At 43.9% G+C, this 243793-nt stretch overlaps 12 protein-coding genes, 1 long non-coding RNA gene and 1 pseudogene across 31 annotated transcripts in view; 6 read left to right on the top strand and 8 right to left on the bottom strand.

The window, feature by feature from the left end:
- Positions 1-331: 331 nt before the first annotated feature.
- On the bottom strand, positions 332-143326 carry LOC101833751 (zinc finger protein 354A). Of its 5 annotated transcripts, none has more exons than XM_040748539.1 (5): positions 11635-11718; positions 10906-10979; positions 10088-10214; positions 9521-9619; positions 332-2871 (listed from the first exon to the last, which is right to left on the bottom strand). In XM_040748539.1, exons 2-5 carry the CDS (start codon positions 10936-10938, stop codon positions 1379-1381), a joined length of 1752 nt encoding a protein of 583 aa, XP_040604473.1. In that variant the 5' UTR covers positions 10939-10979; positions 11635-11718; the 3' UTR covers positions 332-1378. The 5 variants fall into 5 exon arrangements, with proteins under 5 accessions (XP_040604473.1, XP_040604474.1, XP_040604475.1 ...); XM_040748540.1 differs by having other exon boundaries at positions 10906-10945; positions 11635-11713; XM_040748541.1 differs by lacking the exons at positions 10906-10979; positions 11635-11718 and adding an exon at positions 143269-143326 and having other exon boundaries at positions 9521-9616; positions 10088-10124.
- LOC121141318 (olfactory receptor 1D2-like) lies at positions 21889-22830 on the bottom strand. The gene has a single exon (XM_040748551.1). The coding sequence runs from the start codon at positions 22828-22830 to the stop codon at positions 21889-21891; it is 942 nt and encodes a 313-aa protein (XP_040604485.1).
- Positions 45936-46859, bottom strand: LOC121141319 (olfactory receptor 1361-like). The gene has a single exon (XM_040748552.1). The coding sequence runs from the start codon at positions 46857-46859 to the stop codon at positions 45936-45938; it is 924 nt and encodes a 307-aa protein (XP_040604486.1).
- Positions 60651-61565, bottom strand: LOC101834011 (olfactory receptor 1361-like). Its single transcript, XM_013114760.1, has one exon. It carries the CDS (start codon positions 61563-61565, stop codon positions 60651-60653), a length of 915 nt encoding a protein of 304 aa, XP_012970214.1.
- LOC121141091 (olfactory receptor 1361-like) lies at positions 75087-76010 on the bottom strand. The gene has a single exon (XM_040747941.1). The coding sequence runs from the start codon at positions 76008-76010 to the stop codon at positions 75087-75089; it is 924 nt and encodes a 307-aa protein (XP_040603875.1).
- Positions 89105-89674, bottom strand: LOC101826000 (olfactory receptor 1361-like). The gene has a single exon (XM_005071842.2). It carries the CDS (start codon positions 89672-89674, stop codon positions 89105-89107), a length of 570 nt encoding a protein of 189 aa, XP_005071899.2.
- Positions 98345-99725, bottom strand: LOC121141320 (annotated as a pseudogene).
- On the top strand, positions 116896-119389 carry Prop1 (PROP paired-like homeobox 1). Its single transcript, XM_005071843.2, has 3 exons — positions 116896-117004; positions 118019-118242; positions 119051-119389. Exons 1-3 carry the CDS (start codon positions 116896-116898, stop codon positions 119387-119389), a joined length of 672 nt encoding a protein of 223 aa, XP_005071900.1.
- On the top strand, positions 140684-153269 carry Znf354b (zinc finger protein 354B). 5 transcript variants are annotated; one of them, XM_021228250.2, is made up of 6 exons: positions 140684-140817; positions 140915-141087; positions 141304-141388; positions 143203-143329; positions 144053-144145; positions 151392-153269. In XM_021228250.2, the coding sequence occupies exons 3-6, from the start codon at positions 141356-141358 to the stop codon at positions 152939-152941; spliced, it is 1803 nt and encodes a 600-aa protein (XP_021083909.1). In that variant the 5' UTR covers positions 140684-140817; positions 140915-141087; positions 141304-141355; the 3' UTR covers positions 152942-153269. The 5 variants fall into 5 exon arrangements, with proteins under 5 accessions (XP_021083909.1, XP_021083908.1, XP_021083911.1 ...); XM_021228249.2 differs by having other exon boundaries at positions 140905-141087; XM_021228252.2 differs by lacking the exon at positions 140915-141087.
- Positions 153270-156406: 3137 nt separating this feature from the next.
- Positions 156407-163081, top strand: LOC106021291. 5 transcript variants are annotated; one of them, XR_005878196.1, is made up of 5 exons: positions 156407-156438; positions 160851-160940; positions 162137-162398; positions 162632-162758; positions 163025-163081. It is a non-coding gene; the product is annotated as an uncharacterized LOC106021291 (long non-coding RNA). The 5 variants fall into 5 exon arrangements; XR_005878192.1 differs by having other exon boundaries at positions 156413-156438; positions 162197-162398; XR_005878195.1 differs by lacking the exon at positions 156407-156438 and having other exon boundaries at positions 160816-160940.
- Positions 163082-166562: 3481 nt separating this feature from the next.
- Zfp2 (ZFP2 zinc finger protein) lies at positions 166563-174572 on the top strand. 4 transcript variants are annotated; one of them, XM_040748548.1, is made up of 2 exons: positions 166563-166626; positions 172315-174572. In XM_040748548.1, exon 2 carries the CDS (start codon positions 172389-172391, stop codon positions 173769-173771), a length of 1383 nt encoding a protein of 460 aa, XP_040604482.1. In that variant the 5' UTR covers positions 166563-166626; positions 172315-172388; the 3' UTR covers positions 173772-174572. The 4 variants fall into 4 exon arrangements, with proteins under 4 accessions (XP_040604482.1, XP_040604483.1, XP_040604481.1 ...); XM_040748549.1 differs by having other exon boundaries at positions 166618-166634; XM_040748547.1 differs by lacking the exon at positions 166563-166626 and adding an exon at positions 166655-169321.
- Positions 174573-174679: 107 nt separating this feature from the next.
- Znf454 (zinc finger protein 454) lies at positions 174680-196776 on the top strand. Its single transcript, XM_040747940.1, has 7 exons — positions 174680-178222; positions 179050-179182; positions 180931-181057; positions 181828-181918; positions 188953-189046; positions 195089-195101; positions 195190-196776. The coding sequence occupies exons 1-7, from the start codon at positions 178140-178142 to the stop codon at positions 196521-196523; spliced, it is 1875 nt and encodes a 624-aa protein (XP_040603874.1). The 5' UTR covers positions 174680-178139; the 3' UTR covers positions 196524-196776.
- Positions 196777-201829: 5053 nt separating this feature from the next.
- Grm6 (glutamate metabotropic receptor 6) lies at positions 201830-215014 on the bottom strand. The gene is made up of 10 exons (XM_040748535.1): positions 214529-215014; positions 212526-212742; positions 211847-211982; positions 210069-210223; positions 208576-208716; positions 208288-208488; positions 207126-207271; positions 206415-207038; positions 204717-205028; positions 201830-203498 (listed from the first exon to the last, which is right to left on the bottom strand). Exons 1-10 carry the CDS (start codon positions 215012-215014, stop codon positions 203301-203303), a joined length of 2616 nt encoding a protein of 871 aa, XP_040604469.1. The 3' UTR covers positions 201830-203300.
- Positions 215015-226480: 11466 nt separating this feature from the next.
- Positions 226481-243793, top strand: part of Znf879 (zinc finger protein 879) — a 32309-nt gene continuing 14996 nt past the window's right edge. The window contains exons 1-5 of one of the 4 annotated variants that reach the window (XM_040748545.1): positions 226481-226641; positions 227455-227520; positions 229426-229552; positions 229974-230069; positions 235670-236022. In XM_040748545.1, coding sequence (XP_040604479.1) covers positions 227488-227520; positions 229426-229552; positions 229974-230069; positions 235670-235695 — 282 coding nt within the window. In that variant the 5' untranslated portion in view covers positions 226481-226641; positions 227455-227487 and the 3' untranslated portion in view covers positions 235696-236022. Of the gene's footprint in view, positions 226642-227454; positions 227521-229425; positions 229553-229973; positions 230070-231974; positions 234148-235669; positions 236023-238211; positions 238362-239395; positions 239468-243793 lie in introns of those variants that run through there. The other 3 variants (XM_040748544.1, XM_013114753.3, XM_013114752.3) reach the window with 3 other exon arrangements.

The raw sequence follows: 243793 nt of genomic DNA, 5'->3' as shown, positions 1-243793 counted from the left end.
TTAATAAAATCCCTGAGTTAGGTATTGGGGGCAAAAGCTAAAAAGATCAGAGAATCAGGGCAGCAGTCCCCAGAGACTTATTACCTGAGTTCTCTGATCAAAAGGGCCAAGATCCTGTCTCCTTCCAGCTGTATCACTTACTTCCTGTCTGTTGTCTGTACAGACCTCCAGATCTCTATGGTTAACTAATGGCTAGCTCTACCCTCTGATTTCCAAGTAAGCTTTGTCAGAACACAAACAAAATACCACACATCCTACAGGTCTTAGTTTTGCCAAATGTCCTGACATGGTTTTGTGTGTGACAAAACAAAAAACCAAAATCAAAAAACCCTCAGTAACTTTGAATTTTATTTCCTACTTTATCTTGAAAAGGTTTTTAAATTATGTGTTTATGTGTGACTATGCACGTGTGCAATTTTGTGGAGACTGGAGAAGTCAGAGCTCCTTGGAGCTAGAGGTAGCGTTACTTATATGAGCCACCTGACAGGGATATTAGGAACTGAACTTACATTCTTTGAAACTGCAAAACATTCTCTTAACCACTGAGCCATTTCATCAGCTTCCCATAAATTGCCCATTTTCATATTTAATACACTTAGACAACAGCACATGGGCTAACACAATTGAGTAATAAATGACTTTAAAGCAATCAAAACAGCAGCAACAACAAAACTCTAGGAACAGAATTAATAATTAGGCAGAATAGTTCCAAATCACAGCAATACCAAGAGACCAGCTTTTTAAATTCCACACACAACATTTGAAATTGGGTAAAGAAAATGATAAATTCCAGAGACTAAGAGGTAGATTACAGTTCATTTTAATTTTGGTCCTTTTTTTTTTCTAAAAAAATGTGTAATTTCTTTGATCCCTTTTGGATGTTATTAAAATGTTATAAAAATATCACCAGTGTAGAGTTTAGTGTTTTGCTAATAAGAAGTCCAGCACACCCTTCTGTTCATCACTTAGATGCCTATGATTACAATTATATCCAGCACACTGCTGCAGAGAGAAAAGCACCATTTTACTAGTGCCTGAAGTCATGGTCTTCAGCTGTGAATCCTTCATCTCAGGTTGCTCATTTTTCCAGGAATCTTGCTAAGTCTCCTCAGGCTGCTTCAAACTCATAGACTCAAGCAATCCTCATGCTTCAGGGTCCTCAGTAGGCACGACCATGTGTATGAACCACTATGCCTGGCTCTCAAGTAATTTCTTAAAGTGTTGGACAGGCATGAATATTTTCCTTCTACCTGCTACACAATTTATCCAAGGCTATTAGTTGACTGTAGGTTCTCTCCCTATATTCATTATGTTTATTACATCTCTCAAGCACATATTCTCTGAAGAGCTTTGGTTTAAGGCTTTTACACATGCAAATTTACTTTTTTAAAGAGTCCTCATCCACATGAATTTTATAATGATTGGTAAGGGATGACCTATGGTTGAAAAGTTTCCCACATGTGTTACATTCATAGGGTTTCTCTCCAGTATGAATTCGCTGATGTGCAATACGTGAAGAGCTTTGCCTAAAGGTTTTCCCACATGTGTTACATTTAAAGGGCTTCTCACCAGTATGAATCCTGCGATGCTGAATAAGTGCTGAACTTTGGCCAAATGACATGCCACATTCCTGGCATCGGTATGGTTTCTCTCCAGTATGAATTCGCTGGTGGTTGCTGAGGGATGAGTTACACCTGAATGTTTTCCCACACTCATTACATTTATAAGGTCTTTCTCCAGTATGCATTCTCTGATGTTGAATCAGAGCTGAACTTTGTCTGAAGGCTTTCCCACAAACTTTACATTTACATGGTTTCTCTCCAGTGTGAATTCTCTCATGAATAATAAGAGTTGAATGGGAACTTAAGGCTTTGCCACATTCATTACAATTATAAAACTTCTCCCCTGTGTGAATTATTTGGTGTCTGTTGAGTCTTGAAATAGAAGTGAAGCCTTTCCCGCATTCATTACATCTGTAGGGCCTTTCTCCAGTGTGAATTCTTTCATGTTGAATAAGTGATGCACTCTGACTGAAGGCTCTGCCACATTCACTACATTTGAAAGGTTTTTCTCCAGTGTGGATTCTCTGATGATAACGAAGGGATGAGCTAGATTTAAAGGTGTTGCCACATTCGTTACACAAGTAGGTCTTCTTTCTGGAATGAATTCTCTGACCAGGCAGGGATGTGCTGCAACTAGATGACTTCCTACCTGGATTATATTTATAAGGGTTTTCTCCAGCATGGACTTTCTGGTGTATAAAAAGACCTGACCTTCTGCCAAAGGATTTACCACATTCCTTACATCTGTAGGATTTCTCCACAGTGTGGGTTCTTAGATGTTTATACAGGGATGTACTGAGAGTGAAGGCTTTGCCACATTCTTTACATACATAAGGCTTCTCTCCAGTGTGAGTTATTTGATGTTGAATAAGGGCTGAACTTTGGCTAAATGCTTTTGAACATTCTTTACATTTAAATAATTTCTCTCCACTATGATTTTTCTCATGCTTACGAAGAGATGAGGTGTTGGTGAAAGTTTTCTCACACATACTACATTTATGTCGTTTACCTGGTGTGATTTTTGGCTGATTAGATAAATATGGTATCTCCCTGAAAGTGTTTTGTTTTTCACATTCTGATGACCTTTTTTCTCTATGTGACTTTGGACTAAATTCATTGTTTTTATGGCTTCTTTCTATAATCAAAGTATTCTTATCCTGCTTTTCCTCTAATTTGTCTTCATATATGAAAAGTTTTTCTGACTTCAAGTTCAAAGGTTCATTTCTTTTAGATTTTTTCACAATCAGTTCCTGAAATGAAGAGTCTTGTGTTTGAGTTGATTTAGTGGTTCTGTGATTGTGCTTCAATCCTAGAAAAGGAAAAAAGAAACCAAGTATGTTTCTTGTGGTATAAAAATTGACTACTGAGACAAGACACATAGAGTGAATGAATAAGAATGCCATTTAAGTAATCTTGGTATATAGTTAAGATATTGAGGGTAGAATAGAAGAGTTAGTAAAGAAACATAACTGATAGGAACAGAAGTAGTAGAGTGAAGAAAAAAATAAAGCAAACCCATTTCAAGAGGGTGATTAAATGGGGCAGAGCAGGGAAATGGATTATCCAGAATTCAGAGTGCAAATGATAGTCACCTACATTTGCCCTCTATGGTTTCCTGCCAACAATATCTTTCATATTCAATTAAAAAATTTACTGTAAGAATCCTTGACTCTGAGCAGGGAATTGGTGGCACACATCTTTAATCCCAGTACTTGGGAGGCAGAGGTCGGTGGATCTGTGAGTTCAAAGCTGGCCTGATCTACAAAGAGAGTTCCATGACAAGCTCCAAAGCTACACAGAAAAACCCTGTCTCAAAAAACAAAACAACAACAAAAAGAAAGAATCCTTGACTCTGAATATCCATGGTCCATTCCTCTAGCCAGATTCCTGAGACAGAAACTCAATTTGTAGCCCTGTTGTCCTTGAACTCATGACTCTTGCTTTAGCCTCCTGAGTGCTGGGATTATACGTAACTAATTTGAAGAAAGTCAAATAGTCTTGATTACTTAAACATGAATTTCATATATATTAGTCATAAGCCCTCATAGAACCTGCCTTCCCAAACAGAACACAGATGATTAAGAAAATTTCTAAATCAGTTCACACAGGAGTCATTATTAAATTAATTCTACAGAGGTGCTGCAAAGTAGGCAAAAGGTCAAGAACTAACTGTAAGTTGGAAAGGCAGCCTCATCCGTACATCAAGCAAGAGAGCTGTTATGGTTTGAGTCTGAAATGTCAATTAAAGACCCATGTTTTAAAAACCTCACTCTTAGCTGACTGGTTTAGGGTAGTAACTGGACCATCAGTGGGTTCCTAACCCAATGGGATTATGGAGAGGTGGTAGAAGTCAGGAGGTGGGGCCTTGGAAGAATAGGTTATTGGAGGCATATCTTATATAGCTTGTCCCTACTCTCCCCCAGCTTCTGGACCGCCCTATTCATACATCGCCCACATGATGCTCTGCCTCACCACAGGTCCAGAAGCAAGGTAGTAAAGTGCCATGGATTAAAATATCTAAAGCCATGAGACAAAATAATTCTCTCCTCCTTTAAATGGTTTCTCTCTAGTATTTGTCACAGCAATGAAGAGTCTACTGCACTGCCTCTGGCTTTCTTGTAAAGAAAGGCTATAGTTCTGAACCGTGCCTTTACTAGAGTTCTGAGTGCAGCAGCCAGGCACTGTATGTATATCTTCCCCATAGATAAAGTGTGGTGGTTTGAATAAGAAGGGCCCCTATAGGCTCATGTATTTGAATGTTTAGTCACTAGGGAGTGGAATTGTTTGAGAGAGTTAGGAGGTATCCTTGTTGGAGGAAGAATGTCATTAAGGGTAGGCTTTGAGGCTTCAAAAGCCCAGGCTAGGCCCCGTCAGTCAGTCAGTCAGTCAGTCAGTCAGTCAGTCAGTCAGTCAGTCAGCCAGTCTGTCTGCCTGTCTGTCTTCAGCTGCTGCCTATGGCTCAGGATATAGAACACTCAGCTGCTGTTCTAGCACCATGTCTAACTGCATGCTGCCATGCTCCCCACCACAATAATGGACTAAATAAACCTCTGTAGTCATGGTGTCTCTTCACAGCAATAGAACAGTGACTAAGACAGCACTGTTTCCTATGCATTACTGTCTACTATGGTCTCCTAACTAGCTTCCTATCTTTGAGTCTTGTCCTCTGACAACTCAGTCACCACACTGCAAGGAGGTAATCCTGCCTAAATCCACATCTTCCTGTGCTACAGGTTCCTAAGGATCTGTTAGAATGTCATGGATTCATAGTTGAGGTCCAGGTTCCTCCCACAGTGAAGGGAACTTTTGTCTACATCTGCCATTACCTCCTTCCTCTAGCAACTTGTCAGGTATGCTGAGTAAGATGCAGTTTCTGGAACAGTCCAGTTAATTTTATTGGGTTGTCTTTACATATGTAGAGACCTATCCTTCCATTCACACTCACTCACTAGGTGAATACTACGGCTAGATAATGTTCTCAGGGAATGCAGAGAATGTGCTGAGTAAGAGAAGCTTCCAGCCTTACAGAAACTTACGCTTTCATATGTGTGCGTGCATGTGTGTGTGTGCTGGATAAACAGGATATAGTGACAAACAAATAAGCAAACAGAAGTCATGTGGCCATTTAAAGAGAGTCCTAGGCAAAGCAGTCAGAAAACAAAGAAGGCAGGTGACTTCTGGAAAGAGCAAAGATGTGGTGCCTGGAATGCATTGAACAGAAGGGAAAATGGCAAAAGAGCAAAGTATGGGATAGAGGCTAATCATACAAGGCTTCCTCGGTATACTAAGCAGGATAGGGATGCCTGCGAAAACACGTGCTCATTTAGTTGGCAGAGAACAGAGTGAACTGGGGCAGGAGTGAAAGCATGGAGATGACAGTTTTAGGGAGCTACTGAGGTTATGTAGTCAGAAAGGGGATAAGGTACAGATGAAGTTGCTAACAGGGCTGAGATGAATGAACTAACAGAGTACTAAGGATGAAAGAGTACAATTAAGATCATGTCTAGGTTTCCAACCTGAAAACGAATTATGGCATTGATTACTAAGAGGGAGGAGAAAATGGCAAGTCCTAGGGAGTCTGTTTCAGGTATATCTGTGATAGCTAAGAGGGTTCAGAGGAAAATGCAAGGACACACTGAAATAGCTGTATTATTTTTAGAGATCTGGGGGAAAGGTCAGAGCTGAAGATAGGTAATGTGGGAGTCATCAGCACACAGATTCTATTTAAAGCCAAAGAACAGAAAGAAATCACCGGTTTCTTGAACATGTAAGAAGAAAACTGGGAGAGGATAGTGTTCCAGGAGCCAGAGAGGAGCAGGTGGTCAGCTGTGGCAAACACCCTAAAGACTGGGTTTGGTGTATGGCTTGGTTGGTGTATTTCAACTTGACACAAGCTAAAGTCAACTGAGAGGATGGACTCTCAATTAAGCAAACACATATATGAGATAAGGGTGTAGGGAAGCCTGGAGGGTATTTTCTTAATTAGTGAGTGATGCGGGAGGGTCCATCCCATCCCGAGTGGTGCCATTGCTGGTGGTCCTGGGTTCCATAAGAAAGCAAGCTGAGCAAGCCATGAGGAGTAAGTCAGTAAGCAGCACTCTCTGTGGCATCTACATCAGCTCCCACCTCTAGGTTCCTACACCGCTTGAGTTCCTATCCTGACTTCCTTTGATGATGAACTGTGTTCATCACAGAAACAGTAACCTTAACTAAGACAGTTTTGTTGTACCCATTTCAACTCCCAAGTGCCAAGGTCTTAGTTCTCAATTCATTTTCCACTGAGGTCAGACTTAGATTGTGGACATACTACCTGTTCTTACAATCTACACAGAACTGTGGCCATCACTACAAACTTAGAAAACACAAGGATGGTCTCTACCCTATCTCAGAGGAAGCAGGGCCATGCCAAACCTGGCCTTTCAACCTCTGAATTGAGATAATGGATTCTAATTGCTGTTAAGAGAAGCTTTTTCTTTGATAGAAGCTTTCTCGCCCGCCTGGTTCCAGATCCACATCAGTCCCAAATAAACACACAGGAGGCTATATTAATTATGAAGCTGTTGGCCTTGCTTGTTTCTTACTAGCTAGCTCTGACTTAAGTAATTACCCCATAATTGTTAATCTAAGTATGTTTCTTACCAGAGAATAGTTCCAGGCTTCCTACCCCCATGGCGTTACATGTTGACTCCCTGTGTTTCTCCTTCCCAGAGTTCTCCTGGACTCCTAGTCCCTGCTATCTTGGTTCCCTATAGGCTCAACAGTACTTTATTGACAAATGCACAGGACTTCCCCCAACAAATTGCTTTAAGTCACTCAGTTTTACTTAGGACTGCTGCTAACCTCTGTGGTAACCCTTGCGTAAAATCAGGAAAAGCCACAACCCCCAGAGAGACCTCACTGACAGGACCGCAGATGACACTGCAGCTGACGACCCCTCACAGCTCAGTCCTCTCAATGGCTACTGACATTAAAGACAACAAAGGAAATGATAAGGCAGGGGAAGTGACTTTCACTGGAGATATGATTACTAGACCATTTCTGGAATTTAAAAAATGTCAAAATTCCAGACTATTTCTGCATTTGGATGTGAAGCAAACCTGTGCAATGTACAGGTGCAATGCGCCCACGGTTCTTAGTGTAGCTATGCAGGAAAAACACCATCTCATTGCTTAGGTTTAGACCAATGCTTAAGCAAGAGAACCAAATAAGACACAGAAACCCTGAGCCATGGCCTCTCACCTCTCAGTTTATAAACCCATGGACAAAAGCTATTTTACTTGTGCATTTTGTTCTTTAAATTAATTATTCATTTTTACATGTAAGGGTATTTGGCTTGTGTGTGTATTACATGTGTTCCTGGGACACACAGAGGTCAAAAGAGGGCATCAGAAGCCCTGGAACTGCAGTTATGAATGGTTCTGAACCACCATGCGGGTGCTGGGAACTGAACTCATTCTCTGCAAGGGCAGCAAGTGCTCTAAAGAACTGAGTCCTGCTTTTTGTTTTGTTTTTATCTGTGATTAGATTTGAAGGGAAAGATAACTTGCAGGTTCAGAACTGGGTTCTGTCTGGCATCATGACCTCAGGTACAGATCTGCAGGTCCTTCAACTGCACTTGGGGGATGTGAGCTCCTGCTGAAAAGGCGTCCAGGCACATGGTGGCTTGCCAGGGCACATCACAGACACACGAGCATCCCTAGGTGTCCCACCCAAGTTCACTTTTGAGAGAAAAAAGGATGGCCATTCCTCAAGAGGAACAGAGCAGCATATTTATAATCCCAGTGTGCAGGGGATTGAAGTAGGAGAATCTAGTGTTCAATGCCAGCCTGGGCTACACAGTCAAACCCTCACACAGAGCAGAGCAGAAAGCAGCTCCAATGTCCACTCACAGTTCACTCCTCAGTCATCCACTCAGCTTTCCTCCAGAGCTGAGGAAGGCAGGTGACCTTTTCATCAGGCATCTCAGCCTCTCCCAAGACAGCTCTGGACTGCAGACCTACTCTGCTCAGGCTAATTCCCCTCCCTTCAGACATCATAACTACTGAGGGTGACCTCTGGCAGTTTCTACACAAATGAGGATGTAAAAGACAATTGTGGCTGCCATCTCACAAGTGTTTGCTTTGGACTAGGAAGAGATGCTCTTGTACAATACAAGGGCTGTGATAGGTCAGGATGGCCTGTCATTTGGCTCTCAGGTCTAGGCTCAGTGATGGACCTGAGAGCTCAGATCTGCCCCATCTACTCTCCCCTCCTTGCCCTCAGGTTCCCGAACCAGTTACAGGCTGCTCATGACTCCTCAGCCCCGTGCAGACTCTGAAATCCTCAGATCAAACCATGTGATGGGCTTCAGGAGAAATCTGGTTCTGCTGATGTCTCCTGACCTCTTCTACCTTTCTCCTGGGTCAATATTGGCTCCTTCAGTCACCATTCCCTAAGTTAGACACTCAAGTTTCATGCCCCCACCACACACACACACACACACACACACACACACACACACACACACACACATTATTTTTTGAAGAACACAATTTTCTTTCAACCTAGTGGTAACATATCGACAGTGCTCTGAAACTCGCCTCACTCCCTGACAGTCTCTGGAGCTGTCTCTATCATGGGTGTTGATGGATAGTTTCTTTAGTCGTTTTACTAAAGACATCTGAATTGTTTGATTAGAACCAGCTTTCCCAACGCTATCAAAGATTACATAATTGCCATTTACATTTCAAGTACTTCCAGCTGTCCACATGCAGAGTGCAGCTCACAGTCCTGCACCAAGGCACCTATTTCGGGACCCTTGCATACCTTCTCATCTCATTTCCTGCATTTTAACTTCGGCCTCAGTGAGTCTTTTATCATCCCTTAAATATGATCTCTGAAGATACAACCCTCCCCAGAAACAACCAACAAGAAAAAAGATCCCAAGGAAGTCACTCGGGACATGATTACGAAAGAATAAAAGGGAGCCGGACCAGACTTCAGCTAGTTTCCCCTCCTATTTAATTCATTGGGCTTTTTTGTGCTGGGAATTGAACCCAGGGCTTTATGTGTGCAGGCAGGTATTTGCAATGGCATCTGGCCTGAACCTAAAAAAGCAGCCACACCCTTTGGGCATGGTTTCAGGACATGATCGCTGCGGGTACACTCTCTTGGGTTGTGGGGAGCATTGAAAAGGCAGAGACTGACTCTTCTGGAGCAGGAACACCATGGCGGTTATCTGTTCTTATCTGTGTAAGTTGTCCTCCAATAAAACACCTATTTATCTTTACCTTGGGTCTGGTGAACTCTGTAATCCACCGCCTTCAGGAGCTCTTACCACTGAGCTCCATCCCAGCCTCCATCTCTTCTTGTTGACTGTGAACCGGAAGACACTTCCCATCCCATACTCCAAGCTGCACCCTCTCCTTAGTCACCACACTGGTGCCTACAGAGACTGCCAGGCCTGTGCACTCACTCACCGAGAGAGGAGCCTCCAAGACCTTCTTTCTCCACCTTCCAGGGAGCCTCTCCTTGCTGCAGCAGGGAGATCACCTTTGGTTTGGTAAATGGGAATCCTGCTTGCAGATAAAATTAACTCATTAGCTAAAAGAAGACAACCACAGAAGACTGAGAAAATCTCTTATGTTGCAGAAATCAAGTAAGCTTAAAATGTTTACCCCATATGGCCCTTTGCAGAAAAAGTATGCAAACTTCTAGGAGAGGCAATGGGAAAGAGGTTCCAGAGAAGGAACAAAGCTCTCTGCTTAGAGATAAACCAAACAAGCACAGAATGATTGCTGATGGGGAAGGTGCCTGGACCGGGAAGAACCACGGGAAGAGATGCTCTCCCTGCTACTTCCTCTACTGGACACAGGCAGTTCCAAACCTGCTATGGGAAGAGTATGTCAACTCTCATTTATAAGGACCCATCTATACGACCGGAAGGCAAAACTCTGTTAAGGTTTCACAATGACCACAGCTCTCATTCAGGGCAGGAGGTGCTGAAGTCTCATTTCTGCATCTACGCCCACAGGGAACTCCCTTACCCAGTGAGGCCAGGTTGCTGTAGTTCTCCAGCATCACCTCACGGTACAGGCTTCTCTGAGAGTGATCCAGCTTCTTCCACTCATCCCGAGTAAAGAGCACAGCCACATCCTCAAACGTCACCGACACCTGTGAGGAAAAGCCAACTTGATGAGCTCTGGGTTCAAGTAAGAGACCCTGACTCAAAATATAAGATCTGGAGAGCCATGGGGGGGGAAGTCATCCAATAGCCTCAGGCTTTTACATGCATGTGCATGTGTGTACGTGCACATTCTCACACACAGATATGCCCATCCAAACACATGAGAATATGCATATATGCATGCACGCCACACATACACACACATGACAAGAAAATTTAAAGGAAGTGTACAAGCACAACATGTAATCCACAAAGTAAAGTGGATAAGATAAACAACCCCCAAGGGCTGGAGAAGGCTGGAAGAGCAACATAAAGACGTGAAAAGAAAACAGATAATCAGTCTTGGTAAGGGCAAAGAAAGAAACACAGATGAGTGAGGGAGGCAGGGCCAGAAAGGAATTTTCTCAACTATGTATGTTTGTTCCGTCCCAGGGCACCTGGCATGTTACTTGTGGACTTTGTAGGCATACACCAGACTGGGATCAGACAACAGCATGTCTATCAAGAAATACAGGAGACTAGAATTGTGAACATGGGATGTGCTTCCATGGAGGGAAGTTCAACTTCTCCAAGTAGGGCAAGAGCTCCAAACCCTTGTGAGGGCTGAACTAAGTGGAGAACTTCGCCAGGAAGGAAAAACCAAACCCCTCCTTCCACTAAGAAATGAAATGCGCTTACCCGAGACCTCGCTTCGCTTTGCTCAGGAGCCATGTTCTCTCTGTAGGTGAGAGACAGTGAAGATGAAGGCAAATCTGAGGGAAGAAAAAGAAGGGTAGGCAGCACCTGCTGCTTCGCACCCCTCAGAAGCACCATCTCTGAAAGTGTCCCATCAGGCGAGCCTTCAGAGGACGAAGCGGGAGCTGGGGATGGGCATCAGTGAAGGATCAGGCGACACTGGACTCCATCACAGAGGGGACTCGCTAAGCCCTCACGTGCCAAGCATCACCCTGCACTGCTCACCACAGCCCAGCTGGCACTGCCCGGACCCTCCAGATCAGGAAACTGAGGCCAAAATGTAGCCACAGTGGGGACGCATCCGCTTGCACCCGCTCAGGTCTGACACGGGTCAGGGACGCGCTCCTCCCCACGCGATGCCCACAAAAACTGTTCTGCTGCTGTCAAGGGGTCGATTTCCAGGTCCCCAGAGAAAACTCCAGAAAGGGGACCAATGGCCCAGGACAGGAGGGCGGCACGGGAAACAGCCTGGGTTGGTCCCGCCCCGGCCGTGGCGAGCAGGTCACCTGCAGTCCAGGGCCGAGACCACTGGGAGCGCGCGTTCCTCCGCTTGCCCAAGGCTGGCGCCCCGGGAGGGGGCCACGCCGGAGACCCTGGGGCGCGGGAGGCTGTGCCGAGCTGAGCCGAAACCAGCCAGCCCCGGTCTGGCGAACGAACACTGGCCTTGCTCACCTTCCCCCCGAGGCTCCCGCTGCGCCTCACAGGCTTAGAGCGGCCTCGCGTGTGGACTCAGTCTGAGGACCTGGCGGGGGGGGGCGCCTCGAACCATGACACCGACGCCCGCGAAGGCTCACGGGATGTCAGGACTCCGGGTCCGAGGGGGGGGGTGGTGGCCGCGGAGGCCTCTGGGAAATGTAGTCCACTCCGAGGCGCAGGGATTCTGGTATTTGAAGTTCCTAGGTTTGTCTGGGACGCGGCCAACTCAGCTCCTCTGGTTCACAGATGCAGTGAAAGTAGTAGTGGACACCAGGAACCAAACACCTGCTTGTTAGATACATAATGAAAGATGTTGCAGGTTCATGCAAAGGAAGATGGCATAAAGTACCCCTTAGAAGAGCTATATTGTAAGTTGTTAGTAGCGCTGGAGAGAGGCCCAGAGAATTATGAGTTATTGCTGCTCTTGCTGAGGTCCTGGGTTCAAGTCCCACTCTGTCTATCAGGTTGCTCACAATGGTCTGTAACTCCAGCACCTGGGTTCCAATGCCCCCTTCTGGTCCTTCTGGGCAGTGTATGCCTTTCATGTTAACACACACAAAAATAATAAGTCTTTAAAATTCTTCTTTTCCCTCAAATAAACAAAGAAGAAGAAGAAGTATCTCTGCCTAAGGCACATTCTGATTGGTTTAACAAAGAGCTAAATGGACAATTGCTAAGCAGGAGAGATAGGTAGGACATCTTCCCCACCCATCCCCGCAAAGAGAGGAAACCTGAGATGAATCCAGGCATGTGAAAGATGCCAGACAGATTTGGAAAGAGTCCGCCACACAGAACGGGATAAAGTTAAAAGCCATGTGGTAGAATAATAAAAATATGGGTTAACTAAGTTACAAGAGGTAGTAGGAAACAAGCCTAAGCTAAAAGCCGAGCTTTCATAATTGATAATAGGTCTTCATGTCCTTATTTGGGAGCTGGATGGTGGGGCAGAAAAAGATGTGTTACAAGAGTTCTTAGAACGAGGCCACAGGCAGTCACGACGGAGCCCTGAGGGGCAAGGCAGACCCTTCAACCCCAAGGACAGGAATCCCTTACTTATAGGTTTGGGAAAGGAGGCGTTCCACACCACGTGGCATCACTTGTGTGCCAGGAGTCACGAGACAAGGCAGGAAGGCTCTAGACACATGCTGTGTTATAATTCAAGGTTGTCTTGGGTATCTCTGGGAGCTGGGCTGGCAGTTGAGAGAGGGAAAAAAGTAACTCGACCCTGTGAACCTTGTAACGTCACAGCAGGTAGCATATCAACTCTCGGGCTAGAGAGGGAAAGACTGCACGGGGGTATGGGAAGAGTTTTCAAGGTACAAGAGAAAGACGGCTGTAGGATCTGTGTTCTAACACCTCTATGTGCCAAGCCCTGTTAAAAGCTATTTGAAAAACATAAGTGAATAAAACAAATAACATTTTCCTGAAGCACATTTCTTGTAGGAGATAAGAATAAAACAATAAGCCATGAACGTGGTTAGGTAGGGATTTGGGGGATGCTCGCAATGAGAAGCGAGAAGAATAAGGCAAAGGGCGCTTGGACACACGGGAATGAAGCCCAGACTCGAGGCCATGTCGCAAGACAGAAGCAGCATTAGTCGCATTTTTGTGTATGTGACACACGCTTGAGAGGGATAACTTAAAGTTCTAAATGAAGAGATAATTTGGGGTCATGGTTTGCAAGTTTAAGGTCCTCACCCGGCTGACTCCACTGTGTGTAGGTTCATGGCAAGGCAGAGCATCACAGAAGGAGGGCGTAGAAGAGAAAACTGCACCCGATGGTAGCCAGGAATCAAAGAGGAGCTAACAGGAAGGGGTGGGGTCACAATAGACCCTCCAAAGACACCCCTAGAAGTCCACCCCCTCCATCCAGGCCTCACCGTCTAAAGTTCTATGACACCCCAAAAGTGACTGAAATACCAAGTCCATCAATGGATTAAGTCGCGATCTCTGTAACAGCCCTTATGAGCAAATCCTCCCTGGACAAGGCTTAGCAATGCAGCCAGATATGTGCTTTACCAAGTTCTTAGGTGCTCCCTCAATCCACTGAAATTGGCAACCAATAGTAATCATTATAGGGTCCTTCCAGGAGGAGCTAATGGACAATTGTTTAAGCTAGAAATTTTTATTTATGGGGGCCAGCAAGATGGCTCATGGGGTAAACCACATACTGCCAGTTCTAATAACCTGAGTTCAATTCTAGGAACTCACACTGGCAAGAGAGACTGACTCTCACAAGCTGTCCTCTGGCTTCCACCGACACACTGCAGTACATCCACATCCACATACACACAGTAAACAAATGTAAACACATTATATTAATTAATCTGGAGGTGGTACTGGAGAGTGAACCTGAGCCTCTAGCAGGTTAGACAAAGCACTGTACCACGGAGCCACATGGCCAGCCTGTTGGAAGACCCTGCTGCCTAAAGTTGCAGTCCACCGTGTCTGGACAGCTCTCCTGAGCCCAGAGTAAAATAGAAGACTCCCTTCCCCCAGCAGAGGCTTCCTACTCTCTGCCTGACCTTATTTGGAGGCTGTCCCTGAGCTTGGATGCCTGACTTATCTTAAGGGTGACCTTTCACACAGTTCCTTGCAAATGCTCTCCCCCTGCCGCCTATATGATAACCAAGTGTTGCTCATCTGTATGAAGGGACCATGCTGCCCAATGCAAACGAAGTATATTATTAGCACCTATTAGGTGTTGTCACAGATGCTGTCCCCCATCCTATATATTCCCCTCACTCTATCTCACTGAAGCTGACTCCCAGAAGGCTATTTCCATCATCCTCACAGTCATACAAAGCCATGCTGACTACTTCTGCTCCATTTGTCCTCATAGTCCGGTGACCAACAGATCACTAAGAAAAGGGAGACCTCACATAGCCCTCTGTTAACTCCTGAGACAGAGTCGCATTGTCTAGGATAGCCTTGAACTCTGCAAACAAAGCTGGCCTTGGATTTCAATTCTCTTGCCTCAAGACTCCCAGATAGCTGAGATAATAGCCTTTCCCAGGCCAGACTAATAAGAATTTTCACTCATGAGAAAATGTCTCCCACCCCCACTACAAATGCTCTTGGGGCCATGGAGCAGAAATTGGTGGTTAGGGTTTGATTCTTTGTAACAGCACTTAGAACCTCAGCTCAACCTGTCACTCATTCACTTGTGCATGTACTGTTTCAACTAGAGCCCCAGTGTTTTGGTTGCAGCCAGGTAACTTTTAAAGCTCTTAACTGAAGCTTATTTATTTCAGTATATTCAACTAAAGTTTTATTGTTAGTTGCTTACATTATTTTAAGATATTTTCTCCCATCAACATCTGGGAAGCCACATCTTTGCAGATTATTTTCTGACATTTCCTGAAGTAGGATTGCTGGGTCAAGAACTGCTATACTCTAAGACATTTTAATTCACTGCCCAGTTATCCCCCTGGGAGGATTTATAATTCAAATTTTTATTATTGATTGATGACAGTATGTATGGTGTCAGTACCTACCTGGGATTGTCCTTTAGTACTTTGGAGAGCTATGTTTGTTTGTTTTGATATATAGTTTGAAAACTTGTAAAATTATGCATAATAAAGGAAAATGTTATCCTTTTTAAATAATCTTGCTCTGTGGACCAGACTGGTATCACAATCCTGATCCTTCTGCCATAGCCTGAAGTGCTGGGACCACAGGAGACTGCCACAATGCTTCTCTTAGGACTGTTTTCTTTGCAGTATTTTGGATTCAAGCTGGTCCACTGTACTGCCAGTCTTCTGACCATTTTTACTGAAATTTTATTATCTTATGAATTCTTTGTATTTTTTCTGATAAAAATGTATCAGATATTCTATCATCTATCTACCTACAAACCTATCATCTCTGTCTAGATATCAGCTATCTTCTGACTATCTATCTGTCATTTGTCTGTTTACCATCTATAAATAAAGGTCTCTATCCATCCATGTGATAAAGCCTCAATGGCTGGACTGATTGGAAGTCTAATCACCGAGTGTGGCCCTGAGGGCACATCTGGAAGCTGGTCTTCTCTCTGCTTTCTGGCTTCCATGAGGTAAGCCTTACTCCATTACAGGCTCAGATCCCAAAATGGAGCCAACTGACCCATAATTGAATATTCTGAGATTGTGAGCCCCCCAAAATCTTTCATCTTTTTCATATTGTTTTCTCAAGCATTTGTCACAACAATGGAAAACTAACACACACACACACACACACACACACACACAGAGCTTGGTCTCTGACTGCCTTTTTGTTTCATAAAACCTTTTCAGGGGAAAATCAATTTTCATAGAGACTACATATATATGTATATATATATTTGTTTTTGTAGTTAGTGCATACTCCTCCTATTTAAGAAATCATCATGCTCACCTGTAGCTGTGAAGACTTTCTTCTATAACCCCTCATGAGCATTACCGCAGTGCTTTTTACTTTGGATCTATGACTGTTTTTCAGATAATGTCTCTTTTGTTGTTGTTATTTGCTTTTGAGACAGAGTCTCATCATGTAGCCCCCACTGGACTGGAACTCATAGAGATCCCCTGCCTCTGCCTTCTGAGTGTTGGGATTAAAGGTGTGTGCTGTCACACCAAGCCTGAGGTAATGTTTCTTCATGATATAAGGTGGACAGTAAGGTTTTACTCTTTCTCTGTGTGAAAATCCACTGGAACTAGGACCATTTGATGCAAAGACTCCTTACTTCATTGAATTACCTCAAGGCTTTCATCGGAGACCAATGAACTTCATACTTAGCACTTTCAGAGCATTGGGTTCAGTCTTTGACACCTGCTTCTCTCCAAACACCATGAATCTGGGTGTCTCTCCTGGCCATGGAAGTGGGAGTCCACTTCTGGTCATGGATCTGGTTGTCATTTCTGGCCATGGATCTGGGTGTCCCTCCTGGCCATGGATCTGGGTGTCACAGAACCTATAAAAGTAAAGTTAACATTGCTCAATGCCCCATAATGTCCTCAGCCAGGTATGAGGGGAGACAAGCAAAGCAACATGGAGTTGTAAACCAGTAAGAAAATGGACACTGTCAGAAGGACAAAATGGCAGCCCACCAAATGAGAAAAGATCTTCACCAACTCACATCTGACAGAGGGCTAATATCCCAAATATATACAGAAATCAAGAAACTAGACATCAAAAAAACCCAAATAACCCAATTAAAAAATAAGGTACAGATCTAAACAGAGAATTCTCAACAGAGGAATATCAAATGGCTGAGAAACACAGAAATGTTCAATATCCTTAGCTGTCAAGAAAATGCAAATCAAAACAACACTGAGATTCTGTCTTTTACCTGTCAGAATGGCTAAGATCAAAAACACAAGTGACAGCTCATGCTGGCGAGGATGGATCAGGGGGAACACTACTCTACTGCTGATGGGAGTACAAACTTACACAGTCACTCTGGAAGTCAATATGGTGGTTTCTCAGAAAATTGGCATTCAGTCTGCCTCAAGATACAGCTAATAACTCCCGGGAATATATATCTAAAGGATGCTCCATCATACCGCAAGGACACTTGTTCAACTAAGTCCATAGTAGCTGTTTTGTAATAGCCAAAACAACCTAGATGCCCGTCAACCAAAGGATGGATAAAGAACATTTATTATGCTGACACAATGGAGTATTTACTCAGCTGTTAAAAACAATGACATCAGGAAATTTGTTGACAAATGGATGGAACTAGAGCAAAAACATCTTGAATGAGGTAACCCAGACTGAGAAAGGCAAACATGGTATGTAGTCACTCATAAGTGGACATTTGCTATAAAGTATCAGAGAACCATGCTATAATCAGAGACAGGATCAGAGAAGCTAAGTAACAAGGAGAGCTCAAAGAGGTGGGATGCATGACATTGTTAGTGAATGGGGGGTGGGAAGTCCCTGGAAGAGGGGTGGGGATGGGAACAGGAGGGATTAGGTCAAGGGTGGATGAAGGAAGAGAGTCCTGGGAGAGATGACTGGAATCTGAGGGTATTTCTGGGATGAACTAGAAACCTAGAACAATGGAAACCCCCAGGAATGCACAAGGGTAACCTTAGCTAACACTTCTAGCATAGAGGATACTGAGTCTGAACCGGCCGTCTCTTGTAACCAGGCAAGACTTCTAGTGGAGGGACTAGGGCACCAACCCAGGCACACCATCCTACCTACAAGATGTGTTGGGATAAAGATGGTGATGTAATTGTGGAGTGATCAACTAATGACTGGCCTAGCTGGAGACCCATATTCCAAGAGGGAGTTCATCCCTGAGGGCCAAGACCCAAAGGTGAGTGAGATACCCCAGAGACCTAGGATAGGACCAAACATAACTGAGAAAAAAAGTCAATGAAATGATTCCTAACAATATTCTGCTGTACTCAGATTGGTGCCTAGCCCAACTGTCATCAGAGGCTTCATCCAGCAACGGATAGAAACAGAAGCAGAGCCCCACAGTCAAATATTAGGCAGAGCTCAGGGAATCCTGTGGAAGAGAGGGAGGAAGGATCATAGGAGCCAGTAGAATCAAGCACACCACAAGAAAACCCACAGAATCAACTAACCTGGGTTCAGAGGGGCTCACCGAGACTGAACCAATAAGCAGGGGAGCCTGCATGGGACCGACCTAGGCCCTCTGCATACATGTTACAATTGCTTAACTTAGTCTTCTTGTGAGACTCCTCACAGTGAGAGCAGGGACTGTCTGACCCTGTTACCTGCTTTTGGAACCCTTTTCTCCTACCAGATTGCCTCATCCAGCCTTAATAGGAGAGGAGGTGCCTAGTTTCACTGCAACTTGATATATCATGGCTGGCCCATCTCTGAAGAGAAAAAGAGGAGAAGAGGAAGGGGAAGGGGGAGGTACTGGACGAGAGGAGGGAGGGGAAACTTTGGTTGGTATGTAAAAACAAAAACAAAAACAAAAAAAGCAAACAAAGAAAATAGCGGGTGTGGTTCCTTTGGAAATGACACAACACACCTCTAATGTTCCTACCTGTGAAAGAAGACACTGTGCCTGATGCAAGGGTGCAGCAGCAATGGGCGTGGGTTCAAGGCGCAGGGTTCCCAAGCTGTGAACTACAGTGGAGATGTCCAAGGTAGCAGAAATCTCAAAGGAAGAATTTCACTAGCATGGTCCCAACATAGATCAAACTTTGTGAGAGGAAGCCCAGCAATCCTCCCAGGGAAGTGCCAACTTTTAAATACAGATGTGAAAAGAGTGTGTTCTAGAGATGATCTGAACTGCAACTGTAAAAATCTGGTAAAGGAGCAGAAAATTAGGGGGCTGGAGAGATGATTGGGCAGCTAAGAGCACTTGTTGCTCGGGCAGAGGACACGGTTTCCCTTTCCTACTCCCACTTCTAACTCCAGTTCCAGAGGCTCTGACACCCTCTTCTGGTCTCTAATTAGTACTGCATTCACACAGTGCACATACAAACAGACAGGCAAACACTTGTACACATAAAACAAAAGTAAATTTTTTTTGAGAAGTTAGCAAAGGAACATAAAATTAAACGGTAATAATAAAATAACTAAAAACAAAATAAAAATAAATGAAACAAAACAAAAGATTGACCTCAGTGTTGCTATTAGATATTTATACATGTCCATACTTAAAAACAAAACAAAACCATAGGGCACAAAAAGAGAAGAAAAGCACAGTCTAAAGAAGCAAAACGCTTCTAACCAGGCTCAATGGTGGACAGATGTTGAAGCTGCGAGTAGGAGATAAATAACAATTATAATCATAATTAGAATGCTCATAATGACTTAATGAGAATGGGAGACAAAAAAATTAAATAGGTAATTCCAGCAGTGATGAAGATATTGGGAAGAATCAAAGGGAAACATGAGAAGATAAAACCCGTGGAGACATAAAGGAAGAATTTTTAAATTACATGTATCTCTTTATGTGGCATGTGTGTTGATACCTGGTGTGTGTTGGGGGATGGGCATAGTTTCTCGCCTTCCAACATGCTGGTCCGTCCTGGAACCGAACTCAGGTCACAGGTTTGGGGGCAGGTGTCTTCATTGTTGACCTATCTGGCTGTCATGAAAGGAAGTTTTAAACGGGCTTGTCAGTATCCCTGGAAGAGGTGAGGAGAAAAATGATGCATTTGGAAACCGCCAAAGGAAGGGGAAAGGCTCTAAAAACAAAGCAGTGGAACGGGAAACAGCAGGGCTCCTGCCTCACCAGGGAGGCTGATTTAACCACCTGTGGTGCAGGAAGCCCCGTGAACATCCCAGAAGCCAACGGGAAACGGGACGTACAGACCCTGGAGGAGCCAGGACATGCTCATCCACATAGCTCAGAGTAACTGGGAAAAAACACCCAGTTGGGGCTTCTCTCTTGGGAGGGAAAGGGGGAAATGGAGCCTACACCCTGTGGGGAGTGGAGAAAACCCTGTGTGTGAAGTCCTGAGTGGATCCGTGTTGTGTACATGGACACAGACATGTCCAGGACCAATGCCCCCACATAACGGGAATGGGACCTTTCCCAGGTGAGCCACAGAAGAATGGCAAGACCTGTTCTGAGTGGGAATGTTAACAGTGTGCAGAAGACGTCCAGCACCCAGTGTTTACAGCCTGAGGTAGCTTCCCTGCAGAGACTTCTACCAAGAATAGCTACACCTGCCTCCTTGTTCAGCTGTATGTCTATGCTTAGAGGCACACACCTGTAACTCAAAGATTTGGGAAGCAGAGGCAAGAGGATCATTGGTTTTGGATTAACCTGGGGTGCATGGCTAGACACTGTCTCAAAAAAGGAGCAAACGAAAACTCGCTGCCTTAACATCATGCTGAATGCTTTATTGATTCTTTTGCTTTATGTAGAGCATGGTGCTGTATTTTGACATTATCACACATCAATATTGTATAGTGAGCAAAGTTTGAACACTATGAATATTTTCTACAGAGAAGAAATCAGCAGATGTAATTTATTCCCCCTAAAAACAAACAAACAAAAGCAGCTGGTCTGAGGAGCTCTCAAGAGCACTCGCTGCTCTTCTAGAAGATTCAGGTTCTGTCCCCAGTTCCCAAGTCAGGCAACTCCAGTGGCAGGGGTCCAACACCCTCTTCTGACCTCCTTGGGCACCTGCACACACAGGGCATATGGTCACACAGACACACACGTGCACACAAGTAAAAGTGCTAGCATAATTTTAAAAAAACCACTATAAAGGGAAAATGAAGAGCATAAGGGTCCCTGAAAAAAAATAAGAGGAAAAATAATAGTGTAGGGTCTCATCTGTGGCTTCTGTTTTCACACTCAGTCTAGAGGCAGTGGTTCTCAACCTGTCTGTGGGTCATGAACCCTTTGGGTTTACATAGCTGATATCTCTGCATATAATATATTTACATTATAATTAATAACAGTAGCAAAAATACAGTTATGGAATAGCGATGAAATGATGTTATTGTTGGGAGTCAGCACAACATGAGGAACTGTATTAAGGGGTCTCAGCATTAGGGAGGTTGAGACCCACTAGAGGGAGTCCGCCTCCAAAACATGTTTGTACTTCTGGAAACATCAATGGGGCTCCGTGCTTGTTACTGTGGCAGCAAGCCATGGTTGGGTGTGTGACCAGCCTGCTCCCTGCTTGGCACCTCGCCCTTCCTTTCCTTTCTAAGGGGATTCTACTTTAAGCCACAACATGTCTAACTCTAACCAACAAATGCCGCGTGACAGCAGCAATGAACAAAAGAAAAAGCGCCTCCCACAGGCTGCTCTGAGGACCACTGAGCTGTGACCAAAAGGAGGCAAGTGGGGCTTCCCAGAAAGCTGTTGCAACCCCCTTTGCTTCTCCTCTCCTTACCTGGGATGCTACAAAATGGCCGGTGTCCCAGCAGCCACCTTGGAACCCTGGGATCAATGCGTATTCCTGGGGGCATGAGAGGCCTGGAAGGAATCTCAATTCTAGTTTTGGATTTTCTACTCTGGATTTGTCATTATGGAAACAGTGATACTCATAAACACTTGTGCTGTTTAACTCGATATCATTAGGATTTTCTGTTTTCCGCAGCTGAGATTCAAATGTCTCTTCTAATAATAATATAATTTGTCTCTAATGTTTGGGTGTTTTTCATTTTCTAAAAATAGTTTTTGTGAGTGAGTGGGAGAAGGCAGGGTACAGGTGACACCCAAAGTCAGGCTTCATGTCTTTCTGTCTTAGACATCCAAACACCAAGCTGGTACCCCCACACTAAGAGGACTTCAAGCTGGCACTCCCCACGCTAAGAGGACTTCAAGGCCCTGTTGAGGAGCCTTGTCATGGTCTCCTTCATGTCCTTGTTCCTCAGGCTGTAGATGAAGGGGTTCAGCATGGGGGTTACCACAGTGTACATGATGGTGGCCACTGTGTCCTGGGTGGAGAAGGAGTCTGGGGGCCGTATATAGATCCCCATGACTGTCCCATAGAACAGGGTCACCACGGACAGGTATGAGCTACATGTGGAAAATGCCTTGTATCTGCCCTTGGCAGAGGGTATCTGGAGGACGGCTACGGTGATGCGGACATAAGAGACCACAACGAGAATGCAGGGAGCCACAAAGAGGACCACGGCCCCCAGGAAGACACGTTGATTGACCCGTGTGTCTGAGCAGGCTGACTTCATGATCAGGTAAGCATCGCAGTAGAAGAGGGAGATCTCGGGAAGCAAAGAGCAGAAGTTCAGTCTGCTCATGAGCAGGGTGTGCAACAGGGAGATGAGGCCGGAGCAGACCCACACAATGGCTGCCAGCCCCACACAGAGCTGGGGGGTTATGATGGTGCAGTACTGTAGCGGGTAGCAGATGGCCACAAATCTGTCCAGGGCCATGGCAGCCAGCAGAAAGGTGTCCACATTGGCAAAGGAGATTAGAAAGTACATCTGAGTCAGGCACTGGGTGTAAGAGATAGTTCGCGTTCCAGCCACATGGCTAGCCAGGAGCCTGGGGATGAGATTGGTGGTGAAGCAGATGTCAACAAAGGAAAGGTTGGCAAGGAAGAAGTACATGGGCGTGTGCAGGCGGGGGTCAGAGCTGATGGCCAGGAGGATGAGTGTGTTCCCAGCCACCGTGACCAGGTACATACACAGGAAGGCCCAGAAGAGGATCTGCTGCTGGCCTGGGTCACTGGTGATGCCAAGCAGTAGAAACTCGCTGATTCCAGTCTTGTTCTCCCTTCCCTTGGACATCTCACAGGGGCTCAGGCTCCTGGTGGAGATAGGCTGGATGGCCGGAACTCACTGTATGTTGAGAATCAGACCACAGTAAGACCTTTCTACCAGAACCGTGTGTGTGTGTGTGTGTGTGTGTGTGTGTGTGTGTGTGTGTGTGTGTGTGTGTGTGTGTGTGTGTGTGTGTGTCCAGAAGAGGGCATCATATTCCCTTAACTGGAGTTATAGGTGGTTGTCAGCCACCACATGTGGGTCCTAGGAAGTGAACTTGGGTGCTCTTACCTGCTGAATCTTCTCTCCAGTCCACCCCTTGTTTGGATTTTGAGGCAGAGTCTCTTGCTGGCCTAGAAGTTTCCAATTCTACTCAGCTGGCTCCCGGGTGAGCCCCAACAAACCTCCTGCCTCTGCTTCCCAGCCCTGGGATTACAAGCCTGCCCAGTTTTGATATTTTGTTCATTGGTGTGAATTCTGGACATCACTCTCAGGTCCTTGTGCTTACACCGCAAGCCCTACCGACAAAGCCATCTCTCCAGCCCATAATAACCACTTCTCAGTCCAGTTCAATTGCACTAGAGCTCACATGCAATTTTTCCTAAATTCTAAAATGAGTTCTTTCCTTGTGCCCACTCTTCGGATGAAGTTGTCGAGGCTTTTATTGAGTGGCTGGTGCCTGGGCAAAGGACTTCAAATCCAAGATGATCTGACTCCAGAGCTGTGCTTTGTCGGGCATGCTGCAAGCACCGTCAGATCGGCTCTTAGATGCTGTGTGCTGAGGCAAGGACTTTGGCACCAAGGCTTTGACCCACACACAGGGAACTCCTCCTTATCCTGCAGTGTCAGAGCACAGTCAAAAGAATGACACATGGTGAGCAATGCCCCTTGGAGACCTGTGGGAGAAGCTGGGGGCCGGGGGGAGGCAGAGGGCCTTTTAAAACCTCAAAGGTGCTTTGTTCCCTGGATTACTCTGGGATGTGATTTTGTGCCTCCTGTGACAAACATTTACATTCAATGTACAAGACATGTTTATTTTTGTTAGATGTCAGAACATAGCCATAGAACCCAATCTGGTCAATGTACCCTGCGTCTGGATATGGCCTTCTGCCTTGCTCCCATGCTTTTCTAGATATAATTGACAGTACATGCCAGGCGATTGTGTTCAAATGGGCCTGTCCGAAGAAAGTTCTGGGAAAGGGCTTCCCTGTCAATATTTAGTATGTGCTCACTGGTGTTTATGCATATGTTTTCCTGGTCATGTTCTTCTGAACCCAAGCAACCTTCCTTGGATCATTGCTTTCTTTGTTTCATCTATGTAAAAGTCCACTGAAACTGAAGCAAGGTTGTCTACAGTGTTAGGCTGTAGGCTGGCGAAAGTCGACACTGCAGCAGCCATGAAGTGAGGGGAGGCCAGGAAAGGAGCCCGACCTCAAAGCACCCGCAGTGAGGAGGCAGGGCACAGTGGGAAGGTGCTGGCAAACATTTCTGGAATCTTCAGAAGGAGAGTGTGACCAGTTCAGGAACCCAGCGCAGGAAGGACGCTCAGTAGGCTCTGTGTGGGAATCGAATGCCCTCCTGTCCTCCAAAGCACCCGCAGGCCTGTACTCCCCTCACACAAATCTTTTAAAGTGTTTATAAAAAGAAATAAAATTGACATTTAAAACAAGAGATACATTCCTACATAGTGAGAATTGAGAGCTGGCCCTGCCATTGCTCGTCCCGTGCCAGAGTTGATAAGTTCAAGGTCGTCTGTCTGCAGAGTTTCTGCCGTGACACCCTGAAGGAGGACAGCCTGTAGACTCTGAGTAACCCAGGGCCTGTGACTACTGAGACCAGAGGTGGGTAAACTGGTTTCTACCAGCCAGACACGGCCTCCAGGTGTGTTTTCTTTGAGTTTGTGTCTGGACTGCTTCCGGAAAGCCCATATGTTGTAGCCGTGGTTTCCAAGGCGATCTGCTGAGAAGTGCTGGAAGTTTGAAGGGTAGAGCCTGGGACTGGAGTCATGTCTAGGCTGGTTAAGAGCCCTGGCTGCTCTTGGCAGCTCTCAAGGCGATGTATCTCCAGTTCTACTGGATGTGACACCACCTTCTCACCCCCATGAGTACTTCACATAGGTTGTGTACTAAATACATGCAGGCTTAACACTTCTACACACAAAAACAGACGGGCAGACAGACAGACAGACAAAAATTTTCGAAGTTGGACTTCTGGCCACTGGGATGTATGCTTGAGGTGACCCCAGACCCTCCCCACTTTCTTGTCCCAGTTACAGTTTGGAATCTCCAGCTGGGGCGGGGCGGGGGGCAGCATTCCAGACCCTGCCCTCCGCACACCAAGCAGTGGCTCCCTGGAGCTGCCTTATTCTAACACTGCCCCTGAAAAAGCCTGTGGTCGGTGGCTCCTCCCCTGGAGATGCCCGGGACCACGCCTACTGGCTATTTAAGACCCTGCTGGCCATGATTCCTCTCCTGCCCTCCTGCGGGCCACCCAGGGGTGCTTTGCTTTGCGTTGTCCCGTTCATTAAATCTGAATTCATTAATTCGGTTTGATTTGGTTTACTGCATCAGCCGCGAAGGAACTGGGCCTCCAGGGATCCAATACTTATCAGCTACAACATGCTTGACTTTGTTACATCCTGCATTTCTGCACCATGTGCTGTCTCACCACAGGCCACAAGCAAAGCAGCCAATTGACAAGGGACTGAAACCTCTCTAAAATTATGATACAAAATGAAGCTTCCATCACTAACTGATTGTCTAAGATGCTACTTAACAATGGAAGTTGGTGAACACAGATCTTTGGTGTTCAGAAAAACATTTCACACTGGGTGGTAGTTAAAAAATTTCACAAGAAATCTGGATTTCTGACTTTTGGGAAATCTTAAGCCCGGGAACCATCACACACTCATTCCCATAGGGCATCACTCAGTCAGGAAAATAGAAGAGGTAATAGTGAACAACCACTGTACTTTAGAAAATGCCCTGTGTTGCTCTCTATGCTGGTTTCCTTTGTGGTCCTGAGAGCCTTCCTCTGTAGTAACTTTATGAATGTCCCCAGGAGACAGGGAAGCAAAGTTAGAGGACTCTCCAAGCAGCAGAGAATGTGCCCTCTATTCCAGGCAGTTGTTTCTGATCACCTATTCTGGATGGGTTAGGACTGCATCTCAGTTAGCAGAGTGCTTGTCTAACACCCATGGAATTCTGGCTTTGATCCTGCACTGTTGAGATGGAGGTAGGAGCACCAGAAGTTTAAGATCATTTGAGGCCAACCTGCGAGTATACGAAACCCTGTCTCAAAAACACACATATGCATATACATGCATACAGGAAGAAGGATGGAGAGACAGAGAGACAGATGGAAAGAATGACAGTCAGTGGGGTGGGAGAGAGAAGAAAGAAAAGCCAGCAGCAGGGGGAAGGTAATTGAGATGTGCCAAAATTCATCAAGAGTCTCAGGTGCATGGTGCTTGGCCTATGAGGGAAAATGTGTGGAGGATATTACACAATAAAAAACAATTGACAACCAGGGAGCCTGCATGGGTCTGACCTAGTCCTGTGCATATATGATATGGTTGTATAGGTTGGTGTTCTTGTGGGACTCCCAACAGTGGGAGCAGGGACAGGGGGCTGTCTCTGACTCTTTTGCCTGCTTTTGGGACCCTTTTCCTCCTACAGGGTTACCATATCCAGCCTTGATATGAGGGGACGTGCCTGGTCTTATTGTAACTTATGCCCTGTTTGGTTGTTATCCCTGGGAAGCCTGCCCTTTTCTGAAGGGAAACGAAGGAGGAGTGGATCTGGGGGAGAGGGAAGATTGGAGGGACTAGGAGGAGAGGAGGGAAGGGAAACTGAGGTCAGGATATAAAATATGAGAGAAGGATAAATGAAAATGAAAAATATTTTCTTTTAAAGTCAGTATTGCCTACCGTCATTTAAGAATCTCAAGAGAAACACTAGCGCCCTTTCTGGTTGACCAGGACCTTGTACCTCGAGTGGACCCCTCTCCTGCTGCCCACACCCCACCTCCACATGCTGCACCTCCGGAGGAAATGGTGGCAGACAAAGACAGAGGAGGCTGGTGCCCCAGAACCCACCCTGGCTCCTGTCTAATCTACAAATGGATCGGATTCCCGAGCGGAAGGTTCTTCTCAGCTCCCCTCACCTGGTCTGGGTGACAATAGTGAGCACTAGGAGAGGAGGGTGAGAGAGAGGCATCTAGGGGACCAAGCAGATAGTTCAGTGATTAACTACTGGTGCAAGGGTTGACTTTTGCATATGAAAGAAACCAAGGACAGATAACACACCAAGGCTGACATGTAATAGAGCATGCACCAAAAAACCATTCTTTGTGCAAATGTGCAGTTTACCAGGCATCCCCGAGCATTTGAGCTTTCTCCAGTCCCTGCCAATCACCCCGTCCCCTCACTGGCTTGGAAGTGTCTTTCTCCTCCTCCAAACCGTCTCCTCTTCTGTTACCATCCACATGTCTCTGTCCATATTTCTGTACAAGGACATAGGGACCTGGATATCCCAGGCTCAAGAACCAGACCACTCCTATGCTGGCCTCAGACACAGGTGTCAGAGGTGACAGAGCGACTCTCTAATTCCATTACCCTATTCTTATCCAACTGCCTGAGCTGGTCTGAATTCCTTTCCCCCAGGTTCTGGCTCTGACATCTTCTCGTGTCTCGGGAAGCAAACTGAAGCTCCATGACTGCAGAGGAGTTTGGCAGGGACCCTGGTAGGTGATATGTGGTTCCACCTGCCAGTCCTGTAATCCCTTACTGAAACCTATATGATGCTTGAAACAGGTCTCCCATCAGGAATGGCATCTCCCCCAAAGTGGTCTGCTTCCTTTCCACTCAGATGTTTAACACCTCTATAGACGGGGCCTCAGGATGGCTCTGAGGTCTTATGTGGGATGGTTGGAATCACACTTTACAAAATCACTGTGCAGAAGGTAATTCTGGGAGAGCTTTGGGAGTGTGGGATCTGCGGTTATCTGGGTGGGGGTGTACATAGCAGGGACATTGCACCAGTTCCAGGCACCATCAAACAAGCACTTTCTACTTACCATAGAGTTCCTTGGTGAGGCAAAGTACTCTCAAGCCACAATGAAACACCGAAAATGTTATCTAAATAACCAAAATGTACCAAGATTTCCCCCATGTGTCTCTCCCTTACCTTCTTCAGGCCTGACGGTTGCTAGATAGGAGAGCAGGCACCACGAAACTGAGCAATTTAAGCAAAAGCTGACTGACAATGGCCACCTCTGTGTAGGTGGCAGCACTCTCTTTTCTCACTGCTCTGTGGTGAGGGTGCTGCTCCTCCTGTGGGCGGTACAGTTTGTCTTCCTCTGGGCTCAACAGTTTCATTCCATGCCTGTTGGTGGCTTTATGATGTCTACATGGAGGGAACCCTCAAAGTGCCTTATTACAGGCTATTCAGGAGGGAGTTTGCCTGCTTCCTCTGACTCCCCAAGGCAGTGATTCTCAACTTGTGGGTTGGGGCCCCCTTGGGTTCGTATCTCAGATGTTTACATTACAATTCTTACATTTATGAAGTAGACACAAAATAGCATTATGGCTGAAGGTCACCACAACATGAAAAGCTGTATTAAAAGGGTTGCCGCATTAGGAAGCTGAGAACCACAGCCCTAAGGGCTGATGAAGGAAGGAGAACATTGTTCCTGTTGCAGGTCAGTGGTGTGCATTCCCTGTGGGGATCTACTGGATCCCAGGGGATTCACTGAAGATGCTGGTCACATCCTTTCTAAATAATCTCTGCCTATTTTTTATTCTCGTCAAAGGATGAGAGATATGAACAGAGATCCTAATTGGCAACAGACCTAACCAGTCTGCACTTAGAATATATTTGTTTGAAGTTGGGTGAATTGGCAAAAAAAAAAGTATTGGAGATTTAACTGACACACAAGAGTAGAGGATTCTGGAAAAGGGCCACTGACCCAGGTCCAGCTCTGTACCTGTGTATCTTCTCATTGCGGTGACAGAAAGTGTGACAAAAGGAGCGTAAGGAATGGTTTCTTTTGGCTCATGATTTGAGGGGATGTAGTCCACTGTGGCTACAGGTGGCTATGTGAGGCAGCTTGTCACATTGTATCTGCAGCCAGCAAGCAGAGAGAGGTGGATGCTGGTGTCCAGCTCATTTTATCCTTTTTGTTCTGTCTGGGATCTAGGTTCTCAGATGGTGCCACCTACATTCAGGGTGGCTATTCCTTCGGTTAACCCTTTCTGGAAACATTCTCATAGACATGCTCAGAGGTATGTTTCCATAGTGAGCCTAAGGAAAGTGGGCTGTGAAGATGGACCACCACAGCATCAGTCTGAGTAGTTGGGAGTAGGACTATCAAGCCCCTAGATCTTTTGAAATTGGAACATACCTTCCTAGATTCCAGGAGACTTGATGTTAGATGCCACGTGACAGATGCTATCATTACATCTGTGGCTATACTTGGGGGAGGTGTCAGGCTCTCTTGACCAATGCCTAGATATATTTTTTTGTAAAAATATCTCTTGCTCTTCTGACCAGAGTAAGGGAGTCATATACATAGTGCTTGCTCAGATTATGGCACTGAGATTCATCTATTCCCCAGATAAAGTATACCAAGGCTGTCATGAGGACCTTCTTGTTCGGTCACACAAAGCATCTTTCTCAGGAACAAATTGGAAATATGCCCAGCCTTGGACTGGGATGGCTGTAAGGACACAATCCAGAAAGCACTGCCTTTCCTATACTGGCTTGGAATTGCCCGAAAGGTCTTGTGCATGGTATGAACTTGTTGCCTTCACTCAGATTTACTGGGTGAGGAGAAGGGTGGAGAGAAACAAGCAGAGATCTTTTTTATTCTTCTATTTGTGTCTATTTAATCCTTTATAGTGAAACCCAATACCAATTTAACATAGTAGGTTAATGCAGAAATAATAAACTACACAAAATATGGATGTCCTGTGATAATTTATTAAAAGAGAAATCACTTGAAAAGTCGAGAACCAAAGGTCCACACACCGTTCTCCAGGTCAAAACCGAAACGTTCTCCAGGTCAAAACCGAAACACAAAGAAAGTCTCCTTCCCCTAGCTCTATTTACTACCCCGTATGTTCTATGTACCTGTGAATACACCCACAGGGGAGTGGTTAGTGCTATGGATATGTAAAATCTCTCCCTACAATTCCCCTTTAAGGCTAAAGAAAAGATTTAGACTGAAGACAAAACTAAATTGTGTCAATATACAAACTGTCTCAAACATATAAAAACCATGTATACATAAAAGATAATAAACAAATTATAATTTACCTATGTCCTATCCTAAGCATATCTATCCCAACTGAATCCTAAACTTATCTGAAAGAGATGCCCAAGTCTGAACACTTCCTTCCGATCTCAAACCTAAATAATTGAAAACTAACACTAACAGGTGTAAACTATCCTGCAATATCAACAGTAGAGAAAGGGGGCATGGAATTCTCAAAACTACGTCCTGCTGAAATGGGATCCTGTAGGAATAAAATGTTAGTGTAACGAAAGTCTCATTTGCATTCAGTCTCTGTTGGAGGGAGATGCTTGGTTGAAGTTCTTGACTGGAGTTCTAATGTTGATTGAAGCTCTTGTCTGAAGCTCTGGCCAGATTATAGGAGGCGCACCATGTCAGTTCATTCGTCCGGAGTTGTGTCGAGCGATGTAGTTCCAAACCGGTTTCCAGATGGTACTTGTCAGGTGGAGTCGATGATGTGGGGCAGTTCAGATGCATCAAGTCAGATCAGGTGGAGTCAATGAAGTGGGACCCCATTTTTTTCCGAAGTGTTTGAAGATTCCTGTCAGGAAATTCCTTGTTCTATGGAAAACTCAAAAATTAATATTAACTTTTATATGTAAGCATACTGGGAAAGGCAACAATAAGGAAGATGGAATATGTGAAGGAAATTAGACTTTCAGAGAAAGAACTCAGTATAAACAGATGACAGTCCCTGGATTTTGTTTTCTTCTGTCTTACATCAATGGCTCCTTGATATAACACAGAAATTCTGAATTTTATTTTAACAACATGCTTGGATTTAGAGTAGGAGAGACAATCCAACTCCAAAGTCAGCTTCAGTTAAATGAGTTGGGACTAAAAGAGTATTAACAAGCAAGGAGAAATGGATATTATAAGAACAAGATGGAGAGAGTTAGACACTGATACCACACAGTGGATTATTGATTGTTTGATGGTCCTCTGGGTAGTTAGCCTCTCTTCTTCATGTATCCATATGTCCAGTATTTTCTCGCTGTTTGGAGATGAATGTCCCTGTGTAGACAAAAACAAAACTCTTCCCTTCCTTTGTGAGGTTACCTTACATGTTGTAGAATATGACTGTGGATGAGCTGTCATCTTTCCTCCTCCTGAGGTTTCTCCTGTTCAGATTGAATCTTGATTAATTTTGATGGAATACAAAGTTTTTCTTCTATGGAAGCAAAGGCAAAACCCCTTCCCCAACGTAACACATATCCTGGTTTCCAAACTGAGGTCATAACATCCTGGAAATACACCGTTGGTTTAGTTCAGAAGTTTTTTTTCTGTAGCCCAGTGTCTTTCTGCGGCTGTCTGACCTTTCTCATTAGCATTAAGGAAGTTCAATGTTAGTAATGCATTATGTAATCTGTGTTTGGGGGTCTTTGTCACCCCTGGCTGTTTATTGTAAAGGGAAGCCTTTTCCTTGCTAGCCTCTTTGTTTATCACCCGCCAGTCGCCTGGGCTTTGCTGCGTTGTAGTCCCCAAATAACACACAAGACGCTGTATTAATTATGAAGCTGTTGGCCTTGCTTGTTTCTTACTGGCTAGCTCTGACTTAAGTAATTACCCCATAATTGTTAATCTAAGTATTTCTCTTACCGGAGAGGTTTCCAGGCTTCCTACCCCATGGCGTTACATCTTGACTCTCTGTGTTTCTCCTTCCCAGAATCCTCCTGGACTCCTAGTCCCACCTATCTTGGTTCCCTATTGGCCAGCAGTGCTTTATTGACAAATGCACAGGACTTCCCCCAACAGTTTATGAAGCATTTCTTTTAAGGTGTGGTTAGATCTCTCAACCACTGATTGTCCTGTAGGATTGTAAGGTATACCAGTTACATGTTTTATGTTATAATATTTGAAAAACTGTTCCAATTTGCTAGAGACATTTGCTGGAGCATTGTACATTTTTGTTTGTGCAGGTATACCCATAACAGCCATCACCTCTAAGAGGTGTGTGATAACAGAATCAGCCTTTTCAGAGCTGAGGGCGGTAGTAACCCATTGGAAGCCTGAGAACGTGTCTATGGTATGGTGTACATATTTCAAACTTCCAAATTCTGGAAAGTGAAATACATCTATTTGCCAAATTTCATTTCTGCGAATACCTTTGAGATTACTGCCTTCTGGTAATGGAGTTTGATTATAGAATGAACAGGTGGGGCAGTTTCTTACTATTTCCTTGGCTTGTTGCCAAGTGATAGAAAAATCCTCTAAACCTTTGCTGTTAACATGGTGTTTCTTATGAAATTCCGAAGCTTCCAACACACTACTAATAAGCAATCAATCTCATCATTGCTTTGTGCTAGAGGACCTGGAAGACCTGTATGGGATGTGATGTGTGCTATATTTATAGGATGAGTCCTATTTCTGATGGCTTCCTGTAACTGTAGAAACAATGAGGTTAATTCTGTATTATGAGGAACAAATTCTGAAATCTCAATGTGTAAGATGACTCTCTGCATATTGAGAATCCGTAACTATATTGAGAGGCTCTGAAAAGTCTTTAGGTACCATGAGAATGGCATACAACTCTGCCTTTTGTACAGAGTTGTAAGGGCTTTGAACTACTTTACTTATATTACCTGATTTATAACCTGCCTTACCTGACTTTGTTTATCAGTGTAGAATGTAAGAACTCCAGAGATTGGCATTTTTCTGGCAATATGTGGAAGGATTCAAATTGTTTTCTTTATTAATTTGAATATCTCTGTTTTGGGATAGTTGTTGCTAATTGTTCCCAAAATGTCACTGCAAGCCCTTTGCCAATATTTGTTATCCTTCCATAAGGAGGAAATTTCCTCATTTGTTAAAGGTACAATAATCTCTGCTGGGTCCCTTCCAGTTAGTTGACAAAGTCTTAACTTACCTTTTACTATCAAATCAGAGATCTTTTCTATATATGTCTTCAGTTTTTTATTCTGTTTATGGGCAGGCATACCCATTCTAGTAAGATGTCTTCCCTCTGCATTAATATCCCAGAGGGGTATTCTCTAGATGGTAAAATAACCAGAATGCAGACCAGTTTTGGATCCACACCGTCCACATGTGCTTCTAATATTCTTTGTTCTACAATTCTAATTCTTTTTCAGCCTCAACTAATAATATTCATGGACTACTTAAGTCCCTGTATCCTTTTAGGGCCATTTTCGGGTGTTTTAAAACATTCCCGTCTACTCAAATAATTGTCTGTAGTTGAGAAATTTCTCCTAGTAGTTTTTGAAGATCATTCAGAGTCTGGTAATGATCTCTCCTGATCTGTATTTTTTTGTGGTCTAATTTTCTGTAGATCTATTTTATAACCTAAATAGTTAATAGACTCTTCTTTTTGTATTTTTTTGGGGGCAATCTGTAATCTCAAGTGAGGTAAAATTTCCTTTACTGCTTTTCCAACATTCCTTTTTTAAAATCAGCCAGCAGTATATCATCCATATAATGGTAAATAATGGATTGCAGAAATAGTTTACAAATTATTTCCAAAGGTTTTTGCACAAAATACTGGCATAAAGTAGGACGCTTTAACACTCCCTGTGGCAAAACCTTCCATTGAAATCTCCATACTGGTTGAGAATTGTTATAGGTAGGTAGGCACTGTGAAGGCAAATTTTTCCCTTTTTCTTGTAAACGTATAGTGAAGAAGCAAACTTATAGATCACTTATTATAATTGTCCATCCTTTAGGTATTAGAGAAGGTAATGGCATTCCAGGCTATAGAGAGCCCATAGGCTGAATTATCTTGTTGATAGCTCTCAGATCAGTAAGCATTCTCCACTTACCAGACTTCTTTTTGATAATAAATATAGGAGAATTCCATGGACTGGTAGATTCTTCAATATGTCCTGCATTTAGCTGTTCCTGAACCAGCTTTTCTAAAGCCTCTAATTTCTCAGAGGTCATAGGCCATTGCCCTACCCCAGAGAGGTTCATCGTTAGCCATTTTAAGGGTAGTGCTTTTGGTCCCTCTGTAGGTGTGACAATAGAATACTGTTTCTGTACAGCCTGTATGTTTGGCATCTGTTTACTGTAGTGCCTTACAATATTTTTTCAACCACTAAGAGGTTATGATTCATATCTGACACAGGAGGAATGTTAATCTGGGTATTCCATTATTGTGATAAATCACGACCCCAGAGATTTATAGCAATATCAGTTTTCCTCTTTGCCCTTTGACCCTGTACACTCAACCCATCTCGTGCTCTGTTACTTGAGATAGGTTCCAATCCCTAAGAACTGGACATTTACTTCTTGTAAGGGCCAACTGGAGGGCCAAGTTTTAGAGATATCATTATCAGCACCTAAAATCCTGAAAAATACCTTATTATCCATTTTAATTGGTAATTTGGGTCTGTGATCCTGTATAGAAGTTTGCCAAAATATATGTTTTTTGTTTCCTCCAGTTACAATTGATACCTCCTTAGTAGATAATCTATCAGTTAGAGTGCTATTATTCTTTACAATAGGCAGTAGATCTTCTAATTGTCCTGGGAGAAACTGTCCTCCACAATGACTAGGAATGACCCGACCACTTTTGACATGGGGGTCTTCGAGAGGCCCCTTGAGGAGTTTCCCAATTGTAAAGGGTCACCTTGTTTGTCTGTGGTCGACCTACATTCATTGATCTGGTGTCAGCCACATCTCCTACATAATCCAGAAGGCTGAGGTCTTCTGTATGAATCATTCTTAGGAGGAGCATTATTTCTAGAAATGCTTTGCCTACAATTCCTACTAAGATGTCCTATTCTACCACAATTAAAACATATGGCATTCTATGTCTTTTTAAACTTCTGGAGATTGCTTCTCCAACCCAAGTTTGTATCTCCTCAAAGTTAAGGCATTTGGCATCTTAGTGCCTCTTTAGGCCTTTAGAAATTGCCTCTCTGCCGGGCGTTAGTGGCGTATGCCTTTAATCCCAGTACTCGGGAGGCAGAGGCATGCAGATCTTTGTGACTTCAAGGCCAGCCTGGTCTACAAAGCGAGTTCCAGGACTGCTTCCAAAACAATACAGAGAAACCCTGTCTCAAAAAACCAAAAAAAAAAAAAAAGAAAAAAAAAGAAAAAAAAGAAGAAAAAGAAATTGCCTCTCCTACCCAAGTTCCTGTATCTTGATCATTATATTCAATATTAGCTGTATATAAGACCCATTTGCCCTATGATGCTGATCTGATTTTTAATGACCAAAATACCTGTTTGCATTATGGATTTGCATTCTCATAAGCTAGAGATTCTATAAGGAGTCACCTGGAATCTGAATCAGTTACTTGTAATTCTACTGCTCTGGACAATCTTTGTAAGAATTCAGTGAACCTTTCTCTAGGACCCTGTATCACTTTGGTATACTGTACAATTTTTTCTCCTGGTTCATGAAACTTATTCAAAGCATTCAGAGCTGCTGTACAGCATAAAGACACGATATGATCATCATATTCAGCCTGAGCCTGTAGGTCAACATAAGTGCCCTCATCAAGAATTTTATCTTGGGGGTGGATTCATAACCTTTCTTTAGGCCTTGAAGCTTGAGGGCCCTTGCTTCCTACCTCCATAAAGCTCTCCATTGTATTTGAGACAAATTGTTTAACACTGCTGAAATCAAATGATGCCGATCTTTTGGGGTAACATAATTGGTAATTGCCCAAGCATTTAACAGTTCTCAGATATGCAGGGAGTGGACCCTGTAAGAGACAATGATCGGCTTGATTCCTTTGAGATCTTTCATTTGTGTGGGTTCCCATTGGTAAGCAATGGAACCATTAGGATTCCTCTCCGTTGGTGGTTTTCCAGTTATAGATACTGGGAAAGCCATAGGACATGGCATAACAACCTTAGGAAGATCTTCCCGGTGTCTTTGAGGTGTAGGTAAACCTCTGTCATGACTTGGTGCTAGAATTGCTGAATCTGATGTGTCAGATTGTAAGTCATCTAAGAAATGCAGTCTTGTGACCACCGTTTCTCTGAGTGATTGAATTTCCTGGTTCAAAAATTTTTCTAAGGACTTAATAGAGTCTGCCCGTTCCTTGGACTTATCATTTATATATGATTCCAAGCATTTAATACTCTCATCTTTAGATATTATTTGAATAGCATGTAAGTTGCCTTCCAGGAACAGTGTTCTATGTGCTAACTGTTCATTATCCTCAGAAACAGGATGGATTGTTTCAATAAGTTTAACAGCTTCTGAGTGTTATTAGTCGAGTCATCAGACATGGAATGAATTGTTTCTGCAAGCCTGATAATGTCCTGCTGAATCGATTCTATTTTGGCCGTAAGGGCAGTGAGCAGGGAATCAATTGTCTTGTAAGTTGTTATGTTTCAGTTCCAAGGTATCTACTGTGCTAGACATTTCCCCATTAACCTGAAGATTTTGAATTTTTGTCTCTAATTTACTAATAGTTTGCACAACTTCCCTGCTTTCTTCCCTATGATCAAGCCCTCTCTTCCAGGATATTATGTGAATTATGATGCTAATAAATAAATATATAAATATTTATTATAATTTATTATAAATATAATATAAATATTATAATCCTCTCACATGATGTCATTCATGTAATAAGCAATGAATCTCTAACATTCTGCATCGTAAGATTATCTGCCATGGTATACAGTAGGTAATCTTATCACAAACTAAACTACTCCAATGATCTCCGTTTGAAAAAAAAAAAAAAAAAAAAGGATGTTTACCTGCAATGACTATGCGTGGCCAGCAGGTGGCATCGGTGTGCCACCAAACACAGCTTCGCCAAGGGTGCTCTGTATTTTCCCGTTGGATCTGAAAAAAAATGCTAGGTAACTTTTGCAAAAGTTAGCAAGGAGGGTTTTATGGAAAGAGCCCTGTGCAGATTGCAGGAACTTGAAGTTTTGGAGTGCTGCAAAACCTTACAGGCAGGACGGAAAGTGAATGCCATGTGGCTTTCGGGTGCTCATTTCAGCAACTGCTGATAGAGGCGTGGCTTGCTGTCAGGGGAAACCAAGGTGTTTAGTGGCTGTTCAAGGCGCCTGTTCCTAAAGCATCCTGGGGACCAGGTTCCCCCTGGCTGGCGTGGAGGAAGTGTTGATTTGTGGGTGGATGGGAGGGCTGCAGAAACGCGTGGTCTCTGGAACGCCGGGGGTCCTTGGCACCGGATGAACAAAAGGGTTGGAACCCGGTTCAGCAGAAGAAAAGCACACCGAGCAGGAGAATGGGACTGAGTTGGGAAAACCCAGTGACTTAGGAGAGCTTCCGGGGGCACCGAGATGCACAGGCCGAAGCTAGCAGTGGGCACCCGGCCAGGGTGGGAGGAGGAGGACCGAGAGGCTGGGTAAACTTACTTACTGACACCAGATAATTCAGAAATATTAAACTACACAAAATATGGATGTCCTATGATAATTTATTGAAAGAGAAATCACTTACTTCAAAAGTCAAGAAAGCTGAAACCAAAGGTCCACAAGCTGCTCTCCAAATCGAAACCCAAAGAGAGAGAGAGTCTAGTCTCCCTAGCTCTGTTTACCCCAGTAAGTTCTCCTTACCCGTGAACACACCCACACGTGAGTTACTAGCATTACGGATACATAAAACCTCTCTCTCCAGTAGGTTATCACAAGAGCCCCCCCCACACTACTGTCTGCCATGCTCTCATTAAGTCTCTCTCTAAAGATTTCTCTGTGATACAGTATGTGATGAAGAGTCTAAAATCCGTAAGAAATGAGTTAGAGATGGATCTTTTCAGTTATTGGCTGGAGGCCTGCACGGAATGAGCAGGGTGGTGGAGGAGGAGGAGCTCTCACCAGCACAGGTGCACTTTCTGTCTCCCTACTGACCAACACAAGAGGAGTTGTTAAGCCATGCCTTCCCTCCCAGTGCTGGAGAAGTAGCTGAGAGTTGTACATTCTGATCCATAGGCAGAGAGAGAGTGACAGAGACGGAGCACAGGGACTTCAGAAAAAATGGACTTCACATGAGCTTTGGAACCCTCAGAGTCCACCCCCAGTTACATACCTCCTCCAACAAGGCCACACCTCCTAATCCTTGTGATCCTCACAGTCGCTGGCGACTAAGATTCAAACAGCCTGCATGGTCCTCCCAGCAGTCGAGGTGAGGGACCAGGCCTGAAGTCTACCAACTCAGCCCTAGAGAAAATGTCACCAGACTCCTTTTGTGAGGGCTTTATGTGTGCACACTTCTTTTTAAAACTTCTATCATGTTTTAAATTAGTGATTAGTTGTACAGAATGATGGATTTCACTGTGACATTTTTAAAAATGTACATAATATATTTTAGTCGTATTTGCTCTTTTACTCCTTCCAAGCAGACATTCTCCATGACAAACAATGACTTCTCAGAGGGGAGAGGTGGCGTGATTTTTTTTCCGCTTTTGACTCACTGCCCTTTGACAAACCCTGACTTCCTTCCCATTCATCTGCCTCTTTATTTTGCTCTTGTAGGGTGGGGCACAGAACCCATGTGGAGGTCAGAGGACATATTTTGGGCACCTGTTTCCACTGAGGGATCCACCCAGTGCATCTTCAGCCCCTTACCCTCCTTATTCACAGCTTTCACTGACATTTGAGGAACAGAGATGTGGAGCTTGGCTGCTTATGACTAAGTAGAGATTGACAGGAGTGCTGTCTGGACATGAAGACAGTGGGAAGCAACCTTGTGGCCCCTGATTCTCAGGTGCGGAGTAGAAGAGTCTGACATCCTAGACGCTAATACCATAAGCCAAATGAGCTCAGAGCTGGAATCAAAGTTCCGGCTTCCAATTCAGTTCCTACCATTAATTTATGTCCCTGTGTCCCTAAGGTGCTATAGTAATGCTGGACACTTCAGCTTTAAGATTGTCTCTGCTTCAGGAAGACGCTTGAAGGGACACTAAGGATTCCATCTGGGACACAGATGCTGTGTGAAACATCCATTGCTCATTCCTGTCTTGTCCCTGTGCTCAGTAGTGAAACACCACAGTCAGGTTGTGTGTTATGAAGGGGAGTTCAGCAAGAGCCATGTCCTGGGCTGTGCTGGGTGTTGAGACACAGGAAGAGTCACCTGAACGGTCATGCACTGTGACCTGTGGCAGCTTGGGTCCTGGAATGCTGACCAGGTGTGGCGCCCGCTCCACGAGCCAGTCTAATATATTGGGTGAAAGCCTGGAGATTGAAATGAAAGACAATACGTCCGGTCGTTTGTGCTGAGAGGTCTCTCCTTTGTTGTGGAGAGGGAGCACCTTATATATATGCTAAAAGCACAGTGGAAAAACCCCAGGCGGAAGAGATTGTGTTTTCCTCATGCTAGTTGTTGATGCCAGTGGGGCAAGTCCAGGGCAGTAAGCCAGGACTAGAGAACAGGATGTACTTGGACTGGAAACAGGATGCATTTGTTGACTGACCAGCGACTCACAGAGACCCTGTGGGGGCTGGGGCCCAACATCTCCCCCTTCTTTATATATAAATTAGTGCCTGTCTCAGGTGACTAGGATGTTAATGCCAACTTTACCCATCAATGGAGAAATCACCCAGGCTGCATGACCCTCCTGTCTTAGGTTGGCTGGCATCCCCTTAGTCTCACCTGTCATTGGCTGTCTAATTTTTCTGTAGGCTCAACCATAGTCGAGCTGAGGGATTCTCTGTGGTCCTTGAGTGACAAATCGAGCCTGGGCTTGTCTAGTGCTGAGGCACCTTAGCCAAATGAAGCATATGATAATAAGTCCTATGGTTACAAGGCCCAGAGATGGGGACCCAGCCCATTGTTTTATTAAATGTCCTGCCATCTATAATCCCCCAAGGAGGATCTCTCTAGGGGATGAAGGAACCCAGGTCTTGTTCATCCTAATAATTTGATTGGCCAATTGATAAGCATTAATTTTGGCAGGGGCAACACAAATGTGCACCAGGGTAGGCAAACAGGTTTAATTCCTATCTGGACTAAGTTATTTAAGGGGCTCTGAGTGCTGAGAGCCTCTGTTACTTCCCCTGCCAGTTTATCCACTGTGCTGGCTGTAGTTACAGACTGTGAGATGGCAGTCCCAGACACAATGGCTGCTGTAGCAGCAACAGCTGAAAGACCCCAAAAGGGATACTTTCACGGAAGGGAGACCCGAACCCAAGGAACAACGAGACCACGAGCTTGGATGCAACAGCAAGAGGCTTTATTGATAATACACGGGTACCCGGGGCATCTCAGTCTCGGGAACTGAGAGCCCCGAGCTGGGGACTCAGGGGTTCTTTTATAGCAAAAAGCACAGTACAGAAGCGAGAAGCCTAGTAACAGGACCCTGATTGGGTAATTTAAATGAGGCTGGGGCTCAGAAAGAGGGCAATTGAGGTTTTGCTTGGAACTCAAGTCTCGGCCTTGGCCCTATCTGAGGAACAATAGGTTTCTGTGCTTGCCCAACCTTGCTGGGCTGGCCATCTGGTCGCAGCAGATACCCAGCAGCCTGTATCCTTGGGCAGAGCTCCCTTCTGATAGCAATGACTATTCAGCTGTGGGGGAAACGGAATTTTCCATAAGCCTCAGCTGCCTGTTTAGACTGGGCCAGGGTCTTTCACAGCGATAACTACAATCACCCCAGCAGTGATGCCAAAGTCTCTTTTTTGCCGCATTAGGGCAAGTTGCATTTCTCCAGAGAAATACACTGGCATAGGCTTGATTCCAAGAACACGAACCACCAAGGCTGGTATTTCACCACTCCAACAGCTTTTTAAGCGGCCATATCCTGCTCAAATACTGCAAAGGGGTTTTTGCCACTCATCACGGTCCATACTAGTGTTCAATTATTTTAAATGAGTCCTTTTTTCCCCAAAGGAAAAAACTGGCAAAATGAATTCTGTGTCTCAAGGTGTCAAGGGCAAACTGTTAGTCATCCAGTTCTTTGTTGGCTCTGGGATGAAAGCTCACGGGTCTGGGAAGTTGATGCAGCAGGCCTGTTGAGAAACTGGAAATCTCGAGCTGACTGCTTTCTTTCTTTCTTGGGCTGTAGATTCAATGACATTAAGGGTCAGGAACACTGGTTCAGGGGATCTCACGAGAACTGGCTTGGGCAGGCTCCCACGGGGGATCTCACGAGAACTGGCTTGGGCAGGCTCCCACGGGGGATCTCACTCGAACTGGCTTGGGCAGGCTCCCATGGTCTCAGGTCTGGTTTATCTCTGCTCTATGCATCTCACCAAATGTTCTGGCAGCCACTGAGCTTTATTCTTTTCCTGCAAGAAAACACAAACACACCCTCAACCCCAAATTAGGGCAGAATTGGGTCTTCTCCACTGTCTAGTACAAAAGTCGAGTTCCATCATGCCAGAATCTGTCTGCAGCAGATTGCTCACTGGTATCCACATTTAAAAAATTTAAAATGAGGAGTGCATGATTTAATGCATCGTGTGGAGACTTGGGTCATTACTCCCCCCCTTCTTTTGAAGTTAAGTTGTGATCAATTTTTTTATTGAGTTCAAAATAGCTGAAATGCCTTACTAGTATATCCAGACCTGTTGTCTGTTTTTTATTATTTTTGGAACTTCCATGTAAGCAAAACATTTTTTAAACAATGACTTATCACATGTTTGGTGGCTTTTCCAGTTTGTATAGTGGCCGTCAAGAAGTCTGAATACCTATCAACTGCCATGTGCACATATTTTAACTTGCCAAATTCTGTAATATGAGTAACAACCATTTGCCATAAATGATTAGGAAGTAGGCCTCAAGGGTTCATTTTTAAATTAGTTAAAGATAAATATTGTGGGCATACCTCATTGTTTGACAATTTTGAGGAGCAGTCTCTCTAGTTAAACAAAATTGCTTTCTTAGACTTTTGCTACTTTAATGGTGAAGGTTATGAGACTGCAGATCTCTCTCTACCTGAGAGAGAGCCACACATTTTGTTAATGTGTTGACTAGTTCCCTTTAGCCAGTGAGCTGGGGAGGTTTGAATGAGCTCTTATGTCATCCACAAAATGCAGCAATTTTCTTAGATGAATTGTATTTTGAATTTGCTCAAACAATATTTTAACCTGATCATTGCTAGTTCCTATGCATTCAACTCTCTCTATTACTTGAAGAGCTTTAAAACACACACACAAATCAAGTGAATCATTTACTAGGAGTTGGAAAACCATTGTGACAGCTTGTAACTTGACTATCTGAGCTGAAGCTGGAGTTGTTCACTCCATGTATTTTTTCTCATCTATAACATAAGCTGCTCTTCTATTAGCAGAACCAGCAGTAGAAACTTACAGGAATTCTCTTTACTATTTTGGAAATACAAAAAGATGTGTTAGTGCAAATTGCAGCAGTCTATGAGCTGGAAACTGATTATCAAGTCTCCCTGAAAATTGAGTAAAAGTATTTTCCCATGAAACAACCAATCAACTTGTTGCTTGGTATAAGGAACATGCATTATACTTTGTTGTCTGACAAAATATCTCCTAGATTCCATATGGCATTTCTGTATTATATCTGATACTGCTTCAAAATAAGGATTTAACACTTTGACTGGGGAGACAGCATAAGCTTCCCATAGTTTTTCACTGTTACTCTTTTTCTAATTCAATCTGTAAAGCTCTCGCTAGTTGATAAGGCCTCTTTTGTATCAGCTAAGATATATGACATGGCCTAATTTGTATCTACACTACTCCTCTGTAGGTGGGGTCTAACAGGGCAGCAGTTTCCCTGAGGCTTCATCTCAAAAGTTTTTTTTCCTCTAGATTTCTTTTTCCAACCATAAAAATTTAGGAGAATTTCTGTATCCTCTCCTCTGCTAAACTCTCTAGAATCATCCATACAGATTTCTTTGGCTCTCAGGCCATATTATAGGCTTCTGTTATTTTTCCACTGACGGGCTCTGAGGACTAAATCGCCAACCTTTCCTGTTAAGACACTGACTGGCTGAATGCTCTTTCTGACTGTATCCAAAGCAATTTAGGTAGCTTCTTAACTATATCTGAAGCAACTTAAGTATCTATTTAGTCATATGCAAGGCAATTTAAGCAGTTCTTTTTGTCAACATTCACAATCATATTTCACATCATATACACAGAACATACATACATCTTTTAGTTATTCTTTTTCCCTAGGTCATGATTAGTTTGTTGAAATGAAACTTCTTTAATTGAAATCTCTTGTGATAGAACAGCTCAAGCCAATCATTGAATCGAAACAAAAGGCCGAAAAAGGCCCTCATGGCCTGAAATTCACCATCTTTCCATTTCCAATCATCAATATTCTGTTGTAGTTAGGCAATTTGAGAGGAGTGGCAAGGGATAACAATAACATCAGTTCCTTTGCCAAAGATTTGCAAACTTATCTTATAAGCCCCAAGAATAAGCTGTATAACTACTTGTGGGTATGCTCTAACTGCCTTAGTAGGAGAGGTCTGATCATGTACCCAAAGAATGGGTCCAATCTGCCAAAAGACCCCAGTGGGAGCATGATTGGAGGGAAAGACCAAAAAGGATAGGGCGATGACCAATTAAAATCAATCTTTTGGAATTCCTACAGGAGTGGGCAAACCTAGTTGTGAGGCACCCATGACCTCACAGTTTTACTGACCTCTCTCAAATCCTGTAACAGGCGCCATTTTCCTAATTTTTTCTTTATAACAAAACTAGGTGTATTCCAAGGGGAGGTCCAGCCTCCAATTGCTCTTGCACCAGCTGATGAGCAGTTTCCAATTTTATTTTAGATAGGAGCCATTGGTCTACCCACACAGGTTGCTCTGACTTCCATGTGATTGGAAAAGGCTGTATGGGTGGAGGCTTAGTCACAATGGCCCCAGCTAAAAATGTCCCAGTACTGTCCAATCTCCCAACTTACGAGTAACCGGATTTCTTAAAGCAACTGGTAGAGTGTTAATAACTGGTTGAGTGGTAATAACTGCTCCCATATCTTGTTGAAAAAGTCCTGTGTGCCCCTCATTATCTCTCCATTTGAGAAGCTGTACCCACTCCTTGTAATGTGGCGCGGACAATGGTAGCCAATCACTGGGAGTACAGTTTAAGACTAACCATGGACAGTAATTGGTTAACTGTTCCACCCGAGAATTTTTAAATGTTTTTTCAAGGTCAGCCATTTGTTCCTTTATCTTGGCACTATCACTCAATATGGCATCTTTCACTAATCTCCAAAGGGGAAAGGCGGCAATAGGAAAACTTTCTGGCCCCTCTTTCTGAAGAGCCCTTTGGAGGTCATTTCTAACTTGTTCCCAATCAGGGATACTAAGCCCTCCCAAATGCAAAAACCATGAACTTGTCTTTTCCAAAGTTAAAATCTTTAGCTGTCTTTCGCTCGATGCTGGTACCTTTTCTCTTTAACAATTTTACTAACTGTTCTGTCAATACAGCCTTAGAAGCGGAGGTACCCATTTTCCAATACATCCTCACAAATCCTTACCTGCTGGCCAGCCTTCAAGGACGATCTCTCTGGGTCCCCTTTCTTTCCTGATCTCGGTGTCGGGCAAAAGCCTGGAGATTTAACTTGGTACCTGTAACTTGGTACTCCTTTTCAATTCACCCTCATAACTTCTGAGGGCGATCTCTCATATTCTCCCTTCTTTCCCTATCTTGGTGGGTTGGGCAAAAGCCTGGAGACCAAACCATTCAATTTTACTGTTAGAAGCTGAGGTACCCATTTTCAATTCCTTTCTTTCCCGAGTCTCTTTTCCAATCTCCTTTCTTTCCCAGTCTTTCCAAGTCTCTCCAGATCTCAGTGGAACCTTCACTTGTGGCACCTGCACCATGAGTGAGTCTAATACATCCGGTGAAAGCCTGGAGATTGAACTGAAAGACAAGACGTCCGGTTGTTTGTGCTGAGAGGTCTCTCCTTTATTGTGGAGAGGGAGCGGCCTTATATACAGGCTAACAGCACAGTGGAAAAACCCCAGGTGGAAGAGATCGTGTTTTCTTGGTACTAGATGTTGATGTCAGTGGGGCAAGTCTGGGGCAGTAAGCCAGAACTAGAGAACAGGATGCACTTGGACTGGAAAACAGGATGCACTTGTTGGCTGACCAGCGACTCACAGAAACCCCATGGGGGCTGGGGCCCAACAACTAGGGGTGGTAGAAAGGAAAGCTGGGATCACGTAGGGGGTTCTCACTCTCATGGAGGGCACCTACTAATGATCACAGCCCAGAACCTCAGTGTGTTAATTATGTACAACCCGGGGGGGGGGGGGTTAGCTTGTCCTCCTAGGAGGAGGTCTCTGTAGCTGAGCAGTCTCAGGCTGCAAACAAGGTAGAGGAGAAAGCTGTAGTTGCTATTCTTTGCACACACTCTCTCACACTTGGACTCCCACGGAAAGCTATTGAGCCTCACGTGCTAATCTCATGGGGCCGAGGTATTGGAGCCCTCCATGCGACTATAGTGTCAATAGTCCACATTCACTCAGGGTTTCCTCTGCTCCCTACAGCAGTGAAGAAACCCGTACAGTAGAAATGATCGATGATTCTATTAACATCTCATACTCATTCAGACCCAGGCAAACTAGCCTGTCTTTATCAGTCACCAGGATAACTGAAACTTTTTGAGGACCTGCAACTCTGAAGAGGGTCAGCTATATAGTCCTTTGATGATGTTTTCTAGTTCACTGTGGGAGCCCTGCCTTAGACAGTTGTTGGACCTTTCCCCAAGGAAATAATTTCAAATATGTACAATCTTCAAGTTTTCTTGCCTATAAAACTAGTGCTTTCAAACCAAGCATTTAAAGAAATAATAAATTACTCATTTGGGAACAATAATCTCTTGTCAAACTCAAATTTAAAAGGAATTACTATGATCACATAGCCCTAGTTCCTGGAATGGTTCCGACCTAGCTACATGGGTTTCTTTGTAAAGATGAACAAATTCATGATGTCCAGAATTCTCTCTGTTCAACATTTTTCAGGTACTAAGATCTAAGCATTATCTTCCTCAGGGCTCCTTTGATGTCATGATTTCTCAGGCTATAGATGAAGGGATTGACCATGGGTGTCACCACTGTGAAGATAACAGTGGCCACTGTGTCCTGTACTGTGTAGGTGGATGAAGGGTGCATATAGATGCCCAGGATTGACCCATAGAAGAGAGAGACCACAGTGAGGTGAGACCCACAAGTGGACAGGGCTTTCCTTATTCCATGGGCAGATTTTAACTTCAGAACCTTAGAGAAGATGTAGGCATAGGAAACAACAATGCATGTAAATGGGGTCAGAAATACCAGCCCACCAACGGTAAAGACCATCAGGTCATTGACGAAGGTGTCAGAACACGAGAGCTTCAGAATCGGGTAGGGGTCACAGAAGAAATGCTGTACAGCATTGCGGGAACAGAAGGTGAGACGAACCATGAGGAGAGTGTGCAAGAGAGCGTGCAGGTTGGTGATGACCCAGGATATGGCCACCAGGAGGACACAGAGTCTGGGCCTCATCATCAGGGTGTAGTGGAGAGGGTGACAAATGGCCACGTAGCGGTCATAGGCCATCACACTCAGGAGGAAGCCATCCATGTTGCTAAACGCTATGAAGAAATAGATCTGGGTCATACACTCTGTGTAAGAGATGGACTTACTTCCCAACACATGATTCACCAGTGCCTTGGGAACAGTGACAGATGGAGCACTAATGTCTACACTGGAGAGGTTGGCCAAGAAGAAGTACATGGGTATGTGGAGATGAGGGTCACAGCTGATGGCCAGCATGATAAGAAGGTTCCCAGAGATGGTGACTAAGTACATCCACAGGAACATCCCAAACACAATCTCTTCTTTGTCTGATTGTCCAGAGAGTCCCAGGAGGAGGAATTCTGTGACCATTGTCTGATTGTCCCCATCCATGTCTGTGGAGAACAGTTTTATCATACAGTCAGATTAGTTACTAACATTCCAGCAAAAACACGTCGTTTGAAACAATTTAGTGATAGGTTGAGAACGACCTAAAACTGAATTGTCCCTTTTGTTATCTTAAACAAGGTCTTGGGTAGTTTCAACACGTTTTACTTATGAATGCCTGTAGTTTTGTAAATTACTCCTATGGGCTTGTTTCAAAGTTGTTTGCCTTCTTTTACAATATTTAAACTTAGTCTAATGATTGAGGTGATATTATTCACTTTATAGATAATTATCTTGTAATTAATCAATTGCATATTAGAAAGGAGAACTCAACATAATCTTGTGATTTTCCTTTTACCATATAAACACACACCTATGTATATGTGCTTTGCAAGCTATATGTTTTTTGAGACAGGATATTTATATGGCACCCAGGCTCTTTTTTTGTTTGTTTGCTTTTTTTTGTTGTTGTTGTTTTGTTTTTACGAGACAGGGTTTCTCTGTATTGTTTTGGAGGCTGTCAGAGATTCGCCTGCCTCTGCCTCCCGAGTGCTGGGATTAAAGGTGTGTGCCACCAATGCCCGGCCCCAGGCTCATCTTGATATGATAGAATCAAGCTATCCTCCCATATTAGGCTTCTCAGCACCGGGTTCTGGCTATCTTTCTGCTATATTTCATACAGCTGCCATTTATTGACATTTTAACTGCATGGCAAACTGTTTATTAAATGCTGCCTACAAATGTGCAGATTGTATTTGAAGCTCTGCTGTGTTCTCAGAATTTGGGATGTTCCTGGGTGTTATAGGTCTGTCTATCGTTTTAAACCCTCAGCGTTTTATCTACCATAAAGCTGTTTTCACTGTCGTTCACTGCTTTTGGTTCACTACTCCAGCTCTGTACAAGCTCCTCCCACTACCTACATCCCAAGAAAAGAGCAGGTACAATTGTATGAATATTTCTTAAGGATTTATTTTATTTCCTTTAGCTACGCGTGTCTCGATGTGAGTGTGTGCAAGTGAGCTCTACGTGCCTGTAGAGCCAGAAGCGGGTGTTGGATCCCCTGGATGGTAGTGAGCTGTCTAACATGGGTGCTGTGATCTGAACTTGGGTCCTCTGCAAAAGCAGTGTGTGCTCTTAACTGCTGAGCTGTCTCTACAGCCCCTGGGTTATTTTTCTCTGGAAGAAAGAGCATTACTGATTGGCAAAGAGAAAATTCATGCAGTGTACTTAAAAGATACTCTCAGCAGAACAAATATCCAGAAGCAGGGGTCAGGTTAAAAAAAAAAAAAAGACTACAGCATCCTTGGGAGAATAGTTGGTGTTTCTGCAGGAAAGGGGAGGAAGTGTCTTCCTCTAGAGATCAAGAGTTGGAAAGAGAAAAATCAAGAAGCTGCAGGGAGAAGCATATAGAGAACCCTTGTTGGTGATTGGTCAAAGATTTATGTATTGTGGAGACAATGAGGTGCCTATTACTGTGAGTAAAATTAGTACAGAGTACAGTGCAGACATGTGAATTCGTCTTACCTGGACTAACTTCTAAAACCAAGGTAGCTAGCTAGAAGAATGGCATCCATGTAGCTTGAGCAATTCCTTATGTGATCAGAGATCACAGTGGATGAACATACAACAACAAAACATAGCAAGGCAGGGATTTGGAGCATCTTACTGGAGACTATCTTTTAGTGGGGAAGAACTCTCTTTCTCTATCTCTCTCCCTCCCTCGCTTCCTCCTCCTCTCCCTCCCCCATCCTCTCCTTTACCCTCTTCTTCCTCCTTCTCTACCTCCTCATTCCTCCCACATCTTGGGTGTGCACATCTGGCCAAGCGCCTCAGTAAACTGCAGTCTCTGTGCCTCTCCCTGCTATCATTAAATTGCCTGATTCCTTGTCTGGAACTATGTCTTGCAGAGAGACCGCCCTGTTTCTGGTAATCATGAAGGGTTTGAGTGTAGACCAAGAAGCTTTTCCTCTGATCCCAGACCTGGTTTCTCTCATCGGTGGCCTTGTCTGCTGCTGAGGTAGTAGTGCCTCACCTGCTTGGCCAGCCTGCCTTTCCCACTGCTGTCTGTGCTATTGGTGGCTTTCACACAATTTCCACATCTGTGGATTCCATGCTCGATGCTGGATTTGTCCCAATTCATTTGTGTGCCGTTTCACCACTGAAGAACATCTAGGAAGAGATGCATGGCTCTCTAGGGTCAAGTTTTAGTGATGAGAGTAAATAGACCCACCATCCCTGGAGATCAGAGTTGCCATGACTATGGATGACACATTGGGGCACCCCTAGGGCCCTTTACTCAGAGGTCCCCATTAGGGACCCACGCTAAGTGCTCCTTGTTTGCATTCTGTCTGAACACTGAAAACACTGTCATGAACTCAATCCCTGTGAAACAGTTGTACAAACATGGCCACCTTGCCTCCCTTTCCTTTGGTGTTCTTTGAGAGGGGGAGCAGAGAGGAGGATGCAGTGTCATGATGAAGTAGCTTATACACCAAAGCCAGCTGCCAACTCCATGAGAAGTGTAGAAAGCACAAATAGAAGCAAAAACCCTCAGAAATACAAGTTCTACTGTTCTTTTTATTTTAATGTTTTAAGTGTATGTGTGTTTGCCTTGTAAGTCCGTATGTCACATGTGCAATGAAAGAGGAGGCCAGGAGAGTTACTGGGACTGGAGTTATGACAGTGAAAAGCACTGTGTGGGTGCTGGGAGTCCATCCTGGGTCCTCTAGAAGAACAGCAAGTGTTCTTAACCCGTTAGCATTCTCTCCAGCCCAAGTGTTTACTATATTTATACTTCTACTGGGCTGCTAAAGTATTTGTCAAAATGTGGTCACTTTTCAAGCCCCAAATAATGATGTGATGATGACCCTATTGTCACTGGATAATTTTGTCCAGTTATTATCAGTTAATGTGATCATGCTGTTTTCAATCTTTTTATTTTGTTTTATTGCTGTGGTGGGGACTGAAATCAGGATTTCACACATTCCTGGTGAAGTGCCCTGTCCTCCCAGCCTCCTTTTATCCTTCTGTGCTCCCTCCTGTCCTCCCTCCCTGCCTTCCTTCCTGTATACATGTGTGGGAGGCACATAAGCAGGTTAAAGGACGACTTGCAGGAGCTGGTTCTCTTTCCACCATCTAGGTTGTGGGGATCAACTGAACCTGGGTTATCAGGTGAGGCAGCAAGTGTCTTTACTGCTGAGCCATCTTCCCCTGCCCTCTTATCCAGATATTTAGAGCAATTGTTTGAAGTTGTTGTTGATGGGATAGCAAGACCCTTTACAGTAGATGAGTTTTGTCTACAAAAGAGTTCTTCAAGCAGCAGGATAAATTTTACAGTGGATTCTATTCTTTAGTTCATATGCCATCTTTGATTTTATTTTCTTTGATAATTTCATACATGTAAATACAGATTTGGGGACATTTTCACATCCCAGATCATCTCACAAGAGGATCTTCCTAACCTTTCTCCCTAACACTTTCCTTACTACATTGATGTCCTTTCCCCCCTTCCCACTGTGCTGATTACAGGTGTGTGTGTGTGTGTGTGTGTGTATGTGATAATTTAATTCACTTACACTTAACATGATTACCATCCAAGAAGGGTTTAAGCCATTAAGTTGCTTTCTCCATGTCTTATCCTTCGCTTGTCAATTTTTATTATTGTCATTTTTTGTTGTTCAGTTGGTTCTTTTTGTATCATTCTACTTTGATCTCCTCTTCTCCCTTTCTGTGCATTTTAAGTTGTTTTGTTGATGATTAGTTTGAAAGCTGTAATTAACATCATGATCTTATAAAAACCTTACCTGAATAAAACCAACGTAAGATTCAGTATCTTGAATTTAAATGAGTTCCTATGTGTTTCTTGTCTCCCCTCCCTTTAATGAGGCCATATATTACATTTTTATATATTACATGGCAACTAATATACATTTATAATTTTTCATTCATTGGCCTTTTGGACCACATAGAAAGGAGAGAATTGTTGATCCAAATACAACAGTCATTGTTCTGCATGATTACCATCATCATTGTCTAGGACACTTCCATTTCAGTCTGAAGATTTTCTTTTATTATTTCTTGTAGAGATTTACTGAAAATGCACTTCTCAACTTCTGCTAATCCAGAAACATCTTCATTTATTCTTCATGCTACAAGGATAGTTATTTCCAATAATAATTCTAAGGTTCTGTTTCTCTTTGTTTTCTTTGTTTCCTTGTTTATTTACTTTTGGATTTTAAGTACCTGGGAGTGGCCTGACTTTCCTTATGTGGTCTAGGCTGGGCTAGAACTTGTGATGTGCTGTCTTGACCTATCGAGTATAAGGATTACAGACACACACCACCAGGTCTGTCAGCTGCAAATACACTGTCCACTTCATCCATCTTCCATGGTATCTGATGAGAAATGGGTGTTGGTGATTACTAAGGATTCCTTTATACAAGGAGTTACTTCTCTTGTTTGCAGTTTTCCTTTGGTGGATTTCTGTCTTTGTTGGTTACTTTGAATGAGGGACCCCGGAGAGAGCTGCTCCATCAGTTTGCATCTGTATATATTTCTGGACTTGCTATTCTAATCTGCAGAACTTTTAGACTGTTCATGCATTTGGTTATGAAAACCTTATAATGTGTATTTATATCTAAGTAGAAAATACACATTTTTGTGTATTAGCCTAATCCTATAGTTATGTATGAATCTATCTTGGCATTTAATTTTTGATGATTTATAGATAAAGAAAATACATCTCCATGGTTTAAACAAAACTATTTCCAAACAAGGGACAATTAAGCACCATGTCATTTGAATTTTCCTTTTGTCTGTAATAATTTCTCGGTCTTTCCTTGCCTTTATTGTACATTTTGTACAATATTATTCTATTGGAGGGGTTGCTAATTTCATAATTATAGTGTCTTTAAGACTTGGGGAAAGCATCGCCTCTGTGGGATATTTTCCTCACACTGTCATGTCATAGCAAGGGTTATATGACACCAGTGTGAGCCGTCACTGTTGATGTCAAACTTTACTGCTTTGCAAGAAGATACTCATCATTTCTCTGCTGGGTAGATTTCTTTTCCCCTTCTGTTCTTTGGCAGAGAGTTGCTCAGGCCAGCAGCCTCTCAAGGGGGAGAAGAGGACTGAGGTCCATGCTCTGTGGGATGGGATGGGGACAACTGTTAGAGAACCTGTTTCTTGTTCCCTGTCCATGTGTCTGTTCTTTTGCTTGCATTCCTCAGTATGGACTCACTGATGTTTATTTCCTGTTTTGAATCGCAATGACATCAAACATCCGTTTCCCAAAATGCTTGAGATCAGAAGTGTTTGGTGTTTCAACTTCTTCTAATCTTGGAATATAAGCATATAGATAAGGGAGTACTCTGGGGTCTGTTTCATAGATCCCTGTACACACAGCCGGGAGGTAACTACACAGTGTTTTTAATGTGCCTGTTTTGACTTCTTCCAATTACATGAGGTCTCCTGTAGAATTTCTGTATCATGCTGGCATTGAAAAAGGTTCAAATTTGGAGGAGGGAATATTAAAACTCGAGTTTTTGGACTTGGGTTGCTTAGCCTGTGGCACTCTGTGTGCTGCCTGTTAGCCTTGGGGTGTAGTTGTGTTTTGGCTGCTGTGTCTCTTTGGCATGCCTTATCCCTCTTTTCTTTTCTCTCTTCTTTATGCCTGCACCCCTCCCTCTTCGTGGGACTCCCTCCCTTGCCACAAGATGCCCCAGGATTTTGTCAGCCTCTTTTCCCCCAGTAACTGTGAACCAGACACACACACACACACACACACACACACACACACACACACACACACACACACACCTAGGGCAGATACTGGACGGTTGTTTGAAAATAGGCTCAGTTGTACATATGAGGATTCAGTCTAAACAGCCAGGTTTACAAGAACTCAGGGCTCAGCAAGTAGACGAAGCCAGTTTTTAAGGCCCATGGGGCAAAGGGCAATGCCCTGAACAAAGTCATCTACTGAAGTTCCACTGACTTCACATGACAGAACGTTCCAGAAAGCTTTGCCCATGTCCTGAAAATACTACAGAACAATAATTTCTGGAAGTTATAATTGCCAGCCTATGGCAGGATGGTTCCTCTACTTGCAACAGACATTCAGCCTGGTAGGCTTATAACCTTGATGTACACACCTAAAGTAGGGGACTCTGTGAGACCCCAGTGGCCCTGGTGTGGGGCAGTCTCTGGTTCCCCTGGTCAGAGCAGTGTCTGGGGATCTGTGCAGTGTGGAAGGATGACCATTTATTTCAACAGTCACTGAACTGATGACAATTTTTTCTAAGTGGTTTTAATTGGCATACCAAGAGTTGACTCCCCAAAGCCTAATTAGTGGTAAATAGAAATTGCTTGTGGAAAGGTGTGTGTGGTATTTCCCAGGAGTCTAGGCTGAGGGGATAAAAAGGCCCTGACCTAGACCTGGTCTCTGTTAATTCAGGCCCTGGGAGATGAATCCTCAAAGTGGTTACCACTGGAGAATAAGATGCAAACTTGGTACAGGGTCAGCCTCTGAGGGAAGATGGCACCAGGGACCCCACATGGTGCCTTGTTTTAATTAATCACGAGTTCCTCACATACAGACAGCTAGGATCAGGATCAGAAGCCTACCCAGACCTCTGGAGGAATCTCTCCCTTCCTCTTGTATCTCCCTGTGTGGGAGCTAGGGAGAAATGATTCAGCATACCAATGGGGTTTTCTACCGAATAATGAGTTTCTAAGATAATTTATGAGGGAGCACTTCCCCTTTGTTTCTGGTCATTTAATAATTTCATTGACTTTCTTTCATCTTGATCTTCTATCTTTCTCTTAATTCAACTTAAATTGTTTTTATTTTTTAATTATAATACAATTACATCATTTTCCCCTTCCCTATCTTCCCTCTAAATCTTTCCATTTACCCCTTCTTGATCTCTTTCAAATTCATGGCGTCTTCTTTCATTAAGTGTTGTTACATGCATATATGTTTATATGTATGTAATAATTCCTAAACATTACCTGCTCAGTCTGTATAGTGTTACTTGTATGTGTGCTGTCAGGGCTGAGCATTTGGTATTGGATAGCCAAATGGTGTTCTCTGCCCAGAGGAAGACTATTTCTCCTGCTCTCAGCATTTCTTGGTTGCCTGTAGTCTGTGCATAGGACTAAGGCCTCCTGGGCTTTCCCTAATCCACTTAGGCACCTCTATTGTTGTCCTCATTCATCTCCTGCTAGGGCAGTGAGACTTTATGGGTGTAGCTTCTGATGTTCCCAGGAAACACAATTTCACAGCAAACTCCTTGATCCTCTTACCTTCTTTCTGTCCCCTCTTCCCCAGTGTTTTCTGAGCCTTGGGTACAGGAGTTGTCTTGTAGATGTGTCCATTTCAGCTGGGCTCCACAATTCTGCATTCTAATTATGGTTTTCTATGATGGTCTGCTCTACTGCATATAAAAAGGAGTGTCCTTGATGGCACAATAACTCTAAGAATGCAGTAGTGGTATGCATACCTTGGCAGTAACCAACAGCTCGCTAACTGGACTCAGGATCTGCTCAACAAGAGGGAAACCATTCCTGGTGCTCAAAACCTACCCAACTACCCAGGGCTAGTAATAAATCTTGGAGGAAAACCTACAACTGCTAAAACTAAGCCAGCATTATTCCTATCTCTGCTCAGTATTTGTCTTTATAACAACAGATAAGTGTAGTTCACATCCAATGTTTGACCTATGACATAGTGGTGAGGCACATACACCAATAGTACTAGTTATTCAACACCCTGAGGCAGGAGGATTGCTGAATGTGAGAGTTTCTATCTGGCACAGAAGACACAAGAAAACTCATTTCTAGAAACAGTCAAGCAAAATCCTAGGCTCAGCACAGGAACCTTTCCATTCTGCTTCTCTGGGTCTCAGACTTCAATGAAGCTTCCTATATTCCACAGTGATCTTGCAGGGCTTGAGTACCCCACGTTCTCATTTTTATAGCTCTGATTTTGTTGTGTGTTATTTCTGTTTCCCATGGACACAGATAAAAGAGCTCAACTCTCCAGAAGGCTTTGTGTAAGCATTTAAGCCCTGTTAAATAAAGTTAAGAACAGCAATGCCATGATGGCTTTCTTGTAGGCACTCATTAATATTTGCTTTCCTTTAATTAAGCTAGTGTCTCAGTTAGGGTTACTATTGCTCTGATAAAATACCATGACCAAAGAAACTTGGAGAGATAGATTTTATTTGGCTTACACTACCACAACTCTGTTCTTCATCGAAGGAAGTCAGGACAGGAACTCAAACAGAGCATGGTCACTGGAGGCAGGAGTTGATGTAGAAGCCACAGAGGGGTGCTGCTTTCTGATTTGCTTCCCCTGGCTTGCTCATCCTGCTTTCTTATAGAACCCATGACCAGCCACATAGGGATGGCACCATGCACCTGGGACCTCCCCCATTGATTGCTAATTAAGAAAACGACTTACAGTTGGATCTTACATCTCAGTTGAGGTTCTCTCCTTTCAGATGACTCTAGCTTGTGTCAAGTTGACATAAAACTAGCTAGGACAGCTAGGTTCTTGGGCAGTGGGATGTTTTGACCTTTTGATTAGCAGCTGTCAGACCCTGCCCTTTTGCCCAGATGTCTTGAACAATAGATGTCCATCAAACAATTGCTATTCATTTAGATAGATAATTTAAGACAAGATCTCATGTGTCCCTGGCTGGTCTCAGATTTTCTATGTAGCTGAAACTGGCTGCTGAAGCCAGGACTTCTGCTTGGGAGACTATGCTTTAGTCACAACTGTTCCTGACAATTTACACTGGTTGTGGGAGACTTCCTGTGGCCATGACAAGTTCAGTGAGTTCTGGGTGACCTTGCCTCAGGATACAGATATTCTCACTCCAGCCTCCATTGAGCACATATGGTAAATACCAGAGCCCCAGCAGCAAGCTCTTGATTGACAGAAGGGAGACTGCACATCCCAGGCCTGTGATGGTGGGACTGGAGTCTAAAAATGAGAAGCTGCTACTGGTGGAATCTAGAAGCTGTGCACACACAAGCCACAGCCAGCTTCTAGACAGAGAAGTGACATGGTTTTCAGCTTCACTGTCAGACAGGCAGGCTCCTGTCTCATACACTTTCCTCCATGCAGGGCTGTAACCCCCAAATAAAAGTCTCTCCCAAGTCATATTTGTTTTCAGTCTTCTACTTGTGACTGATCATGTTGAGAGCGAGCCGAATTGGTAGCATCAAGAATACAAACAGACAAAATACTGAATTCCAAACTTGAAAAAGGGTACCCTGAGGTCCTTCTAGTGACTGCAGGGTGATCCCCAAATCTGCAAGTCTCAGGAGAACCCCATGGTGGTCAGCCCTCAGCTCAGTCAGTAGCTGAAAGTTTGTAGAGTGTGCAAGACAGGCACAAAGAAGAGCAGGAAGGACTGAAGCTGTGCTGTCGCAGACAGGTTGAGATTGGGAAGAGCTGTGGCTATGATCCCCTGACGCTGTCAAGTCCCCATGAGCTGCCAAAGGTTAAGAGCTCCAGCGTCTGCCACTCAAGAGCTATAACTCTGTCTGCTGAGTACCAGACTGCTGCACCGAAAACAAACAGCACTTAATATATATGCAAGCAAACATTAACACACGATACATAAACATAATTCTTTGTTTTGTTTATGTTTTTGAGACAGAGTTTTGCCTATGTAGCTCTAGCTGGCCTGGAACTCTCAGAGATCCTCCTGACTCTGCATGTTAACTGCTGGGATCAAAGGCATCTTCCACCAAGGCCCGACAAATACATCTTTTAAAAATAGTTTGTCAGGACAAACCTCTAGTTCTCATGGCCCAGAACAATATGTGTCTAAGTCTGTAGACTACAAGCACTCAAGGGCCAAGGCTGATAAGCCAAAGGGGACTTCTCCTTGCCTAGTCACCATTTCCTTCTGAGTTGACAAAAGGACCTGTTTGTGACACCATAAAGGGAAAAGCATACTGTTTTTCCTAGTGTTCATAGACCCTTAACTTGGATAGATTCCACCGACAAGAAAAAGACCACCAAGGAAACACATAAGAATGTTGAAAAACACCTCCTCCATGGGTAAGATTGCACAAGATTCAAGACTTGTCTGCTGGAGAGCCTATGAAAAGAGAGATCAGAAGGTAAGCCAAGGAAATTTTAATGGAAGAAAGAATCCAGGTTAATAGCAAACACACAAGTAGTCAGGGCAGGTGACTGGGACATGACCAAAGAACCAGGGCCAGTGAGACGGCTCAGTGGTTCAAGGTGCTTGCTACCCAGCCTGATGACTCAAATTCAATCCCCTGCACCCACATGGCAGCAGTGTGAGAAACGATGGTCCTCATCTCGTAATAAGAGTCCTGGAGGGGTTGGAGAGGTGGTTGAGTGGTTAAGAGCACTGGCTATTCTAACAGAGGAGCCAGACTCGATTCTCAGCACCCACTGCACTCAATTGTTTATGACTGCAGTCTCAGGTGATCTGATGCCCTGTCTGGCCTCCTTGAACACTGCACACAAATGGTGCACAGATATAGATACAGGCAAAACACCATACACATAAAATTAACAACAAATCTGTTTTAGAACACTGAAGTCTAAGAGCAGCAAAATGAACTATTATAATCCTGCATCAGCCCTGAGAAAATGAATCAAGTAACTGGTTCTAATGTTTCTGTTTGTATTTCCCTGCCTCTGAATTTCTCATTGACTGAGTTTTTCAGGGAGGTACAATCTTAGCATAATCCCTACCAAACTCCCCATCCTCCTGGGGCTTGAGATCCACCACTCCCTTCCCAGATGTGAAGGCTCAGTCACATAGTCGACTTCAGTTTTTCAACCCAAGATAAACTCAAAAGCATTCAGGTGAGCAGGCACCAGTGCCAGCTAGGGAAGACATGAGCCTAGTGCCTCCTACTGGCTGTGATTCCCTGATGAGTACACACACTGGAAATGGGCCAAGAGGATTACTTTCTCACAGAAGTTGACCTCTGACTTCCACATGCAAGCTGACAGACACACAGGGAGAGACACACATACAAAAAGACAGAGAGAGACAGAGGGGGCATAAAATAATACTAAAAATTCAACAAACTTTAATTTTTAAGAAGAGAATCACATGGGTCTTAGTATGAAAACCATGTTCTGCCCATAACGACTTGAGCCCTGGGTGTGGGAAAAGGCTCCACCTCCTCGATGACATGAAGAAATAATCGTATTCTGTCACTGATATTAACACTGCATTCACTTCAAGACTGTGGTCTGTGGCCCCTACTCAGGATGCAGGCTAATCTTATTTACTATCATCTGTTTGTCTATTACCCTTGTGGTCAATTTAGAGATGCCAACTATTTAGTTGTTTGAGGCCTCCACACTAAAATTTAACTTTCCCTTTTTTAAAGTTGCATATGACCCAAACACACTATAATCATGTGTGAAGTTACCAAAGATAAATAAAGATTTAAAAGAAACTGAATCCCTGACTAACCAAACCAAATGGATCTGATAGATAGAACCTAATTTAAAATTGCTGTCACCTCCATACAGTTCAGTTGTGTTGGAACTTTGCCAAATAAATGTGGCGTTAGTCCTCACTTTTAAAAGTTTCCCCTTCCAGAATCTGCCTCTCTCAGTTCCTCAACTCTTTGCCAGTGCTAACAATACCTGCCACCCAGAAGAAAAAGAAATCCCCCAGGAGAGTAACCATGTTTGTTACTTTACTGTTGTTGTGATAAAACACTATGATCAGACAACTTAGATAAGACAGAGTTTATTTTGGTCAATGGTTCCAGGAGGATGAGAGTCCATCACAACAGAAAACCGTGGCAGCAGCTGCTGGGTCCTCCGGCAGGTAGGGCTGGGAAAGGGCCAGTCCAGCCAGTCTCTTCCTGGGGCTGAGTGGGATGGAGAGTGTCGACGACCCAGACCTCCCTCCTAGTTACAGGAGAGAAACCACACTGAGTCAGGAGACTTGTCGAGGCAGGATATCTCTTTATTGCATCAGGCAGGCACTTATTAGGGTTGAGGAAGTGGATGGGAACCTCAGGATGGGATGAGGTGTCAATAATATTTCACCACTTTAGCAGTAGCTGGGCAGAGGCAATTTTGCTGAGTCACTTCTATGCAGAAATGATAAGCCAAAGACAGGTCCCCAAATTCTAGCGAGGCTCAGGAAGTTCCACTAGGCCTTGTGTCTGGGCCTTTTTAGGTTCAACAAGCTGCAGGGTGGGGAAGCTGAGAACTCATCTTCAAAGGCAAGCATGAAGCAGAGAGGGTGTCACATAGCCCCCAGTGACATACTTCCTCCTAAACCCAACAAATAGTACCACCATCTGGGAACCAAGAGTTCAAATATGAGAGCCTGTAAGGGACATTTTTATTCAAACCACAACAGTAACCATCTTGCCCAGAACTCTTATTCCAATATATTTTTAACAGACCATTATATGTTATAGTGACTATCTCAGGACATTCCTGCCATCAGAGTAGAGTAGTCTGTGGGGAGAGTATAGTCTGTTCCAAGAGTCACCAGAAATATCTGGGTATACACTCTGAGTTCATGAGGGGCCAGGAGGGAGTTTAGGCTCTCGGGAAATCTTGTGCCAAATCACTGTTAGTCTTTTCTATGTGAAGAAAGATTATTTTACCTCTCCTGTATTTCTGTGAGAGCTGGGTGGCATAACACATTTGACATTTGAGGAGGAACAAATGGCAACTGTGTGGAGGAGAGAGATGTGCAGAAGGAATCAAAGTGGTGAGATTCCCGAGGATCATGATGGTCATAGGAGGGACAGAGTCTACAGGGAGCTGATGGTGAGGACTACAAGGCCCTGGAAGCCAGCAGGATGGAGAAAGGAAAGAAGTGAGAACCCAAAGGGGGAGCAACTGAGGACTGACCACTGCCCCAACCCAGGAGACGGAGGGCAGAACTTTCTGGATATGAGGAAAGAACAGTTGACATTGAGGTCACAAGGTCTTTAGTAAACACTAGAAGGGGCTAGAACTCAAGGTACTCCTGTCCATATTCTAGAATAAGCTTGGACTTGGACTCTGAGTTCCAATTACAATCCTGATATTAATTCAAGTCCCCATGCCCCTAGGCATGACACTTCAGCTTTGTAAGGAAATCTCTGCTTCCGGCAGCCCATGATAATGTGAAGGTACATACACATTATGTGGGTGGACACAGCCATTATCTAAGGCTTCCTGGTACTTGGTAGGCATGCCTAAGAGTCTTGCCGAAATGTTAGGTGGGAAGAGAAGGAGAGGTAGCGTTCTGAGCTATAGCATGTAGGAGAGGAACCTCGGTCTGGGACAAAGGGGAAGTGCCAATACCTCAGTTACCAGAGGTTCTGAGAGTGGAACATTCTATAACCATCAACCTCTAGTAGTCTAGCATGGGTGAATTAAACTTCCTGGGGTCAATTACCAGGCTAACCACAGCTCTGTTTGAGGTCATAGGGGCAGGTGACCCCATCTCTTAAGATCACCTGATCACTGTGGCAGCCAGGATTTCAGGGGTTGTTAAACACACCCCAAGTCAGAATAATTCCAAATGTTCTCATTTTTTTCTTATCTGTGAAATGAGTGTCTTAGAATCATCCCTCTGAAGAGATAACCTTCAGAGTGTGTGACCGAGAGCATTAGCCAGCGTACAAATCAAAAGCACGATTACAAACATCTATCACTAATTCCAGGCACAGTCATGCTGAGCACTGCACCTGTCTGGATCTTTGTTTATGAAAAGGAAAAAAATACGTGACATCTAGGAGTCCTCTCAGTTCTAGAAATGTCAGATTCTAGGACCTGAGAATTATCTTCCTTAGGGCTCCTTTGATGTCACGATTCCTCAGGCTATAGATGAAGGGGTTGGCCATAGGGGTCACCACCGTGAAGATGACAGAGGCCACTGCATCCTGTGATGAGTAGGAGGAATAAGGGTGTGCATAAACTCCTATGATCGCCCCATAGAAAAGGCAGACCGCAGTGAGGTGAGAACCGCAAGTGGACATGGCTTTTCTTATCCCCTGAGCAGAGGGCATCTTCAAGACCTTAGAGTAGATGTAGCCATAGGAAACAACAATGCATATAAATGGTGTCAGAAATATCACTGCACCCTCAATAAAAGCTGTAACATCATTGATGAAGGTGTCAGAACAAGAGAGTTTCAGGACAAGGTAGGGGTCACAGAAAAAGTGGTTCACTGCATTATGGGAACAGAAGATGAGTTGAACCATGAGAAGAATGTGCAACAGAGCATGCAGGTTTGTGATGACCCAGGATATGACCACCAGGAGGACACAGAGTCTGGGCCTCATTATCAGGGTGTAGTGCAGTGGGTGACAAATGGCCACATAGCGGTCATAGGCCATTACACTCAGGAGGAAGCCATCCAAGTTGCCAAATATAAACAGGAAATACATCTGGGCCATACACTCCTTGTAAGAGATGGACTTGCTTCCCAACATGTGATTCACCAGTGCCTTGGGGACAGTGACTGAGGAAAAACAGATGTCAACACTGGAGAGGTTGGCTAAGAAGAAGTACATGGGTGTGTGCAGATGAGGGTCACAGTTGATGACCAAGACGATGAGAAAATTCCCAGAGATGGTGACTATGTACATCCCCAAGAACATTCCAAAGACAACCTCTTCATGGTCAGAGAGTCCCAGGAGGAGGAATTCTGTGACTGTCGTCTGATTGTCACCATCCATGTCTTTGGAGAAGAAAGGGGGACCTGTATAGTGAAATTATTCACCAATGCATGAAAAAAACCTTTATGCAGTTTGGAATTTTTTTTCCCATTTGTTGACAATTAACTGCTAGTCAATTTCCTTGCAATGTACTTTTATAACAAAAGAGTGGTCCATTTTGAAAGGACTGAATTCTACTGACTATGATTTTATTGATTCTGCACTTGTTTGCTTACTGTCATATATGTATACATTTTATACAATAGTTGACTCCATCTAGGACTTGGCATACTACATTTCACTGGATACATGAAGAAACTTAGAAGGGGGCAGCTAGATGCGTTATCAAAAATTGCTGATCATTACCAGTTGGAGTTCAAAACAAGCTAAGGCTCTTGTTCTCTGTGTTACACATATACACACATAGGCATGCATGCTCACACATACAAACACAACCACACATAGATGCATGAATACACACGCCATGCACAACACACACAAACATACACATAGATACCATGTAACACAAACACACTCTTAGTTACGTGTTCTTTTGTCTGACCAGGAATTTCTGTGTGTAAATGATTCTCTAGCCTCAACATTCAACTGGCTGGGACTACAAACATGTACTAGTTCCCCAGCAATTTTTATGTTATATTAGCTACCATTTATTAAATTTTAATCAAATGAAAAGTCACTACTGAGTGCCATCTATTATAAACCTAGAGGTTATGCTGTGGCTTTTCTGTTTTCTCTCAATTGGGAAGGCCAATTGGTTTTGATGGACCTGCCTGGCAGTTGGGCCTTCACTTTCTCTCTGCTACTAAGATGTTCTCACCCCAGCTCACAGCTGTTTGTCTGCTTACCTGAGCTGCAATCAAATCAGCAGGGGGGTACACAGATTCTAAGTGCATTGTTTTGTATTGGAGAAAAAACAGTTTTACAAGTGGATAAAATGCAGATTCATGTGCATCTCAAAAGACAATCCCCAGGCTAAGAAATCACCATGGCCAGGAGGTCTGGAAAACATCCAGACTGCAAAGCCCATGGAGGCATGCAAGGCGATTAAAGGTGAGAAACAGAGGAGAGTCACCCTGGGGGTGATCAAAGGCCTGGCCAGGGAAAGAGAAGAGAGAAGACAAATGGCATGTGAAATAGCCCCGGTGACAATGTTGTTTACAGGACGGACATATGATAGAGACAGCAATGTGGCTGTTACTGTGAGAGTGAAATTAAGTGCTGAGATGTGAAATCTAAGATAACTTCCAGAACGTTGCAATGGAGACAGATTAATGTAACAACAACAACAAAACACTAGAACTAGGGCTGGGAAGATGGCTCAATGGGTAAAGCACATGCCGTGTAAGTATAAAGACCTGAGTTCAAATCCCAGAACCCCCATAAAACTCTACACCATAGTGCATGTCTTCTATCCAAGTGCTCTTATAGTGACATGAGAAGCAGATCTCATGAGTCTGTGGCAATACACACCTACACACACACATACACACACTCACACACACACACTCTCACACACACATCTCTCTCTCACACACACAGAGAAACACACACTTACACACACACACACTTTCTCTCACACACACATACACACACACACACACACACACAGAGAGAGAGAGAGAGAGAGAGAGAGAGAATCACACACACACAAAGTGAAATTTATAAAGTTAGACTATTTTTCCAATGGGCCATAGGGTCAGTGGACTGTAGAAGATGAGAGACAGAATGATGAGTGGTTCATGAGGACAAACAAATGAGTCCTTTGATTGTAGATGTTAATGTTCTAGAAGGCAGATAGCTTCCCATCAAAGAAATAGAAAAGGAGGTGCCTTGGGATGTAAAGGCAACTTGCTCCAGTGAGGCGAGACCACAGCTAAGGCTGGATCCTGAGAGCGTTAAGCTGTAGTTATTCCGTATTTTCTTACGCTGTGCATTAAGAAATGGATGATAATGAAATGGTCAGTTGCTGGGAATAATAGTACCATAGGATGGTTTAAGCCCTAGGTGTACAGCTTCCATAGGACCCCAGTGCATCATGGTAGGTCATGCACAAAGAAAGGTCATACCCCTTTCTTTGATTGGCTTTTCAACTCCAGCTTTTGGATTTCAATTCCATTTCCCCTTAAGCATCCTTATGGAGACAGAATTCTGCTGCCACAATTGTAAAAAAGAAACTTTAGGGTGTGTGTGTGTGTGTGTGTGTGTGTGTGTGTGTGTGTGTGTGTGTGTGTGTATGTGTGTGTGTGTGTGTGTGTTGCTGCATTAATTTGTGTGAGTCGTTGGAGTGTCAAGGTGTGTCTGAGATCAGATGTGCAGATATGACTGCATCCCTGGGTGTTTGAGACCCTGAACCTTAAAGGCCGTTTTTTTTTTTCTAGACATCCACTGAGGTCAACACTCCACTGTCTAGTTTTAATAGCATCCAAGCAGACACAGTCTGAGACACCTTCATTATATGAACACACATTCGGAAGATGGACACAGAACAAATATGAGGACCAGGATAAAATAATGGCATTGTCAATGCTTCTCTGTCCCTTCCTGTCTCTGTCTCCCTCTGTCTTTTTTGGTCTCTCTCAATGTGTCTTTCTCTCTCTCTATCCCCCCCCCCCACGCTTCTGAACAAGCTTATCAACAGTCTGCAGTACTTCTATACCTCTAAACTCCGTTATGTTTTTGCTTCTATCCCTCTAAACTCGGTTACGTTTCTGCTTCCTGTGGCCACGTTGCAGCTTCCACTGTGTTCCTAGGGCACAGCACCTCAGGTAGGAATGGGGCATGCAGGAATGAGATGAGCCGTTGCTCCTCCTTTGAACTTGGTTAAATGCAGAGGGACTGAATGAAGTTTTTTCTCTGTCATCCCATGTGTTCAAGTCCATGGGAGTCTGCCTGCTGTGGGGGGCCTCTGCTGAGCCCTCAGTAGCCTTACCTGGGTGCTCCTGGCTGCTATCAGATGTCTTCAGGCTAGTTCTGCCTCTGCTGGTACCATGTTTGAGGCTGGGCTTTGAGACATCCACACTTGAAGCTGAGAAGGGAAGGGCCTTTTCTCCCTCACAGAGAGTATTCAGAATGAGGCTTGTGGCTCTCTCTGTCAAGCTTGGATGGTTGAGAGTAAGTAAATTGATGTTCCATCCCTAGAGGAGGTACTTCCATGAAAATGGCTGCCAAGTTTGTGTTCCCCTACGGTGGATTTCTCAGAGGTTCTAATTAGAGACACGGATGACGTGTTCACAGTCTGTATTCTTTCTGGGCAATGAAAGTCATTTCTTGTACAAGTGCTCTCTGTTAGGGCTCTATCCTTGGCTAAGTATTTATATTTTATCATGTCTGATAAGATGGTACTTACAAATATATGTTATATAACATCACAATATATAAATAATATGTATCACATAGCAATGCAATATAAAATTTTGTCAAGTAACAGTAGAAGTTAAGGTCAGCATGAATTTGACGCAAAAATCTAGCAAATAAATCACTAGAAAATCAGACCACAAACCAATTAATGTCAACATCATTGGTGTGGCCTAAAAACAAAATGAGAGCCCTCTATCAAATATTAATCAATTACCAAACCCAATTGCAACTGCTTCTAGAACAATAGTGTGAATGATACACAAAAAGTACTTGACAAAATTCTAAAAATATTAATTAGTGTAAAAATTCCCAATGAATCACAAATCAAAGTGCTCCTCAACTTGATGAAAGGCTTTTACAAAAAGGTTTCATTACAGTCAGTAAGTGCCCAATATTAATCTTTACTTGCCATCTATTTCAACTGCTCTTTCTAAAAATGACTTTGTTTATAACTGTTAGACTAAACTCATCAATTAATATAAATAAATCTTAAAGTATTTGATATGGCAGCAATAAATTCACTCAGTGTTTTGAAAAGTAATGTATTTCCTACTGATAGAGTCTTCTGAACTTTCAATACCATGGATCTCTCTAATCATTGATTCTTCTTTTTCTTCTTCCAGCTTCTAGAAAAAAATAAAAATGACTTGTAGGGCCAGCATGATTGCTCAGTAGGTAAAGACACTTGTCACCAAGTGTGAGTTTGATCCCTAGAACATACAAGGTCAAAGGAGAGAACTCACTCCTGACATTTGTCCTCTGATCTTCACAGGGCAAACATGCATGCATGCATGCACACACACACACACACACACACACACACACACACACACACACACAGAGATGTAATTCTTCAATAATCTTACAGATATTGACATAAGGATATTGCACATATTTTTATTGCTTTTCTTTCTTTTCTCTTTTGTGACAGTGTCTCATTATAAAGACCATGCTGGCATTGAAATACCATCCTTTTGTCTCAGGCTTCCAAGAGCTGGGATTAAAGATCTCACTCTATACAGAGGGGTGCAGTAAAGAAACATTACCATTACATGGTGTAGTTAAAGGGAAGCAAGGTTTCAATTGTTGATCTGAGACAGAACAGATAGGTGATCTGGAAGAGGTCAGAGCAGACAGAGAAAGAAATAGACTGCACATGCCCAGGGCTATCTGTGAGAGAAGAGATAATAACCAGAAACAAAATAGAGAAGCATAGTGAGAAAAGCCCGAGCAGAGGATAGTGAGGATATGAGGAGAGCTCGGTTATAAGAAGGACGAGTAGCACATTCCTGTCTAGCCCCTCCACCCTCTGGCAGAAAGGTAAGTGTCAGGGGCTCTTCCAATCCACTTATCCCTCTTCAAGTTACCTAACCTTCTGCCTCCAGACCCTTCCTGCCACTGAATCCTGCAGAGGGACCTGGAGGCAGAACAAAGTAGCCAGCATCATTGGTCGCCATTCCTGTCTTGCCCCTCCACCCTCTGGTAGAGGAGAGAGAGAGAGAGAGAGAGAGAGAGAGAGAGAGAGAGAGAGAGAGAGAGAGAGGAATCTGGATGTAGAACAAAACATCCAATATCGGCCACCATTCCTGTCTTGCCCCTGCACCATCCGGGAGAGGAGAGGATAGAGCCTTGAACCCATACCCACTAAGAGAGGGAGAGACCCTGCCTATACCCACTGGAAGAAGATATGGGAAGAAGACAGTATAAGAACACATCCAACAACAGAAAGACTTATATGACACCACCAGAGGCTAAGACCAGAATATCCCAACACAGATGAAACAAAAGAGAATGACCTTAAAAACAACTTCATGAAAATGACAGAGGCCCTCAAAGAGGATATGAGAAAATCCCTTAAAGAAATGGAAGAAAAAACAAACCAAAAAATGCAAGAAACCAACAAATCTCTTAAAGAAAGCAAGGAAAGCCAATAAAAAACAATCAAACAGATGAAGGAAACAATTCAAACAGTTCAAGACCTGAAAACTGAAATAGAGACAATAAAGAAAACACAAATTGAGGGAATGCTGGAAATAGAAAAGCTAGGTAAATGACCAGGAAGTACAGATGCAAGAATAACCAACAGAATACAAGAAATGGAAGACAGAATCTCAGGCGCTGAAGATAAACTAGAGGAAACAGATTCATTGACCAAAGAAAACCTTAAAACCAGAAAATCCTTAACACAACATACCTAGGAAATATGGGACACCATGAAAAGACCAAACCTAAGAATAATAGGTATAGAAGAAGGCAAAGAAGCCCAGCTCAAAGGTGCAGAAAATATATTCAACAAAAATCATAGAAGAAAACTTTCCCAAATTGAAGAAGGACATGCCAATGAAAGTACAAGAAGCTTACAGAACACCAAATAGACTGGACCAAAAAAAAAGTTCCCTTGTCACATAATAATCAAAAACACCGAACATACAGACTAAAGAAAGAGTATTAAGAGCAGCAAAGGAAAAAAGGCCAAATAACATATAAAGGCAGACCTATCAAAATTACACCTGAATTCTCCATGGAAACTCTGAAAACCAGAAGGTCCTAGATAGATGTTCTACAAACACTAAGAGACCACGGATGCCAGCCCAGACTACTATACCCAGCAAAACTCCCAATCACTATAGATGGAGAAAACAAGATATTCCATGACAAAACCAGAATTACACAATATGAATTCACAAATCCAGCCCTACAGAAAGTTCTGGAAGGAAAACTCCAACCCAAGGAAATTAACTATACTTTTAAGAACATAGGCAATAGATAATTGCACTTTACCAAAAGCCAGAAATAGGGGAAAAAACTCACACCAATACCACTGCCACAAATCCAAAACAAAGAATCAGCAATCAATGGTAAATAATATCCCTCAATATCAATGGTCTTAACTCACCTATAAAAAGATACAGGCTAACAGAATGGATATGAAGACAGAATCCATCCTTCTGTTGCATCAAGAAACATACTTTACCTTCAAAGGCAGACGTTACCTCAGAGTTAAGGGTTGGGAAAAGATATTCCAATCAAATGGCCCTAAGAAGCAAACTGATGTAGCTATCCTAATATCTAACAAATTAGACTTCAAACTAAAATTAACCAAAAGAGATGAAGAAGGTCATTTCATATTCATCACAGGAAAAATCCATCAAGATGAAGTGTCAATTCTGAATATCTATGCACCAAATACAAAGGCACTCACATTCATAAAAGAAACATTACTAAACTCAAATCACACATTAAACCCCACACACTTATAGTGGGAGACTTCAACACCCGACTCTCACCACTAGACAGGACTACCAGACAAAAACTTGTTTGTTTGTTTGTTTTTCAAGACAGGGTTTCTCTGTGGCTTTGGAGACTGTCCTGGAACTAGCTCTTGTAGACCAGGCTGGTCTCGAATTCACAGAAATTTGCCTGCCTCTGCCTCCTGAGTGCTGGGACTAAAGGTTTGCGCCACCACTACCTGGCTACCCCCTGTTTCTTATCAAACCACCATGGCTTAAAATTAGAATTCAACAACACAAATTGCAGAAACCCCATAAACTCATGGAAACTGAAACTGCATCACTCTTGGGTAAAGGAAGAAATGAAGAATGAAGCTAAAGACTTCTTAGAATTTAATGAAAATGAAGGCACAACATACCCAAACCTATGGGACACTCTGAAAGCAGTGCTAAGAGGAAAGTTCATAGCAGTAAGTGCTCACATAAAAAAACTGGAGAATAGTCACAGTAGAGAATTAACAGCATACTTGAAAGCTCTAGAACAAAAAGAAACAAACTCACCCAGGAGGAGTAGATGCCAGGAAATAATCAAATTGAGAGCTGAAATCAACAAAGTAGAAACAATACAAAGAATCAATGAAACAAATAGTTTATTCTTTGAGAAAATCAACTAGACAAACCTTTATCCAACCTAACTGAAAGAGAAAGAGCATGCAAATTAACAAAATCAGAAATGAAAAGGGGGACATAACAACAGACACTGGGGAAATTCAGAGAATCATCAGATCATACTTTGAAAAGCTGTACTCCACAAAATTGGAAAATTTAAAGGAAATGGATTATTTTCTGGATAGATATCACTTGCCAAAATTAAATCAAGAACAGATGAGCAATTTAAATAGACCCCTAACAAGATAGAAGCAGTCATCAAAAGTCTTCCAACCAAAAAAAGTCCAGTACCAGATCATTTCAGCATAGAATTCTACCATAAATTCAAAGAGCTATTACCAATACTCTTCAAATTGTTCCACACAATAGAAGCAGAAAGATCATTGCCAACCTCTTTTTACGAGGCTACAATTACCTTGGTACCCAAACCACACAAAGACACAGCTAAATAGAGCACTACAGACAAATCTCCTTCATGAATATTGATGCAAAAATACTCAATAAAATACTGGCAAATCGAATCCAAGAGCACATCAGAAAAATCATACACCATGATCAAGTAGGCTTCATTCCAGGGATGCAGGGGTGGTTCGATGTACGAAAATCCATCAGTGTAATCCACCATATAAACAATCTGAAAAAGAAAAAACACATAATCATCTCACTAGATGCTGAAAAAGCCTTTCACAAAATCCAACACCCCTTCATGATAAAGGTCTTGGAGACCTCAGGGATAACAGGAACATACCTAAACATAATAAAGGCAAACCGACAGCCAACATTAAACTAAATGGAGAGTAACTCAATGTGATTCCTCTAAAATCAGGAACAAGACAAGGTTGTCCACTCTCTCCATATCTCTTCAATATTGTACTTGAAGTTCTTGCTAGAGCAATAAAACAACAAAAGGAAATCAAGGGGATACAAATTAGAAAGGAAGAAGTAAAACTTTCATTATTTGCAGATGATATGATAGTTTACATAAGTGACCCAAAAAACTCTACAAGGGAACTCCTACAGCTGATAAATACCTTCATCAAAGTGACAGGATACAAGGTTAACTAAAAAAAATCAGTAGCCCTACTATCTATAGACAATAAAGGGGCTGAGAAAGAAATCAGAGAAACAACACCCATTACAATAGCCACAAACAACATAAAAAAATCTTGGGGTAACTCTAACCAAACAGGTAAAAGACTTGTATGACAAGAACTTTGAGTCATTAAAGAAAGAAATTTAAAAAGATACCAGAAAATGGAAAGATCTCCCATGCTCTTGGATAGGTAAGATCAACATAGTAAAAATGACAATCTTACCAAAAGCAATCTACAGATTCAATGCAATTCCTATCAAAATCCCAGCACAATTCTTCACAGACCTTGAAAGGACAATTCTCAACTTTATAGGGAAAAACAAAAGACCCAGAATAGCCAAAACAACCCTGTCCAAGAAAGGAACTTCCCAAGGCATCACCATCCCTGACTTCAAGCTCGATTATCAAGCTATAGTCCTTAAAACAGGTTGGTATTGGCACAAAAATAGACAGGTAGACCAATGGAATTGAATTGAAGATCCTGATATTAACCTACATACCTATGAACACCTCATCTTTGACAAAGAAGCTAAAACTATACAATGGAAAAAAGAAAGCAGCTTCAACAAATGGTGCTGGCATAACTGGATGCAGACATGTAGAAGACTGCAGATAGATCCATACCTATCACCATGCACAAAACTTAAGTCCAAATGGATCAAAGACCTCAACATAAATCCAGCCACACTGAACCTCTTAGAAGAGAAAGTGGGAGGTGCACTTGATTGAATTGGTACAGGAGACTACTTCCTGAACATAACGCCAGTAGCACAGACACTGAGATTGACAATTAATAAATAGGACCTCCTGAAACTGAGAAGCTTCTGTGAGGCAAAAGACACAGTCAACAAGACTAAACAACAGTTCACAGAATGGGAAAAGATTTTCATCAACCCCACATCAGACAGAGGGCTAATGTCCAAAATATACAAAGAACTCAAGAAGCTAGTCAACAAAACACCAAATAATTCAACTAAAAGTGGGGTACAGAACTAATCAAAGAATTCTCAATAGAGGAATCTAAAATGGCTGAAAGACACTTAAGATAGTACTCAAATTCCTTAGCCATCAGGAAAATGCAAATCAAAATGACTCTGAGATATCATCTTACATCTGTCAGAATGGCTAAAATAAAAACAAACAACAGTTTGTGCTGAACAGAATGTGGAGAAAGGTCAGGTGTTTCTGTGAGTTTTCCCAGCATGGTCTTGACCCCCTTGTTCATCACTCTTCCATCTCTGAAACTGGATTCCCATTGCTGGTGGGAGTGCAAACTTGTTCAGCCACTTTGGAATTCAGTATGGTGGTTTCTCCAGAAAATGGGAACCAGTCTACCTCAAAATCCAGCAAATCCTCTTTTAGGCATATACCCAAAGGATGCAAATTCATACAACAAGGACATCTGTTCAACTATGTTCATAGCAGCATTATTTGTAATAGCCAGAACCTGGAAGCAACCTAGATGCTCCTCAATCAAAGAAAGAAGAAAGGATTCAGAAAATGTGGTACATTTACACAATGAAGTACTACTCAGGATTATAAAACAATGGAATCTTGAAATTTGCAGGCAAACGGATGGAACTAGAAGAAACTATCCTAAGTGAGGTAACTCAGTCACAGAAAGACAAATATGGTATGCACTTACTAATATATGGATTCTAGACATAGTGAAAAGGATTACCAGCCTACAGTCTATACCTCCAGAGAAGCTAGGAAACAAGGAGGACCATAAGAGAGACATACACGGTCCCACAGTGAAGCAGAAAGGAACAAGAGCCCCCGAACAAATGGGGAGTATGGGGGCAGGGGGTAGGGAGGGAGGAGAAAGAGAGTAAGGGAGAAGAGTAGGGGGAGGAGAACATGAGGGATAAGGAAGATTGGGTGGGGAGAGGATTAGAGGAGAGCAAGAAAAGAGACACATCGATAGAGGGAGCCACTATAGGTTTAAAGAAAAATCTGGCACTAGGGAATTATACAGAGATCCAAAAGGATGACCCCTACTAGGACCCTAAGCAATAGTGGAGAAGCTACCTTAAATGACTATCCCCTATAATGAGAATGATGACTATATTAAATGTCATCCTATATCCTTCATCCAGTAGCTGATGGAAGCAGAAGCAGAGATCCACAGCCAAACACTGAGCCAAATTCCTGGAATCGTTTCAGAAATGGAGGAGTGATGAACAACGGGGTCAAGACCACGCTGGGAAAACTCACAGAAACACCTGACCTGAGCAAGTGTGAACTCATGGACCCCAGTCTGACAGCTGGAGAAACAACATAAGACCAAACCAGGCCTCCTGAATGTGGGTGTCAGCCAGGAGCACTGGGCATTCTATAGGGCCTCTGGCAATGGAACCAGGATGTATCCCTAGAGAGCACGAACGGACTTTGGGAGCCCATTTCCCATGGAGGAATACTCTCTTAGCCTAGCTCAGTGGAGGGCCTAGGCCCTACCCCAAATGACTTGACAGATTTTGATGATCCCTCATGGAAGGCCTCACTCTCCCTGGGGAGTGGATGGGGGATGGAATGGGGGGTTGTTGGGGGTTATGGGAGGATGGGAGGGAGAGGGAACTGGGATTGACATGTAAAATAAGATTGTTTCTAATTTAAATTATATATATATAATTTATATATAAATATAAAGAAGGATGAGTAGCTGTGGGGAGGGTGCCTCTGAACTGGAGGGAGTTTAGGGTTAAGGAGAAGGAGAGAAGGGCTAGGATGCCAGCATGGATATGTGTAACAGGTACTTGTGATACTGAAGTGAGATTTGCTCTGATATGCTGATAAGCACCGCAACTAGCCATATGTCCCTTCAACTAGACATAAGGGAAATTACTCCTTTCAGCAGATGGGAACTGACTTCACAAATTCCTGAGGAATGCTGGCTTTCATTTAACTGCCAGAAATGCTTTAGTCCAGCTTGAGCTCATATCTAGATACACAAACAGCCATTTGGGAAATTGGAGTTTCCTTTGGATCTGACACTGACCAGCATGACTGTCTTCATATATGATACTATTATAAAGTTGACTTTAAAAAATTGACTCCAAATTTCATTATTGGAATATAGAAAAACAATTGAGTTTTGAATATTGACTTTACACACTGTGATCTTTAAAACCTGAGATCTTACCTTTTTCCTTTGTGGGTTTTATGTGTTCATTTGCTTGCTTTGGTTTGGGTTTTGGCATGTCCCTTGATCTTTTTTAATTCTGGAAAATGCTATTAATGGTCTTATTTTTCCATTTCAATTTCTGCATTGTCTTGTTCTTGTACCATTAGATAGGACACCAGCTCAATGCTGATTTAGGGTGACCAGAACATTCCTCTAACCTTGTCCCCAGGGGTAGAAGAGAGAAGGTTAAGTATTTCTTCTTAAATATAATGTTCCCTGCAAGGTCTTGGGATTGGTTGGTTGACTGATCCATTGATTGGTTGAATAACAACAACAAAACCCTTTCACAGGTGGAGAACCCATCCTTTGACTTCCTTGAGTGCCCGACTGCAAACTCTGGAACAAGAGGGAAAGTTGATAATCCTCTCATGTTCTGATAAGACATGGTTGCTCTTGGTTCCAGTCAGGCTAGAGCATCCCTACCCTTCCCTCAGGAGTCCTCCAGATCAATCAAAACATCCACCCACTAAATTTTGAAGACAAAACCCCTGGGACCAACCTATCACCAGCTGTTTCAGGAAGTGGACTGCTCTCCATGCTTAGGAATGGGGAGAGTGCTTCATGCATGCCAAGCCCTTTCTCACCAAAGACATGGATCAGAGGTTAAGAGCACTCGCTGCTCTTCCAGAGGTCCTGAGTTCAATTCCCAGCAACTACATAGTGGCTCACAACCATCCGTAATGAGATCTGGTACCCTATTCTGGCCTGCAGGGATACATGCAGGCAGAACACTGTATACATAGTAAATAAATACATCTTTAAAAAAGAGAGAGAGAGAGAGCTACAGCCTTCCCTCATCAGAGTACTATCCTGCTGTGAGGCTCTGGAGCCCTGAAACAGCTAATTATCACTGACTCTTTGCTTCATGGTTGACACTTGCAGTGACCAATCCCTACAAGTTCCTGCCATTCACTGTGCACTGGTATGTGAGTCTGTACTTCATGCTCTAGTCTGTGGGCTGTTTGGAATAACCTCGGTTTGATTACCGGAGTTTATACTCAGGATTTATATGTAGAGATGCGTATCTGTTTCTATGAAACTGTAGTGCTAACCCTTAGAGTGTCAGATAAAATTGTCCTGTATTTTTATTGCCATTTACTGCTTTTCAGTTAGAGACAAACAGAAACCCTCATCCCTGCAATGCTGGAATCAGATGTTTTTTAAGAGAAAGCATTCCCTTGTGCAATCCTCGTGTGTTCCACATAGCATGTTTTTATTGTGTGATCTCCTCGATCCCTCTGTCTTGTAACTGGACATTTTCCATGCATATGGAGGCTATTGATGACTATTATAACTGTAAATACTCATAACTTGCTGAATTATTCCTACATTTGATTTAGTTTTACATTGTTTCTTTAAAATCTTTATTACACCGCCATATCCTCTACCTATACAGATACTAGTGTTTTACTGTCTGCAGTTTCCGGTATCCATCCCTGAGTGGCCTTGTCCCAGACTAGTGCCCATGCTGAGGAGGGAAAGGCCAACAGGGCAGGAGGGGACCAGACGGTCTGCAAAGGGTGCATTCTAAGCTGTGAAATGTTGAAGAGATGCTTAAGCCTGGGACAGAGAAAAACTTGTCATTTTCACACCAGCAGGTGAACTAGATGTTCCTCATCAGAGGCCAGAGAGAGATCAGAGAAGGGGGTCAGCTCTAAAGTCCTGTAAAAGGCCAGGGGTATTGTGGGAGCAGGCCTCTGACAGATTGGGGGGACCACCTCAAGCCACAGAACACCCAGTTGTCCCAGGGTTTCTTGTCTTTGAAATGAGCTCCTCAGAATAAGACCTTTTCAGAGATGACAAATTACTACTTTTATGAAAAGGAGCATCTGCCAGCATGAGATTTACAAACACAACCATGATCATTTGTTATTAGTCACAGGAAAAGCCATGCATTAATTCTATACCAATCTATGCATTGTTTTCTCTGAAAAGATGAACAGATACATAATGTCTGGGAGTCCTCTCAGCTCCAAAATGTTCATATTCTAGCATCGGAGAATTATCTTCCTTAGGGCTCCTTTCATGTCACGATTTCTCAGACTGTAGATAAAGGGATTGACCAGTGGTGTCACCACTGTGAAGATGACAGTGGCTACTGTGTCCTGTAGTGAGTAGGAGGATGAAGGACGCATATAGACACCCAGGATTGCCCCATAGAAGAGGGAGACCACAGTGAGGTGAGATCCACAAGTGGACAGGGCTTTCTTTATCCCACGGGTAGAGGGTATCTTCAGAACATTAGAGAAAATGTAAACATAGGAAACAACAATGCATGAAAATGGTGTCAGGAATATCATTCCACCCACAGTGAAAACCATCAGGTCATTGACGAAGGTGTCAGAACACGAGAGCTTCAGGATCGGGTAGGGGTCACAGAAGAAATGCTGTACAGCATTGCGGGAACAGAAGGTGAGTCGAACCATGAGGAGAGTGTGCAAGAGAGCGTGCAGGTTGGTGATGACCCAGGATATGGCCACCAGGAGGACACAGAGTCTGGGCCTCATCATCAGGGTGTAGTGGAGAGGGTGACAAATGGCCACGTAGCGGTCATAGGCCATCACACTCAGGAGGAAGCCATCCATGTTGACGAATGTAATAAAGAAATAGATCTGGGTCATACACTCCATGTAAGAGATGGACTTGCTTCCCAACACATGATTCACCAGTGCTTTGGGTATGGTGACTGAAGAAAAACAGATGTCGACACTGGAGAGGTTGGCCAAGAAGAAGTACATGGGTGTGTGCAGATGAGGGTCATAGCTGATGGCCAGGATGATGAGAAGGTTCCCAGACATAGTGACTATGTACATCCCCAAGAACATCCCAAAGACGATCTCCTCTTGCTCTGACTTCCCAGAGAGTCCCAGGAGGAGGAATTCTGCAACCATGGTCTCATTATCTCTACCCATGTCTGTGAGGAAAAAAGTATGATCAGACAATAAGATTGTTTGCCAACATTTAGGCAAAAACAGTTTCTATTTTGCAATGGTTGGCTTGTCAGTGATGAGCAAATACAAACACACTTCCAGTATTGTAGAGTCTTACAGTAAAATCCCTGTTAAATTCAGCAGCATGTCACTCTAGTGCCCATATCTCCTGAGCTACATGCCTGCTTTCTAAGTTCCACACAGGACATTTCTATACAGTATTTACTTTGTCTAATAATTGAGGGGATGAATTTAATTTTTAGATAATGAAATTTAAGATGAGGCCTTTAGGTCATTGAACCACATTTGCAGATCCAACGGAATAAAAAGCTCAACACAAGCTTAGGGCTTTTTCTGTAGCCTTCATGTTAATAGCTTTCATCTGTGGAAATTTTAAACAAGGAGCAAGTGCTGTGACAGGTCTCTGTACTACAATCTTGAAGCTTCTGTCTCTTTCCTACTTTGGGAGAGTTTTTCTGAGGTGAAAAGTGATTACTGAATGGTAAAGAGCAGTCTGATGCGGTCTGTCCCAAAGGTTAGCCTGGCCTGATAAGCCCTTTCTGTGGAGTGGGACTTCGGGGAGTGTTGGAAGGAGATCAGATGAGACATCTGGGCTACAGTGCTCATGGAGGAATTCAAGGTGTTTGCCCAGGAAAGCAGAGTACTGCTTGACTAGTTGACCAAAAGCCTTGGGACAAAGGCAAAGAGGCCAAGGCTCTATGTCTGTGATTCTCATCCTATGGGTCACGACCCCTTGGAGGTCACATATCAGATATGCTGCAAACTGAATATTTACATTACAATTGATAACAGTAACAAAATTACAGTTATTAAACAGCAATGAAAATAATTTTATGCTTGGGGGTCCCCACAACAGGAGAAACTATGGTAAAGTGTCATAACACTAGGAAGGTGACAAGCACTTCTCTATGTGATGAGACCTGACTGCTGGGGGGGAGGGCTATACAAGGAGCATCTTGGGGGACTGGTTATAGATGGAGCTTCCTCTGGGTGTGGTGACTAGTCCTAGGAGAGTCACGTTCTTGAAATTAAGGGGAAACTGCTGAGATAAGGAATCATTAAAATATTTACTAAATGTATTTATTATATTGTGTGTATAAGTGTTTTGCTTGCAGTTATGTTTGTGTTTGGAGTGCATGCCTCTGCCCTGCTAGGACAAGGGCACTGGGTACCCGGAACTAGAGTTATGGATGGCTGTGAGTCATCATGTGAGTCACACACCATGTGGGTGCTAGGAACCCAATCCCAGATTTCCAAAAAGTAAGAAGTGTGCCTAACCACAGAGCTGTCCATCTAGCCCCCAAGAAATACTTTTTCTGAACCTAGAGTAACTCCTAGAGCCATAGCGTATGGAGCAGGTTAGAGAAACCTAGACAATGGGCTTGTGCTCTTGATGACTTGTGGCAAGCGTGTATGCTGGGGGTGAGTGAGGAAGCTTTGACACATTCTGTCATAACAGATTCAAGAGTGCCTACACTAAGGACAGACAGTTCCTAGAGCAGAAACAAAGAGAAGAGAGTAAATGAAGTCTGAAGGGGAATTGCCCTGCATACTCGGAATTCATGCTAAGATGTAATCTGAAACAAGGGGAAATTCTCCTGTGCTCTCCTGCTACAGTATTTGTGCCAGGAGGTGGCCTGGCATAACATAGGCAGGTTTCCTGCCGGAAAGTGATGATGACACTAGAGCAAGCTGCACTTCCTCAGAAAAGCAATGTGTTCAGACATGTCACATACCTAACAGCTCTCACTCTGACTGGGTACTGGCAGGCATCCTCTGGAGCAGAAGGCAGCATCCATGGCAGCTTCTTTGTAGAGAGACAGCCCTGCCAGTGTTGTTCAGCTTGCGGGATTAAGCAAGTTGACATGTGTTTCATCCACTAGCCTCTTGTGAGCCATGCTGGGATTCCTGGACTGTAAATTAAAACTGAGTAGTTCGTAGTCTAGCCCAGTTCCCTATATGGGACTCAGAATAGTAACCAAAGTAGCTCAAGTCTGAGCTTTGTTACGGAATCACAGGTCACAGTCAATGAACATAGAGAAGCAACCGGCACAAACATGGAGATCTGGTGTGGAGTAGGACAACCGTGCATGTCTGTGAGGGGAGTCTCTTTTTCCAATAAAGACTGTTAGAGCCTGTTGTCACACCACCGCTAACCCTTGTAGGACAAGAAACATTTCCCTTTGGAACTTGGCTAGGTACACAAAGATTTAGACGGTGCTTCTCCCAGGGTCATTCCTTATGTTAATGATACAGGGCATCAGTGTGCTCTTGGATGAGCCATTTACTGACCTGTGTCCCCAGACTTCTCACCTGCTGCTCTCCGAGGTTCTCACAGAAGCCCTGTCTCTGCTGGTGCCATCCTGGACTTGGATGATGAAAATATCACAGTGTTGGGTGTGAACTCAGAGAGCTCTTCTCTCAAGGATGCCTGGCTGTCTCTGGTGAAGCCTAGATGTTGGAGAGAAAACAAAGAGACACTGTCTCTGTCCCTGGAGATCGGGATTTCCATGAAGGTGAGAGGTTTGTTGTCACACTGGGGCATCCCAAGGGGTGATTCCTCAGAGGTCCTCATTAGGGGTATGTGCTCGGTGCTCCCAGTGTGCATTCTGTCTGCTTGGGCCAAAGAAATATGAGTGGGAAAAACTAGGGAATGGTTGCCACTCCTCATAAAGCAGATATTCCCACCTCCAGATAACACCCCACAAACACACTCAAGGGCCAAACCAATCTACACAATCCTCAATGAGACTCACTTCTCAGGGGTCTCTAGGTTGTAAAGTTGACGGTTAACAGTAAGTCTCACAGTGAATGTGGCCGTCATGAAACTGTTTGTATGATGAAACTCATCTGGTTAGAGCTGTGTCCCATGCAGCACTGCTAAGGTCATTTCTTCATTAGCGTGTCCTAGTCTTAAAAATGGGGTTAAATTTGGGACCATTTTCTTCTATATAATATCAGGTTCCTACCTGAGGGCTCTTCCTCTGCCTGTCTTCTCTTTAACACGGGAGCCCTTGCTATCCTTGAAAGCACAGACATCCTTGAACCCAATCACAAATCTTGCTGGTGTAGCTGCACCTTAGCTTGCAATCTTGTCAACAGTAACCAGGGCAACATCTTCATTGCCCTGGAGCCCCTTCCAGACCATGTGGGACTTACATTCCTCCACTCTGATATGCCTTATTTACAAGTTCCATCAAATGTTCACAGTTCACAGACTAGCAGAATGGATACAAAGACAGAACCCTTCCTTCTGCTGCATACAAGAAACACATCTCAACATCAAAGACAGACGTTATCTCAGAGTAAAGGGCTGGGAAAAGATCTTCCAATCAAACGGCCCCAAGAAACAAGCGGGTGTAGCAATCCTAATATCTAACAAATTAGACTTCAAATTAAAATCAATCAAAAGAGATGAAGAGGGGCACTTCATATTCATCAAAGGAAAAATACATCAAGACGAAGTCTCAATTTTAAACATCTACGCCCCAAATATAAAGGCACCTACATTCGTGAAAGAAACATTACTAAAGCTCAAAATGCACATAAAATCTCACACACTAATAGTAGGAGACTTCAACACTCTGCTCTCACCGCTAGACAGGACCTCCAGACAGAAACTTAACAAAGAAACAAAAGAATTAATAGAAGTTATGACCCAACTGGGTTTAACAGACATCTATAGAACATTCCACCCAAATACAAAGGGATATACCTTCTTCTCGGCACCACATGGAACCTTCTCTAAAATTGACCACATAATAGGAAACATAGCAAATCTCCACAGATACAAAAAAATTGGAATAACCCCTGCATCTTATCAGACCACCATGCATTAACATTAGAATTCAACAATAACACAAATCGCAGAAACCCTACAAACTCATGGAGATTGAACAATGCACAATTGCACCATCCCTGGGTAAAGGAACAAATAAAAAAGAAATTAAAGACTTCCTCGATTTCAATGAGAATGAAGACACAACATACACAAACTTATGGGACACTTTGAAAGCAGTGCTGAGAGGAAAGTTTATAGCACTAAGTGCCCATATGAAAAAACTGGAGAACAGTCATACTAGAGAATTAATAGCACAGCTGAATGTTCTAGAACAAAAAGAAGCAAACTCCCCAGGAGGAGCAGACGCCAGGAAATAATCAAATTGAGGGCTGAAATCAACCAAGTAGAAACCAGGAAAACACTGAGAAGAATCAATGAAACAAAGAGTTGGTTCTTTGAGAAAATCAACAAAATAGACAAACCTCTGTCCAAACTAACCAAAAGACAGAGAGAGAGCATGCTAATTAACAAAATCAGGGATGAAAAAGGGGACATAACAACGGACTCTGAGGAAATCAAGAGAATCATCAGGGCATACTTTGAAAATCTGTACTCCACAAAATTTGAAAATTTAAAGGAAATGGACAATTTCCTGGATAGATATCACTTGCCAAAACTAAATCAAGAACAGATAAACAATCTAAACAGACCTATAACCCCTAATGAAATAGAAGCAGTCATCAAAAGTCTCCCAAACAAAAAAAGCCCAGGCCCAGATGGCTTCAGTGCAGAATTCTACCAGAAATTCAAAGAAGAGCTAATTCCAATACTCCTCAAAGTATTCCACACAATAGAAGCAGGAGGCTTACTGCGAAACTCTTTCTACGAGGCTACAATTACCTTGATACCCAAGCCACACAAAGACACAACTAAGAAAGAGAACTATAGACCAATTTCCCTCATGAAAATTGATGCAAAAATACTCAATAAAATACTCGCAAACCGGATTCAAGAACACATCAGAAAAATCATCCACCATGATCAAGTAGGCTTCATTCCAGGAATGCAGGGAACCATTCCAGGGATGGTTCAACATTAGAAAATCTATCAATGTAATCCACCATATTAACAATCTGCGAAAGAAAAACCACATGATCATCTCACTAGATGCTGAAAAAGCCTTTGACAAAATCCAGCACCCCTTCATGATAAAGGTCCTAGAGAGATCAGGGATAACAGGAACGTACCTGAATATAATAAAAGCAATATACAGTGAACCAACAGCTAACATCAAACTAAATGGAGAGAAATTCAAAGCAATTCCTCTAAAATCAGGAACAAGACAAGGCTGTCCACTCTCTCCATATCTCTTCAATATTGTACTTGAAGTTCTAGCTACAGCAATAAGACAACAAAAGGAGATAAAGGGGATACAAATAGGAAAAGAAGAAGTCAAACTTTCACTATTTGCAGATGATATGATAGTTTACATAAGTGACCCAAAAAACTCCGCAAGGTTACTCCTAGAGCTGATAAACACCTTCAGCAATGTGGCAGGATACAAGGTAAACTCAAAAAAATCAGTGGCCCTATTATATACAGATGATGCAGTGACTGAGAAAGAAATCAGAGAAACATCACCCTTTACAATAGCCAAAAACAGCATCAAATATCTGGGGATAATGTTAACCAAGGAAGGGAAAGACCTGTATATCAAGAACTTTGTATCTTTAAAGAAAGAAATCAAAGAAGATACCAGAAAATGGAAAGATCTCCCATGCTCTTGGATTGGTAGGATCAACATAATAAAAATGGCAATCTTGCCAAAAGCAGTCTATAGATTCAATGCAATCCCTATCAAAATTCCATCACAATTCTTCAAGGACCTGGAAAGAACATTAATCAACTTTATATGGAAAAACAAAAGGCCCAGGATAGCCAAAACATCCCTATACAATAAAGGAACTTCAGGAGGCATCACCATACCTGACTTGAAGCTCTATTATAGAGCTATAGTCCTGAAAACAGCTTGGTATTGGCACAAAAATAGGCAGGTAGACCAATGGAACCGAATCGAAAGCCCTAATTTTAACCCACACACCTATGAGCACTTGATTTTTGACAAAGAAGCTAAAACTGTACAATGGAAAATAGAAAGCATCTTCAACAAATGGTGCTGGCATAACTGGGTACTGGTATGCAGAAGACTGCAGATAGATCCAGGTCTATCGCCTTGTACAAAACTTAAGTCCAAATGGATCAAAGATCTCAACATAAATCCAGCCACACTGAAACTTTTAGAAGAGAAAGTGGGAGATACTCTTCAACGAGTTGGTACAGGAGACCACTTCCTAAACATAACACCAGTGGCACAGGCACTGAGATCGACAATTAACAAATGGGACCTTCTGAAACTAAAAAGCTTCTGTAAGGCAAAGGACACAGTCAAAAAGACAAAAAGACAGGCCACAGAATGGGAAAAGATATTCACTAACCCTACATCTGACAGAGGGCTAATCTCCAAAATTTACAAAGAACTCAAGAAACAAGTCTCCAAAACACCGAAGGATCCACTTGAAAGGTGGGGTACAGAGCTAAATAGAGAATTCTCAGTAGAGGAGGCTAAAATGGCCAAGAGACACTTAAGAAAGTGCTCAACATCCTTAGCCATCAGGGAAATGCAAATCAAAACAACTCTGAGATACCATCTTACTCCTGTCAGAATGGCTAGAATCAAAAACACCGAAGACAATTTATGCTGGAGAGGATGTGGAGAGAGAGGAACACTCCTCCACTGCTGGTGGGAGTGCTGACTCATACAGCCTCTTTGGAAATCAGTATGGAGATTCCTCAGGAAAATGGGAATTAATCTACCACTAGACCCAGCAATTCCACTCTTAGGCATTTATCCAAATGAGGCAGGTTCATACAACAAGGGCATCTGCTCCACTATGTTCATAGCAGCATTGTTAGTAATAGCCAGAACCTGGAAGCAACCTAGATGCCCCTCAACTGAAGAGTGGATAGAGAAAATGTGGTACATTTACACAATGGAGTATTACTCAGCAGAAAAAAAACAATGGAATTTTGAAATTCGCAGGGAAATGGATAGCACTGGAAGAAACCATCCTGAGTGAGGTAACCCAGTCGCAAAAAGACAAACATGGTATGTACTCACTCATATATGGATTTTAGACATGGATCAGGATAGTGCCAGTCTGCACTTCCACAGATAGTCTGGGAAACAGGAAAGAACCTAAAAGATATGCATATATGCATAGTACCCAAGAGAAGAGGATGGAGACAAGATCCTCTGAATGGATGGGGAACACGGCGAGGGGTTGGGGGGAGTGGGACCTGGGAAGAAGAGAGGGGGTGAAGAGGAAGAGAGTTGGTCATGGGGGAACAGGAAGTTGAGGGGGTGGGGGTAGAATAGGGGGAAGAGGGAATCATAGGTTCGAAGACAGATCAGGCACCAGAGTGACCTCGAGTGATCTAAAGGGATAACACCAATTGGCAAGCTAAGCAATAGTGGAGGGACCACCTCGAATGCCCATCCCTGATAATGAACTTGATGGCTATAACCATCCGGGAGCCTTCATCCTGTGACTGATGGAAGCAGAGGCAAACACACAATTAATCACTGAACTGAACCCAAGGAAGCCAGTGACAGAGAGAGAGAGAGGAGTGATAAGCAAATTGGCAAAGAATGGGCTGGCAAAACCAGCAGAGACAGCTGAACTGAACAGGGGAGAGCTCTTGGACCCCAGACCGACAGTGGGGAGGCCAGCATGGGACTGAGCTGGACGCCCCAAATGTGAGTGTCAGTGAGAAGGCCTGGGCAACCTATGGGGCCCTGAGCTGTGGATCAGTGTCTATCCCTGGTATACAAACAGTCTTCGTGTGCCTATAGCACAAAGAGAGATGCTCTCTCAGCCTGGACTCTTAGGGGAGTGCCTGGACCCTACCAAGAGTAAAATGACAGACTCTAGATATCCCCTATGGGGAAGGATTTGGCAATAGGGTGGGAGGGAGGGGGGAAGGGGAGTGCGGGAGGAGGGGAGGGAGAGGGAACTGGGATTGACATGTAAAACAAGCTATTTAAAATTAAAATAAAAAAATCTCAGAAGCAAAAAAAAAATGTTCACAGTTCACAAACCTTCTCACATATGCCCCCTAAGAACGAGGAAGACAAATGCATCCCCCAGTGATGCCAGTCATCACTGAACACAAAACAATACAGAGATTATTACCGCTAGGGTTTCATTTCTGAGCATCATGTGTCTGGACTGTGAGTCTGGTGAAGGCCAAGAGGAAGAGGTGTCCTCCTGTGTAACCAGTGGCCTATACTCTGGCATCTTCTGGTAAACACTAGGCAATCATATTTCTAAAGTATCAGGAATGTCAGATCAGTCCACTCAGTGGGTAATAGAACAATTTTTAAAATCACATTTCTTCTTCAAAATCTTTTTCAAAGATAGGTCATCAACTGCAGATGAAGTAGTCGGCAGGAAGGAAGTTTGTTGACACACTTTCATGGCTCATATCCTTGTTGCCTATTCCTAAGTTTACCCTTTAGCAGACATAGCACCAATCCTATCATCCCTTTCTCTCTTCCAAATGAATTTTTAGTGCACTCTCCAGTTACGTCCTCTGTAACTTCCAGTGGGTTTTGGTGAGGATCTATTAGGGTACCTATGGTGATGAGCTCATCGAGTTGCCATCCATATGTGAAGCCAGTGAGAGAAGCTTTGACATCAGAGGCAAAAAGCAGGCTTAATCAGTCAGGTTCATGGCAAACTTCTGTGTTCCAAGAAGGAGAAACCTGAGTATAGAGAGAACTAAGATGGTTAAAAAATGTCTTTTGCATCCCCAGATTTCTTCATTGGGTGTCTAGAGAGTTGTGTGAGGTTCCAGGATCCTTTGGGGAATCCTATGACATTCCCTTTTGTGTATCTGGCTCACCTTGTTTACAAGTTAGAGGCAAGAAAGAAGTGCACAGAAGTTGGTGGCAATGATCATGCTATGGTTTGAGTGAGACACAACCCCCACAGGCTGTTGTATTTGAACACGTGGTCCCCAGTTGGTGGTGCTCTGTGGGAGCCTTTAGGAGGTACTGCCTTGCTGAAGGAAGTACATCACAGAGGGGCGAGCTTTGCAGGGTTTTAGCCTCAGCCCATTTCCTGTTCTCATTTTGCTGCTTCCTATCGGTGGATGAAAATTAGATCAGCCAACCTTTTGTTTCTGCTGCCATGCCATGCCTTCCTTGCCATTATGGACTCTCCCTCTGGAACTGCAAGACAAAATAAATGGTTTCTTCTCTATGTGGCTTTTGTCCTTGGTGTTTTATTACAGCAACAGAAGAGTAAGTATAGCTCTCACCTCTGAGCACAGGGAGATTCAGGTTTCTTTTCTTGTTCCTGCGCAGGTTAGGATGGGAAGATTATGTCTTGAGGGCATTTTCAGGGCTGGTGGGGACACTCACATCCAACCCAATAATTCAGATGGTCCCTTCTCCACTGTGCCTGACCCTGCTCTTGCCTTTGTTGTAGTCATTGGACACAGAGACTTTCACTGGAAGTATAGTTCTGTCAACATTTTCAGGAGCAGTGGGGGTGTCATTTCATAGGCTGGGGACTGAGAATAATAAGGCCCCATGTGCCTGTGGTATGTGAGGAGAAACTGCCCTTCTCAGACCACTGGCAGCACTCTTGGGTTTGTTTGGGATCCCTGCCAATGCTATTGTAAACTACCATTTGTCCCTTGCATAATTTAGAAGTGTGTTGCTTGATTTCTAATATGTCAGATTACAATCTAGATATGTTTATGGTATTTCTTTTTGATTGACTTTTGTTTTGGTCAAAAATCATAATCTGTGAGCTGTGTATGTATGTGTTGCAGATACATATGTATATACAGGTATATGCACATGTGGAAGCCAGAGCAGGATATCTAGTGCCTTCCTTTATAAATCTCTAGTTTATTGCCTTGAGACAAGGTCTTTCATTAAACCAGAAGCTTTCCATTTTAGGGGGTTTGCTGGCTAGCAAGCTCGTGGGATTCACCTGCCGCCATCTCACAATGCTGGGAATGTAGGCATTCACAGCCATATTTTTTTTATGTGGGGCTTGGGGATGTGAAGATTCCAACTCAGGTCCTCAAGTGTTCAGAGCAAGTATTCTTCCCCACAGAGCCACCTGTCTTGCCCCCATCCTGGTGATGATGCGATCAGTGTCCACTTGAAAGTACAATATAGTTTAGTGTCAAGTGATATCTAATTGCTTAGATAAAGAGGTCAGTTCTTTTTCACTGTTGCTGGCCTTTTTATATATGTACAATCCCTGTGAGAGTTTTATTTCTGCCCATTTTTATTTCACATGCATGTTGAGCTTTAATTTTGAGTGTGTATACATTTTCAGATTACACTGTCTTTCTTAAGAACAGAAACTTCCCCTTTTATGCTAGAAAATATTCTCAAAGTATATTTTTGTCTTATATTAACATAGCCATGTCATTTTTTATAAAGTTGCTGTTTGTATGGCATATATGTTTCCATCTTTCACGTCTGATCACTGATAGAGTTTCACCAGATGCTTTATCTAGTTTTTAAAGTTGTTTTCAAGGCAATAATAAGCCCATTATAGTTATTCCAGACCTTCTCCATTTTTAAGAGCCCCTCGGGTGTCACATACATATTCAAGTGAATAATATTTTTACCCACTAGGTTAACCTCTGCCTTTTAATATGAGAGTTTAATCCTCTTACATTGAGTGTGGTTAATTACCAAAAATCATTTACTCATGCCATTAGGTATTTCTTTTGTAGGTCTTCCCCCTCATATCTTTCATCAATGTCATATTTTTAGAAGTTAGGTGTTTGTAACATGCCTGTTTGACTCACTTCTTCTCTCTTACTCTGTTTATTTTTAAGTTACTTTCTTAGTGGCTGTCTTGAAATCATAGCAACTCATTTGTGATAAGGCTAACTTAAGATTTGTTAGGATATACTTTTTATTAAAGATCTATTTCTTCTAGTCTTGGTGTCACACAGCTTTAAATCCCAGCACTTGGGAGGCAGAGGCAAGAAGATCTCTATTAGTTCCAAGCTAGCCTGACCTACGTAGTGAGACCCTGTCTCAAAAACAAATCTTTGTCTGAGAACTACATCATGTTAATGGTATTAGACTAACCATCCTGACTTGTGGGTGTCATTGATATTTCTGCTTGTTTTAAGAGTGGATCTGGCCACTTGTCAATTTACCAAACTAGTTCATTGATTCGTGACCATCAGGCCTCTTTAGTGTGCAACATTTTTGTCTATGTGTGTGTGTGGTTATGTGTTTGTGCATGTGTGCCTGGAAGCCTTAATTATATGTAGTCCTTGAAGGAGCTGTTTTGCTTTCTCTGCAGTTAGCACACCAACAAAGTTTTCTTCTAGTAGACTGATAAAGTTCTGTTACAAATCGAAAGAAATATAGGTAAACGTTGCTGTCTCTTTAAATCTCCTACTGAATTCTACTCAGTGAGGGGAGTCTCTGTAGCCTATGTAGGGGATAAAATAGTTAGTTACTAACAGCTTCCCTCAGGGATCTACCAGATCTACCAAAGCATTGAGCCCCAAATTTTAGTAGAGGAGCATTCCCATGGCCTCTGACACCAGTTGGCCCCACTGGGCAAGTGGACTGATCTCCCTACAAACATAGTAGGGCTGAGCAGTGGAGAAAAGTGGGTGGTTTGTGCCTGCAACCAAAGATCTATGACCATTTATCATGAAGTGATGCTGTGTTTTATCATTTTTGAGCAGGATATGGGGCTCTAAATTGGTTAGTATGACTGGAATTCTGTTTTACCTTATGCTTGAGGCAGGGTATCAACCCTTAGAGATTTCCAACCCACCTTTATTGCGCCTGTGTCTAATTCTGAACTTTTCTATTCAAATCAACCGAACTTTTTGCATAGTCACTAAATTGATTATAAAAATGTTATATGTAGGCAGAGGCAGGCGGATCTCTGTGAGTTTGAAACCAGCCTAGTCTATAAAAGCTAGTTCCAGGACAGCCTCCAAAGCTACAGAGAAACCCTGTCTTGAAAAAAAAACCAAAAAAATGTTATATGCATTGAATAGCATGTGTTATATCAGAATAGATTATAAATGTCCATTTCCATTAAAGTTTAGTACCAATCTTTATGGTTCCTGATAGATATTTTTGCTGGTGTTTAATTATTTACAGCTTCTTCCTTTCCCAACTCAAGAGGTAAAAACCAGAGCCTCAGAGCTCAGGCGGGCAATGAACTTGCATCTTCCTGTCTCAGTGTCCTGTGTGTTGGGATCACATGCATGGGCCACCACACCCGGCTTTTCTCATGGTTTGTGTTGTATGGATTGCAGAGGGAAATGTGAGGCAAACTGGGGTTGAGTTGGTTTCCTGGGAGCTCTGTGTGGCTACTAAAGAGCTGTCTCCAAATGATGAATTATTTCTTCATGAAACCGTCTGGCAAGGAGAGGGAGGAATGCATCCCAGAAGTTCTGACAGCAGATGAGAAGGCTCCTCTTGGTGAAAGCTATTTCTAAGAGAGTCTGGAAGAACCCCAAATAGGAGTGCCTTTTGTCAGACCTCCATACTGATGCCTAACATGCTGATGAGTTACATATGGATGAAATCCATGAGATGTGGAGACAACGATCATAGTGGTTTCACATTGCAATCACACTCTGTGCTAGACACATGGCATGCAAGCATTTTTTTAAAAAAGCATTCATTTCTGGAGTAACCATTGAGGTGGTTAAAAGTAGGAACCAAGCATATTGTTCTTCATGGTTATCCAAGTGCCTGCCTCAGAAGCTATTCATGGGCCCAGATGTTTTCCTAGGACATATTCTCGGCCCTCTACCTTCATGTCTGACTTATTATGCAGCTCATCAAAGGATCAGAAATGGAGACAGAGCTGATCCTTGATAGTAAACTGTTCAATGATTGAGGCTCCTGCAGAAACAACTACCACATGCTCTTTCTCCCCAGGCTGGTACCAGGAACAGAATAGGACACTTTTGTCTTTCTATTTCATTCATGCTTCCTAGCATTTGGTAGTTTATTTTTCTATTTCAATAAAGTCTTGGATACTTCTAAGGATCTTTAGTGATTCAATGGACCCCCACAGGTTAATTTCTTCGTGATTCAATTTCCTTGAGCTGTAGACCGGAGTATTATATCACAATGGCATGCAAGCTTTAAGTAAGATGGTACAGAGATAAGCCAGGTGTGGTAGCACACACCTTAAGTTCCAGTACTCAGGATCGGGTAGGGGTCACAGAAGAAATGCTGTACAGCATTGCGGGAACAGAAGGTGAGTCGAACCATGAGGAGAGTGTGCAAGAGAGCGTGCAGGTTGGTGATGACCCAGGATATGGCCACCAGGAGGACACAGAGTCTGGGCCTCATCATCAGGGTGTAGTGGAGAGGGTGACAAATGGCCACGTAGCGGTCATAGGCCATCACGCTCAGGAGGAAGCCATCCATGTTGATGAATGTGATAAAGAAATAGATCTGGGTCATACACTCCTTGTACGAGATGGACTTACTTCCCAACACATGATTCACCAGTGCTTTGGGTATGGTGACTGAGGAAAAACAGATGTCTACACTGGAGAGGTTGGCCAAGAAGAAGTACATGGGTGTGTGCAGATGAGGGTCACAGCTGATGGCCAGGATGATGAGAAGGTTCCCAGAGATGGTGACCATGTACATCCCCAAGAACAACCCAAAAACAACCTCTTCTTGCTTTGACTGCCCAGCAAGTCCCAGGAGGAGGAATTCTGTGGCTGTTGTCTGATTCTTTCTGTCCATATCTATGGGGGAGAAAGTTTCATCTCAAGATAAGATTAGATGTCAACACTTAAGCAGAAACATCATGATTTTGGAAGAGCTTCATTGTTGGTTAAGAATTTACTAAAACTGAGTGGTCTAACTGAGCAATTTTACAGAAAAGTCCAATTAATTTTAATAAGGTTGCATTACAATAGCTGTGTTCTTGTTCACTCCTATGCAAACCTTTCCTTAGCCTGAATAATTGTGGCATTTTATTGCACTTTATGAGTGGAACAACTGAAGCTTGAGACAATGGGATGATGTATCCAAATTCACAGAACTAATGACAGTGACTGCATTAAATCAATGGGCATGTTGTGCTGATGTTGCTTCTTTATGCTATGCTTTAAATCACTATCATTTACTAAAAATTTAGCCCAGAGGTAAATCCTATATCTGATGCCACACTAGAATCCTGAGGATTTTATCTGTGGCTTTTCTCATTTTTTTTTCCAGAAACTGGAGTCTTTGTGGAGTCAAGAGGCCAGATTAACAGTTTGGTTCAGAGTCTTACCCTCCCTTAAGTTGTCGTCTGGCAGCTGTTAGGATGCGTTGAGATGTGTAAGGGGCATTCGTTCTTCTTCCTGCAGACAGAAGGGGAAGGGCGGATCCCTGAGGCAACTGGATTGTTTTCTCTTTCCAGAAAGAGATTTACAGACTAACAATAAACTTCAGGACCAAGAAACCAGTACAGTCAAGGGAGGCAGCTGAAAACTGTGGGTTCTGTGTCTCTGTGAAGACTCGGGGTGCTGGTCTCTTAGAGGCCTAGGGAAAGGGAAGAGGGAGAGATGACTGGGCGTGCCTGCTGGGACAGAGGGTGCACTAGTGAACGTTTTGAGAGGGCTGGCTAGTGTGCAGACACTCGGGAAGCAATGAGTCAACCACCAATGGGAGTCACTGCAGGGAAATTAAGCCAAAGTGCTGAGGTGTGAAGCCATCTATCCAGGACTAATATCCAGACCTGAGATAAGGAGGGGAGTGCTAGGAAAAGCTGGAACATGGCCGTGTGCCCCTTAGAATGTAAGGGGTTAGGGCCGGGGAGAGGGCTCAGTGAATACAGCGCCCGTCATCAAGCCCAGCCACCTGAGTTCAATCAGCAGGACCCATGTGATGGACGGCAAGAGCCAACTTCTACATGTTGTTCTCTGACTTTCGCATGTGTACCATGCATGTACACACATGCTCTTACACACAAATAAGCGTAATAAGAATATTTTTAGAAGAATTTAAGAGATAAGGGTTATAGGTGACATCTCTCTCTCTCTCTCTCTCTCTCTCTCTCTCTCTCTCTCTCTCTCACACACACACACACACACACACACACAGGAGAGTACTGGTTCAGTACACATTAGCTCCTGGTCTTCTAGACAGATCCCGCAGTGCTACCAGAGCTAGAGAAGGGTAGTAGGATTTCAAGGGAGGATTCTTGTGGTTGAAATCATGTGGGACTGCCAGTAGCATACATGATCTTGGTACAGCGTCTCTGTTGATGTAAGAATTGACTGTAGGAGGCTGTTGCTAGACCATATATTATCATTTAATGGTTTAAACCTGAGTAAGCTGACCCTCCATAGGAAGTCTCATACCACAGCATGGACCCTAACTCCTCTCAATGATTGGATGTTATTTGGGCATGTCCTGAAGTAGAATTGGGCACGACCACCACCTCCATGGCCTCCTCAATGGGAGATAGTGCTTCTATGTGACTTCAATACTTTGGCTCTGCCTTCATCCATTATCTCTTGAGCTGAGCTAATGTGTATCTATATGAGACACCTGGCATAACTGCATCATTGTGATCCTGGACCATAAAATCAACTCTGCTTAATCCCTGGGTTTAGGTCCAAGTCAACACCCCTCTGTGGGGCTGGGCAGGATGTCTAAGTAACCTGACTCTGAGACACTATGTTATATAGTTGGCACTAAAGAGGATAAAAGAGGGCAAACAATGGGCACAAACACGGAGATGAGAGGGTGAATAAGGCTGCCTTGTGTGCCTGAGATATCCAAGGATACAGGGAATTGAGGCTCTTGGCTTCTAGCCATGTTTGCTGGTATCTCTGTGCTCTGGTTAGCAATTTGCACTTTTCTGTTTCTGCCTTGGGTGTGTTTTTCCTGTACTCTCATCAGGGAGGGAGTGCTCCTTGACAGAAAAGGGCTGGCACGTATCAGGGAGAACAATTTTTTTCTCCTTCGAGTTTGGTCAAATGCAGAGGAAGTGGGTAGTTCTGTCTTTGTTTCTCTCGATATCATTTCATGTGCTTGAATCTATGTGAATCCATCTGCTGTTGGAAATGAAGGTGCCCCTTCCTCAATGCTTCCCCAGTCCCCCTCACCTGCCTTCTCTGCTGCCGCCAGGGTCTTCACAGAGCCCCCATCTCTGCTGATTCGGTTCTTGACCTTGGAGGATGGGAAGTCACAATGAGGGTTGAAAACCGAGGGGCCTTTCCTCACTGAGGAAACACGTGGCTCCCTCTGGTCAAGCTTGGATGGCTGGAAACTAATAAGCAGATCCTCCATCCCTTGAGATCCAGCTTTTCATAAAGATTGCTGCCAAGTTAGAGTGCCCCTTGGGCTGAGTCCTCAGAAGTCCTCATTAGGGGCAAGTGCTAAGAACTCATTGTTTACATCCTTCCTAGACATGGGAAATGGGCCTGCAGAGGCTCTCTCCATTTTTCCCCTTGAATGTTTTTGTTTGTTTTATTAACTTATTAGTTTTAGTGAACTAATGGCTTTCATTCATATATATTTCTATATGTACATATATATGATAGAATATGTACAACCATATTTTGCTAATGCCCACCTTCTTTATCACCCTTTATGTCCCCGTCTTACCTCCTTGCTGATAGCCCCTCCCTCAAGTAGTCTTCATCTACTTTCAGGTCATATATATATATATATATATATACATATATATATACATATATGTGTGTGTGTGTGTATATATACAGGTCATATATGCATTCTATGCATACATATACACATATCTAAATCTGTATCCACATGAAAGGAAACATGACAACCACCTTTCTTCCTCCATTAGTCTCTCTTATCCTTCTGTCTACACTGCAGTTAGACCCCTCCCTCCTCCTTCATAATCCTGTATTCTCTTAAGCAAGTATTTGAAGAGGACACCTTTTGAATTGTACTAAGGTGTGACTGGTAATTTAAAAAGTGGTTTTGATCATACTTGTGTTGCTGTTGCTACAGAATCTTTGCTTAATCTAAGATCAAAAAATGTATTACTATTTTTACTCCTAGAAATTCATCATTTTAACTTTTCTTCTTATATCTGCTTCACTTTGAGTTAATTTTGTATGTAATGTGAAGTTAAGCTGTGTTTGGTGTTTTAAGAGGGTTATTAATTATCATGACTATTTGTTGGAAAATTATAATCTCCCATTGAATTGCTTGGGCAACTTTGCCTCACATCCATTGGTCATATGTGAGTGGACACACAGGTGTCCCATTGATCTGTGTGTCTGTGCTTTTGTTAACCTTTTGTGACTTCCTAGTAAATCATGAGATACAGTGGTAGGAATCCCCAAGCCCTGTTTTTTTTTTACAAGTTGTGCAAATTTAGTTTATTTCCCACAGGAAAAGTAATATCAGTCTGTCTCTTGAAAAATAAATTCTTCTGCGCAATGTGATTTGGCTCATGGAAAAACCTGTGTGTTATCTTGAGAACCAGTGATTTTCTGTATATAAGGGGTTTTCAAGTCTTTCTCTTTTTTTCCACTTTTCAGGTTTCCTTTTATGTGTTTGCTTTTGAGATATAGACTTTGCATGCATTACCTTAGATATCACATTTTTAAAATTACTTTATTTATTTTTCTGAAACAGGGTGTCACTGTTTAGACTTGGCCAGCCTGGAATTTGCTATGTAGACCAGACTCTGAGCTCCAGAGAGTCTCCTGGTCTCTATTTCCCAAGTGCAGATTAAAGGTTTGCACCACCACAACCAGCTCAAATAATTTTATACTATTGTAAAATATCACTTAAGAAATTGTGGATTTCCAGTTGTTCATCATTGCTTGTATAGCGAGATGACAAATGTTGAGTTTTGGCTTATGTCCTGCCACCATCTGGTACAGGTTAGCTTCAGTTGTCATTTGACACAACCCAGAGTCATCTGGGAAGGGGAAACCTCGACGGAAGAACTGCCCAGATCAGAATGAGCTGATGGCATGCCTGTATGACACGTTCCTCATTGCTCATACATTTAGGTATTGTGGGCAATGCCATCCAAGGCAGATGGGCCTGTGCAAGTGGAACAAGCCAGCAGCTGGAGATCTTCTGTGGCCTCTGCTTCCTTCTTCCTTTCCTGTTCCGGGGTCCTGACTTAAGTGCCTGCCTTAGCTTCCCCTTATGTTGGGCTCTAACCTGTAAGATGAAACATATCCTTTCATCCCCAAATTGCTTTTGGTCATGGTATGATGGGGGAAGTCCTGTGTATATGTCAATAAAGCACTGTTGGCCAATAGGGAACCAAGATAGGTGGGACTAGGAGTCGAGGAGGACTCTGGGTAGGAGAAACACAGGAAGTCAAGATGTAGCTACTATAGGGGTCAGAAGTCCGGACCCCTTTCTCCAGTAAGAGAAATACTTAGACAGGGTAAATACTTAAGTCAGAGCTAGCCAGTAAGAAACAAGCAAGGCCAACAGCTTCATAATTAATATAGCCTCCTGTGTGTTTATTTGGGACTCATGCGGCTCTGGAACCAGGCTGGCGGAAAGGCTTCTCTTTACAATGGTGTTTATCACGGCAACAGAAACTAAACCAGGATTCCTGCCTAACTATAGAATTAGATATTTGGTAAATTTTATATTTTTTTCTTCCTTTGCAGTATTAAAAAATTAAGACATTATAGTAAGTCACAGGATAAGATTTTTTTTTTGGCTTTTCGAGGAAGGGTTTCTCTGTGGCTTTGGAAGCTGTCCTGGAACTAGCTCTTGTAGACCAGACTGGTATCGAACTTACCTGCCTCTGCCTCCTGAGTGCTGGAACTAAAGGCGTGCACCACCACCACCCGGCTTTTTTTTCATCTATGTGTCTTTTCTTGCCTTGTTGCACTGGCTAGTATTTCTACTCCAATGTCTTATTGGAATAGAGCTGTGGACAGAACTTTCCTTTGAGGCATATCCAGTATTCCATCTTAGATAAGTTTAGTCCTGTACTTTGTTGATGTTGTTTAGGTGGTTTGTTTGTTTGTCTTTTCTTTTGCAGTGCTGGGAATTGAACCTAGAGCCTTGGGTGTGCTAGGTTAGTACCCTAGCACTGAGCAATATTCCTAGTTCTAGCTCTATGTGTTTCGGAAAGGCTCTGTGTTAGGTGGAGGAGTCCTTTGATTTGAAATGTATTAGGGATTTCTATAATTTCTATAATTACTAATGTTTCTCTTGTTACATTCCTTCCTGCATCAATATGATCCCTTCCTCAATCAATATGATTGTGAAATTACTAGTTCCTCTAATAAATGGTGTGCCCCTGATACAGGTTCCATTCTTTTTCTTTTGTCCATATTAATGCTAATGATATTCTGTGACTCTATTTCTTGTAGTATTTAAATTTTCGGTATTAAGATTATACTGACTTCATGTATGTGTAGGAAGGTTTTGTGCTACTGCATTTTCTCAGTTTGTGAAAATGAAATATTAATACCACAGAATAGTCCAGGTCTGGGGGGTTTTGACATTAGAAGGTATAATTGAAAGACCTGAAGTTGTCAGGCTGAATGCCTCGCGACGTCCCAACAGTTGGATGCAAACTGCAAGAGGTTTATTGTTTACAAAGGTGTCTGCGGGCACTCCAGCCACTTTTGCGAGCTGAGAGCCCCGGGCTTTAGGACAGTTTTCTTTTTATGTACATAATTTTGGCAAGCAAAGCAATAGGGGTATTGTAAAACGTGGAGCCACTGCAGGTGCAGATCTGGGCAAGCAATAGGGATATTGTAAGAAGCATGGGCATAACTCATCCTTCCAAAAGGTCAAGATTAAACTTATCTTAACAGCCTGCTGGTGTCCTGCATCAGCACTCTGGACCAGATGTTCTTTCTAATCAGACTTTGTTCCCTGCCTAGGGGAAGGAACCTTGGGGAATTTTCCACTGAGGCAACCTACTGAGTCTCAAAAAGGGGGGGTGTATTGAGGTTTTTCATAATTGTAATTAATATTCCATTAATAGAACAACTAAGTTGTTTCTTTTTATTTAGTTGGGCAATTTTTGATGATGTTTTCTTTTTCTGTGGAATTTGCTCTTTTCCTTGTATTTGTCAAGCTGATCACAGTAGAGATGGATAATACTGCTAACTTTCTGAGGGCTTGCCAGACGTGCACAATGCCCTGGGTCTCATGCACAGAGGCTCAAACAGCAGATGAAGCACACTGGTAACCCCAGCCCTGGGGAGGCAGAGGCAGAAGGATCAGAAGTTCAAGGTCATCTCCAGGTCATCACCCAAAGCTGATTTAAGGGCAGCCAAAACTACATGACACACTGTTTCAAAATAACAACTCCAATTTCCTGTTGAATGTCTCTGGGTTGTAGCTACACACTGTATTATCCCTGATAGTCACTCTTGTTTCAGTTGCTTGAGGATGGCAGAGCTGACTAGGTTTTACTTTTATGAATTTTTTTTAACTTGGTGCTCTTTGCTTTTGAAAGGCTTGAGGGTTTTGTGGGTTTTTTTTTTTTTTTTTGGTTTTTTTTTTTTGGTTTTTTTTTTTTTTTTGGTTTTTTACGAGACAGGGTTTCTCTGTATTGTTTTGGAGGCTGCTGGACCAGCCTGGCCTCGAACTCACAGAGATCCACCTGCCTCTGCCTCCCGAGTGCTGGGATTAAAGGAGTGTGCCACCAACGCCCAGCTTGAGATGCTTGAGGTTTCTGATTGCTGTCTCCAATTGAGTGGTGATTTAACAAATGTCTCTTTAAATGCCTAGCCCAAAAGGAAAAAGAGAAAGGGCATGGGAAGAGTTAAAGTGTAAGAAATAACAATCCTTGCTTCACGCCGAGGTACTGGTGGAGACTCAGCAGTGAAATGGACAGTTGTGTTTTGGACTTTGCAGAATCACATGTCTGTTTAGAGAAAGGGCAAAACAGTGGTTTTTACTTCCTTGCCCCCTGAATTCCTCATTTGCTGGCGTCTTCAGGTGATACAGTGATCTCATTTATCTAGCATAGTCCTCATCCAGATTCCCCATCTTCCTAGGGCCTGATAGTCACCCCCACCCCGCTCCCTTTCTGATATGTGGACTCAATACTATCCATAACTTTTCACCCCTGAGATGAACTAAAAGGCACTCGGGCAAAAAGGAGCCAGCTGTTAGCTGGGGAAGAGAATAATTTAGTGTCTTCTGTTATCTGTAACTTGTCGATGAGCTGTAAGCATTCCTCCAACTGAAAATGCGCCATAACACTTTCTTTCTTACAGAAGTCTGTATGAAATCTCCTACCAAGGCTGTGGTGGAACCCACTACAGCCTAAATGGCTGTAATCAAAGTTTACCTCTGCCATTTCCACAGAGTTCTGCTAGATCAGTCAAGCCACTCAGTCACAAATTCCGATAGGAAAACACTCCGTGGCGCCCCCTGTAATGGCAGCTGCTCTCGCCACGTATGCAGTGGAGATGATGAACGAAGAAGGTTGGTGGTTCATAGAGCTGAGGACTCTCCCCTCATGGAGAACTTCCTGGTTGTCATACTTGGCCAAATGAGACTCAAAGTTCTGAAATAATTATGATTGTTATTTTCTGTTATTGCTTTTGATAAGAGATGAACACCTGCAAATTTCTGGTTCACCATCCTACCCCAAGGGCTATTCCTAACTTTCAAGTCTAGCCTATAGAGCTGTTGACCATTCTGTTGTTTCATTACAACCATATTATATAGTATGTTTTAATATGTAGAAACTTCAGTTATTAAAAATATCCCTTAAGGGCTGGAGACATGGCTCAGAGGTTAAGAGCACTGACTACTCTTCCAGAGGTCCTGAGTTCAATTCCCAGCAACCACATGGTGGCTCACAAACATCCATAATGAGATCTGGTGCCCTCTTCTGGAGTGCAGACACACATGGAGGCAGGATGTTGTATTCATAATAAATAAATAAATCTTTAAAAAAATATCCCTTAAGCAAATTTTTTGGTAATTTCTTTTGCTGTTGTTTGAAAATTAACTCACTTTAAACAATGGCATTTGTTTTGTTTAGATAAATAGCTAGTTAATTTTCATGATGTTTAAGAATATTTGATTATATACAGCTGGATTCATACTTCACTAAGTGCTGATGAACATCTGGCATAAACAAAGAGTTTTCATACATGCCATACAACCCCAAATTACAGTGCCAGCTGCTAGGCTGAACCTTAAAGATACAGCCAGGCATCACATTAGATCAGTAGAATAACTCATCTGGGCGTCAGTCTCAATTATACAGAGAGATAGAGAAATAGATATTATATGGTGTTAAGGTTATTCCCTACATAGGAAATAAGTTACACTAACGGTTTGTGAAAATGTATCAGTCTCCTCTCCACATAACACTTGGATGACTTAACACTAACGAGAAGAAGAGTGCATGACAGATCAACCTGGCATCTCTGTTCTCAGTTCTAAATGTTAATAGTTCTAGAGTCTTGACAAAAGTAAACTTCAAATAATTAGCTTTCTTATGCCTTGTTTCATGTCAGGATTCCTAGGGCTGTAGATAAAGGGGTTGACCATGGGTGTAGCCACTATGGAGATGACAGTTGCCACTGTGTCCATGAACAGGAGCATGAAGGGTGCATATAGATATTCAGGATCACCCCACAAAAGAGGGAAACTACAGTGAGATGAAATATACACACAGACAGGGGGTGGCCATAGTCCCTGAATGGATGGGAACTTTAATATCTCAGACAGGATATAGGCATACGAAACAGTGCTGTGGTGATATTTATGATTTAATAAAACTTGCCTGAGGATTCAAAATGCAAATCTAGTCACTCTGGTTATCTATAGAAGCTGGGTGGGGGTGGTACACACCTTTAATCCCAGAATTCAAGAGCTAAAGGCAGATGAATCTCTGTGAGTTCAAGGCCACTCAGGGCTACATTAGAGTGAGTCAGTCTAAAAGATAATTAGAATTCAAACCTTTAATACCAGCCCTAGAGAAGTATATAAAATACAGGAGACCAGTGTCTCAGGTGGCATTCTGAGATTTATTCTCCAGCCACACTGAGGAGAGGCATCAGACTGAGGTTTGGTGGACAGCTTATGGAGACAGGATCAGCCCTTTCATCCTGAGGTTGAGGTAAGAGCTAGCGGCTTGGCTGCTTTGCTTTTCTGATGTTCAGTTTGAAGCTCTAACCCCAATATCAGTCTCTGGGTCTTTATTATTCTTACTACTACACAGTGATAAATGAGAATGGTGTGATGGAGGTCAGCCCACCCACCGTGAAGGCTGTGATGTCATTGATAAAGGTATCAGAACAAGAGAGTTTCAGGATAGGGTAGGGGGTCACAGAAGGAGTGGCGCACTGCACTGTGGGTACAGAAGGTGAGTCAAACCAAGAGAAGAATGTGTGAGAGTGCATGTTTGTGATGACCCAGGATATGGCCACCAGGAGGACACAGAGTCTGGGCCTCATCATCAGGGTGTAGTGGAGAGGGTGGCAAATGGCCACGTAGCGGTCATAGGCCATCACACTCAGGAGGAAGCCATCCATGTTGATGAATGTGATAAAGAAATAGATCTGGATCATACACTCCGTGTAAGAGATGGACTTACTTTCCAACAAGTGATTCACAGTGCCTTGGGGACAGTGACTGAGGAAAAACATGTTGACACTGGAGAGGTTAGCCAAGAAGAAGTACATGGGTATGTGGAGATGAGGGTCACAGCTGATGGCCAGGATAATGAGAAGGTTCCAGAGATGGTGACCAACTACATCCCCCAAAACAGCCCATAGAGGATCTCTTCTTGCTTTGACTACCCAGCAAGTTCCAGGAGGAGGAATTATGTGACTGTCATCTGGTTCTCTCTGGCCATGTCCACTGGACAGAGACAAAGGCTAAAAATAAAGGGAAGATTTAATTGATTAGGTTCTGAGGCTCCAAATGACCCTGTAACGATAAGCAACACACTTACTGAAAGTAAAACTAAGTATTTATTGTAGAAATTACTCACAAGATACTAAACAAGTAACCCAGATGAGCCAAGTAGTTTTCCACTGCCAAACCGGAAGCCGAACTCCGGGAAAAGAGAGCAAGACTTCCTGTGTGCTGTCTTTTATGCCTTCCCCTGTAACGCCCCTAGCCATGCCCAAAAGTGGGCCTGGCTAGTGACGTAGTTCACCGCCTATGTACGTATACGTCTTTACGTCCGTCCGTATACGTCTTTAGTCATGCCTAAAGTGGGTGTGGTTAGCGGTGTGGTAGATCGCTCTTACCTCATCTGTATGCGCCTCTAGTAAGTCACATGGTTAATGGTGGCATACAGGCTTCCTCCTACAATTCCCCTTTTAGTCTAAAAAGGACAACTAACTTGTGTCAATGAACAAAATGTATCAAACATCAATTCTATCTAAACCTAAACTTATCTGAAAGAAACACCCAAATCTGAACACCTCCTTCCAATCCTAACTCTAAAATAATTGAAAACTAACACTAACAGGTGTAAACTATCCTATAATATCAATAGTAGGGAGAGGGGGCGTGGAATTCTCAAAACTACTTCCTGCTGAGATGGAATGATGATAATCTCATGGGGACCTGTGAGAAGAAAAATGTTAGTATAACAAAAGCTCAGTAGATCAGACAGTCTCTGTATGGCAGGAGATGCTTGATTGAAGTTCCTGACTGGGGTTCTAGTATTGATTGAAGCTCTCATCTGAAGCTCTGGCCAAATTGTAGAAGATGTGCTGTTTCAGTTTCTTGGTCCGGAGTTGTGTAGAGTGATGTAGTTTCAAGCCAGTTTCAGGATAGTGCTTGTCAGGTGGAGTCAATGATGTGGGGCAGTTCAGATGCCTCCAGTCGAATCAGGTGAAGTCAAGGAAGTGGATCCTCATTCTCTTTCTGAAGTAGGTGAAGATTGCTGTCAGGAAATCCCTTGTTCTCTGAAAAACTAAAACATTAATGTTAACAAAGAAATATTTTAACTTTCATATATATGCATACTGGAAGAGGTGACAATAGGGAAGATGGTAAACCTAAAGGAAATTAGACTGTTCAGAAAAAGAAATCCACAGATAACAGTCCCTAATTTTATTTTCTTCTGTCTTATATCAATGGCTCTTTGATATAATACAGAAATTCTGAATTTTATTTAAATAATATGCTTGAATTTAGAGTAGGAGAGCCAATCCAACTCCAAAGCCAGCTTCAGTTAAATGAATGGGGACTGAGATATGTGAAGAAATAAAAATAAAAGGGTACTATGAAAAAACAATATAGAGAGATTGAGACATTGATACCACACAGTGAGTTACTGTTTGTTTGATGGTCCTCAGGGTAGCTATTCATTTTTCTTCAGGAATCCATATGTCCAGTATTATTTGCTGAGTTTACCTGTGAAGACAAAAAACAAAACACTTCTCTTTCCTTTTAGGAGGTCACTTTACCCATGGTGGAATATGAATTTGTAGATGAGCTGTTATCTTCCTCCTCCTGAGATGTCTTCTGTTCTGATCGAATTTTAATTAATTTTGATGGAACCCAAACATTTTCTTCTCCTGTGGAAACAAAAGCATAACCCCTTCCCCAATGTAAAACATATCCTGGTTTCCAGACTGAGGTCATAACCTCCTTAAAATACACCGGTTGGTTCAGTTCAGAAGTCTTCTCTGTAGTCCAGTGTCTTTCTGCTGCAGTTTGTCCTTTTTCATCAGCATTAAGAAAATTCAACGTTAGTAAAGCATTATGTAACCTGTGTTTAGGTGTCTTTGTTTTCCCTGGCTGTTTATGAAGCATCTCTTTTAAGGTTCGGTTAGATCTTTCAATTACTACCTGTCCTGTGGGATTGTAAGGTATACCAGTTACATGTTTTATATTATAATATTTGAAAAATTGTTCCAATTTACTGTAGACATATGCTGGAGCATTGTCAGTTTTTATTGTTTTAGGTATACCATAACAGCCATCACCTATAAGAGGTGTGTAATAACAGAATCAGCTTTTTCAGAGCTGATGGCAGTAGCCCATTGGAAGCCTGAGAACGTGTCTATGGTATGATGTACATATTTCAAACTGCCAAATTCAGGGAAGTGAAATACATCCATTTGCAAAAGTTCATTTCTATGAATACCTTTAGGATTACAACTTGCTGGTAATGGAGTTTGATTGTAGAATGAGCAACTGGGACAATTTCTTACTATTTCTTTGGCTTGTTGCCAGGTGATAGAAGAATCCTTCTTTAAACCTTTGCTGTTAACATGGTGTTTCTTATGAAATTCTGAAGCTTCCAACACATTACCTACTAATAAATGATCAATTTCATCATTGCCTTGTGCCAGAGGACCTGGCAGACCTGTATGGGATCTGATGTGTGTTATATATATAGGATGAGTCCTGTTTCTGATGATTTCCTGCAATTGTAAAAATAATGAGGTTAATTCTGTATTATCAGGAACAAATTCTGCAGTCTCAATGTGCAAGACAACTCTTTCTGCATACTGAGAATCCGTGACTATATTGAGAGGCTCTGTAAAGTCTTTAAGTACCATGAGAATGGCATATAACTATGCCTTTTGTACGGAGTTGTAGGGCTTTGAACTACTTTACTCATATTTCCTGATTTATACCCTGCCTTACCTGATTTGTTTGCATCTGTGTAGAAGGTAAGAACTCCAGAAATAGGTGTTTGCCTCACGATACGCAGAAGAATCCAAATTGTTTTCTTTATGAATTTGATTCTCTCTGTTTTGGGATAGTTATTACTAATACTTCCCAAAAAGTCACTGCAAGCTATTTGCCAATACTCATTATCCTTCCATAAGGAGGAAATTTCCTCATTCGTTAAAGGTACAATAATTTCAGCTGGGTCTTTCCGAGTCAGTTGACGAAGCTTTAACTTACCTTTTAATATCAAAGCGGAGATCTTTTCTATATATGTTTTCAATTTTTTATTCTGTTTATGTGGCAGAAATACCCATTCTAGAATGATGTCTTCCCTCTGCATTAATATTCATGAGGGGTATTCTATAGATGGTAAAATAACCAGAATACAGTCCAGCTTTGGATCCACACGGTCCACATGTGCTTCTAATATTCTCTTTTCTACCCATTCTAATTCTTTTTCAGCATCAGCTGATAGTACTCGTGGGCTGTTTAGGTCTTTATCTCCTTTTAAAGCCATTTTCAGGTGTTTTAAATCATGCCCTTCTACACCAATAATTGTCTGTAATTGAGAGATTTCTCCTAATAGTTTTTGAAGATCATTAAGAGTCCGGTAACGATCTCTTCTGATCTGTACTTTCTGCGGTCTAATTTTCTGAGCATCTATTTTATAACCTAAATAGTTAATAGAATCTCCTCTTTGTATTTTTTCTGGGGCAATTTGTAATCCCCAGTGAGGCAAAGTTTCCTTTACTGCTTCAAACATTTTTTCCAAAGTATCCTTATTTGAATCAGATAGTAATATGTCATCCATATAATGATATATTAACGAATGTGGAAATTTTTTACGAATTATTTCTAGAGGTTTATTCACAAAATATTGACACAAAGTTGAACTGTTTAACATACCTTGAGGTAGTACCTTCCACTGGAATCTCTGTACCGGACGGGAATTATTATAGGTAGGTACCATGAAGGCGAACTTTTCTCTGTCATTTTCTTGTAATGGTATGGTGAAGGAGCAATCTTTTAAGTCTATAATTATAATTGGCCAATCCTTATGAATTAGAGAAGGTAACAGCATCCCAGGTTGTAGAGACCCCATAGGCTGAATTATCTTGTTGATGGCTCTAAGATCAGTAACCATTCTCCACTTACCAGACTTCTTCTTGACAACAAAAACAGGTGAATTCCATGCACTAGTTGATTCCTCAATGTGTCCAGCATCTAGCTGTTCCTGAACTAACTTCTCCAAAGCCTCTAACTTTTCAGATGTCATAGGCCATTGACCCACCCAGACGGGTTCATCTGTCAGCCATTTTAAGGGTAGAGCTTTTGGTTGCTCTGTAGGTTTGGCACTAGCATCCTGCTTCTGTACAGCCTGTACATTTGGCATCTGTTTTCTGTACTGCCTTACTATATTCTTTCTACCACTTAGAGCTTGTCTATAATTCCTAGCTGATACAGGAGGAATGTTAATCTGCGTATTCCATTGCTGTAATAGATCACGACCTCAGAGGTTTATAGCAATATCTGCAACATATGGCTTTAACCTTCCTCTCTGTCCTTCTGGCCCAATAAAGTCAATCCATCTAACGCTCTGTTTAACTTCAGATAGGGTTCCAATCCCTAAGAATTGAACATTAACCTCTTTTAAAGCCCAATTGGGGGGCCAGGACTTCTGATTAATGATAGTGACGTCACTTCCGGTGTCTAAATTGCCATTAATCACCATATTATTTACCTTAACTGATAACTTGGGTCTATGATATTGTATAGAAGTTTGCCAAAATATGTTTTGTATCTCCTCCTGATATAATTGATTCATCCTCTGGAGCTAATGTATTATCCAGTGCCGTATTATTTACAATGGGCAGTGGATCTTCTAATTGTCCTGGGAGAGCCTGTCCTCCACTGTCACTGGGAATGACCAGATAATCTTTCTTTCTGGGGGCTGGCTTGAGCCCCTGATCCCCGTTTCCCAGCTTTAAAGATCTACCTTGTCTATCTCTTGTGGACCAGCATTCATTAGTCCACATGGTTAATGGCGGCATACAGGCTTCCTCATACAAGACTCCATGTAGTAGAGATTTTAATTTGTGCATGTTGGGGGAGCTGTTAAGATGGGCATCTCATACATGCCCGGGAAATGCTGTACCACTGAGCTGCACCCTCAGAGCCTAAAATAATCCTGTGAAGTTCATTTTGCTGAAATACTTAGTTGGCCAATCTCTATAATATTTATTTATATTTTGCGGGAGGGGGATGGGTGTGGAGGGATACATTGCTAGCTGGTTAGAGGTCAAAGTCTTTCAGTAAAACTCTGTAACCTGGAACTCCTTCCCTCCCTGGCAAAGCTCTGCGCTCTATACCTAGCCTTCTCTGGAGGGCGTCCCTGGGCCTGGAGGACTGACCCTATCTGAAAGCTGTCTCTAAACCAGGTGCCTGACTTACCTTTTGCTGTCACCCTGATACAGATCCTACCGGAAAGCTCCCATGATGCACATACTGTGATAGAAGCTTGTCCCCAGCCTTTATAATCCCCTTTCATCCAGGAATAAAGCAGAGTTGTAACATTTCATCATCTCCCTGGATAGCTGTCTCTACCCACTTACAAGCTGTGGGACCCTAATCACTCAGGTTTTTGTTCTCTCCCACTTCTGTGGACTTGGGATCTGAGGAAGAAGAGAGCCTCAACTGGCACAAGGAATGGGGACTTCTGGATCTCTCAGAGTGAATACCCTTTAATAGGTAGTGGTTAGGTAGAGGACCAATGTTAACTCTTCCTCTCCCTCCCTTTCTTTGAATAATTTCAAGTTTGTGTCTTCGCATAGGTCCAGATAACAGTCATTAGGCAAGCGCAGTCTTTTGGTCAGAGCTACTGACATTGACTAAAGGACTTCTACCTGATTTACGAATCTCGACGACCCAACTGGGCATGGACAAAATACCTTTATTTTTTCTCTCTCATACAAAACCTGGTAATTCAGTGGCCAGTTCAATGCCACTAGGACAGCTGACAGGCTCTTAAATTTGTGGACAGGCTTGTGTTTGCTAGAGGCTGGTCAATTTCCTGGTGTTGGAAGACCACTGGCACACTTCCTCTTTTCTATGATGGGAAATTCAACATCATCCCAGAGAGACCTCAAAACCGTTCCCTTAGAGCCTTACTTAAATCAAAAGGACTTAAGATCTCCCACAAAGAAGGCCTAGAGTTCTAGAATGAAGTGATTCAATTTGCACCCTGGGTCCTGTTGGCAGATATCTCTGACCCTGATGTTTGAACCCAAGTAGCATATTTGGCTTATAAAAAGAAACCCCAGAAGACTATCCCTTGTCCTATAATTGCTACCGTTAGGCAATGCTTAGGAACCCCAAAACTAAGGATGACCCATTAGAGAAAAAAAATCACAGGGAGACCAAGGTACAGACTCAAGTGAGGAAAACCCTCAAGATAACCCACTAGAAAAAGGGCTACAGGGAGAAAAACCAACAGACCCAACAAACCCAAATGGGGAGCAGGAACCTGAGGTTTGTCCTGTGGCTGACTTAGCTGCCCTGAAGAAAGCTACAGATAAAATTAGGTGAAAGTTACTTCTCAACCCAAGACATCCCACCGCTCTCTACGCCCTCCTTCCCCCTTACGAGTCCACATTGGCTCCAGGGGACAAAAAACTGGAACCCTTGTTGATTACAGAGAGCAAAGGCTGGAATATCAAGGCACCATATCAAAAGGCCCCATACTACATCCAGGTAAGCTCCCCCTCTCCCACCCCGTGCCAACACCACCATCTATGGCACCTTCCCCCATGGCCTTCAAGCAGCTCTGCAATATCCGAGATAATGGGAACAATTGTCCCCAGTTGCCTCAGCCACAATGGCCCAGGATCCAGAGTCTCCACCCTAGGGACCTTCCCTGTTAATCTAAGTGTACCAAGACAGTTTCCTGGTAATGTGGGCCCCCACATGCCTTTAATCCCAGCATTTGGGAGGCAGAGGCAGGCAGATCTCGGTGAGTTCAATGGATGCTAGGCTGGTCTACAAAGTGAGTTCCAGGACATCCAGGACTGTTACAAAAAGAAACCCTATCTTAACAAAGAAACCCTGACTGGGAAAAGAAATCCCTGTCTCACAAAAAGAAAAAAAAAGTGCTATGCTAAACTGTCTTCAAGGATGGAATTTACACTGATTGAACCAAGTCAATACAGAATTTCAACAGTACCCTTTTAACTTCCCAAGACTGGAAAAACATATGTCAATACACTCTTCCTAGCCCTCTGTTTGTACAATGGGAAGCCCTGTTTAGAGATGAAAGTCAAATACAGGCTAGAAAAAATGAATTCCAAATCAACAAATAGGACAACAAGGACACGCCCCCCTTGCCCTGTACTCAGTTAATAAACAGGAATTATAACCAATTGTTTAGCCAGGGAAACTTTTCCACAGGAATACAACAGGCCCCACTCCCCACTGGCTGCTTTGAATGATCACCTATGTGTTCTCTGAGCCTGGGATTGCTTGACTGACTCCCCCATCCACAGGACCTGGGGAGGCCTCTTCAATGACCTTTTAAAAACAAAAAAACAATCGAAATTCTCCCAGATTGCACAGTGAGAGTACAAGCCAGTCTAGACAGAAAAATAACAGACCCCACAGCCAAAGCAACACTCCTAAACCATCTTGTCTGAGAAGGAAAGACCCCAGAACACAGACAGGCTTGGCACGATCTAAAATATGAACATTACCATAAATGGGTCTTGGCTACTCATGACATTGGGACAGCCTCATATCAGGCCCACTCTCTTGCTCAAGCCTTTGCAGCAGCAACATGGCCTAATTCAAGATGGTTTAACTGTGGAAAGATAGGGCATTGGAAAAGAATGCCCAAGGAACAACTCAACTGCCTCTGAACCCCCTAAAACTCTCTGCCTTCCCCTGTTGAAGAAAAGGCTTTCATTGGAGGGGGGCTGCAAAGCCCTACCTGACAAAGAAGGCACTCCCCTACTGCCTTTAAGTGGAGAAGGCAGCCCTCAGCCCTGCCATTAAGAGAGAAAGGCCCAGGAGTCCACTGGGCCACTAATATCTCACCCCAAACTTTCAATTGAAAATGACAATAACAATTTTAAATGTTTGATAGACAAAGGGGCAGACAAAACTATCCTGAGAGAAGCCAAGGTCCTCCACATTGGGTCTGCCTACCTGAACCCCAACAAATGGGAGTTGGAAGTCTCTCTCAAGAATTCATTACCCAAGAGTTTTACAGATGGGAGGACTCAGAAGGACTTCATAAGACCATCAGACCCCTAGTTGCTGACATGGTCACCAACTTACTAGGAAGAGGTAGGTGTCCTAGAAGATTTTAATGTGGTCCTTGTTACTGGGAAAGAAAGAGAATGCCTCCAAATAAAGGATTACCAGAAATATTGAGATCAAAAGAACCCCCAATACTAAGGGCCACTGTTGAATACCTCACTCCCTGCCTAGAGTGGATCACAGAAGATATTGTCTGAATGGAACAGTGGCCTTTAAACAGGAAGAAATGAACTATTTTGCAACAACTAGTTGAACATCAATTGGACATGGGACACATTTGTCCCTCTAGAAGCCCCTGGAGCATCCTGGTTTTTGTAATTAAAAAGAAGAGCAGGTGCCTCCAGGGTCTGAGAGCAGTTAATAAGACCATGAAAATTTGGGGGTTTGCCTCAATGCAGCCTCCCTTTTTTCCTCTGCCATGCCAGTAAATACCCCAATACTAGTTTTAGACAATAAAGATTGCTTCTTTTCAAAACCACTCCACCAACAAGATTTCAAGTGTTTCCCCTTTTCAATACCTAAAATCAACAGCACAGGACCAGCTGATAGATATTAGTGGACTGTACTTCCCCAAGGAATGGCCAAGTCCCCAACACTTTGTTAGGAAGCTGTAGCCCACACATTAAAACCCCTTTTAAATCAGGTCTTCATATATATCACTACATGGATGACCTATTAATGTGGCAGGACAAAAGATAGGATCAGAAACCAACCTTAGAGAACTTTAAGTAACAAGCCACAAAAGCCCTGGAAGAAAGAGGATTTAAGACAGCAGAGGATAAGATCTACCATGTCCTGTCCCCTCCCCCCATTGCATTCCCAGGAACAGAAATCACCCCGACCTCACTCTGGTCAGCTAAACCTGTTATTGACTTCTCCAGCCCACTAACTTTAAATAGTCTTCAGAGCTTCCTAGACAATATTAACTGACTGAGGCCTAAGCTCCCCATACCAACCAATCGATTGCAGCCTCTATTTTATCTACCTAAAGGTGACAAAATCCCTCTTTCCCTGGCTCCCTGACACCAGCAACTAAAGAAGCCCTTTGTTCTATTAAGGATTATATCAAAAATGCTTCCCTGTCTTGTTATGACCCACAACAGCCAATCCAAGTCCTTGTATTTAATTCCTCACCACTGTACTTGGAGCCCTATACCACCCTCAAGGGATCGCAGAATGACTCCATATACAAGTAGGGGGAGCTCCTCTACTATTAACTGAGGTCCATGCTTTATCCAACACAAGAACAGAAAGGGAAGGCACTTTACAAATCATAGTAAGGAACCTGATATGATTATTCCCCCTCCCAGACATCCAGTGCCTCCTAGGAAACCACACCTTTTTTGCTAACACTCTTATCAGCTTTCCAGGACAAATAAATAACCACTACCCCAGGGATAAATTTCTGGCAACCGTACCATTCTTTAGATGGCTCCTTCCCCACTTACTGTCTTGGCCCTCTATCCTACATGCCCATGGCTCTCACAGACAGGACCAGCAATGCACTACATAGCAATATATCAGAGGAGTCAACGACACTGAGTTCTATCTTTTCTTCCTCCCACATAAATGCCTCCAACTCAAGGAACTGTCTGCTATCTTCCTGGTTCGAACATACATCAAAGAACCATTTAATCTGTATTCAGACAGTGCTGGCAGAAGTTTCTGTCCCATCAGCAGCTCCCAAATAAACACACTGAAGCTTATATTAATTATAAATGCTCAGCCAATAGCTCAGGTTTGCTACTAGCTAACTCTTACATTTTAAATTAGCCCATATTTCTTATCAATGCTTTTCCATGTGGTGTGGTACCTTTTCTCAGTGTGGCATGCCCAGCTTGCTTCTGTCTGCATCTGCTCATGACTCTCTGACTCCACCCTTCTTCCCAGAATTCTTAGTCTGTTTCCCTCCTAACTTTATCTTGCCTAGCTAAAGGCCAGTCAGCTTCTTTATTAAACCAATCATAGTGACATATATTGATACAGTGTAAAGGTATATACCTCAAGACAGCATCTATGCAATTAATCTGCTCCCTTGGCTAGCCTGCTCTTATGTCAAACTTGACAGTAACCTTCTCTCCCCAGTATTAATAAAAATTTCAAATATATGCCAAACAAATGTATGTTCCATTTTTATCACCCATATCAGTCATCTCTTTCTGGGCCACTTTCTGGTGGCAATACTTTAGTGGATAAAATTGCCACAACAGGGACTGATTCATATCAACTTAAGAGGACTACAACTCAAATTCCCATGAAATTTAAATGTATTCTCAAACTTGCTCCTCTTGTGGCTTCCTAATCCACACTCCTACTATATAACAATTGGACACCAATCCCAGAGGCCTTAGAGCCAATGCCCTCTGGCAGATTGATGTCACCCTTATTCAATCATTCGCTAAATAAAAATGTGAATATTTAACTATTTGCACTTATTCTCATTTCACCTGAGTCAAAGCAGACTGGTGAAGACTCAAAATACTAATTAATCACATGCTCTCCACTTTTACTGTCATGGGGGGGTCCCCTCCAGATCAAAACAGATAATGGAGTGGCCTTTAAGAGGCACCAATTTAAAAAAAATTAAGACTTGGAAGATAGCCTACCATACTGGCATCCCCCACAATCCTCAGGACCAATCCATCATTGAAAGAACACACCAAACACTCAACAGTCAAACACACACAGAGCTCCCTACCACCAAACATAGCACTATTCACACTCAGTGTGCTGAATGTTTATGCTTCCCAGGACAAACCCCCCATTGTCCATCACTGGACCCATCTACCACACATACCACCCCCTTTGGTCTGATGGAAGAATCCACTAGATGGGTCTGAAGTGGCCAGGCCCCCCTCTAACAACTGGAAGGGGATTTACTTGTGTCTTCCCACAGGACCAACCTTGCACTATCTGGGTACCAGCACAAAATGTCCAACATGACCCCTCCAATCAAAAAGATGGCATGGAGAAGACAAAGAGGGAGCAAAGCAGGTGTCCCAAGGACACACAGCCAGATCCCTGAGTAGACACACACGCCTTTATTAATACAGCCCGGGTGCAGCTGCCCTTTCCATTATTCTTATGGCTGGTTTTTGCCGTTTTATGTGCTAATGCTCATGCTACACTCAGCCCTCCTAATATTCTTCATTGGCAGGTCTTTGTTAGGGAAACTTACCAAGGTCAAACATCGTTATAGGCTCTAGGGACTGCCCAATTGAAGGATGCAAGAACACTGTCTCCTTCTTCCTCTACCCCAATTCCATTAAATGTTCAAATGCCCCCCTTCTGTGCTTCCCTTACAGACAATACAGATTCAAACAAGAACACCTGGCTGAGGTGGAAACCTATGGGGGATGCAGAAGACAGCATTGTACTACGGAAGAGTCCTGTAATATAAGCCATGTTTTCCTCAAGGAAAGCCTGCCCCTTCACAACACCTGATCCCTGGAATGAGCACTGGTGTGTAAGAGTTCAGAGAAAACTATACTTCACCCCTAACTCAAACACCTGTGGCTGATCTTCATGTTTCCGGACAGCTTGTCCTTGTACCCTGACCCATTCTAACACATCACAATATTCTCTTATGAAAAACAGGTTCATCAACAGATCAAAATCACAATCACGTGGAACCAATATGTTCAATATTTGCTGACTTTCTCCCTTTCACCACCCATCCTAATACCTCTAACTGCTTCTTTTGTGCATCCTGCAATAGACCTCTACTGACAGCTGAAACAGTCAATACTACTCTCCTTCACCCTGGGACCACAAAAAATTTCTTGCCTGTCAGAATTTCCCTATTTGACAGGCTATTCAACTATCCAGTTTGTATTTCCAGTTGAGACAAACCTACTCATTATCAATGTCTCACTAATATCTCTCTTTCCAGGCCAACCTGCATTGCCCCTCCCCTTCTTCTTTGGTGCAAGGGAAGGCCCAACCATGTGTTAACTCTTCTTTGTCCATTTTTTGCATACCAGTGATGATTACACCCCAAATATACCTGTTTGAGGAAGAGGAAGCCGCTCTCCTCCTCTGCACCCACCCACAGAGAGAGATTTTCATCCCTTGCCAATGGGACTTGGGCTCACCCTTTCTCTGGGTGCAGAGGAGCTGCAGCATCACCTGGCAGGGGACTTTTGAGACAAGCTTGATCAAGCCATGACATCTACAACTGAGAGCCTAGTCACATCAAAGATAGATGAACTCTCTTGCCAGAGTCTTGGGAGAATAATGTTTTTTGTCAATGAGTTCAATTTAGTAGAACAAAATGTAAAAACCCTTAAAGCCCTACACAAAGATCTCCTGGCCTGGTATCAGCCCCAGGAGTCTTTATCCTGGTTCCATAACCCTTATTTTCTTGACTCCTACCCTTTATCAGTCCTCTCATTATGCTATGCTTTATTTTTGATGCTTGCCCCCACCTTATACAGTTCCTCTGGTGACAAATCACCACCAATCAGAGCCTATGGAATTCATTTTGCTGAGATACATAGCTGATCATTCTCTATATTTATTTATATTTGGTTTTATGGAGCTTAATCCACATATCATCTTTAATATAATGCATACATTTATCCCATTTACTATTTATTAATCCACTGATAAATTATATTATTAGTAATTATATTATTAGTAGATAAAGAATTCAAGCAGTGGCCCTAGAGGTGGAGAGAGAGGTTTAATGGGGTTGGACAATATTCCCCAATCATGGGGAACTTAACCAACTTAGAACGCCTAAGACTGCTTTTTAATTATTCCATGGCTTTCCTCCAAATCTTCATTATCTATCATTTATAGGCAAGCCACGTGCCAGTCACAGCCCTGTTTATATGCATCTTCTCAGGTCATCTGTATTAAAGACAACAGGTTAGAAATAGCTTCAATTAACAGAAGGAAAGACCCAAAGCAAGAACACTCAGTCCTAAATCAAGAACACTCAGCAGTTTCTCATATGGATATCATCAGTTCTTTTACCTGAAGGCAATGCTATTCATTATGCAACTCAGATTGGTTTAGGTCCCTCTTAACTCTTCCCAGCATTTGGCACTTCTAGGCTTTGAAGGACCAGCCTAATGGTTTATGTAGCCCCAACCTTGTAACACAGCATCAAAATGTCCTTGTGGGCTCCAGAGCCGTTGGTACTGCTGATGTCACCATGTAAAGAATCCTGTTCAGAGACTTCTCCTTCATATTAAGCAAAGTGAGAAAAATCAGTTAGTTAAATGTGATACTCAGGTCTACATTTAGAAGGAAGAGGAAAACTGGTAGAAAGCAAGATGATGAGGCATACTGGATAATTAACAAACCTTTATTGGCAGACAGATTTGAATGAAGGGCTGTAGATGCAATCATGGGGTTAGTCATAATATTTGGATGGTAGCATAGGGAAGGGATAGGTTTTCTGATAAGAGCAAAAGGGACAGGGAAGGGGAGGAGAGGTTTTAAGGGCTGATTGGCTAAGGCAGAGAATGTTGCAAGCAATACTTCCAGGAGATAGGTTACAAGATATACTAATATGGGGAAAGGGGTATGCCCTGGAATTTTGAGAATTAAATTCTAACACCAGCGCAAAGTCGCTGTGCTCTTAGACAATGCCTCACCAATTTGTACCATATTAAAGGGCGTGGAGACAGCACTGCAGTATAGACAAAGGCACTCTCGAGACAACTGCAGAACGTAGGAGTGGGACAGGGACTGCATCAAGAGATGCTCACTCAGTGCCTTGTGCAGTCTTTGTCACTGTGGCCTGTGTGCACAGTGTGTTCTTTACAACGGGCTGTTTCCTAACATGGAAATGGTGGCCAAAGGGGAAAGAAGCAGGAGGGCAGGGGGTGTCCTATTGTCTGCAAATTGTGGGTAAGGTCAAACACAGGAAAATCTGCTCTAAACACCCCAGATGCTGCGTTCAGAGAGGTGTGTTAAGACAGCTATGTCTGTCATTCCTTCCTGCCTGCCTGGCTGCCTTCTTTCTTTCTTTCTTTTCTTCTCCCCACCCTCCCTTTTTTAGATGTCCTGTTATGTAACCGAAGCTGCCTCAAGAGGTTTTTCCACATTGGGTCTTTCTTACCTTCATTCTCCTCTCAGTCCCGTATCCCCTGCCTGCCGTGCCCGTTAGAAAGCTGATGGAATTGAATGTCACAGAACGTCACAGCAGCTTTGCTCCGTACTTTGACTTTCTTCCGAATGGTCCCTAAGCCTTCAGGATTAAGGTTCTTTTACTAATTTATACTAAGAGAGTAAGGACTAAAAATATAAAGTCAGCTCTGTGTTTTAACCTCTGTAACAGTTAATCTATCCCTGACATAGAAAACCAGAAGCTTCTAGAGAAAAAATGAACGAGACTTTTGCATTTCACTGTGGGTTTTCCAAGGAAACACGAAAGGCTAAATTAGGAATTCCCGTGTAAACACCTTTTAAAAATTGCAAAACATATTTTTGAGATTTGTTTTATTTTAATTTTTATATTAAGAGTGTTTTGCCTGCACTTATGTCTGTGCACCACATGTATCTCTAGTACCCATAGGGGTTAGAAGAAGGCATCAGATCCCCTGGAACTGGAATTAGAGGTGATTGTGCATGGCCATGTGGGTCTGGGGGAATCAAACCTGGGTCCTTTGCAAGAGCAGCCAGTGTTCTTAACTGCTGAGCCATCTCTCCAGCACCTGTAAAGCATATCTTTTACTTGGAGATGGCATCTGTGATTTTTTTTTTTTGGTTTTTCGAGACAGGGTTTTTCTCTGTGGCTTTGGAGGTTGTCCTAGAACTAGCTCTTATAGACCAGGCTGGTCTCAAACTCACAGGGATCCACTTGCCTCTGCCTCCCGAGTGCTGGGATTAAAGGCATGGGCCACCCCACCCAGCTGTGATTTTTTAAAGTCATTTAGATTTATGATATATGTTAGATTCCTTTCTAATTAGTCTTCCTAAGGCCTTATCATTTTTAAAGTAATTAAAACATTTTTAATGGCAATGGAAATTTAGCCTCCCTCTCTACAAAGTATTCGAGAAACAAGGAGAGATTTGTATTCTCAACCCTGAGACCAGCCATCACCCAAATTCACAAAGTTCCTTCCACTGATTGAGCTGGATGAGGAAGCACCTATAGGAGGATTCAACCAGGAAATGGAGATCAATGGGACGAAGTGCTCTACAAAGGAGCAGAGAGTCCACTCAGCTCTGCTGTGGGTCTTGTTAGGTCACAGGTTCTGATGCAATAGAAAGATGAGGCCCAAGATGTTGGCCCTAACAAGCTCCTGTGTGCGGCTGCTGCTCTTTAGATGGTATTGTGAGTGTGGAGACCCTGAGGACTGGGCCTGTGAGGTGGCTCAGTGGGTTAGGGCACCTGTTGCTGAGCCTGAAGATCTGCATTCGATTCCTCAGATGCATATGTTGGAAGAAGAGAACCCCCACAAATTGTCCTCTGACTTCCATGCATATAGCATGGCTCTGCGCATGTGTGTTCACATAAATAATAACAAGTTAGTTAGTCTTCAAAAAGGACCTTGATGATCATCCTGTCTTGAGTAGTCATGACAGTTTTAAGGGTTGTTTGAGGAGTTAGTCTGACCTTGGGAATCAGAGTGTCCTATAATGGCAGTGAGTTTTGTAGGAACTCATGTGTCATCAGTTAGGTGCCCTGGGAAGCCAGAAATTTATGAAGGGGGAGGGAACCATATAGTACTGATGGAAAGTCCTGGATAGCAAGAAGTTCCCCAGTTTCAGTGTGTCCTAGAGGACCCTAAGGTCTGTCCCTAAGATGTCAGCTTGCCCTTAAAAGATGAGGATATGTTAAGGGTACCAAAATGGACTTTCACAGTCAAGATCACCTCAAGAGACAGTACGTGGGGTATAGTCCTGACCTCTCAGAGTCACAGTGTCAGGGTTTCCTTGAAGAATCATAACAGCAGTGTCTGGGAACCTGCATTTATTTCAAGGTAAGACCTGAGGTCTGGGTTGGGCAGGACGCACATAAAACTGAGATACTATGGAGGATCACGGTTCCCTCAAGGTCTAGGTCACCTTGATGGGTAACCATACCCTGAGGGCTCTGAGTGAGTGAGGAGGTGAAAGTTGAATGGGGAAACCAGAGAGTAATTGAGAACTCTGATGTGTGGAGACTTAGCAGTGAGTGAAGCCACTCATTCATGGCTGAGGGAATCCAGGGGTGAGCTTGGGTCAGGGAGGGGCCAGCAGGTGTGGGGTCCAATGCCAGGACTCATGGAGAGTGAGGATGGGGGTCTCCTTGTAGTGCTTGAAGGTCCTCAGGCCTCAGCGTGTCCTGGAGTGTCCTAACGTCCTAGGATATCAAGGCATCCAAAGGACCAACACACGCTTATGATTTTCACCCTTAGTTTCCTGGAAACAGGTCTTTTTAGTATCGCTCACATGCTGAGAAGTCAGGCCCTGCTGTCCTTCTCTCCATCCCCCCCACACACAGGGGGTTCTGAGGAGGGGTGTCTTCGTGGGAATGTCTTCTCCTCTGTCCCCTGCCTGCTCCTAGAAGGGGGATTTAACAGGACAAAAGAACTTGGTCCCCTGGGAATATGAGCTCTTGGCCTCAGCCCCTGGACCCTCTGACAGAGCACCTTCCCTCATCCGGCTTGTGATCCTCCCCCAAGCCAAGGGGCTCTGGTGACCAAGAAATGATTGGACAGGCCCGTGGGGCCAGGAGGAGGTTGCTTCTCCAAAACGAAGGAAGAAAGACAGGTAGCGTGAGAAAGTGGAGGGGTAAGAGAAAACAGAACAGGGTCAGGGAGAGGGAAGTAGAGACAGGCAGGAAACCGGGCAAAGTCAAGAGAGAGGAGGAGAGGTCAATCCAGAGGAAGGATGGGGGATTAGAAAAAGGGGAAAACAGTGAGTGGACAGGTATCTACACACACACACACACACACACACACACACACACACACACACACACGGTAAGGGAGCGACTCAGAAAAGGCTAGAAGGTAGAAAGAAACAGGGAGAAGAGAGGTCAGAAGACAAGACAGACAGATACAGAGAAAGACTATAGGGAGTCAGAGACTGAGGACAGCAGGCTAGCCCATCTTTGGTTTGGGCGACTAGTCATGGATGTTCAAAGAAGGAACCAGCAGGAAAAGCAGAGGAAGGGCCACACCTGCGGGCGATCCCTGCCTGAACCACACGGGACCTCTGGGACCCTGATCTCCACAGTAGGTGAGTGAACCCCCAGGGTTGGCTTGGGTCCCTGAAGGAGCAGCAGTCGTGGGTCCCAAAACCTGGCCGACTTTGGGGCAATGGCTTGCAGAATTGGAGCTTGTCAAGGCTTTGGGGACCTTAGGAAGTGAGACAGTAGAAGTCCTTTGCTTTACAGGTTGGGACATGAGGCCCTGCCTGAGGGAGCTACCGAACCGGCACCTAGGGCAAAGGCAAAGTTGGAGCCTTTTTCTTGCCCAAGGTGCTTTCTTCTTGGACAGAGGGAGCTGAAGAAAGGGATTGGAGTTTTCCTCCAGGGAGGGCACTGTTTGAGGGCGCTGGATGCAGAGTGGGAGCCACACCCTTGGTTTCCCCCTGGGAGGGGTCTTTCTACTTCAGACCGCGCCTTCCCTCAGCAGCTATCTTCCCAGGTGTCTCCTCTTCCCTCCCTCTTCTCTCTTGCCCGGTGGCTCTTAGACTAATTAATACGAGGGCTTAGGGAGCCTTTGGGGATGAGAGGCAAGCCTTTCCCACGAGCTCAGGTTCCTGCAGGCTGGTGGCAGGGCCAGGGCAGGGTAAGAGACTCATCAACAAGTACAACCCGGAGGGGAGAACGTGTTGTTTGCATATAAGGGGGGCAAGGGGGGCAGGGGACACTTCAGCCTCCTGAGCAGGGTGGGTGAGGAGAAGGAGGAGGGCTGTATGAAGGAGGTGCGTGGGAGATGCAAACTGAGTGGCAAGCTAAGAAGTCCTTAGTAGACAGCAAAGAGAAGACCCTCAAGGTGTGTCCTGTGGGTCATATGTGGGACCGGAGGTGAAGCTCGTACCGGGGGCATGTAACCAGAACAGTGGTAGAGGCTGGAGGCAGAAACAATGCTTTTGAAAAGTCAAGGAGTTCTTGTGGAAACGGGGCCTCCTACAAAGAAAGCAACATCCCAGGAACTAAGCAGAACATAAGGACTGGCATCATTGGTCCAAGAATGGCTGGTGGTTCCATTAGTAAGTGGGTCTCCCTCCCTTTCCCTCCCTCCACAGACGCGAGCCCTGAGACTTTTAGGAGACTCTCTGGCACCAGTCTGGGGAGACCTAAGCTTTGCCCACAGAGGGGTCGTCCCCACTCCCGGCGCCGCCACCGCACAACCTTCAACCCAGCACAGCTGGAACAGCTGGAGTCAGCCTTTGGGAGGAACCAGTATCCTGACATCTGGGCTCGAGAGGGGCTTGCCCAAGACACTGGTCTCAGTGAAGCCAGAATCCAGGTGATGGTGCCCTAAGCTCCTGGGGAAGAAACAAACATTTCCTGGGTGCTTGGGAAGTGTCTGGACATAATCACGGGGCTTCTAACCCTAACTAAAATATTCAACAGACTATAGACTTCATCCGCCAATCAACTCCACCTGACCCCAGCTCTAAGCTCATGTAGGTGGATGCTGATGGATGTTGGAGTCGGGGCTGGAGACGTATAGTGCAGGAGTAGAGCGCTTGTCCAGCATACACAAAGCCTGCAGTCTGATCCTCAACACCACACAAACAAAAAGTCAAGACCCGCTCCCCAGTCTTTCATATCCACAAGAACTCCAACAAAGAGGCAGCCCTAACTATTCACACGTGTGCAATGTTGCCTCTGACCACTCTTACATTTCCACTAGCCACATATTCCTTCCTGGTGTCTCCAGCATAGGATTAGACAGCCCGAACTACAAACCCTTTCTTAAACCCAACCCCATGTACAATAAAAATACGTCCCCAGGCTGCATCTCCCAGCCTCAGTCTAAGGATGCTTTCCTACTATCTGGGAAGAAAACTGCCATGCTGTCAGACTTATCTTCCTCGTTTTGGAAGCTGCCATTTTCCACTCAAAGTCGTCAAAGCTGGGAGAGTTAGACGCAGGTTGGGAGCAAGCATGAGGGTTCTGCTTCGGCAGCAGCCCTGACTCAGACAAGGCTCTGGAAGAGCTGTGTTTCCCAAGTGACAGGGCAGGTGCTGACTTCCTGTCCTTGGAGGTATGAGACAGTGCCACCCATTCAGGACAGGGCCACTAATGTGGCTTCTCTTCCCTCTCCTCAGGTCTGGTTCCAGAACCGCCGAGCTAAGCAAAGGAAGCAAGAACGGTCACTGCTCCAGCCGCTAGCCCACCTATCTCCTGCCACCTTCTCTAGCTTCTTGCCAGAGTCCCCTGCTTACCCCTACTCCTATACAACACCACCTCCACCTGTACCCTGCTTCCCTCACCCCTACAACCACGCTCTGCCCTCCCAGCCCTCCACGGGTGCCTCGTTCACTCTTCCTCCCCAGCCTGAGGATTGGTACCCCACCCTGCACCCAAACCCCGCTGGTCATCTTCCCTGTCCCCCACCTCCACCCATGTTTCCCCTCAGTCTTGAGACACCGAAGTCCTGGAATTAAGTGGTGACAAGGTCACCCTCTATCCGTAACTCTCATGAAACACACACACACACACACACAAATGGAGGCTCTCTTTTCATCTTAAGGGTGAAGTTAGAAACGTGGTGAGGGGCACTTCAAGGTTGGAAATAGGAAAGGGTGGGTCTTGATGAACTGTCAGCAGGGTGAGGAGTTGAGAGAGTATGAGGAGGTTAACTGGTAGGAGATATAAGCAAAAAGGCTCCAACAGAGGTGATAGGAGGGTGGTGTGACTGGGCCAGTGGATGCTGTTGGGAGAACCTGAACCAAGGCTGAATTTACTTCTGTCACTCTGGAGTCACCTCCGGCTTCTTTTCCATCTCAGCAGACACACACGTGGCTTGTGACCCCATTTTTGTATGTGTGACTTATCATCCTCCCTTTAGTTTTCCTCCCTTATTCTTTCTCATCTCCAAAACATCTATGCTAATCTGAGCATCAAGGAGTGCCAGATGCAGAGCACATCGGATGCTACTAGCTTGGTCTGCAGGCGTCTGCAGCATCTGTCTTAACCTAACTTTAAAATCAGCTGCAGGTTTAAACATACTTTGCTTGTGACAAAGAAACTGTTTGGCCTGAGGTCAGCTTGTCCACAGACAAACCAGCCAAGACTCATCAGAGGTCATTTCCCAAGATAGGCTTTTTCAGAAGTGCCTTGGTGGAAGCCCCTCCCCAGAGAAACACGATGTAGCCTAGCTGGCGGTACCACTTCTGCTTTGTGTGGCTTAAGCTTGTTTTATTTGTAACTCACTTATTGGTGGGATCATGGAAGAACCTTTAGAAAACAGGCCTCCCCAGTTAATCCTGATGCTGGCATATTTTCTTATATAACAGAAATGTCTGTAGGATACATCTAGATAATTATCTCATTATGCCAGACAAACTTCAGGAAAGATTTTTAAGTTAGATTTTAGATGTACAAGTTCTGCAGCTGACAGTTCAACCAGTTACAAACCAAAACTATTGTCAGCCAGATATGATGGGTCATGCTTATAATTTCAGTATTTGGGAGGGTCTCCATTTGAAGGGTCGTCTGAAAACTATACAGTAAGTTCCATGCCAGGCTGAGACACATAGTGAGACCTTATCTCAAAAACAAATCCAAAAATATTCCCAGATAGTTACATGTGTTCTGAGTATGTATAGACTTTTATTGTCGTTATTCGGTCTAGCAACAATTTATGTAGTATTACATGGTATTGGGTTTTAAAAAGAATACAGAAGTGATACAGGGGTGTCCAAACTTTTGGTATTGGTGAGATGATGTATCTACAAATGTATTGGGAGACATTCATTGTCATAAAGGGACTCTTGAGACCCTTGGCCTGAAGGATGTGACAGAATTGAGGGGATGTGCATAGACTATGCAAATACTTGAGCATTATTGTAGCTAGGTCTCTGAGGAAGTGCCTAGAACCAATCCCACACAGATGCTGAGGGTGACCCCACCAGTCCTGAGCCCATCAAAAATACTAGCTTCAGTGCATCCGTGGTGGTTTTCTGGTTTTGTTTCTTTACAAGTTTTGACAATTGAGAGCTATACCACTTTTACTCATCATTAAATTTTCCTTTATTTCTAGTGAGAGATAACATTTTTCTGATTATTGAAAGTTTAATTTTTTTCTTTCTCTGTAGTGTGAGTTATTGATGCATCTGTGGGGTGATGTAGCCATCTTTCTCTGGTTCTTGAGAATGCTATCGATGCTGCTTGTATGTATGGAAACTGCTTTTGACTGTTTGTTACTTGTTTTCTGCCTTTTCAATGAGGGTTTCTTTAGAAGGTTAAACTCCAGTTCCCTAGGCACCTATTGTGGGAAATGACTTAGCTTTCGTTTTAAATATCTAGCACTGTGCCCATTTTGTAGAACCAGTCCTTTGGCTCATTTTCTGTGTTCTGGGCTTTACAGAAGAACCCAACTAATGAACTTGTTGCTTTCTCTGACTTCTCCAGCGTTTTCTCCATCTTTCAGACAAAAACATGAGCTTTGAATCCTCGGAAATTCAATTTACTATGTGCAGTAAAATAATAGTCCTGTGTATTCTCCCCCTCCATCCAATAGCAGGTTATTCCTGTATCATTTCTTTGATGGTGTAACTTTGCCCTATGGCTGTGTAAGGCCATATGTTTTCATGCACCAAGTTCTAGTGTGTATAGGGGCAGCTGTAGCCCCCAAATCCTTTCTCTCTGTTCGAGCGACAGAACTGGAGTGTTCAACAACTGAAATGTGAGAATATTGGGTGAATTTTAAAGGTCTCTGAACCAAACACAAGGTGCGTGGTGTCATTTCTTTCAGACTTCTGTGTCTCTCAGCCAAGTTCTTGTTTGGTTTAGACTTACTTGAATGAGCTACAGTCTCATTATGTGTCACAGGCTGACCTTGAACTTGATATGCATCCCAGGCAGGCCTGGAATTCTCAGTCCTCAAGTCTCAGTCTCCTGAGGGCTGGGGTTACAAATGTGCACCTCCACATCTAGCCAAGAAAGTTCTTTTACTTTTTAAGAAAGACACAGATTAAAGATATTTTATAAATTACATATATATATGCTCTTCATAACTCAATTGGAGATTTTTAGATATTTTATATATGTGTGTGCATCTAAATTATAACATCTCCTAAGAAGTTTTTTCTTTTCAAAAAATCTTCAATATCTCATATCATTATGTAGCTTTAAATATGCAACTTTTATTTTAAAGTTTAAAATGATCATGACATCATATGTTATAGTACATACACATAAAGGGAAATATTAAGACCCCCAATACCAAGAAGGAGATCCAGGTGTGCACACAGAGGTGCTCTGTTCTGTGTGGGGTATCTGTCTGTGAAATAGTCCTAAAATGTTTTGAATATGGAAATAATTTATAATAGTTGCCTAGCTTGATGATCTTGCCCATTAACAATGACAATCATCATAAGTAACTGTATCCACAGTTTATTTATGACCACCAAAACTATGAGTATGCACACAGAAGTCTTTTCCTTTCTATAAATGAGATACCATAGATACCAATTCCTTACTACCTTCTCAAGATTAATAGTTCACAGACAACAACAGGGTTGATTGTGTTAGCATGTGACCACTAGCCATCTGAAGCACACAGAAGTGGAATTAGTTTGGTGTTTTGTTTTATTATTTGAGCAGCACAAGTGCCACTGTGGTTTATCGCTCAGGAATAATTTTTGATAAGTAAAATGATGACTCTCTCAGATAGAAAATAAACAGAGATTTTCTTGAACTCAAAGATTATGGTGGCCATGATTAAGGCGTTGAAGTAAATTCTGGGTCAGTCAAAGGAAAGACACACTTATGGATTAGGAGGGTGACACGGCTATATAACTTGAAGCAGCAATGGCCTTTGTAAACTGGGGAGAGTAGTCCATTGAAATTCCAGAGTTGCTGTTTCCATGTTGATATGAGTTATTTTTTGCATCACTACACTCACAGAGTTGTAAAGTAACCCAAAAGCTAAAGGCTTCAGAAATTCCATGCAATCAAAGTCAAATCACCCAGACAAGTCTTGAGTCATGTTTGTGCATCAGACAATTTTCCCTGCATTTCCTGTTGTGCAGGGACTTTTATGTCCATGCGATGACTGTTCCATGGTAGGATCACTGTGCCGAGGGCTATGTGCAACTAAAATTGTAAGGCAGCAGAGGAAGGGAGATGATGTAATATAAAATTGTAATACATGCTCCTTGACTCATTTACTAAAAGTGTAGTTTATGGTAGCTTCAGTTTCAACAACAAAACCAAAGTCCTAGAATAAAACTGGCACCAATTTTCCTATATGTTCAAATAAGTAGCATGATGTATCTCAAGGTTATTTGAAAAAAAAAAAGGAGTAAGTCAAACCAAAAATAGTAGATGAAGGAAATAATGGAGATCAGGGTAGAAATCAATTATGTGACTAGTAAAAGAACACTACAAAAATCATTGTAACAATTGGTCATTTGAAAAATAATTTAAAAGACCATAAACCTAGATGAACAGTGGTGGCCCACGCCTTTAATTCCAGCACTGGGAGACAGAAATAAGTGGTTGTCTGTGAGTTTGAGGCCAGCCTGGTCTTCAGAGTGAGTTCCAGGACAGCCAGGGCTCAAAACACAAACACAAAAACAAACAAACAAAAAAGCAAACCACAAAGCCCTTGGACAAACTAACCAAAAGAAAAGGAAACAAGATCCAAATTAATGAGATTAGAGATATTACAATGCATACTAGTAAAATCCATTGAATTACCAGGGAATATTTGAAAACCCATTCCATAAATCCGGAAAATGTAAAAGAGATGGGTAAATCCCTAGGCATACATGACCTTCCAAAATCAAATCAGGAGAGTCTAAGCAATTTAAACAGACTTGTAATGAGCACTGAGATGGACGCTGCCATAGCCTCTCAATAAAGAGGCCAGGACTCAGAGTCAGAATCTCAGGGAAGAGAAATGTGGGGTGAGATGGCTGCATCTCAGTGGGGTTTCCACTGGGAGAGAAGAAAGGAACTGGGATGAGACAGGAAGGAGGAGTGACTGGGGAGGGGCCAATAAGCACCAAGTGCAATCATATCTATGTATGAAAATGTCAAAATAAAACATTTTATGTCACTAAAATATTTAAAATAGCAGTTAAAAAGAATTATGAAAACAGCCTAGAGATTGGCAGATGTTCTGGGTTAAGAACACTTGCTACTCTTGCAGAGGGTCTGGGTTCCCAGCTCCCCAGTTCTGCAAATTACAACAGCCTACAATTCTAGCTGTAGGGAACCTCTTCTGGACTCCTCCAGTAGCATGCACACACATACATAAATAAATATGAACCTCTAAAGAACTATTTTTCCAAATAAACTCCCTGCTTTGATTACAGGAACTAATTGTAGGATGTGTTGAATGAATGAACAGTAGATATGATCCAGTGTGGAACCTAAAGGGTGCCTAGAAACACAAGGGCATCTTGAAGTCGGCAGGCAAGCCCAGTGGTCAGAGAGGGTGTGCTTCAATCAATGCCTAGTGCCCCAGCATCCATCAGGAAAAATGAAGAGAAAGTTCACGTTAATCTCAATAAGTGAACAAAGGGACACATGTTATATTAGTTTAATGTACCTAGCTTTGCTCAAAAATTTAAAAATTCTTTAGATTATTTTTAAGACTTTATTTTATGAAGTTTTGCAAGACCTTGGTCACCCCTAGAACAGAGCAGGGGAAGACAAGGAGATCAGAGGATTTCCTTGCATACAATAAAGTGACCCACAAAATGAGTTGAGAGTGAGTCTGAGATTGGAGTCATCCAACAATGATTTAAAGATATCTGTAACTGTCCAGTTTGGGCAAAAATCCTGCTAAGGTGATTGAGCCACAATCCTCATTCTTCATAGCTGATTCTCCTACTAATCCTCGACTCCTCCGAGTGAGGTTGATGCTCCCAGCAAGAGCAATGTTCCATCCCTTTAGCCAGAATCCCCTCTTCCCCCTCCTGTTTCCCCCTTAGTCATTTTCTGTCCCCTGATCTTCACTTTGCTCTTCTGTTATAAATTCCATCCCTTCTATGCAGTGAGCTCAGTTCGGTCAGTATCTCTTTACTTCTAATGAAAAAATTACCTGAAATTAAATCTATTTCTCTCCCTTTTTACCATCCAACTCTAGTTTTCTTTGACAAAAGTCTTGCAAATGCTAGTACAGATTACGGTTTAGCCACACATTCCATTTTTTTAAGATTATAAAAATTGGTTTATTGTAAAAGAAATTCAAGAATAGCCAGTTAAATTCTTATCTGCATGCTACCCACTACATCCAGAAAGCATTAAACACGTTTATATCAGGAAGGGCACAACAAGAAAGACGACATAGACACCAGTGTGTGGTGAGTGTGCAGACGACACGGCACTGGTGAACGCCTGCAATTTGCCAGCCGCGGAGTAAGGCTGCATCCTCTGCGTGGGCAGACCAGTTTTAGTGTGGGAAGGTGGGCACGGCCTTAGTGAGACCGTGATGGGAAAGCTTTTATAAACTTCTTTCTCTTCAGTAAAGACTTAGCTCACATCTTGCTATCAGTAAAGTTGTTCCTAAACTCTGAGTCGCTTAACATCACCCACAAAGTGAGATGTGCCCATTTTCCTTCTCCCTCGGGATCGATGGCCTGGTAATACCTCAGTGTCCAGCAGCCCTCGGTCCCTGACAGCTTCTGACCTTATCACACCCTTTGTGCTGACTGTGGGGACTTGAGCACCCTTCCCTGAATCATTCTAATAGCCTATTTTAGAACTACACTTAGCGCACGGCAGATGAAGAAAATGGACCAGGGATGCTACAATCTGGCTTACTTGGGACATCCCCGGGAAAAAAAAAAACTTGAAAGCCAAAAACCCGAATTGGGCTATGCAGCTGTTCTTCAGGCTTTCAGAGGAATCAGTTAACAGCTCTCTCGGGGGAGAGAGCCCTGAGCATAGCAGTAGCTTCAGACACTGATGGTTCCTGAGGCTTCACTTTGCAGCCCTGGGTCCTGAGGAGGGTGTGGCCCTCCTTCTGAGACTCGCCAATGGTTCTAATGCCACGCTAGGTCTGCTAGACCATCACTTGCTTGGAATTTCCCAAGTTTGTGACCCCCCCCAGGAATAGTTTATTTTGAGAATCATAAATGAAATGAGTAAAAATAACAGCTGAGGCTGTACCCAGACAAGATAATGCAAGGGGATTTTTCCCAGAAGAGAGCTGTAAGGGTTGGTGTTGTTGCTTTGATGCAGCTGTTGTATGAGCAATGAAACACCAAACTCAACAAACCCCCAGTGAGTTTATTGGGAAAGGGAACAAAGGGAGGGGTAGGTATTGACCAACCAGGAACAGAGATGGAAGGGGGAAGGGAAGAGAAAAGAGGTAAAGAGACACAGAGACAGAGAGAGGACAGGAGAGAAGAGGGAGACAGGAAAAGTCCGGTCTGCCCTAGGAGAACAGCAGGAAGGAGAGGAGAGCAGGAAAGAGAGAGTGGAAAGAGAAGAGAGCAGAAAGAGATGAGAGGGCAGAAAGGACTGTGAAAGTGGGCGGGGTCTTTCTCTTAAAGGGGTCCTTTGCACCTCCAGGGAACCCTGGGCTGACCAGGGTCCTGCCTGAGTGCATTCTGCCAGGTGACAGGGGCAGGCCAGCATAATGCCTGAGTCCTTACAGTTGGGCGGCCTGGATGAGAGGCGCTGTCTGAAGACAGAGGAGGACCACGGCTTGTCCACACTTTCAACTTTTCTCAAGGACTGCAGACACCACAAGGCTAATTTCCAGAAGAAAGCAGAGTTCTCTTGCTGGACAGGGATATGGAGACCTCCAGGATGTGCGCTCGTGGGCTTTGGGAAAAGGGTGCTGATGCTGCTGATAAAAGTGATCGCACAGGTCTGGAAGGAGACACCTGAGAGTCCCGGTGTCTAACAGTGCTGAGGGTCCCTCCAACAAGAAAATGTCCTCCATGACACTAACCAACCTGTGCGCCCATCACTTTATCCTGTGTCCTCCACAAAATACAGAAAGGATTCACAGAGCCTAAGTGTGGAAGACAGAAGAGAATACAGGACTATCTTATTGTAGAGGAATGCTTGACTTCATGGAAAATGACAGAACCGGGTCGGCAGAACTCTTGCTCTTGTCTAACAGTGAGGAGGGCAGATTGGAAACGTGTCTCCTCAATTCCCCTTCTCTCAGTCTCCCAGGAGGAGGTGTGGCTGCTCTGAGCCCCTCTCCCAGGAGGAGGTGTGGCTGCTCTGAGCCCCTCTCCCAGGAGGAGGTGTGGCTGCTCTGAGCCCCTCTCCTGTGGCTTCTACCTGCAGCACTGCTCCTGCTTCCCGTTTCCTTCCTTGCTTTTTTGGTTCCTCACACGGCTCCTCCATGTTACAGAGGCAAGTCAGAGACAATGCCACTTACCCGCTGGATAAGTGAGCCCAGACTGACGACTCTCAGTCACCCTCACTTTGGACCAGGGCTAATCAAGACAGGGATGTGAAGGTGCTGCCTCGGGTCCCAGAGGACGAGAGGAAGAGCTGTTTTCTATACTTCATCTCCAGAATCACCTATGACAGTCTTGAACTGTACCAAATCCCTCTGTCCCATGTCAGTACCCAACTCAAGCCAGAACTTCATGAGCGTCTGAACCAAATGTTTGTTCTGGTCCGTGTTTTCATTACAGCGACAAGAAACCAAAATAGGGCAGATGGTCTTATATTGTCCAATGACAGGCTTCACACCAGTCCCTTGGGGATCTAGCAGGCCATCAGAGAGCTCTAGCAGAGGTGGGGAAGGGGCTCAGCAGGATTTAAGAGGCTGTCAGCAGAACTAGATGACAGGATCCTAGTTATTAGCTTCAGCTGTCAACTTGACACAGCCTAGAGCCATCCAAGTGAGTCTCAGTTGAGTTGCCCAGATCAGACTCGTCTGTGGCCACATCTGTGAGAGATGGTCTTGGCTGGTGATCGATGTGGGATGGCCCAGTCTCTCGTTAACCACAACATCCGTAGGCAGATAGACCTGGGCTGTGTATGAAAGCTAGATGAGCCTGAGCCCGTGAGGGAGTCAGAGCAAGTCAGCGAGTGACAGGAATGTGGAGACAACAATCTCACGAGCCTGAGGCTGGCACAGGGATCGCCGGGGTGAAGAAGGCATTCAGTTTCCTAACCTGACTAGCCAGAGTGTTTGAAGCTAACACTCAAGGGTTCTCTTTTCTGATCCAGGAGCAAGCAGCTAGGGAAGAATTTAGGAATAGGAGACCCTCGCGTACAAAAAAGAGTAGGACAGCACTGTCCTCTGGTGGTCATTATGCAGCACTGCACTGGGGAACACTAAAGGGCTTCGCAGGCCAAGTGGAGAATATAAACCTACAGTTTTTAAAAGTCTACATTTAACAAGATGTGATTAATACGTAAAACATCATGACGAAATTATCATTGCTATGAAGGAAACAATGACTGTAGAAGGAGCAACTCGGGAAGTCACTGTGGGCTGGGAGATGAGGGATGGAGCCATGAAAATATGATAGCGACAGATGAGTCAGCCTTGGGAACAGACAACATGTACAAAGATTCTTGAGGAAGGAATCAGATAGGCCTGGTTTCCCTAACAGACCTTGCAGTGGTATCTGTAGGCTTGGGATAGGACAGCCCAGTTCCTATCATCTCAAATTCTCCATTGTGTGGCTTTTCCTGGAGAAGTGTAGCCAATGTCTACTCACTCAGTACAGGGCACTGGTGACAGACGGGAGAAATAGTTCCATCCAAGTCTCCGGAGGGTTCTTACAGCAGCGTAAGTTAGGGTTACTCTGAGTGTGGATGACTCAAAAGCAAATGCATCACCAAAAGTCCGGCCTAGGGCGGGTGATGACGCCTCATGAAGGCAGCACCCTGGAGCTCCTGCACATCCTCACCTCTCCCCAGTAGCTGTCCACTGCTTACCTAACCTTGGGGGCCGCGCTTGTGAACCCCTCAACTCTAGGCTCCTTACATTTCATTAGCTTCCTTGGCCTTGTATGATTCCTTAACCTCCTGAATCTTGTGAAACGTTCTGGCTCTTATGGAACTGCCTCCTCCCTCTGAAGGAGGGACACAGCATTCCAGCCTTCACGTATGCTCTTGAAGTCTTTCTGTCTCCTCTTCTACAAAGCTCCCCAAGTTTTGAAGGAGGTGACAGGAGCCAGAGGTCTGATTATTTTCCTCCATCTATGACTGAGCATTGGGCCACAACGTCACATCCATCACTTGGAACTTGAATAGGTTATGAATCTCAGCAGTATACCACCCATTGCAAAACACTTCACTCCAGGACTGAAACTGACAACAGTAATAATTTATGGGCATAAACACAGGTTAATTAACAGGCACATCCCATTCAGTTAAGAAAACAATAACTGTTGCTTCCCCAATGGAACCTATGACCTCCTTAGCCATGGACTTTTGTCTTGGTTTATAGTACTAGAACTGAATGACCTTCTAGGGGGCGGGCCTTAATCCAAACAGAAAGTAGTTGGGCACACCAATGACAACAATGCCACTATTTCATGAGTAGGCAACTTTTGCCTGGTGTGTTGGTAGTGCAGTAAGCATGATCCCTAGCCAAGCAGGACTATCCATGACAATTGCTTCTGAGAACCTTGCATAACATCTTTATGAAAGCCATCCAGCAAGGAGGGAACTTTCCACTTAGTCTCAGTCTGATTTTCTCCATGTCCTGCAACCAAAGTGTACAGTGTACTCAGCAATGGGGACTTACCATCTAGTTTTGGCATGTAACCAACAACCGTGGTGTGGTAGTTTGGATGTAAGTGACCCCCATAATCTCATGGTGAGTGGCACTATTAGAAAGTGTGACTTTGTTTGGAGTGGATACGGCCTTGTTGGAGGAAGTGTGTCACTGTAGGAACCAGCGTTGAGGCTTCCTACACTCAGGATACCACCCAGTGTCTGAGTCGTCTTCCTGTTGCCTGCAAGATGTAGCACTCTCGTGTTCTGTAGTATGAGCCCCTCCCCCCATTTCTGCAGCCAGCTTGACTCTGGAGTGTTAGCACCTGGCTTTTAATGTTCTTTTTGTGATTGTTACCTCCTGTCTCCTGTACCTTCTGTTTGAAGTCTTATCTGAGAGTTTTCCTAGGGGATCAAAGCCTCTGCAAACTTAGTTGAAGGAAAACCCAGAACACTATGGTATTCTTAACTGAGAATTGTATTTGACATTGCCCCTCTGGAGGGCTTAGATCAAAGACTTTGGTATCATAATTGACTTGCTACAGGTGTGAATTCTTTGAAATAGAAGAACCCTTTGCTCAGTGAGTGTGTCTCAGTCAGAGAGGCTGAGAAAGGCTAAAATCATCCATGAGGTACCAGCATGAACACCCACACCTACTGCAGGTATGAAACAAGCTCCAGCACCACGTCTGCCTGCATGTGGCCATGCTCCCTGTCATGATGATAATGGACTGAGCCTCTGAACTATAAACAAGCCACCCCAGCTAAATGTTTTCCTTTAAAAAGTTGCCACGGTCATGGTGTCTCTTCACGGCAATAAAATCCCTAAGACAAGTGGTAATAGCCTTTATAGTTTATGGCCAACAGATTATAGGGAAGTATTCTGCAAATGATGGCACATGTGTTTAATCCCAGCACTCTGGAGGCAGAAGCAGGTGTCTGAGTTTGATGCTGGTCTGGTCTACATAGCGAGTTCTAGTATAGCCAGAGCTCCATAGTGAGATTGTGCCTCAAAAAAAAATTGTAGGGAAGTAACTGAATCCAACAACAGTATGGCTCCTGAGAGTACCTTCCTTTAAATTCCTGAACTGTCTGTCATCTTTGCTATTCTTTCAGATTCTTTTTCAAATGTGTAAGACAATCAAGGGTTAGCATAAAGAAATTTTCTTGCAGAAGTTGGGTAGAATCCCTGAAGGCCCCATCACTGTCCATTATAAGAAAATACCAATTATTTTTATATGGCTCAGGGGATAAATAATAATAATAATGATAAAGTTGAAGGGGTGGAGCCATCTAAGCGCTTTGACATCAGACACGGAGATACAGGATTCGGAGTTTGCTCTTCTGGGTTTTGGTTTTTGCTTTGATACAATGTTTCCTTACTATGGTCTCATTTCCCCTTTGTATAGTAATGTATATTCTGTGCCATTGAATGTTGGAAGTACACAATTTGCTTTTTAATTTTTTTCAGGTGGTTATAGTGAAGAAATTATCTTGAGTCTCAAAAAGGACTTTGGGCTTTAAAATAATATTTAGACTAGAAAGATTATAGGGACAAGGAGATGGGGCTCAGGGGGTAAAGTGTGGCTTTTCTGGAAGAAGTATGTCACTGTGAGAGGCTTTGAGGTTTCAAAAGACTAGTGCCATTTTGAGTTTGCTCTCTCTGCTTCCTATTTGTGGTTTAAGATATATCGCTAGGCAGCTCTCCACACACCTTTCCACCCAACCCCAGGTGACCTTGGGTCCTCCTGGGACCCCCTCCCCTGCCCACCACCCACTCCCTCAATCTTCTGGAGGCCCACTCCTGGCATCAAGAGGACCTGCCCACACAGGAAAGGTATCAGCCTTTTCAGACCCCACCCTCCAGCATGCCCAGCTTCAGGTGAGCTTGGGTCCTTCTGGGACCCCTCCCCCGCCCATCACCCACTCCCACAATCTTCCAGAGGCTGCTCTGGGCATTGAGAGGACCTGCCCACACAGGAAAGGTGTCAGTCCTTACAGACCCAACCCGCAGCTCTCCCCACACTTGTGTGCCCAGCCCCAGGTGACCTTGGGTCCTCCTGGGACCCCTCCCCTGCCTACCACCGACTCCCTCAATCTTCTGGGGGCCCACTCCAGGCATCAAGAAGACCCACCCACACAGGAAAGGCATAAGCCCTTCCAGACCCCACCCTCCAGCGTGCCCAGCTTCAGCTTCAGGAAAGAAGGAGACCAGTAGAGACAGAAAGACCCCCACCTGCACTCACTTGAAGAAGAGATGGGAAGAAGACAGAATAAGAACTCACTCAGCAATAGAAAGACCAACATGACTCCACCAGAATCTAGAGACCCCCCCCATGTCAACTAGACCTGAAAAGCATAACATAGATGAAGCAGAAGAGACAGACCTTAAAAAATATTTTATGAAGAGGATAGAGATCCTCAAAGAGGAAATGAGGAAATCCCCTAAAGAAATAGAAGAAAAACAAACAAAAAAACATGAAATGGAAGAAAAGACAAACCAAAAAATTCAAGAAATAAACAAATCTCTTAAAGAATCTAATGAGTACCAAGAAAAAACAAACAAACAAACAAATGAAGGAAACAACTCAAACAGTTGCAGGATTGAAAGCTGAAATAGAAATAATAAAGAAAACACAGAATGAGGGGAGGATGGAAATAGAAAAGCTGGGTAAACGATCAGGAACTACAGATGCAAGTATCACCAATACAATACAAGAAATGGAAGAGAGAATCTCAGGTGTTGAAGACTCATTAGAGGATATACGGTCATCAACCAAAGAAAATCTCAAATCCAACAAATCCCTAACACAATATATCCAGGAAATATGGGACACTGTGAAGAAGCCAAACCTGAGAGTAATAGGTATAGAAGAAGGAAAATAAATACAGCTCAAAGGTACAGAAAACATATTCAACAAAATCATAGAGAAAACTTCCCTAACCTAAAGAAGGATATGCCTATGAAAATATAAGAATCTTCCAGAACACCAAATAGGCTGGACCAGAAAAAGAAGTCCCCTTGCCACATAATAATCAAAACATCACATCTACAGAATAAAGAGAAAATATTAAGAGCAGCTAAAGAAAAAGGCCAAGTAACATATAAAGGCAGACCTATCTGAATTACACCCGACTTCTCAATGGAAACTATGAAAGCCAGAGGATACTGGACAAATGTCCTACAAACCAAGGATGCCAGCCCAGACTACTATATCCAACAGAGCGTTCAATTACCATAGATGGAGAAAACAAAATATTTCATGACAACGCCAGATTTAAACAATGCATATCCATGAATCCAGCCCTACAGAAAGTGCTGGAAGGAAAGCCTACACCCAACAAAGATAACTACACTCACAAAGACATAGGTAATAGATAATCCCACTTTACCAAACACCAAAAGAAAAAGAGAGGAGAACCTACACACAATAACTCCACTACCAATAAATAAAAAAACAAACAAGAATCATCAATCAATGGTCATTAATATCCCTCAATGTCAACGTTCAGAACTTGCCTATAAAAAGACACAGACTAGCAGAATGGATACGAAGACAGAACCCATCCTTCTGCTGCATACAAGAAACACATCTCAACATCAAAGACAGAGGTAACCTCAGAGTAAAGGGTTGGGAAAAGATTTTCCAATCAAACGCACTCAAGAAGCAAGCTGGTGTAGTAACCCTAATATCTAACAAATTAGACTTCAAATTAAAATAAATAAAAAGAGATGAAGAAGGACATTTCATATTCATCAAAGGAAAAGTCTATCAAGATGAAGTCTCAACTTTGAACATCTATGTCCCAAATACAAAGGCACCCACATTCGTGAAAGAAACATTACTAAAGCTCAAATCGTACATAAAATCTCACACACTAGTAGTAGGAGACTTCAACACTCTGCTCTCACCGCTAGACAGGATCTCCAGACAGAAACTTCACAAAGAAACAAAAGAACTAATAGAAGTTATGACCCAACTGAGTTTAACAGACATCTATAGAACATTGCACCCAAACACAAAGGGATACACCTTCTTCTCAGTGCCACATGGAACCTTCTCTAAAATCAACCACATAATCAGAAACATAGCATTGGAATAACCCCCTGTATCTTATCAGACCACCATGCATTAAAATTAGAATTCAACAATAACACAAATTGCAGAAACCCTACAAACTCATGGAAATTGAACAATACACAATTGCACCATCCCTGGGTAAAGGAACAAATAAAAAAAGAAGACACAACATACCCAAACTTCTGAGACACTCTGAAAGCAGTGCTGAGAGGAAAGTTCATAGCACTAAGTGCCCACATGAAAAAACTGGAGAAAAGTCACACTAGAGAATTAATAACAGCTGAATGTTCTAGAAAAAAAGAAGCAAACTCACCGAGGAGGAGCAGATGCCAGGAAATAATAAAATGGAGGTCTGAAATCAATCAAGTAGAAACCAGGAAAACATTGAGAAGAATCAATGAAACAAAGAGTTGGTTCTTTGAGAAAATAAACAAAATAGACAAACCTCTGTCCAAACTAACCAAAAGGCAGAAAGGGAGCATGCTAATTAACAAAATCAGAAATGAAAAGGGGGGCATAACAATGGACACTGAGGAAATCCAGAGAATCATCAGGGTATACTTTGAAAACCTGTACTCCACAAAATTCAAAATTTTAAAGGAAATGGACAATTTCCTGGATAGATATCACCTGCCAAAACTAAATCAAGAACAGATAAATAATCTAAACAGACCTATAACCCTTAATGAAATAGAAGTAGTCATCAATAGTCTCCCAACCAAAAAAGCCCAGGCCCAGATGGCTTCAATGCAGAATTCTACCAGAAATTCAAAGAAGAGCTAATTCCAATACTCCTCAAAGTGTTCCATACAATTCCATACAATAGAAGCGGGAGGCTCACTGCCAAACTCTTTTTATGAGGCTACCATTACCCAAGTCATATAAAGACACAACTAAGAAAGAGAACTATAGACCAATTTCCCTCATGAGCATCGATGCAAAAATACTCAATAAAATACTAGCAAATCGGATCCAAGAGCACATCAGAAAAATCATCCACCATGATCAAGTAGGCTTCATTCCAGGAATGCAGGGATTGTTCAACATATGAAAATCTATCAATGTAATTCACCATATAAACAAAGCAAAGGAAAAACTACATGACCATCTCACTAGATGCTGAAAAAGCCTTTAACAAAAATCCAACACCCCTTCATGATAAAGGTCCTAGAGAGATCAGGGATAACAGGAACATACCTGAATATAATAAGAGCAATATACAGTAAACCAACAGCTAACATCAAACTAAATGGAGAGAAACTCAAAGCAATTCCTCTAAAGTCAGGAACAAGACAAGGCTGTCCACTCTCTCCATATCTCTTCAATATTGTACTTGAAGTTCTAGCTAGAGCAATAAGACAACAAAAGGAGATCAAGGGGATACAAATAGCAAAAGAAGAAGTCAAGCTTTCAATATTTGCAGATGATATGATAGTTTACATAAGTGACCCAAAAAAACTCCGCAAGGGAACTCCTAGAGCTGATAAACAACTTCAGCAAAGTGGCAGGATACAAGGTTAACTCAAAAAAAATCAGTGGTCCTATTATATACAGATGATAAATTGGCTGAGAAAGAAATCAGAGAAACATCACCCTTTACAATGGCCATAAACAGCATCAAATATCTGGGGATAACATTAACCAAAGAAGCGAAAGACCTGTATATCAAGAACTTTGAGTCTCTAAAGAAGGAAATCAAAGAAGATACTAGAAAATGGAAAGATCTCCCATGCTCTTGGATTGGTAGGATCAACATAATAAAAATGACAATCTTGGCAAAAGCAATCTACAGATTCAATGCAATCCCTATCAAAATACTGGTACAATTCTTCACATTCACAGACCTTGAAATAACACTAATCAACTTTATATGGAAAAAGAAAAGACCCAGAATAGCCAAAACAACCCTGTCCAATAAAGGAACTTCCCGAGGTATCACCATCCCTGACTTCAAGCTCTAATATAGAGCTGTAGTCCTGAAAACAGCTTGGTATTGGCACAAAAATAGACATGTAGACCAATGGAACTGAATTGAAAACCCTGATTTTAACCCACACACCTATGAACATTTGATTTTTGACAAAGAATCTAAAACTATACAATGGAAAAAAGAAAGCATCTTCAACAAATTGTGCTAGCATAACTGGGTATTGGTATGCAGAAAACTGCAGATACATCCATGTTTATCGCCTTGCATAAAACTTAAGTCCAAATGTATCAAAGACCACAACATAAATCCAGCCACACTGAAACTCTTGGAAGAGAAAGTGGGAGATACTCTTCAACGAATTGGTACAGGAGACCGCTTCCTGAACATAACACTAGTAGCACAGACACTGAGATTGACAATTAACAAATGGGACCTCCTGAAACTAAGCTTCTGTAAGGCAAAAGACACAGTCAACAAGACAAAAAGGCAGTCCACAGAATGGGAAAAGATACTCACTAACCCTATATCTGACAGAGGGCTGATCTCCAAAATTTACAAAGAACTCAAGAAGCAAGTCCCCAAAACACCAAAGGATCCAACTAAAAAGTGGGGTACAGAACTAAATAGAGAATAGTAGAGTCTAAAATGGCTGAGAGACACTTGAAAAGTGCTCAATATCCTTAGCCATCAGGGGAATGCAAATCAAAACAACTCTGAGATACCATCTTACTCCTGTCAGAATGGCTTAAATCAAAAACACCAATGACAATTTATGCTGGAGAGGATGTGGAGAGAGGGGAACCTCCTCCACTACTGGTGGGAGTGCCAACTCTACAGCCACTTTGGGAACCAGTATGGAGATTCCCCAAGAAAATGGGAATCAGTCTACCACAAGACCCAGCAATTCCACTCTTAGGCATATATCCAAAAGATGCAAATTCATACAACAAGGATGTCTGTTCAACTATGTTCATAGTAGCATTATTTGTAATAGCCAGAACCTGGAAGCAACCTAGATGCCCCTCAACTGAAGAGTGGATAGAGAAAATGTGATACATTTACACAATGGAGTACTACTCGATGGGGAAAAAAACAATGGAATCTTGAAATTTTCAGGCAAATGGATGGCGCTAGAAGAAACCATCCTGAGTGAGGTAACCCAGTCACAAAAAGACAAACATGGTATGTACTCACTCATAATTGGATTTTAGACATGGATCAGGGGAGTGCCAGTCAACAATCCCACTGCCAGAGGCAGGGAAACAGGAAAGAACCTAAGAGAGATATGCATGGTACCCCAGAGAAGAGGAATGAGGCAAGATCTCCTGAACAGATTAGGAATATGGGGGGGGGGGGTGGGAGCTGGGAAGAAGAGAGTGGGGGAGAAGAGGAAGAAAGAGTAGGTCATGGTGGAACAGGAAAGTTGAGTTGGGATAGAATAGGGGGAGAACAGGATGAGAAATACATAATGGAGGGAGTCATAGTTTTGAAGAGAGATCTGGCACCAGGGAGACCTCTAGTTATCTACAAGGATGACACCAACTGGCAATCTAAGCAATAGTGGAGAGACTACCTTAAATGCCCATTCCTGATAATGAGATTGAGGACTACCTTATGTGTCATCCTAGAACCTTCATCCAGTGACTGATGGAAGCAAAGGCAAACACCCACAGCTAAACACTGAACTTAACCCCTGGAACCCAGTAACAGAGAGAGAGGAGCAATGAGCAAATGGGCTAAGAATAATTGGCTGGCGAAACCAGCAGAGACAGCTGACCTGAACAAGGGGGGAGCTCTTGGACCCCAGACAGACACCTGGGAGGCCAGCATGGGACTGATTCAGACCCCCTGAGTGTGAGAGTCAGTGAGGAGGCCTGGGCAACCTATGGGGCCCTGGGCAGTAGATCAGTGTTTATCTCCGGCATACAAGCGGACATTGTGTGTCCATAACACAAAGAGGGATGCTCTCTCAGCCTGGACTCTTAGGGGAGTGCCTGGACCATGCCCTGGGCAAAATAACAGACTCTGGAGATCACCTATGTGGAAGGAAGTGGGGATAGGCTGGGAGGCTGGGGGGGACGTGGGGGGTGCAGGAGGAGGAGGGGGGAGGGAACTGGGATTGACATGTGAAGCCAGTTCTTTTCTAAAGAAATGTAATAAAAATAATGAAAGGAAATAAAAAGAGTTACCCCTAGGCTTCTGCCCCAGCCACTCTGCTCGCTTGTTGCCACTTTCCTGCCTTAATGGCGATGGGATTTTCCCTCTGGAACGGTAAGCCCCAAACAAACCCTTTATTCTGTTAAGTTGCTTTTCTCATAGTGCTTATTTTGCTTTGCTATTTGTGTTTCTCCTCTAATGTGTAAGCAGTTTGTTTATTTCAAAATTCAACAGCTGAATCAGATGCAATTTCAAGTGGTTGTGTAACAAAAAAAATGGCCCATGTCTCCTGGATTAAATTCCAAGATATCATCTAATGTGATCATGTGGAATAAAATTTAAGTGGAACCTTTCATTCACAAAAATCAGTTGTTTCTTTTAGAAGACGGTGCCTGTCCTCAACCTTACCAGCCTTGGTCACCCTACTACATAGGTAAGTGTCACACCTGCTGTGCGGCCTGCATCCGAGAATGTAGCGAGGTGGTCGGGATAGATGACACAGAGACCGGTCGGTTGCTTTAAGAAAACTTTATCTTCCCAAGTCAGCTTAGGAGAGAGCTCTCCGAAGAAATCTCAGGAGAAGTCTCTCTAAGAAAAAGGAGCTTCCCTTTTTAAGGACTTTTGCCATCCATTTACATACCATTCTTTCCACTTCTCACCCTCCTGGCTGGTGGTTTAATCTCCGGCCCCAGAATCGGGGAGACACCACAGGGGGCAGGAAGAGGCATCTAGCCATAGGAGGTGTGGAAGGCATGGTATTTCAGTGAGCCAGCCCTTATCTGAGCCCTATCAAGCTTTAAAGCACTGAATTGTTTTCAGTAAACATTACATAGATGCCTGCTCCCAGGCCGAAGGGGAAGTGGGTTTCTGCTCAAGGTCTGGTGTCCCCACAGGTAAGGATATCGTGCCAAAATCCAACAGCCCTACCTACCGAAGATGCGCTGACAGGAGATCTCACTTCCCTCCCCATGGGTTTCTACCTCAGTCCCTCTGTCAGATCAAGAATAATGGGTATGCCCTGTACATTATCCCTACCCAGCTTTAAATTGCTACAAAAGGAATGGCATACATTCCATGTCAAAGATTGGCCATCATTAATCTCTTAATAGGGAAATACAGATGTCAATTTAAACAATTTAAGATGAGTGGGCATGATGGGTTGTTTTTGACTCAGGGCATGTGGGGCCCACATAATATTTTAGAAATAATGCCCCAAAGACATCAATCTGGGATAGATGCTCCTGTAGCATGTGGCTAATACAGACTGGACCATGATAGGCAAGACCATCACTGCCTCAAGGTCAGGTTGTTATTAACCACAATAAACCCCAAATGTACTTGCTCCAGGGCACTATGACATTGAAACACTGCTTGATTGCCTATGTAGAACACCCTATAAAAACAACAATCTTTACAATGCCTCTGTACAAACCAAATGGCTCACACTTGTAATCCCAACAATTGGGAGATAGAGTCAGAAGCACTGAGTCTAAGGCCAGTCTTGTATAACAAATCTGAGGCTAGCCACGTGAAACCCTCTCTCAACTGGATGATGGCAGAGTTCAGAGGATTATCAGAACTCAGAAGAAAAGTTAGGGGATACTGGAGAATTGAGGGCAATTAAAATAAGAGCAGAGTCAGTAATGAGAAGAAAGCATTTCCCGAGCATGGAAAGGAACCCATCGGGAAGACAGTTCAACTGCAGTAGAATTAGTAAACGCCTGTCTCTGCAGTTACTGCTTACAATAGCATGTTAGCAGTAGGGATGAAGAGTAAGGGCTAAGAATATTCACTCATACCGGTGTGTGTGTGTGTGTGTGTGTGCACGCACACGTGCGTGTTTGCATATAACGCTACACACGCATACATGAAATGCGTTGTCCTAGCCTGTTTTCTGTTGCTATATTTGATGGTGGTCTCATGAGATTAGATTGGAACTGAACATTTCCTACCCCATAGTTATGGAGCTTTTATAAGCTGTAGCACATAATTCATATTTTTGTGGCAAGCACACCTTGAGTTTTTAGTCATACAGAAGTATAGTACTTACAATTACAGTGTGTCCTGTTATTTAGATACAGAAATAACACATTTCTCAGAAATGTACATACACCTGTCGTTAAGCAAAGCATGATTGTATTTGGTCCTTATCTTTGTCCTGAGTGAACTATATCAAAAACAGAAATAAATATATTTGTGTCAGAATTTATTGAATAACAGTGAACTTGCAGCATATAGCAGTTTTATTGGTAGCAAGAAATCCAAGTTTCCTTGATAGCTAGGTGAGGCTAACACAAGTCCTTTTTTTTTAATATCAGTGTGTGTGTGTGTGTGTGTGTGTGTGTGTGTTGCATTCTGTTAAGACTAGAGGTCAAAGTCAGGCATCTTCCTCTATCATTATTCACTTATTTATTTATTTATTTATTTATTTATTTACTCATTGTTAAGTCCCAGAGCTCCAGGTTTCAGCTAGCCTGCCCTTCTTTTCCTTTTAATCATGTACACTCCCGGAGTCTAAAGCAGTATATAATTCTTCTCACAGCTCATTGTCTACTCTATCTCACTAAAAAAAAAAAAAACAAAAAAAACTGCAAACCAAATGACGTTCCCTTTTGTTCTCTGCTCTGTTTCAAAAGTCTTACAACGCAATACGATTTCAAGTAACTGCGGGAGAAGTGGGTCTGGCCTCACCACCATTCATACAAATGCATTTACAATGCACTCCACAACCAAGACTCCACAGTGCTGGTAAACGCGGGGCGGTTTGAGGTGTCTCCACTGCAGCCGCACACCAGAACGGCAGAGCAAGTCGACTTCAAATCCCAGAATCTCTGGATCCCAGAGTAGACTACACTTCCCAGAGTCCTGCGCGTCCGCCGTCCTCGGACCCCGCCCTCTCTCGCCCCGCCTACCCCGGCAGCTTCAGCGGCCCCAGGGTGTCTGTCGCTCGGTTTGCAGCGCTGGACCCAGTACTCCCTGCTGAGTCTCCACGCGCGCGCGGTGACTCGGCGCCTTCATGAGGCGTGGCGGGAGCCAGAGGGAGGTGAGCGGAGTGGCAAGGCTGGAGGACGTGGAGGCTTATGGCGGCCTCAGCCTGGGCCGTCCTGAGCCACTGGTCCCCTTTCTGGAGTTTTCTCTAGGAGTCTGGAAATTGACCCCTTGACAGCAACTGCGCAGTTGGGTGGGCAGCACGTGGAGTGAAGGAACACCGTCTTGGACCGGTGTCAGATCTGAGCAGGTGGAAACGGGTGCGTCCCCACTTTGGCCTCAGTTTCCTGATCTGAAGGGGACGGACAGTGCCAACCGAGCTGTGGTGAGCAGTGCTGAGTGATGCTTGGCACGTGGGGGCGCAGCGAGTCCCCTCTATGATGGAGTCCAGTGTCGCCTGAGCCTTCTCTGATACCCATCCCCAGCTCCTGCTTCTCTCTCTGGAGGCAGGAGAGCCAGGCTCGCCTGATGCTGATGGGATGCATTCGGAGATGATGCTTCTGAGGGGTGCGAAGCAGTCCTACTTTTTTTCTTCCCTCAGATCACATTTTTGGAGACTGTACCCATCTTTGAGAAAAGCCCAGAAAGAGAACATGGCTCCAGAGCAAAGGGAAGGGAAGTCTCAGGTGAGCGCGTTGCCATCTCAGTTCTTAGATGGTTTTGTGTGGCTTTGGTTTTCCATCCTGACTGAAGCCCTTCATCAGGGAGGACTTGGTGCCCATGGAGGAACTGGTCCTTCCTCACGGGATGTTTGTGTAGGGAGCGCACTCCATGCTCACAGTTACCTGACCTCGGTGTTGGCTGAGCCCAGTCTGCTGCGTTCTTACTGACAGTGACACGCTAGTGCCCTCCTATCACTGGGATCACGCCTGGGAAAAGTCCCTTCGGGTCTGCCTCCTTTCTTCGTCTGTTTCTCTCGGCCCTCACCCACATTGCTCATCTATTTCTTTTTGCCCTTGAAATGCTTATGATGCTCCGCCAGCCTTCTCCAACCCATAGTTTTCCCCTTCACTCTTTGGGTCCGAAGTGTCGAATGTACTGTTCTTGGGAAAACTAGTCTTGACCTGCCACTTTAAGGTTCAGGAATTTAGAGACCCCGAATGGACAAAGGAAAGCCATACTGCGGGGGACACAGTTTCAGGAGCCCGACTCTGGAACAGGGAGGCAACTTCTGAAGAAGCCACGTAGAGGGTTTCATGGGTCTTTGGCAGAAAAATCAGTGAGCACAGTGGTCAGGAAATGGGATGCTGAAGACAAATGAATTTTAACCCATCCCATCTGTTACCATTTGTAGGCCTTGTGAAAGTAAGTCTACCTCTATGTGCCTCAGTTTCCTCTTAATAAAATAAAAATAACAACCCTGTCCTCTTCTAGGATAGATCAGAAGATGACATAGTTTGTGGAAAGTGTTTAGATCAGGCCAGGTGCATAGTGATGGCTCAGCCTGAGTTACCATGGTACCAGATAATATCTACATTAACCATACAGGTTGTCTTTGGACCCATAAGGGACTGGGATCTGGGCAGCTCCATTTCCTTAAGCCTTTACATTCCATCTAGAAGAGTCAAGATTTGTTCATGTCCTCAGCCTTCATTCCCGTGTGTGAATCCTCTCCTACATCTCCCTTATCTTCTCCCATATGTCAATACTACTGTTAAAACAAAACCAAAAATCCTCAGTGTCCAGAAGTTTAAAAGAAAGAGGAAAGAGGAGTAGGTTCTGTGTTCACGTTGGAAATCTTCAGTTGAGGTGCTGCTACCAGTGCTGAAGTTTGTGACACTAGGTGTCGGAAGCTCTCATTTTTGTTTCTGAAGTGAGGGTTGTAGTAGAAGATGGTGTGTGGGCTTACCAGTCTAGCTATGCAGCTGTTTTGCATTACTGAAATTATTTTATGTTCCTGTGTGCTGGCTAGGTCAGAAATTCTTTAAAAGCAATGACCATCTTTTGCATTCTCTCCATAGTAAATTATTTTTCCTACATAGGCATTGCGTGCATGTGAAAATTAAGAATAAACAATCTTGTCGGGCATAGAGGTGCATGCCTTTAATCCCAGTACTAGGGAGGCAGAGGCAGGTGGATCTCCGTGAGTTTGAGGCAAGTCTGGTCTACCATACCAAGTTCTAGTTTCATCCAGAGCTATAAAGGCCCTATCTCAGAAACAAACACAAAATAAAAAACTAAAAAGCATCTGAAGATTTCTACTTACCATGGTGTGCACTTAATGGCCACAATGCCTGCACACAAAGCCAGGCTCCTACTCACTGCTCTCTTGGTGTATTTGTCACTGGCTGGATTGATCATTACATGGATGGCCTGGCCCCTTTAGAACCTCAGTGACATCAGCAACATTTCATGATGGCCTGTCCACCTTCTACACTGTCACCTCCCTATGCTGTATGAGGCTGGTCCTTGATGAGGTGGAAATGGCTTTTCCTCACAGGTGTCGGTGACGTTTGAGGATGTGGCTGTGCTCTTTACTCGGGATGAGTGGAAGAAGCTGGATCACTCACAGAGAAGCCTGTACCGTGAGGTGATGCTGGAGAACTACAGCAACCTGGCCTCACTGGGTAAGGGAGTTCCCTGTGGGCGTAGATGCAGAAATGAGACTTCAGCACCTCCTGCCCTGAATGAGAGCTGTGGTCATTAAAACACCCTAACTGGGTTTTGCTGTAGGACTGTACAAATCAGATCTCTATAAATATTGAAACTGTTTTCCACCTAGAGGTGTTTAAGTGCCCCAAATAGGAGAACACAGGGGATTGATGCTCATACTATCACCCACTGTCTCTAGTTTGACAGTAGGAATTCCTTCAGCATTGAAGCTGAAGCTGCATTTTCCTATTATATTTATTCTGTGTTGCATGTAAACAAAGACTTCCTCAACCCTCCTCTCCTGTTTCTTGCCTTTCTGGCTTTTCTTTTGCAGTCAGGTAAATACTGTATACTCTGTTCTTGAAAGTTTCAAGTAGTCTTTTCTCTTCGAACAAGCTACTTAACGCCTTACCTTTCTCACAGATACCTGCTTGTAAGATTTTATGCCTGAACACCCCAACGTTCGTTTTCTAGAACTGCCTGCTTATCATGTTTCCATAATGTATAATGTTTCTCCCAGTCATGTCCTGTAAGCCACTGAGCCTCTGCTCCACACATCCCATCGGGTGACAGGGAGCAGCTTAAGTACCCTGTAGAAGTGTTCTGTGCCATGCTCTCAGCTTCCCACACAAATACACAGTGCTTGTTCATGTTACACCAAAACTAAGTCTTCTTATTGTTAATTCTGTTGTAATCAGGATTTCCATTCGCCAAACCAGAGATGATCTCCGTGTTGCAGCAAGGAGAAGAACCCTGGAAAGTAGAGAAAAGAAGTCTTGGCTTCTCTCTCGGTGAGTGGGTGGGTCAGAAATACCCCAGAAAATCTCTGCAAAGTAAGAATAAAAAAGGCAGTCTCAGTGACTGGTGACTGCCCTAGACCAACAGTTTGTTCTTCAGTGACAGGGTTATGGGGAGGACCCAGGATAAGAGATAAAGAGGACAGGAAAGCTGGGTCAGGAATGTCTGTGCCAAGCAAGTTTTTTAAGAAGTACAACAGCTTATATTCTGTTTGTGGCAGGGAACAGGAGAGTCATTGGAAAGTTATCATATAATGGGACAAAGTCAGTAGGAAGCTAATCAAGAAATGTTGTACAAAGGGAACAGAGGATATCTTAAGGTTGAGCCCTCAGCAACCTTGGGGCTGATAACCATAGCTTTTTTGGGGTTAGAGAGTTGCATTCTCAGGATCTGAAGCTGAACCTCCCCCAAAGCTCTGTCCCAATGCAGTTATACTGGCCCTGCCAAGTGTGTTTCCTCTCCTTACACCAGGGCCTCAGAGAAAGCCTTGGATTGGCCTGTCCCTCAACAGTAGACTTCTTCAGGACTGATGGGAAAGGGAAATCCCAGGCTCCTAGACCCTAGCTTCCCCTCCTGTCTCTGTTCACTTTTCAAATGTGTATCTCAGGATCTCTATTCTTTCTTAGAAGGCTACATTCATGTACAAGAAGTCACTATATTTAAGGGTGTATTGGAAGTAATATACAGAGTATAGGGAAAAGAGACAAGGGAATGAGCTTCGAAGGCCACTGTGCTTTGGTACGGCTTTAAGAGATTTGGACTGTCCTGTGGATAATAGGAATATCTAGGAAGTTTAAGGAGAAATTTATGATCCCTGGTATTTTTATGGGAAAACAAGGTCTGGTGCAGAAATAAATGCCCTGAATAAACACATAACTAAAGAAGTTCTGATGTGTCCTCACTCTGATATGGACAGAGCTCCAAGACACGCTGAGTAAGAAGGTTACAGAGCTCTGTGAAGATGTGGTACCATCTACGTTAAAGAAAGTGTATTGTTTACATGAGCGAGTCTGTATAAACAGGGAGACATAAGGACAAAACTGGAAACAGTAGTTCCTTTTGGAATGCATCTGTAAAAGGGGACTGTACTCATATGTATTGTTTTTGCAGAGACTGTTAACATACATGAAGTGCTCATGTGATTGAAACTCAGTAAGACTGGCTATTTTGGGAGCATTAGGAAGACAGATTCAAAATAGGCCAAGTTAGAGGTGGGAAGCCTCCAGGAGGGCCTGGGTGGAGAAGCCTGCTCCGGGAGTCATGGAAGTGAGGAAGAGGCTATTAGGGGAGAGAGTAACAGTTTGTGTGGTTGAAGTACTCTGGTAGTTGTTCACCCACAGATAGTTGTATAAGGTCAGACAGGTTGGAACCTACATGACTACAGAGGGCAGAATCCCAGGAAGGCCACTGCACGATGCTTAAGGAAGAGGAATCAGAGATGAGGAGAGAGAAATGGAAGAGACGGTGTTTTGGCAGTTGAGAGTTGAATAAAGGAGATGCCTTCACTTGAGAGCAGGACTCCCAGCTTGGCCCCACCATCTGGCTGTGTCTTTATCTAAGTAAGCTGGATATAAACAAGGCAGCATCAGACAGGATGGGGCCTGGTCCTGCTCTTGTGCAATCCAGTGGGGACAGTGAGAATGAACTCGCCAAGCACACACGGGACACAGAAGTCTAGTGAGGACCAGGGAACAAAGACACAGAGTGCTGTGAGAGTTCAGGCCAGGAGCACTGCAGCCAGGACTCCCTGAGCATGTGGAGTCTAGTCTAGGAAATGTTGAGTGATATCAGGTCAGGAGAAGGGAGCCAGTGTTGGCCCCAGAGAGAGGGCAGGAGACAGCAGTAGGGCTAGACCCTGCTGAGGCCCATCGAAGGGTTTGATCTGAGGATTTGAGTCTTGCACAGGCCTGAGGAGTCATAAGCACCCTGGAGCTGGACCCAGCTCTCCCTGCCCCCTTCAGAGAACAATTTCTTGTCCCCAGTAGGAGAGCTTGAGGGCTAGGACCCTGGGATGGGGATACTGGGGAACAGGTCTAACAATGAGAATCAGGGAAGAGCTGAAAGCCTGGCTATACCCTGTTCTGACAGACCCTGAATAAGAAAGCCTTTCTCCTTTAGTCTGAAGTGACAGTTTCTGATGTGGAGACCATGGTTGTCTACCTTTGAAACCCTTGTTTGGAGAAATACAGTGATTCCATGGACTTACAGTTTCAGAGGACTAGAGTCCATGACGGTGGGCTGGAGGTAGCAGGAGGCAGGCAGCAGGAGCAGCGGCCGAGAGCTCACATCGTAAGCAGCCAGCAGGAGGCAGAGAGCACTGGGAGTGGAGGGAGACCTCTCAAGCCTCAAAGCTGCCTCCTCAACAAGTCCACACCTCCTGACCCTCCCCCAGGAGCTGCCAGCTTCCCATCCACCTCCGGCTCCTGTTTTCATTTTAAGGGTTCCAGCACACCCCTCCCTAGGTTTTCTTCACTTGCTCCTTCCTTCCCATCTTCAAATGGCTGTGGACCTGCATGGCTTGCATACCTGTGTTGGACGAGTTTCTTCATAAGTAGACTCAGTCAATCCAACCTTCCTTCTGGACTTCCTTTCTGGTTTGGGAGGCTTGTTGTTGTGTTTCTTTTTGTTTTTTGGGTTTTGTTTTGAAACAGTCTTGTGTAACCGGACTGACTTTGAACTCCTTTGCCTCCTGCCACTAATTCTCAAGAGCTGGGATTATGGACATGTGTCACCATGCCTGGTTAACATTGTCCATATTCTTTATCCCCTCACTGTCGAGTGCCATGTGTATTAGCCCAGGTTGTGGGGCCATATGTTGTGGACTGATGTTTGCCGGGCTGCAACTAGAACCAGCCAAAAAGCCCCAGGTCCATTCCTGAGTGGGGGAGTGTGGATGAGGGAAGGCTAGATATTGGTGTTAAAGAGAAGACAAGACATCAGATTGTATCAAGAGGGCAGTATCAGTTAATACTGAATGCTACACGTTTATTTCTGCATCAATCTTAAGTAACCAACCAAAGGTGGGGACAATGGCAGAAGACTTCTATTATCATGTATAAAGGGCAGATAGCAATTACTTTCTTTAATCCTAAAGACACTCTGTAGCTGCATGTACTATCTAGCCTTCAGGATGAGTGTAAACTTGAGCCATTCACCACCCAGGCCAGGCCATCCTTCATCCATTAGCTGACATCTTAAAGAAATAGGAGTGGTTTGAGCTATCTGAACTCATGGCAGGCTGGAATAGATTTCCAATATATGGCCCAGACACCTCACCACCCTTCATTTTCTGTCTATATATTGTCACTGCATGATAGTATGTTTTTATTTAAGATCCGTCCCTTCCTCTGTATTGCAAGCTTCATGTAGCAGTTGACTGTAATTCATTCCTGTTTTCCTAAGGCCTGCAGCTGGCTTCTAGTTAGCTCCATGGATGCAGGAGGGACTTGTCCCAGAGGTTTGGAGATAAAGCATCAGGTCATGGAGGATAAAGGAGCTGGGAGTTGAAGGCTGCTGTGAGAGGTGGTGGTAATAGTTGGAGGGTGTATAATTCCTGGTCTCTTGGTCTTTTTAAAAAATATTCTGTATTCACCATTTTCATGTCCTTGCCCATATTTTCCTTTAGCTCTGTCAAGTTTTGTAACAGTCACTGCGCACCATGCCACCATATGATCTTTGGGCAAGATATTTTCTGTTTATTTTGTTCTTTTGTTTTCGTTTTTGTTTAATTTATTGTAGTGCTTGCCAGGCAGGTGCTCTACCACTGAGCCACACGTGAAGCTGCATCTCCCTCCAAAGGGACCTGCTTTCCCGTTTTCTTGTGTGTATGGATGCTCTGCCTGCAGAGACGTCTGTGCACCACGTGCATACAGTGCTCACAGAAGCCAAATAGAGTGTCAGGTCCCCTGCAACTGGAGTCAGACAGGTGTGAGCTGCCATGTGGGGGCTTGGTATTGAACTCAGAACCTCTGAAAGAGCAGCCAGCGCTCAGTGGTTACTAAGTCATCTCTCCAGTCCCCTGCTTTGTCATTTTGTTTAATTAAAATTTAGGCATCTGAATCTTCTCTTGTCAGGGTCTGCTGGGGTTATGGGTAATTTTTCTCTCTAGTTGTTATATGTTGTGTGATTTTTTGTTGTTGTTGTTGTTTTTCGAGACAGGGCTTCTCTGTATTGTTTTGGACCCTGTCCTGGAATTCGCTTGGTAGACCAGGCTTGGTCTCAAACTCAGAGATCCACCTGCCTCTGCCTCCTGAGTGCTGGGATTAAAGGCGTGCGCCACCACCACCCAGCTGTTGTGTGATATTTTAATTGTGTTCTGACAAATAAAGCTTGCTTGGAGTCAGAGGGTGGGGCCAGCCACTAGCTGACCACAGAAGTTTGCAGAACTATAAGAGAAACAGGAAGTGATAAGGTGGGGCAGAGAGGATCTCAGGCCTCTTGGACAGAGGAACAGAAGAGGCTGCTCCCGGTTTTTCTGACCTTTTGGGTTTTACCCCATACCTGACTCCTGATTATTTTTATTGATTAGATTAATGCTTCAGTTATAAGGTACTTCTGTGACAGTAATTCAACTGAGGCATAAACTGCAGACCTTCTCTCTTCTTAGCCTGTGTCTCTCCCTTAACACATACGGTGTCTTTCTGAATCTCCCTCAACTCCCATGCATAGGGCAGTTGTCTCTTGAGTGTTCTTATCCATGAGTGTCTGGCTCTGAGAGACGGGAAGGAGCGAGTAGAGGTGGGGAAGGGCACTAGCCTTTAAAACATCGGGTATCCACTTCTGCATTGGAGATGGGGCGGTGTCCTGCCTTGGGAGATGGTCTTTCCTGCCCCTCAGTTCTTAGGGCTGCTGGAAGAATGCTACTAGGTAGCTCCTTGGAGCTAGTTGCTGAATGAAATGCACTTCAGTTTACTGTCCATGCCTTCCTGTAGAAGCTGCGTAGACTCCAGGGTTTCGCAATAGTTCCAATGGACAGATTTTGCAGGTGCATTTGCTGTCTAGTTAGGGAGTCAGAACCTTGGCATTCATACCATATTCCCTGATATCCACTTCTCCCATCTACCCCACATCCGTTTTACAGTTTGGGCCTTCTCTGCCTACACATGACGTTAAAGATGAGGTCTTGCCAGAAGTGACTCCTTACTGCTGGGGAAGACATTTTGATTAAGTATATATTTTAAATACATTTTTAAAGATTTTGTCCTCTGTGTACTTTTTAAAAATTCACTTTGAGAAACAAGTTTTAAAATAGAAGTTTTCTTAGATTTGAGCTATATAGGAAGAAGATTAGTTCCTCCTGATGCAACAAACACAGAAAGAGGAGTAAGATATATTCTTCTCATTATACTCTATGTGTGGGTGATATGTGAGGTGTTATGTGCTATTACTGTCTCCCAGCCATTGGAGAGCAGGTATGCTACTTAATATCCTGCAATGTGGAGGGCAGTCCCATACAACCGAGAATTATCTGTTCCAGGATGTCAGCTGCTACTAAGAAATTCTGACCTATATCCTGACTTTATTTACTTATGTATTTATATAATGCTGGGTGGTTACCACCCAAGAGTGGCAGAGGTATACTCCATTTTCATTCAAGATGCTTACAAAAAATCTTGTATAGGTTTTTTTATATTTATTGTATTTCTCTTATTCTTTATAAAATTTTGGCTATTACTTTTGTGTGTCAATTCTATGTATGTTTTATCACTGAATGAGTTTTAAAAGATAGTATGCCATTAGCAAATACAGGTAGTTTTTTTAAACTCCTCTCTAATTTACTTGTTTGATTGTAATAATTAATATTTCCTTAAAGGTATAGTAGGGAAAGTGGATATACTTGCCTCGAGTTTCTTCTTTAAATACACCTAGAGTCTCTTCATTAAATAAGGTATTAGCCTTAGGACTAAAGTATTTGAATTTTATCATGTCATGGATACATGCTTCACATCCTGTTTGTGCTTATTATCTGTGTGACACATTTTTGAAGGCTGTTTTGGCATCTTTAGATATATATATTTTCCCCTTAAATACATATAATGTACTTGTGTGCTGTATAGTGGTATTTTAGTAAATGGTGAGCTGCATATACAATAATGGCCCCAGAAGAGTACAGTGGAGCTGAAAACGAACTGTTACCTTGTGACATTGTAGCCATTAAAAGTTAATAGAGGAGCATGGGGAGATGAATATGCGGTTAAGAGTACTTGTTGCTCTTGCAGAGGACCTGGATTTGTTTCCTGGCACTTACATGCTGGTTCACAATCACCATAACTCTAGTTCCGGGGTTCCAATGCCCTCTGCTGACTGTTGCTGGCAATTAGCATGCATGTGATATGTATACATAAATACAGGCAATACACACATAAAATAAAACAGTAAATCTAATTTAGAACTTTTTGAAAAATAGAATGCAAGCTCGTAAAAGTGATAATACTGCTTTAATCCCAGTACTTAAGAGGCAGAAGCATGTGGATCCCTATGAGTCAAGGCTAGCCTGCTCTCCACACTGAGTTCCAGGCCAACCAGGGTTATACAGTAAGGCCCTGCCTCAATAATGAGTAAACAAAATTTAACAGAATGTATTATTCATGTGTTTGTAACAATGCTGATATAAACATGCCAATACTGCTAATAATATAAAAGTATAGCACTAGAATTATATACAGTACATAATATTTGATAATAACAGTAAGTGATTACATTTCTGGTTCATGACTACTGTGCTTTGTATTTTATTACATTATATTAAAATATACTTATGGGAAGAAAGGTTAAATGCATTGCTGTATCTTGTAATAAGTGCTATATTGAGAGGAAGGATGTGGACTGTTGGACTCAGTCAGGAAAAGATGCAACAGAGAGGTTATTTGCATGGAATTGGAAGGTCACTAAGGATTCTGACATGTAGGAAAGGAGAAATAAAATGCTCAAAAAAAAGTGTCAAAAATACCATAATTTATGAGTCCATCATAGTCTTTGGATATCAGACTACATCTCCCAATTCATACTCCTCTAATCCCTCTAGTGGTTACTCTTAATTCTCACCTCCTTAAATGAGCTTTTTGTTTACTCCAGTTGTTTAGCTCTCATACACTATTTTATAAAGTGTTATTTTCCATTTTTTCCTTCTTGCTAGTATCTTTACGCATATAGTATTTATTTAGGTATCATTAATATTCTTCCTATAAATTTAGTCTCAGCCAACCATACCCATAACCAGCAATTCTTTTTTCCTTCCAGGATGCAACAGCAGTCTTCAAACCACAAAATCAACTCAAACTAAAGATTCATCGTTTCAGGGATTAATGAGGAAACAACTCAAAAGAGACAAATCCTGGGACTTCACATCAGGAAAATTCTGCAGATCTGACAACCATTTTAAAAAGCAGGACAAAAATGAAAGCTTACAAACAATTTCAGTCACCCATACAAAAATCCTTACTGTAGATAAGATCCACAATAATTTTGAATTTGGTCTAAATATCAGCCTGAAGTCAGTTGGTAAGCAAAAGATTTCTAGAGAAAAAACACAAAGAAATAGCTTCAAGGAAAATTCAAATTTGCTTAATCAACCAAAAATCAAGACAGCGGAGAAACGCTATAAATGTAATATTTGTGAAAAAGCTTTCATGCACAACTCATCCCTTCGAAAACATCTGAAGAACCATACTGGAGAAAGATTATTTCAATGCAAAGAATGTTTGAAAGCTTTCAGCCAAAGTTCTGCTCTTATTCAACATCAAAGAACTCACACTGGAGAGAAACCCTATATATGTAAAGAATGTGGGAAAGCCTTCAGCCATAGTGCATCCCTTTGTAAGCACCTAAGAACTCATACTTTGGAGAAATCTTATACATGCAAAGAATGTGGAAAATCCTTTAACAGAAGGTCTGGCCTTTTTCTGCATCAAAAAATCCATGCCCGGGAAAATCCTCATAGATATAACCCAGGTAGGAAGGCATCCACTTCCCTTTCAGGATGTCAGAGAATCCATTCCAGAAAGAAGACCTACTTGTGTAACGAATGTGGCAACACCTTTAAGTCTAGCTCATCCCTTCGTTATCATCAGAGAATCCACACTGGAGAGAAACCTTTCAAATGTAGTGAATGTGGCAGAGCCTTCAGTCAGAGTGCATCACTTATTCAACATGAAAGAATTCACACTGGAGAAAGGCCCTACAGATGTAATGAATGCGAGAAAGGCTTCACTTCTATTTCAAGACTCAACAGACACCGAATAATTCACACGGGGGAGAAATTGTATAATTGTAATGAATGTGGCAAAGCCTTAAGTTCCCATTCAACTCTTATTATTCATGAGAGAATTCACACTGGAGAGAAACCATGTAAATGTAAAGTTTGTGGGAAAGCCTTCAGACAAAGTTCAGCTCTGATTCAACATCAGAGAATGCATACTGGAGAAAGACCTTATAAATGTAATGAGTGTGGGAAAACATTCAGGTGTAACTCATCCCTCAGCAACCACCAGCGAATTCATACTGGAGAGAAACCTTACCAATGCATAGAATGTGGCATGTCATTTGGCCAAAGTGCAGCTCTTATTCAACATCAGAGGATTCACACGGGAGAGAAACCCTTTAAATGTAACACATGTGGGAAGAGTTTTAGGCAAAGCTCCTCCCTTACAGCACATCAGCGAATTCATACTGGAGAGAAGCCCTATGAATGCACTGCATGTGGGAAGCTCTTCAGCCAGAGATCCTCCCTTACCAATCACTACAAAATTCATATTGAAGAAGACTCCCTGAATATAGATTTGCATGAGTAAAAGCAATTAACCAAAGTTCCTAAAAGAATATATACTTGACATAATATAGTGAATATGAGGAAACTTTCAACTTAGTCCTATGAGATTAAAATTACAAAGAAATCTTGGTTATATAATAAGGAAAATTTTCCTATCTTTCAGTCACTTTTTAAGATCAGACATTAATATTGACCATTTATAAGGTAAAAGGAACACTTATCTGCATAATATATAATATTCAGGAGTGCTGTGCTGTTGTTATTAGCAAAAGGAATATCAGCTATTAGCGTATTTACTACAACTAATATTTTAATAGTAAATAACTAAAATAAATGCATTTTTAAATCAAGGGATCAAGTTTTTAAAAAACTACCTCACAATGTCTGAAGTGTTCCTTTTCCTACTGTCTGAAATTTTCTTTTTCCTATACTATTGTCAAACTGCATGATTTTTATTAGAAAGAAAAAATTGTTCTCTTAAAATTTTGTGCTTCTAATTTTTTAACATCCCTACAAACCTCCCACACTTAATATACATATTCTAATTTTGTGCTGTGAATTATTTTCCTTTGTTGCCTTGAATCATTAATTATTAAGCCATGTCCTGAATGGCAATATTAAATACTTGGCATAGTTACTTTGGAACAAGCAGGCTAGCTAAACATGCCAAAATGAGGTATGAGAGAGCTATTAATGAAGGCATATGACATCAACTGGCTCACACACACACACCATACACATGAACACCCAAACATGCTGACCACATACAGACACACATAGGACAAAATTACATTTTTCAGCACTAATATATAGACACACTTGATTTTTACATATTTGCCTTACAGAAGTGACATAGTTAATTTGTGTATGCATATTAATTTTTTTCTTTTTTTTGGTTTTTCGAGACAGGGTTTCTCTGTGTAGCTTTGAAGCCTATCCTGGCACTCACTCTATAGACCAGGCTGGCCTCGAACTTACAGAGATCCACCTGCCTCTGCCTCCCGAGTGCTGGGATTAAAGGCATGTACCACCAACGCCCAGCTTGAATTTCTTTCTAATAGTTTATTTGTAGATTCTTTGCATTCACAATCATGTTATCTACAAATACCATTTTTTTCCTCTCCTAATCAGTGTCTTATTTTTCTTACAATGTGACACTGCCTATATATCATTTTAGTTTTTCTCATCCGATCAATTTATTTTTCTTATTTATAGGACTGTACAACATAGCACCAAACAATGAAAATAATACTTTCCCATTTAACATACTAGTTTCAGCTTGTGGATGTGTGTCCTGAAACTGACTGAACAGTTCTTGTGCTTTGAGTTTTAATCAAAAAAGGAATAGCATTCTGTTAACATCCACTTTCTGCATTCACTAAACATGATAGTTTTTCTCCTTATTGTTTTAAGACTAACACTGTGGGCCTGGAGAGATGGCTCGGAGGTTAAGAACACTGACTTCTCTTTCAAAGGTCTGAGTTCAATTCTCAGCAACCACATGGTGGTTCACAACTATCCATAATGAGATCTAGTGCCCTCTTCTGGCCTACAGGCATACATGCAGGCAGAACACTGTATGCATAAGTAAAAAAAAAGGTAACACTGTTTCTGATTCTCACCACTAATGGGGTCCTGTTACAAGCCCAGACTAGCCTAGACATCAATTACGCAGCTATCTTCATTTTTTCATCCTCCTAAATGTTAGATTACAGGCATAAACAATTGCACCCAGCAATTGTCCTAATTTTGATGGTGTATAAATGAAATGAATCCTTATTGGCCATGCTGTATCATAATGTGTATGTTTGTATGTGGGTCAGGTTTCTTATTAAGTAGAAGCCCAACAGAGTGAACACAATTAGTTTGTAAGAACTTAGAGCTGAAAGTTTACTTGTTTTTGTTCTATGTGTGAATATTTTGCCTGCATGCATGGATGTCAAGTATGCAGTTTCTGAGGAGGTCAGAAGAGGACGTCTGAAACCTAGAACTTGAGTCACAATTGTGAGCTGCCATGTGGGTGCTGGGAACTGTTGTGGCATAAACTTTTTGTACGCTGTAAAGATGTGTCTCTGCCAAGAAATCTTCTGATTGGCTTAATAAAGAGCTGAATAGCCAATAGCTAGGCAAGAGAGGATAGGCGGGACTTCTGAAGAGAGGAATTCTGGGAGGAATCTGAGGTACGGAAAATTCACCAGCAAGACACTGGGGGCAGGGGTGGGGAGGAAACAACAGTAGGGAGGAGAGGTAGCTAGCAGCATGGCAGAACGTAGACTAATATGAACAGGTTAGGTTATGAGGGCTAGCTGGGAACAAGCTTTCATAATTGGTAAGTATCTGTGTCATTATTTGGGAGCTGGCGTTCCAAAGAAAGTCCAACTACAGGGAACCAAATTAAGATTCTCTGCAAAAGCAGCCAGTGCTCTTAATTGCGGAGTCAATACTCCAGCCGCAGAAAATTTTTATCACCCATATCTGTTCAATAAATGGAACAGTAACAACACCTGGACAGGAAGGGGAACCTAACTCCAGTTCCAGAGCATTAAACAAGAGCTCAACTCTGAATACAAAAATGCCAGCTAGAGATTTATAGCCAACAAGCAGCACGGTGGACATCAAGGAGGAGCTTTCTGCTAAAAGTATGTCACAGATTTAAAACATAATGGGTGGGGCTTAAGGAATGTGCTCATATGTAGAGGGTAGGAGTCTCAGCAGGTTTTTTGAGCCACATCAAAAAGTGGCCTCCAGAGGCCTCTCCCAATGTTTGGTTCAGGACCCAGCCTTTGTTAAAGGAAACGGAAGATTTGCATCCTGAGGGGAAAAGAACACGGTGGGGAGTGGGGTGTAGAAGGGACTATTGGGGAAGGAGGTCAGCGAAGCAGCACGTGGATGAAAGAGGGTAGCAAGGGATGAATGTGACCACAGCGCACTGTATGCAAGTATGATTATGTCGGTTTTTTTTCCCCCGAAAAACATTAAAGACACAGGCGACCACCTTTATTTAGTTTTAGACAAGCAAACATTACAGTCGCTAACCTATCTTTTTATCCTAAGATGCCACACGCTTCTCCAAGTTCCACAGCGGCAGATGCAGCTGAAATTACCTAAACATCCCCGAGTTCCATCCACGAGACAGTTGGTTTTCCTCAGAAGCAATCCAGCAGCCCCAGGGAGCATCTGGTAGGGAAGTCTAGCTCCCCGCTCACGGAGCGCCACGAAGTCTCTAGGACATTACATTACTGGCTTACCTCTCATGCTCCCTCATGGAAGGGGGTGTCGAGGGTCCTCTTACTTTAGGGAAAGAAGATTCTAGAATCGATTTCTTTAAGACAACAGGTTTAGGGGTGGCCAGCCATCCAGCGCGGGTACCAGGGGACACACCCCTAGCCAGAGCCTTCCAGCTGCGTCTGCGCAATGGGTTACCTTGGCGAGGCCCCATGGCCTTGTGGGAAATGTAGTTCAGCGCGGCCGGCGCGGCTGCGTGTGCCACCAGCCTCTGGTTTTTCTTCCGTGACTGGGGTGAGTGAGGCTCCTCGGGCGGGTGGTCTGTGAGCGGGAAGGTGACGGCGTTCCCACTGGGAGCCCGGGCTGCCGCCCGAGGCGGGGCCGGCCGGGCAGTGAGCTGCGCAGTCCTCCGCGAACCCTGCGGAGTCTCAGGTGCACCGCACATGCGGGCACCAGGCCGCAGGCCCCCTGACCGAGACCCGAGCTCCGCCACTGCTGTACCCCGGAATGAGTCGCACCGGCTTGCTTGCGAACTCTACCTAGCCGGGCAGCCCTGGCCCGGTATGCGGCGCGAACGAGTGGGGGACCCGCTCTCGGAAACCCGGGAGGACTCGGGGCCGCCCGCAGTCGGGGTCTCCTGCCTTTGTGCACACCGCTTTTCGGGATGCGCCCTCTGCTTGCAGGAGCAAAGGAAGCATGCAGAGTGGGGGTCCTGGCTAAGAGAACGTGCCCTCCAGATTTCTTCTCTTTCAGTACATTATTGGTCAACGAGAAAATAAACGATCAAAGTCATTCGAAATCTGTCAAAAATCCGTGCGTGTGTAAATACGTGTATATGTATAAAAAGAAACATTTTACTTCTAACAGTAGGAATGTTAGTCACCTTTACAAATGGAGTTATGAAATGCATTTTGTAAGAAGCTTGAAGTGCTTTTAAACTGTGGTGCCACCACCCAATGAAGATAGAGAATGCACTTAAAACATTAATTTTTAAGGGCAGCTAATACTGTCATTTTAATGAATGGGAGGGAAAAGTATGAATGTTGCCAAATCTAATTGTCTCTTTGGAACTTTGTTATTTTCTATTTTAACACTGTAAATGGTACAGGCCATCTATTTATGTCATTCCTTGGACTGCCTCTTTCCACAGATCTTCAAGTGAAATTATCCAGGTCAATGTTACAGTAAGACCTTTGGACACCCCCTGTCTTATTCTTTACAGACAGAAAGCAGCAGTTTATAAAAATGGTTGAAGTGTAAGAGTGACTGATCCCACACCAACTTGAAGTGTTAATACTCTTTTAAGCCTTGGTGTAGGCCATTTGTGATGGTGTGTTCCTTTAATCCCACAGAGTAAGGGGGATGAGTTTGAGATCCCTGTGCTCTACATAGAGAGTTCTGGGCCAGCCAAGGCTACATAGTAAGACCCTGTTTCAAAAAAAAATATATCCCAGAGCTAAACTCCAGCTCATTTTATTAATAACTTTTACATCTGTTCTACAAACAGGTTTCATGAATATAAAGAAAGTCACATATTCCTATAGTCATATAAACCTTCCCTTTGTTTTCTTTTTCCATTTTCACATGTGTGTATATGCACATGTGTCCAAGTATATGAGGCCTGACATCAAACCCACAGGCAGTCTGCCTGCATCCTTTTTCTCATGCTTACACAGCAAATGCACTATCCACTGAGCTATCCCAGGGCTGCCTCCCTCCACCTCCATTGTGTTTACAATAATTAGAGAGATTTCTGTTTCATAACATCACAAAGATGTTCATTTATAGTTTCTTACTGAATTCTCATTCCATTTTTGCATCCTTACTCTTTTCCTTGTTATGTTATTGGATAGTTAATCCTTTCATCGTTGATAAGAGATGCCATCTTTCTCAGTCTTAGTCCACCCCACCTACCCCCTGCCTTCACTGTGGTAGGGATCAAATTCAGGGGCTTTCATTGAGCTATAACTCAGCCCCTGAATTCTCTCTCTCTCTCTCTCTCTCTCTCTCTCTCTCTCTCTCTCTCTCTCTCTCTCTCTCTCTCTCTCTCTCTCTCTGTGTGTGTGTGTGTGTATTTTCTGAACTACTTATACTACTAGGATTTAGATTTATTGCATTGTTGTTTCTTGTTAGTCTGTAATATCCATGAAGGTGAAGACTTTGCCTGTTGTATTTGCAGCTGAACTCACTATTACTTGGCATGCTGCTATTCTCACAGTAGGTGTGTTGACAAGACATTTAATATGTCAGACATTCTTTGGTAATACTATTGAGCTGACTGGTTTTGTTTCAACTTGACACAGGTTGGAGTTATCCATACAAAAAGAGTGAGCCTCAGTTGAGAAAATGTCTCCATAAGATCTGGCTCTAGGGCATTTCTTAATTAGTGGTTGATATGTGGGTGGTACCATCCCTGGGCTGGTTGTGCTGGGCTCTTAAAAAAAAAAAGGCAGGCCAAGCAAGCCATAATTAATTAGTAAACCAATAAGCAGTATTCTTCCATGGCCTCTGCATCACCTCCTGCCTGTTTGAGTTTCTGCCTTCACTTTCTTCAATAGTGAGCAGTGTCATGGAAATATAAGCCAAAGAAACCCATTCCTCCTCAAGCAGTGTGTCATTACTGCAATAACTAAGACAATTGTGTTCTAGTTTTAATGTCATTTAAAACTCTGGTGGGCAAGTTCTCTTTCATGACAATAACTTTAAATTGAAATAATGTGCATATTTGTGTGTGATAGTATTATAATTTGATGCCCAGTCCACAAGACCCCCAGAGAGACCACCAAGGAGCTGAGTCACTGAATGCAAGCACACAGTTTCTTTATTAAATTCAAACCTAGGCAGAGACCTCATCCCACCAATTGATGCAGCAGCCGCAGGAGAAGGCCTCGAGTCTCATAAGTGAGGGGTTTATAAAGGCAAAGGTCACAGAATAGGGTTAGGGGTATGGGTTTGAAGTTGATGGGCTGCAGAGTCCAGGGGGATTGGGGGCTTTCCAGGAGTTTATCTCTTGTACCCATACAAGTTGTTTCTCAACTTTTCAGGTTGGTTGTCCTGGGGTCAGGGCCATTTGTCTCCCCTTCCTGCCTTTTCTGGGGGGATGGTAAACCATCTGCACAGGTCATGGGGTCAGGTTCTCACACCGTGCTGCTTTTGGCCCTTTTTCCCTAGGATGGCCTTGGTTTGGCCTTTCAGATTATACACTGTATGCTCAAATGAGAATAATTAGCATAAGCCTTAGTCATTTCTTTGTGTTGGGAGTATTGAAAATGCTTTCTTCAGCTGAATGTAATCAGCGCCTGAGGAGCAAAGGCAGGAGTTGAAGGTCATCTTCTGTTACACAGCAAGTTCATGGACAGCGTGAACTGTGTGAGACCCTGTCCCAACAATGAAAGGGGAGGAAGGGCTGAGAGATGGCTGGGGAGGTAAAAGTACCTCTCTGTGTAAGCCTGGGGACCTGAATTCAGATGACAGTACCATGTAAGAACCTGGGTGTGGCTTTAGAGGAGTGTGAAAACCCAGGGCTGGGGAGGTAAAAGTACCTCTGTGGAAGCCTGGGGACCTGAATTCAGATGACAGCACCATGTAAGAACCTGGGTGTGGCTTTAGAGGAGTGTGAAAACCCAGGGCTGGGGAGGTAAAAGTACCTCTGTGGAAGCCTGGGGACCTGAATTCAGATGACAGCACCATGTAAGAACCTGGGTGTGGCTTTAGAGGAGTGTGTAAACCCAGGGCTGGGGAGGTGGGGCACAGAGGCAAGAGGATTGCTGGGGTTTGCTGTCCATCCACCGACCAGATTCAAAGGAACAAGGCAGAGAGTAGTAAAGCAGGAATCCAAGAATCCTCTGCCACCCACATAATACACACTCACACATGCGGATACACCACACATACATGTGCAAGCAAAACAACGAAAACTCCTTGCTGATTTACAAGTAAACTAGTATGAGTTGATTATAGCTAACCTTTTGTGCTGTAGAAGGTTAAAAGAGAATTCTCTTGCTTAACTTTATTCTTGTGTCTGCTAGCTAACCTCCCTCCACGCCCAACTCTGCTTCACAGCGTCTGGTAGCCACCGAAGTACCCTGCTTCATTAAAATCGACCTTCTCAGCTTCCACATATATGTGAGAATACCTGGCGTTTGCCCTCACTAGACTTCTTTTAAACGGTTTTTTTTCCAAGACTGGGGAGGAGGCTTAGCAGTGAAGATCCCTTGCTGCTGTTGTAGAGAACCCAGGTTTGGTTCCCAGAACTCACATGGAGGCTTAAAACCATCTGTAACTCCAGTTCCAGGGAATCTTCTCACAACCTCCCACAGCAGACATGAGCGTGGTACACAGAACACTCATACACAGAAAATAAATAAATCTTAAAAAAAGATGTTATGCAACATGATTAATAATTTTCTATGATTAACTTTAAAATATTGTCATTGAGGTATGTACGCTGTTTAGGAATGTCTTAAGTGTATTGATTCAGATCAAGAAAGTAGTAGCTTAGAATCTTGAGCCATCCTGCCCATGAGTACAGCATACCTCTCCATTCATTTCTTTTTATGTACCTGTGTAAGCTTAACAAAGCAAAGTTTATAGGTAAAATCTTCAATTGTATTTATGTAAATGCCTCATACTTCTTATTTATTTGTAGGTATTTTATTTTTCATTGCGGCAGGAGTCTCTCTCACGGCTTCCTTTCCCTCCCTCAGTCCCACCTCTAGAGACTGCACATTCTGTAGGAAGGCCCCACAGGAAGGAGGAAGGCAATGGCTGTTGGGCCTCTGCCATTGGGAGCTCAGGTGAGACCTCATTGTCAGATGTCTTTTACTCCCATAGTGTGAGTGGACTGCATTACAAAGGACAGATGTATTGGAGTAGTAGGGCATTGGGTCCCTTCAGTGTCCTTCACCTCTGCTTTCAGCTGACACGGGAGTTCTTGATGGTACTCAAAGGCTGGAGAGGAAGCCAAAGTCACAGGAGAGATGAGTTGGTGTTTATAGGGCGTATGGACTACCAGGAGTCAGAAAAGCTAGGAAAGGGAAAGGCAGGGGTGTGGTGAGGAGGGAGTATCTGCCCATCTCAAGGTCTGGGGAAGGAAGGATGCCTTAGAGGATTCACTGTATGGAGGTGCAAGTTTCAGTCACATCACTCCCCCATGGCGCTGATGGAAGCCACTGCCTTTACTTAAGTGTCTGCCATGCACGTGGCATGGTTAAGTCTCATGGCACTAGCTTCTGTGTAGCTATGGTGAAGACTGCATACTGGATGGTGTCGCAGTGTCAGGAATGCAGGCGAGAAGGTGAGAACATGTAGGAAGGGCCAGCAGCAGCTTCCCACTAGGCCGAGGTCATTAAAGGCCTCACCACCTGTGTGTGTGTGTGTGTGTATGTGTGTGTGTGTAGATGTACATGCCAGTGCTTATGTTTGCAAAGGCCAGAAGAGGACACAGGTGTCTTCCTCGGTTACTTCATGATATTTTTATATTCAAACAAGGTCTCTCACTGAAACAGAAGCTAGTTGGCCAGAAAACTACCATCCTCTACCATCTGTAGCTGTCAGTGTTAGGGTTACGGGCAGACTGCATTCAGTGTGAGTCCTCGGGTCTGAACTCGGGTCTGCTTGTTCGCATCACTTACTCTTAGCTGCTCCATCCACCCAGCTCTCCCACAACCTCTTAAACATTGCCACTGGGGGACCAGGCTTCTAACACTTGAGCCTTTGGGCTCATTTAAACTAACTTAGAGCCAAACCATAGCACATTTATGTACCTTCTTTTCCTGTCCTTATTTCCTGAGTTGGTCAGTGTTAATTGTCACCTTGACAGAATCTAGAATCACCTGGGAGATGGGCTTTGGGGCATGCCATCTTGATTGGGTTAAAGTGAGAAGACCTTCCCATGGTGGGCGGCACCATCCCCTGGCTGGGACCCTGGGTGGTGTGCATGGAGAAAGGGAGCAGAGCAGCAGCACTCATCCTCTCTACTTCCTGATTGTAGGTGTCATGTGACCAGCTGAGCTCTGCCATGCACTTATGCCCCTCTACTTCCTGATTATAGGTGTCATGTGACCAGCTGAGCTCTGCCATATATTCATCTCTCTCTGCTTCCTGACTGTGGGTGTCATGTGACCGGTTGAGCTCTGCCATGCACTCACCCCTCTCTGCTTCCCAATGTGGATGTCATGTGACCAGCTGCTTCTTACTCCTGCCATCTTGATTTTTGCAGCATAAAGTTCTGCACCCTTGAACTGTAAGCCAAAGTAAGCTCTCCTTTAAGTTGCTTTTGTCAGAATATTTTATGAAACAGGAAACTACAACAATTCCCTGTTCTTTTTTTCTCTGGCTCATAATGTCTGTGGTTTGCTGCACATGTTTTGTTTTTGTCAGAATGTAGTATGTTTTCCTCACACAAACCTATACCATGTTGCTCCTGGCACTGCATGGTCTTTTTTCAAGGCAAAATTCCCTGTTAAGGAGGAATTTGTGGTTTCAGGAGTCAGTGGCATTCAAGGATGTGTCTGTGAACTTCACTTGGGAGGAGTGGATGCAGCTCGATTCTGTGCAGAGGAACCCGTGTGGCAGGGTGACGCTGGATAACTACAGGAACCTGGTCTCCCTGGGTGAGAACCCCTCCTCCCCCCAACTTGCAACTCAAGACCTGATTCTTAACACCTTCCCCCTTCAGCCATCTGCCATATGGACTTCATGGGTTTGACTTGAAATCCCAGCTCTCATGGGGCATTGTTTAGGATCTTCCCTTACTGTCCCATATTTCTAGGTGAAGTCTATAGAGAATGGAAAAGATGGTAATGGAAATCTGACCTGTGCTGGGATTGGGTGTTGACTAATTTCAGGACCCAAACTCGGTCTCTTTCCTCCTAAGCAGGACATCAACCTTCCAAGTCAAATGTGATCTCTGAACTGGAACAAGGACTGAGCCTGAGAAAAAAAGAACTCCCAGGTTGCATCTCTCTGGGTAAGTGTTTGATGCAAGGACTTGTAATGTAACATGGGTGTCTTAGTAAGAGGAAGTGTGAAAGGCAATCTTGGGTCTCTGGAGATACCAGCTCCCACAGATGTGTCCTTTATGAGGACAGTGCCCCTGTGCTGATGAGACTTGTCCTTCCTTGTTAGCCTTATGTCCTGGTCTTGGGGGAGGGGATGATGCATCGTGAGGCTTGAGTCACTACACTGTAGCATTTGTGCATTGTGCGGCAGCCACTGAGCATTTGGGAATGTCCACAATGACAGTTTCCTCTCCGCCACCTTCAGCTGCCTTTGTTCACAGGCCTAACCTGTATTCCTAGCTTCCTTCCCCTTGTTCATGTAAACATTTGGGAGCTTTCTTTTCTTCCTGCCTTGATAGGCATTTTGAGTAGTCTGCATATTTTAAAAAGTGAGAAATGGTGGTAGTTTTTCTTGCATTTCTAGCAGCTCTACATTTTATATATTCCATTGATCACTCCAGAATGCCCTGTCTGTGTCCACCTTTCATTCATCCCTGCCATGCAGCTCTTAATGCTTAGTGCCTTGGTCAGTCCCTGTCACAGCTGGAAGTTCTCTTTGAGATGATATCACTGACTTTTCTGCGCAGAAAACACCTTTACATCTTGCTTTTCCCATATTTCTTGCCCCATTGCTTCAAAATGTATTTTTTAAGCTAAAGAATAAGCAAGGGACTTAGAAATGGCTCAGTTGGTAATGTGCTCTGTGTAAGTCTGAGAACCTGAGTTCAACCCCCAGGGCCCACGTAGAAGCCAGGCTATCGATTGCAGGGTGCACACACTACAATCCAGCACTAGGCAGCAGAGACGGGAAGATCCCTGGGGCTGGATGGCCACAGTGTAGCCAAATTGGTGAACTTCATCATTCCATGAGAGACTGAACATCAGAATGGCTAAAATCAAAAACACCAATGACAGCTTATGCTGAAGAGGATGTTGAGAAAGGGGAACACTCTTCCATTGCTGATGGGAGTGAAAATCAGTATGGCAATTTCTCAGAAAATTAGGAATCTGCCTACCTCAAGACCCTGCAATGCCATTGTTGGGCATATACCTGAAGGAGGCACATTCACACCACAAGGACATTTGCTCAACTATGTTCATAACAGCATTATTTGTAATAGCCAGATCTTGGAAACAGCCTAGATGCCCCTCAATTGAAAAATGGCTAAAGAAAATGTGGTACATTTATACAATGGAGTACTACTCAGCAGTAAGAAATAATGACGTTGTTCAGGGCTAGCATGTCACACCAGGGAACTAAAAAGTGGCCTAGCAAAGCCAGCATGTATGTACAACACAGAGAAACAGAATAAAGGTCCTGCCTCAACTAGATGATGGGACAGACTTAGTAGACTTCCTAGGTAAGGCCTTATCCTCTCTGAGGAGCAGATGGGAGGAGTGGGGAGTGGAAGGGGTGGGAGGGAAGGAGGGAGGGGGGACTGGGATTGGAACGCAACAGATAGGCAGATAGATAGATAGATAGATAGATAGATAGATAGACAGATAAATAAATAAATAAAGGAAAGAAGGTGGAGAGTAATGGAGAACTTGACATCAGCCCTGTCTCAAAAACAAAAGAATGTATTGCACTAATAATAATGTCTTGACAGTGTTAGTATCATGTAATTTATTGGAACATGTCCTAGGAGTAGATGCTGGGGTGCTCAGGGCTAGCATGTCACACCAGGGAGCTAGAAAGTGGTCTAGCAAAGCCAGCATGTATGTACAACATAGAGAAACAGGATAAGTGGGGCCCGAGTATCCGCAGCCAGAGAATCTGAGTAAGGGTCAGATGTGTTCATTATTCTCTCATTTCTGTGGATTCAGACTTTCAAAACTAAAAAAAGCACTAAGGAAGCTGAGGAGAGACTGGCTGTTGTCTGACTTCCACATATGTCCCATCCTCTCTCTGGGGACCCCCTGCTGTCTGTGCAGTTTGTCAGGGAAGTAGGAAAACAGTTACTCTGAGTCTAGGCATGCATTTTCTGAAGGAAAAAGAGTGTTTATAATTTTCATAGACATAGATAAAAGGAGGTTATCAGCAGGCACATTCAGTGAGTGCCTTGGTAGGAGCTGCTCATAAGCGAGCTAAGGCAAAGCAGGAAAGCGCTGGCTACTGGGCTGTGGTGCTGTTGCTCTGTGTTCGTGAGGGTGTTGGTCAAGGTGAGGCCAATTCTGAAATACATCCCCGAAGTTTAACTAGCAGTAGTGAGGCATGAGGCCACACACAAAAGTCAGGACTAGTGGCTTGTCTTCTGAAGATTCTCCTCCAGACCTCCAGTAAGCCTGCCTCTGTTTGTATCTCCATGCAGAAGCAGCCCATCTGGTATTTGCATGAAGAAATTCACAAAACTTTCCTTGTGAATGTTTAATTTTACAACATGAATAAAATGGTCCAACCACCACAGCTGGCTTTCAGCGAGCTTGCTAGAGAATAGGATTCTAAAGAGGGCTTGCTGGGTTGAAGGATATATGCTACTTCTTGTACAGCTCCCAGTCCTGCTTTATGCTTGTGATTTGTAATGTTCATTTGTCTGGTATAACACAGTACCTGAAAGGAGCTTAATTGCTTTCATTGTAGATTTCTGTGGTGTTGATTACTATTGCTGTTTGTGTTTATTGTGTTGTAAGTAGTTTATTCATTCCACAAATACTCATTAAGTACTAGGCTGTCTTTCTGGCCCTGGAATATAGCAAGAAAGCAACGTGGGCAGAATTTGCTTGAGGCGCTTATGTTCTTTCTGGTTAGGGAGCTTATACATTGATAGAGAAGGGAGAGGTCGGGGGAGAAGGGAAAGAGGAGTGGGGAGTAGCACAGTCAGTGACTGGGTGAAAGAGACAGCAGCCTAAGGAGCCAGCTTGGTTCTGCTCTGTAGGGGCCGTGACTTTGAACAGAAGCTCAAATAAAGCCATAGGTCCAGGATAGTATTCTGAGCATAGGGACAGCCTGTGCCTAGGCGCTGATGTGTAGATTGCCTTTCTGAAGGAGAGAGTGCCTCGGGTGCAGAGCCGTGCAACGCAGGGAAGAGTCTGCTCAGTGCTGAGTGGGTGTGCTGTGTATGTGTGGAAGAAGGAAGTACAGCCTGGCGTTTCGTCAAGGTTAGATGGAAGGGAAGGAAGAGGAGAAGAGACCCCTGCTGTGTTCTCCACTGGAGTGGATCTCTTATCCTCTAGAGGAGAAACTGGGCTTTCCTAGGAAAGTGGAGAGCGTTGGAAAGCCCTGGGAACACAATGCTGTGCAGTGCGGAGCATGCTCATTCCAGATCTCCTTGCATATCACTGTCAGGTTAGCAGGTAAGTGGTGTCATGTTACTAGGTAAATGTCCGACTGCACAGAGGCGTGTTTTGGTTTTGGAAGATGTATAATGATGGCCGAGTTCAGTTCTCAAGTCTCACGAGTCTTTCCTCACCTTTGCAGGACTGGTGCATTCTCTTCTGGCATCCTGTGTTCCTGCAAGGATCTCCTAGGCCAGTTGTTAAGGTTTGTAGGTAATCTTTTTGTTTGTCTTTTTCTTAAGAATTAAGTCCTAAGAATTTGCATTAAGTTAAGCATCTAAATTAATAAATAATATATTGAACCTTGTTAAGTTCTGTATAGTGCTAAGATAATTTGAGTTTAAAACTGTTAACATTTTGCAGAATAGCAAATGCTTTATTCTTTTTCTAGATTTTTTGGAATATATATAAACAGAAGGATTTATAAATTATATATACTATTTGACACAGTGCATATTCTGTTAAACCTTTAATAAATTAATAGTTAACCATTTTTTCTTATATAAATAATACAAATACCATCTAACAGATGAGGAGACTGGAACACAGAAAGATTAAGAAACTTGCACAAAGTCACACAGCTAAGAGTGTTTGAAATCAAATTTGAGCTAGATAGATAATCTGGCTCCACAGTTAGCCTAACCACTGTGCCATCCTGATTTTCTGTGTAGTTAGTGGTGATGAAAATTAGTGAAGAATAAAGAGAACGGAGACCTGGGTCCAGAACCTAGGTCAAGAACCAGCATCCCACTCACCCTCCTACCTCTACCCAGGACTGACCACTGTTCTGATGTGTGATGACTTCTGTTTTAGTCACAGTTCTCTAAACAGATGGGGATTTATTAGACTGGTTTACAGGCTGTGGTCCAATTAGTCCAGCAGTGGTTGTCTCTTAAAGGAAATCCAAGAATCCAGTAAGTATTCAATCCATGAGTCTAGATGTCTCAGCTGCTCTTCAGTCTATATTGGAATGCTAAAGAAGTGGCCTCTAATACCAGTGAAGAATGCCTCAGGACAGGGATAATGAACTATTAGTGAGAGTGAGGGCAAGCAGGCAAAAGCAAAAGCTTCCTTCTCTCGCGCCCTTTTATGTGGACTGCCACTAAGTGTGACCTGTATTTATGGTGAGTCTTCCTATTTCAACTGACCCAGATTTAGGGTGAAGGATCCAATCAAGTGAATCCCCATAGACATACCGAGCTGTTTGGGTCTTAGTTATTACAGATGTAGTCAAGTTGACAACCAAGATTTACCATCACAAGTATGCCATCCTTTGTCAACTTGACGCATAATCACATCTCCAAATGAAAACAATAAGAAGGTCATAATTCCACCTAATATGATATAACTACCCTATGTACAATTGTAAATGTATATAGGTGGCAATAACCCTTGAGGAATGGTTAGTCTTTTAGTGTCTTATAACTTAAATGCAGTAACTGTTAATTATCTCAGTTGATATTATATGATAAAGAAACAGGAACACAAACATCACTTAATGTAAATATATATATGCACAAACTCATTCCTTTGTTTTTGTGTTTTTACATCCCTACACAAACTCATTCTTAACATAATAGGACAGAAACATTCATATCAGTTGCAATTTATTTTTCTTTTGCATTGGCTTTAGATGGTATTTATTTATAACTACCTTCCTCTACTACCCATTCTGTATTTCTTCTGTCCCCAGCAAGTACCTCAGAAGGTCTTGGTTATTTTCCTGGAGGAGTGATCCCTACTTTCCTGAGGTCTAGACCCTTTGTCATCCTGCCTGAAATATGCTGTTTTAGTTTCACATTGACTTTAACCACAGACCATGGTAGCACCAAGAGACACCCTAAAGGATCTCCTATACTCCAGACACACTCTTCCTTATCTCCATTGTGGAGAAACAATCCAGTTTCTCCCTGATAATCTGGGATTGAGGGGACCAGAAACTCAAAGTGGCCAGGGAGAAATCTGAGCTTCCAGTTCAATGGAATGTTTATTGTATCTCCTAGCAGGAGTGCTACTCCATCTGGATCCAAAAATTCTAGGCCAGCAGAATTTAAGGGCATGGGAACAGGAAGTAAAAATTTTTCGAATGGGTCACTGGGGTGGATAGAGAGGGAACTATTCCCATTTCCATCCCCTTCATTCCTGGACCCGTGGATCCTGGCTGTGGGAGAAACTATACCATATGTTGGACGATGGATTCAAAGCATATAATCTTCTGGAAAACCCTGTCCTAGCCATCCAGGCTGCTGCCACCTAATTGGCACTATAACTGTACCTTCAAAAGGCTGTCCCGCCAGTCTATCAGGCCAGCTGCTTCAGGATGATGGAAAACATGATTAAGACCAGTGGAGTCCATGAGGGTAGGCCCACTGTTGCGCTTCTCTGGCTGTGAAGTGAGTTTCTTGGTTATAAGCAATGCTATATGGATGCATGATGGTGAAGAAAGCATTCTGTGAGTCTACAGATGATAACTTGGCACAGGCATTCCATGCAGGAAAGGCAAATGCATAATCAGAATAAGTTATCTACTCCAGTAAGTGTCGGGTGTTCTGTGTTACATGGGACAGTCAAAGAAGGAGAGTCACTCCAGAATGTAATTTTAGGCTCTCTGGCAGTGGGGAAGAACAGTTTCTGTGAACTGAACCTCGAACCTCCAATGAGAAGCATATTTATTGATTGTATGCAAAGGTTGTATTTGAGGTACAACAAGTTCCTCATAACAAAACCCCTTTTATCTATTCTATCTGTTCTCTGAAGGAAATCATCACAGCCTGCAACCTTTAGTCCTTTTTGTTTAGTGTTTACAGTACCCAAGAATTCAAGACACTCCAAGTGTGCCTAGATAGTCTTGTGACCAAAGTCTTACAACAGATGAAAACCTTCCTCAGAAAAATAACTCTGTAAGTCATAGAAAACAGAAGGGAGGGAGAGGAAACTGGGATTGGTACATAATAAAAATAAATATAAAACAGAAAAAAGCATAGAAAACAATCACTGTTCTCTACTCTGATTTCTTCAAGGTCTAGGTACCTTCAACAAATGCTAACACATTCTACTGTTACTCTAGAGATGAACAACTATTACATTCTAATGCTTGCCATAGATACAATGACTCTACAAGTAAGGACAAAGTGGACATGCCTTTTCATGAGGAAAGTGAGCCAGTGTGAAGTTGACAACCAAGATTAGCTATCACCATTCCCTTTCCCGGCTCATCTTTACAGCGTTGCCATCTATCTGTGCTAATGGATTCTCCCATGAAGCTTTTGTCGGATTCTGAGTAACAATTCATCTATTCTCAAAGAAGGTTAACTGGATAACTGGATGTGGCCAGAGTGATCTGGGCAAGAGAGGGCTGCCAGCTCATATATTGTTTGCTGAGACCACTAGATAGACATTCTCTCCAGAATTACTCAGGGACATGTATTTTCGTGCTAATTCCTGCTTGACTTCCCATTTTTCTTTTCATTAAAGCAGGTCAGCTTGGAAGGGAGAAGCTCTGTTACTTTATTTCTTGCTTCAAAGCCTTTGATTTACTGTGTGCTGTGTTGGTCTCTGCTCTATCGACTGATCAGCAGTCCTAAGAGCTGAGTCTGAGCCTACAGGTCCCTGTCCTCTCTCCTCACTGCCTCCAGGCCAATTTGTTTGGGATAAATAGTGGGGTCTTATGAACCTCAGAGGCTCCTCATTCTTCCCTCTGTGCAGTTACCTCTAGCAGCTCAACAGATTCTCTTACCAAGTTCTCAACTTCACAGAAAGAAAACTTAGGAGAGAGTAGGGAGGTTTAGCCTGTTACATCTGTGAGTAGAACACTGTTTAAAGTTTGAGGAGAAAAGCCCTTAAGACTGCATCGTCCTCCTCAGAGTGGTGAGCTTCAGATGTGTCCTTTTATTTATGTTGTAGACAGGTGGTATTCTACAGGGTAATTTACATTTAGTTAGCATCTTACTCCTTGTCAGATTACTTTATCCTCTTTTTTACCTGAAAACTCAAATCCAAAGAAACAAGCCAGTCATTAAGGTATTGTTAAAATCCACAATTTGAACTCATATGTGTAACTCAAGGGACAACAATCTTCTCATACTTCATTAAATTAATTTGGTGTGGAGTTCTAAGCAAGCTTATGAGAGGAAAGAAACTATTGGAAGGAATGCCAGATGGGCGGGCATCTTGGTTTCTTTTCTGGCTGCTCTAACAAAGCAACATGGGGTGGGGGGGGGGAGACGTTGTTTCAGCTCACAGTTCTCAGTTACAGTCCACCATGACAGAGAAGAGACAGTGGCAGAAAACTAAGACAGCTAGTCACATTGCATGCATGGTGACGAAGCAGAGAGTAATGAATGCTGGTACTCAGCTTGCTATTTCCTTCTTATAAAGAATTCCCATCCAGGCAGTGATCCCATCCAATCAGTGTGGGTCTTCCCACATCAATTAATGAAATCAAGATAATCCCCCATGGGTGTGTCTTTAGCCAGCCCAACCTAACGATCCTTCATTGAGGCTTCCTTCCCAGATGAATCTAGAGTCTGTCAAGGTAACAATATCAACCCTAGCAATTCCCCCTCTTGTCGATTTGATAACAATTTGAATCAATTTTAAGCCATAACCATCTACCCCTTGACCCCACAGGCTCATTACTATATTATAAAATGTATTTAATCCAACTTTAAAAGTTCCCATTGTATTTAACAATTCCAATACCTTAAAAGTCCAGTCTCTTTCATTGTGAGTACTAATTAAAAAAAAAGGTATATACTTCCAACATATAAGGGCACAGAGTAAACAGGGCATAAAATAATCATACCAAAGAAAGCCATGTCTGATTCTGAAGCTCTTAATGTAATGTTCTGGGCTCTGTGTGGCTTAGGTATCTACCCCTCCTGCTTTGCTGCCTGTGGCGCGCGCGCACACACATACACACACACTCACACACACACACACACACACTCTTCCTCCCTCCCTCTCTCCCCCCACCACAAGGCCAACTTTACTTCATCTTCCACCTCACCTTGGCAGATATTCCATAGACCTGGCATCTCCAGTATTCTGTGTACATCCACCGTGACTGAGAGTTCATTTTCACAGTTTCACACAATAGTCTATTGAAGTCCCTGCAGACTTCCTGGCCTCCGCTAAAATCTGTAGCCCCTCACCCCCATCTTGTATCTTTCGTGACTTCAACACCCGTGTATGGAATATGCTGCCAAGCTCTGCCCCAGCTCAAAGGAGCATGATCTGTACCAGCTGCTGTACTAGTCCTGGAGAAACATTTGCTAGGAAGTTGTTTTTGAGGAACAAGAGCCACTTCAAACCAGATTTTGTTCTTTTAAATGACTTTGAGTATTCATGTGAAGGAACCTCTTTGGGTGCTTTTTGCTACTCCTATAATCCCAGGATCCTCTGCCCAAGAGAAGGCCCAGAAGAGCCTTCTCACATCAATTAATGCAATTAAAGTAATCCTCCACAGTTCAACTCAATCTAGATAATCCTTCATTGAGATTCTCTTCCCAGGTGACTCTGGTTTCTGTCAGGCTGAAAATGAACACAAATCATCATAGCGTATCATCTGATCTGTTTTCCCTAGCCAGTCTTTTCCGTGTATTTTCTCTTAGTTCTACATTCATTTTTGATCCATCCATCTCTCTTGGATGAGTTAACCCCTTCTCTCTTATTTATCCAGTGGACCTGCCATCATCTTAGTTCTTCTGTTTTCTGTGGACTGGCACACTGTTCTTCACGTTTTGATTTCTCTAAAGAATTGTGGAAATACTTTCAAAATGTCTTAACTGCTCTTAACAGTTATTCTACCTTTATTTTCTTATCCTCCTTTATGTAGTTTCTAGTCACTCAGCACAGAAATCAGTATGCATTTGAATTATTTACTGTTTTTCAGGGTGGGAGACAAGACTTGAAATCAAAGAGTTAACTCCAGAGTCCATTATTGAAAATTTGCCCCATGGGGTCATAATGGAAAGGGAAGATCTCTGGCATTCAGCTTTAGGGGCTGTCTGGGATCACTCTTGTTGGTTAGAGCGGCAAGAGGAAAAATATCTGGGCCAAGTGGCAGTGGCTCAAAAGGAAACCTTTAATGAAAAGAGGGTATGTGGAGGTAATAAAACTGAGAAATGTTCCGCTGAAGGTTCACTGCTTGATACGCAAAGCATTCCTTTGACAAAAAGACCCTATAATTGGAATTCATGTGGAAAAGATTCAAAACAAAATTCCGAGTTAATGAAAACTTCAAGAATGTTTGTAGGAAAGAAAATATATGAATGTGATGAGTGCAGGAAAACCTTCAGCCAGAGTTCATCCCTGCTCAAACACCAGAGAATTCACACTGGGGAGAAACCTTATAAATGCAATGTGTGTGACAAGCACTTCATCGAACGCTCCTCTCTCACCGTACATCAAAGGACTCACACGGGAGAAAAACCCTACAAATGTAATGAGTGTGGGAAAGCCTTCAGTCAGAGTATGAACCTTACTGTTCATCAAAGAACTCATACTGGAGAGAAACCTTATCAGTGCAAAGAGTGTGGAAAAGCCTTTCGTAAGAATTCATCCCTGATTCAACATGAAAGGATTCACACTGGAGAGAAGCCCTACAAATGTAACGACTGTGGGAAAGCTTTTACACAAAGCATGAATCTCACAGTGCACCAGAGAACTCACACCGGAGAAAAACCCTATGAGTGTAAGGAATGTGGGAAAGCCTTCAGTCAAAGCATGCATCTTATTGTTCATCAGAGAAGTCACACCGGAGAGAAACCCTACGAGTGCAGTGAATGTGGGAAAGCCTTCAGTAAAAGCTCAACTCTCACTCTCCATCAGCGAAACCACACTGGAGAGAAACCCTACAAATGTAACAAATGTGGTAAATCATTTAGTCAAAGCACATATCTTATAGAACACCAGAGACTTCACTCTGGAGTGAAGCCTTTTGAATGTAACCAGTGTGGAAAAGCTTTTAGTAAGAATTCTTCTCTTACCCAGCATCGGAGAATCCACACTGGTGAAAAACCTTATGAGTGTATGGTATGCGGAAAGCATTTCACTGGGAGATCATCTCTAACTGTACATCAGGTTATACACACTGGAGAGAAACCTTATGAATGCACTGAATGTGGAAAGGCCTTCAGCCAAAGCGCCTACCTTATTGAACATCAAAGAATTCATACTGGTGAAAAGCCCTATGAATGTGACCAGTGTGGAAAAGCCTTCATTAAGAATTCATCCCTTCTAGTGCACCAGCGGATACATACAGGAGAGAAACCCTATCAGTGTAACGAATGTGGGAAAGCCTTCAGTAGGAGTACAAACCTTACAAGACATCAGAGGACTCATACATGAGAGAACTTTTCACTGGCACCTTCATCTTGATTAATTCTTTAATAATAATCAGATGTCATACTAATGTAGATATTTAATAGCCATAACTAATGTGGGGACCTTGTAGTTGAAGTACAGCATCATACCAGATAGTAAAACCATAGCAGAGTAACTATATGAAAGTGGAGAACACTTTGGTTCAGATGGTAAAATTTTATATCAGGTTTAAGTAGCTAATACATAAATGATGACTTATGGGGAAGATAAGCTCTATTGTGTCATGCTGTGAATTCTGATTTGGGTATCACAGAGTTTTCACAATGCATGAAAAAAAGTGATAGTGCCCCAAAATCTGGTATGTAGTTCTAACATCCCCACCCCCACCCCCAGTGTTAACTTGAACAAGTCACCCACTTTCCTCGGGTCACACTGTCATGTGGTAAATGAGAGATTTGGGATTTAGAAGACCTGTGGAATCTGTTTTAGATAAAATGTTCAAAACAAGACGCAGGGAATTTTTTGGTCTTTTGCTGTTGTTATCTGTGCTGTGAAAATGCTTTTATTTCATATTGTGGTTTTCTTGAATGTTTTAGGTTAAAATCCTCTACCTCTTAATTCTTATTGTCTTTCAGGTCCTCCCTTTTCCCTGAGTTACTTTATCTCCTAAAATATAGGCTAGTTGCTACTGGGTGGCGATAAATTGTGCATATTTTAATGCCATAGCATGTTGTTTTGAATTCTCAACTAATAGTCATTAAACTGTTGTTAAATAAGCTGATTATAAGTGACAATGTGACTTAAATACAGTCTTTAAATACTTAACCTTTGTGTCTTACTTGACTGCCATGGAAATTTAAAGACATGTGGGTTGAATACTAATTGTGCTGAATTGTTTTATGTCAACTTAACAGAAGCTTAAGTCATCTAAGAGGAGGGAACCTCAATTCATGCCTCCATAAAACTAGGCTGTAGGCAAGCTTATAGGTAATTAATGCCTGTTGGGGTATTGCTATTGTTAGCCATTGTGGGTGGTGCCATTCCTGGGCTGATGGTCCTGGGTTCTATAAGAAAGCAGACTGGGCAAGCCAGCAACAACACTCCTCCATGGTCTCTGCATCACCTTCTGCCTCCAGATTCCTGCCTTGTTTGAGTTCCTGTGCTGACCTCTTCAATAATGAACAGTGATCTGGAGGTGTACGCCAAATAAACGCTTTCCTCTTGTTTGGTCAGGGTTTCATCATGGCAGTAGAAATCCTAACTAAGAAACTATTAGACATAGGAATTCAGCTAATTAACAAAACCTTTGCAACTCAAAACATACTCAGAAACACCACAGGAATGGCGTATAGATCATGATAGTAGTAGATTTATTAAACATGTTGACTGCAGACTTCTGGGTGGCAGAGAAACAGTCAGTCCAGGAAGAGACAAGAATGAAACTCCATTCATACCTACTTTGAAACCAATGCTGAGCCAAAACCTCCAGAGTCTGACACCAGTTCATTTATTTTAGCCATATCGAAGCACAGCATGATTTTTGGAAAAAAGGGTTTTCTGATAACAACTCAGTCCTGTGAGTACAACAAAGTTCAAGACATGTTTACATAGGAAGTTCTTAACAAAGTACATATTTCTTCCTTAAAGATGGGTCCTGTTGACTTAGAAACAATGCTCAAGATAAGGGTCTGTGGAGAATGACTAAGGTAAACAGAGCCTGTGGGAGTCATGACTTGACCTGGCCCTAAGATAACACAGACGCCACTTAGATTGTTGTAAAGTACAAATGATGCCATTCATGTGTTTTATGGCCTAGAAACAATGCTCAAGTTTTAGGGGCAGGGGAAGTCTGGGATAAACAAACATCATATTCTGGAATATGTGTAGAGCCTGGCTCAACAGATTACTACATCCCTCCCTCCCCTGCATTCCAGGAGAATGGTCAAATATCTTCTCCCTTTGGAGAGATGAGTTGTGTGTTTAACTTTTCCTGGCTTCAGTGCTTATCTGTATGCACAAGGACCTTTTGCCCCGTAGAAGATAGAATCAGAAAACCAAAATTAATGTTAACATTTCCGTTAATTCTCCAGAGGCTAAGAATGTGGCAGGATGATGAGAGAATAAAGAATCAAAACCATAATGAGACAAAACCAGAGACACTGGTAAGGTATCCACTCCCTAATGCCTTTCACTAGCCCCGGCAGAAATAAATCAGATAAATGGAAGTTTCACCACTTTTGTTGGAAGTTGTGTCTCTTCCAAGCCAGCCTCAGCAGGCAGTCTTTGCACCTTTCTTCGTCAGCAGGAGGGACATTCCTGGTTCCACCTACTTCACTTGCTGGGGCCTTGCTCAAGGCATTTCATACATTAGTGCCTGCTTCCTCATTTGTTAGTGGTGCAAACCTAAGTGCGTTGAGTTGTGAGATAATAAAGTGCTTAGGAAAGTGCCTAACACAATTAGTGCTAAGGGTCATCCAGAACCCACAGTCATCTAGGAGAACCACTAGGCTCTCACACAAATGTCTTAGAGGAAGGTGAAAGGGAAAGTATTGGCTCAGGACCCCCAAGACCAAGTTCTCAGCACTTGGGACAGGGCAGGGAATAAGAGACAAAGGCAGGAGATAGAGGATGAGGAGGAAGGGGAAGGAGACAAGGGAAAAGGGACAGGAGTGTTTGTCCTGGAGGGACAAAGGAGTGAGTTCATCTAGATAAAGAGGAGACACACGTGGTCCATAGGCAAATAGTAGTTTATAAAGGTAAAATGGGAACCCCTGTGTTAGAACAAGGTGTTTAATCTTAATTGGGTTTATTAATTAAGTGAGCCAAAGGGGACTTCTGATTGCTGAGGCCAAATAAGGGAATAGACCTTGGTGGCTAGCTTTAGGAATGCAATCTAACAGTTTTTAACGAGGCAGTGGGAATTGGGGAGAAGGGCAAGGCCTGCCAGAGCCATGCTCACCATGCTCAAGCTGGCCAGAGTCCCTTCAGAAGGTATGTAATGGAGGGAGAAGATGCCACACACTGCATATTGCAGAAGCCTCCAGATCTAGTGTTCTTTCTCCCCCTCAACCACACCATGGGCTGGGCTTTTCATTTGGTTATTTTGCTGTTATTCTGGGTGAGTTTTGAGTATCTTTTCAATGCAAGAAATCAAGCTAGCAGATGCTATGTCCCTGTGCTACCACCATCCCTAGCCGTCACCCTGAACCTGTCCTCAGAACTGACCAGACTATGCAGATGCTCGTCTGTCCACTTCAGACTTACAGCTCTTTCCTATCACACACAAAATGAATCCTATGTTCCTACCACGGCTAGACTATGAAGACCTGAGAGTCGCACACACTCATCTTGAGCTGTTTCCTTTCCACTGGCAACGATGCTCATCTTGCTAAGCATTAAATACACCAAGCCAGCTGCTTTGTAGGCAGCTCTTCCCAGGAAAGTAAAATCTCCCAAATATCCCCACCCCTGTTCTGTCTGTAACTCATTTACACAGCTTTACTGTCTTGTCACTCCCTGATGAGCATTTTCTGTTTGATGGACCTCCATCTCTAGTCAAACCAACCCTCCAATGGCTCACTGTTTCTCCAGCTTCTGAACAGTGCCTGGCACCTGTGTGCTCCCTAAGTGAGAGAACGACACTTTTTAAGTACCGGATAGTCACTGACATTGCATCCTAAAGGTTGGCCAGCAGTCTCTTAAGTGCCAATTCCCAAGTCAGATTTTAAATTTAATTGTTTTACTAGTTTGCTAACTAGAAAGCTGCTCCATGAATCTACGAATTCAAAAGCAACTAGATGACTCTGGTATATCACCCCATCCTGCCGGCTCCACCCGGCGGTCCCAGAGAAGATCTGCAGGGTCTTCGCTCCTGTCCCTTCCACCTCTCATCCCCAAGTATCTGGATGACAGCCAGGCAGCCCCACTACCGCCACCTGTGCAGCACTGAGTGGCGACCGTGAGCCCCCTGCCTGGCCGCTGCACAAACGGACGCGCCCGTCGAGAGCGCAATCCTGACAGTCTTTCCAGCATGTTCCCTGCTGCTCGGCCCACCAACGCAGTTCCTGGAAGCTTGAGTCGCAGGTCTCCGGATCGAGTTCCCCAGAGATAACAACATCCTGGACCTTACTTGAATCTCTGCTTCCCTCTGGGTGGACCCGCAAGTCAGTGTCCCCGCGGAGGCTACTGGGAATTGTAGTTCAACCCACAAAACCACTCCGCGCAGGCGTACATCATCACTTTTGCCTTCCACTCTCCCCCTGGGAAAAGGAGTCCCGAAGCCCTAGAGTTGCAGCTCCGTGATTTGTGGGAATTACGGACCGCTCCCAAAGGAATGCGCAGGCGCGATTCGGCTTCAGGCTGCAGGCTCCAGCTCATTGTGTCCTGACTGTTATGTGGCTGCGATGGAGGCGCCTCGAAGGGCAGCCCCATGGTGACCAGCAGTGTCCAGAGCCAAGCGGGAAGGCGACGGTCAGGTCTGTCGGGGGAAAGGACGCCGAGCAAGGCTGGGTTGTGGTCCAATTTAGAGGACAAGGGTCCCTTGCCCTTAACTTCGCAGCATCTGAACTGAGATTTGACTCCACACAGAGAAAGGACCGGCAGAATGGTCTTGTGGTGGAGCTGAGATCCGAACATGATTGCATATGGAGAAGGGTGGGTCCCGACCTCTATCGTGTCTGGGGACAGACTCAGGAAGGAGGGTGCATCCAATTGATGAGTGTGTTCCCAGGTGGTGCTTCAAGTCCTGTCTGAGGAACTTGAGAACGGGACAATTGCAGTGGAGGGTGGCTTGTGTGAATGATTCTCCGCACCCCTCCAACCCCACACCCCCCACCCACACCACGCAAATACACTGCCTTTGACTCCGGGTCACCAAAAGGAGAATCCTGAGCTCACACGACAGTTTGCCCTGCTTCGGAGGTGAAGATCTGGCTTGCTTAGCTCCCCTCCCTTTTCAAGGAGAAAGAAGTCGGCTCTTCCCCCACCCCCACCCCCTTCCCTCTCCCCCGGATCAAGCTGTCCCAGGAGGAAGGAATGTCTTAAGACTCCCCAGCATGCCTCTAGGGGAAAGGACAGAGGATGGGTAGAGTTTGAGAAGCGTGGCTGGGGCAAGTCAAAGCGTTTAAGACGCAGAATGGGAAATATGGAGGGTCTGACCAAAGGAAAGATGCGAAGGGGAAATGGCATGGTGAGTAAGTCACCTTACAGATTAGGTGAGGGCCAATTAACCCATTGCTTTGGGGGCACTGAGGATGCCGGGATATGAATGTTCAGGCTCACGCTTTTGACCCTCTCATCACAGGCGAGCAGATGCCTCTGGCCTGAAGAATCCCACAGTTGCGAAGCTTCATGCCTGCCTCCTCAGTGCTTCGTGGTCCTCAGAGAGCTCACTGGAGAAGGGAATGGCTGTCAGCTACCTCCCAGCCCTGGTCCAGGTGAGTAGGGAAGGAGTGTTGTGAGTCACCCCCCTCCTCCCTGCCGGCCTTTGGGTTATTGACTTGAAGAGTCTAAGGTTGTTTACTGCCTCTTTGCAAACCAGGGTCACTTGGTAAAACCTGTTCAATTCCCTCACTTTTAGGCCTTTAACTTTGTAGGGCAGGAGTGTGCGGGAGGTGAGAAGTTGGGTGAACAACCAGCCGGTTCCAGCTTGCTGGCTGCTCATTCTCCTCTTGTTTTTTGTAAGCAAACGAGCTTTACTTAGAGGCTGAAAGTTCAAGTCTGGACAGCCATGGGTAGCAAGGGCTCTGTGCTGCACTAAATGCAGTAAATGGCACTACAAGACAGGAAAAAAGATGTGTGGGAAGTGTGTGGCGAGAGGAAACAGGGAAGAGTACCAGAGGTGTTATAAATTCCCTTTATAACGACGTGCTCCTTATAGCCACTGCAACCCAGAGAGACACGCCCTATCCCTCCCTTCAGAGAACGGAACTCAAGGAACTCACTCACTTCCCATATAAGCCACCTCTTACGGATTCTCCACTTCCCAACACATTTGCGCTGGACACCAGGCACACAGGCGTGGAGGGAATGAAGCATAACAGTTAAACACTGTTTGTGTTGTTTACTGGCTGCCATTGGGATATAAAATGTGCCAGGCCTATGAGCTATGTTAGAAACCTGAGATGAATAAACAGTTCTTGATAAATCAGTTCCTGGTTCACTTCAGCCAGTGTTTCTTGGCTCCTTGACATGTATTAAGCTCTCTTAAGCTAAAGCAGGCATTTTTTGTTTGTTTCTTTGTTTGCACTTGACCCGTCTTCCTCAGTGCACACTAGCCCCTGTGAAGACCACACCGTGAGAGGTGCTGCTTTCCATGCTAGATTTCAGGCTCCCGAGAGAGAGACTTTCTGTCCTTGTTCAGAAATTCCAAGGAAGAAACGAGCTATAACCAGAGAAGACATGGTGTCATACACAGAGTGATCATTTCCATGGTGTGTTTGTACACTCACACAGGTGTTGGGGTGGGTAGTGGAAGAAAAGGAAGACTCACTGAAGACAATGGTCTTGTGCTGCTGGGTGACATGGGTGCATGCTGAGAAGTGCATTGTGGAGCTCTTTCATCTTGTGTGAGCACAGAGGGTCTTTCTCCCAACCTAGATGGTGGGGGTCAGCCATTCAGTCTGGCCTCCTCGTGTCATCCAGAGTTGTGGAAAGCATGAGACATGGGGCTGCTGCTGGTGAAACACGCCATACCGTCCTACAGTAAAGGTTTCTTGAATGTATCGGAGTATACTCTAAAATAATGTTTTAAAGCAGTACAATAGGTGTGTCAGTGTTGTTTGCTCATTGTCAAGTGTTAGCCGCTGTACAATACTGTCTGCGTTATGCTTTTATATTACTTCTAGTGCAATATGTTTATCTAAACCATCATCACCACAAACTTGGAAGTACGTGTTATACTGACATGACACCATCTACACTAGGGCTGAGGAGAGAGACAGTCGATGTTGTGGGCAAAGTAAACAAGCTCACAGTCTCACTATTTCTCCACAATTGGTGTCAAAGTGGGGGACAAAGTATGTTTTCAGCACAAAGCTCAACCACTAGGAGATGCTGAAGAAACGCCTAGTTTCCTCAGACGCCAGCTTCCTGCAGGCTAATGGTCCCCATGAGCTGCTGGGACAGCCAGTATGGGCTTTCCTGTGGCATCTCCTGGTCAGTAAGAAAGGGCTCTCTGTTACAGGACTTGGTGACCTTCAAGGATGTGGCTGTGCTCTTCACCCAGGAGGAGTGGGGACGCCTGAGCTCTGCCCAGAGGGCCTTGTATAGGGATGTGATGCTAGAGAACTACAGCAACCTGGCCTCCCTGGGTAAGCGGGGCACCGCAGCATCACCTTTGTCCGTTCCTTAGGACCCCTGGAGTAGCCGGAGTTCCTTTCCAGCCTGGTTCCTCAGCTGATTAGCCCCAGATAAACACAAAGGCTTATTAATTATTAAACTGTTGGCTGATGGATAGGGCTTCTTACTGGCTTGTTCTCTTTAATTATTAACCCATGACTACTAATCTATATATTACTACATGGCCTTATCTTACCAGAGATCCCCTGGTGCATCCTATCTTCCCAGTCTCTATATGGCGTCTCTCTGAGGCCTCTCTCTGCCTTCCTCTCCCCAGCCTTCTCCTGGTCTGGTAGCCTCACCTATGCTTCTTGCCTGGCTATTGGCCAATCAGTGTTTTATTCTTCAATCAATAAAAGAAACATATACAGAAGGACAGCCCCCATCACCCTGGACTGCCATACAACAGATTGGGTTAAAATTGGGCCTGCTGATGATACTGCCTTCATTCCTACTATGTGTCTGTCCCCTTGGTGTCCCCAGAGCTCTGCTGAAGTCTCACCTGGAGATGTGTCACAATTGAGAGGGGTGTGGGAACGGACTGTGTCAGGTCCAAGGCAACACACACACGCGCGCGCGCGCGCGCGCACACACACACACACACACACACACACAAACATGCTCCCCTTCATGTTTAATCAACAGTTCCAGAAAGTTCTGAGAACCAGGTCTCATCCTTACAATGACTTCTGTCTTCATTATAATCAGATAAGGTCAATTTTTCTTCCTCCTTCAAAAACAGGACTCTCGGGATCCAAACCAGACGTGTTTTTTTCACCCAGAGAAAGCAGACAAGTGCACGCCAGAGCATGCTTCAGAGGGCGTTGTTCTTGGTAAGAGCCTCGCATGTGGGACACTGGGAGGAGTCAGTCAGAGGGACAGGCCTGGGCCACACTGTCCCAGCATACATATCCACATTGGCATGCTTTGTGGAAGTCTGAGCCCTTCCTTCCATCGTTCCTTCTCTCTGTCTCACATAAATTAGTGGTCTGGGGCTGGAGAGGTGGCTCAGCAGTTAAGGGTGCTTGCCTCTCTTCCACAGGACCCAACCTCAGTTCCCAGCACCCACGTCGGGCAGCTCGCAGTTGCCTGTAACTCTGCCTCCAAGGGACCCCACATCCTCATCCACAGGGACACTGCACACGCATTCACACACACAATTGAAAAGAAATTTTAAAAGTTAGCCATCCTCTTCCCCCACTCCAACAGGAGTGGCCTATCTTAAATCCGACGTGCAGGGGCCACCTGCGCTTCTCTAGTGAGGAGTCCCCGGGCTCTGGAGACAGGCAGTGCTTGCTGAAGCTCCTCTTTTTCTAGCGAAGCCCCATACGTGTCCTCACCTCCCTCTTGTTTCTCTCACCACATGAAGTATATTCGACCCGCATTTACCAGCCCCCCTGTGCCAGGCTCCGTGCTTGGTACCAGAAAGACCAAGGCTGTCATGTACTCTGCTATTGTTCATACTTAGTGCGGTACGTGACTTGCTGCCTGGTGTGCAGAGAACATGACAGCTCAATGGCTGTTGCTTGTCCTGAGGAGTCGCCTGGGGCTTGTGATTCAAAGACAGGGAGATTGCTTTCTTTTACTTTGAAGTATTCTAGAAAGCTCCCTGTCTTGCCTAAGATGCTATAACATACTTTCCTGTAGTGTGTTACTGGTTGTAAAATAATACCCTTTGTGTGTGAGAGAGGGGGCAGAATCCCTTTATATGTAGTCCTGGCTGCCCTGGAACTTATGTAGACCAGGTCAACCTTGAACTCACAGAGATCCACTTGCCTCTGCCTCGCGAGTGCTGGGATTAAAGATGTGTGCCACCACACTTGACCTATAAAGTATCTTTTAAGATCTCTTATTACTATTTTTCACTGTAATCCAGTGAAATAGTCAGAGGGTTATATTTTATAGTTGATATCTACCCATCTCAAATGTCTAGGACTCAATGTTTGATGAAATCTAGCTATCATAACTCAAAACTGCATTTATTAAAAATATTTAATTTAGCACTGATATACAGCTCAATGATAGAGCATGCATGAGGTCCATAGGTTTCTCAACCTATGGGTCAAGGCCCCTTTGGGGTTGAATGACCTTTTCACAGTGGTCACCTAAGACCATTGGAAAACACAAATATTTACGTTACAATTCATAACAGTAACAAATTTACAATTATGAAGTAGCAACAAAAACATTCTTGTGGTTAGGGGTCACCACAAACATAAGGAACTGTATTAAAGGGTCACAGCATTAGGAAGATTGAAAACTAACTGTCCTAAGTTTGATCCCCAGTACAGGGAAATAAAATCTTTAACTCACCACTATAGAATGTTCTATGGATTTGATGTTCTTTGACAAACAAATGCCTTAACTCACTGAGCCATCTTGCCAGCCCAAAATCTCCAACATTTTAAGTACTGACAAACCATCACATCTGACCTCAGATGACAGGTCACAGTCAGAACTCAGACGCTGAAACCATTCTATAAAATTACTTTAGGTTGTGTGTATAAAGTATACATAAACATAAGGGGGTTTCGTGTTTAATTTTGGGCCCCATCCCCAAGGTTTTTCTTTATGCTTGTGCAGACATCTGTCCTCCGAAAAAGTGAAACACTCTCTTCCCAGGTAGCTCAGACAAGGGCTGCTCAGCTGTGTTAGATTAAATTTTTCCATTGTTGTGCCCATTACTCTTGGCTTAGCATAGACGGTTATTTTTCAGTTAGCATCCATAGCATTAGGTTGCATTACAGTATTTTGTTGATTCTCATCCTCTTTACCCCATCCCTCTGACCCCTCCCCATACTCTCCTACCCCCCCACCTCCTTTCCACTTTTATGTCGCACATGTCCTATCGCCCACCCTTCTCAGTGTCTCTTTCCCCCTCTCATGATTTCCTTTCTTCTTCCATAACCTGTCTCCGCACTCACATACAACACATAGAAACATACAAGCTGGGATGGAATGAGTGAGAACAGGTAATTTTTCCTTCTGAGTCTGAGGTACCTCACATAATACACTTTCCCTTTCCTTCCATTTTGCTGAAACTTGCATATTTTTCATTTTGTTTTTGTTTTTTTGAAACAGGGTTTCTCTGTGGCTTTGGAGCCTGTCCTGGAACTAGCTCTTGTAGACCAGGCTGGTCTTGAACTCACAGAGATCCACCTCCCTCTACCTCCCGAGTGCTAGGATTAAAGGTGTGCACCACCACTGCCCAGCTGAAACTTGCATTTTTTATGGTTTCATAAAATTCAGTGTATATATATATATATACATATATATGTGTGTGTGTGTATATGTATGTATGTATGTATGTATATATATCACATTTTCATTATCATTTACCCATTGGTGGACATCTAGGCTGGTTCCATTTTCTTGATACTGTGAATCAAGCACCCATAAACATGGATGAGATGTGGTAGGTAGGATGTGGAGTGCTTTGGGTATCTGTTCAAGTATGAGATAACTGGATCATATGGCAATTCTACTTTTAAATTTTTTGAGAAATCTCCATACTGATTTCCATATGGCTGTACTTTACACTCCCACCAGCAGGAAACAAGGCTTTTTCTCTGTGCCTACGTCTTTGCCAACACTCATTCTTAGACAGTTATTTTTAATCACAGAAAGAAAAACATCATGAAAAATGGTTTTGCATCTTATGTTTTCTGTCCTCTCGACCACAAGCTATAGAGAGAGCTGAGAGTTGAGTGCTACCCAGGGCAGTTTGGGGTGGGCATTTGTGCTAGTGAGACATTTAGCCTTTATGTCCTGCAAAGCAAGAATGATGGATACACTCTGCTGCTTACCCCACCCAGTAGAGATAATGGATTTAGACTGGTTTGATGCTGCTCTTGGGTGGAAGGTTGATGAACACAAACCCACCTGACTCCAAAACTACTGCATTTCCTTCTCCACATTCCTTTTAGTCATGCAGAATCCCAAGGAAAACCACTTAATCTCAAGAAGCTGCTGGTCATTTTCATACTTCCTTCCTCATTTATTAATCTGTTATGTCTCAGTGTCTCATACCCTTTTTGGATCGATCAATATGTTTGGATATAACCATGCAGAGTTTCATTTATAATTTTATTTTTTACTTTACTTATGTATGCGTGTGTGCGCGTGTGCGCGTGTGCGTGTGTGTGTGCGCGCGTGTTTGTGTGTGTGTGTGTGTGTGTGTGTGTGTGTGTGCCCACATATGCAGAAGCCAGAGGATGCTGAGCATCACTCTCTGTCTCATTCCCTTGAGGCAGGCTCTCTCACTGAACCTGGAGCTTGCTGTTTATTCAGCTAGACTGGTGGCCAGCAAGCCCCAATGATTTCCCTGACTCTGTCACCCTCCTCCCCGGGGCTGTGGTTGCAGCTGCTTGTGACCACACTCAGTCTTTATGTGGTGCTAGGGACCCAAACTCAGGTTCTCATGCACCTACGAGTGCTCTTACCTATTGAGCCACCGTCCCCACCCCCATTTATCATTTTAATTTTGTATTATGTCCTTTTGTTCTCCATCTTCATTGCATCTTTTTTCTCTTAAATTTATTGACTATTTTTTAGAGCTGATATATTGGCCTTCCATGTTGCAATTTTATTTCTGCAGTTAGCATTGCCATTTCTTTTTTGGCTTTGAAGTACATTTATTTTGAACATTGTACACTGACTATAAGAATCACTTAATTTTTGAAGGGTTTTCTTTTGTGGTTTTTTGGTTTTTCTAGACAGGGTTTCTTTGTATTGCTTTGGAGCCTGCCCTGGAACTTGCTCTGTAGACCAGGCTAGCCTCGAGCTCACAGAAATCCTCCAGCCTCTGCCTCCCAAGTGCTGGTATTAAAGGTGTGTGCCACTGACACCCAGCATTTTTGAACAGTTTTATGTGCTGAAATTATGTGCTCCTTTGCTCAGCAAAAGTCCTGCTTTTATTTTTCAATACTGGGAATTGAACCCAGAGCCTCATGCACAGTCTACCACTAAGTTGTGTACCCGGCCCTAAGGGTTTTAAACAATGATAAAGATGCAGTACTCATATCCTACCACCCAGTTTAAGAAATGAGATCTAACCCCACCTTAAAGTCCAGTGTGGTTCCTCACCACATCTTCCTCCTAGTACAGCAGAATGCCTCTAGCTTGGTTTTAAATGTAGTAGTAGTAGTAATAGGTGGTGGTGGTGGTAGTGGTGGTGGTGGTAGTGGTGGTGGTTTTTATCAAGATGGTTTCTCTGTGCAGCTCTGGCTGTCCTGGAACTTGCTCTGTAGAGCAGACTGGCCTCAAACTCAGAGTGATGTGGACCACCATGTCTGGCTTTGTTTTATTATTCATTAAATGGGGGTGTGTGGTTTGCATGTGAGTGCAGTGCTCTCAGAGACCAGAAGAGGACATCGGATTCCCCTGTAGCTGGAATTAAAGGCAGTTGTGAGTCGGGCCCTACCATCACCACCTGTACTGGAAAGGGACTCACGTTCCCAGGATGCTGAGTCTTCTCTCCAGCCCCACTAGCTTTGTTTTGTGCCAGTATTTCCTGAACTTCTTCTCTGAGTCATTTTGTTGCTGTGGCAAAAGACCTGAGAGAAACTGCTTAGAAGGAAGGTTTATTCCCGCTCAGTTTCAGAGTTTGTAGTCCGTGGTGAGCTGGCTCCATCGCTTTTGGTCCCATGGCAAGACAGAAACACCATATAGGAAGGGGGAGGGAAGCTTCCACTTCATGGTGGCATAGAAGCTAAAGGACAAGACAGGAAGGGGTAAGGAGCAAGACATGCTCAGGAGTAAATGCTTCCTCCAGCCAAATCCTGCCTCCAGTAGCTCATTCTACTAGGAACTAAAAATTGATGAGGTTAAGACTGGGAGATGGCTTGGTATGTAAACGCTCACTGTAAACACGAGGCCCTGACTTCAGATCCCATCTCTTGAGTAAAAGCTGTACGTGACATACAGCATTGGAGGGCAGAGACTAGAGACCCATAGGGCCCACTGCCCAGCCAGTCTAGTGAAACAGCAAACTCCAGGTTCAGGACACTCGTCTCAAAATAAGGTAGGAAGTAATTGAGGAAGCCACCCAGCGTTAACCTCTGACCTCTACAAGTGTTCTGACTAACAATCCTGGTTGGATCCCTAAATTTTGCATGTGAGATGACATTGAGCTTTTCATTCCCAGTGGTCTTTGAGTTGTATCCCCCAAGAACTGCTATCATTCTCTACCTTGGTGCTTTTTTGTTGTTGTTTTTTGTTTGTTTGTTTTTTGGGGGGTAAAGGTCAATCTAAATTTTCTTTGAATAGAACCTGATATTGAGACATAATTTCTTTCACCTTTACCCACCGAGCCATCTCCCTGGTCCTATCCTAGATTTTTTTGAAGGAAATTAATTTTAAAGTAAAATGTAATACAGAAAAGTATACATATTTATAGTCCAATGAATTTGTAACATTTGTATAATCAGCATTCATATAAAAAAAAGAAAAATTACTGTTACTCCTGTAACCCCTAGTCCTTTCTCTTTCTTTTGACCCAGTGGTAACACATTTATTTTGTCCTTCCTGAATTATGTAAGTGGGGTTGTGAGGACCTCCCTCTTCTGTGCCTGCCATCCTTTTGTCAAGTCACGTGACATGCAGCAGCAGTTGGCTCACCCTCCTGGCCCTGTTGTGATTTACCACATAAACTGGTGGGGATCTGCTTGGCATCTGGTTTCCTTCTTCCTCAAAGCCCTTAGGGAATGACTGCTGTGACCTTTCCTTCCACTTACAGAAAACGTACGTGCACATTTTTGCCCCGTGTGTCCCTGGAAAGTTCTGTGTTTATGCATCTTTTGAGTCTTGGTAGACCTACTCGTTTCCCCAGTGTATGTGCTGACTTATATTCCAACTAGCAGAATAGGGGAGTTCACGTCCTTTTACAGCCTTGGAGTGTGTCAGCGTTCTGGAGGATGTGTCAGCTACCTGACCTCCTCTTGTTGATTGTCTAGTGAGGGTTTCAGTTCCCACTCTGAACAATGATGCTGTCTGATAGGCACAAGTTTTCAATTTTTAAGGTAGTTAAGGTAATGTATTACAGTTCTTTTCCTTCCTTTGGCTAATGCATGAGTCTTTTTAAAAATGTATTGTGGAGGAGTGAGGGAAGAGGTCAGAGGACAGCTTTTCGGGCTTGGATTCTCTCCTTGTGTTTGAGACAGTGTCTCTCAAGTGTCTGCTGCTGTGTTTGTACTCTAGGCTAGCTGGCCTGCAAGGTCCCGGGCAGTACTCCTGTTGCCATGTCCGTCCCCCCAAGGGAGTGCTGGGACAACAGATGTAAACCACTACATCCGCCTTTGTACCTGAGATCTGGGAAGCAGGCTTGAAGCACTTTTACCCAGCTTGCCATCTCCCCACCCCTTGTGACCCTTTCCAAGGCATCTTAAGCTAATGAAAATCAGTTTATTCTAGCAGCTTTGTTATTTTATCTTCCATCTTTAGGCCCAAAATTTGATTTTCTCTCTGGGTATTCAGCTGACCAGGATCACTTACTAAAAAGACCATTTCTTCCCAGTGTACCATGCCCTCCCCTTGTCAGGCACACGCTGACCGCTAATGTGTAGGTCAGTTCCGGGTCCTATAATCTGGTCTATGAGCCTGTTTCTGGGCCATCATGTTTCACTCTTTGTCCAATCTCATGCTGTTCTAACACTTCCAATCACTCTAGAGTGGTAATGAGTCTTATACTTGTCAACACAAGTTATCCAGCTTGGCTATTTATTGCATTCAGAATTTTCGGCTTGCCCATTTAGTTTCTGCAAAATTCCCTGTTAAGATTTTGGACATAATTTCCCAGAGTGTGTAGTTTAAGTGGGTAATTTAGAGTATCCCATTTCTTTGACTATGGTTGTATTCCTACTGTTTTTAGGTTTTCGTTAACTTCTTGGAAATGTTATTGTCTGAGGGATACAGTCCTGTCCATCTTTTGTTATGCCATATTTACTTCACAGTGTTGTTACTTTTGATGTAAGTATTCATCTTTAGGGAGTATAACTTTCTAATTATTTATTGCTGGAATGTGATATACTATAGTTTTTTGCTAATTACTGTTTTGCATTTTACATGAACATAGTCATGTCAAATTATGATTTGTATTTCTTCTTTTCCAAATTTAACCAATTTTTATTTTGGGGTGGTAGAGTCTCACTATGTAGCCCTGGCTGTGCTGAAACTAGTTCTGTAGACCAGGCTGGCCTCAAACAGAGTCTCACAAACTCACCTGTCTCTGCCTCCAGACTGCTGAGACTATAGGCTTCTCTAAGTCAAGCTGTTATGTACTCTGTGATCATCGTTGTTGGTTTGGGGCATGGTATGTGTGTAAGGTATATGTGTGGGGGCATGGTGTGTGTGTGTAAGTATATGTGTGGGGGCATGGTATGTGTGTAAGTATATGTGTGGGGGCATGGTATGTGTGTAAGTATATGTGTGGGGGCATGGTATGTGTGTGTGTAAGGTATATGTGTGGGGGCATGGTATGTGTGTGTGTAAGGTATATGTGTGGGGGCATGGTATATGTGTGTGTAAGTATATGTGTGGGGGCATGGTATGTGTGTAAGTATATGTGTGGGGGCATGGTATGTGTGTGTGTAAGGTATATGTGTGGGGGCATGGTATGTGTGTGTGTAAGGTATATATGTGTGGGGGCATGGTATATGTGTGTGTAAGTATATGTGTGGGGGCATGGTATGTGTGTGTGTAAGGTATATGTGTGGGGGCATGGTATGTGTGTGTGTAAGGTATATGTGTGGGGGCATGGTATATGTGTGTGTAAGTATATGTGTGGGGGCATGGTATGTGTGTGTGTAAGGTATATGTGTGGGGGCATGGTATGTGTGTGTGTAAGGTATATGTGTGGGGGCATGGTATATGTGTGTGTAAGTATATGTGTGGGGGCATGGTATGTGTATAAGTATATGTGTGGGGGCATGGTATGTGTGTGTAAGGTATATGTGTGGGGGCATGGTATGTGTATAAGTATATGTGTGGGGGCATGGTATGTGTGTGTGTAAGTATATGTGTGGGGGCATGGTATGTGTGTGTAAGGTATATGTGTGGGGGCATGGTATGTGTATAAGTATATGTGTGGGGGCATGGTATGTGTGTGTGTAAGTATATGTGTGGGGGCACGGTATGTGTGTAAGATATATGTGTGGGGGTATGGTATGTGTGTGCAAGGTGTATGTGTGGGGGTATGGTATGTGTGTGTAAGTATATGTGCATGCATAGATGGAAGTCAGAGAAAGGCGTCATGTCCCACTCTGTCACTCTCAACTTTAGTCCTTTGACAGAGTCTGTCACGGAACCTGTGGCTAGTCTGGCTGCCAGCAAAGCCCAGCCAGCCGTCTTCCTGTGTTTCCTTCCCACACCGAGTGCTGGGGTTCAAACTCTGGTCCTCATGCTGTGCAGTAAGAACTGTCACCCACTGAGCCGTGTGCCTAGTCTTCTATTTACTTTTTCTTTACCTTGTACTATGACTTACAGCATAATATTGATAAAAATGGTAATAGCAGCTTGGTTATTTCATTCCAGTCTCACAGAGGTATTTTTTGTTAATATTTTATGATTAATGATGGTTAATATGGTTCCTGTAGGTCCTCTTTTTTTTAATAACAAGACTTCTCTCCTGCTTTGCTGGAGTTTTCCATGACTTGTTTTGAACTGAGTCAGATGCCTTCCCAGCACCTGTCAAAAGACTGATGGATTTTCCTCCTTTATTCTGTTACTGTGGATGACTGAGAGTGGACCTGGACCTTTAACTGATCTGTGATAGATTATCCATTCTGCGTCATCTGGGGTGTTTTTGATGGATCTTTAACTGATCTGTGATAGATTATCCATTCTGCGTCATCTGGGGTGCTTTTGATGGTTTTGTTGTTGTTTATTTTTGATGTTATGTTGAGGAAATTTTATTTGTGTTCACAGAAAAGAATGCCCTGTGATTTTATCTTTTTGTGTCCTCATCAGATCCTTGTGGCTTCTACTAGTTTATAAACCCAGTTGGAGATCTTTCTCATTTCTTTGGAAGACCCTGTACTGTGAGTGGTGTTATTTCTTCTTTAAACATCTAGAAGAATCCACTCATCATGCCATCACCCCCAGAAATTTTCCCTGCGAGACAGTTTAAGTTGACGATTCTATATATTTCATAGATTCAGGCCCATTTAGACTTTGTTTTATGCATTTATGTTGTTATCCTGTCCTAAGAGTCAAGCCATCATTATTGCCATACTGTCTCTGTTAGCCATCATTATTGCCATACTGTCTCTGTTATGTTTTCATCTTACAAATCTTTGTGAAATCTGTCCTGATGCTGTCTCAACATATGAAGTACTATAGATTCTACATGAGATAAACACAAAGAAAATCCACTTAGGTGCCTCACATGAACACCGACAAAAACTGACATTAATAACATGTGCTTCTTTTCATGTCTTCACTTGTCTTGTTAAAGACTGACATCAGGTTTTTAAATTCTTGCTTTTTATTTTTATTTTTTGATGTTTCCTTTTCTTTTCTCTTCCTTTTTTAAAATTTAAGTTAAAAACAAGCTTGTTTCACATGTCAATCTCAGCTCTCCTCCCCCACCCTCCCCACCAGTCCCCCAGTCTCCACTCCGATCCCCAGGGAGGGTGAGGCCCTCCATGGTGGATCTCCAGAGTCTGTCATTTCATCCAGGGCAGGGCCTAGGTCCTCCCACAAGAGTCCAGGCTGAGAGAGCATCCCTTATTGTGGGATGGGCACTCAAAGTCTGTTTGTACACCAGGGATAAATACTACCCAAGGCCCCATAGATTAAATGTCTTGATAGCTTGTTTGTTTCCTTCTTTGTTGGATTTAATTGTCTCTTTTTCTAATCTCTTGATATTAGTAGTCAATATATCCATACATTTCCTATGTTTGGAAGCGTTAGCTGTCCTGGGAGCTCCCATTTGTATCTGTACTGACAGCATCATTCAGTTCAAAAGACTTCTAACTGTTGTCATGATTTCTCCTTTGATGTGCCAGTTATGTAGACATGTATCAATTTCCTTCTGTTCACTCTGATTTGGTTTTTAACATTCTGAAGTTCTGTCCTATATGTACACACAGAGGGTGGGAGGGGGTGGCCCCATTACATTCCTGGAGTATCGCCTCTTTGTTTTCTCTAATGTGGGATTTGTCTGATACTAATATAAGCGCCCATCTTTCTTTTACATTTTAAGTCCTTTCCACTCTTTTATCTTTACTGTTTCAGTGTCTGCATTTTCCTATTTCTGTTCTAATGCCCTGTAGCTGGGCTCTATTTATTTAGATTAGTTACTTTGTGTGTGGAGTTTGTTGTCTACTCCCCTATTTATACTGTTTATTCACCTGCTTTGAATTCTTTTTTATCTTTCTTCCCTTCTCTTGAATTGTTTTGTTGTTGTTGTTTTACTTTTGCCCTGTAAATTAGTTTGTTGATTTATAGTCTTTTGCCTTTTAGTGGTATGTGTAATACTTAAAACTAGCTTCTTATTATCCAAAATGATGTTTTTACTAATTCTCACACAGAATTGGGAATGTAGCTCAGTGGGTAGTGTACTTGCCTAACATACACCAAGCCCTGGTTCAGTCCCAGCACGGCATAAACCAGGCCTTGTGTCTGTGGCATGCCTATTATCCCAGCACTTGGGAGGTAAAGGTAGAGAACTGTAAGTTCAAGGTCATTATCGGCTACATAGTGAGTTCAAGGCTGGCCTAGGATACCTGTCTCCAAAAAAAAATTATTGTCCACAATTTACTTTTTCTACTACTTTCCCCTACATTTCTTGTCAGGGACACTTGTGGTTTCCTTTGAACTTAGGCCTGCTGTTGACACTGCCTCTTGTTTACTTGTAGGATAGTGTATCTATTTCATGTTTACTCTTTAGATATATTTTCTCTTTTTGGTCACTTACTCTTCTGAGTTTGGCAATTAGGTCCTTTGAACACCTGTGGTGTCATTTCACTGTCTTCTGGGTCCTGTGATTTGCACTGACAAGACTTGTTTTTGTCCCCTCATGGGTACTGCAACTTAACCTCTGTAGCCACTTTCCAAATGCTTTCAGTCGTTCTTCTGTGAGGCACCAGATGGACTGTAGCTTTGACCACGCTTGTTTCAAGTAAGGGCGTGTCTTCTGAGCTCATGATTTACGCCTTGAAATGTACCTATGTACTTTTCTCTTCTAGATATTTTTTAAAGTTACGGTTGTTTTGTGGTTCTCAATGGAAGATGATCTGGGATGAGTGGGAATGGGAAGTGCTAAGAAGAACTTGTTCTTGATAGGATTTCTTTGAACCTACATTATCCGTCTTTAGTATCCAACCCTTACTATTACGTATTTCAAAGCTTTAACTAAACTTATCAGAAAGCAGAAAATGGCATGAAATCTCAAACCCGCCTTCATAATATCATGGTGCCCATGGGTCAAAGTGAGAAGGTGTGGAATTGTCATGTGCAGCAACAGTCTATTTGGTCAGATAATCCATGGGGCTATATCTACTTTTTCTGCTAAAAATCCCATTTGTAAGTGATCATTATGCTCCCTCCCCCACAGTCTCAGAGTCCCCTTCCTAGAAATACTAGATGCTGTCTAGCAAGTGGACTTTGTTCCTAGGTTTCTGTTCTTACTTTTGTGTCACATGGGGTGTTTTCCTCCTGTAGATGTCACAATGTCATGTTGGGGCCATCCCTTCTGTATATGCTGTTGAACATCCTTATTTCATTAGTACACATGGGCACTTCACACAGTCAAAGGACAAGTGAACTTCTGATTATCTGATTGAATATTACTCAAATAAGTCTAGAAAAATATAAAAACATTGGTTTTGGTCTTGAGGCTTTCTTCCTACTGAGTGTTGACTTCTAGGTCTATTTGGTTAGATAATGGTTCAGAGTGTTATTTTGGCAACATCGGTGTTGTAAAGATCTTATCACCGGACAAGATAACTACGTACATCTCTTATATGTTAGCATAGTATGGTCTACATTAGAGATTTTTTTTAGTCTTTTTTTGTATTTTTGTGTGCTTTCTTTGATTCATTAAATTTTTCATATACTATATTTTGATCATGTTTTTTCTACTCCCTCCTAGATTCTTCCCATCCAAATTTATGATATAACTCTCTATAGAGAATTTTTGAGACAGAATCCTCTCTCTCTCTCTAAATATTTTATTATTTGTGTGTGTGTGTGTGTGTGTGTGTGTGCCTGGCACATGCAAAGACCAGAAGAGGGCATTGGATGCTCTGGAACTGGAGTAATATAATAGCTACCATGTAGGTACTGGGAGTTGAACCTGGATCTTCTGGAAGAGCAGCCAATATTCTTAACCACTAAGCCATATCTCCATCCCCCAAATCTTTTTTTTATTTGTTTTTTTATTTTACATCCTGACTGCAGCCTTCCTTCCCTTCACAACTGTCACATATATTCAGTCAGTCCTACGTAGGCCCTCTGGTTCTTGGTTCAGACTCTGTGAGTTCCCATGAGCCAAGATAGCCATTTTTATGGTTTTTCCTGTGATGTCCCTGACCCTTGGCTCCTACAATCCCTCCTTCCTCTCCTTAGCAAGACTCCTTGAGCTAAGTCCAATGTTTGGCCATGGGTCTCTGAATCTGTCTCCATCAGACACTGAATGAAGGCTCTTCACTGACAACTGGGATAGTCATCAATCCAATCACAGCCATCCCCCAAATCTTATTCTTTAACCCATGTTAGCCTCAAACTCATTGTGGTCCATCTGCCTCAACCACTCAAATGTTGGGATTACAAGCATGAATCGAGCTTGGCCTATAATAGATATTTTTGAGATTTAAAAGTCAGATAAAATCTACTTAATGACAAACAAAATGAATACTGTTCTCAGAATCCAACCCAGGTGCAAGATCTTTGAAACCAGGCTCCCAAACACTTCTGCCTTGGGTATAGCATTAGAAAAGCATCTACCACACTCCTGTGTTCTCCTCTCTGGCTATTTCCCTTCATGTTACCTCTTTAATCTTCAGCTGCAGCTTATTGGTTAGCATTGTTAACAGTCTGTTCATTTCATTCCATCAAGCTGTTTCACCAGGGTAAAAGTGACATTTGTGTTTTCATTATCTTTCAGGAGGGATTACAATGACCATGAGTAAGAAATGTGTCAGGGCAGATATCTCTAAAAAAGAATCAGATCAATGGATAATGGAGGAGAGAGTCACCAGAAGGACTTACTGGGAATGTGCTAACCTGTTAGACTGGCAGCACCAGGAAGGTCAGGAGGTCAGGTTACAGCAAGTGGACCTCACCCAACAGGACACACCATCAAAGCTTAGTGAGCAGGAAGCGGAGGTGTCTGAGAAGGGCTGCACAGTGAGCGCATTACCAATTCAAAGTCAGAGATCTCAAGCAAGCAAAACGGCATTTGAATGCAGTGAGTGTGGAAAAGCCTTCTCTAAGAGTGTCACCTTTAAGAAACATCAGAAAATTCATACTGAAAAACTCAACCCAAGTCAGGAAACGCCTATTAAAGAAAAGCGCTATGAGTGTAGAGAATGCGGGAAAGCCTTTCACCAGAGTACACACCTTATCCATCACCAAAGGATTCACACTGGTGAGAAACCATATGGATGTAAGGACTGTGGCAAGACCTTCTCGGTGAGCTCTTCACTTGCCTACCACCAGAAAATCCATACTGGAGAAAAGCCTTTTGAATGCAGCGTTTGTGGCAAAGCCTTCATCCGGAGCATACATCTCTCCCACCATCAGAGAACACACACCGGAGAGAAGCCTTTCCAGTGTAGCGTCTGTGGCAAAGCTTTTGTTTGCAGAGCACACCTTACCAAACACCAGAACATTCACAGTGGTGAGAAACCCTATAAATGTAATGAGTGTGGGAAAGCCTTCAATCAGAGTACAAGTTTTCTTCAGCACCAGCGAATACACACCGGAGAGAAACCCTTTGAATGCAATGAGTGTGGGAAGGCCTTCAGGGTGAACTCCTCCCTTACTGAACACCAGAGGATCCACACTGGGGAGAAGCCATATAAGTGTGGCGAATGTGGCAGAGCCTTCAGGGACAATTCGTCCTTTGCGCGACATCGGAAAATTCACACTGGAGAGAAACCTTACAGATGTGGCTTGTGTGAGAAAGCTTTCAGGGACCAGTCGGCCCTGGCTCAGCATCAGAGAATTCACACTGGGGAAAAGCCTTACACGTGTAACATCTGTGAGAAAGCCTTCAGTGACCACTCAGCCCTTACCCAACATAAGAGGATTCACACAAGAGAAAAACCGTACAAATGTAAAACCTGTGGGAAAGCTTTTATACGAAGCACGCACCTCACTCAGCATCAGAGGATTCACACGGGAGAGAAACCTTATAAATGTAGCAAATGTGGGAAAGCCTTTAACCAGACTGCAAACCTCATTCAGCATCAGAGGCATCATACTGGAGAAAAATGAGAGGAATGCAGGGTGCTGTGGGGGGTGGGGATGACATTAACTACTGAATACAGGAGACCACGTGAAGAATCACAATGAAATCTTTTGTTACTGTGGTTGTATTTACTAGAAGCCAAGTGTCACGATGACATGGGTTCTGAGAGCTTTAAGGATGGTATTTCTCTTTAGTACTGCCTCATTTGGATAGTAGTATTTTTTCTTATTGGCCTGAATTACCAAATATTAGAACCAAAATAAAACTTCATTAAAGGTATAATGTCAGTTTATCGAATTTATAATTTGTTAAGATAATTATAAAATTATAAAAATTAATACTGAGGAGCAAATGAACAAAAAAGTAAGAAATGGTCTATATGCATTTTATTCTAGATTTTCTTCTATAAGGAAGTTGCCACCTTTAATGGACCCCTTTGTCTCCCCTCACCCACAACCCTGAGGCCTAGTCCAAAGAAGTTGCAGTCAGTCACCTGTGCATGTGTCAAGAATCATTTAAATCATGCTTCTCATGATTCTGCTTCCGTTTCAACCACCTTTGTTTGTCAGACCTCCTGGGTCTACCTGCCCACTTGCTTCTTACTGTGTTCTTTTGGGAAGGTCCATTTGAATCATGTGACCCTCTTCTCACTTAGCTCCAACTGCTATTACTTTGTTCCTAGTTATCACCACCACCGACCTCATTCATAATGCAAATCTGAATTGCAAAATTGGCAGAGTCCATGATACTAGACTTCACACCTAAACCCAGCTTTCAGAACTCAGTCTCCTTTCTAGAGGCAAAGAGTCATCAAAAGTATTGTACAAGACCTCAGCTAACTACCCAGCTAACTACGATACTGGTAATGCCTAAATCAGGGCTTTTCCCTGATAGCCATTGCCCTCTAGCCGTTCCAAACCATAGTAAATTGTGCTGTCCACAGGAGTCAGGGGCTTGCTCAATTTCAGGTGGGCCAGTCCCTGCCATCCAGTTGTGGCTGGCATTCCTAGCCACTTCCACTTCAGTGACTTGCCGTGTCCCCATATACAGTTGACACGAGATGAGGGCTTACAGCCAGTTTTCAGAGGCTCTGACCATTACCTGCTCCTGGCCATCCCTCTGGCTGCTGTAGTAGAGGGTATCTGCCACTCCCATGCTATTGAACTGTGCACCCGGGTCCTTGTCCAGCCTTTGCCTGGGTTTCTAAAGCTCTAAGTCTGTGTTCTATAAAAGCAATATACCTATAGTTTCTGCTGATATGTTTGAAAGTTCATTTCTTTCCCTCTATTGGGGCACCCGACCACTTAAAGACCCTATTGTTCTGACAGTGGTGAGCAACATGTCGAGCAATTCCATGGGTCCTGAGATGAACAGTAGCACCATTGACATTCTCTGACCTGTGCAAGACCCAGGCCCAAAAGGCTGTGACAGACTAATCCTACAGGCAGGTCTTTCAATATGTTTGTTGTAGACATCACAGTCACAACCATGGGTCTCCTGTTTGCAGGTCCTGGGAACACTCTTCCACACCACAGGTACAAAGGATCTGTACTACTGCAAGGTGGTATGTACTCCCCAATAAAGATAGAGGAGTCAGTACCCTCGTTCCAGGAGGTAGGTTACTGCTTCCTGGTTTGTGGAAGTGCCATTTATGAAGCCGGGCAGTCTTGTCCCCTAAAGTGGTACAACTCTGTCCTCCGTTAAAGAAGGGGGAATTCTGTTTTGTGTCAGACTCTAGGTTGTATGATAGACCTGGAATCTTTGGGCACCTCCAAGCCTAAGTTCAGTCTCCAGCAAATAAAACCCACCTATGGGGGCAGGCCTCTAGTATGAAGTGACTGAATGTGTGTGTCCTCCATTATGCATGTAAAGAGGCATTGCAAGAGGTTACATGGCACTCCCAGGGGTGTGTCCCACACATACACCTGCAGATTGTGGATTAACCTGCAGCACCATGTTCCCTGTTACTGATGTCTGCTTCCAGCACCGTCCATGTGACCTGCTGGGCCCTTACTCCCACAAACCTCTCTCTCCTTTACCTTAAGTCTCTGAGAGTTTGCCAGTTCCTTTTTGTTTTGTATTGGCTTTTTTGAGAAAAAGGTCTCTGTAAACCAAGCCTATCCAAAACTCTCTAAGTTCAAGCTAACTTCAAAATATGTGGTGATCTTCCTGCCTCAGGCTCAATGTTCAGCTTGAGAGTCACATTTCTAAGCTTGCTATTCATCTTTTTGTTAATGGCAAAGGTAACCTCCTTTTTGATAGCGACAGCCTAAAACAGTGGCTGCAATCTCCTTTTCTCTGAGCTTATCTTCCTCAGGTGCACCTTCTTGAATTATGCTCGTTCATTCATCCCTTTCTGGGGAGCAGAAAGGCAGTAAATAGCCTGTTAAATATACCTGGGCCAACTCGAATGTCTTGTAGAGGTGCTTGCCTGGACAGTGGCGTTATGATGTTCTGGCGTGTGTTGTCCCGCCTTAACAAGGAGAACCATTGCCCAGTTACTCTTCCATTCCTTCCTAATCTGAAGTAGCATGAACTGTCTGTGTGGCTGATGGGACTACCCCAACGTCATCTTTGACTCCTAGTGTGCATTTTCAGGAACCTTGAGAGAAGTGTGTTCTGTAGCCAGGAACGGTGGTGCAGGCCTTTAATCCTAGTGCTCAAGAGGTAGGAGGTAGAGGCAGGCAGATCTCCAACTCTCAGGGCAGTCAGGGCTAGACAGAGAGGCCCTATCTCAAAAAAAAAAAGTATCTTCTCCCACTAGCTCTCTTCTGATCTCCCTGGTTTTGGACAAGACTTTGGGGTATTGAGAAGGGCTTTCCCCACCTCCTGCTAGTCAGGTTAATCTCAAGGCGGTTGCCAGGAAGAGCAATTCTAGATGTCATGGTCTTAATGACTGACCACTTATGTACACTAACCACACAGGGACCAGTGCTTGGGACCTTTCAGTTACAGTTTGCAAGCCGTCCATGACATATCTTCAGCAGCTCTCTTTTTTTTTTCTCTGTTTTGGAGGCTGTCGGTCCAGCCTGGCCTCAAACTCACAGAGATCCGCCTGCCTCTGCCTCCCGAGTGCTGGGATTAAAGACGTGCGCCATCAACGCCTGGCTTAGCAGCTCTCTTCACACATCCCATTCACCCTCTGGGCTCCACACAGTGCAGAGTTGGCTCCCAACACTCATGATACTGTCTCCTGGTAACCGGTCTGTGGCAGAGGAAGTGCTGAATTGGCTTGCAATGTCAGTCTCCTCAGTTCCTCCTCTGGACTACAGTGACCGAAAGGGCCACCTCTGTTCCAGAGCTTCCCTTCATCCTGCTGAGCTGACCAGAGGGAAGACATATCAGAAGTGCCAGTGTCATTGACAACACGGGTGTCGTCATAAAGATCTTATCACTGGACAAGATAGCTACACACACCTCTTATATGGTCTACATTAGAGATTTTTAAGTCTTTTTTTATTTTTTGTATGCTTAATTTGGTTCATTAAATTTTTCATATACTATATTTTGGTCCTGTTTTTTCTCCTCCCTTCTAGATCCTCTCTGTTCAAAATTATAATGCCTCTCTCTCTATACGTCTGGTGGCTGGATGTTAGCTTAGAAGTTACAAGGACTTGCTGCTCTTCCAAAGGACTGGAGTTAGGTTCCCAGCACCAATATCACATGGCTCACAACTGCCTGTAATTCCAGCTCCAGGTGACCTGATGCCCCCAAGGAGACTGTGGTGTTTTTAACTGTGAGAAATGAATTATCTCGGCCAAGGTCACCCATCTAATAAGTGGTAGGATGGACCTAATCTCAAGTTGTCTGTTTGCTGTTTATGTCTATGGGTGTTTTGCTTGCATGTTTATGTGTGTATCTTGCACTTACCTAGTGCCTGTGGGAGCCAGGAGAAGGAGTTGGATCCCCTGGAGGAAGTTACTTCACTCCCAAAGGTACTAATGAGAACTATCAGCATTTCACTTTGTCCAACTAGCACTCTAAGCAGCCCCCCTCTCTACATCCCAAGGCACGAAAACTAGGGAAATTTGGCGGTGGTGGCACACGCCTTTAATCCCAGAATTTGGGAGGCAGAGGCAAGCAGATCTCTGTAAGTTTGTGACCAGCCTGCCCTACAAGAGCTAGTTCTAGGACAGGCTCCAAAGCCACAGAGAAACTCTATCTTAAAAAAAAACAAACAAAAAAAAAACAAAAAACACCAAAAAAACCCCAAATGAACATCTTATTATACTTTCTGATAACTAAAGAAGCAACAGAAAACTAAAGTCAAACTTCAGGGGAACGTTATATTTGTTAACTAGAATTCACTGAATAAAGTGAAAAAGTAAATATGTGTAATGAATTATTGGGGGTAAGTTTCCAAGAAGCAAACATGTCATACATGTGACAAAACTAGAATATGTGTGACAAAATTTCACACTATTGAGAAAGTATAAGCATATTATTAATATAAAAAATTCTCTTACACACAAGTCTCAACAGCTTCCATAGGAAGAAAGGTTTTGAACAGGAGAGTGAAGCTTGTCTCAAGGGGCAACCTTCCTCTGATTTGAGCAGCTCATGCTGGATAGAAAAACTAATCAGATATGGACTAAGCCTCCGACCCAGAACTCCACTTTTACTAGACCCTATAATATATACCAGGAGGAATAGCTCAAGGGCAGGTGATATGATAAAGCCTTCAGATATAATCTGGCTCTTAGTCCACAGGGGGAAAACCCATACTAGCAGAATCCCTTATAAGATTCACAAATGTGAAGAAAAAAACCCCACCAAACTCTATTCGAGGGTTCAGTTTGATTGATCAGATATCTGGTAATCCAAAATTATGAAGGAGACTATTGGGGAGGTGTCAGTCCCCCAGTGAGCATAAAAAAAAGGAAGAACCAAGAGGAGGAATTTCAGATGAGAAACTCTTGTCTAAGTCACAACTTGGTTACACTGACAAATTCAGACAGGAAAGAAACCTTGTGTATTTAGTAAATATGTATTAAATATAAATATGTATTAAACATGGCAAGTTCACAATAACAGAGGCTCTACCACTTTATACAAAATCATAATGTGGAGAAAACCAGCAATAAATGCACAGGAGAAAGCCACAGGAGGAAGGTGGACAAGAGTGACTGGACAGGAAATGGGGACTTTGGCTGGATTCCAGTCAGTAACCTCAGGTGGTGAGGGATCCATGAAGTACGGTCAATAGAAAACACTAGATACCATTCTAAGTCAAAGCCTGGGGGAAACCACACAGATGCAAAAAGAAAAAAGGTGGAAAGTTTCCAACCCGAAGTCAAAACTCATTGCACACAGAGAAACACAAAACAGTAGCTGCAAGAAAACTTTTATTCAGTCACATGGACAAGGCTTTCTCAAGAGGATACATTACACATTTCTGGGAACTCAAGCAGGACAGGAACCTTTGTAGGAGCCTGAGAAAGCATTCAGTGCAGTGACAAATGTGATGCCACACTTTGAACTGTGAGAAGACTAGGAACACGTGAAGTGAGGCAGGAGAGTCTAGACAGCAGAGATACTCTAAAGAGAAGCCGGTGGTGTTTTCAGGATGCTAAAGTATTGTACCTCAAGGTCAAAACTCACTGTGGAGCATCTCATTGAAAGTCAGCTCACTTTCAAAAATTAGTTCTGCACCTTGAATACTGGAGAAGTCATCATAAGTTAAAACAGCTAACTCAATACATTTAAAAAATGAAAGAAAAGCAAACAGGGGAAACAAATTTCCCTAACTAAACACCAGCTCTGTCAAAGAAAGATTAGTAAAAGTGAAAGTCCATGCATGGCATTTCAGTCGCCTCCTCCATATGTCTCATGCCCACCTTTCAAAGGGGCACTCCAAGAACATATGTGGGAGAGCTTTTATAGCCATCCTTATAATTTAAAATCAAGCCTGGCATAGCTACACATACCTTTGATCCTAGCCCTCCGGAGGCAGAGGCAGGCGGATCTCTGTGGTTTGGAGGCCAGACCATTCTATATAATGAGATCAGGACAGCCAGAGCTACATAGTGAGAAAAAAATAATAGTCCTCACCACAGAAACAAGACTGTTCCTGGACCCCTGAACAAAGCCCAGCTGTTCTTTATTCTCTCACACACACCAATGTCTTGACATTTCTTCGGGTTGGAGCAATTTACGGGAACATACACAGCAAAGGAACACTGCCAAACTTTGTGGAAACGACCTCACAGAAGCCGGCCCCAGTCCCCTGTTCTCCCCTCTCTATGCTGCAGGCCCACCCTGGCTCTCAGGACTCTCACACGTCTCTGCTCCTCTGTGCCAGGAAGATGATAACTCCCTGAATACAGACCCCTAGGTTTCATTTTGTGGCAGTTTCACCCCCTCAGCTCTAAGCCTGGATTTCATGTTGTGGTTTTCAATCTGACACCCTGGCCAGCCCTAAGGTTATGTTGTTGGATCAAGATAAATTTCACCCTGACCTGGCAAGCCCTGGCTTCACCATGGTCGTTGAGGGCCTGTTCCGAAGGCATCAGTTTAGTCTTTGTCTTAAGACCAAAAAAGAAAGAAAGAAAGAAACCTGGAAGTGAGTATTTCCTGTTGTGGGTAGGAAGGACAGAATGATGAGGCCAGGATGCAGGAAAGCAGAAGTCCAGCATGGCTCAGGGTCTAGCTCTTTCTGAAGGCAAGCCCAGCCGTGCTGGAAGTGGTCTCCACACATTCACGGCCGCTGGTGGTCACTGTGGATCCTTCGCAGCCTCTACCGTGAAGCCAAGAGAAGCAAAGAACATGCAGGGAGCAGCCTGTGGCACCCACACTCCGTCCTGTTACTTGGCATCCTCTGTGTTCTCGCTCTTGGGCGGGGCCGCCACCGTGGAGGTCGTCTTGAGGCTGCGCTTCCGCTTCTGCACATTCTGCTCCGGATGGAACAGGATGACGTAGGTTTTGGGCACATAGAGCATGCCGAGGGACACTGACGCACTCAGGCTCAGGGACACAGTCAGTGTAGTCGTTTGGATATAGATCTAGGCATGGAGGAAGGAACAAGACTGGAGTTAGCCATGGTTTCTCTCAACCCCACCACCTATAGACTGGAGGTTAGCAGGAGAAAAGCCAGGCCCAATGTGGATCTGGTGTAGGCCGGAAGGTGATGGATGGGTGGAGTGACACAGACTGAGTGGGCTATTAAGAAGGAAGAGCGTCGACTTGAGAGGAGGCTCAGTAGTAAAGGCACTTGCCATCAAGCCTGCAAACCCGCTGACTCCCAAAAGCTGGCCTGCAATCTACACAGTTTGTACTATGGTACATGCAAGTGCACTCACACACACACACACACACACACACACACACACACACACACACACACACATACACAAACAGAGAGGGGAGGGAGGGAGAGAGAGAGAGAGAAATAAATAATGTTTAAGAATTCCTTTTTAAAAAAAGTAAGAGGGGGCCGTGTGGTGGTGGCACACACCTTTAATCCCAGCACTCGGGATGGGGAAACCCTGTCTCGGAGGGAAAAAAAAAAAAAGGAAGAGGCCCTGGAGACATGACTTTGTGATTTAGAGCACTTGCCGCTCCTGTGGAGTACACGGGTTCAGTCCAACACTAAGCAACTTAAAACCACTCATAACCATAGGGGACTCTATCCCCTTTTCCAGCCTCCAAGGGCACCTGCATGCATATGATATACATACAAACAAGCAGGCATATGCAAATAATAATTTTTCAAATTACAAAAACAAAAAAAGAGAGGGTTTGGGGGGAAAGGTTCCCACTCCTGAAGAGCCAGAATGTATTAATGAGTAAATGAATGAACATGTTTCCAAATATAGAAAGGAGGGGACAGACAAGGCTTTCACAAAGGAGTGGGTGACACAAAACACTGGTACAGGGGAGGAACAATGTTCTCTAGTCATGAGTATGTGACTAGAGAAAGAGCCAAGCAATTGGCCAGCGGATTAGCCAGGTAGGCGGCATAAACTATAGGGAGAAATTAAACGAGAAGAAAAAAAGCAAGAGTGGAAGGTAAGACGTTAGGCAGAGGGTCAGAAGGATGGGTGAGTGAGTGGAGGGAGAGAAGAATGAATGAAGAGCCTATAAGAGAGACAGATGAGTGCAGCCAACCCACAGCCATCCAAAGGAGGCATCAGAATAGGTGGTCCAGCTCCTGGACAATCAGCCCTGCGTTAGGGGTAAGGAGTGGGTGGCAGGAAAAGTCTGCTGGGGGGCCCGGTTACCTTCTCAGCTGACTGGGCAGTGCCGAAGAAGATGGGAACAAAAGCCAGCCAGATAATACAGGTGGTGTACATGGTGAAGCCGATGGGCTTGGCCTCATTGAAGGTCTCAGGCACACCCCGGGCCTTGATGGCATACACTGTACAGGTGACCATGAGCAGGAGACTGTAGCCCAGGCAACCAATGAGGGACAGATCAGACATGTCACACTTGAGCACACCCCTGGCCTGCTCCGGGTCCACCGTCCTCTGCTCCTCATAGTCAATCACACTGTGTGGAGGCTGGGCTCCCAGCCACGCTATCACGCCCACTACCTGTAGGAACCAACACAGTGTCAGGACATCTTGTCTGCTAGTGATGAGTCCATTCCAGCCCCTCACCTAGGTCTCTGGCAGGGTCAGATTCTCTGTGATGTTCTTGGTCTATTGAGTTGGATGCTCAGTCTTGAAAGACTCACTGTGAAGAGGGACCACCCAGGGGTGTGTTCTTACTTGTGATGAGGTGGATGGAAAGGAGAGCTGTGCTTGTGGCACATGTGGACCTCATCAGGCTGGGTGGGTGAGCGGCTACCCAGGACCACCCCACACTGGACTTTAACAGCGATGCCATGCACCTGAGCACCTTCAGTGTTCTAGAACCTCCTCCTCAGTTTCTCCACATGCAGACTGAAACCCATAATGTGTTATGAGGACATGATGCCATCTCAGAAGAACAGCTAATGCAGGTGCGACCAATGATAACCAGTGCCCAAAACCATGCTCTGTCCTCACACCCATGCTACTCTATAGGTGTGACAGTACCAGCTTGCACACAACTAACAACGTGGCAAAGCTGGTTTCCAGGGATCCCCACCCTCTTCCCTCTCCAAAGCTAGAGAACTAAGAACAAAATGCCATAAGATTATGGGTAAATGTACAGTGAAGCAATATGTGGCCTCATCATAGGCCAGAGCCTAATGCCCAAGTCCTAACAGGAAGAAGATGGAGTTTTATCTGCTTCCTAGTGACAATAGACAGACCCCTAAGCCAACTTCAGCAGATAACATGGCTAAACAGTTAGATGCTCAGTTTTCTCTACAGATTTATCAGTGGACATTGTTGTTGTGCTCAATCCTGAAGAAAAACAGGGTGCTGAGTTCTTGTGTTCTGCTGGTTGTTTGAACAGTCTCACTATGTCATCCAGGCTGGCCTTGAGCTCGCAGAGATCCTCCTGCTTCTGCCTCCCAAGTGCTGGGATTAAAGGCATGTGCCACCACACTTGGCCTGTCCTTCTGATTTTTAAGCTCAGGAACCCAAATGGAAAAAGTTGATTCTATAAAGCCCACTTCTCTGAAAGCATGTTTTTTTAAGGCAGGGTCTCACAATGCAGACCAAGCTGCACTGTATTGCATAGAGAGCTCTGTCTCCCAAGTACGTCATTTAAAGATATGTGCTACTACACCTGGCCTGAAAAGTGCTATGTACATGAGGATGGTTTGAACTTCTGATCCTTCTACTTCCACCTCCTGAGTACTAGGATAACAGGTGTGTGTGACCATGCTGGGTTTACGCTTTGCTGGGGAATCAAACCCAGGGCTTTAGCATACTAAGAAAGCCCTCTACCAATTGATCTGCACGCGTCTCTTATTCTCTAGGTTCTAAGGAGGAACTTACCCACCCCCACACGCACTCACCATGTTACTGAGGAATCTGGGGACCCACCTGTAGGGAGGTGAGGCAGAAGGTGATGACCAGCTGTGATGTAGGGCTGATGAAGGGTGGGGGTGTGACAGAGCGTTTCCCTTGCTCAAAGATGCGGTAGATGCGGTTGGTCTTGGTGAGCAGGGCTGAATAGCTGAGGGTAGTACCCAAGCCAAGCAAGAGTCTTCGAGCAGCGCAGATAGCTGCACAAGGCTCAGCTACCATGAGGAAGGTGATGGTGTAGATCAGGAAGATGCCAGTGAGCAGCACATAGCTAAGCTCCCGGCCAGAGGCACGGACTATGGGAGTGTCATTGTGACGCATGAAAGTGGCTATAATGGTGGTGGTGGCCATGATGCCCAGTACAGCCAGAAGAAGGGGCAGAGCAGCCCATGGAGAGGACCAGGTCAGACGCACCACAGGTGTGGGGCGGCAGCCAGTGTGGTTGGGTGTGGGCCTCATGTCCCCTGGACAAGCCTCACATGTGAACTCATCCACCTGGAAGCGGTACCCATCACAGGCTTCACAGTGCCAACAGCAGGGGACACCCTTCACCATCTTTTTCCGTTCACCAGGCCCACAGGGGAGGCTGCATTGAGAAGGGGGCATCTCATGGGGATCGCCTGACCACAGCAGGGCTTCCATCTGGAACAGAGAGCACACAGGCTGCTGGCCTTTGCCAGGAATTAAGAGCCCTTCACCACCATCTGCAGCTTAGTCCCCGTCACTTACATCCAGTCTAAGGGTCTCTGCCCACTGGCCTACAGCCTGGTACCCGCCACTGCTGGCACTGCCATTGGTTGCCTGGTACTGGAAGATGTCATAGCGCCCAGGGGCATCTCCGTTCTCATTGAACATCACTGGGGTTCCTGCGCTGCCTGCAGGGAGAGGCCAGTCATCTCCAGTTGCTTTTCCAGCCCCCAAAGCCTCAAGGACCAGCCAGGATACAGAAAGAGCTTGACAGGCTCCTGGCAGGATGCTCAGCATCACTCATTAGCAGTGAATGTAGCTTCAGACCAGGAGATGCTGCCTCATAGCCATGAGGAGGACATGGGGCAAAACATGCCCGCAGAGTTGGAGATGGCTCAGTGGGTTAAGAGCCCTTGTCTGCTCAAGCATGAGCACCTGAGTTCAGATCTTAGCACCCACTTCCGGTGCTCAGAGACAGAGGCAGGAGGATTGCTGGGTCTTGCTAGTCCCCACCTACCTCCAGTTTCAGTGATAGACCCTGCCTCAAAAGAATAAAGTGGGAGAGTCCTAGAGCAGGATACCTGATGTTCCTCCCAGACAAGCACCCAAGTGTATACACACAATATACACAACTCTCACAAAACCAAAGCAGCAGGGCCCCCAAACACCTGGTGGAGAGTGTACAATTTTATGCAGAATAATATTTGAATATAAACACAACTCCTGCATGCCACATGCACATGGGGAATCCCTTTGTCTGTTCAGATACATTCCTTAGAGCCTGGACTCTATGCAGGTTCTGATGGTGCAGGGAACACGTCAGACCCATGCCTTATGCCCCAGCAGCTCAGAGCCTGGCCGGGGCTACATTTGGAAGCCTGTGACTCAGAGTGAGCTGTGCATCCGTTACAGGGTTCATACTGGGCCCAGACCCACCCACAGAGCCTGGGTCTTCTTGGCTGTGTGCCATGGACAGGGAGTTCTATGTGACCTGTGGGGCTTGGTAGATGGGTCAAACAGCAGTTTCCCAACATCAAATTTCATGAATTTTTTTAACCCAGAGGGTTAAAAAAGCAGAGGCCTACACTTAATCCTGGTATCTTCTCTTCCATTCTGCCTCTTTTTCCACTCTGAGTTGTCCCAGCTGCTGTAGATCAACCCATGGAAACTGGCTTCCCCACTGTGGGACCAGGCACCCACTCACCATTGAAGCGAACCGCTCGAATGTAGTTCAGCAGTGTACGGCCATCAGTAGGCTCCATGGCCGGGCATAGACCTGTGTGGCCTGGGCAGAGTGCTTGGTGCATCCTGTGAAGCGCGTGGGCGATGGCATACACAGCATCTATCACAAACTGCACCTTCCCCTCCTGCTCATAGGTGGAGTCTTGGCCGATGCGTTCCTCGCCTGTCCTAGGAGGTCCAGAGGAAGTGTGCCTGGCCCCTAGGACTCCCATCCTCTCCCGTCATCCTCCCCATCCAGGGTAGTGCTCACCTGTGCATTTTCGAATGGAATCATCTGACTGGCCACCTGAGCTGGTTAGTTTGCAGTTAAAATTCTCCTCCCAGAACTCGGCAAACCAGATATTTCTGCGGTTGTTCTCCAGGGAACGAGTCATGAAGTATTGGTCAAATCCTAAGAGGTAGGAGGAAGGTGATTGTCTGAGCCAGATGTGCGTCTCTCACGTCCCTTTGTCAATGGCCCACTTTCTTTCCAGGAGTGGCCCTGTGACCAGGTTCTGGATTCTGAAGGTAGAGACGGAGCGTGGGGGGTGGGGGCGGATCCCCAGAGCAAGCTGACCAGTAGGACTAGCTATATTGGTGATCTCTGGGTTGGACTGAGAGACCCTGCCTCCATGAAGAAGGTGGGAAAATAATTGAGGGTGCTTCCTGACATCAACCTCAGGCCTTCACATGCACACACATACATGTGCATCAGGTACCCACCCATGCACATATATATATGCATCAGGTACCCATCCACACACATACATGTGCATCAGGTACCCACCCATGCACATATATATACATCAGGTACCCACCACATACATACATGTGCATCAGGTACCCACCACACACATACATGTGCATCAGGTACCCATCCACACACATACATGTGCATCAGGTACCCATCCACACACATAAAAAATGGGGGGGGGTTGAAGATACATGGGCGCTCCAGGGTCGAATTTGCATTCCTAAAGAATTTATCACTGCCCTTTCTGTAGTAGGGTGTTGCTATGGCTACATGATGAACAGAACTTCACTATCTATCTTGTGACCATGAGGCCAGAGGCACCAAAGAAGCAAAGCTTTAGAAAAGAAAGGCAAGCAGATTCCAGGCTTTGAGAACAGCACTGGCTCACTGCTGCACACCTGACACCACCCACTTCCAGAACTCGTCTGATGAAATGCCTTGATGCTAAAACTCTGCTCGGACCACTTTCTCCACTTGCCATTTCTTTAGCCTTCTAGCTAAAGGAAAGGGTGCAATAGTGAACACCCCACAAAAGGTGAAGCCTGTGGGAGACGGAGCTCCTCTACTGGGTCCCTGAAGCATGTCATCAAGGCTGTGTTTTCAGTTCAGTATTCAGAGAAATGGGCAAGCCCCTCACAGAGTGAACCTCAAAGGCATGAAGGGAGCTGTTGGGGAGACAGACAAGCGAGGCCTTGCTTCATTGCTTTCTTTGATCAGCAGGATAGTATATTCCACATCCTTGGTTTCTCTCCCTCCAACCTTCCCATTTAAATTACCTTTGGTAAAACCCAAACTACATGCATGGAATTTTAAAACAACAGCAAAACCCTAGGGGTGCTTTGCCATTCACACTGTGCTGAGTTTCCATTCCCTCGTATGCCTCTTTCAAACACTGCTTGCTGTGATATAACCACAGCATCTGGGACCCCTAGAAGAGAGTAGTTATACAAACATGGAGATGAGCATCCCAAAGAGGAAACCTATGGGAGGATGAGGGATGGGGGACTTACCATCAATGGAAGCCCTTTTGGGCAAGATAGTGATGGCCCCCACAGCCACATCCTCTAGATTCAAGATGGGGGAGATCTTGGATCCCCAGCTGTCTGATCCAACCCAAAGGAAGTGGCCAGTCAGGTTGGCCTGGCGTGTTGCCTCCAAGACCCTCCTGGTAGGAACAGAGCTAGAGGTGAGTCACAACCTAGGATCTTCCTCCAATTTGGTCTTGGCCACCTCCCATCCTGTATTTCTCCATCCTACTCCATCTCGATCATCACATCCCTGTTTATCAGGGCTCTCCCAGTGTGTGTGTGTGTGTGTGTGTGTGTGTGTGTGTGTGTGTGTGTGTGTGTGTGTTGAATTGTATGATATATACATGTGTACATGTGTGTGGTGGACATAGGTCAACTTTAGGTGTCATTTCTCAAGTCCCATATCTATCTATCTATCTATCTATCTATCTATCTATCTATCTATCTTTTCATCTAGTTAGTTGAGACAAGATATCTTTAGTGGCCTAGAGCTTGCTGATTTGGGTAGGTTGGCTGGCTAAAGAGCCCCAAGGATCCTCCTACTTCTACCTCCACAGCCTGGGACTACAAGCAGCATGCCACTGGGGATTGAGCTCATGTCTTCATCCCTGTGTAGAAAGCACTTGGCTGACTGAGTCATCTTCCTGGTCCTCTGTCCACTCTAACTCACTCTGCACTGGTCCATAGATGATGTTATGGTTTGGATTTGGTTTGAGTGATTCTATCTGGTAGAAGCTTGGACCTCAGTGTAAATGCTGGGAGGTGATGTGGCCCTTAAGAAGTGTGGCTTTCCGGGCGTTGGTGGCGCACACCTTTAATCCCAGCACTTGGGAAGCAGAAGCAGGTGGATCTCTGTGAGTTCAAGGCCAGCTTTGTCTACAGAGTGAGTTCCAGGACAGTCTCCAAAGTCACAGAGAAACCCTGTCTTGAAAAACAAAAAACAAAACAAACAAACAAAAAAAGAAGTGGGGTCTGCAAGCCAGCCCTGACATTGAACACTGACTGACTGACTACCTGTAATCCCAGCACTTGTAGATCAGCCTGGTGTACATAGCAAGTTCAGGGATACATAGTGAGACTCTGTCTCAAAAAATAAAAAAGGGAGCTAGTGCAAGGTTATTGGGTCACTGAGACATTGTTCCTGTCCTCTGGAGGGGTCATTCTGTGAAAATGAGTAGCTATAAAAGATGAGCCCAGCCCCTCTTCTTTCTGATGTTCTGTCTCAACATGCACTCTCTCCTTCTACCCTCTCCTCCCATGATGACATTTGTCAAAATGAAAAGCAATCTGGGCCCCCAGCAGAGCTTGTGTCGTGCTGCCTCCAAAATTGTATGTTAAAAATATGTCTTTCCCTAATAAATTACCCAGACTTGGATATTTTGTTTTAGTAAGAACAATGGATTAGTGCAGAGAGCTCCTTTGGGGAAACGCAGAAGTCATTCCATCCATAAATGCCTCTACCAGTGTCATGCCCAACTTCCTGGGCTGGAAAAGTGCCTTAGCTGGCTTTTGTACAATGTGGGTTTCAGGGTTTACTGGGAGTGTGCCCCTCATGGTACATTTTCTGCTCTTGGGTCTGCCCACCAGTTCCCTCTACCACAGGGCATCTCCAGCCAGTCAGGACCGACTCATACCCTGAACTCAAGACTCCAGATGGCAACAGGAAGAGCTTGGGGAGAGGAAGGGAGTTGATCGTGGCTGGGAGTCAGGAAAGAGAAGATCTCAAAGGGCGTGGTGACTGAGTGTGCCACCAGTCCCACCTGATGTCATCCTCATTGGCAAAAATGATGATGCCCCGAGCATTAGGCGTTTCCATGAGTCTCCGGATCACTTTGTGGAATTCTCCTGGCTTTGGCTCCCTTGGAATCTTTATTGATTGGGCAATACAGACACCTCCTGGATGTCGGGGATACCAAAGTGAACTCTTGTCTCACCCACCCTCACACATACCCACCTGGCTGCCATTTCTGTGACTTTGTAGGGCTTAAATAAGGAGTTTGGAGGGTGGAGATCTTTCCTGGATCCTACCTAAGCATGACCTGAGTCCCTTAAAGCAGTGGTTCTCAACATGTGGGTCTCAAACCCTGCGGGGAGGGGGGGTGAGGATTGAACGTCCCTTTCATAGGGTTCACCTAAGGCCATCGAAAACACAGATATTTACATTACAATTCATAACAGTAGTAAAAATCACAGTTATGAGGTAGAAATGAAAATAATTTTATGGTTGGGGGTCACCACAACATGAGGAACTGTATTAAAGGTTTGCAACATTAGAAAGGTTGAGGACCATTACCTTAAGGGACCTCACCCACCCAGAGCACCATTCTGGCTTGCCACAAGGACCACCCCACCCCAGTTTCTGTCCCATCCAGTGGTTCTTGGTTGTCCCCTTCATTAACTGAATGTTGACTGGGACCTCTATCCCAACTCCCTACTCACCGGTCTCCCGGGAGATCTGCACAAAGGCCTCAACCCCACTCTCGCCATAGTTGCCTTCAGAGGCCAGTGTAGACACATAGTTCCATCCCAGTGCCCGCACAATGTCCACCATGGCCTGAGCCTGGTAGGAGTCAGGGGGCACCACTCTGGAGAAGAAGTCATAGCGCGTGGAGTCACTGAGCTCTGGGGCTGTAGAGGCATAGCTGATCTGGGGTATCTGAAGCAGGAAGCACAGAAAACTAGGCTGTGGCTGAAGGTTCCATAGACCAGGGTGGCAGTGGGGACTCAGGACATAGGCCACAGACAAGTTGGGGATAGCTCTGGGGTACAGTGGGGACCTGGGACTCAGATGAGGCATGGAAGGTTTGGGGGGCAGTTGGAGGCCAACTGGAGGGGCCACACACAGGGGCTAGAAATATGGGGCTAGTGGGCTGTCTATGAATGGATCTGATGACTGGAAGGTTAGCAGGGCTTAGAGCAGGGTCACCAGTTGCACAAGCTATAAGCCAAACAAGGATACTGGAGCTTAGGGAAAGTGTGCTCTGGTCTGGGGAGAGGGTGTTCTGTTGGCCCTGTTTCTCGGAGGGAGAGGCAGTCTTTTTCAGTGGCAGCCCCCTGCTAGGATCACAGCTAACCAGAGCTGGAGAGGAGGGGAGTGTTGGGCTGGACAGTCTAGTGGAAAGGCTTGTTTGCAACTAGGTTTCATCTATATCATAAGAGAGATTAGTAGCAGGGATTATGGGCTGAACCATGTTACAGGAAAGTGGAGCACAGAACTGAGAAAACAAGAAAAGGAGGAGGAGAGGCTTGGGAGGGGAGCAGATATGACCCTGAGGGAGATAAAGAGGGACAGCAGACAGACCGAGGTTGGAAGGGAGACTTGGGAAAGAGGGCTGGGGCTATCCTAGGGCTGCTTGAAGGGGAGTGTGGTAGCAGTACAGGAAAGGGGAATGGGAAAGAGGGAAGGAAAGAGGAAAGGTGGGAGGAAGAGAAGAAAGAGGGGTGAGGGTCGGGGAGCAGAAGATAAACAATAAAGCAAAAACCAGAGAAAAGAGAACCAAGAAAGGTCTACTCGCTGCAGTAGAATTGAAGTCCTCTTCGGGTGCAGCAAACCCCATCCACGATCCCCAAGATGGCTATTATAGAAAACACCCAAAGCCTAAAACCAGAGCCGTCCCCCCACTTCCTGGGCCCTATGCGCCCCACCCCAATCGGGGCACTTCAGACTGCTAGGAACACAGTGCCCCCTAACGACGAAAAAGATGCACAGACTTGCTGATACACAGAAGAAAGGGGAGGGAACTCAGTCTGTAAGACCCCCTTCACTAGAAGGGGTTAAAGGCAGGCATTTTGAAATGGAATTTAAATGATGATCAAAAAATGAAGGAGAGAGGGAGGAAGGGAGGGAGGGAGGGAGGGAGGGCGTGAAGGGGGGAGGAGAGAGAGAGAAAGAGAGAGAGAGAGAGAGAGAGAGAGAGAGAGAGAGAGAGAGAGAGAGAGAGAGAGAGAGAGAGAGAGAGAGAGAGAGAGAGAGAGAGAGAGAGAGAGAGAGAGCCCGCGCACATTGGCACTTCACCTCTCAGAGCTGTCTCTTTACCTACTAGAGTAGCTCAGGGCCACTTCCGAGGGTTCTGAGGAAGGGAAGGGCCTAGTTCCCGTGAAATCTCGGGGTGTGCTGGGGGAGGGAGCATCTTACAAGGTTGTGCAGGGTGTCAGCAGAGCCTGAATGAGTGGGCAAGTGGGGACTGGGGTCCAATTTGCCCTTAGTCTGATTCCGGTCACAGACTGCTGGGGGAAGGGACACCCTTCACTGATAGATGCTAGCTTAGGGCAGCCAGGTGGCAGAGCCGACAGACAAGCCAAGCTGGGAAAGTTGATCTGCCCCAGTGGATCTCAGCTTTTTAATCTGGGTGTGCTGGGGCGCTCTAAACAGACTCTTTCAGAAGGAAGTTAAGGCATCAGCCACCTGGGAGGAAGCACGGGTGGCAGATGAGGGCTCTCACCGCAAACAGGCGCAGGACGTTGGCGACCATGATGGACACGGAGCTAGCCGAGGCGCCCACCACGGCCACCACTCGCTCTGGGGGTGCGGCGCGCAGCGGGGGGACGCCCCCAGGGCAGAGCACGCTGGCCTCGTCGCCGTCCCCGCGTCCTCGGATGAGTGCTTGCACGAAGCTCAGCGACTGCTCCAACGCATAAGTGTCCCGGGAGCAGGTGTCAAGCAGACGCGCGCCCAGACGCACGCCGGGCAGCAGCTCTGGGTCGGCGTTGACGCGGTCCAATGCGTAGAGCATCGCCTCCAGCCGGTGCACGCCCTGCTCCTTCTTCAGCGCCCCGCACGCGCGCCCTGCCGCTCCCCGCGCGTGCACCGGGAACAGACCGCCCAGGGTCAGGCCGCCCGCCAGACGCACGGAGCCCGCACCGCGCGCCACACCTGCCTGCAACAGCCACCAGGCCAGCGGCAGCAGCAGCACTCTGAGCCGCGCCATCTGCTCGAGGGATGCGGGAATGGAAGATACCGGGACGTCCTGAGTGCCAGTTGGCTCTGTTGCCACCCTGTACTCAGCTGCTACCTCGAGAATCTGGCCAGACACCCGATGCGCAGGAAAAGTTGATGACTCGGTGGCTCTCCCAGGCCTCCACAGGGCTGCTCTCAGCCTCCCTGAAATTGTCGCCCTCCCGAGTCCCTCCCGACAGTCTTCATGACCGCTCTCGCCCTGTCCCTCTCCCCACAGTTCCGGGCACCTCTTCTTCTGGACCCACCCCAGGGCATTTCAGGCTTCCTTCCCAATGGAGCTCACCTGAACCAACCTCTGGACAGTAGGACGCGTCTGCGACTGCTGTAAAAACAGGGCTCCAACCTAGAGGATTTAAGGATTCTGGGGAGGGGTGAGGAGATGAGAGCAGAGATCCCCTCCAGAGCTTGGGAGTGGAGGAAGGTCTCACTTTCCTCTCTCCCTCTCTGGCTCTCTGGTTGGTTATCTGAGTTTCGAGGTACAAGCCTGGATCCAGGCAACACCAATAAACTTCACCACTCATCCTCAATATGCCAATTAAAAAGACAGATAATAGTGAAAATCGGAGAAAAGAGATTTATATAATGTGTCTGGCCACAACGAAAAGAGGAACAAAGAGGTTCAGTGACATCCCCTCTTGCCGAATTGATCTTCAGAGGCTTGGGTTTAAAAAGAAAAAGACACGCACAGCTAAGTGGTTCTGGTCACCTGGGTTCAGTCTCTCCTGCAATGTGAAACTGCATTGTGACATCTCTTCCTGGGAGGCAAGCTGCACCAGGCTTCAGTCTTTCCCAGCATGAGACTCCTGGGGAATTTTAATTCTTCAGGATCTGATAGCAGAAGGAAGAGCACACAGGTGTCTCTAGAACTCCCTCTCCTGACAAGAGCTTGCAGACACGCTGACACTGTCCTTTTCTCCGGCTCTGTGCTCTTGATTCCTCTACCTAGCTAGCTCTTATTCTCCAAGCATCTCTTATTCTATTGTCTCCCTACCACCCCTACATCCTCGGAGTCTCCTTGTGTCTTCCTCTTTTTGTCTTTCTTCCTCCTTCTCGGTTTTGAACACTAGAATCTTTTCCCTTTTAAACTAATACTTTTTATGTACTTATTTGTGTGTGTGTGTGTTCATGCGCATGTGCACATATATACATGTGTAAAGGAGTTGTTTCTGTCTTCACCATGTGGGTTCTGGGGATTGTACCCAGGTTGTGAGGCTTAGCAGCAAGCACTTTCTCACCAGCGCCCAGTAGTTCCCAGCTGTCTCCTGGCAATCCTTGGGACAAAACTGTAAGTGACAGATGACAGGAGCAGAGGCTAAGTGAGCCAGAGTGTGCCAGCCCAATGAATTTGAAGGACACGTGCAACATAAGGCTTGGTAAGGGGTGGGGGTGGAAGGGAACAGTGCTGCACTTCCACATCACCAAACTTACAGAGAAGCTCTGCAGAGAGACTGTCCCATCCTACAGACTGGCAAATAGACACCTCAGCGAGTGATTGACAGCCCAAGGTCATGCAGCTGCCTTATGTTAGCAACTAGATTTGCATTCAGAGTGGTGTGAAACCACCAGCCCACCCACTGGTGTTGGAGGGAGGAAGGGCAGAGATGGTTGATCCTGTGGCTCCCATCTGGTCCAGGAGCCCTGAGCTGTTCCCCAGGTCTTTCCTAAAAGCAGCCCAACTCTCTGGAGCTGACACTCACTGTGAGCCTGTCTCATCTCATGGTTGGAACACAGTGAAGGAGTTTGGTTCAAAGATACTTTCCCATCTTTTCCAACAGAGGGCAGGATTGAGTTCTCTGAAGCTGGACCATCTTGGAGACAGATGCTGAGCCCCAGCTCTAGGGATTAGTGGACTCATTAAAGTGGGGCCTGAGCCAGCTTGTGCTCCATTAGGGCAGATTAGAGTGGCAGCAGAGGTTTGGGCATGGCTGGTGGAGAGAGCAGCAGAAAGATGCCACCATTCTCTGCATTCTCTTACACATCAAGTGGTTCACTCTCTTTTGTGGTGGAAGCTAGCTTAGTGGGGCTACCAGAGTGGGTGATACTGCAAAAGACTATCTGAGCAGATCGTGCATGCGTGTGTGTGTGTGTGTGTGTGTGTGTGTGTGTGTGTGTGTGTATCAACTATTTAAAGACTATGCATTTGAGGGTTCAATGAATGGGTGGTATCACAGCTTCTGATCTCTGGACAAGGAGTGCTGTGAATTGTCTACCTTCTCTCTTTTAGGGAGCATGTAGGCAGGAGAATTGTGGCATCCATCACTGCCTCTAGCACCTAGCACAAGGATGTTGAAAAGCATGGTATCTGTGTCAGGACCCATATATAGAAATCCATTTCATCTTGCCATGAGTTCAGAGAGCTCAGCTTGCTCCTATTGTCCTTAAGATATTAGCTTAACAGCTGCAGGATGCCCTGGTCTTGGTGGTGAATGGCTCTTATCTAAATAACAATAGACTTGGGCCCAGGTGGGTTAACTCTCACCCGAAAGCTAGGTGTGCAGCTATAAAGTGCCTGAAGGCCAAGTAGTATGTGCAGCTGTGGAGTGTCTTTAGGATTAGGGGAAGTAGTTGCTATCTGCCCTTTATACATGATAACACAAGTATTCTGCCATTGTCCCCACCTTTGGTTGATTACTTAAGATGGTGGATGAATAAACTGAGGGCATTCAATATGGACTGTAATTGCCCTCCTGACAGCTGTTCTGTGTCTACAACTCTGAACTTTCTTAGCTAGCCTTTCCCTCATCCACAGTCCCCCACTCAGGAACAAACCCGGGGCTGTTTGGCTGTTCCTGACTGCAGCCCCACAAACACATCTGCATCTGAGGATGCCCATCTAAGCCTCACTGTCCTGCATGGATCAGTGTGGAGCATGTGTAACTAAACAATCCCATACTGGCTATGTTTCTCATCCTATGACAAAGTAACTGACAAAAGCAAGTGATGCAGGAAAAGGGTTACTCTGTCTCACATTTGAGGGAACACAGTGATGCAGGAAAAGGGTTACTCTGTCTCACATTTTGAGGGAACACAGTTCTGTCATGGCAGGAAGGTGTGCCAGAAGGATTATGAGGTGGCCGGTCGTCACATTGCTTCCACAGTCAGGAAGTTGTATTCAGTTATAGTGCCATGCACATTCAGTGTGCATCTTTCCTCCTCAGCTTAACTGGAAAGCCCCTCACAGTTAGGATCAGAGATGTGTCTCCCAGGTGATTTCAAGTCTATTAAGAAGATAGGGAGGACTAATCACCACCACATCCCTCATCCTTCTGCTGCTTTGTCAGCTTGCCCTTCTGCTAGGCTCCTCCGCCAATTCCAAGGCAATAGTAGACCCCTCTGTGGCAGCAGGGTGTGTTGTTTAGAACAATCCATCATTGACACTCATTGTCACCTCCCCTCTGCAAGCTTCTGTACTCCATCATTGCACCACTGAAAATGTTCTTCAGTACAAGTGCCACATGAGTGTCCTGTGCAAAGAGTGGACTTGCCAGCTATAAGCACCACTCAATGCAGCCACCACAGGACAGCCTTGTGACAATCAGGGAAAGTAGCTCACCAAGAGTGAAGCGTCGTATAACTGGAATTTTTAAATATAGTGTACACACAACACTAGTCAACCACAAATACTAGTCAACTACAGAGTACTAGTTAACCACAAAGCAGAATGAACTGTCATTTGCAGCAAAATGTCTGGAACCAGAGGACATCACATGAAGTGAAATAAGCCAAGTGGAGACACACATTGCACTATTCTCTCATATATGAAAACAGCCTAGAAGTGGAAAGAGCCAGTAGAATTGGAGTTGAATGGGCAAGGTAGATTAATATGTGAAGCATATGTGTACAAAAATGTCACATGTGCCACTTACTAATATTTGTTAATAAGTTCAAGAGAATGAAACAGTGTGGAATGACTGCCGCAATAACTAGCATTTTGTTACCTCAAATATTTAACTTTTTGGGTGGTCAAGACATTTTAAATCCTCTGTCTTAGCAAATTTTGAATTTCCGGTACTTGGTACACAGCAACTTTCACTAATCTGGGCAATTTATCAAGGGTGTGTGTGATGACTATTCCTCTTATTTTACCAAGTCTGTGTATGCCCTGACTGCCATCACTTCATTTCCCCCAGCCCCCATCCATTTCCCAAAGGGAGTAAATGTCCTATATAATAAAAATCTAATGTGTTGATGAGAAAAACACCGGCTGGGGCTACATTTGAAAAGAGACTGTGAGTGAAATAACAGGTCTAGCCCCCAGCTTCATCTTCTAGTTATACCTGGCAAAACAGTGACTTCCCACTTGGACTCCAGCAAGGGATAATGCCTGGTGGGGACAACCCAACACAAGCCACAGGCCCCCTGACAGGTTGAAGCAAACTGCTTGGATTCACCGAAGAAAAGAGTTTTACAAACCCTGGATGAAATGTTGAAGGCTTGCCCAAACATGTCTTGATATTCTTGATGGGTGACTTGTGCCTTAGATGACTGGGCTGCCTTACAAACTGGTGCAGACTGGTGAGCCAACAACAGGAATTTGCTTTCTCACAGTCCTGGAGGCTAGAAGTCTGAAGCTAAGGTGGCACATGGGCCAGGTCCTGTGGGAGCTGTCCCAGGCTTGTAGATGATGGCCTTCTTGTGGCCCATTGTTGTGTGCATTCATCCCTCCCGCCCTCTTCGCATAGCCCAACAACTATCAGATGGGAGCTGGAGTTACTGAATCTTGATGGTCAACTTGAGCTAATAGAGAGATACCTAGAAGATCAGTGACATGCACAGCTGGTGTGCCCCTGAAAATGCTTCCAGAAGGACTGCCACATGTGACAGCAGCTAAGTCCAAAGACATTGCTTTGAATGTGGGCAGAACCAACGGAGAGAAAGTCGACCTGCCTGCACAAGCTCCATTCTTCACAGAAACGGTGTCTGTGGCCACTCCAGTCGTGGACATCAGGTTCCAGCACTTGTCATCTTCAGTTTTCTCGTGGTCACTTTCCTGTGTACATGAAGTTAAAGTTCACAGTTTCCACTTGCTTTTTCCCAATGGTGTTGAGCATCTTTAACGTGTACTTGCCTATTTGTATATCTTCTTTAAAGAGATGACTATTCAGATCAGTTGAACCTTTTTAAGTGTGGGTATCTGTCTTCTGGTTGAGTTGTAAGTCTTGGACTTTATTAGACATATGACTTGCAAAGATTTTTGTTCTGGTCTGTGGGTTTTCTGTTTACTTTCTTCAAAATGCATAAAATTTTAATTTTGTTGAGATTTTATCTACATTTTTCTTTTATTGTTTGTATTTGGGTATCACATCTAAGATCTCACAAGAAGTTCCAAGGTCATGAAAATTTATGGCTGTCCTAATTAAGTTTTTCTTTTCTTTTCTTTTCTTTTTTTCTTTTTTTTTTCTTTTTCTTTTTCTTTTTCTTTTTCTTTTTTTTTTTGTCAATTTGACACAAATTCTCAGTCCTCTGGTAAGAGGGAAACTCAGCTGACAAAAGGTTCCCACCAGATTGGCCTGTGGAAGGGCCCAGTCTACTATGGGAGATATCACCCCTGGGCAGGTAGTCCTCGGGTCTAGAAGAAAGCAGGTTGAGCTACTCACAAGAATCAAGCCAGTAAGTCTGTTCCTCCATGGCCTCTGCATCAGTTCCTGCTCAAATTCCAGCTCTGACTTCCCTCATTGATGGAATGTGACCTGAGAATTGAAAGCTGAAGCCAACCCTTTTCTCCTCAAGAAATAAAAACCCTAACTAAGATAACACGTATGTTTTATTTTTAGTGCGTATTAGCTCTAACATTTACATCTTTGACCCATGTTGAGGGTTGTTGCATACACAGGAAACTTCCATGGTGGCAGAAACCTGAATAAAGAGTACAGTTCACATCTGGCAGGTAGAAAGAACAGCAATTGGAGACCAGGTGCTGCCTTTTGCAGGGAACATCACATTGTCCACTCTTTTGGTATTCCTCACAACCCCACCAGACAGGCCATTGTGGAGCGCACCCATGCCACTCTCAAACAGTATTTTAAAAAAATAAAAAAGGGGGAATATGTCACCTCCCCCAATATTCAGTTATCCCCCATACTTTATATTTAAAAAATTTTTACCATAGACAGTAATAATTTGTCTGCTATGGAGAGACATTGGAACAAACCCTCCCAGTCTTTGGGATGGTTCAGATGGAAGGACTTAATTACAGGAAAATGGCAGCCACCCACCCCCCTATTAGCTAGGGTCCGAGGGGCTGTTTGTGTTTTCCCTCCAGGAAGTGAGAAGCCTATTTGGATCCCCGAACGGTGCATCAGGCATGTTGACCCCGACTCTGCTCCCGACACTAGGAATGCTCGCCATGATAAAAATGATCCAAACATTGCCAAACTCAGGTAAGGGAAGTATGGGCACCGGTGAGGAAAACCCCTCCCACCGTTTTGATGCCAGTTCGTCACTGCAGCTCCCCATTCATCGCCTTTATAGCACCAATAAATACATTGGGAGTGGCTGCTGCCAACAAGAGATTGAAAGTCAAAAACAAAACAATCTGAGTTTCCCCCTCCTAAAAGGGGAATCTCTGCTTTATTAAAAATATTTAATATCTCCATGATTAAACCCTCAGTTGAAGGGTGGATTGGATTAAACGTCTAGGCCTTCCCCTAATACAAGGTCAAGAAAGAAAAGGGGAACCTAAGACGTTGCCCTCAGTTGGAAGGTGGATTGGATTAAATTTCCAGGCCCTTGTCTAAAGGGACCATTCTCAATGGGAGAATGGATTAAGATGGGTAAATTAAAAAAAAACTGGTAACAGTTAATAAATGAGGTATTAGTATTCAGTAAAGAAAAAGGCAAAGGTATATAAAATAAAAATGTTTGGTTACATTTATATGGGGTAGGTTATTGATATAAATTTAAGGTCAATTTTGTGAGTCATCTCTAAAAACTTTTGGCAAAAGCCTGGCCTTTCCACTTTGCATCTACAGAATTACAAGGAGTGGGTATGGCTGTAGCCCCTGAGTGTAGCTCAAAACTTCTCTAATGAAGAAATGATGAGGGACATACAGGACTTTTTCAACCTTTTGTTTTAATTCAAAGATTGACTGGAGTTGTTCTGTTAAAGAAGTTTCAGTTCAACAAACTAATCATAACCTAGGCAAAAGGAGAGATATGTATGCATGGCCTATGTGTATGGACGTGGCCACGTCAGTCAGTATGTATGAAGTGTGAAATGTAAATGCGTGATGTTAACAAAAGCAACTGTTCTAATTGCCTTGGATATGATTAAAGGGATACTTAAATCCCTTCAAACAGTTAAAAACTATCTAAATCGATTTAGATATAGCCAAAAGAAACATCCAGTCAGTCGGTTAATATTTTAACAAAAAATTCAAGTTAAGCCCTCAGAGCCAGTCAATGAGAGAGAGAGAGAGAGAGAGAGAGAGAGAGAGAGAGAGAGAGAGAGAGAGAGAGAGAGAGAGAGAGAGGTTTTTTTCAGGGAACTGCCCTGCCGCTTTGGCAGGCCCCACCCCCAAAGGTGTCTTTGTAGATGCAAATTAGGCCTTGTCAGCTCAGATGCAAACGAGGCCTTGTCAGCTAGTGAGAGCTACCGGTTTAAAAAAAAAAGGGGGGACTATTTGGGACATAGTATAGTTTACAATCCTTAAATGATTCTCAAAGGTACTTAATGGTTATGTCCCTTTTAAAGGACATCTACTAATAATTTAAATAGTGATCCCAATTCACCTAGATAGTTGACTAAGGAGGGTAGACAAATCCTTCTACTGTTATGGTCCAACTTGAACAGTTCATACAAAATTTAAAAATAAAAAAAGGGGGAGTAATGTCCCCAGTTCCCACATGATTCATTGAATAATCCACTCCTCATTTAAAATTTTTAAAAATGTAAATGCCAGTGAGCAATCTGCTTCAGACAGATTCTGGCATAATGGAACTTGAGCAACTATTACTCAGGTCAAATGGAGACATCCATACACTAGACAGTGGAGAAGACCCTAATTTGGGGTCGAGGGCATGTTTGTGTTTTCTTGCAGAAAAAGAATAAAGCTTCAGTAGCTGTCACAACATTTGGTGAGATGCATGGAGCAGAGAAAACTGGACCTGAGACCGTGGGAGCCTGCCCAAGCCAGTTCGAGATCTCCTAAATCGGTGTTCCTGACCCTTGATGTCATCAAATCTACAGCCGGAGAAAGAAATAAAACAGTCAGTTCGAGATTTCCAGTTTCTCATCAGGCCTGCTACATCAACCTCCTGGACCCGTGAGTTTTCATCCCAAAGCCAACAAAACTGGAAGATTAGCAGTTTGCCTTTGACACACCTTAAAACAATAGAATTCATTTTGCCAGTTTTTCCCCTTGGGGGAAAAAGGACCCATTTAAAACATTTGGACGTTGGTATGGACTGTGATGAGTGGCAAAAGCCTCTTTTCAGTATTTGAACAGGACATGGTCACTTGAAATATCAGACTTGGTGGTTCCTGTTTCTGGAATCGCACCTATGCCAGTGTATTTTTCTGGAGAAATGTAATTTGTCCTAATGTGACAAAAAGACTTTGACTCAAGTTACATATTCAGCTGATACTACTGACATTAAATCAACAAACTACATCACCACAGGAACAAATTGGTACTCTGTAAATAGTGCAACAAGCCTCTTGTTCATATTTTTTATAATGCTACATGTGTAACATCAATGATTGTACCTAATGTATCTGTGCAAGTGCACTCTCTAAATGCTTTCCTAAGTAGATCTTGAAATGATTGTAAACTTTATCATTGTTTTGACCGTCAAATTGTAACTATAAATCACCCTTGTAGCAAAGAAAGGCTGGTGGTAGAATGCTACGGCCAAATCAGGGGATGGGCAGATGACAGAGAGGTGCTATGTCAGTGGGGGTCCTAGGAATGGTAACAGTGGCAGTAGGCATTCTGGCTTCATGCTGAGTTCAAAGTGCCTTAGCCCATGGCAATCCCGATAGCCATAAAGCCTTATTACAGATGATTCTAAGATGAGGTTTCTCTGATGACGGGCAACTTATGGGGTAGAGTCGTCCCCCCCCCCCGCCTAAGGCAGGGGTAGCAGGGTACCCCAAAGACGGGATGGGGGGCCACCCCATTTGACCTAAGACAGGAGTGCCTCATAGAAAATAAAAAAGGAGGAATTGTGGGGGATCACAGACCCTGGCCAGAAACCCACCCCTCCATCAGCTGCGAGATAATGTTTACTGAAAACAATTCAGTGCCATAAAGCTCTTGATAGGGCTCCGATAAGGGCTCACTCACTGAAACACCATGACTTTGATCCCCCCTACGGCTAGATGCTTCTTCCTGCTCCCTGCTGTTTCTCCCTGATTCTGGTGCTGGAGATTTAACGACCAGCCAGGAGGGTGAGAAGTCTGTGAGAGCTGTGAGAGGTGTGTGAGAGCTTGGTTGGAGAATTGTGTGTATATGGATGGCAGAAGTCTTTAAAAAGGGAAGCATTTTTTTCTTGGGGAGTTCTCCTAAGATGACTTGGGGAGCATAAAGTTTTCTTAATGCAACCGACCGGTCTCTGTGTCATCTATCCCGACCACCTCGCTACATTCTCGGATGCAGGCTGCTCAGCAGGTGCGACAACCAGGTAAAAACAAATATCAAAATAACAACAATATAAAGATGTAAGAACAGGTATTTTTGTTGAAAATCCACATGTGACACCCCAGAAGAAAAACAACTTCAAATATGAGAGGATCAAACTAACACAAACCACTAAGCCATCAATAGATCTGTAAGCAGGACAAGATCCTGATTTAAAAAATAATAACCTAGCAGGTTTGGGCTCTAGCTCAGTAGTATGGTGTCTGCCTAACGTGCACAAGGCCTTGGGTTCCACTTCAGCTCAGCAGGAAAAAGAGAATGAAAAGGTCCACAGTATTTTTGCGGGACAGGCAGACATGGTGAGTTAGGGGGAGAAGAGACAAAGGGACACCAAACGCAGCTCTCCTCAGATTGTACAGCTGTCTAGCAGTGTCAGCTCACTGCATGGAGGTGATCTCATTGAGAACAGAAAATATTCAGGTGAAGCCTTCTGTGGAACACCAAGCTAACCTATAATACTCAATTGTGTTACAAAGGCATTTTCTCTGTTCACAAAACATCACACATTTGGAGAAGATGACAACACACATCATGAAATTAATACATAGGTAGAGTAAGAAATGAAATACTCTTCAGGCCAAGCCACGAAGCAGAGAGACAGAAAGACCCAGTCCAACGTTTACAAACTAATACAGACAAACCTGTCACAGCCAGTCTTGTTTGAACCAGAGATGTACTTCAGCGGATTAACGATTTAGGAAATGTGATGATTTAGGAAATGCATTTCTGTAATTCACTACATTAACAGATTAAAGGCAAAAGCATGATTATCTAAATGGATGCAGAAGAAGCATTTGGTACTGTCTACTGTTCATTCATGATTTAAAACTTTAGCCATCTGGGGATCTTCTTTAGCTTGACAAAACTATCTACTAAAAGCCTACAGAAAGTCCCACACCCAGTGTGGAGTCAAAATAATCCTTATGCTAAAGTGGTATGTTTTAGTGTGTATGTCGAATACTTTATCTGTGGTGGGTTGGTGTTTGTTTGGCACTGGGTAGCTCTTTTCCTTCTGGCATACTTTGACAGGAATAGAAGTAAGAATCTTACAGCGTTTGGCGACTTTCAAACTTTTGTGGTCTTGGTTCAGCAGAAGTCCTTCATGTTGATTCCTGGGAGACTATAATACAAACTTTTTCTTGGTTTCTTCCTTCTGGACACTGGGCTTGTCTTATGGACCCTCAGCTGTGGACTTCTTAAGGGGCTCTTGGTGTTAATTGCTGTCTAGAGAACATAATTCGTATCTAATTGCAACTGAATTGTCATTCTTCAGAATCTTTACAGTGGACAAAGACAGGGTCAAATTTTTCTAAAAAGAGCTCAAATAATGAATAAATTTATTTCTACCTTTTAGCTTTCCCTGAAAATCTGGGCTGCCAGCGGCAGTAATAGCTAATATGACAGTTTATTTGTTTAATATTTGCTTGAAGTATGAACCAGCAGTGAAAATTTGTGTATATTGTTTCTTTTGTAGGCTACAAAAACCATTTTCTGTTAAAGAATGAAAAAGGGCAGTCCTCTCTCCATCTAAAACTAAGCAACCAGCGCCTTATTCTTCTACATTTAATGCACACTTACTTTGCCCTTTTTAGAAGTATTACCACTGTAATTATGAATGAAGCATGCGTAAAAGCCTGGGAGGAGGTGGCAACTGAAAGGCAGCCTTTAGAAGCCTGTCTCCCACTGTGGTATAGGACAGCTCGTCGCGGCGCCTTCAGGGAAATGTAGTCCGTATTGGAAATCAGGCAGCTCGTGCGCACGCGCAGTCGAGCCTAGTATGGTTTCCTTGCTGGGCTTATTGGGTTTGCAGACAGAGCGGGAGCAGCTGGGAGCCCGCCGGGTAGGGCCGCGAGCTCAGCGAGAGTGCGCAGAGGCCTCGGCGGCAGGTGCAGGCCCTTGGCCCTGACTCCAAGTCTCTCCGGACCGGAATAGCGGTCAAGGAAGCCACCGGCTTCAGGTTTGCGAGTCAGGGTGGCCTTGAGCACAGTGCCTGCAGGCTTACCATCCCGGAGCGGAAACTTTGTTTATTCGTTCCTGTCAGTCTTCGGTGTTCGACAGTGTCTTACAGTGAACCCCACAGCCTGCATTGAAGTTCTGTTCCTTTGCTCTAAGGTTTTACTATTGGAAAGCAGTGAAAGGATGCTGGGCACGGAACCCAGGACTCGTTACTATTTTGCGCTCTTACATGAGCTGCACCTACAGTCCCGTTTTCTCCAAACTTTAAATTCAATTTTAGCTATTGATGTATTTCGAGCGTGGGGGAGAGGGGGCGGGGAGGAGTCTTCTTGTTAATTTAAGAGACTTTGGTAATTCTTTTGATCAGAGGAAAACGCCCACGAGTCCGAGAGGACTAATTTTGGATTCTGAAAAGGGTATGCCTTCTGCAGCCACTTCTTTCATTGGCCATGTCCAAGTGCAGATGTGTGGAACATTTATGCTTTCTCTTAGCTCCCTGGGTTGCACACCATGGTGCCTTTTATCTTGCTAATGAACTCGATAGCTGTGGCTGCTTGGTTCAGGTGTCTTTATTATATTTTCTAGTGAAAAGGCCACAGGTCCGATAACAAGGTATGCTTGTTGGCGGCTTCTGTCTTTGGTGGCCACCACCAGGTGCGATTGCTGCTTGCTTCTGGCTTCGCTGGTCATACCCAGGTTCTGTCTAGCTTGGGGAGGTTACCCTGATGCCCAGCAGGTGGTTTCTAACCCGTCCCAGTGAGGACTGGAAAGCAGCTCGAATGAGGGGACCTCACAGCCTCTTCCTCTGCCTCAGGTGTCTTCTCAGGAAGAGCAACAGGGGAGAAAAATGGCCAAGAGGTTGCTGCCAGCCCAGGTTCAGGTGAGTAAAGACAACTTCCTTTTTGAACTGCCTTCCGACTGCAGAAGAGGTGAATTTATTTCATTCTTTCTTGAGCTTCTCTAGGCTTCAGTACCCAACGAGGAACAGAAGCTGTGAAAGGTGAGGCCTTAACTCCTGAAGGGAGGTTCTTCCTGTCCCATGAATCACTTATATTGCCATTGGCCAGGAGTTAACTGCTTTCCCTCACTCCACACTTTTCAAGCAGACATCAGACTATCAGGCTGTTATATGGTCCCCTGGTTCTTGTATTCTCTTGGAGAAGATTTCAACAAGACACACAGAGCCTCAGAGAGCAAGGTTTTATTAGAGCAGGGACTGAATTGTACAGGCAGACTAGCTGTCCAAGAGCTGGAATCAGCCCATAGGCCGTCACTACAGTTTTTAATGTCTTTTTCCACTTAACACTTTTGACTAGCGGAGAGCTTATCACCTGCCTCCCAGTATATGTTAACCTACTTGAGGTCTTGTGACTTGACTGTAGGGCTGGTCTCATCCTCACTTGTCTCATCAATGCTCATCAACTCCGATATCCTTTTGCCATAAAACTAAGATTAAACAATAGAGCCTACCTTCATACGCACATTTAACTTCTGCCTAATGACTAGAAGTGATTCTGGGCATCCAAAGGAACAGAAGGAAAAAGTGATATGGCATAAATGTAGAAGCAGAGCACAGAAACGGATAGGTTCAAGGTTTGTTTGTCCCCATGCAGAATTCCTTTGGTGCTTGACTGGCTAAGCTTGTTTTGTTTTGTAAGGAACCCAGGGAGTTTTTGCCTTCTTAGTCTAAAGGCTCTGATAGTAGCATCTGCCATGATTCTGCTCAAAGAAAGGCATGGGTTCTGTGGGGAGGCTTTTCTGGGTTGAGACTGGCAAGTGACTTAGCTATTAAGAAGATTCACAAACTCTTTGGGAAGCTGGCTCAATTAGTCATCTACTTGCCACATACGTCTGAGGACCCAAGTTTGATGCAATGCATAGAACTCAAGAAAAAAAGCCAGGGATGATGATATGTTATTTGTCATCCCAGCCCTGGAGAGGCAGTGGATACCTAGGGCTCACTGGCCAGCTGGCATAGTGAGTCAGCAGGGTCTAGGCCAGTAAGAGACCCTGTCTCAAAAAACAAATTGGATAGCATACTGAGGAATTCAACTCCTGAGGTTGACTTCTGGTTGACATCCCTGGGTGCATATACAGACACCCACCCCCAGATTCATATACGTCTGAAAAACACAGAGATTCTGAAAGTAAAGGGGTGGGGGCTGGGGATGTTGCTTACAGTTAGAGCACTTGCCTAGCGTGCTCAAGGCTCTGGGTTTGAATCTCAGTGCCGCAAAGAAACAGGAAGTGGGGTACTGTCTCTTCCTTCGTGTCCAGAGAGGAAAGTCAAGCCACGCATATTTAACTTACTTTTGCCCTTTCAGAGCAGGAAAGATGCTAGGCTTTGTGACCAGCTTGGGGTTGTAGAGATGGGCCTTTGACGTTGTGAAGAAAAGGTGAGCTCCTAGCATTTCCACTGTGGGAATGCCTCAGGCGTTGTACACCGATGCCCAGCCCGTGATTTGTAGAGTATCAGAAACATGGAAACCACCTTACCATTTCCCTTTCTATGGCTAATACATTTCTTAGTCTCAGGTTCTGTTCTGTCTTCCTGATTTGGTTTCATGGTGTCAGGTGTTCTCTTGTAGGGTGCTGGGTTTGCATTTTCTTAGGGTACCGTGACTCACTTACTGTAGGAATATCATGAATACATACTGGTTAGTGAAACTGTTGTTCAGAAATGCTTGCTTGGCTTGAAACACTCGAAACTCTCACAGAGCTGCCTCTCACTCACACTATGTGTGGGGGTGGTCCAGGATGAGCAGGAATGGGTTTGCTATTCTAGGAGCCTGTGACATTCAGGGATGTGGCTGTGTCCTTCAGCCAGGATGAGTGGTTGCATCTGGACTCTGCACAGAGAAGCCTGTACCGGGAGGTGATGCTGGAGAACTACAGCAACCTGGCCTCACTGGGTAAGGAGTTTATTGGGGTGCATACTCTGCCATGGAAATGCATGATCCCTACCCTCTACCTGGGAGGATGTGTGAAGGGTTTGGCTAGGTTTGGCCTGTGGAAGGGCTCAGTCATGGCTGCTTTTCCCCTTGGCTATTCTGAGAAGTCCAAACATGGCTGGGTTGATAAGAAGCACCTTCTCTTGTGATTTTCTGTCTCCCCAAAACCAGCTCTGTTGCTATGGGTCCCTACCAAAAGGAATGCTGAGCCAGAGCCCTGACTCACACACATCCTTTGTCTCTGGACATCCTTTAGGAGCCCAGTTTCAGGCTGCTTTCTAGACAAGTTTCTCCTCCTGTGCACTGTACCCCGACCTCAGGGTCTACTTGGCCTGGACCTTTATGCCAGTATGGCCACTCATGTCTTCTTGTTCATGAACAGGGATTCTGTTTTCCAAGCCAAAGGTCATCTCTCAGTTAGAGCAAGCAGAAGACTTCCAGATGGTGGAAAGTGGAATGCTTCAAGGTGTGTATCTAGGTAAGTGGCAGAGGGATCAGGACTTGAACTTGGCATTTCTTACCTGCTTGGGCACAACAAGGGGATTGTCCTCAGAAGACATTGGCCAGGGACCTCCTTTGGTGTGCCAGCACATGGAAATTGCTGGGAAGGACATGTCTCCCCTCTTTATTTCTGGTCAACTCATCCTTCAGTTTCAGAGGGAGAGGTGAAGTCTCCAAGCAAGGATTGCATTTTGTCAAGTGCCTCTTGTCATATGAGAGCGTGAGCCACAGTTTCACCATACTGTCTTGGGCTTTTGCTTTGACTTTGTCTGTCACTCATTATCCATTGTTAAGGAAAAACAATGGAAGAATATGTACGTGTGCAAATACATGAGGGAAATAGGTGTGCCAGTGTGGTGACAGTTATAGAGTTTAAGCAGATTTGCAAATATTCATCAGACTGTTTGTCACTGTGACAATTCGTAAGCCATATACAGCAGATCCTGGTCCCTTGTATGTTGGCTGAGTTTGTTTGACTCTGATTACCACATCACAAGTGCCTACTTTCTGTTCTTCTTTGGATTTTGTCTTTGTTTCTGTTGCCAGAGGAAGATTCTCTTGGGCCCTCCCTGCTACTTACCCAGATTTCACTTCTCTCTGGCATTCTGAGTCAGTTTTGTCTTGGATTGCCATTCATGAACTGTCTTCAGATTTTCCTTTGTATTGATAATAATTTTTCCATGAATAATTTTCTCAGAGTTTGCGTGTACTATACACATGTGTGTCTAAGTTCTTTCTTCTCTCGTTTGGAAATAGGCTTTGGGGTAGAGTTCTGGAATTAAATGTCTTGTTCCCATTCAGCAGTGTCCACGTGTGACTCCACTCTATTATCTTTGAGCAATGAGTGTTGATAACAAACTCCAGCCTGAATTCTATTTCTCCTGTTTTCTGTAAAGGTGACCTCTTTAATAATCAACAGCATGAAAGCTCCTTTGTAAAATATAGTCATGTCTTTTGTATGTATTATTTCATTTATTATAGTGTTTCCTAAGTATCTTGGCTCTTATATTTTTTTTTACATTGATTTATCTATATTGTACAGGAGGGGGTTGGGGGATAAGCCATAGCTTGAGTGTGAAGCTCAGAGAACGGCCTTTAGGAATCAGTGCTTTCCTTCTTCCATTTGAGTCCCAGGGATTGAACTCAAGTCATTAGACTTGGCAAGCATGCACCTTTACCCATCCCACCATCTTGGGCTCTAGATTTTATCTTCAACTTCATCTTCTTATCATCCACCTTAAAGTATCAGTGTAGTTACCCCCATTGCACATTGCCTTGGTTTTGTTTGTTCTTACACAGCTTTCATAAGGCCCTAGTTTCTTCTTTGGCAATTTGGTTACTTGACTATTGAATGGAAGCCTGTGGGAGTTGGCCCTTGCCTTGCTACTGCCTGTAATTCCCAACCGTGGCCTTTGCATTGTCTATTGCGAGAACACTCATTACAGCATTAGCACTCTGACAAGGGCCAGAATGGTACTGCTGAGACCGAAACTGTTTCACAGAGCTCTGGCGGCAGAGGCTCCTCCTCCTCCCTTCTTTCTTCTCTCCCTCCTCTTCTTCTCTATAGTTTTCTTTGGGGATTTGCCTAAGTATACTGGCACTGGTCTGGGTGATGAAACTGAATAATAACACAAGCTCTGCTCAAAAGCAGCTGATGACCCAGGCTTTGTTACTGAATCAAGACTGGCACCCCATCCTACTGGGAGAGCTGCCATCTGATGTCCTCAGGCCCCCCCATCCCCCACTTCTTCAGACCCTTCCTTTCAGGCACGTCTACCTCCTGTTTCTTTTCCTTTGTCCTTGTTCCTAACCTTTCCTAAGATTCTGATATCATTTTCCTTTATTCCCAGTGCAAGAATCACTTGCATTTTGTTTCATTTAGGGTGGAAGAGCTTGTTTGAACCCATAGTTTCCAAAGAAGAAAGTAAGGAAGCCTTGAAAAATCACAGAGCTGATGGATTTTTTGACTTCATATTGGGAAAAACATATGTAAATGAGGAACAGTTAGAGGAGCAACAACGCAAAAAGAACAAACTTTTCAGTGAAATGCTGTTTTCCATTAGAAGAGACTATATACAAGAGAGGGGCCTTACAGGAATTGAATGCGTGAGAAATCCTGGTATAAAGTCTCCTTTTACTAGAAAACCTGGAGTTGTCTCCAGAGGAAGAAAGCCCCGCTCACAGCAGTACTCAGTTCTATTTAAACCACTGGGAGTCCACACAATGCGCAAGTGTTATAGATGTAACATCTGTGGGAAAGTCTTTCTCCACAGTTCTTCCCTGAGCAAACACCAGAGGATCCACACCGGAGAGAAGCTCTACAAATGTAAGGAGTGTCGGAAGGCTTTCAGCCAAAGCTCGTCCCTAACACAGCACTTGAGAGTTCATACTGGAGAAAAACCGTACATATGCAGTGAATGTGGGAAGGCTTTCAGCTTCACTACCTCTCTCATTGGGCATCAGAGGATGCACACTGGAGAGAGACCCTATAAATGTAAGGAATGTGGCAAAACCTTCAAAGGCAGCTCATCCCTCAATAATCACAAGCGGATCCACACTGGAGAAAAACCTTACAGGTGCAATGAGTGTGGGAGAGCCTTTAGTCAATGTTCATCTCTTATTCAGCATCATAGAATTCATACCGGGGAGAAGCCTTATGAATGTAGCCAGTGTGGGAAAGCCTTTACATCAATATCACGACTAAGCAGACATCACCGTATTCATACTGGAGAGAAGCCCTTTCGTTGTAATATGTGTGACAAAGTGTTCAGTTACCATTCAGCCTTGATTATACATCAGAGAATTCACACTGGAGAGAAACCATACGCATGCAAGGAATGTGGGAAAGCCTTCAGCCAGAGCTCAGCACTTATCCAACATCAAAGGATCCATACTGGAGAAAAGCCATACAAGTGCGATGAATGTGGGAAGGCCTTTTCCTGGATCTCACGACTTAATATCCATCACAGAATCCACACGGGTGAGAAGCCTTATCATTGTAAGGAATGTGGAAAAGCTTTCAGTTCTCACTCAGCAGTCAATACTCATCGAAAAATTCATACTGGTGAGAAACCATATAAGTGCAGTGACTGTGAAAAAGCCTTCAACCAAAGCTCAGCCCTTATTCAACACCAGAGAATCCACACTGGAGAGAAACCATTTAACTGTAAGGTGTGTGGGAAAGCCTTCAGGCAGAGTTCATCACTTATGACACATATGAGAATTCATACAGGAGAAAAGCCTTACAAATGCAAAGCATGTGGGAAAGCCTTCAGTCAGAGTTCATCTCTTGCCAACCATCAGAAGACTCATAATTGAGAAAAATCATAAAAGTAAAATGCATGTAATAAATCTACTGAAAGACATTCATTCCATACTGACTGTAACAGAATTCATCCCGGAGAGAACATGATGAGTAATAGTTGGGGATGAGCATCAAGTTAGACTTCAGTAAGCACCAGGCATTTGTGATGCAGTATAAACTTGCAAGTGTTTGGAAAACATATATAAAATGTTTTTCACATATTCATAAGCTTTATTGTCTACAGAGTTGACTCTAAGATGGAGGGATTGATATTTTCTTTGTAGTGATTCCGACTTAATAAGCACCAGCTTTTGTAATGTCACAAGGGACCTGCTGATTTAGGGGAAAGCTGAGCCATGAATCGCCGAACTTCAGATGAGCCTAGGATCTATTTTGGACAATGCCTTTCAGTATTAATAATCCTTTTCTCATTTCAGAAGATGGGAAACGAAATCTACATAGGTAACTTGTAGCTACCTCATTGTCACTCAAGTTTGTTTTTTTAATACTCTGAAAACAAGTTCTTGTTTATTGCTAAAACCTTTGGTTCATTTTTCCTTAGTCTAAGCCACTGACCTGAGAATAACATCACTTTGTGTTTGTCCTTTGCATTGTCTCCCACCGTTCACCACCTCCGGTTCAGACCTAAAGGCACTTTAAGTCACAAAATGCATGGTGTCTCCACTTGTTTTTCTCGAAACGTAATTGCCTTTGCTGTATTAAGTTGTGAAGTAAAGGCTCTTCAGACAAATGCTTTTGAAATTTAATTTACGTTTACACACAGTTAGCTAGAAGAGAGAAATTGTGTCACAGGGTAGCCGCAGAGAGCACAACTCATGGTCCTGGGCTGTGCCTACTTCCTTGCGCTCCCTGTAGCAGCTGTGCACTAATTATCTAGACTCCTGGAGTCAGCTTCTTAAGCCTGGGAGCGGTTTTCAGAGCTTCCTGAGTCTTAGGAGCCTCCTGTCTCCTGTTTCCATTCAAAGTAAATTGAACACACATAACACTACCCACCCCCCTCCATTCTGCCTCTTCTGCAATGTACCCTGTGTCTTGGAGTAATATAGATGTGTGGTTACTTTCTTCCATTTATGGCTGAGCATTGAGCGTATGCCACAGCAACAGTTCTTATTCTCACTACCATGACCGATTGTGATACCACAGTAACTACCTGTACTGGGGAGGGGTGTTTCCCAGGTTCTCCTAACATTACAATCCCATGGCTAAGAGACTGCTGCTCTTGCAGAAGACCCTGGTTCTATTCCCAGCACAAAGGATTTGTAAGTTCCAGTAACTTCAGCTCCAGGGGATCCAAGGCTTCTGGTTTCTGTGGTTATCTCTACTCACATGTGTACACACACTTACACACACTTAAAAAAGAAGTGTTCCCCCACAACCAGTGTTAACAGCAGTGGTAATCCATGTTCATAATAAAAAAAATGTTTTGAAGGCATGTAATACCTATTAAACAGCATGATACCAGTAGCCTCCCCACTAGGGACCAGGATCTCCCCAGCCACAGGTTTTGTCCTGGAAAATATGAGTTTTCTCCTATGGAGTAGGCTTTACATGCAAACAGCAAATACTGACTGCATCCATATTAGTTGTGTTTTACCAATGAGCTTACCTTTCCTGGCACACTCATGGCATCAGCACACTGCGTCTATCGCTGAACTATTGGCATCAACCCTCTCCCAGCTGAACAAAACTATTGGCATCAACCCTCTCCCAGCAGCCTACTTAGTGATTTTCAGCACTATGGAAGTGAGGTAGCATGGGGGGTGGGATCTTCCAGCCAGATCCAAGCCTGGTTTCTCCATGCCCTCCAAATGAAGTATGTGATATCTTCAGCAACGGGGACTTCCACTTAGTTCTGGGATGCAAAAGGCTGTGGGGACAATAAAGTTTGTGGGTTATGAGGTCATAGGGTCTCTATGACCAGTAATACTGAGAGAGGCAACACATGCCTGGAATTGGGATTTTTCACTCAACAGTCTACCTCAGAGTACCTCACTTTAAACACCTGTCACTGCTGGTTTTGTTGTTCTTCCAGATGATTTTCCAAATCAGAAAGATACTTGAGAGAGTTAACATTATGTATTTTTTTTTGTTTTGTTTTACAAGACAGGGTTTCTCTGTATTGTTTTGGAGGTTGTCGGTCCAGCCTGGCCTCGAACTCACAGAGATCCGCCTGCCTCTGCCTCCCAAGTGCTGGGATTAAAGGCCTGCGCCACCACCGCCCTGCTAACATTATGTATTTTTTTTTAAACTAGAGAATGAGTGTGGGCAGGCTCTCTGAAGGTCCATTACTACCTGTTCCAACCTGCCGCAGACCGCAGAATTACACAGTGAGAACACAACTGACAAATCATGGAGCGAACCCACACGGATCACTTTCAGATCGAGGAGGCCCACATGCAGGGTGGTGGGAGTACTTGCTTTATATCAATAGTCACTGCCCTTACTGGAAATCCCCTGTGAAGCCATGGCACTCCCTCTCTATGGTGGGATTCATCCCCCAAACTCCAGCACTGTATTAATCATTTACTGGGCACATTTTTCCCTATGCCTTGGTATATAGGATGATTCTTCCCAGATACTATAAAATCATTTACAATTACAAATAGTTCTCAATTTGCCATAAATACAGTTTACTAGTTGATTATTATTTATAGATATCATCATTATTGTTTATAGCTATTGATTATTGATTATAAATATGGATTATAGATATAAATACTGATTAAATATAAATTATTATTAATTTCAAAATCATTATCATTCTTCCAATCATCTTCAGACTTTCAACTATCCACATTACTCTCTGCCTTAGAGAGATTTACATGCTTTTTAAACAAAAAAGGGGCAGATGTAGGGGCCATGAGAGATACAGCAGGTGTTAACTCTTAATAGCCTGCCTTGTTCTCTTATTCAGACTACTGCAAACAATTAGTTCACTTTCACCTCAGAGCAAGTTCAAACTAGACCAAAGTCTTTTTTGTAAAAACAAAAAACTTTACAGCTCGCACAAGGTCAGAGTCATAGATGTTTACCAAGGCTACTAAGGAAAGCATGCTAATTATTTAGTTGTTAGTCTACTAACAATAGATCTGTGTCTCAGAGTTGTCATTGGTTTTGTCCCCTGCGTGGTCATGGTTTTGCTCCTATGACTTTGCGGCTCAGCTCCTTATTGCTTCCTCTAAGAATGTGCTTTTGACCAATGAGAGAAACTTCTTTATCACCTCAAGGCTCCTGAAGAAGAGTTTTTAGAATAGAAGAAGCAAGAAGTGTTATGCCCAGATCACAGATCCCCCCCCCCACCAAAAAAATCCACCACCAAGCAGGTGACTTACCAAATACAAGAACAAAGATTTCTTTTTATTTCAAGCTGCAGCCTGGGTTCTGCTGGCTCAGAGGCAAACGGAACACCACTTACAGCTGAGAGGGAGCTTTTAAAGAAAAAGCTCAGAAGATTGAAAGTCTTGAGATTACAAAGCTTCCATGGTTACATAGGAAGTATATGTTTTGGCAGGATCCAATTAAGCAGGAAATTGTAGAGGAAGTAAGTCTGTTAATTATTCCCTGGGCCAGGGGTTTTTACAACTGGGAGTTGATAGCTATCTGATCTTCCTTAGGGCAGGGAAATGAAGAAACAGCTGGGGTGTGTTATCTGGTCCTGTCCTCTGGTCAGTACCCAGTTCTTTGTTTAGCCTTATCTGACTGCTTCCCTTTTGGGAATTTAGGCTTGAAAATTTTCTTTTTCCTGCCAGGTGGTGTTGGTGCATGCCTTTAATCCCAGCACCCAGGAGGCAGAGGCAGGTGGATCTCTGAGACTAGCCTGGTCTATAAGAGCTACTTCCAGAACAGTCTACAAGAGCTACTTCCAGGACAGCCTCCAAAGCCACAGAGAAACTCTGCCTCGAAAAACCAAAAGAAAATTTTCTTTTCCTATCTGAGCTTTGGAGTCTTAAGTTTTAGACTTTTATTAATTTTCCCATTTTACTCCTTTCAGAAGAATCATAGAGAAGTTGTAAGTAGGACAGGATTATTAGAGTAGAAACAGAACAGTAAAGAGCATAGGGAATAAAGAGCATGACCCTCAGATTGTGTGTGAGGTCACTACAGAAATCTTTTACCCCTCCTTCACTCCTGAGAAGCAGTTCACCTTTGGGACCCTGGGTAGGGGCTGGAGCAGGTCTTTTAGCCTCTCCAAATGGCCATTGATCTTAGGATTCAGCAGCTAGCTGGATATAAATAAATACTAAGTATGTGTATTCAGTCAATTACATATATATTAATACTTTTGCTTCTGAAATTACCCTGGGCCCTTTGTCATAAAACAAAACAAGCAAAAGAACCTGAAACGGTACCTGTATGCATTGTTTTCTGTGTATTGTACACGTTACAGTGATTTACGTTATCATGATTAGTGGTGTAGGCTACACAGAGTTTCCTGTTTCTAGACATAAGTCTTTCTATGCAGCCTGGCTGTCCTGCAACTCTGAGTAGCTAGTCAGGCTAGCCTGATACTTATGGGTGGGTGGGTGGGTGGGGTCCCTACTCCTAGACACTAAATTCTGGTTTTGTCTTGTCACATCACTTCGTCCTCCTAGAGAACAAGTCTTGAGACTGACTGAGAGAGCCTGGTTGGGTTTGCAGGTTTGTAGTGAATTGCCCCAGCCCCAGACTACAATAACCTGTACAAGACGGATACCACCACAGGTTCATTCAATTTTTTGGAAATCGCTTGGTCCCGGTGCCTACTGGGAAATGTAGTCAGAAAGGTCCCGAGGCATGACGGGAATGGTAGTTCTCTGGGGCTTCTCCTGGTGGCGGGGTAGCTCGCGGCTCTTTTGGGGGGGGCTCCTGACCAAGATGATCCTGATTGTTCCAGGAGGGTGCGTCTGAGGCAGACATCCTCAAGACCGCTCGTGTTAAGGGCAGCTGAAGCGAGTGCGGGCGTCGGTGAGTGGGACGGAGGGGGCAGGCGGGGCGTAGTGGGCGGTGGGCTTCAAGGCGGGCCTGGCGCGGCCTGGCATCTGCCCCGCGGCCTCTGGATTGGGGACCCGCCGTCAGGCTCGGCTAGCCACGGGGAGCGGCTGGGCCCAGACTGCGGTCCCGGGGCCTATGCATCTTCTGTTGCATCTTAGCGATGTAGGTCATAAAAGCAACAGCCGAAACCTAGCAGTCTAGGCTAGCTTGATGAATTAGCGCATCTGATACTGTTACAGGCCCCATCGTGGCCACGGTGCAGATGAAGAAACCAAGGCACAGTGTGGCCCGGACATTCGCTTAGTCTTGTCTGGGAACTTGCACTGGAAGCAGAATTCCCTTCCCATCTGTGTGCCTTGCAGTGTCTTGACACTCTGGGCAGTCTGTGAACCCCTTGGCTCTCCACCTCAGCCACGTCGACAGCACAGCCCCACCTCTGCTGCTCAGAGGACTGGTTCCAGGAATTCCCAAACAGCCAAAACTCAAGTCCTTTAGGTAGATTGGCATTGCATTTGCAGAGAACTTGGACATACCATCCACTGTACTTTAAGTCAGGCATCTCCAACCTTTTGACATTGTCGTAATTTTTGTACTAGGTGCTAACAGGCCTGTAGGTGGGTGTGGAGGGACAAGTGTAAGACATTAGAAGTGATTGTTTGGTCAGCAGCCTTATCATTTGGTTTGCCTTGTTTATAGGGAATAGCTTTCTTGGGATCTCATGACCATTATGGGTGGGTTTTAAAATTAAGTGATGTTTATATGTATATGTTTGTGTCTGTATGTGTGTATGTGTCCATGAGCACAGAACCTGAGGAGGCCAGAAGAGGATGTTGGATACCCTGGAACTCGAGTTGTGGGTGCTGCTAATCAAACTCAGGTTCTCTGCAAGGAAGCGCTCTGAAGCACCGAGCCACCTCTCCAGACCTCCGTACGGGTGGTTTTATTGTCCTTGCTCTACGCCTTCCCTTGGCACCAGAATTCCTTACTGCACCTTTTTCCCTTTTCAGGCACTCAGCTGTCCTTTGGCCCAAAAACTAAGAAAGGAAATGGCTGTGGATTTGCTGGCTGCTCGAGGGACAGTAAGTGAAGCTTGTCTTTGCATAAATTGCTTTCTGACTCAAAGGTGTGGATGTATTTCCATTCTAAGCCCCTGCTACTTTTCTCATTTGCAAAATTAGCACTTAACAGAGGTATTCAAAGGTCAGTTTGAAGCTGACCTTCAAGGAAAAGACACAAAAGCCACCCTTTCTATGCTTATCAAAGGAGTAGACCTAGGGACAAAGAATTCTGCCAGGTCCAGAGCAGAGGCTGTCCTGTACCCACCATCTCACAAAACCTCCCAGATGTCTTTCTTTAAAAAAAAGGGGGGATCCTTAGGATAGAATGTCTATCTCATTTTGTTAACAAAAGGGGAGGTATGATGGTTGCTCATTATAATTTAAAACACCTTCTGTTGCCAGGGAATTTGGTCCCCTCTATTGGGTTCTTAATTTCATTAGTAGAAGAATTTAGAAATGTACTCAGAAGGAAGCTTGAAGAAAATGTTATTAGAGTTTGAGAAAAATAGCAGGACAGTCAGGCTGTAGATCTCAGCAGCTGCCAGGAGGGGAGAGATGGAAAAAAGGAGGAAGCCGTGTGTTATAGGATCCAAGAAAGGGGCAGCGTCAGCAGCGGAGGTCAGCACACTTCCTAGTGTCAGCAGCAGAGGTCAGCATACTTCCTCGTGGGAGAAAGTTGTGTGGTTGGGGAAGTAGCTCCAGGGAATTCATGAGAAATCGCAGTGTGCCAAGGAAAGCATGCTTAGGATTTTGTCCAGTGTCTGAAAAAAAAGAAAAGAATAAAAAGGAAAACTCAATTTCCTGGGCAACTGAAAATCGGGCAAGCTCTAAAGGCTACATGATGGAAACCTACGAGGCACTGCCCAAGCAAAGGCTTCTGGGAAGGATGAACACATTATTTCTTTAAGGGATAATTAGTCCTCCTTCTCCTTAACATATCTTAAGGTGAGTCAGATTTTTGTGGGGGACCAGGCAGGGAGAAAACAGGTAGAGGCAAACTCCTGGCCAGGTAATTTACAGGTCCAGCTTGATTAACTCTTTAAAATTTTTGAAAAATTATTATTTTTATTTTATGTGTATGTATGTTTTGCCTGCATGTGTGTACTTGCACCCTGTGTGCCAGGTGCCCATGGAGGCAAGAAGAGGTTGTCAGATGACCCAGAACTGGAGTTATAGAAGGTTGTAAGACACCATGTGGGTACTGGGAATTGAACCTGGATTCTGTGGAAGAGCAGCCAGTACCCTTAGCCACTGAGCCATTGCTTCAGCCCCTGGATTAACTTCTAAAGGAAGGACACAGAATATGTGTAGTTCTTTCTGGCTAGCTTAGAGTGTCAGGTCTTCATCCAGGGCTAGGGGTAGAACTTCTGACCTTTTCATTCCTAGGAAAGAACTGTCTCTTAATGAGTCTTAGTAAAGTCAGAGTACTTCCCCGTTTTCATTGGTTAATTTAAATCCTGAGGAGTGGTAGAACTGATGTCTATCTTTGTAGTGTTTTCAGAGAAATGGCCGGTGGGGTACAAAGCCAATTGAGCAGGATGGTTCATCCTCGGGGTCTCTAGAGCCATCAATCCCTGTAACTGCCATGCTCAGCCTGTTTCTCCCCCATAAAGTCAGTGCTGACAAATACCAGCAGAGTACAGTGTCCAGCAGTCTTGGCTCTGGCCTGCACTACCCTCTGTCCAGAGGTGGGGGGATGCTTCTCTATGTGAGCTTTCTCACCCCATGGTGCATAAACAGTCTTTGTTTTAGGTAGGGGAAGTTACGGAAGCGTTTGAACTTGTAGTGTAACTAGCGCCTTCTGGCACCATCATGAGGCACAGACTAAAGTTTGTTGACCTTCAGAAGACCTTGACCTGTGATCACAGCAATGAACTATGGAGAGCAGCATCTCAGATTAGGGCCTCAAGATTGTCTGTGTTGGGGACTTTTCCAGAGTTGCTCATGCTGTGGTGGGGCATAGTACTGTAAGAAACCTCAGTAAATGCATAGGTTTGCCAAGCTGGGGGCACACAGAATTGATTTCTGTCTTTTGGTGCCCTCTCTACCTGGGATGAACAGATGTTAGTCCATGGCCATCATGCTGAGGAGCATGACTGGCAGCAGGCAGGCAGGCATGGCACTGGAGCAGCTGAGATCTTACATCTGATTCACAAGATGGAGGCAGAGAGAGAGAGAGAGAGAGAGAGAGAGAGAGAGAGAGAGAGAGAGAGAGAGTCTAGGCACGTCATGGGGCTTTTGAAACCTCAAAGCCCATTCTCAGTGACACACCTCCTAGCAAGACCACACCTCCTAATTCTTCCTAAATAGTCTACCAACTGGGAACTTACAGACAGATTTTTCTTTGGGTCACCAACTCACAAAAAATGACACAGAGACATATTATTAATTATGAAAACAGCCTATAGCTTAGACTTAAACTAACCCATATATATTAATCTATGTTTTGCCTCATGGTTTTTTGCCTCTCTCCATCTTGGACATCCTGTTTTCTTCTGTGTCCTCTGGCATCTTTTTCATGTCTAGAGTCATCGCCTCTTCTCTCTCTGTCCCAAAGTCCCGCCTAACCTCCTCCTACCTAGCTATTGACCAGTCAGCTCTTTATTAAACTGATCAGAAGGTGCCTTGGGCAAAGACACATCTTCACATTGTACAAAAAGATTATTCCACTTCAGGAACCAAATATTCAAATATATGAGCCATGGGGCCAGTCTCATTCAAACCTCCACATCTTCCATTACATTCCCCTGGCTCCTGCAGTCCTGAGCCTCTTGTGGTGTTCTCAATGAGAATGGCCCCCATAGGCTCACATATTTGGTACTTTGTCCATAACTGGTAAAACGGTTTGAGAAGGACTGGGAAGCATGGGTTTTGTTGGAGAAAGTATGTCACTGGAGACAGGCTTTGAGGTTAACTTCCTTTCTGCCCCAAGCTTGTGAATCAAGATATGAGCTTTCAGCTACTGTTCCAGTGCCATATGTGTGCCTGCCTGCTGCCATGCTCTGAACTGTAAGCCACAAATAAACTCTTTATTCTATAAGTTGCTTTGATCATGGTGTCTTATAGTAATAGAAAAATAACTTAAGATACCACTTCATAGGGTTGAGGGAGGGAACTCATCTTGATGGGAAAGTACTAATGTCTCATTATACAAAGAGTATATAAAGTGAGAGATAATGTTGCCATCTTGAAAAAGGACAGCCTGCTGCATCTGCAAATCAAAAAATGCATGGCAACAGTTCATTCTGTCTCAGTGGTTCTCAACCTTCTTAATGCTGTGACATTTTAATACAGTTCTTCATGTTAATGGTGACTCCAATCATAAAATTATTTTATTGCTACGTCATAACTATAATTTTCTACTGTTATAAATTGAATGTACATACCTGATATGTAGGATATCTGATATGTGATGCCCAAAGGGGTCACGACCCACAGGTTGAGAATCATTCATTTACCCTGTAATTATAGGTGTGCCCCTACCCAGAGAGATTGCTAGGGGAATGGTCATTGTATACTGTTTATGACAAGAACAGCCATCTAAATCCTCATCTGCAGAGTCTAGGGGGATGGATAGAGTGCTAGCCACACAGCGTGAGGACCTGAGTTCAGACCTTAGCACACTCATAAAAAGCTGGGAGGCAGAGACAAGCAAACCCTTACTCTCACTCAACAGGAGACCTTACGAGTCAGTGAGCTCTACGTTCAATGAGAGGTTCTGTTTGAAAAAGTAAGTTAGAAAGCAGTAGAACAAGATACCCACCATGTGTCTGTCTCTGGCCTCTACACACTGTAGTGTCTTTTTCTTTGTCCTGCTAGCCAGCTCCCAAATCACTACACTATCATTAATTATGAAAGCTTGGCCAATTGCTTTAGCTTGTTTTTAGCTAGCTCTTATAAATTAAATTAACCCATTTCTATTACTCTGTGTGCTGCTCTGAGGCTCATTTACCTCATCTTTGTACTGTCCATCCTGCTTGTTTGCTTCCTCTGTGTCTCCTCTCCGCTCCTCTCCTCTCTGCCCTTCTTCCCAGTGTCCTCTATGCCTGGAAATCCTGCCTAGCTATTGGCCATTCAGCTTTTTATTAAACCAATCAGAGTGACACTTCTTCACAGTATATAAAAAGATTATTCCACAACATTTTCCTCTTTTGTATAAATAAAAAGAAAAGGTTTTAACTCTAACATAGTAAAACTATATACAATAAGAACAATTATCAGGTGGTATTGTCTAGCTGAAAGAAAAGGTGTTAACTTTAACAAATGAAACTATATACAGTAAGAACAGTTATCAAGTAAGAATTATATTTACAATGCCCAGTCCATTTGTATTTGGCAAATTGAGAG

This window comes from Mesocricetus auratus, unplaced genomic scaffold, assembly GCF_017639785.1.
Source record: "Mesocricetus auratus isolate SY011 unplaced genomic scaffold, BCM_Maur_2.0 Super-Scaffold_100007, whole genome shotgun sequence".
Taxonomy (NCBI): domain Eukaryota; kingdom Metazoa; phylum Chordata; class Mammalia; order Rodentia; family Cricetidae; genus Mesocricetus; species Mesocricetus auratus.
Note: the sequence above shows the minus strand (reverse complement) of the source record. Positions and strands in the feature narration are given on the sequence as shown.

What these genes read in the sequence shown, in the direction of transcription:
- LOC101833751 (XM_040748537.1), bottom strand. Translation starts at nt 11,040, where the DNA reads ATGGTGCTTCTGAGGGGTGCGAAGCAGCAGGTGCTGCCTACCCTTCTT. An exon ending in CAGCAACCTGGCCTCACTGG is followed by an intron (nt 9,620 to 10,087) that starts GTAAGGGAGTTC and finishes TTTATCTGCAAG; the next exon opens with CAGGATTCCCATTTACCAAA. An exon ending in TCTTGGAGGCTCCTCTCTCG is followed by an intron (nt 2,872 to 9,520) that starts GTGAGTGAGTGC and finishes TTCCTTTTCTAG; the next exon opens with GATTGAAGCACAATCACAGA.
- LOC121141318 (XM_040748551.1), bottom strand. Translation starts at nt 22,830, where the DNA reads ATGTCCAAGGGAAGGGAGAACAAGACTGGAATCAGCGAGTTTCTACTG.
- LOC121141319 (XM_040748552.1), bottom strand. Translation starts at nt 46,859, where the DNA reads ATGGATGGGGACAATCAGACAATGGTCACAGAATTCCTCCTCCTGGGA.
- LOC101834011 (XM_013114760.1), bottom strand. Translation starts at nt 61,565, where the DNA reads ATGGATGGTGACAATCAGACGACAGTCACAGAATTCCTCCTCCTGGGA.
- LOC121141091 (XM_040747941.1), bottom strand. Translation starts at nt 76,010, where the DNA reads ATGGGTAGAGATAATGAGACCATGGTTGCAGAATTCCTCCTCCTGGGA.
- LOC101826000 (XM_005071842.2), bottom strand. Translation starts at nt 89,674, where the DNA reads ATGGACAGAAAGAATCAGACAACAGCCACAGAATTCCTCCTCCTGGGA.
- Prop1 (XM_005071843.2), top strand. Translation starts at nt 116,896, where the DNA reads ATGGATGTTCAAAGAAGGAACCAGCAGGAAAAGCAGAGGAAGGGCCAC. An exon ending in GACCCTGATCTCCACAGTAG is followed by an intron (nt 117,005 to 118,018) that starts GTGAGTGAACCC and finishes CTCCCTCCACAG; the next exon opens with ACGCGAGCCCTGAGACTTTT. An exon ending in TCAGTGAAGCCAGAATCCAG is followed by an intron (nt 118,243 to 119,050) that starts GTGATGGTGCCC and finishes CCCTCTCCTCAG; the next exon opens with GTCTGGTTCCAGAACCGCCG.
- Znf354b (XM_021228252.2), top strand. Translation starts at nt 141,356, where the DNA reads ATGGCTCCAGAGCAAAGGGAAGGGAAGTCTCAG. An exon ending in AAAGGGAAGGGAAGTCTCAG is followed by an intron (nt 141,389 to 143,202) that starts GTGAGCGCGTTG and finishes TTTTCCTCACAG; the next exon opens with GTGTCGGTGACGTTTGAGGA. An exon ending in AAGTCTTGGCTTCTCTCTCG is followed by an intron (nt 144,146 to 151,391) that starts GTGAGTGGGTGG and finishes TTTTCCTTCCAG; the next exon opens with GATGCAACAGCAGTCTTCAA.
- Zfp2 (XM_040748548.1), top strand. Translation starts at nt 172,389, where the DNA reads ATGGAAAGGGAAGATCTCTGGCATTCAGCTTTAGGGGCTGTCTGGGAT.
- Znf454 (XM_040747940.1), top strand. Translation starts at nt 178,140, where the DNA reads ATGTGGCTGCGATGGAGGCGCCTCGAAGGGCAGCCCCATGGTGACCAG. An exon ending in AGCGGGAAGGCGACGGTCAG is followed by an intron (nt 178,223 to 179,049) that starts GTCTGTCGGGGG and finishes CTCTCATCACAG; the next exon opens with GCGAGCAGATGCCTCTGGCC. An exon ending in ACCTCCCAGCCCTGGTCCAG is followed by an intron (nt 179,183 to 180,930) that starts GTGAGTAGGGAA and finishes TCTCTGTTACAG; the next exon opens with GACTTGGTGACCTTCAAGGA.
- Grm6 (XM_040748535.1), bottom strand. Translation starts at nt 215,014, where the DNA reads ATGGCGCGGCTCAGAGTGCTGCTGCTGCCGCTGGCCTGGTGGCTGTTG. An exon ending in CAGAGACCCTTAGACTGGAT is followed by an intron (nt 207,039 to 207,125) that starts GTAAGTGACGGG and finishes TCTCTGTTCCAG; the next exon opens with ATGGAAGCCCTGCTGTGGTC. An exon ending in CTGCCCAGTCAGCTGAGAAG is followed by an intron (nt 203,499 to 204,716) that starts GTAACCGGGCCC and finishes CTCCATGCCTAG; the next exon opens with ATCTATATCCAAACGACTAC.